The 253,921-nt window shown below is 38.0% G+C and overlaps 4 protein-coding genes across 11 annotated transcripts; 2 read left to right on the top strand and 2 right to left on the bottom strand.

Moving 5' to 3' along the window:
* Positions 1 to 5,821: 5,821 nt before the first annotated feature.
* Positions 5,822 to 16,602, bottom strand: TMEM244 (transmembrane protein 244). Its single transcript, XM_051792443.1, has 6 exons — positions 16,570 to 16,602; positions 12,700 to 12,785; positions 12,097 to 12,170; positions 8,645 to 8,770; positions 6,851 to 6,895; positions 5,822 to 5,988 (listed from the first exon to the last, which is right to left on the bottom strand). Exons 1-6 carry the CDS (start codon positions 16,600 to 16,602, stop codon positions 5,894 to 5,896), a joined length of 459 nt encoding a protein of 152 aa, XP_051648403.1. The 3' UTR covers positions 5,822 to 5,893.
* Positions 16,603 to 41,183: 24,581 nt separating this feature from the next.
* Positions 41,184 to 119,401, top strand: L3MBTL3 (L3MBTL histone methyl-lysine binding protein 3). 7 transcript variants are annotated; one of them, XM_051792331.1, is made up of 22 exons: positions 41,184 to 41,424; positions 51,255 to 51,366; positions 63,784 to 63,895; positions 66,056 to 66,215; positions 67,200 to 67,338; positions 68,631 to 68,715; positions 70,903 to 70,994; positions 74,553 to 74,657; positions 76,269 to 76,404; positions 77,835 to 77,926; positions 78,458 to 78,609; positions 87,194 to 87,270; positions 88,661 to 88,746; positions 90,918 to 91,028; positions 92,676 to 92,790; positions 96,012 to 96,114; positions 103,319 to 103,465; positions 104,858 to 105,022; positions 108,971 to 109,062; positions 113,919 to 114,082; positions 114,956 to 115,018; positions 117,508 to 119,401. In XM_051792331.1, the coding sequence occupies exons 1-22, from the start codon at positions 41,348 to 41,350 to the stop codon at positions 117,649 to 117,651; spliced, it is 2,529 nt and encodes an 842-aa protein (XP_051648291.1). In that variant the 5' UTR covers positions 41,184 to 41,347; the 3' UTR covers positions 117,652 to 119,401. The 7 variants fall into 7 exon arrangements, with proteins under 7 accessions (XP_051648291.1, XP_051648292.1, XP_051648295.1 ...); XM_051792332.1 differs by having other exon boundaries at positions 41,393 to 41,514; XM_051792335.1 differs by lacking the exon at positions 41,184 to 41,424 and adding an exon at positions 42,652 to 42,829.
* Positions 119,402 to 120,609: 1,208 nt separating this feature from the next.
* On the bottom strand, positions 120,610 to 157,980 carry SAMD3 (sterile alpha motif domain containing 3). The gene is made up of 10 exons (XM_051792337.1): positions 157,893 to 157,980; positions 156,980 to 157,169; positions 154,082 to 154,192; positions 144,781 to 144,966; positions 144,393 to 144,477; positions 137,562 to 137,729; positions 124,215 to 124,418; positions 123,662 to 123,833; positions 121,895 to 121,977; positions 120,610 to 121,642 (listed from the first exon to the last, which is right to left on the bottom strand). The coding sequence occupies exons 1-10, from the start codon at positions 157,969 to 157,971 to the stop codon at positions 121,325 to 121,327; spliced, it is 1,596 nt and encodes a 531-aa protein (XP_051648297.1). The 5' UTR covers positions 157,972 to 157,980; the 3' UTR covers positions 120,610 to 121,324.
* A 34,099-nt stretch (positions 157,981 to 192,079) lies between these two features.
* On the top strand, positions 192,080 to 243,860 carry TMEM200A (transmembrane protein 200A). 2 transcript variants are annotated; one of them, XM_051792447.1, is made up of 2 exons: positions 192,080 to 192,659; positions 239,121 to 243,860. In XM_051792447.1, the coding sequence occupies exon 2, from the start codon at positions 239,137 to 239,139 to the stop codon at positions 240,613 to 240,615; it is 1,479 nt and encodes a 492-aa protein (XP_051648407.1). In that variant the 5' UTR covers positions 192,080 to 192,659; positions 239,121 to 239,136; the 3' UTR covers positions 240,616 to 243,860. The 2 variants fall into 2 exon arrangements, with proteins under 2 accessions (XP_051648407.1, XP_051648406.1); XM_051792446.1 differs by lacking the exon at positions 192,080 to 192,659 and adding an exon at positions 220,101 to 220,485.
* Positions 243,861 to 253,921: the final 10,061 nt, after the last annotated feature.

Raw genomic sequence — 253,921 nt, 5'->3', positions numbered from 1 at the left:
ACAGCAAGACATCAATTTTCTGTTTGAAATTAACATAATGTTTTACATAATGATCCTCTCCGCTGATCATTAAAATATCATAGTTACCTCGGCAACTGGAACAGTCTGCAAATGTTATCTAATGATACTAACACATTCTAAAAATACATACAACAAATAAAGTCTGAAACATTATCATTTGGATGAAAAACATTTTTTTTTCAATAAAAATACCTTCTGGTCTAAGCAGATTTTTGTGAGAAAAAATTAATTCAATGTAACCTTATTTTTGTGCAAAACTGATTTTATTTGCTCAAAACCTGAAAACCCAATTTTTTGTTTCCTGACAATGGAAAACCAGTAGATGGTTTTCAATTACATTACATTCAATTGCATTTTTCTATAAATGTTTCAATGGCAAATGTTCAGGAAATAAAATTTATTTCTAAAGCAAGTGTTGAATGCTTAAAAACCTGCTGGAAAATATGGCATACCAAATAATTGAACTGATGAATTCTATCTAGGGAGTTTACTGCTTTAGATCTGAATGTCTTCACTGTCATTGCAGCCCTCTCATTTCTCTTCTTGTTGGTACTCTTGTGAGTCTGACCTAACAATTGAAATTTAATGGGACTGAAACAAATTGGCATTAATACTCTTCACCTTTTTTCTTTTTCAAGCAAAACTGATGATTTTGGGTGTCTTAAAATGCTTTTTGTGTGTCATTGATTTACTGAAAAGTTTTACCAGGACTAGTTGCCAGCACATCTCCCGTTAGAATGGAAAATTGCTCCCAGGCAGGTAAGTTGGCTTATATCCCTTAAGTTCTCTTTCATCTTCCTGAGTATTGAAGCCACTACAGTCTTGAAACACCCTCTGCCTTTGCTGCTCTCCTGGGAGTATACTAAGGAATACTCCCCACTTTTGTATTTGGTATAATTGTCCAGTGAAGTTGTTAAAACAATTCTTTAGAATTCAGATTATTTTTAAATACTAAATTTGAATTAATGTAAATATGATTTGCTGTTGAATTTGCTCATGTAATTTGGCTAATATCTACAAGTTTTTTCAGTTGATACCATATGAGATATCAAATGCATTGATCTTTTTTGTCCATTTTAATGGTATCTCTTTGTGTTGAACCCCATCAAGGTTTATAAAGTGAATCAAAGCACTTTTTTTCTGTATACTTTGAACACTGTTGATGTAGATTTAATCTGAGTTGAAAATTTTCTGAAGACTGTTAAGAAATTGGTAATTCTTAATGTATTTGAACAGTTTGCTGTCACCCATGTGGTTTTTTAAAGCACTTTTCCTTTGGATGCTGCAAATCTGGTGACAAGATTGCTCTGAGAGAGGGTCTGGGGACATATAAATGGTCCTTTCATACAGTATTGTTCCAATAGAAGTAACGAATGGGAACTTTTCTTTGGAAGGAGGAGTCGACCATTTGTTTACAGGTCACTTTGCAAATGCACAGCAAATACTCTCGTATTATGACTTATTTTCACTGGAAAGTATGTAACAGAAATGGCCAGGCTGTGACTATCTTTGATTTAGGACAAGGACAACAAAGACTCAAAGTAATTTTCATCTTCCTTACAGGCTCTGATTGCCACTGTTTTCTAGGGGTTGGCAACCTGAAAAGATTGTAGCCAAGGCCTTTCCTCAGGTTTTGGTTGTCCATGGTTGGTGTCATAGTGTCACCTCACAAATACCCAGTCCAAGCCCACGCCATGCTACATGTCAGGACAATGTCTAAGCACACATCTTTCTCTTCTTTCACCATTGCTGCAAGAGAAAACCTGAATGTATGAACTGGGAGAGGACTGCAAGGTAATCCTTTTGTCCCCTGAATTGGAGAATGGATGGAGTAGGATTTAAGTCTATCATAGTGCATGCCTGCCCTACAACACAGACATAATTATCCTGATACATCTGAAGAGGAACTCTAAAGGGATCCATATCAATCTCCTTGAGCAGAGGAGAGGTTGGAATAGTCTCACACTAAAAGTTTTAAAGCCAATAATAAAGGTATTAATTACACCATCAAATTTTATAACCATTCCTAAGACCTTTATCCTCTCTGCCATTAATGAGAGAGTGCATGCTGTCTGGGGCCATGATTAGCTCACCAAAAAAAAGAGAGATTAGAGTATTAGACATTACTGAGCAGATGGATCATTACACAGGAGCCTAAGCTAAGAACTAAATATTCTAAGTACGTCACATTTGGAAGATACAAAATATTTAAATAAAACTTTAAATACCTGTGGAGATTAATAGGGATCTAACTTCATGGTGTGTCAACATACATACCAGATGATGGAATAAAGAATGTGTAAGGCTTTCACATTTTTCTCAGTTTAACAAAGCTCACTTGGTCAAAAGACTATAGGCCACAGGAAAATCCAATGTAGATGACTGAAGGTGACTCATCTACCTTGTATTATTCATAGTATTATTCATACTGTGTTTTCTGTATTTATTGAATGTGCAATTGTTGGTATTTTTAGGAATACAGAAGTAATGAGTACTGTAGGGTTTTGCTTTTCTTGCTTTTTAAAGTTTGAATACAAAAGAGATGGAAATGTTGATCAAGCAATTTGCAGAGTTGGAAAAATGACAGGCTTAGTTTTTAATAACCAGCTCTTTACTTCACTAGGAAACGATAAGGATTTTAACCTATATTTTTACTAAAATGCCAACTAAAAACCACTATGTTTCCTGTACTCCATAGTTTGATATTTGGCAGTTTTTTACATTATTGAGTTAGTTTGTTTGTCCCAGAGCAATTTTTTGAATTGGTTTGCCCTTTGATATTACATTGAAGGCAGTGGCATTAGCCACTCTCCTGTGCATTAAAGTCTCAAAAAAAAAATCCCTCATTTCATTCACGTTCTTTGTTACAAGAAAGACACTGCACCATTTGGATCAAGGATGAATGCAGAGCCCTTTAGAGAGAGGGCTGAATGAAGAAGAACTGTAATTTGTCTCAGTAGGTGGTTGGATATGATGAAAAGGAGTTTCTTGTCTCTGAAATCTTAAAATTACTCCATGTGTGGTATTATTAAGGTATGTCATTTGTGTACTGTTCCACTAATTTCTGTACCTAATGTTTGCAACTTCTAATCCTCTTCCCTGCAAACTCTGCCTGGAAGTGGATAAAGTCTCCATCTGCTTGTAACATTTCCTAGACAGATTACACCCCCACTGATACCTGTGTAAACTTGTGACTACCAGACTGTGTCATGAAGGGTTAAATAATACCAAACCTACACCAAGTAATTAGACAATATTCCTGTGACTGGCTGAGTCAGAGAGCAGAGAATTCTGAAAGTCCCAGGGCAGGAGCCACAGGCATTACGCCACAGATTATAGTTGTAACTATGGACGTGGAGACCATCTGTTCTAGAATCATGTATACAGCAGCCCAAAAACAGATTGCTGTGTACAAGAGGCATACAAGTCTCACGTCATGAGACTCCGGTGCTACAAGTTCAGTCTGCAGATTTTTCTTCTTTCACTGATCTTGTCTGTTTTAGTCTTCTCATGTCTTATTTTCATGTGCCCTTTTTTCCAAATACGTGTCCCTGTTGTTTTCTCTGTTTTCCTTTTGGTTTCTGAGGTGGTCTTTTGTTGCTGTCTTCAACAGGTCTGTTGTGAAATACACAATGCCCTTCATTTCCTCCAGCAGCTCTTCTTTCTCACCTGTGTCTTGACTGTTATCAATTAGTCACATGCAGATTGTTCAAGTGGGTACTTTACTCTTGTTCCAGAAACAGCCAGGTTTGTCTTATTCAAAAGTACCATTTTGGTGTATCAGTTAGAAATCACACAGATATTAACTCTGAAGGCTTCTAAGCAGGTAATGCCTACACAGATATAGCTCATGTTTCTTACATGATGAATATTTATTTGTATAATACAAAATGTGCCTACACTTTGACATTATGTGTAATATTTATCATTGGGCACAACACTAAAAGTGATGGAAAAGATGAAATAAATACTGTGGAGATTGTCTCACCATTCCATATCTGAAAGTAACACAAAAACCCAATGACCATTTAATAGCTGGACTTGGGCTTTTAATCCTCAATAGAATTCTTGCTGTGATTGTTTTTCTAGCATTGGCCTAGTTGTATATGCTTTGGAGAAATACTTGGACTGAAGCACTCTTCATACTAGTCTGAAGGTATCTCTTACTGGTGATTTAAGATTTTAAATAGAAAATAAAAGTTAAAAATATTAAGGCTGGGCTACAAGCTGCGGCTGGGCTCACACGCGTAGAGGAAAATCCTGTCAGGTTAAAAATAGAAACGTGTTCCACCTGCGGATTAACTTTATATCTAATCCACTTATGTTTTACCACATGGCACACTACCTACACACACAAACTCTGTGAGGAAAAGGACAGAGGCATGAATTTACATTAGACCTTACTTCCTTCCCATCCATTTCTATAGTTCTGAAATGAAACAAACCTAGAAGAAATGTGCAAACATTTTCCAAATGTATAATACCAGACAGTTATCTGCATACTAGTGTTTCTGGAGATACAAATCCACAACCTAAAAACAATCCATGGTTCAGCCCAGTGATCAGTGAAGGTCAGTTAATTCACTCTCCAGAGTTATCCTTTCTGAGTTCAGTATGCAGCATATTATGCTGAAAAACTTCTAAAGTCTACATCTATCAAGTACATTGGATTTACATACCTTGTTTGTCTCTAAAATGACTTAAATATCTATCATTCATGAGAAACAAACTCCTTTTTTAGGGAGTTTTCTGAAATGTGCTTCTCACTATATATGTACTTTCAGTACTGAAGCTTAATTGAAAATTTTAAAACTTGCAATAAATTTAAAGATGTTTGATTAGATAAACAGGGGACTGATTCTTCAGAGGCATTATCTGTTGAGTGAGATTAAGGTAAATCCAACATTTAACACTCTTGTGCAAACAGCAATCTAGTCTTGCTCTCCTAAGCAAACTCCAGTTGAAATCCAATCACTGGTTTAATACTTAAGATGAAGTTGCCTTCTAGCAATTTTCTTGTTACAATTTTATTATGATTAAAGACATAAAGAATAACTTGAAGCCACTACTATGGTTTGTTGTTTTTAATTACCACTATGCATAAACTCACACTTTGGCATTGGCCACTGGTAGCTGAGGGAGAGAGAAAGGGATATATAGAAAAATGCCTTTCAGAAGCATTTGCCTGTCCTCCCTCCAGCACAGCCAGACCATAAATAAATCCTTAGCCAAAGAGAAAATAGCCTGAAGCTATTGTAGAAAACATTTGTCTGTAGCATCCCTGGAAGGAAGAGGGTCAAACTAAACATTAGAGATTGTACCTCTCCCTCCTATTGTATTGGGCAGCTTTTAAGTGAGAGCTTTAACTTAAAGATGGAATGACATGCTGAGGTATATGCTGTTCACTGATTCTTCTTTGTCAGGAGTTTGCCAGTAAAGACTGCTTTAAACCTACAGTGATTTATGCCAGATAGGGTGACTTTGAAGTTTTGCAGTGCTTGTGAGTGGTCAGACTGCAGCCTAAATTAGACTCAGCATTTCATAAAACACAACAGATAACAGGCACCCAAACATTACATTCAAACATATGTTTTCCTTTTCCTTGTAGGATTTTATAGGAATGTTGCATCATCGCTCTTATTCTCCTTATGGCTTCTTTCTTTTAAAACAGAGTGTATCTAACTATTTGATTAATGGAAAATGTACATACAAGAGCTGAAAGTGATGACATGACATTGACATTGCAAAAAAACATAAGACACAAGAGGTCTGGTGAGATAAACAGTAGACAGTTGCTATCTTCATTTTAATTACACTGTTAATGAAACCATAAAAATCATACAGATATAGAAGCAAGTTCTAATTTTCCTTTTCAAAAATCATCTAGAATGGGGTAAATGAAGTTGTCTTTGAACAAGCAGTATGCCAAAATCTGTCCTCCACAAATCATCGAAATTACTCCAGATCCTGAAAGAAAAGATATGGCTGTTTTGTATTAATTTTTATAGTGGAATACAAGCTTTATGATAAAACTTTAAACTGGCATTCTTTTTGTCTTCAATTTTTTTAAAAAATGGCCCATCTACTTAAATATTTTGTTCAAGGATTTACGTACCCACAAAGATACGAGACTCAGCAGCTGCTGATGCAAAACTAGTTGCAGGACAGGGAAATTATTTGCCTCTCTCCATCATTTAGGAATTTACTGCAGCTGTTGATCTTTGTTATCCATCATATAAGAAAGAAGAACAGAAGCCAGTCCTTTTCTCTATTTTTCAAGATAATCTATTTTTCAAGTACAAATCTATGCTTTTAATTTTACAGAAAATTAAACATTCAGAAATATACGTTTTCCATTCACTTTGAAGAAACATGATGGCTGGAATTTTTCTCATCTATCTTAAGTACCTGTACATCGTTTTTATAAAACTTGCTTCTGGAAGTGTGTGGTTTTTCCCATTGATTGTAAAGGGTATCAAGGAAGACTAGTTTGGACAACTGTCTTTTTGACACCTGCATTGAAATAGTTTGATTAGTCAGGACTTAATCATGACTTATTTCAAGTTATGTGTCTGCCATTTGTTTGCAAGATTAACATAAGCTGAGCACATCCTGGTTTTAATAGAGATTTTTTTTAAGATGAGGCAAATACTAGTCCAGCATTACTTACCTGTGTCATTAAAAGAAGTATAAATGAAAAGCCTATATTTCCTCTTTAAATGTTGAAAATTCTCAGATTAGTGAGGCAACAGACAGTTAATAGAAACAATTCATACTATAAATAGTACACAGATTCTAATAACTTAAACTTTAAAGAATGTCATTATACCTAACGCCAGCCACCAGTGTAACATCAGGGGGAATTCAGACATAACTGCAAGAAGAAGAAAAGTAGAAATGTAAATTTTAAAACTGTAAGAATTGGGATACGTAAACAGTGTACCATGTTATCAAAGGTCTGCTTAGTTATGTTTCATAGATTATATATTTTACATGTATTGAAATGGCAAATGCTTTAGGTCCTGATTATTCAGATGCCATACCATTAAGCTTAGCCACGTGAAGGATCCCACTGGAACACAAGTCTAAACCTAATAAGTGTGCTAAACCGACCTCTTAGACACCCTGCAGAAGAAATGCCTTTTTTATTACTTACCTGTACACAGTTTAGCACTACAGAGACACCATTTCCCTGCTAGAGTGCCTACATACTGTTACAATCCAAATAAATTAAGTAGCCTGACATTTTTGTGTAATGGCTGATGCCATGTGTGACAGACAGCTGGGGCTGCACAGCGCAGGCTAACACTATAGCATGGCATGCTCCCTCCTGGGCCAGGCACTGGCCCCTGCCACATGCAAGCTGACCCACATCTCCCCTCCATGATCAGCTGCACGGCCATTATATGTCTCAATATTGCTTCCCCCCAAAAAGTGACAGAACTGTAGAGGTAATGAAGTGGGCTAGGAGGCACACTGCTCAAGGTCAGCCAGCAGAGGTTTGGTTGGCCATCTGAAAGAAGAAATAACAAATCTGGGGCTGTTTGGACATCAAAATGCATCATCTATTTTAATGACAGATGCTGTCTTCCTGTATAAATTATGTACAAAGCAGATTCTTTTGTAGTTTTTGTAAATTCCTTGATTTAAATACAGAAGTTATTAATGAGGAATAACAGTAGTTTAAATTCCAGGAAGTCAAATTCAGTAGATGGGAAATTATGCTTAATTTTTTAAGATGAAGTCTCTGTTGGTCTCTGGCTTAATTTGTCATAGGAACTGGGGAATCTCCATCTGTCTAAAATGCTAGAAGACAAATGGACAAAGCAACAGAAAAGGGAAGATTGATTACTATGTAGTAGGAAAGTAGTCCTAATTTGTCAGTGGTGTTTTTCCTTTTTCTAAATTCTAGAATAATCATACTAAGCTCATTGTTACAAGAGAAAAGAATCCCCAATGGGGTCTGGCAAAGATAAAGTTAAATTATATTTCCTAATTAGCCGTAGAAGCATTCTGCTAAACATCTTGAGAAGAGGATGCAGGTTACCAGGTGCTGGCAGAAAGTGATGATGAGTCTCATTTACAGCAGCTAGTTCTTTTCCTTTTCTTTCCTTTGAGGGAAAGAGTTTCAGGGGGAAAAATTTTTAATGATAAAATGCTTCATTTTCCTCAAAGAGATTTAGTTCAAAGATTTAACTCAAAACCTTTGCATTGACTTTGCTGAAGCCAAACTCCTTTTTACTCTGAACTAGAGTTAAAGTGTTAAATTAGTAGATCTTAAAGTGTCAGGACATGAAAAACTATTAATTTTTTGATTTGAAATAACCCCCACGTCCTAGATGCTGAAGTTGTATCTAGGCTGGATCTGTTTCATATGAAGTGTTAGACTGTGAACTGAACCTGTGATTTTTTTAATAACAAAATAGTGGTTTAAAATTCTGCAACAATCCAGAACAGTTTTAAATGGGAGGATTGATATACAGGCATGAGTCAAATGGATGGAAAATAGAGATATATATTTGTTTAGCTTTAAAGAATATTAAGTTAGTCCAGTAATACAGTAGATGAATCATAGTTTATTTGTTGTGATACTATGCAAATATTTAGCAGTAAACCTACTTACCAACTGAAGTTATGATAATATGAATAATAGTAACTGTTACAGCATAATCCCAAACCCATTCTTCCACAACCAGAGCAAACAGCAGACCACAAATGAAGAAAGTTATTTCCAATGATATCACAAGAACTGTAAAGGAAAATAGGATATTTTCATCAAACAGTTTTGAAAGGCTTCCTCTCATATAAATGATAGCAATGCAATATAAAATGATAGCAATGCAATGTTAAAATACCTGAGATAGTTATGCAAATTTTCTTACATGATCACTGAGTTCAGTTTTGGACCTCTCACTACAAGAAAGACATTAAGGTGCTGGAGCGTGCCCAGAGAAGGGGAAAAAAGCTGGTGAAGGGTCTGGCACATAAGTCCTATGAGTAGCAGCTGAGGGACCTAGGGTTGTTTAACCTGGAGAAAAGTAGGCTATTGCTCTCTACAAGTACCTGAAAGGAGATTGTAGCTGGGTGGGGATCAGTCTCTTCTGCCAGAGAGGAAGTTGCTTTAAATTGCATCAGGAGAGGTTTAGAATTGATATTAGGATTTTAATTTTTTTTCACAGAAAGGGTTGTAAAGCATTGGAACTGCCCAGGGAAGTGGTGGAGTCATCGACCCCAAAAGTGTTTAAAAAAGCATATGGATATGGCACTTGAGGTTATGGTTTAATGGTGAACATGGTGGTGGTGCTGAGTTGATGGTTGGACTTGATGATCCTAAAGGTCTTTTCCAAGCTTGATGATTCTAAGATTCTATGATTCTGTGAAATATTATGCTTATGTTTCCATTACAAAGATAATTTCTAATTTTGCCACAGACATCTGCATGGATTGTATCCTGATTTGCCTATAGACTTTAAAATGTCATCTGTTTTATGTAAGAACATGAGGATTAGCAGGATTATGTCTATTGACGGGATTACACATAATTTATATAGCCTAGAGGAGAAATTTCATGGAAATTTTCCTCAGGGACATATACACTCTTTGTATATGGTACCAAATAGATTTGGTTGATACTGACATAGGTAAGATTTTTCTCATCTAAAGAAAAATTTTGTTTTTAAGGGGTTATGTTTGATAAGAAACTTCATAGCTTTGTCCCTTCATTTCATCATATATTTATGTATGTACCAGAATATATATATATCTCACAACAATTTAGAGAGACCTGCAAGGGGAGATATTGCAGAGAGCCTGGAAGGTGAGCAGAGGCAGTCCATCCATACAACCAGGAGCCTGGTTTTTCTTGGTGCTGATACCAGGGCTGCCACAGCTATCATGCTGTCACTGTGCCTGACATTCAGCAGCTATCTCTGTGTTGTGTTAAACTGTGAATGGGGATTACCAGCACAGTGATAATAACAAAATTATGCTGCCAAAGTGGACTATTAAAGTTATCTGACCAAGAAAATTCCTTCTCTAGGTGACAGAATGGTGCATTTCTGTCCCCTGATGCTTCCTCTGGAGTGTGTTGAACCATGCCATGCCACCAGCCTGTGGTGACCACCTCCTCTGACATGGGATGCAGCTCTGTAGAAATCGTGGCACAGGCAAGCCAGAGCTGTTCTGTGGGCAGGAAAGCACGGAGGAACTTCACATGGCATTTGGTGACCTGTATTCTTCAACACATCAAAGGAGTGGTGCTTAGCTGTCAGCTTGTTTACTTGCTATTATGGGGAACAGGATCAAACATTATCACTTTTATGGCAAAGTTTGATTTTATGCTGTGTGGCAATCTGGGATAGTAGTGGGTTGAATGGAAAATGTGTGATGTCTCTTCTAGCTCTAGTCCTGATTTCCCATACAATAGGACATAATTGTGAATTTGTAATTCATAAAATTGTCCATCTAAATGCAATTTGTTCTTCATTTTAATCACACAGGCTTATAAAAGCAACATTTTTATTTGAATTATTTATTTGTTTTTCTTACCATTGCAGTAATATAATACCTATGATTACTGTAGCTGACAGTAGAGAAACCATATTTATTTTTTTCAGTATATTTAATTTATACAGTGAAATTTAATTTGGCAGCATTTTGTGCCTTTCTACTTTATTCTTTTATTCATAGTATCTATTACTTCCTATTGTATTATGGATTTCTCACCCAGTAGTTTAAAAAAATAAGAAAAATTTAACTGGAAAAACTTCACGTGGAAAGTGGGAAATAACACTTTAAAAATGTTTGACAATGTATTATAGTATTTTTGTTTACTATATTATATTTCATGAGATAGTATTTTTTTAAATTATGCTTGGTGTAGACAAATGCTCTGGCAACTTTTCACAAAACTGGGTCAGAAAGGATACTTCACTTCTGAGCTGACTTCCATCTTTATTCTGAGGTTGTCTTAAGACATAACTCTGTTTTTAACAAGCATGAGAGAAACTCTGAGTAAACTAATTCTCAATTTGCAACATCATTCAGAGATCTTAATTCTGACTCTATTTCCTTAGACATTAATCAGATGCTGTTGAGTTTTGCGTTTCCATGTTATTTCATTGGGTGGACAGAACGAAGGGTGGAATACTAACTGTTTGCATGACATAGCTGCTGTCTTTGGCATATACACATGTTGCATCAAACTAACTGATAAAACTTTTAGGGAAAAAAAATCATATTGAGATACAGTAATTACATTAGGGCCCTGAAAATTAATTCTAATGGAATATGCTTTAATTTTCTTTTCCACTGCTATAACGGAAATGTTCTTTCTTTGTCTGAAATCAGACAAAGTATTGACACTGTACAAACATCCATGCATTTTTATTACTCTTTTAACCTGATGAACTAACCAATTTACTTTTGAGCTTTTCTTACTTTACTGATGGGTTATGAGGTTTGCCTTTGTAAAATAGATTAAAAATCTGGTAAAATTTTATGTATGCGTGTAATTTTTTAGGAATGACAGTTTAGGAAAAAGAATATAGTTTGAGAGCTTCAGAAAAATTGCCGAAATTTGTGTTAGAATATATAAAGATGTTTAGGGATTGAGCTATAATCAAAACCTTATATTTTAATGCCCACTGTATTCAAGCATCACCAAAGCAAAATTTCAATTTGTTGAACATGACCTACTCCTCAGATCTGGATCCAATGATTCATAAGGAATATGCTGTAGTAAGAAAATTAAATTAAACAATTTTGTGGAGGAACTTGATGGAGAATAGGTAATTGTTCTGCAATGAAAATGAAGCATCCTGGCAAAGTAGAATGTTTCCTTCAGATGATGTGAGATCAGAAGAAGAACTCAACAAAAAGCCTAAAAATCACTTGAATGTTAAGTAGCAGTACAGAAATGAGAAGTGCATAAACATTTAATTGCAGTGTAGTTAAAATACAGAAATCATTGTTGTTATTAAAACAGCTTTAAAATCCTGTCTGTTGGAAGACAAGTTTATATCCAAATATATTCTTGACTGAGGGGAAAAAAAAAAAGAAACAAACTTCAGTTACCTAAATAATATGGGTTAATCCATGAGGGATTTGTCTTAAAATCAAAAGGTGCCAAACCATCCAACATTTTAATCCTGTGGAAACAGAATGAATAAATTTAACCAGAGAGTTTAGTAATGTCTTAGTGACTATATAACATATTATGGGTGTTTTTAAATGGGATTTCAAATTGAATACTCTTCGAGTACCATTCTAAGTTGTGGTTTTGCCCTTGCCCACTTTTATTTATGACATTTGGCACTATACATGCTAACCAATAACTTCCAAAGGGAGTATAATTTGTCTTTTTTATTGACTATAAAATCTTTCTTTCCCTTTTTTTATGTCATCTTTTCTCTTACGTTCAATAATTTACATGGTGCAAGTGCAAGCAAGTATATTAGAACCAACATTTTATATTAGTTTTGAGTCTCTATTTGCAAATCTTTGCATTTGAAAGAAGGTTCAGGCAAAAAAATTTAACTGAATTTGAAAAATATGTTCACAGGATAACTGGGATTGGATGCCTCCAGTCGGGATGCTTCCTTTAAACAGGTATATCTCTACCCATGATATCCAATTGCTGTATGCCAGCATATTAGAGTAAAGAAAAGGGAATCTTACTTGAATACTGCGAAGCACACAGATAGGACCACATAGTACACAGTGTAGAAAACTACTATGCATATCAACAGGTTCACCAGAACAACCTGCAAAAGGACATAAGACAGGAAAACCTAAATGCCATGTTTACATCAGGTATTGTCAGAAAACAATTCTAGATTTCTATCATTCATAATGTGAAAAAAGAATTGTAAAATGAAATATTTAGGCAGAATTTTTGCTGTAGCTAATTACAGAAAAGTACTAAAACCTCTTTGGTACATTTCTGCTCCTAATGTGGTTACAATTTATGGCGGTTTTTTATCATATATTGCTGTATACCCATTATATATTGCATTTACATGTCTTCAGAAAATGAGGACATTTCTTGACAGCTATTACACTCTTTCTATATGGTTGTTTTCTTCTCTGCCTATCCCCTCAATCCAGCATCTTCTGATCTACTTTTCTCTAAAAAAATACAGATAGAAAGAGGTCATGAGAAAGTCAGTGTCTGTAGATAGAATTGCTACAAATTTCATATTGTCCATCTTCAATATTGTGCTACATGATGATGTACAATGGAAGGATGGGCGCCTGTATTTTGCTTTTTTATATTAAAGCATTCCAGGTTTTGTTTAGAAGTAGACTATTTTATAAATTCTTAGCCCAGGTACAACTCATGTAATGAGTTAAGGCTTCTTGCCCTTTCTCCAATTTGGCTGTCAAATATTTGAAACCAGCAATATGTGTTTACCCAACTCATCTGGTAAGACACCTCCATAGATCTCCAAACTATCAACCATTAAACAATAATGATCTAAAAGGAACATAGTTATTACAGTGATTCCATTATTAAGTTAATACACTTGGATGTATAAATATGGGCCCTAAACCCATACCTTTTAGTGTGCTCTGGAAGATGCCATGCTGAATTTCCCTTGAGATCAATGGAACTGAGCTAACAGCAAGAGAGTTTGAAAGTTTTGATGTTTTACAGGAGTTCTTCTCTATGTTGATCAAAAGTAAATTTAAAATGGAAAAATGAAGACTAAGATAATGAAATGTACCAAATACAGGTGTTCATTCAGAATTAAATCTATGAGAAGTGGCTATGCCTAAATGAATTAGTAAAATAACGAGGACTGTATCAAAATGGCAAGCAGAGACTGTAGACTGCATGTAGTGAAATATTATGTCAATGCAAAATAAGCCAATATTTACTTCTTTGAATAGTGACACCATATTTACAATAGGAATGAATTTTAGGAAAAAATAGGTAACAACTAATAGAGAATAGGACGCAGTTCTGAAGAAAGGTGAAAGGAATCATGTATATGTAGGTTGGTTTTAGGGACCGAAGTAGGGGAAAAAAAGAATTGCATATTCATAGTAAAAGCAAGAAGAAGTATTTGGAGAACAACTAAGACTAAAGGAATAAAACCAAAAAAGAAATATATAAGATACTGTGAAGTTTCACAAATAATTTCCACTTTGCAATGCTTGAAAGAGGCCCGCTCTCTTTATTTATTTACCTTTGTTCAAGTTTTTTTTTCAAAACTGGTTATTGAGTGCCCTTATTGCCATAGATTTTGAGGATAAATTTGGGTGATATTCTTGACACATTATTCAAAATTAAGAATTTTTTTTAGAGAAAATTTAAGGTATAAAATATTTTTAAGTCTTCATTTTTAAATAAAACACAGTTGCCAGGTGAGATTGCAGTGAAAAATGTATAACATAAGCCAGCTTTAAAGTGCAATTTCCATTTTGATTTAGTTTGTTCTATGCTGGTAAGTGGAGCCCTTATTCAAGGAGGCAGAGGCTGAGAAGGGCTTCAGATGAACATTAGCTCATACTAGCTCATATTTATGAGTTTCTCTTGCAATATTCAGACACAAAAAAATTCCTTAAGGCTTTGGTGCTTAAGGTGATTTTGGTTTTTGTTGGTTTTTTGTTTGTTTGTTTTTGTTTTGTTGTTGGGTTTTGGTGGGTTTGGGTTTTTTTTTTTCTGTCAGCAATTTTTAAAGTAATTTAAAAAATTAAAAAGCTACACAGAAAAGACACAAAAGGGAGCTGATGGCTAGAAATGTTTGGGGTTTTTCTTCAGTAGGACTACAGCCCTAAAGAGGTCAATCTGTTTATCTCTGCGGGATGATTTGATTATGATGGATAAGTACCTTCACAGGCAGAAAATACCAGGTACTTAAGGGCTCCTTAATCTATCAGAAAAGCCACAAGAAGTAAACAGCTACAAGTGTTAGCTAGACAAATTCAAAAGATGCATGAAGAAAATGTTGAACTGTAAAGGCAATTAGCCAATGCAATAAACTGCCTTTGGAAATAGGAGATCCTACAAAGCAAAAGCAGATGCCTCTGTGGATGAAACTCCAACTCTAACGCTCACTTCTGGTCTTGGTTGTGTGAGTGGTTATGTGGTGGATAATGAACTTACAGAAGCATTCAACATTGACAGAAGTGGGGATACTGTGAATTTAGCAAACTAATTATTTTTATATTGCTAAATGTTTTAGTTGCTAAATATTGAGTAGTGCATGTATGTCCCACAAGAAAAGAGAGTAAAGAGCTTTATTTTCTAATGATATAGAAGGGAAAGCCATCATGTCTGTACAAACAGATATTTGTCAATAAGAAAATGTCCATGATAGACTTACTCTTTTCTTTTTTCCATACATCAAAACAAAGACAAGCAAAAACTGAGAATGATTAATCTCTTCAGCCAGGTTGGTCTGAGGGCTAAATACAGGTCTTTTTCACTGTCTGTAGTCTTATTCTAAATGAAAATTGTACAAATAACCCATTTGATCCTTTCTTTTCCACAGTGCACACCATTACTGCAGTAATGTTAATTGACTACAATGATGTGCTAGTTGCAAGTTTGGCAGCCATGCTGTCTCTTCCTCCCCTGAAAGTAATTTTAAGCACTGGAAGGTTAATCTTTGGCACATATTTGGTGGGAATTATTTTCATTCCACTGCTCTGAGCAGTTGCACTTTTCATGTAATTCTCCTTTATCCACTGCCCCCCCCTCTTGCAACTGCCTCTGTGAAGCCTTATCTGCTCTAGATGTAGATTCCTACTGTAATAAAAGTGGGGAGACAGGACTGACGGGAAAAATCACAGGACTGAAGGATGGCTGTCAGCCGATGACCTGTTGACCTCTAATTACAGTAGGTGAATTCCTAGCCTTGAGGTCAGTGACAAACTTTCATTGCCATCAAAGGCACAGGAGTTTTCTCTTTGTACCCAGAATATTCTTAGGCCCTATCTTAGGGAGGTAGTGAGGTATTAAGTATAGTGTGCTTTGCTCAGTTGAGTAAGCTAAGGAAATGCAACTAACATGAAAATGAAAACACTTTGAAAATTTTCTAGTTGTATCATATTCTACTTCATTTTTTATTTGACTTTGCCACAGAAATTTAAACATACATTTTTTAAATCTCAGAATACTTCCTGTTTTCAAACTATTTTCCCCTTTCCAGGTCTTCTGGTATTTCAAAGCAAAAAAACCACAAGTTAAAAACTACAGGGTTATTTATTATATGTCAAAACAACTTAAAGGAACAATCTTAGGAAATCGCTAGTGACATCAAATGTAGAATTTCATTAGACACTTCTAAGAATTATATCTCATAAATGGGACAATACCACATATTTTAAAATCCTTTTTATAAAAAGCACTTTGCAGTACTTACTACCAGCACTATAGTATAAAGTGTCCTTTTAATTTTGGGTTTTCTCAGGAAGAGAACATTAAAGAACAGTCTGTAAGAATGAAAACAACAGCTCATTCAAGCCACGCAGTAGTTTTCTAATTCTCTAAAAACTATCTGGTGACATACAACACTGAATAAACTCAATTCCCTTTACCTTGGTTTCAGCAGTTTTGACCTTGAGAGCCATGGACACATGATGAGTGAAAGGAAGTGCTGTTGCTACATTCTGTATGCCAGCATCGGCAGGAAGAAGCAGCTGGTTTTCACCCCAAAATACATTTTATAGGTAAGTATAGGGCAGAGTGAGGTAAGTTGATTGGATTAAACTGAATTGAGACAGAAGACATCTGTGAGTTAACTATAAGCCGCTGAAGAGCAAAGAGAAAATCCTACTAGCTCGTTTAATGCTCATACTTTTGTAGCTACAGTCAGCCAAAGCATATCTATAATATAACTTGGCTATTTAGACAAACATTGTTATTATTTTCTACCTTTTAGTTGCTTTTTTTCAGCATTCATATGATCACAGTTCCTTGGGGTTATTGTAACTGCCTACTTTTAATTAGCTTTACATTTTCTAGCATTAATTCTATTGACTATAGATGTGGAGTGGTACATTCTTCACAGTGTTCTTTGCTAACATTTTTCTTCTGACTATCACTTTATTACACCAGGTATAATACACATTAAATTAGGTATAATTAGGTTAAGAAAGTAGAAGGAAATTTAGTGTGCTTTAGAGCACATCCAACTTCTACTGAGCAGTTCCTTAATGGATTCAAATTTGACTTTTTACAGGCACATTATGATTCAGAATGCTGTGTTATTTGGAAAAAGGAGACACTTCTGAAACTGAACCAAGAAAAAACTTCTTTTTCTGCTGACACTAACATAATATGTGTGAGTTTCATTAGGATTTTTTTATGCCTTTTTAGTCATACAAAATAAATGCTATCTGCTCTAAAATGCAGTTTGTGCTCAGCAAACAAGAGCTTTCAGTCACAGATTTGATAGCTCCAGATTGTGAATACTGTCAGGGAAATTACTAGTAGTACTGTGTGAAATTCCTTCCTGTGCAAAAATACTAGCATGAAAATCTGTACATCAGTTAAGTCCTATTTTGAGAGCTGAAGTGATGACAAAGAAATAGACTGAAACAAAATAAAACCCTGCAAATTATTTTGCCTAAACGATTGAAATAGTCATAAGTAGCAAATTAATGAAGAAATATTTGCTTGAATGATTAAAAAATATTTGAAAAGGAGGAAAAGTGTTCATTCAAAGAACGTACTATCTACCCCAAAGCATCAGCTGAAAACAACCCACAGAAACTTTTGCAGTAGCTATAAGTAGCAAGAAAATTGAAAAAGTAATGGATTGCATTAATCTAAGATCATTATTAAAGCTAACAAGAGTTTGCATTCACTGACTTACTTCTTCACAAAGAGTCAGTTTAGCCAGACTGATGATAGAAACAGTCACCAACTTTGACTGAAATGTAATGGAAGCTGTAGGCATGGATTTGTTGGGAAGACTAAGAGGTTCCTTCCATTTCTGTTGCACAGTTGAAAACTTTAAATATTCTGAGAGAATGGGTAATATTTCTGTTGCATCCTTGCTTCAAGATTGGAAACACCTGAATTCCAATTCAAGATTGGAAACACCTGGTAACCCAGTGAATAGGAGCAAATCAAACTTGGAAGTGGCAGAAACTGTGTGTGACCCAAAATACTTATGGAATCACTCAACAGTGAATGTTAAGCATAAAGATGTTGTGTTCCTGTTAGTAACATGTTGAGATAATGGAATAATCATTTTTGTATTTTTTATTTTCTTAACATTTACTAGGTCAGATTTAGGAGAAATGACAACTCCTATTCAGCAGAGAGAGATGGAAGACAAGTTTTAATAGAAGTTAAAATAAATGATCTAATTTGGTTTCAACAAGCCCTACTTTTAAATACTTGCTATTTTTTTAAGCATTACACTATAGAATTTTTTTTAGGGCTATTAGGAAAAGTAGTACTCCATTACTTTTGAACCCCGGGAGTTTGTGCTAGTTGGCTTTACAGAAACACACAGGAAACAGTTATGTTGGTAGGATATTAATATCTGACCCTCACATATTTGAGAACAGTTAATAAAAACTGTTATTTGACATTTGGCTGTACACACATACTTCCTTTGTAGTGATATGTAATGGATAAGATGTAAGAGACATTCAAAAAACCTTAACTGCAGAAAATTGCAGAATGGAGAACACCTTTTAAAAGTAAAATTGAGGGTAGTAACTCTTTTTAAGAATATGATCATGGCACCAAGGCAATACTTAGTTCCTATTGCTACCTGGGCCAAAACAAAAAGTCAAATGTAATAATGAATTGTGAGGAAATTTTTATAAAGCTTACAGCTAAGTTTACTAGCTAAACTTATTACTTAGGGTTTGTTTTTTGGATTTGGGGTTTTTTTAGAATGTTACCATTTACACCCACAATTTATCATGCTGTCAAATAGCACTGTGAAAATAATTAACAACAATTTGAAGAACTATATCATACAGCAATATTACAGGAATATCTCATATGAAAGAGAACACAGAATTTGTGTTGCTGTTACGATGATTGTTTGCACTAGAGCTCTGTGCCTTGAAAAGTATGACTAGACCCAGAATCATATTTCTTAGGTAATTCCAAAACTCGAAAACCAGTTTTAAAATCAGAGAAATTACTAAACCCCAAGCTTACATTCATTATCCTGTAATCTTTAAAAAAATACAAAGATCAACCAAATGGATGCTGGCTGGGTTGTGTGGTGAGAAATTTTTAATTAATTGGATGATGACATCAAAACATGTGTACTCTGTCTCCATCTGCTGATAGGGAGGAACTCCATTTACACTGTGTATAAGGGTAGAAGAACTTAGAAAAATAAATGGTGGCCACTATTTTTGTTCTTATACTGCAGTGACTGGAAGAATCTGTTAGTGCAGTGAAGGGAACTAACTTGACTTAAAAAGTGTTACAACTTAGCAAATATAGCTTAGTTGTATCCTAAGAAAGACAGCCCGTACAGTTTGGTATTGGTCATATATGCATTATACAGCCTTAATATGACAGCTTGGCTCCCATATGGGAGGAGCCAGAATTGTATAGGGTCTAGTCTCTACCTCCATGAGGATTAAAGAAATTAGGTTATTTCCTTCTTTAACCTCTGTTGTAGATGGATAAATTTTGAGGGATGGGAAATCAGAGAATCAGTGGAAGAAGGAATGTGCTTTGAATGTATCAGTCTATTCTTAGTTCTAAGTTTTGTTGAATTGCTTTTAACAATGTTCTTATTCTTGATAATACACTGTAAAAGAGCTTTCAATATAATTGATTAAAAAGATGTGAATTTTAGGGACTTTCAGCTCCTGAAAAGTTGTCTCCTTGAATTTCTTTGTAAAAGCTCACAAACTCTAAAATGTTCATAGCACTAAAAGAATTCAACTCAAAAATTGGTATAATTCTTTCTGATTAGCAAACTGCAAATGAATTGGATTCTTTTTAGAGATAATTAACCCCAATGAGCTACTTGTATCTAAGGAGCTGGCTTAATTAATAGCAAAAATAGTAAACAACATCTTTTGTTTTGTTAACTGACACTGTTGGCTTTGTGAACAAGTACAATATAAAGCTTGAAAGTATTGGCAAAGAAACCAATTTAGTGGGCTTTATTTATTCAAACTAGAAATTAATTTTATTGTTTGTGAATGGTGTAGATTGATAGAACTGAAAATGAAGTCTTCTGTTTATCCAGAGAGAAGCTATAACACAATTGCAGCAATGTAAACTTTCCACCCTGGCCCCACTGTATGTCTAAGAAGCAAATTTAATTGCCTGTATTTAAAAAAAAAATCAATATTTGGCTTTTCTGCTGAGAAGCTTAATGTGCTGATTAGCACAAGCCTACATTTTGAAAATATTCTGACATTTCCACTAGTGTTAGTGGGAATTTTTGGTAAGTACAGTGAAGCACTGAAAAATCTTTTTAGGACTAGGCCCACAAAAACTGAGGAGTGGGCTGTAAAATTGCTGCTACATTTAGAGGAAAATATATCATGCTGGATCAAACAGTTGGAGATAGGCTGCTGCAGCTCCATGCCCCCAGGACGAAACAGTAGCAAGGTTGAAATGCATTCCAAGTAAGCACACGCACACATAGCACACATATATATGCATATACATTGCATATATGCATATATATGCACATATATCACATATATGCATATATATGCACATATATACATGTACGCCACACAGGCCACAGACAGGGCCACAAACCACTTACACAAACACAGACAACACCAATGGTCTCGTTCTGCCTCCCCTCATTGGCTGAGTAGGTTGAAGGCCCATTAGTGAGAAGATATATTTATACACATGTGCAAGGTAGCTGTGACCCAGCTCCAGCAGCTGGGTCAGCACTCGGTCTGCCCAGTAGTTGGCCGCTGGATCCCAGTCTGTCCAGTTGCTGAGGCCAGGACATGCTGCAAACCCACTCCAGTTCTCACAGACTGGAGAGGCCTAGACTCTCCCAAACACCCTTTTCCACACTTGTTCCTTCACCAGTCACCTAAATCGCTCCTTTTCAAGCCTTTGGTTCTGCCTCTAAACATCTCATAATAAATATGGGAAATCCCAAAAAACACTCTCTCCCTGCATCCCATACTGTGTCCCACCCCCTCAGCCTGAAAGGTGATCCACAGAGAAGCTCCCAGTGACTCATCTTCATGGGTTTCACAAAGGAGCAAAGGAGCTGAGCCTTTCCTGATAAAAACCTGGAAGGTGTTTGCTCCTCAGGAAGATGTAATTTGTGTTCCTGCCTGCCATTGTATGTCAGTGCTCCTCTGGTCTTGCAGAGTTGGATCAGTGGTTTTCCTTGATGGGCCTGAGATTATCTATTTTATAATTGATTCAGTTATATATTCTATCAGTTATGTGAAAGCTTTAACAAGTAAACACACACTATGTGTATACTGGTAACATAAAAGTGCCCTGGATGCTCCTGGGCCATGTGACGTGGCATGGCTGGTGTGTCCTCACTCCACCAGACAGAGTGGTTGCCCACCAGCTGCCTGAGGAGCATGACCAAGGCGTGTGCCATCCTCTGCGGCTGTGTGAGCCAGCACAGGCAAGAACCTTTCCTGACACCATTTAATTCAATGTGCAACCCCGTTTCTCTTCCTGGGAATGTTCCCAGTCACTGTTTTAATTCACTGGGATAGATGTAACTGTAAAGCCTCTACAAAATGACCTAATGGTCTCATTTTCGTTCACTGCAGGCAGGTGTCCCCAGCACAGTAATACATGGCACTAATTAACCATCTCTTTCTGGGGCTCTTAGGAGAGATACCAGGATTGATTGGGCGTGGAAACTGAACTCCTTTTTCATTTGCAGAAGTGTACCTTCTGATTGAAGGGCTGATTCCAGTGTGGGCAAAGTAGCAGAAAGAAATTTGCACTGACAATATCTATCATAAATGTGTTAATATACAGCTGGGGGATTGCTGGGGAAGGACTATTGGGACACTTACATGTTCACACCTTTCCTTTCGCTGTCTAAAGAGAGAGTTTAAATAAACCTGCCTCAGTGCTTTTTCACTGGGTCCTTAGGATTATGCAGTAAATTCTTCTGCATGCATTTTGTCCTGTTCATGGAGTATGTTTTTTCTGTTTATCTGTACTTGAGGAAAGTGATTGTTTTAGAAAGAGTAAGCTTGTCAGCAAGAGATGCCTGTATAGAGGAGTAAGGATAAATTATGTATTTTCTTATTAGATTGAAAAGCGCCACAAATTCATGAATTTTGTTATTTGCCATCTTTAGTTTGAACTCATCCTTCTAATATGAGAAAATACAAGAATTCTAAAACTGATCTGATGTGAAATAAACCACATCCTGGGTGAATTTCCATCTACAAAATTTTCTCATTTATCTTGATTTTTCTGCAGTCATAGATACACTGCATTTGCCTAGAAAATAAAAATGTGTGTAGTTGAAACAGTTGTGTTATTCACATGCTTGATTTCAGCAGGTTTGAAAATGAGAATGAAGATGGCACTGGGACAGTGTCTGTTTTCAGACCTGTCATTTCTAGAGAAAAATTTCTTTGATTTACAGGTAAAAAGATATTTTTCCCAACTTTTTACTCAGAAACAATTTAGAATCTTCAAGTCAAGCACTTTAATGCGATAGACAGCTTCTGCTCTTGGTTACACCTGTTGAACTTCATTATCTTCCGTTCTGCCCTAATTACATATAGACAAACTCATTCACTTGACCTTGTTGACCCTGCCATTAGAACTTTAATTAACTCTTGTGAATATGATTCATGGCCCAGAACAGAATGCAAGTCACTTTATCACAACTAGGTTTGCAAATGAGGGTAAAGTATATTTTCAATAAATTGAGCAATTGTCTGTGATCACTGAATAGGAGATTGAGTACAGATGCATTTAGTAAGTCAGTGAAAAGTCTGTGTATATTTATATTTTGACTACTACAGTGTAAGCAGACATATCATTAAGCTGTGAAACCTGATAAATTTTGTCATCTGAAGAATTTTTACTCAATTTTACTGCTCCTCTGACATTAAATCCAGCTGATATTTGTCAGAAAACAAATAAGCAAAATTGTATTTATGACATCTCCAAAATGTATTTCAACAGCTCTTTAGTACAGCTCCAGTTTAATAGATTTCATTATTAAATGGTTTTCTGCAGGATAAGAGCTAATGACATCCTAATATGAATTTCAGCAGCCTAAAATCTTCTCTAAATCCAATTTTTCCCATCCCATTGCTCAAGTTTACAGCATTTGGGGGATTCCCCTTCCAATTCAGGATACTCTAAAACTGGAGGACCTATGTTCATAGCCGAGCTTTTGTCATTCTCTGGTTCCTGTCATTCACTGATGTTAGCTACTGCTAGCTATTGGCATGTCTTCTAGACTGACTGACATCAATTGGCTTTCAAGTATTTAGTCTCCATCATTATGGAAATGACTCCCAGTAGAATTTTGACATGCAGGACTCATATTTTTTTACTATCCTAAAATCAGGTCTAGGGACATTGTAATCTGATGCTGATTTTGATGGAGTTTTGAGGTAATTTTTATGGAAATCCTTGTGAAGAAGGCAGGGCAGAAGTCTTTGCCACTTTGAGTTTGAATCAATTATAAAAAGATAATAGCATTTTTCTGTCAGGTACATATCCTGTGTTATGATACACATGGTAATAATAGTCAAGCAAGAAATAGTATAGTAACAAAGATCATTTAAGTATTGCAAGCAGATAAATGTCCAGTTACTTTTAAGAACAGCCAAATGAACACTAAACATAGGGAAAATAAACCCACTCACATAAGTGCATAAGTACTACCAGGCCACCCACCACCAAAAAGTACATCTTTTTTGCATTTCCTGAGCAGACTCTGGTAGCTGATTTGGGTAGCTATGGCGTATGATCTCTAGCTGTGAGTAGCCTTTCTATTAGTAACTCATAACCTTAATACAAACAATCTGACTTGGCCATGTCATTGCTTTTCCCACATGAACAGTTGCAGTTCCAGTCACTGAGACTACTCAGGTAGGGCCACAGTTTGGCTATGTAAAATTTTCAGTAATAGCATTTCTTTTTATCCCGGAGAGAGACTGACAGGAGCAGGAGATGGGTGAATTAGGAGGTGTCTAATCATCAGTATGTTGTTACATCTTCTTTTATCTAAAACACAACAGGTGATACATATCCAGTCATGCTGTACAGAAAGTATTAGCACAACTGGAAATGTTTTTGTTAGACAGCTTGACATTTTTCCTGTCTGAATGCACAATGCTGGGTATACATGCAGTTATCGTTTGAGGCTTCAAAATATTTTTTCCCTGACGATGTGTGTTTTCATACACCTCAGCTGATTTAATACACCCAGCTATTTAAAATAATGACATACCGGTTTAAAGTGCTGTCTGTGTTCAAAATAGTTGCCACTAGATGGCAAACTGATTGTGTGCAGCCTTCCACACAAAGGGAACATCTCTGCTGTGTGCTAGGTGACCAGGTGAACGTATTGCATCAAATTTATCCTGCCCTGATTCCGTTGAAACCAGTGGAATTACACCAGAGAAACAGATGGCTCTTTAACCTTAGGTTCTGAAAGCGCCTACAGTAAGTAAATATCATATTTGTTTCTGTTTGCTTGTTTAAATCAAGTCTGTTGTACTAAGCCTTTTAACTTCACATCACACAGGCAAAATGCAAGAGTTCAGGCCCATCATTCAGTTTTAGGTACCAGGTATGTTCCATGGGACTCAAGAGATAGGGAGTGGCACATACCAACAGAGACAAAGGAGACTTGAAAATCAAAATCCCTTTTTATATGTGCCCAGTTGTACAGGACCTGTGTGAATGTTCACATTTTACAGTGCCCAATCCTTCATGTGCCACAAATCTCCAATTTAGAGAATTTTGCATCCATCAGTTCACAAAGAGCCTCAGCTAGGCGTGGGACTTCTTATGATGTTGTCCTTTCCTTTTACCCTCACAATATCGTAATAGTGGCTGAATTTTCTAAGTAGATGCTGCACATTTCCATTCACAAGTGCTATTTGTGGTCACTTATAAAAATTCATTAACACATCAACATCCTCAAGATCTTATTTTTATCAGTTTCACACCAGTACCACTTCACTGTTGCTATCATAATGCAAGAAAATATTTTGTGATCCTACATTAAAAACAATTGGCATAGGCCTTCTTTCTGTTGGTATACTTCTCTATTGTTCATTGGTCTGACATCAACTGTCAGAAACAGATCCTTTTTAAAAGCAAGAGTTAGCTAAAAACTATCTTGCTTGTTTTATTTTACTTTCTTACATTTCAGATTTACATATATATAAATGTATATCTAAATATTATGCCCTTGGTGTGTCATTAACTGATGTTAGTATCCATCTTGATTTTTTTTTTTGAAATCTGAATTTTCACCTATATTATTTTGTGAATTAGCTTGTTTGAGATTTAACAGTTCTTAAAGACAAAGGATCAGCAGTTGTACTGTCATTTTCTTATGGAAATAGGCTGGCAATTCATACTTGCAATTTCTTTTTAACCTTAATTTAGTTTACTGGTGGTATGCTATCAAAAATAAAATTAGAGTTCTGATTTAATTTCAATTGGTGTGGCAAATTGGCAGTTTTTAAAAAGAGGCAGAGGGTTTAGGACATGTCAGAACCTCAAGCAAGGTTCAGGCTAAAAAGATTTGCTTTAATCCAGTTCCTGAGAAAAAGTATAGTAGGTCCACTGAGCTGACTGCACAGGTGTGCAGTTCCCTCCAGTTTTACTAAGTCTGTGTCCAGCGAAGTGATGTTTATTGCCACCCTCTACAGGCCTCAGGGATAGTGTAGGCATCACCCTCAGCATGCTTGTTAAATTTCAACTGTGTAGTAAAGAAATCATTGCAATGGGATCTCATGCATGGGGCCATTAGTTATTCACCAGCAAGAATCAGCATGGCATTTTTCTGCCTCGTGAACAGTTAGCAACATGTAAGCAAGTTATCCTAAGTCTTTTGATATTCCTCTTAAGTACCAGAGATCAAACACACATGGATATGGGACCTCAGCAGAACAAATTCATGCTTTAAGGCTGTGCTGCTTCTATTGTCATGCTCAATGTGTCCTCCCTATATATGCAGATTTTCAGTCATTTCATGGGTGGAAAGAAATAACCACCTTAGATTTGCCAAGGACTGGAGAGGACTTTTTCTTCCTCTGCTATGCAAAGTGTGGTTCATCTTCTGAGATCACATCGCCTACTGGGCTGTCAGCTCTTGCCATGGCCTTGGGCACAAGTGTTACCTTCTGTATCCTGTTTTTTGGCTGTGGCTAACAAATCTCTTACTTTTTTGGGCATTGGAACCTTATTCATCTAACTTAATAGCTTAATTTTGAATGTAATACAGTAACACGTCTGGCTGAAACCTAATTGTATCCTACAGGATGTAAAACTACAGGGTCTAATGGCTCCTTCTGACCATGAGCTGTGAAAACAAAAGATCATAAGTGCTGGAACTTGCAAGGTCACCTTATTGCAACACTGAAAACAATGTTTTCAATTTTTTTAACCAAAATGCTGGACCATTGATCTGAATATACAGTTATGAGTTTTTCCTTGCAGATTAATTACTTTTGAAAATTTAGCCCCTTCATCGACTTTTCTTTCATATAGAAGGTAAGGGAATACAGTTCTCACCTTAAATCATATCTTTTATGGTTTAAAGTGGCTCTTTTAAATAAAATTAAATGAATGTTTTAAAAACTATTTAGTGTCTCTGATTTTAATCTCATGAACTTTTTTTCAGCACGAGACATAGTCTTCCTTGAAGGAACATTGCTCAGAGAAAGCTCCTGGAATATTTTAAATCTGTAGTCCAAATTCAGTAACATTCTCACAACCTAGAAGGTTGAAGTCATTTTTCTGTAACAGATTGTTAACTTTTCCTATGAAAAAGGATTTTTTTTTGAGACTGTGAGCATACATCCTCATACACATTTAAAATAGCAAAAAACATACCTTCTTTTTGAGTGACCTCTTTAGGAAAGAAAGGATTGTCTCTGCTATGAGAACACTTGTGTTAGGAAACAGAACAGGGTCTCAGGAATTTTCTTTTTTCTTCCTTAAACTTTCTTTGAGGAATTTAGGAGCCCTGAGCTTTCCTGTGCCTCTGCTGTCAGTCTAGAGTTATGTGGGAGAACAATATTTGCTGAATATTTGGGTTGGGGGAAGGTGATATGAGATCTCTTAATGCAAGGTGCCACACTGCATATGTTCACAACAGGAAAAAAAAGAAAAAGGAAAAAAATATTACACACACTTACCAATGACCGATTCTATCTGAAGTTTCCATAATTTAATACTCTTAGTGAGTAATAAATTTAAATTTGTCTGTGCTATCTGCAGTTCTGATGCAGTTATTTGTGTCTGAATTTCTTTTTGCTTTGGTTTGGTTTTCTTTTTTCTTATTACAACATCATGAGCTGTAAACACCCCTCCAGGACTAGGAATGCCCTGAGTTTGATTTCAGCTGAACCAAGCATGCTTATGGTTTCCCTCATGTAACCCTTTACTTTCAGTCCTCTAGCCTGAGAAGTTACACAGCAAACTGTTCAGCTGTTAGGCACTCATCTCAGTATGTGATACCTGACTCACTAAAAGATATAAAACACTCCTCTGAGTTTCATCCTCCCATACTACTACAAAAAATATTCCTTTTCTATCCCACATTTTTGACTCTGTATCTTCCTACATTAGCTGTCATTTAATGAACTCTACTTGGTATGAGAGAATCACAGTCTGTGTTTTTTGAGTTTGGAAATAAAATTAATACAATATTCAGACTATTGTTCCATTTAAATTAACTTGTTTATACGATATTCTACTGTAACTCCAAACTGTAGTCCAGTTTCTGTCCAAAAGTGGAGGTTCTATTTTAGTTACAAAGCTTAACCACATAGGTTTTTATTCAGTAAATGCAAGATACAGTGGCTTTCTCATTCCAAAACTATTACTTTTTTTTCTCCTTATGTATTTAATTGAAGAACATAGTTGACCCCTTGCATGAGATGAATCACAAGCTAACCAAAAGAGTGCCAAAAGCCCTGTAGGACTGAACTAAATGTTCAAGTTGAAACAAACAAAGCCATGTAGTTTTGCATAAATAAGAGAGTTGTTTATTGAAGTATTCAAGTTTAAATCAATTTTGGAACAAAAGAATTAATTCTGCTTCTCTATTTGGAGGAACATCTGGACCTGAAGATCAGTTTGAGGTGAGAAGCATTAACTGCCATAGAACAGGAAAGCCAAACCTATTCTGTAATATTCACTGTCCAACGTACCAAGGACCCAGCTTCTCAAGCCCTTATGTCTGAAGCATTATTCCAGCAGAATTCAGCTATGACTAGCCAACGCTATTTCAAACTAGATCTCAGATCTCTGGGTAGCTCTCTGAAAATGTGAAATTAGTGGCCATTTGGAAGTTACTTGTTTAGTATCATGTGAGAACTGTTGGAGGAAAAGAAGGAACCTAATCTTCAGCATCTCCATGCAGGTGGCTTCCCTTCTAGCAATCCACTGCTTAATGCATTTCACACCTTCTGGCTGCCAGACTCAATGAAGCAGGAGTTTTGTAACCTTCAATATATAACCTTGTGGAAACCCAGAGGAGATTTCTTATAATGGGGTTCCCTGAGTAAGGCTGGATTTCTGTAGAAGAAATAGTCTATCATCATGCCACAAGAGTGTATCATTGTGCTTGCACACAAGGGTTCAAATTAAAGTTTCAAAAGCGGTGCCAATGCTGGCATTTCCTATGTGTTAAAAGTTTGCATTTAACCTTGCATTGCACCTTTAAAATGTTTTTTGACTCTCATTCAGTTTTCTTCATGCCTTTTACATTTCTGTCTTCTTACCTACCTCAATAGTTCAGCTTAAACACTGACCAGCTCCCAAACTACCAGAAAGCCCTCTTGCACTACCTAACCCGTGGTATGGCTGGTGTTAATTTTTGTCCCCATTCCTTGAAATCTTCATCTAATTCTTTACACATATTTGTCCGGGTCACTTTGCTCAGCTAACCTCAATTCTCTTCCTTTGTTCCCCTAGGTTGTTTGTCATCCTTTATAAACCTCATCTTCCATACAAGCTCCCAGTCCCAGTCTCCTGTATATACACATAGCTATTCATGGTCCCACCCTCTCACTCATCACACCCCTTTCCTTTCTTTCTCCATGTATATAGTCACAAACTGCTAAATTTCACTTTTGTCTACATTGCATTCAAATTAATTTGTTTTCTCTTCTGCACTCTGTCAATAGAAAGGTCCCTGAGAGGCACACACTTTGTGGAGGTTGGCTATAATCACATGAACAATTAAGTCTCTGGAGCCTTGAGTAGGTCCACAGCAGAGACAGACTCTTCAGAGTTTTCAGCTAAATATCTAGCTAGTCTTTTCTGAATCCTGGCACAATGGAATTTTTCAAATGTAGATAGGTTTTAAGAGGAGTAGTCTTGAATAATTCCTTAGTCTAAGGCACCTCTACTCCTGTCAAATTTAATATTTTTACTTCAATAACTGGATGGAGTAAAACTTTCAATGTAAAAACCTACAGCATTTTCATCTCTGGCAACATAACACACTTTTTGTCTAGCCCTGTCCTCATAAAAACTTACAATATTTTATCTGTAAATGAAGAAACAAACAAGAAAATAATGCTAAGGAAAAGCACCGGTAAGAAACTTTTCAGTCAAAACCCTTTGACAAAGTAATGATAAGAGGTGTCTTGAAGTGAGAAATGTTGGGACATCTTCACTACAGACTGTGCTATCAGATCCAATTACACTATATACAGTCACAAGCATTGTGTATTAATTGGCTCCAGTGGAGTAACTTCCAAGGTGCCAAACCTCAAAGCAACTTCAAGCTTTGTGTTCAAAAAGATGAAGAATATTCAAACAAAAATGTATGCACCAAAAGTGTCTTCCAAATGCTTTTTACCATCCTCACAGAATTACTCAAGGCTAAGGTCCACCTTCCCAACAGTTTGCAAAAATTAAGGTGTATATTGATATATATGAAAACTGTTACATATTCTTATATATGTAATACTTACCACAGAATCACAGAATATGCAGAGTTGATAAGTTCATATTCCTATCTGTTTTAATTTAGACTGCTTGTCACTCACCTAGCTCCAGGTTCCTTAGTAGTTATTCCAGACAGGTCAAACTTGAGAGTTTTTTTTTAATTCAGCTTCTATACATAGGAATGAACAATTATCATATTGAAAAAGTGAAATGTTTTCTCATCTTGAAGATCAGAACTGCTGATTTTTAAGCTACTTGTCAAGACTCATATGACTTTTTTAACTCAAGATATCTGAACGATATAATCCAAATTTTCAAAGAATCTAATGAATCCCAGCACATGTTACTGCAAAATGTCCTGCGTGACTCCTTTGATATTTTTTCCTATGGCAGCAATGAAGAGCTGGCTGGAGAGTCACCAGGAAGAGCTCACTGCTCAGACTCTACTGAGTCCAAGAGCACCAATACTTCCTGCACTTTGGATCTGTGGACATTAAGACTTTACTCTTTCTTGCTTGCTTGTAAAAGACCAAGTGATTCATATCCTCACAGTCAAGGCATCGTGTCTTTGGACTGCCAGAGGGGCATGGGACATGTTTGGTTTTGTCAGGAAGCAGTGATTCTTGTCAATTTGTTTATCAAGAACTTCTTTCTTCTTTGTGACCCTGCTTGCTGGGAATAATTACTTGGCAGACGAATTGCTGTCAAAAGCTAGGTTCAGAAGTCAAAAGGGAAATCTTTGAATGAGTTACTTATTTACCCATCCCCAATGAGCTATTTGCAGCCCACAGAGGTTTTTATATGTGGATGACAGAGACATTTTAAATTTGCCATCTGAGTCTACAGGATCTCTTCGGTTACATTGGATTGGAGTGACGGGGGTGGATGAGTGGGGATGGGAGCTATTACTGGAGCTGGGGAAATCTCCCAGCTGTGCATTCCAGACCTGGGTGAACCTCAGCTGCTCTCTCACAGGCTGCACAGTTGTGTAAAGTCACTGCAAGTTGCCAGGGCTGCCATAACACTGCATCACATTGGGTGAGCTTTTTAGGGATGACCATCAAAGGGACACTTGAGCTGAGAGCCCCAGAACATTTGGAAGCTGAGAACAGATTAAGGAAAGGAAATTAAATTTTTATTATGTGATCTGCAACTTTATACCCCTGCTGTTGAATGGCCATCCTTACACAAACAAAGAAATAATTTGCAAACACCTATTGAGACTTCAATTCAGGTTAGAGCAGTTGAATTCCTCTCTTCTGCAATTTGAAAAGTATGCTTTTAAACCAGATTTCCTATGTTTTCCAGTTGCCAGGTATGGAATTAATTGCAGGCAAATTTTAAATCAGTTCAGTGAATGGTATACCCTTGTAAGACAAATCTGTCCACAGAATTCTAACTTTGCTTACAGGTCAGTTGTTCAGATGTTTCCTTTTAGAAAGTTGTTAGTTAAGGTTTCACAAAGCCATTGAGTCCAATAGGAAAGATCAGATATATAAGATCAGATGAATCTGTACTGGTCACTGCAGTCTGTAGAGAGGGTTATATGCAGAAGTTTCATACAAATACAATTGTATCTTGGTTTAGTTATTTTAATTCACGTAGCTTATATTTGGTCTCATAGATCAGTCTTTCCTGATGCCAAGCATATGTAAAACACAATGATTTTTATTTTTCTTAACATTCACAATGTCAGAGGTATTTTCAGATCCTAAAGTTCCAATGTATAAACACATGATCCACTAAACCCATGAGGTTTTGGCTCCAGAAATACTCGATCATTTTTAGACTTGAGCAAAATTTTCAAAAAGGTATAAAGGTTTTTTGAGCCCAGTTCCCAATTGGAATTACTATCCTATTGATCTCTCTGGGCTTTTGGCTGACCAGTCACTGAGCGGGTTTACAAGTGCATTTTATCTTCTAATTTTTTATTTTGCCTAATTTTGAAAACATATATAATGATCACACTGTTGCAATCTCACACAGATACACAGAGAATAAGGCAGTCACATTGTTTGAGGGATTGGGGTCCTCTTGACTATAGTGTTGCATTTAGTTTAAAACATCAACATTGCTCTCTAATCCACTAAGTACTTGAAATATTGGCATGATTTCTGGGTCTGTCTGATCATATGTGCTATCTGGAGAAATCATCAGTTATTATGCAGAACTGATTTACTACATATCTGACTGATCCTGAACTACTGCAAATTTCTGATGTAGAATTCTTTTTTAATTCAGTCCACTTTGATACAGAAGCAAGAAAAAAATTATTTGGATGGTTCTTCAATAGCCAGTGCAAGATGACCTTGTGGTCTAGACTAGTTTTAAGAGAACCGGGCTCTATATCATGGACAATGCTTGGGTTTGGCTCTCATTAACAGTCAACTGAAACACGTCTGAGTCAACGCATGCTGAAATGAAGCTCTCTCTCAGCTAAGCTCAGGTGGCAACTGGAGCCTCAGTTTGCCTCAAGTGGCTACTTTTACATCTGTTTTAATGCAGAGAGGCTAACCGGTGCAAAAGAAGGCCAGGTTTTGCCATTTCGATGCTGTACTTGATTGGTTAGATTTTTGGGTTATTGGTGAAACAACCAGATCTAGGCTGCAGAAACGCCTGCTCCTGCCCCCTCCTGCCTCATATTATGAACTCTACATTAGAGGTACAAGGAGATGCAACAAGGTTAGAAATGATTTTCATTCTAATTCCCTATTTTCAGTCACTCATTACTTCAAGAAATATTTTAGGCTGAAATTTTCCGTGCTTAGCTTCTACCAACATTAATTTTTCACCTATTAGAGTACTAGTGAATAGTTATGAAAGAATAGTAGGGAAAGTTTGCCTGTTGTGAAAGGATTTTTGTGACATTGTAAATAAATAAATGCTATAGACAATAAAATTAAGCATTTGAAATAGAAAATGGCATGGAAATATTCATTACTTTATGCTCTTACTGTGAAGAAAACTAATTCTGAGTTAACTAAGTATTAAGCATTCACAAGTTGGCTTTGGGCACCAGTAATGCCAGCTATAGTTAAAGAAAGGTGTTCTTGTTGTACCCAGTTTTTTGTTTTAGGAATATATATTTCTTGATAAAACTAGACTGTGGGTATTGTAAAGTATTAAATATTCACAATTACCATGTTATACTTCCATTTTTTAGCTTTGAAGAGAACTACAACTTAAAATATTTGGAATATACCATATCAGCTTGTGAATTTTCAAGCTGTGCAAGAGAGGGGGGGCAACAGCAGCTGTAAATACACATTGGTTTGAATTCCAGCCGAGCATCTACCTTGTCTGCCGTGCACATATGCATGTGTCTGTTTCTATAAGCATGTCTTGACATATTAGCTATTACAGCAGGTGAAGCAGCATGTGCAGTAAGTTTATATAATGTTTCTTACCCGATTTAAATCTGCAGCTGCAGATTCCCTGATTTGTGCAGAACCGTGCTCACTAGAGACCTATTCTGATGGGTTGTAGGAAGCTAAACAAAACTGTACAGCACTGTGACCTATTCCAGAAATAAAAAAAATCTTAATTTTGCATAATATTTTTGTATGTAGCTTCTTCTTCTTCTTAGACCATGTCATCTTATATCAATCTTCTGATACTAATGCAAATCTTTATACTCAGAACTGGATACCCAACTTCCCTACAGAATGGTGTTGCACCAGGAAGAAAAACTGTTCATGTTTTGGCTCACGTGATTGTAACCCAACATATTGCAGAGTTCCATGGATGCCTAATATAGGCCAAATATAACATGGCTTTCTTTATAGAAGTCCATTTATATAGGTGCTTTCTGCCTTCAGTAAATTATACAAGAAATAGCATTTTATTATAATATGATCCTGTTGTTATAGATGTGGGTCAGTCTATTTTTATGTGTCCTTATATAACTCAATTATTTGTTCCATCTGAAACTTGGCTTACATTCCATAAAGAAGAGCAACCTTGTAATTTACCAAAAGATTAAGTAGGTTAATATAAATAAATAAATAAATAAATAGAGAGAGAGAGTATATACTCTTCTTTCTCATTAAGATACATTTATATCTCTTATTCATTGGATTGATGCTCGGAACTATCTCATCCAAAACACATGAAGTCAGAAATATTATGAATGGAAAGAGATCATCATCAGGTAGCAGACAGTTTTTGGCAAAAATTTCTGAACTGAGAATTGCAATTCAGATATTCACATAGTGTGTAATGTAAGGTGCATATCTGAATTCACTGCATACTTAATAAAAGCAATAAACTTTTTGATGTACATGTTTGAATCCCACTCCGAGGAACATTCACCCACTGACTTTCTATGAAACCTTATCTCCAAACTCAGTACATAAGAGAGGCACCATAAGTTAGCCCCTGAGAACAGCCCCTAGGTGAGGTTTGTGTACTAGCAGTACACTTACACATCATCATCACTGCCATTATTTCTGTGAATAAAGTGAAAAATATACATGGTGTTTTCAGGATGTTCGAATATTTATGAAATTACTAGTTATATCTATGCTTAGTCAGAGGACTGGTGAGAGTGGAAGAGACTTTCTCTTTGGAGCCAGAGAAGTCCATTGTTGGTTTTTAGCCAATGATCTCAAAGTTCTTCTGTGCTTTCTTGGACACTTACAACTTTTAAATGTTCCCTTGGAACTTGCCAACACTCCTAAATGCAATATTTGTGCACTGCAAATCTAAAAGTCTTTTAGTCTTAGATTAATTTTTCCAGTTTAAGTATTTGGAGGTTAGATAGAAAAGGGTAGACATGCTTCTCAGTACAATACTATAACAATATTAATGATTATACAGTTGATGTTTCTATACTACATCATCTTCTTTCTAAAATTTAAGCCACAGAGGATTTCGATTTGCAAAGAATTCCCTGGGGGGTAAGAAGTTAGGAGGGCTTGATTCAAAGTGTTATGTGAAGCTTATCTTGGAACATGTGAAAATGAACTAGTTTCAGCAAAAGTATCCTTTTTGAAGTTCTGTTCTTGAAAGCTTAAGAGCATGCATCAGTTCTATTATCAGTGGACATTGAAATCAAATCATGTTGTGGGAAACTGTAAATGTAAACCAATACAAAGTGGTTCTTTCACAAATAGGCATCAGCCTGCACGGACTACTAACATATAGAGTTCAGTACTCAGAGCAAAAAGAATATCCTGTCTGCTTTGTTGTGATAGACAGGAGACTGAGTTCTCCATTGAAATGTGTTTGTCAAACCTTGAATTCTACAGCAAACAGGTACTCCCACCTCTTACTATTGTGTGTAATTATTTTACTAAGAATATTAATTCACACTCATCATTATTTTCTAGATAATAAATGAGATTTTGGCAGATTGATTTCCTAGCACGAGGGGTTAGCGCATAGTTTAAAAGTCCAGTACAAAAACTCCCCTTCACTTACTGAAGCCACAATTTACATTTACATATACACTTACATTACATTTACTATTTACATATATGGACATATTGATAGCACAATGCCCACTATTCCAGCCCAGGAATTGTACGAGTTGACTCCTCAAAGCCTGATGACTCAGGATCATTGGCAATGACATATAAATTTCTCAGATTCTGAATAATCCATTCGTTGTCAGTCTCAGAAACAGGTCCCATTAATATTCTCTGTTGCTTGTCAAAGAGGGGAATGCTATTGCTGCATATCCACATGACACAACATCAGTGGAAAAATGTTATAAAAGACTCATCTTGTTCTACAAGGGATGTTGGACCTAACAGCAAAAAGGAGATGCTTTGTCTGTTGCTTCAATTGCAGTCATATTTGGTAGGCCTAGTGAATACCCATTCTGCTGCAATCCTAACTCTGAATTCTCAGGTAAGGAAAACCTCTTCTCAACGTCCAAAAAAACTTCATTCAATGTTTCCTGCAGCCTAGCTGATTTCTAGTTTCCTTCTACTGCCTTTTAAGAGTTGGCATCAGGCTTTTGCATTAGCCAGTGTAAAAGGAAAAATCTCTTTGCTCAGTGTGAACCTGTATCCCACATACATCAAGCATGTATTGCCTGTTATATGCGATCTGTCTTACATCATCAGTATCTTTTTTTTTAAAAAAAAAAGTGAGTTATTTACTTGGTGGAACACACTATTAGACAAAAAGGATTGAAAATAAAGAAAGAAGGGTCTGCGTGCATACTTTGAGTCATCTGCTCTTACGTCTAATATAAGCAATATTTGGGATTCTTTCCTCTTCATCTACTGCTGTACCAATTTATATTTTACTAGGAATGTCCACATGTGGTTGTGAGTCACTAAGTCTGACACATGTTGCTCTAAAAACTCTTCTATTGCTCTCCAGGGAGAGCAAGTTAGAGCAAGTTCTCACCCTGCCATTGTGTCTTAAGGATCTTGGATGGGACTTCCTCCTCTTTTCCCTATGCTGTCAGGCTTTACTGTACAAGCAGACCCACAGCATGAGTTATTTATTCACTTCTAGACATTTTTCAGCAGCAGTTATAGATCCAGAAATTCCACAAACAATTATCAAAATAACCCCTGATTTTGTTGCCTATTTCAACAGAATTGTTTTCCACCTAAGGAGTGCAGACTGCAACCGTTTCTCATTCAGCTCCTGTTCCCCAGAGTGATGTTTGTTCCTGTGCTGCCTCATCAACTTGCCTTCTTTGTGCTTATTAAAAATACAGCCTTAGCTCTCAGAGTGACTACTAGCTTTTGGATGACAGGTCTGGAGTATCCAGCCTGAACAAGCTGTCCAATGTAATGCTCTGCTGCAAGGCTGTTGTAATCTTAAGCACAGTTGGAGTCAAAGCCTTTTACTAAGGGAAATGATAATGGCCCTTATATGTAGAGTGTGCCATATACACCTTAGAAAAGAGCATGCAGGAATACAGCTCTATATCAAAAAAAGCCCTGTGGTGGTTGCCCTCTTTCCCACTCATAATGAAGATATTGCTCATTACTATCCCTTCAAACTTCATCTAGTAAACTCCATTTTTAAAGACTGCAAATCTCCTGCCGTTTCCAGCTTTGCCTGACACAGGCTCCCTCCCTTCTTCCCCCTTTCCTTCCTTGCTCCCTTACACTCTGTTTGCTTCTTTCCACACCACTTCTCCTCTGTGGTAAGTCTTTTACTACTCCCCTCACCTTTCCCCTCCCACAAGACCTTTATTCATTGACGTATCATCCATTCCAGATTGCGCAATCTCTGCTGTACCTTGGTACCTCTCCTCTCTTGCACGCGAAACGGTGCCCTCTTCTGCTTCCTTCAACTGATTTAAGATTTACCAGTGCTCCAAGCCCTTCCCTAATGTCCAACTCATATATCCAAGCTTCTAACTTCAGCCCTCTCCTGGTTCAAGAGTCCTCATCAATATTAATAATTTGCACTTGACCCACTCTTACAAATTACTTTTTCTGCTTTTACAATTCATTATGATGGTTCAATGCTTCCGAAACTTTTCATAGGCAATATTGCTTTGGATTAAGTTCTGCACTGACAATCCTATAACTGCCCTATCTGGCTTTGAATTTCTTCAGGATGAAGACCACCTCTGGACATCTTTGTAGTCTTGCAACTTTGATGAAATCTTTGAAACTCCTACTTTTACAATGCCTCAAAACACCTAATTTTGGAAAAAGAAGCTACCCAAAGCTGCACATAGACTGCATCCAGGTACATATGGGGCTGAAGCCTGCCTGGAAAATGCTGCAGTTTCCTTCAAGTATTCAGGCTCACGTTTCTCTCCCAGGAAAAAAAGACCATTGTGCACCCAAGTCTCACTCTGGTAGGGAATTGGGATGTGGCCAGGGCAGGCACACATATTTTCAAGCTAGGAAGTATTACTGGCACTCCAGTTTAGTGTAACATCTGAATCAACTTGGATAATTATTCTGGGATTAGTGGCAAAAACAGTCAATTCTATTGATAATAAGTGAGTCATTATTCCTTCACATCAGTGTGGACATCAAGTTCTCTGGAGAAGGAGACAGCACTGTTGAGGAGAACTGGAATCACCATGGTCTGCAATTTGATTGCCTTTATTGCTAGATGAGCACATACACCATCTCTCCTCATCCCCAGTTTCTTAAAGCCTTCACACTTCCATTTTCTTGGCTTAGAGTTTTACATAATAATGTACACAATATTTTTCCTAGTGATTGCCCTCAAGCCCTCATTCCTGTCCTCCAGGTTGGGTAAGAATCACATGGTAGACAGATGACTGTCACTGGTGAGAAAGGCCACACAATCAGCTGCACATGTTCCTAGAAAAAGATAGCAGGCTATTTTTTATTAATAAAACCATCTTTAAGGTATCTTCATCTGTATTGCAGAACTCAAGACCCCCAAAATGTCAGGAATTTGGTAAAATGTAAATACTGATTCTCTTTTTCTCAGTTTATGCAGACACTTGCTGAGGAACCATTAGATCACACAATGGTATGAACCCAACTGAATGGATAACATATATTTCTTTGCTCTCACCCCCTTAAATGGTATTCAAGATTTGGAATTTGGAAGCCATATTTGGATGTTCATGTACATGCTCTTAGAAAAATAATCAGTATTTGGCTACAGCACAAACACCTATTCAGTGAGTTACAAGAATACTCAGAGAGAGGCCAAATTTAGATACTCCAAAATCTGTCATTAAACATACTGCCAAAATCATATTAAATGCCATACTTACATATAGAAAACAAGTGTTCAAAAATCTCTGCCTTTAGAATACAGATGGAAGTCTAGTATTAAATAAAATGGCAACAGAACTAATGTTTAAGGAGCGTATTTGAATAATGTTTAATCTATTTTTATTCAATAAATTTCTATTGACAAAATAATGGCTTTATTATACATCACAAGCTAACATATTATGATTAGGGCAAAGATCAAAGAAGAGACAGAGAACAACAGAGGTACCTTTACTAATTTCACGGGTCCTTTTATTTTAACCAAAGAGTATCCATTTGAAACTACTGAAACAATAAAGCAGCTTGTGCTGTTTCAAATCCATGGTTTCAGTTATCAATATACACTTTTTCAATATACATCATTTTCCACCTGTGTCATCATTTTCTGTAAGGGGCTACACTCCTATGACTATGTTTCCTTTTAAGATTTGCAGAGGAAAGGGACAAAATTTTTCAAGCATAAATAAAATAACAGCAGATAACTCATCAGTTGTATTCTTAGAAATGTATTTTTGTAACAGGGTATGTTACACCCTCCCCCAAAACATCAATATTGTCTGGAGAATAATCAGTACAGGTTGAGCATCCTGAAGAGTTTTAAATACCAGCCAACTTAATGTTACAATAGAATGATCTAGTTATTTGGCAACTATCTGACTTAAAACATTTCCCAACATTGGGAAATTATTTTCAAAAAAGCACTGAAGTACTTCAGTTACAGTTTATTCTTTGTTTCTAACACATAAATTTCCTCAACTAAGAGTTCACTGGTGGAAAGTAGGAATTTTCTCATCCTTCACTATTTTTTGCATCTGTGTTTTAGAAGAGTTAAAGTGTATGTTATCGCTAATTATTACAATTAGGTTAATACTGTTTTCTGTAATTAGTTTCTAATGAACATATGTTTATTGATGAAAACTGCAGCCTATATGCAATGCCATTTCAGCTGAAGGGGTGGGAGAATCTCATCATAGCTCCTCATAAAATAACTACAATGTATTTTGCTTAGGCACCGATCCTGCAAATACTTAGGCATGAGCCCCATTTTATTGTTGTGAAAAAAAATAATTTAAATAAATAGAAACTGTCAAGACAGTACAGTAAAAGCCTAGTTGTCTCAATTTTTGGAGCATGGGCATAGTTTAAGGGAGAAGAGTTGTCCAGCTGGATTCTTAAATATTTTAACATACATTCTGAAGTAAATATTGTATTGAACAAATGCTTAGACTAGGAAGTCCTGTCAGAGAATGGCCCATCTCTATCCTGTGTCCAGTGCAATGTTGTCCTCATCGTGGGGATCATTTGCTAATACAGTATATACCCATAATAGCAAAAAGGTTTTCTTTAGTCTTGTTATTTCTATTTACTTCTATTGATACCCAACTTATATTTATTCCTGGCTATCTATTAGTATTTATTATTATTTCCGTTCCAGTAATTTGGGCCAAAGTTGGCAGTGTAATTGTAGAAGGGAGCATACTTACAATCAAGACAAAATTTGGTCATTGATCTCTACAGGGATTAACAAAAGATATATTGAGATTTTAGAATTGTTTTAAGAGATATATGATAATATGCCAAACTATTAAAAATTCAAAGTTCACTTTGCACGTTTTTGCCTCTAGGACAGAGTGATCTTAGGGAGATACCATATATATATGTATACACAGTTTTAAAAGTATCTTATATACATCTGATTGCAGTCCTCCATCTTCCCTCTTCTCCAGTTAGGCCTCATGTAGGTTTATCTTGTGTAATGTTCTTTTGCTAACAGACCTCCTTGCAGGTGAAGGAAGTCCAAAAAGGGCCTTCAGTTTTTACTGTTCTCTGAACCAGTGACAGAAAACTAATGCTGAGGACGGCATTTTTCTTTGAGAATACAGGGCCCCGATGGAGAGGATTCAGGCAGGTGGCACATTTGAAACTAGTTTTATTTTGTAAGCTGGCTAGGTTGCAAATGAGATGAGGCTCATCACAAGGACCGTGTCCGTACTGAAGGGATGCTGTACTTCGGGAGCGCAGAAGGAGCCTGGCTCCGCGCTGCCCGGCCTCAGACCTCCACCCCGGGTGTCCCCTCGCCGGCCGCACCGCAGGGCAGCCCCTCTCCCGCAGGACCCGCACTTTCCTTACTGGAGCCCAGCTGTCCTGCCTCTCCCCACGTCTCTTCTGTGCAGAGGATGGGGCCAAGAGCCACAGACAGGCTCACCCCGGTCCCCTGGTGCCCACCACTCAACCTCAGCAGCACCTGGAGGGACCCTCGAGGGCCGCACCTCCCCCCTCCCCGAAAAGTGCAAGAAGGCATTATTTTTGAAAGCGCCCAAAATAGCGCGCGTCTGCTGCACAAGTCTCCTTATTATTCCTCCAGCGTCGGCAGTGAATCAGGGGGAGGATGCACCTCCGTCGGAGCCCTTGCCGGCGGCCGCGTTTTGGGTGAGGGCTATGCCTGCCGCCGGTCGCCGGGTGCGGGGTGCGGGCGGCCGGGGCGCAGCGGCAGCGCAAGCGAGGGAGGAAGAGGAGCCGCGGCGGCGGCGGCGGCAGTTTCCCCTTTCCCCAGCCCTGGCTCCGCGGGCGCATGCTCACTGTGCCCGCAGCCCTGGACCATATTTGTCAGGACTACTCGAGAGACGGAGAAAGAGAGAATTTGGGGGGGTAAGGAGCGGCGGGTTCCGATCTGATCCGCAAGCCGTGTAGGGAGCCGCGATGGCAAAGGCTGGTGACGGGTTTTAATTTTCCCCTTAGGTGAGGATGAAAGTTAGCGAGAGCGCGAGAGATAAAGGGAGAGACGCACCTCCTCTCCCTCCCTTACGAAACGTATCTGGGGAAGGGGAGGGGGGCTTCTCCCCCACCACCTCGAGCAGAAAGGATGGAAGTTAATGCCGGGGAAAGTGGGCAAGTGACTCGCAAGTGGCTGGGGAGCGGCCGAGGCACCGGGGATCTCACTAAATCATAAGTGTACGAGTGTGAAAGAGGAACAAAAGAAAGAGAGAGGTGCCTGGTATTTCTTTTTCTCTTCCCAAACACATGAAGGGAGTACATGTATATATATATATATATGCGCTAAATATTTATATACATACACAGGCACGCACGCAAGTATGTGTATGTACATATATATATATATATATACGGGGGAGGGAGCTGTGGAAATGTGTTTGGGGGGGCATTTTTTGGGGGGGGGGGAGTGGGTTCCGAAGGGAGGGGGAAGGGAAGGGGAGAGACATTTTGCAGACTTGCCCCACCAATGAGCTTGTCAGTTGGCTCCATTTAATGACACTTACGGGGCACCGCCGCGCTGTTGGGAACAATGTGATGCGGGTGCCGCGGCCGGGCGGCGGGGGGGGCGGCAGGGGGGGCACGGGTGTGCGTGTGCGTGTGAGCGCCGGGCGGGGAGGTAACGGAGCGGAGGGAGGGGGCTCGCTGCCACCCGAGCCCCCCCTCCCCAACCCCGGCTCTTTGTTCGCACAGGCTGAAGGACGGGGAGAAGTGCGAGCTGCAAGGGGGCAATGCGCAGCGGAGTGGGGTGCGAAAAAGCTCCGGGTTTTTTGGTCGGAAGCGGCGAGAGGTGGCGGCTGCCGGGATATACCGGTTGAATGTGCCGTGGCTGCCCGTGTGCGAAGGCCTCTCCAGCGCGCAGCGGAGAGTTTGTATTTTCCTTCGCTCCTGCACTTTGTGTGATTGTGTGCGAGAGATATTTAAAATATAATCATCTCCCAATTTCCGCCATTTTGGGGAAAGTTTGCACACACATACACATACCAAAAAAAAAAAAAAAAAAAGGCGCAAGCTTCTAGCAATTTTTTTTTTTTTTTAAAGAGACGAAAAAAAAAAAGTCTTTTGCTCGAGTGCTCAGTTCCTGCCTCTGTGCGGTGCGTGCGCCGCGCTCGCTGCGGCAGACATGTGAGGCGGCGGGGGAACGGCCCCTGCCCGCTCCGGGCTGCGTGCGGCGGCGGGGGCCGGCGCCTGTCACCGCCGCCGGCTCCGCGGGCTGGCCTCGAGGGGTACCGGGGGCTGGCCCCGGGCTGCCGGCCGTGTGTGCGAGCGCACATACACGTGAGTGCGTATTTTGCCGACGACGGGGGCGGGGAGGGGGGGGCAGGGGCAGGGAATAGGACGCGGCTTTTCTGTTAAGTTGCGCGCTCTCGCCTGAAGTGCGGCCGGGGTGGGGGAGCGGCCCCCCGCGCACACGCCCGTCTCTCGTTCCCCGTCTCCGCTGCCGGTGCATATAACAACAGGATATAGGCACACTTGTTCTCATTAACGTGTGTGGGGCGGTGTTTTTTCGGGGGGTGGGGGAAGGAAAGCGATTTTTTTTGGGGGGGGGAGGGGGGCAGCGGCGGCCGACGGGAAGGCGCTCCTGCGGAGCAGCCGCCCGTCCCCGGCCGGGGCTGGGGAGACGCCGCCGGGGCTGCAGAGCCTGGGGCGGGGGGCGCCGCGTCGGGGCCGCAGCGGCGCCCGCTCCCCACCCCCATGTTTTTTCCCCCTCTCCGTCGGAGCGGGCGCACGCGAGAGCGTGAGAGAAAAAGTTGCAGCGCGGGGCCGGGCGCTGGCGGCTGCGGGGCCGGGCGGGGGCGAGCCCTCCGGGGAGGCGGCGTGTGCCGGCCCCTCCCGCGGGAAGGGGAGACTTCTCCGCCGAGGGATGCCCGGAGATCGGCTGCGAGCGGCCAGGGAGCGAGCCCCCAGCAGTCCCTTAGAAAAAAAAAGAGCTCGCCCCCCTCTTTCTCCTCCTTCTCCTCCGCGCGGGGGGAGGGGAGGAGGGAGGAGAAGGTAACATTTTTTAATTTTTTTTTTTTCTTTCCACTCGGAGGCAACCTCCTTTTCCCGGATCCCAGTCGGTGGAGGGGGGGGGGTGGTGGGAAGAAAAAAAAAAGCGAAAGACCCGGTAAACAAGCAGAGTCCCTCTCTCGTTGTGCAACTTCCTCAGGAACACTTAACACCCAGTTCCTCTCCCACCCCCGCCCGCACCGCGCTCGCCCCCACCGCCGCCCCCACGCCGGGGCAGGGGGGCACTCTTCCCCCGCTCCGTTTAATTGCCCGGGGCGGGGGCGAAGGAAAAAAGGCAAATTCTGGAGGGAAACGGAGCGACTCGAGAACCGCTCTCCCCGAGCGCTGCTCCCGAGGAGCCGGGCGGGCGCTTTTGTCTCGGCGGTTCTGCCCGAGCCTGGAGAAGACGCGGACCTGAGCCCCGGTTTTCTCCAGAAAGTTTCAAGTGCAGCAAAAACACGCCGCAAAACTGGCCAAGGAGGGACCTCTGCTGGTAGGCCGCGGGCTGCCGGCGCCGGGGAGCGGCGGCCGCGCCCGCCGGGCCTCGCCGCAGCGTTCTGGCGGCCGCGCCGCTCCGCCGGCCGGGCGGGCGGGAGAGCGGGCGGGCCGGGCGGCTCCGGGGCGGCCGCTAACGGAGCCCGCCGCTCCCGCCGCTCCCACCGCTCCTGCCGCCCGCGGGCACGGCCTGCGTGGGGAGCGGCGGGGGGCGCGCCCCGCGGCTGTGCCACTTGTCCCACTCGAGAGCGCGGCTTGAGCCGTCAGGGTTTTTAGGTTTGAATAACGCTTCTTGGAAAGGAAGCCCCCGGAGATGCGGCAGTCTCCCCGGGGGGGGGGGGGTGAGGGTCGTGGCCTCTTCTAGGTCTTTTAATTACCTGTGCTTAGCAGCGTGGCGTGTAAGCTTCACAGCGAAAGGCAGCATGAGTTACGTTGTCAGTTTTGTTCTGTTTTCTTTCTAATTTCCTCCGTGTAGCTGAGTGGCATTTGACTGATCATTTTTGCTGTTTCTACTCATGAATGGATGCTAAGTCGTCGGTGCTAAAAATCAGGTGGTGGTGAGCATAAAGCTCATGATACAAAAAGTTCAGCATGTGCAATTTTAGGAAGTAGTCTATGTTCAGGATTGTAACATAGTTTTCTTAATGCAAATTTTAAAGCTGTTTAGGAAACTGGTGCTTTTTACCAAGGAAGTTATCATGTTCCCAGAAGTTTATATGATGAATATCTGTAAGAGAGAAACTCCCTGAAAGTAGTGGCTGAAGGCAGTAAAGCTTTCCACTTTAATCCGGGCCGTGCCAGGTGTACATTTTTTCTTGGTGTTATTTCAGCAACTTTGGCTATGGTCGAGTTGGTCTTCTTGTGAATGGTGCTCTAGTAAAGGTGGCTGAAGCAATGGTCTTGGATGGTGTTTGTTGTCAGCTGGGCAATTGCAGTGAACTTGGAGTTTGTTTGCTATTGTGGTGTATGTTTCACTCTCAGATTAATGAATTTAGCTAGAGTGTTGCTTTTAAGTTTCAATAACTTTAGAAAATGATTGTGATGACTCTTTTTCTTCTGACTTGTTGAGTTTTATTTCGCGTCACCTATTCTGTGAAGAGAGATGGTTGATTTTTTTATGGGCTGTTCAATTTACTGTCTATGTTTTTTAATACTGCTGTTAAGTGTGATGGTAGGTTGTGAGTGATGGTGTGAGGAGTCAGTGATGAGCTGGCATGAGCCTTACTGAAGAAAGTGATAGCATGTGTGTAGTCATAGCTTGTTAGTGCTCCAGTAGTAGGACTGCTCATTACAGTGGGAGATACCAGCTCTTTATGAATTGGAGAGAAGGGAAAGTCTATACATGCAGAATTGTATTTAGGAGCTAGAGAAGGTGAATTAATTGTTTAAGAACAGCAGAGCTCATGGAAGCTGGTAAGAACTGTCAGATAAAGAAGAAGAGGAGGGTACGACTCAGACAAAAGGGACATTCAGATGTGTATTGAATTAACTTGGGGTAGAAATTAACAATTTGAAATAGGTCAGGTGATACTTGGTGTGAAGATTCCGTGTATCACAGTTCTTCTCAAGAAGGTGTTTCCACAGGGGAAGGAAGTAGGCACAAATAAAGGCAGAAGTGTTCGGTAACTTTCTGTACCTAGTTCAGGCAATTAAGAGAATTTAAGACAAAACATTTCAGAGTTGTTGTATGCAACTCTTAATCTACTCAGATAATAAATCTTGACTCAGGCCTGCACAGACAGTAACAGAAATAAAGGAGTAATGGTTGCAGAGGAAATACTTATTTGGTGTGAGGTACAGGCTGTTAATAAACAAGAAAAGGTTATGACTGGTAAGTTTCATTAGGTGATGGGATAGCTTTCCTGTTGGGTAACTATTGTTGTTATAGTGTTTTGTGGATATTTGCAAATGAAGTAGTAGAGGAAGGCTGTAACTATTACCTGGTCTCTAGCAATGGTACAGCAGTACCATGTTAGCTTGCTGACAGAGACTAGACTCGAGTGAAGACAGCAAGAACCTCCCTTAGCACAGCATTTTGTAATGCATTTGTGGCCAGATTCTTTCTTTGAGGGGAAAAAGGTTGAAAACCAAAGTATTGGGAACCAGGAGCAAGCACATGCGGTACCCCTGGAGAATCTAACAGTCAGAAATGTAACAACAGATAAAATAAGAGGAAATAATGCTACAGAGACATCAGTAGGAACTCTGGTCCATTTTCTGTTCCAAGTGTTAAGAATGGCAAAGAATTTTAAGCTGGGGTCCCTTTGTGAATTCATAAAAAAGCTATGTATCTTATCTTTAAAATAGCTTACTTGTAATAAACTTCATGAACAACAGGCAAAGTAGTGAAATTTACTCAAACAGCTTTTCAACATGCAGAATAGAAACATGGCAGGACTAGTAAAGTAGTTCCTAAGCAATGAAAAATGAGATTTTGAGGAAAATGTGGAATCTGCAAATACTTCTTTTAATGAAGCATTAAAATAATTGCACCTTTAAACAGATACAAGAAAAAGCACGTATTAAAATGTGGTGGGTAGCATCAAAGAATTTTACCATTTCCTGACTGTTCCTGTTGTGGTTGTTTTTCTTTAAGTGAAGAATGTGGTGCAAAAATATGAAGGGTGAGAAAGAGGCAAGCATGGAGTGTGCCCAGCTCAAAGAGGGGATTGCGAAGCGAAAAGCAGGGCTCGCCCCCGGTGGGTTTACAGTCGATTGGCTTTGCTTTTGCTGTCATTATGAAGCGAGCTTACTACTGTCGGCAAATAGAGGGAGCTTACACTGCAAGGGGTAATTCTGCTTCATGTGGCTTCGGCAGTGTAACAAGTCAGTGCTGGTAGTATTCACATTCTTACATGTTAAATAAAGCTAAGCTGAGTATCCACTTGTCCCCGGTTGTCTAGAAGTTGGTGTATTTGCAGCTCTGGTACACTGAGTTGTTCCCTGCAGATCCTTTTCAGCTCATGGGTGCTACACCAGGCAGCCTTGGAGATGTCCAAAATAACTGAATACAATATTAGGACAAAAAACCCCATCTGTTACCTTGGCTTCTGAGCACTCATCAGTGCTGGTGTCACCCAGCACTGTGGGGAAGAGGACCCATGGCTCAACTCCATAAGGACATCGCCTCCCTTGGGACTTCTTTTTCCCTTGGACCTCACTCTTGGTGTCATTTGCTGAGACCTCCCCTGGCTCTACATGCCCAGTTTTGCTTCTCGCAGGAACTGTCAGCTGGGGAGATGATCAGTATGGGGCAAACCTGCTAGGCTCTCCTGTCATGGTAGCTGCAGAAATCCTTGATAGTAGAAATAAAAATACACAGGGATGCATAAAAAGAAAAGGCAAATCATTGCAGACAGGTTATGCTAATCTGGCATAACCAGATGACTGGTGGCTTTACTGCTGAAATCTCTCTCTGCTGCCCAGTGACTGGTATTGAGTTGACCCTGCTGGTTAGAAATTGTATGGACATATCACAGTTGGCATCTTAGATTTTAAAAGTTTGGACAGCTGTCAGGTAGTTTTTTCCAAAGCACTGACTGGAAGAAAGAGTCCTATTACTACTTGCTGTGTATTCAGTACATAACCCTATAATTATTTCAAAAACTACTTGTAAGTTTAATTGGCATATTCTATCCTGTTTCTTTGCTTTATATCTTTAGAGAGTCTTTCACCTGATGAAACTATCTCATTTTTAGTGCTGTTACTCTCAATAAGTATTTTTTCTGTGAGTACTCATTTATTGTTGAACCACTTGCTAAAAATGAAGGTTTTTCAAAAGATATGTCTAATCTTATTTTATATGCTTGTTTATTTAAATGAATTTATTACATAAGTCTAAAACAACATGTTGAAACACTAACATACAGCACACTTCTCTTGTGGCTGTGAAGATTTAGATAGTTATATCCCTAATAATGGATTTTGGAGATGCTTTTGGATAACGACTGTTCCAAGTTCTTCCTGTTATGTCCTTTCCATCACATCAGATGGCAGTGACAGGCATAAGGACAGTATTGTAGTTACTTTGCCCCATATTCATGTAGCATTTTTACTACTTTTTTGGCAGTGCAACAACAGAAATGATAGCAGATGAAATCATTATGGAAGGAGCTATACTAATTCAAAGAACTGCATCAGAGCTTTAAAAACAAAAATTAAAATGAGTAGATAAGACATTCTTTAGTCTTCTTTGTACTGAGATTTAGATGTGTATGTTGCAATGATTTCATCCTTTTTTAATACCTCATTGCCATAACAATTTTATTGGTCTGTATCTCCTTCCTCATTATCATTAGTAGAGGAATATGGCTGTATCTTTTATCTGTTTAAACTCAGGAAACCTGGAAACAGATATTTTGTTAAAAGTATTTCCTTTTAGTAAGTTAATTTCTGTCTGCACTGCCCTGTGACCTTTTCATCCCCACCAAGAACACTTCTGAAGGCTGCAGAATGTGAAAAATACAGATTATGCCTTTGAGTAAATTTTAAAAGGAAAGCAATAATTAATACCTTATAAAAAATTGTATCATTATTGCTGTTTGTTACCCAAGCAAAGTTTCTTAGGTGTAATTAAGTTAGAATTTGTATGTTTTTTTGAGACAAATATGCCCTGAACATTTCTGTTACCAATTTTTTATTTACTTTCATGGTTTACACCCTGCTTAAGTAGGCTAGGCTCTGAGGTTTTTTTCCCCCATGTAATTTTCATGTCAATAACTAGAGTGGCACAGTCAGAGATGTCAGCATCTGATGGAGCAGCTGTCCTGTCTTGTGCTCCTTGCTGCATGGTACAGCGGCTGCTGTGAGGAAACATTTCCACGCAGCTTCTCGAGTCTTTTCCTGTCTTCTGTCATGCCTTCTGCTGAACTCATTACAACATGTTTTCTGTAGTCAGTAAACACAGGAGGGTTGAGTGAAGTGTCCTCTAAACAGGACAATAATTTAAGATTACTTCAGTTAATACAGAACACAACTTTGTGTTTGCTTATCCAGGCTAATCTTGGGAAGCTTGTTATACCAACATTCTTAAACCAGCATGTATCATGTCCTTAAAACTTCACTGGTGTCTGGAGAGATCCAATTTTTCAGCTACTCCTTAGCGACTTGGGTCTTGTGTTCTCGAGGGAAGGCCTGCACCTCTGCCATCTCCCTGTGGTTCAGTTTGGTGGAAGCCTGCTTGAGTTGGTCTGCTGCAGTGCTTGATAGGCTGGAGCTCTGCAGTGTACTGTGCTCTCAGATCAAGCAGAGATCCCAAGTTTTATTGCAGGAACTGCCCTGAGGTAGGATGGTAGATTTTGTTATGGGAGTGATTTTAAAAGATGAGATCTATGGCTTTGGGGAATTTATCAGTTTGCACTGAATTTGTTTAGATTTATTGAAGTTTTTTAAAATTTTGTGCCTTGACGGTATGGTTTTCTCATAGAGAATTACTGAAAGGTGGAGAAGACACATTGAATCATGTGGTTCTTCCTACTTAAAGCTTGTCATATGAAATACATGAAGTTTTCTCAAAGAGCCTTCTGTGAACCCTGCCTGTCATATGAAATGAAGAGGAATGCAGAAGCTTTCACTCTTAGCAGTGGATACTGACTGAGGTCCAGCTCCGCTTGTTGATATTGTGTAGTTACTGTAGTGTAACAAAAGTACCCATGGAGTAAGGTGTTGCTCAGGATTTTGAAGAATTCTGCTAGAAATGAGGAGGAAACCAAGGAGAAATACAAGGGAGTTCACACTGTATACCCAAAACCAGAGTAGTATCTGTCTGTAGTGGTGGTGTTACAGTGATTGGTACAATTTTTCTGATAAATACAATGTAAATTCAATTGTTTTTCATGTAACAAAGTTAACTAAGCATTTTTCTGTTCTAACTTTCATTAAAATCTTCTAGACGACCTGAGTTTACTTCTGCTTGGTTTGCATCTTTTTCTGTTATCTGTGAGTGATCAAATACCATTTTTTCTTTTTCTTTTTTTGGAGGGGGGTGAAAATTCAGGATATTCAGAGAGCATTAATAGATATTTGTAGATTTGGGCAGTGGGACCTACGTTAGAAACTAGATTTTAGAAAACAATGTTAAGCACTGAGGAAGCTCATTATCTATTTGAAAGTTCAGAAAGTTTAAATTTCAAAAAGTTCGGAAAGTGTAAATTTCAAAAGGGACAGGCTTTGGCTAATAGTTCACAAACCAATGACAGAGCTAATTTTGCTGCAAATTATTTCATCTGCTAGGCGTAGTGCAGAAGTTCTTCAGAAACAAAATTAATGAGTCAGATTCTACATTGAACAAATGGTAAATCAGGTGCCAGGCCACAGATTTAAAGATTGCTGGGTTTGTGAGAAGTGGAAAGGAAAAGCTGGTGGTAGTCACAACTGGCTGCTAGAAACACCTGCAATTCAGTGCCACTGGTGCCATCTTTGTGGCAGTGACAAGCAGTTGACCAAAGCCAGGAGTCAGAGACAAGTGTGGCATACTTCTGTTGCTTGTGCAGATATTTTACCACAGAAGGGGATGTCCAGATCCACTATTTCTGAACACAATATTTATTTTCTCTCCCTTCACTTTTCCGAAACAGAGGGATCCAGTAGGATCAAGTCTTGCAAAACAGTAGTTTTTTCTGGTGTATATGTGCTTTCCTATGTGAAAATAGATTTTTACAAATGAAATTTGAAGTCTAGTGAAACTGTAGGGAAACAGATAAAGAATATTTGAGTGCCCTGAGTCAGACAGGGAAAATGACAGTTTCAAATTCATTTTGAGATTCTCATTTGAAGTTGAGTAAAGCATTCACGTCAGCATGTTATCCAGTATTAAGGAAATGTGGTTCTGTTAATCAGTCCTTAATTTATTTATTATAGGCATGCACTCATGTCTTGCCTTTCCCAGAACAGATGTTTTTCTTAGGTGTACTTGAAGTATGTTTTCTTCATGTCAATTTACTTGCAGGTTGAAATTTTTCTTTCCTCTCCAATACAGCCTCATTGCCTCCTAGTGTGTGAAACAGGTATTATTTTCAAAGTTTTTAAAAGATTTTCCCTTGCTTTTATTATATCAGTGTATATTATCACCCTTGTCATCTCTTGTCCACATTACCAGTGTGCAGAACGAAGCATTGGATACTAATCTGTGAAATGAGTTGGAAGAAATCTGGTGATATAAGCATTAAACCATGTACAGAATTTTCAAATTATTTTTTTATTTTTTTATTTTTATTTTTTTTTAGTACATGCATCATGAATGAATCTGCCTCTAGTGGAAATGGTCAAGAGTTTGATGTATTTAGTGCAATGGACTGGAAGGATGGCATAGGTACTTTACCAGGAAGTGACCTAAAGGTAAGATCTGTGATTTATTTTTTTTTCTTAAGCAAAATAAAAATGTTAAATGACAAAAGAATGCATTTCAAAAGCTGGTGTGTAGGTATCTGCTTTTATGAATAAAACATGAACCTGCAGTTCTGAGTTAAGAGACTTACGTTTTAGCTCTGGAGTTCCTTGATTCAGTTTATGGTGCTGGCACAGACAGCCGACATCCCCGTAGGAAGGCATAAATTAGCACTGCCTCACTATGTAGACAGAAGTAATCAAGTGCACAAAATCCCAAAGAAATCTCAGAAGTGTGAAAATTTAGTCTACTTAAATCATTATATTACTGTATCACTAAGAATCTTCATACTGTCATTGACTCTCATGGTCTCAATTCTTAGTTCTTTTTATTTCTAAAAATAGTTTATTTTTGCTGTGCTTTTGTCATGTGGGTGCCTAGAAAAAATGAATTAAGTAAGTGCTTCTGAGCTTGGTACAGTTTAGAAATTTGAATTGTATTGGAAGAGTACTTTTAATTATATTTTTCACACTGGTGGTGTTTGAAGTAAATTATAACAATTTTGTTTTGTTTTCAGATTTTTTTATTTATCTCTTACTTCTTACTGTGTCCTCAGAAGGTGTCCTTTGCTGTGTTTCTGATTTTGATATTAGAGACTGTCTTGCACCTATTTCCTGTTGATTAAAATCAATATTTTCATATCGTTCCATTTAGACTAACACTGATGAGGCTTTCTCATAGTTTATTTTTTAAAAGGAATCTCACAAGAAAACGTGGTATTTAAAAGAACTTTATATCTTTTGGTGCCTGATAGGATTTCTATTGTTGAAGTGAAGAGTCAAAAAATGTTTGAAATTCAGGACAGACATGTTGCAAATGTGTTTTTGTGTAGGTGTTTCGTAAGTTGCTTTTGTTTGGTTTTTTGTGTGTTTGGTTTTGTGTTCATTTGAGTTTTTTTTTAATCACAGAACAATAGAATAAATTCACGGAATAATTTTCTTTGCAGGGGACTTCAGGACACCACCCAGACTAGGTAACCCAGACCTCAGGGTCACCTCAGGGCGAGTTAGATCAGGTTGCTCAGAATTTGGTTATCTCCAGAGTTTGATACTGCAATCTCTCTGGGCATTTTTATATACTTATAGTAATTTTTTCCTTTTATGAATACTTTGTTGGAATTTCCACTTTTGTAGCCTGTGCCTCTTCCCTCTTGTCCTTTTACTGTGTGCATCTGAGAAGAACCTGGCTCTATCTCCTCTATAACCTCTCATTAACTACTGGAAAACAGCAGTAAAATCTCTCCTTGTCTTCTTAAGACTAAACAAATGGCTTCACTCAGCTTTTCCTTGCATGTCACCTGCCACAGTCCCTGCTTGTTTTGGTGGACTTGCTCCAGTATGTCAGTGCCTTTCTTGTACTGGATGCAGTAGCCTGCATATGGTCTCATCAGTGTTAAACAGGGAGGAATAATCTGTTCCCTCGTTCTGCTGGCTGCCCTCTTGCTCAGGCAGCCTTGGGTGTTCGTGGCCACTTTTGCTACCAGGGCACATTGCTGACTCATGTTCAACTTGTAGATTTTCTGCAGAGCTGCTCTCAGATAGTCAGCCTCTGGGCTGTAGGAGTGCATTCAGATGCTCTCTTCCAGGTGCAAAGGCCTTGTGTCTGCTTTGGTAGACCTTCCTGGTATCTTGTTAGCCAGCTTTCTTCAGCATGTTGAGGTCTATCTGAACAGCAAAGCTGCCCATCAGTTTATCAGCCATTCCCTTCAATTTGGTGATTTGATTTTGCTGCCCGTATACACAGAGAAGCCTTTTTTGTTGGTTTTGCTAGTTTATTCTTTGGCTGAACTTTGGATTTCCTCATTCCATTATTGTACACTACAGCAATATCATCATATACCTTGTCTGTATAAAGTTACTTGTTTCACATTCTGCTTACCTTCCTTTTCTTTTGAAGTCAGGAGTCCCTAGTTCATTTGTGTTCACCTTCATCCACATTTGCTTAACTTCTTGCACATTGACACGCATCATTCTCCTGGTGTGAAGTCCCTGGAGAGGGAGACAAATTTCCTAGGCCTGTTTACCTTTTAAAGTGGTCTCCTGTATGACCCCACCAAGCAGATCTCTGAACAAACCAAAATATGCCTCTTCTGAAGTCCAGTGCTGCTGTTTCAGTGTTTGTTTTGCTGACTATTTTCAGAATTTCAGACTTCACTATCTTATAGTGATAGCCAAGACTATCACCAACCTCCACATCCCTGAACGCTGCTGTATTTTTGTAAAAAAATGTCAAGGCCTTACAAATTTCTTTCTAATTTAATAAGCAACATTATGTGAAAGGCAACCATAATATTGAAATGTTTGAGCAATACAAAAGGGAACAATGCAGGCAAGTATAATAGTCTCATATAAATCACAGGTTTGTGCTTTGTTCAGTTGTGGTTACCCTATGTCAAAAGAAACAAAACAGAAGCAAAGGTTGAGTAATTAATTAGTAGAGAAATGGGAAAGTTCCCATGTAAAGTGAGGGAAGGGACTGGGAAGTGTAGCTCAGGGTAACTTCAAGAAACCACATAAGAGGATTCTTAATGATGTCCTGTTCAGGAAAGCATGAGCTTAATTTTAAGGCTGCTCTTCTGTTTATTTGTTTATTTATTTTAATTTGGAAACAACCATGCATTTGATTTTTAGAGATTCTTTCTTTGATCCATGCATTAGGGAAGGCGCAGTCAGAGCTGCAATAGTAGTCTACTCAGAATAATGAAAGATACAGAGTATTGACCAGGCAACTCCTTCTCTTTGGGTTATTGTTCAGAGGTTTTTTGTTTGTGTTTTTTTAAATACAGAAGCAAGGGGTTACTGGATGAAATTGAAATGGAACCACTTTAAGACTGACTGAAGCAAGAATGTTTTCCAACAATGCCAAATTAGCCTCAGGATGTAGCTGGACTAGAGAGCATTAAGAGTCAGTAAAAGACTAGATGTTTACATAGAGACCAAAATAATTTGAGCTGTTAGAATAGTAAGGATTTTTAAGCTTTTATGATAATTGTGACAACTCATATTTCAGGACTGCTTCTAAATATTGATGGCTAAAAGGGTGACTAAGCACTTGAAACTATAAATGTGATCATGGAAGATATGTTATGCTCTTTGTGAAATTCTCAGAACAGAGTTTATGTGGATGATTTACCAGAACTGTCCTGATCACAGATTATTTTACTGTTTTGTCCTGAACCTAAAGTAAATGGCCTTACATAGCAGTAACTTCTTGTAAGCTTGCATGTAAGCTTTCAAAAATCATAATAGACTTGTTCTAGCCTGTAATAGTCTTAAAACTAAAGGTATCAAACCATTGCCATGTATTTACATTGAAATGCAGTTGAAAAATCTGTGAAAGCATGTAATAGCAAAATACAGAAATCCAAATATTCTATTTTGACAGCTTGGTAATACAACGTCTGAGGAGTTTTATAACAAATAATAAACAATAGCTGAACTATTCATTGCAGACAATGTATTGCTCAAATTCTTACATTTAGTGTTTTCTCTTCCTAAAATGTTAGGGGAAATTGTCTGTGAACACTCAGATTTGGTAAACTTAAGAGGATGTTTTAAGTTAAACCTATGCCATGTTGAAATGTTACTTTTTAATATAGACATTTTTTTGGGGAGTTACCTGCTTGAAGTCCTTATTTTTAGTCATGTAAGTCTTGTGGCATTTGCTTCTCTTTACTGCTTGCATGTGAAGTTTCATGCTTGTTTTAACATATGCATGTTTTAAGAAATCTCTTTTCTTGTGTACTATATTAGTATCCAGCCTGAGATTATCAGGCAAGTATATATGAACAACCATTCTTTTGAAGAACCACTTCATTTTTGTGAATATAAGTTCCTGAATAAATAGAAGTCGGTAAAAACCTATTGTAATAGTGTAAAATGTTTCTTGAAACATTTAAAATTAACTTTTCTCAGTATTTTCTTATCATTGCTTAAATCTAAATCATGATACAGAAGAACAGCTAAATCAGAAATAGAAACTTGCATTATTTCTTTTTGTTATGAAGTCCTGGGGGCCGTTTCATGCCTACCAGACTTCACTGATAACCTGCACCAGGGGGCACTCACTTCCCAGTCTAATCAAAACAAGGGAGCCAAATCAGATACCAAATCTCTCTTCTCAGCCATACTGCTATCTCTTATGCCTGCATCTGTTTCTGCATTGGTAAAATGCTGAAAATGTTCTTCCATGATTTTGCACAGTGTTAATTGTTAGTGTTTTGTCACTTGTAGTTGGAGGAATATATTCTCATACAGAGTTTGTTAAAAATCTTCAGCAAATAGCTAATGCTTCTTGAACACTGCTTTGAGCATGCTGTGTGAGAGATAAATAGTGAGTAGTTGTAGAAAATGCTTCAATTTCAAATTACACAGGGAATAGGGAGAATTAAAAATTGTGCAGTATGATGGACCGAAGACTGAGAACAAAAATGTTAGCGCCGTATATTAGTTCTTTCAAGATGTTTAAATAAAACAGAAAACTTGAATTCCAGTAGAATTTAAAATAGTTTACAATTTACAGAATGCCTTCATGTGGCAGGCTAAGTAATGTATGCTCATCTGAAAAACATCAGTGCTAACCAGTTACTCTGCATGGTGTGAATGTAAATGTGAAATACTCCTCTTTTCTCTCTCTGTCTTTTTTTTTTTTTAAATCTCTGTGCTGAGTGCACACAGTAACACCATGGCTTCAAGATTTAAATGTACTCATTAAATTGAAAAAGCTGTAATAATTTACAGTCACTTCCTACTGCAGTGACAGAAGTTTATGAAGTACTTCTTAATGCGTTTTCTAGTGCTGTGTTTGGAAAGTGAGCAGTAATATACTACCTGGACTGAATTTTGGTCATTATTTGCAGCTTGCAAATTGTGGTTGAACATAAAGAAAAAAAATTAAAATTTGATGATGGGGAAATTAGCCTGTAAATAAAGTTGGGCAGCAGATATTGTAGGAAACCAACTATAATAGTGGAACATGAATGGTGGAATAATGGTCAGTGGTGTTTGGTGTTTCCAGCTGTGCTGTAAAGGACAGTGATTCAGAGTGCTGTGTTTCTCGGTGCAGGGGTGCAGCAACTCAAGGCAGTAAAGTACATCCTTCCACCTGCCTTTTATGAAATTGTGTTGAAGCTTGCTTGAGATAATTATGATTATGAGAACAACTTATTTCTCTTCTCACATTATGAAAATATCAGTAGGGTCTCAGGCGATAAGTAAGTGCAGTGCTTTTTCAGTGCAAAGCTGTTTCTGTTCTCACACAGTGGCATGTGCTGTACTTTGAGTCTGGGAAAGTGTTTCTCTCTCAGGGAGAGTCCTTGAGGGTGTCCACAGGAAATATCGACTACCGGGAACTAGTTAAATCACTGCCTACAGTGGGCAGGTGCTGTTTCAGAGAGAAGGTAGATTCCCTTCAGGGAAGGTGGTAAGGAGTAGTGCAGAAAACGGAAGGCAAAGTAGACAGGACTTTCTCTGACCAAGTGTGAGCTGCCGCAGATGTACCTAGTGGCCTGGTCTTTTCCACATGAAATTGAATTTATTATGTTGCAATCTAGTGCAATTAATTAGCTCACGCTGTGCCTCATTACCATATGTTCTCGGTTAAAACTTTGCATTGTCATAAGAGTCTACCTTATTTAAAAAAAGAAAGACCAAAAAGGAAATTTCACTATTAAAATTGTTAAAATTCCAAAGCCAAGAAATGCTGCATTTAGATCTTTAATTGGGTTTCCTCATGTGTAGTCATGGTAGAGTCTTCCATTAAGTTATCACATGTTATTTTACCACAAAATCTGCTGATCATTTGCTGTAGATGCTGTTAAACATGTAAATAACTAGGCAGAGGGTTTCGGGGTGGAAAAGGGATAGTTTTGTGATTAGTGCTGGTAAATCCCACATAAGAAAGCTTCGCACTGCACTTGCTTCTACCACAACCTTCCTGTGCAGTGCTGAACAACTCACTGGAGCCAAAATTTTGGCAGATAGCCATTCATTTCTTATTTGTTGCTAGCTTGAGTTCCCCATGAGATATCAGCGTTTTGTATGTAGAAATATTCTGGCCAACATAATTCAGAGCCAGGGTTGCTTTGTAGGTCAACTTCTGGATCAATAAGCGTCATCTTGGCAGACCTTGACTTCTGGCTCTGTTGCTGATTTATGTGTCACCTTAAGAAAGTCTGTTTAGCTGCAGTTTCCTACTCAAGTGGAGATAATAAGGCAGACTGAGTTTGCAGTGCAGAGAAGTCATTGAGAAGCCCTCTGGTACTGAGATAATTCTTGAGCACTTGGAGTGGGATGGGGGGGTTTGGAAGAGCCTGAGGAGTGTCTAAGAATAAAATAGATAAACATTGCTGCAGACAAGACTGAGGTATTGGTGGTTTGCAGGGGAAATGTCAGTCTCTCTTGCTAGAGGTATATATTTTCTGATGATATACCTAAGCTTTCTGTTCAGAAGAAATGAGTGAATGTTCCTATTATTTTTATTTTTGGAAGGATATAATTTAATAGTAATCCCTTCCTGCTTGTGCCTGCCCAGATAGGAAAAAACCTTTCCTTCTATCTGGGAATTGCTCTCCTTCATTACTTCAGGATTAGCTTATCACAGTGTTACTGAAGCATCTTAAAATCAATCTGATATTGGTGGAAGTGCTTGACTTTCTTGCTGACAACATCATTCCAGTGAGTGGGTCTGGCCCTGCCCATTGGTTGTGGTGAGGAATTTATTCCCTGCTGATTATGTTTTAGGGAGCCCTAGGTACCCTGGGATCCTACTTGAGTTGTTTGTCTTTTGCCATACTTGCAGAGTAGTAACGTGCAGGCAGGATCCCTTCTCATCATTAAAGAAAGGGAATACTCAGGTGCAGGAACACATTTCCCTGATCTTCTCTATCCCTGAAAGAGTAAAAATTTTGTGTCGAGGCAAGCGTAAGGGGTTACATGTTTACCCAGTGCTTTAAAATAAGATGGGAGCAGAGGGATAAAGAGCTAGGAAAAGGTTTGTTTTTGTTGGTTTTGATTTTGGGGTTTTTTTTGGTAAGTGGCTGAGAACAGAGATTTTTGTTTCAGGAATTACTTTGCACTGTATTGTAACAGTGATTTCTAGAGTGCCTAAAGCTTTTTTAGGTATGTTCTTTTTGTTGTTTGTTTGTTTGTTTGTTTTTTTAATAAACAGTCATTCTGCTTTCAAACCATGTAGAGTAAATAAGATTGGCTTTACTGCTTGAAGAAAGTATAAAAATACCAACAACTGCCTCATTTTTCTGAATGCTGTCCAGCCCCTGCCTGGGGCAGGGGTTCTGTGGAGAAAATAGTATGGGATTGTGCATGTAAAGACTGTATCCACACAAAGAGAAGAGGGGACTGGTTGAATCGACAAGCTCTGGCATTTAATAACTTATTCAACTTAAGTAATGTATAAAAAGTAGTTTGACGTTTAGTGGGATGTGTTTGGACAATGCAATGTCTGTAGCTGACTCCTTTGCTTTAAAGAGGGGAGAAACTGTAAAATGCTAGAAAAGCTCTGATTTATCTGAGCAGCCCCACGGAAACCACTGTGATTAAATGGTGATTAACATCAAGAATGATAACTGTTTGCTAACCAGAGGTCAGAGTGTAGTTCTTGGCTTATATAGCTGGAGTCTCAGGTGTCAGTCCTCTGGACAAATTGCTTTGTAATTCTGCTACTTTAAGTTTAGCTACTTCATAGGCATAAAGAACATTCATGCAATTTACTTTTTGGATAATAAAAATTTTGCAGGTTTCTTCTAATCTAGTCTACGATTACACTGTTGTGGGGTCAAGATATGTTTTGTTGCTGAAGTTAATGTCAGAATGCAGCAACAATTGTCCTTATTGCAATGAACTCTTTGTCTTTATCTTGCCCAGTAGATGGTAGTGTTGGCTAATTTTTCTAATTTATTTTAAAGCTGTGCATTAACATATGTGGGTTTTTTCTTCTTTTTTGGTCCTTTGCATTTCAGTTGTTCGTCCTTTTTCTTCCTTTGTATTTGTCTGTTCTCCCAAATAATAATTTTACCTTTTATAAAATGATAGCAACTCTTATTCTGATTTGAAATCTGTAGGAACTGATGAGATGTTCTACACTCTTAAGAGGGCACAGGTAACAGCAAACATTGATAGTCTGGTCTTTGTTGCTCTGAGTTAGACACATTCAACAGTGAGGACTTAATTTAAAACTGGGATGTATATATTTGTTCCCAACAGGTTTGAGTTTGAGAATTAATCTGCAATATGATAGACATTTTGCATTGTTTTAAATTTTTTTTAATCCCACATAGAGACAAGTACTCAAGAGTATTTTTATGAAATATAGAGAAAGATAACTGAAAGCCCTTTTAACACTTAATTACGCTGACATGAAACTACAGAGCGTCTTCCAGCCAGCATAATAAGGCAAAGAACTTCCATTAGAAATAGAAATGTTCTAAAGCCACTAGAGGAGAGACAGCAGCAGTCCACCTTTGGTGTTCTGCTTAGTCATATTCACTGGGAGAACGGATTTCCGTGGTTCAGCATAGCACATGGTGGGCAAACCCAGGCTGAACAAGACAGGCTGAACAAGAAGAAATGGAGCACCATTTTCATAAGAACAGAAGAACTTTGTGCTTAGCTAGTAAAATCAAGTTTGAGGGGGTACATAATTCCTTGCTTTATCGTATACTGAGAAAGTAATTAAGTGTTAGGGTACTAGAGCTGTGTAATCCATAGGGTAATGTTGGCTTAAGAAAAAATGGGTATAAACTGACTATGAATACATGGAAAGTAAAACATGAAAGGTGTTTTTTCAAGAAAGAAATGTAGGAATGGACTTGCAGTAGAGACACTGGTAACAGAAAATCTGACCACTTCTCCATTACAGCTGAAACTTTTTTGGGATATTTTGTGTGATAGTGTTGCCTGCAGTGGACAAAGGCTTCATATTAGTGACTTAGGATAGATATTCCAGTCCTGTGTAAATTTTCATGCAATTATTTTTTTGAAAACGTTTATTGATAGTAATTTTGGTCCCTGTAGAAAAACTTAGTATGCGGACAGACACAATTGGTTCAGAAAGTATTTATAGTGTTTGATTGTTAAGCCTTGGCTTCCCTCAATGTGTTTGTTATCTGTTGAATGAATATTAAAATGTTCCTGGAGATAAAATGTTCCTGGTAGATAAAATCAACAGTCATATAAGCTGAAGTTTTAGTATATCAGGGCATTGTTTCCTGAGAACGTATGAAAATGTATCTCAGGTCTGAATGGAAGGAATCTTTTTAATGATGTTTAAATGGAAGCTACTGGTTTTGATCCTTGTGGAAACTGCAGATAAGGCAGCTAAGTAAGTTCTGTGTTGTATACTTAGCCACTAACAGTTGGACTTGTCCTGCCAAGTCAGTTACAATATATTTGTGTTAAACAAATGGCAATTATGTGAACATGTGTATTTTTGCCCTTGTTGCTCACCTGTATGTGAAACTTCGTAAGTTAAATTTTCTATCCAAATGTTATATTTATTCCTGTTTATCTTACTGTGGATTTGCTCAGAAAAGCTGTTGAGGTTTCTTTTTCTTCTTTTTTGCTCTTTGATCTTTTAAGACCGTTGGCTCCCTTGAGTGGGACGGAGAATTATCTTAAGAGGTTATGTAAAATTTGCAGACAGGCATTTGACAAAAGTCAAGTGGATGAAATTCATACCCAACAAGCCTTATAATTTATTCTCTTTAAAACACCGAAGTGACAAAAGTCAGTCTTCTTTGTGAATTTATTTATAAAGTACTTGGTAATGGTCTGACTTTGTTTCTGTCAATGAGAATTTTACTGTTTGATGCAGTGAAGGCAGATTTAAGGAAAATCCCTCCAATGCAAATTTATATATTTACTTAAGGAGTTTTGTGATTTGAAAGCAAATTTTTACTTCTCAGAAAGCTATGGATCCATCTTCAGAAGTTAGCTCAATTACACTGTTTCTTTCCCTCTATGTCACCTGCTATGAAATTGCAGACTGTCAAGACACCTAGGGAAGTGTATGGGAGAACTGTTCTTACTGTATTTTGGCTTGGAGGAAATATTATGACAGAGCCTTTACTTCTAGATTTTTTGTTGCTTACTTCTGAGGTAGAAGAGACTTACAAGTATGTTGAATTTTTTCATAGGCACATAAACTACCATTAGCCTAGATTTTTTTTTTTTTTTGACATGCTTCCAACAGTAGACAGTAGTTGACGTGTTGCTCTGACAGCTCTTATCCTATGATGGCTTTGTGCAGCATGCTGCTTTGTACATCTGTTTATCCCGTTCTTAAGCAATTAACCTTTATTACGAGTTGTTAGGTTTTTTTCCTCCCCAGCTAAAACTGGAGTATGACTACCAGGTCTGAGGCATTGTTCTGGTTAGCCACCAAAAGCTTGGTGTACACCTTAATGCTGACACTGTAGCTGGGGAAGTAGGGAGCAAAAGCAGATGTGAATTCAAATTTGCATGCAAACAGGGGCTGGAGGCTTCTGACTGATAAAGGGGAGGCTGCAGGCAAAACCGGGAGTTACAGTGGTCAATGAGTGGCCCAGTAGGACTGTTGTGCCCTCCCACCTGCTAAGGCAGTAGCAAGTTGTTACTCTCCATCACTGAGACCAACTTAGTGTGGTGGCCCAACTGTTGAAAAGCTTCTTCCTTAATGGTTTGGCTCTTGCTACCATTAACATCCTCCAGTGAAAGAGTAGCTGGGAGCAGCCATCCCTGCAGTCATCTGTCTTCCGTTGCTTGGTGCCTATCAGTCAGCCCTTCAAAGCCAGAAGGGCATCCACCTGTTGCAGAGGCAGCAAAGCACCAATAGCAAAAAGGAGCTTAACCAAAATAGGAGCAAGACTGGGGTGCGTAAGTCAGCTGTAAGACACAAGGATCCTCTTCTGGATGGTAACTCTACTGCTTTTCTTTGAGTGAAACGGCATGAATGTCTGCACACAAACTGGAGTATGAGCACGTGGTGTTTACTGCATTTGGTCGCATTTTGAAGTTGAACTCATGGTCTTTCAGTCCAGATGGATTTGTCAACAGCTTGTCCATGCTTTCATACCTATTGTGAGCATAGCTGATCACAAATAAAAATCTTGGCTCCAGATGTCCTATGACTGTGTGAGGGCCTCTTCTTCCTCTCCCTTCCCTCAGCTTCTTATTTCTTAACTGTTCACATTCCTTAGGACCTGTTGACTCTTTGCAAAAGCTGAGGCTGGAAGGACTGTATTAGTGAAAGCACACTACTGTGGTATGTACATTATGGGGCTCACCTTTGCTTTCAACCAGAACAGCTTATTTTCAGTACTGTACCATAGTGGGGTCCAAAGTGAGTGGGAGCGATTCATTCGACAGCCTCTGCAGGCATGGAGAGGGTCAGTGTTGAGCCAGGCAGTTGTTCCCCTTCTCATTTTCTCCAAGGTAAAGTTGCCTGACCAGGGAAAAATAGGCTTCATGCCACTGACTTGAAGGAGTATTCTTTTCAGTGTGTGCTGCAGAGCTTTGAAAGCCACTCTCAGACATCATTTTCCCTGTTGAAAACTGTTGGTGAGAATACCTTACTGATACAGACCCGTTCTGTGGCAAAGACACCTCTTTGCTGTTCAGAGCAAAGGACCAGGGACAAAACACTGCCTTGAGTTGAACCCATGTAACCAGCTGGGCCTGCAAACCACATAGTGATTAGGAAGCTGAAGTTATTTTCATGTGGTAGTGCTGTAATCACTACTACATTGGGAAGAAACTTTTCTTCTGGCAGCAGGATGGCTTATAACTCCTGGTGCTCCAGTGTAAGCACAGCATGAGGGGTATTGTTGAGCCTTGCTTCCGACTTACAGTAATATCACATTCAGCATGTAATTAAACAGCTCGTAAACTGCCTTGAGATGTTTGTTTATGTGCAGTTTATAGTGGAGAAGTACTGTGTTTTTGGAGGATGCTGAAATTTCTGTGCTCTGAAGCATTCGGTATGTGATGTTCAGTTCCCTTTTCCTCAGAAAAAATACTCAGTGTCTGAAGTGCATTTTGCTGGCAATAAAAAGCATACAGTTAGGGGATGTTCCCATGAATTTGTGTTGCCGATTTTTTGATTTTTGTGTGTAAGATAGATATCTATCTGTATGTGGAGGCATCTCTATCAGTATCTATTGCAAATAAATATTTTTAGGTACTGAAATTACATTATGCTTGAAAGAAACAAGAATGGCTTGTTTCAGATTCCATGGGGATAAGTAGAAACACATAGAAAATAGGCAATATGTTGAGGACACCATGTAAAAACTATATTGGTGAATGGAAGCAGACACTCCAAGAGACTTTTGGTAAATTTTTGCTGTGCTCTATGCCATTTGTTTTATCTTACAGTTTAGAGTCAATGAATTTGGGGCCCTGGAAGTGATTACAGATGAAACTGAAATGGAAAGTGTTAAAAAGGCAACTGCTACCACAACCTGGATGGTTCCAACTGCTCAAGAAGGTCAGTTAAGAGGCAGTAAACATTTTCTGTGGTAGACCGTACTTTCTTTAATATATTAACTTTTCTTAAAGTTTTCCCCCTCCAAATAAAAAAACCAACTTGCTTTAATGGACAGAGTATCTCTGGTGATGTTACCTGTTTCTTGGCATGTGAACGCATTTTAAGTTAAAAGGAAATAATTCCACTGTTAAACATCTGAAGTTCAATTACAGCCACAGTTTCTCCTAGTGGTAACTTTTTCTAAATTTAAAATCCATATTTTTCCTCTATTTAATTAGCAAAATAGTAAATTTCTTTAAATTATTGAGAATTTTTTGGAGGTAATTTTTGTTGAACTGGTTCTCCAGACTGCCCACAGACTTTCTAGAGTTCATTTGTGACCAAAGTACTGTGCACTGCAAACTGCCTTCACATGATATTGGCTGCTGCTCAGCTGCTACCACGTATGTCAGTGTTAGATGTGCAGTGTGTATCTGCACAGTTGCCTTGCTGCTGCTGACTGTGCTTTTTTACAGTATTAAAAGCGTGTAGTAACAGTTTGTGTTTTATCTTGAATGGTAAAATTCTAATAATTTTAGTACCTGTCTACCAAATAAGGTGTTTCCTGGATTTAAAATACTGGTGAAGGAAACACCTGTTCTGTTCAAGGAAAGTTGGTTTACATAATCAAATTATAGCAATCTTGTTACACTAACTCCAGTAATTATGGAGCAGCATGAATGAAAATATCACAATTGGTTTTGCGATTACTTACAACTACCTAGTTTTTTTCCCCTGTTGATACTGCATTTTAACAATTTTCTTTTAAAATACACATTCTGTAAGTCCTTTGAAAAGCAGACTTTACAATTTTTGTTTAATAATCATTACTATAAGCGTGAGAAGTGAAGTGAAAGCTTTCCTTTGCTACTCCCTCACCATTAAATCATAATTGTCACGTGACTTTTGTGAATAGGTGAATCATTTACACCAGTGGGAAAGTAGTTTGGGCCCCCTCTGTGAGGTCTGAATCTTCAGACCGCAGCAAATATGTTCTGTAGGTCTGTATCCAAGGCAGTGATAGTTATTCAAGTTTCAGATCTGCAGTGAGAGTAGCAGCATTGTGATAGTGTAGTAGCACAACAGATTCTCTCCTCAGACTGAGATCACAGTTACCTACGGTAAAGCAGGCAACTGCATCCCTTACAAACCTAACAAAAAACAGTGTTTCTACTAAATTAAGGTGTGTTTATGGACATGTAAGTATACCAAATAAGCATTTGTGCTTCTACCTTACATTGATTAATTTAGCGCTCCCCAAAAATAAAAATATTGCTAAAATTTTCCGTTGTGAGAGGAAATAATTGTTTTGAACCACTAATGATGCTGGTGTGTAAATATAACACGTATATTATATATTCTTCTAGGGGAGATATTCTGTATTCAAGTGTTCATTTGACTCTGCTTTCAAAGGCAGTAAAGTGCTTAAGCAAAATAAGTAGTTTGTGATTGAAATTTGTCTTTTGGGGAAGTGCAAAGACAATGACCTGCTCTAGAAGCTGGAGTACTTGACATAGTGCTTCATACCTGCTTGTGAGGGAAAAAAAAACTGCGTCCTTTCCTAGGCTACATTTCTGTTGTGAGGAAATTGTAGCTTAGGATGAGTGAGTTACTTAGTATTTGAAGATTGCTTTGTTACAAGTTTAGTGATTTTTCACTTCTGGTAGGCCTCAGGCAGGTTGAACAATAGCTAGTACTACAAGAGACTAGAGTGTAGTCAGTGATTTGCTTTCAGAAATAAGTTCACCTAATGAAAGATAACTCCCCCCAACCATTTTTTCCCAAGTATAGGTCAAAAATGAGGCACATCAGCAGGAGATGAGGTCATGGACTCTGAGCAGTGATGACTGTCGGCAGTCCTTCCACGAGTAGCCACATGAAGCAGTGTCAGTGTGCCACTGTAACAGAATCATATCAGTGGATTCCTCTCTCATGTTGCAATATGAAAACCCAACTTGCTTGTCAGTAATATGGACTCCATACAAACACTAACTCCTAGTTCTTCGTTCTGACAAGAGTGGTGTGGCTGGCGTTTTTCTGTTTGCTTGGCATGGCCTGCAGAGGATGGTTGGAAATGTATCACCTCTACCCTAAGTGAAGTTAACTTTTGTCATTGTGCAGCCTTTTCAGAAAAGACAGGGATCCCCACAAGGTTGAAGGAAACTGCAAAAGTGGATGGACTTGTTTTCTGTGAAAACTGTTACCGCTATGGTACCTTAGAAGAATTTGTTCCTGAAGGGAAATTTTGCAGCCAGAAATGTGCCCAGCAAGTAAAAAACAAGTAGGTGCTATAATAAAGCATAGAAACAAAGAATTTGACATAATATAAAAGTGGTGGGCAAAGGGAGGTATTAAGTAGCTGGTTTTGGTGTCTTCATTAGTTTAAAATGTTCTTTCACTGTTTTTTGTGTAAATGCCTTAACAACATTTGGTTTGTCTAACACTGATGTTGAAGGCAGTCTTTTTTGCTCGTTGTGCTATGTTCTGCTGTGAGATGCAAACAGTGAAACAGTCTATCAGATGCATGAATCAATGTCAGACTCCCACCTTGTTTCATAGTCATCAGAATTAAGCTAATCAGTAAAGAGATAGTTGGGGTGGTAAGTTAACTATAATAATTAAGTGCAAGACCTGTGTTATAGATGACAGTGAGTGAAAACATGAGCATACTGTAGAGTCTCAGTTCCTTTTTTTTTTTTTCAGCTAATGCAGTTCATCTCATCATAAAAACATGTTTGTGTTAGTATGTCCATTCTCTATTGCATATTGCTACATTATGGCAGGTTTTAACATGTGTGATTTTCTGCACTTTCCTTCATTTTTAGCTAATTGCTTCAAAGTTTTCTGTCCTGATTCCTTGTTTAGCAATTTGTACAGTCACATACCAGCTTTCTCCACTTGGATTTGTCAGTCTTAACAATTACCTTTCCTTTCCTCTCTGTAAACTGCCCTACAGTCCTAAACATTTCACAGTTTGCTTCTCCGGGAGATTTGATGATACATGGGAAAAGACACACTGTTTAAAACATGCAGAACTTGTTCAACATAAGCTGTCAGCTTTCTTTTTGCAGTTGCTATTGTGTGTCTTTCAGATTAATTCTTTTGACAGATGTAATTTTCAGTAGGATTTCTAAGAATATATTTGGTATAATACCATGAGACCCACAAATACTTGACCTTCAGATTTACTTGCTTTTTACTTGATTTATGAATATTAGAAGTGGAATAATATTAGCTTTGTGTCATTGTGTTACTATTGTAATAGAGAACCAAAGGAGGAAAATCTCAGCATGGAATGCAATGGGGAAGATGATTCTAAAGGCATTCGGAAGAGAAAATCAAAGTTACCTCTCAAAGAAGAGTCCCGGGATAATGGAGAGAAGAAAGAGAATCCCGATGAAATTGTTAGTATGTGTAATAAACCCATTCCTGCAAGTATTTTGGTGCAAGTTTGCCTTATATTGCAATGTCAGTAACTTCGTCAGTCTACAAAAAGAAGTGACTGAATCTCTATTTCAGAACCACAATAAGTAGTTGGTTCATTTACCAATTTAATTATGTCTCACCAATAAATTGTAATTGTTGACAATGAACTGATAAGAGATGTTATCTCTTTTCCCTGCTTTTTTAAGAATATAACAAAAAGAATTTAAAGGAAAAATTATGCTAACCTAGACTTGCCATGTCTTCAGCATGGAAAAACAGGAGTACATATTTCTCAACACTTGTTACTTTGTCACTCTGCACATGAATAAATAACTATAGACTAAAAATTTATTTTGCAAAGAAAGTTACATTACAGTTAAGAAGGGAATACTTTGGATTTTCTTAGTGTAATTTGCCTTAGAAAATCACAGCCAAATATTTGGTTTTCTGTTGTATTGGAGTGTAATGTGCTTTGGGGCATATTTTTTTTCCTTTGGGATTTGTTCTTCTTTTTAGAAAAAACCACAGTACCTTCCTGTAATGTTTTTTTTCCTGTAATATTTGTTTTCTTCTGAATAGCTGTAACACTACTGGAAGGAGCACAGTTTTGAGGGAGAAGGGAAGAGTTCTTTATCTGCCAGATTGTCAAAAGGCTGAAGACACTAGAGTTTTCAGAAGGGAATTTGCAGATCCCTGTATAGTAGTATATTAGGCAAAAGTCAGAGGATACCTTTTTTACCTCCATGCATCTGCCCTCCCAAATGAGTACTTATTCCATTCATCTGTTTGAGTGCTCACAAAACTGTTAATACGCAAACAGTGAATTAAAGAAAATGGATTGATCCTTTTTACATTTAATAAAGCAATTGTACAGTTGAAAAACGAATGGGCTAAAGCGTGAGAGGTTTTCCTTTCAATTATTTTGGAAGCATAAGCATATTGAAGATACTGTTATTTATCAGTGTCTCAGTGAGGCCTGCTGAAGGCTTCATGATCTGTCCCTGGTTCAGGCAAGGCTGACTGGCTGAGTGGTGGGTGCTGAGAGTCCTTCTGTCTGTCACGCTCACTGTGTTCGCTGTGGTTTGTCACTGATGGCTCACTAGCTTTGATTAGACATCTGCAGGTTTGTTTGAGGTAGGGGGGAGCTAGGTCAGTAGCCATTTAAATTAAATCACAGTTTAACCTTTGGTGTCTCGAGTTTTATTGTACCTAGCCTTCTAAACTAATGGGGTTACTGTACTCTTTTTTTTTTTTTTTTTTTCTAATTTAGGAGGACAAACCTGAAGGAAGGATCTTGAGAGTCTCACAGAGAGCCAGGAGAAAAAGAAAAGGGGAAATAACAGTTTTGAAACAAAGTAAGTTAGATTATGAAACAAAAATTATCAATTCTTTAGGTAATACTTATCTCTTATTGTGAATTACCAGCATTGTTTCACTGAATTTATATTCCCTATTTAATACTTTTTTTTCAGTTCTGTAAAAAGAGAGTGCCAGTGTGTTATTTATGGCAATTAAATTTTAAGACAGCATTGAGAAGGATATAGTAAGTGTAAATGCAGTTGATGTACATTTTAGGTTTGGTTTTTTCATCCCTCTAGAGGGTGACAGTATTAAAAGAAATCAACCCCATTGAGTTTCCAGATGTTGAAAGACATGTATCAAGCAGAAGTGGAAGTTTACTTTTGTTTCCTTGGGGATCAGTTTTGCATCTTCAGTATGTGCTGGAAATAGACACATTTGTGGAACTGTTTAGGAATAATTGCTATAATCAGTCCAAAGAGATGTACACTGCATCAACCAGCATTATAAAACATATTTTAAATTAGTACTGTTTTTTCAAGCTAATTGTATGACAGATAGTTTTAGGAAAAATTGGAGAATGAGCTGCTATGATACCTCAGTGGTACACTAACCACAGACTGACATCTTACCCTCCAGAGTGTTTCTTATGGTAGAGGGGAGATATTCACAGAAGTTGCCGGGCCACTAATCAGCAGAGCTCCAAGTAGCTCTGATGCACATTAGGCAGATGAAATACTGATTGAAGATGCAACAAAAAAAGTTATGGAAAATCCCCCTCCCAAGGTAGAATCACTCTTGAAATGTTATTTCTACAGTTGTTTTCAAGGCTGAAGAGATAAGAAGTGTGTGAGACACAAGCACAGAGCTGATGCTCTGTGGAAATCACTGCTGTTCACTGACAGAATGATCTGTACAGATTTCTTCTGTCGTGTTCAGGTTTTTTTATTTCTATTTGGGAAAATACCAGTTCAGCACAAGAGATATGGTAAAAAAGACCAATTTGTATTCAGAACCAACTATGAAACTGTGGTATTGTGCTGAGCCACTAATCTCTTACATAGAATAGATAAAAACTGGGTAAATCCCAAATAAGATGAATGTACTCTAATAGTGTTGAGCGATTGCTGTCGTTCTGAAATTTCTTATCTTTTGGTTATGTTATAAGATTTCTTCTGAAGAGTTTGGCATCACTATTGTTATGGTTCATGTTTTAATAATAAAAATACTTAGCCAGACTGTTACTTCAGGGATTTATTTCTCTCATGAGTAGCCTACAATCTGGATCAAGCCAGAATCATAGTGTGAACTGTGATGAATCCTACTGGCAGCGTGAGCTTATGGTCTGAAATGCTGAGCTGCATATGCAGAGGAGGCATTTTAGGTGAAGATCAGTAAAGCGGAGTGGAAGTGTATGAACATAGATACATACATGGCCAGCCTCACAGGCCATCTGTTTTTGAAGTTCCTCGCTATTGCAGGTGCAGTTAGTGCCTTGTTTTCAAGACCTGAAAACTGTTACTCACTGATGTGACTGTAGCCAATATTAAGCTGGACTGTAGACAATATTACAATTACTGTGCAAGCGTATGCAAGTGTTCACACTATATGAGCAAACCTGAAACTGGAGGTTTCTGACATGTGCTAATTACATGATGGGGGGAAAAAGCAGTGGTGACAGTTCTGATGGCTTGGAACTGCCTCTCCACCCAAAAACATCAAACTACAAAGTGATGGAGTAAGTTAGAAACATTGTGAATACTGTTAAAGAACGGGGTGTTTCAACTGTGATAAAAAACCATGTTATGCGTGCTATCCAGTTGAAAAAGCTTTCCAGTAAAAGAAATTCTTGGGGAAAAAAAAATTAAAAGATTGAGATATTTTGTGATTTGAACCGATCTTTTCACACATTTGTAAATTGTGTACGTTAGTGCTTCTTAATATCAGTAATGAAAAGGAGTTGAGGCTGGACTTGGTAAGTTTTACGTGTCACCTGTAGGTGCTTTTTCTTGTTACTAATCAAGGTTTGAACTGCTGGAAACATTTCTGGACAAACCAGGAACCTTCATGTTCCTGATGCCTTTAAACTTGCAGAGCTACTTCTTTTTCTCAAATAAGTCCTGAGCAACACCATGAGTGCATTTAATAAAATGTAGATTTGATACTTCAAAGTGTTGTGGGGTTTTTTTCCTTGAGACATTAACAGTTACAGAATTATTTCACTGTTGTGTGCTTCTTTACAGCTGTACCCTCTAAAGGAAGGCAAGCATGGTGTTGGGCATCCTATCTGGAGGAAGAAAGGGCCATTGCAGTACCTACTAAGCTTTTTAAAGAGGTATGACCTTCTGAAGTTTAAGTCAGTCAAGCAACTAAGATTGTAAAATTTCTAGGAAATCAATAAACAAAAATAATTTGAAGATTTTACATTTCTGTGGAGGAAAACCCAAATGATAAAGTAATGCTGTCCATCAGCAATCATCAAGAGAGTGGGAAATATGAAAGTAGTTATCTTTCTCTTCTTTTTCAGAGAATTCTGTTGTTGTAGGTGAATGCTGTCAAATCAGACTGTGGAAAGGAGATGCTTTTCCAAAATCTGCAAGTGCTAGCCTTTCCTTCTAATCTCTAAAGCTAAAAATCTGATGCATACCCACACTTTTTCATGCCATATAATGTTCTTTAAATATATTTAGAAAGCTGGTGTAAAGATCATCTTTTGGCTTGTTGCTTCAATTACATCACCTGTCTTTTTTGCAGCTCCTGCTGACATATTTTGTTACTACATCAGATGTTAGTTTGTCTTGTTCCCGTTTTGCCTGCCATCTGATTGGATGTCACATCATCATCTCTTGCTTGTCCTTTGCCTGCTATGGCAGTCTTTCTCATTTGTCATTTCAGTGCTTTTGCTGTTGCTTTCTTTCTTACTTGGAAGAGAGCTCTGTGTGCAAATCCACAAAGTTTCCATGCTATTATCTTCTCTTACAAAACCGGGGGAAATGTGAATGTGTCTCAGCTACTGTACTGCTGCTATGTGTTGTTTTTTTTGATAATTCTGTTCTTACTTGTAGTCTGTTTCTTGCATCCATTTCTTTCTGTAGGCTTCATACTTCAACTGTTAAATCTTTTGTTTGGGAATTAGCTTTTCAGCTTACATATGCATGTGATGCTGACCTTCAATTGGCATTTTCAGATGTTATTGTGTTCGAAAAGTGAAGAACTAGGATTGCATTGTGCAGAACCCATAGATTTGTATGTGCGAGAGCAACAGTTCCCTAACCATCCTTGGTTGTATCCCCTTGTGCTATGTACTGGTTTGAAAATTAACAAGAGAACAAATAATGAGTGTCTTAGTGGGAAGGTATATTTATAAAGCATTGCTCTGCCTGTCTGAAGTTCATGAAATGCTATAGCAACACACCAACCTTTCAGGGCACTGCACATGGTGGTAAAGTCTGGAGTTACGCAATGTCTCCTGTACTTTTCTCCACCATGTACCTTTCTCGTTCAGTGCATCTTATTTAGTATTTTCTTTCAAAGTCTTTAGCCCCTGAGTAATGCAAGGGTTTGATTTAGTGTGTGGTATTTAAAACCTGTAGCAGAAAGAGAGTTCTTAACAACACCCAGAAGTGGTCTGGAAATATTTCTCCATTTTAGAGATGAACAAGCAAGCCACAGGTACAGAAACGTTAAAAAAACCCAAACGAAATGATTTTGAATCCTTTTATTTCTGTGTTCATTGTGAGAATTACTCTTTTTTTTCTTTTTGTTTTTTCCAGTTCAGAAGTGGTACTTTTCGCTGTGTTTTTCGTAACCTTAGTTAGAAATGGTCAGGATGATGGAGAGTCCCTGCCACTTCCTGGTACTTAGAGTAATTTCTAAGCTGTGTCTGACAAGCTGTGGTTACGCCATTAAAGCAAAATTATTGACCCTTCTGTTCCTCAGTGTGCCATCTGCTCATTTGTTGACTTTAACCTTTCATCTTACTTGCTTTTTGTATCCCTCCTGAACAAAATATCTTTAAATGTTTGTTGTAAAAATAATGTGTGATTATTAAGTTTATCATAGCTTTACTTTTGGTGACGTATTGAGAATTGTGCAAAAAATTGAAATCTGTTAAATAGTATTAAGGTTATTAGTCTTCTAAAAGTTACCTGTTAATTTGGCTGTAACAGAAACCAAACTAGAAGTTATAGATTTGGCAATAGGAAGAATAGTAAATAATTCATGTCTTAAATTTCAGGAAATACATGTGTTTAATTGCTTAAATTTTAGTGTATTTTTTGCAGAATTTTGTACAGTTTGTACAGTAATGTTTATTATAGAAGTGAAATAATAGATGTGTGACTTTTTAATCTCTATAATTTTACTTGCACTTGCTTTTGAAAACTTTCCATTATATTTTTGAGCAGTATTCCTCAGTGTGTCAATATTTCTAGCATTTCAGTTTTCCACTGACATTTTTTTATCTGTAAACTATTTATTATGTAGATGTCATTAGCTGGAAGTCTGTGCAACAGTATGGACTGTGTTGAATTTATTATATCAGTTTATTGTTTTTAAGAAAAATTCTCCTTTTGATACCTTCCTTTTGAGGAAGTATCTAGAATTATGCATAATGTAACTTCATTAAACTTTCATTGATAATTAAAATATTAAATGTGGTGATGTTAGGATGAAATAACTTTTCAAATGCGTGTACTGCAGACAGGTACTCTGATCCCTTAACTCTGGTCTACCAGATGTTCTAAGCTGTTTTTAGACAGGGACTTAGAGCTGTGGTTAAACATCTATTAGCTGGCCACTGCAGGTCAGTTTAAACTGGTTTGGTTCTCCATTTCCCTTCCCCTTGACTGCATATTCCCGCTCTTGTTCCATGCATTGCATTTTTTTTTCCTGGGTTTATTATTCAGCTGTATCAGTAGCACCCAAAGCCACCAAATACTGGTGATACCTCTCTGACTACCTCCCTTGGTATCCTTCTCTTCCCATTAACTGAAGAGATGCTGCAGTCGTCTGGGGAGAATGTGTAGCTTTTAGGCAGGAACAGAAGGAAGGGGAAACATTTAGGATGCTTCTCTGTGTTTTTTTTCTGTAACCATTTGAGACATAAAAACTGTTTGGTTGTGAATTTGCAAACCTGTGGAAAACTGTCTTAAGTTATGGTCATTTTTTTTTTCTGTTATTCCCTCCAATTTAACCTTAATATTTACTACCTTCCTTCACCTTTACCAGAGGGATACTGAGGCCTTCTGATTGAAAACATCAATTTTTAGCCTTGTTTTCACTTTCTGTTTTTTGAAAGATGTTCTGCTGGGTTCTCTGTAATATGATGTAAGGGTAGTCATGTTCCTATGATGCAGAAATACTCCTGGAAAACTAGTCTGTATTCAACATATAAAGGACATCAAATAGGCCATCTCTGTATACTGTGTTTCATATTTCTGCCTTTCAGTTCATCTTTCGTGGCCTGAAATGTGGAAAAGGCAATACAGCATCATTGCTGTGATTATTATAGGAATGATGTCTACCAGGAAGGGGTCAGTGTCACTGTACAGGCTGAAAAATAAAAAATTAAATTGTTAAAAGGTTTTATTGACAATTAATGAAAAAAATTGAAGACAAATCATGTCATCATCTTTCTCTTGACTAGCCCTTTTGCTGATTCTAATTTTCTTACATATTCTCAAGTTTCAAGTCATTCTAGTATCAATGTGTTTTTCAAACAGTCATCAATTTCTCTTTTCTGCTCTGCATTTTTGAAAATGCGAAACTTTGAGTGATTTATTAGTTCACTCGGAAACATGAATAATAAATAATCATTGTTCTATTCCTTATGAAGATATTCTTTGTCTCTGGTACTTTCAGAAGTACTGAAACTGTTCTTTTTCCATTGCAGTATCAGTCTTTCCCATACAACAAAAATGGATTCAAAGTAGGGATGAAGCTGGAGGGTGTGGATCCCGAGCACCAGTCGATATACTGTGTTCTCACAGTGGCTGAGGTAAGTAGAGGTTGCAAACTGCTATGGAGCAGGATTACAGAAGAGACAGAAATGAAAATGCTCACTCTTATCTAAGAAAAACCGTATGTAGGAAAATGGCTTTTAAATTAATAATGCTGTATTAATTCTGCCTGACAGACATACAAAGAATATGCAGAATCCAGTGCCAATGCAGCAGTGACTATTTACATATGTTTAACATAGACAACTAGAGAAAACAGTATTAGACTAGTTGGATGATGTGTGGGTTTATCTGTAATCCTGTAGTTTAAATCTGTATTTAAAAGGGAAAATAAATTAACCCCCCCCAAGTATGACAACTGATATATAGCAGTTTTATAGAAGTTTGATAGTGTTTACAGTTGGTCCATTCACTGACACAAATAAATAATTTCTTGTGTTGCTGTTGTGCTTTTTCAGACTGATGGCTTCAAAAATTGCCTGTATTGGTAACCTATGCAAGTTAACATAAAATACAAACTCAGTTTTTCTTTTTACTGTGGTTTATGAAATAGTTTTTCTAATAAATAACTTCTTTACTTTTGATAGAGAACCTGTTTCTCAGGTACATTTTGTATATCTTTCAAACATACCTTACTTTAGTTTTTACATAGTTTTACCGAGTTTCTGGATTTGTTTTGTGAATTAAAATGGGGAAACAGAAAACAGGTAGGTACTTTGCTCTGTATCACTGTTATTCTAGGCAGCTGTAATTTTGCAGTTTATATTTTAATAGTCTAGGCTTTTGTGTTCCTGTTTCAGGATCTCTTCATGGCCTGTAGTCATATCCCATTTCTGTGGATATCTCTTTCATTTTCTTGCAGATGGTGTGTCAGTGGTTGAGTATTCCCTACATACCCTGTGCTCAGTACTAGGTGATGGGTCATGTTTTACAGTAGGATTGCCTGAATTCCACTTGAATTCCACAGAATTATGAGATGGCAAACTGAAAGTTATGTCAGAATACAAATTAAGTATAAGATAGGATGACCTTAATGTCAAGAGATTTTCACTGATGACTGCAGTAAATTTATGGCATTTGGCACTCAAGCAGATATAGAGAACTTTTGTACAGAGAGAGTATTGTGTCCTGTTTTTCTCTTCCTCTCAGTAGTTGACTTACTACTGCATGGAATAACAAAGTTCTGAGGGATACCTCCACTGACTTCTCATCTTTAGTTACAGTTTTCAGTATCTCTCTGGAGAGCCTCTCAAACACTGTTGTTGTTCAGTGCTCCCTTGTATATTGGTTAATCGTGATAGCTTGGGAATGTCGTTATCTGCAGTTTGTCCATGGCTGTATCATGCTCTTCTGTGGGGTTTATCTTTTATTCTAATGCTGGATTGAACCATTTTCAAGTTTTTGAACACTAATGGCTTTTAGTTAATTCTTTTGACCAGAAGAGGATGCACTCAGACTGAGAATAGCTTTGTCTTTTCATTCTTTCCTTTTTATTAAATGAATTTATTACAGTCCAGTGCTGGATTGAGCAGAAGTAAAAAGCTGACTGAAAACACACAGTGATTATACATAATATTGAACAGAAACTGTTATATGTAGGGCGACCATGTTAAAACATAGTGTCTTATGTTTTCAATTATTGCATTTAGGTTTGTGGCTACAGAATACGACTCCATTTTGATGGATACCCAGATTGTTACGATTTCTGGGTGAACGCTGATTCGTCAGATATTCATCCTGTTGGATGGTGTGAAAAAACAGGTCACAAGCTTCATCCACCTAAAGGTATTGTTTAGTTTTACACAGTTCTGAGATCGAGTCTACCTGTGTAATGCTGTAATTTTGGGGGGGCAGGAATGTTATGGTTTATTTAGTCAAGAGTATTTGAAAATGGCAAATTAAACACTAAGTCTTGCCTAAAATTTCAAGGTCAAAATCCTACCTTTTTTGTTCAATGGAAATTCAGAGAAACCAAGAAAACAAAATGCACCATAAGAGTAATTTATAAAGCATTAGGAAAAAAAATTGAGCAACAAACCTAGACCCCAAATGAATGCTTATTGCAAGTAAAATTGCAGCATATTGGTGACACATATGCTTAAACTGAGGTCTCACAAGCAACTGAGAAGCCTTTAGTGGAAGGTCTTAGTACATTTTTGTTATTGGATATTGATCACCATTACTGTACATGTGTTGGCACAGACTAATAAAGACTGCTCTTTCCACAAAGAGTAAGTTTGAAATAAAGACAAAAAGAGGAATGAATAGATCAGTAGTGAGAAAAAAAGGTAAGAGTGGCAGATGGTTCCTTGGGTAATACGAGATTCTCAGGTTAAACAGAGCAGTTGTCTCTGGCATATTTGAGTAATACTTCAAATAGTCAAGAGGTGACACATTTTGGTAAAGGCAGTCAGTCACTGAAATTTGTTGTGGTTTTGATCTTGCTTTACTGGATTGTAACATATTGACTAAAGTAGATGTTTCTATAACTTTTTTGTAACAAAAGAATGAAGAAGGGAGTCTGTTTGCTCCTGATTCTTGGCATTGTTTTGTGGATTAGAACTACAAATGGTTTCTTGTAGATTGTTTTATACAGATCAATATATTATGAATTGCTTGTGGGTTTTTTCCCCCTAAGAAACTAAAAGAGGCATTCCATCAACAGAAACTTAGATTTCTTTCCAAGTGCTGTATACACAGAATAAAAAATGCATGGAGTCTATGCAGAGGACAGTTTATGCTGTGAATACATAAGGAGCATTGATTGTGTAAGCAACTGTTTTGATGTAACCTAGGGGGTTTGTATTAAAGCTAATACTGATTGCGCTGTATTGGTGATAGCCTGAGGATGTAGTAGGGCAAAGTCTGGAGGAGGAGGTGGTGTTTTTATTGGACTGACTGGCATAGAGGAGAGGGCTTTGGGATCTGTAGGTCTTTTGCTGTTTCTGAAGTAGAAGCAACAGACTGAAAAGAAGCTGGGAAATGCCTTCGTGTGTGTCAGTCAGATCACCAAAAGGAAGTTAGTTGGTACCTGCAAGGCAGGTAAGGTGCAGTTTTCCTGGGGAGAGACAAAGAGGTGGCTTGTAGCCTGTGCTGCTTGGAGATGTTTGTTCAAAGGGAAGAAGACTGTAGTAAAAAATTGATTTCTTACTGATACATGCACCTAGTGTCTCATACCTGTCATTTCTTTTCCTTGTTTTATGACCTTCATGTAGGTTATAAGGAAGAAGAATTCAGCTGGCCTTCCTACCTGAAGGCATGCAAGGCTCAAGCTGCTCCTAAATCACTGTTTGAAAACCAGAATGCAGTAAGTACTCACTTGTAACTAAGGTGTGTAAAGTTCCTGGTTTGCTCATGTGTGTAGTAGAGACTCATAGCACATTTCAGTGATGGCAGACTTGAGACCTGAAATTTAAGAAAAACATCTACAACAAATTCAATAACAATCTCCACTACAGCTGACCTCTGCAATTCTGATTCATTACTTTTTGACTTATCCATTTAAACTTCCAGTACATTCTAAAACAATATCTTAAATTAAATTTAAGATGGGTCTTGCACCATGTGTTGTGCAACAACCATGGTCTTTCAGAGAGAGTATCTAAGGCAGAGTTAAAACTAATGCATTTAATTTTAGCAGCACATTCAGGACTTTCGTTTTCATAAACCGCAGGTCTTTGTGTTTGAGCATCTCTCATGTCAGCTAATTAGGCTGCTGCCACTGTTGGAACAGCTAATTGGGAAACTTAGAAATGACATGAATATATTGATTGTGGACACTGAGGAGATTTCTAGATTTATAGTATTTATCTTCAATTAAATGTCTTTCTCCATGTAGACAGTGATCCCATCGGGATTTCGAGTGGGGATGAAGCTGGAAGCTGTAGACAAGAAGAACCCGACTTTCATTTGTGTTGCTACGGTAACAGACATGGTGGACAATCGTTTTCTGGTTCATTTTGACAACTGGGATGAGAGTTATGACTACTGGTATGATGTTTTTGTTTTGTATCCTAGTGAGACCTATCAGAAATGTGTTAGCTTTGAGCACTGTGATACTTTCCAGACTGTCGAAACAGTTACCATACCAACTTTTGCTAGATTTGTAATTATGGCCACCAAAGTATGTCTCAGTGGCAGACTGAAGGAATTAAATGTCCCATGTCAAGTTGCATGTAAAAAATGCTGAGATTGTCTTAAATGAAGCTTCATGTGTGCTGCTGCATCTGGAGTTGTGGATTGATTTCTTATTTCAGTTACATATTATCTCCGAGGCTGATATTTTCAATGCAGAATATGCACTATGATAATGTAGTTGTACTTGGAATTAGTTTTACATATAGTTGTAAATTTAAAGAAAGGCTGCATTTATTCATAAGGTTCTTCATTTACTTATGTTGTTGAAACTGAACCTTAGTCATCTTCCATAAGGCATCAGAATAGTGGCAAAACCTGGTTCTGTGTTCTGCATTCTTCTGAAAACTGGGATCCTGCTATCCTGACTTGTGTTAGGGATGACATTTCTGCATGTTGGATGGTAGAGGGGCTCTGTGTATCTATACAGAAAAGTCAGTGGATGGAGAAGGACATACTAGGAGCATAAAGATAATGGAGTAGATTTAGACTGTCACAGTGCAGGTTTGTATTTGCACTTGGTTCTTCATTTAGCAGATAATTTAGAGCAATGTAGTATATCTTACAGTCTTTGAAGAGTAACTCACTGCAGAACAGGTAGAGCATTGTAAGCCTATGTCTGGGGTTCATCAGTGGCAACTTAATTGTATAGCTGAGCCTGTAAAAATCAATGAAGGAAATTTTCTTCATCTGTATTTGATGACTGCTTAGGCACTGTGTCAATGAAAATGGCACAAGACTATTACATAGCTTCAAAACTTTGTGAGTCCATCTCTTGAAATAATAATTGTGTGCCCTGCGTGACAAATCAACTGTAGTATGACTGCATTATTGAAGCAGTGGTGAACAGACATTTCAGTGAAGTCAAGAACTGAATATTGAGATAATAGACCATATGAGTCAAAGACCAGAAAGATTAGTAATTATTTCCATGAAGAAGTAACACAGAACATACATTTCTTCTACAAAGCATCAAGAAACTGGGGACTGGGAAAAGGTACTCTGAATTTCCTGATATTTGAACGTTCACTAAAATATGTTATGCCCTTAATTAATAATTAAAATGGCAGTTGGCAAGGCTTTTAGGGGAAACACAATGCAATATAACTGTAGTTTGTTCAGAGGTGGCATTGATATCTCTCTAAAATAGTGCACTGTATATAGCAGACATACGCTGAATTTCAGGCTTGTTAATGTACCAATATCAGCAGGAATTTTGTCCACTAATCTTCTCAGGAGATGGAAAAGCAGTTTTTAAGTACATAACCAGGCTTTACATTTTTGCAGTTATAGTATTCTGAACTGGGTTTTCTGAATTTCATATGTAGAATACGTGAAATAATATCCTCTTAAAGGATGAGGGAAAATTGAAGTGGAAAATCTATAGATTTTCCTCTAGGTTTTGAGAAATTATTGGAACTGAAGTCAAACTTAAGTTTTGATCTTTTGATGAAATTGTAAAACACAAGAAGTGGCAAGAAGATGCTACTGGAAGTACTGTGCATGGAGTAGTGTGGCCTACCTCTGCATTGATGGGCTTGAGGACAAGAGTGAATAGAGGAAGAAGGAAAGAAAATGGGAGAAAAGAACAGCAAATGAAAGTAGCAGTGGAATGTCCAACCAACAGAGTGTGCGAAAATGCAATCTCAATACATCCCACTTACATTTTTAATTTTAGATACCAGGTTTGTTGGGGCCTTAAGATATCTTAGATGCATAAATGTCATGTCTATCAACTGCTGTCTGTAACTAAAACCAAAAAGATTTTTTGAGATTACCTAGTGCAGAGCCTCACAGTTTCCCTGCACCTGCATATAATTTTCAACCTCAGAATTATAATGAAGGTGAAAAATGTATTTACTGTATGTTGGTTCTTTTTAAACAAAAACCTTTTTTTTTCCTCTATACCTTTTGTGATTTATTTAGAGTAGATTAAACGGTTTCATTGAGGTTACAGAAACCCTTCCTGTTCTTGGACTGATTTTACTGGACTTCAGGCAACAAAAATCTAACCATCACCTAAGCTTACTTAGGCTTTAGGCTTTCAGCCTGAAGATACTCTTCCTTACTATTTTTCTGAGCATTAGAAAATACATTATTGGTTGAAAATAAGTAGTCTGGTTAGAATTAGTCTTTACACCAGCTCTTTAATGCACTATCATGATACTTCCAGTGTATTATAAATCCTATTAAGTTTTCCTTTGAATAGTGGCTTTTAGATGGAAGAAAAGTGAACAAAATTGTCAAATGTAAGACTTTACTTCTCAAAGGAGAATTTTGACCTATACGACACAAGCCTTCAGGTTGTTTCCATCTGTCCCATCTCTTTTGATGAAACAGGTAATATTTCTTTAAAAACCAGAAACATCCCTCTGAATGGAACTTCCGAATTTTCTTATTGGTATTTGAATCTGGAAATAGCATTGGGAATCTTTGAGTATATCAGAAGTATGAATCAACTATAGATCCATCCTATATTCCTCGATTCTCTTACGCCAGTTTTGCTTACTCACAGATCTTTGTTGCCTCAGCTTCCTAATTTTTTTTGTGACCAAATCCAAACACAGCCAGAGCTTTTGAAAGAGGTCAGCCTGTGCTAGCTTGTTGCTGCTTGCCCACAGGAGAAGTGGAGCGATGGCTCTTGCTGGACATGCTGCAGCCCAAACCTGCTGTGTCATAGGGCTTTGGCTGCCCTCACTCATCCTTGTCTTGGTTTGAACTTCCCGTCCAGAGAAGGTGGTGCAGTCAGCTTTTGGGATCAGTTTACCAGGAGTATGAGAAAATATGATGGGCTATGTGTCACTCATTGCTCTGTTCCTGTCTGTCTTGCATAGAAAAATGATTTTCCAAAGTGTCTCATGAAAACAAATTAGCTTTTGATTTTCTGAACCATTTTCTGGTCAGTCTGAGTTTTGGAACATACTGGATTTTGGTGTGAGACTAAGAGGCCAGCCTTGTTCTCCACCAGTATTTACTACTTTGCTAACAGCCAAGTCCTTAAAAGTTGTGCTCTGCTTGTTTCATTTTTTAGATAATTAATGTGCTCCACTCTGTCTTTGAAAGGAACAGCCTTTTTCAAGGGGTTATATTATGTCAAAAAGAAGGTAAAACAATCTTATAGAACCATGAGTCATGGTGCGTGCTTTTAATGATTTAAATAGATAATGAACCATTTTCTGACCCTGAAGCTCTAAAATTTTATGCAAATTACCATGCAGCTGTCTTGGCAGACATTAAATAGAAAATATGGTAATGTTGCTATACCACTTCTGGATGCATGCCATAACCTCATGGACCATGTTTTGGGAAGTCATGACATAAAATAATACCAGTTTTATACTTGCCAGTGATGAAGTATTCTCAGTTATGCACTAGATGGGGCTGCAGGATGAGTTTTACATTTTTCTTTTTTTTTTTTTATGCACAGTTCAATGACTAACATCTCACAATCAAGAACTTGAATGATTCTTGAGGGCATATTGTTATTTATGGTTGTATGGGGCATGTGTCTGAGTGTTTTTTTTATAGTTAACATTTGCATTATGGATTGTATCTACATTTAATAAAGTGAAAATCAAAATATCAAAGGGTTTGTTTCCCCAAAAGGGAAAATCATAAGTTATTTCAAAACAGAAAATGAGTATGACACATACAGTTTATTGTAAAGGAAATGCTGACTATTTAGTGAAAAAGTCTGTCCAGAACTTCATGTGGAGACCTATTTTGGAAAATATTTTTCTAAAATAATTGCCTATTAACTTTTTCAACAGCTACCATTATTATCCATCTCTCTTGATCTAGTTATAATGAACTGTTTATATAGAACAGATTTTGGGGAAAAATTAACAGAGCTGAAAGTGATCAATAGAAAAATACTAAGTCTTTTTCCATGTGTGAGTTTCCCATTGGGATATGCTCTCCTGCTGTGAGTTAAGGACTGTTGAACTGCACACATGTTCCTTTCATGCAAAGTAGTGCATGCACCAGGGGGTCATGTTGTCAGCTGCCCTCAGTTTTCCTTATTGCAGAACTCCTTCCTGGCCTTTTACATTATGTAGCTCTTACCTGCTTTGAGGTTTTTTCTGCAGTTAAGATGTCCATAACTCAGCAAGCTGTCACTTGTTCTGTCCCTCTGCATAGCTCTCTTACAGATTCAGCTGGCACACTCTGCTACTTTTGGCTCCACTTCAAGCTTCCTGGATTAGCTTCAGTTTCCCATATGGATAATAGATACCTTTTTCTGTCTGCATGTTCTCACACAACAGAAAGAATGGTTCACAAGTGGTGTGGACATTGTAATCTTGTTTCATTAGTTGAGCGTGCGTTTGTCACCTCTCCACTGGCGGGAGATGGTGTTGGTGCTCTGCTGTGGTCCAGGGTTAGGTAGGTTTGGAGGTGCAAAATCCTTCAGCTCCTGTGAGTGTTGGCAACCTTTTTTGGCCTAGCAAGCATCCTCCCAATTTGTGGATAATTGTGTTTTATGAAGCGTGTGAGCTGGGTGATCTGCCTTCTGTTTTGGAACAAAGGAAATAAAAAGCTGTGGGATATTACAAATTGATTGAGAAAGGTCAGCATAGCCCTTAGCATTCCAGTTGACAAGACTTGGGCTTAGTCTGATAGACTGTTGTTTTTCTTCAAATGTTATGTCCATTTAGTAACACACATTAAAGCATAATAGTTCTACTTTAAATTGTATGTGACTTTTACTGATCTCTACTTTCTGTCATTAAATGAACTGTTAGAAGCTAAAAGACTATATGAAATCAGTAGGTGAGGATGAACTGTATGATCTGTTTTTGCTGGAACAGTTTTGGGTTTTTTTTTTCCTGAGGCCAGTGTGGTTCTAGAAACTTCATATAGGTTTATCTGTAATGACTGGGGTTTTGTTTTAAAGCAAATCAAAATTAGGGCATGTTTTGTAGTGATATTGTGCAATGATATTGTAGCACATGTTGCTTTGTATTCTGTGTTCAAACCCATTGCTGTAATGTCAGAGCATCTTCCAGGAGTGCATCTTTAATTGCTACATACCTTGGTCATTTTCTTCTTGAATCTTCAAGGCAAGAAGTGTGTGCAGTGGCATTCACGTTTCAGAATTTTATTAAAATTTGTATTGAAACTATACTTGAAAAAGCAAACCAAAACAAATGCATTTAGAAGGTTTGTCCTGGTAAGTGTTTTTACATTTCTACCTAGTTATTTTAAGTATAATACTGATGATACCATAGTGACTCACGAGCACCGGTCTTGTTCCCAAATTTAACTCAGGAGACTTTTGAAAAGCATTTGTGGACTTTACTCCAAAACATTTTAGGAAGTAAGAGGGTATGCCTTCTCAGTGCAGAAGCATACCTTACCCATGTAAAACTCTGACTTGAGAGGGATCGAAGAGAGAAGTGCTGCCCCACAGGCTTGTTGCTTTTCTTTTTAGCTACTGTAATGAGACTAGAAGAGACCGGAAGGAGCATGAAGCACTCACCTTTTTCCTCTTATTTGTTTGGGGCAAACCGTTTCTAGGAGTCAGGTGCTGAGTTTTAACAGTACAAGATTATCACAAAAGTTCTTTTGCTTCCTTTGCTACTTTTTTGCTAATGGCAAGTTCAGTGATGTAGAGAGTACCTGGTGTGATACTATGAATACATACAGCATAGCTTTATGTAGTGTAATAGGAAAAAAGGTTGGTATTCTTGAACTAAGTTGAATCCTTAGCTATTGTCAGAGCCATTACAGACTCTATCAAAGGTAGATTTCAAGGTGTCTTCTGCTAGGAATTTTCTGTTTGGCATCATTACAAAGAAATACTAGTGGAACTGTTTCATACATATAGCCACAAGATAATTGTATTACATTGGCCAGTATTTTTCATCATTAGTGTTTGACTCTTTTTAGGTAGAAGGTTAGAGAAGTACTTGTTGTGAGACAACGTTCTGAGACACCCAACCTGCATTTCTGTTGTTGAAGTATATCCATACTGAATTTTAGGCATCTTGTAAAAGTACTTTTCAGAGAAAAAAAAAAAGTGTTATTCCATGTAGTTCTCCTTCATTTTTCTTTTATGCAGCCTGGGTTTAAAACTCTAATGTGGTAATAGCCCAGCATTCAGTCTACAGTCTTTTCTGTGGTGTGTTTCCTTTTGCAAGCCTTAAAATATGTTTGTGTTCAAGATCTACAGACCTCACATTTAATCTGACCCTTAAGATGGTAGAGTGCCTGCTAATTTACCTTTAACTCCTTTTTCTGTCATGTATGGTTTATTGCATCCTCTTAGGTATTGCAGATTATCAGCATGTGATATTTTAAAAACATATAAATTAGTATTGCTAATTAAGGGAACTTAATTTAAACTTCCAGCATGCTAATACCTTCTGGGTAGATACAGATAATGCTTATAACACTCAGAGAGAGCAGATCCACACTGTTCAGATATTTTGCATTAGTAACTCTTGGGTTGAGGGAAAGTGGAGAGAATATCTGTTATTCTCCAGCCTAATGATGGAGACATTGACTTCAGAGAGGGATTAAATAGATAATGGAACGTGAGTGTTTAGGTATTTTATGCAGTTATTATTGTGTATGAAGTAGTGTCTTCATGCATGGATGCTGTCTGCTTTTCTTTTCTCATTAAATATTTGAGAAGTGTTTGGAAAACAGCAGGAGGGGGAGATGGTGTTTCAGTCTGGACCACTGGTTGGCTACTTAAGGTTGGTTTCATGATCCTTCCCTGAGGAACCAGGAATGAAGGACTTAGCTACTTCCACATACTCAGGCTTCAGTTTGTTGGTCTCGATGGGTCCTTGTAGTGAGTAGGACATTGAGTTTGTGGTCACTAGAGAGGTGAAAATGCTGATGGGGGTCTCCAGAAGAGAGAGAGGAGGTGTAGATGGAAATATTTAAGGCCAGCTACTGAAATACCTTTAGGCATAGAAAATAGTGAAAAAGAGAGAGAGTGCTCTGTAATATGGAATTTATCTAACTAAAGAAGAAATTAGGTGGGGCAGGCTCCTCAGAGAAGCGAGGTCCTTAAGGGCAGATCTGCAGGGGCAAATAGTATGTTTGCACGGTGTAGTACAGTGCCATCCAGAATAATGCTGGCTTTTTATGTTAGCATCATGTTTCTTAGTCATCCTGACTACATAAGTGCTGTGTTCTTCATTAAAAAAGCCCGGTTAATTGTTTTGCCAACTCAAAAACAATCATTAAGTATCACTGCAGACATAGGGATGATGCATGTTTCACAGCAGAGTCTGATAGCTTTTTACTTTTCCTGTATATCAGTCTGTCTTTTTGCCATTCCTAATAATATTGAGTAGTAATATAATAATTATAGTTTATACATTATATATTATATACAATGTGTGTTCTATTGTGCAAAATGTATTGTTATGAAATAATATAACAAAATGTAGCGTGAATGTATAGTTCTACATATAATATTACAGAAGGCTTAAACGGGTTTACTCTCATCTACTTTTATATACATTATTTTTTTCCAGTGTGTGTGTCTTGTTTTGTTTTTGTAAGAGAACTTGATAGCCAGCACCCAACTTTCTTCTACGCACAGTGTAAGTGACTCAGTGAGCACGGTGAGAGCGATCTCTCCTTGCTTCAGACAGATGCCAACACATCAAGTGTATCTCACTCTGCCTCTGTTAGTATTCTGTGGTTCTTGTGGCATGCCACAGACAACAGCACTAATACAAATGATGCGCTTGACAGTAAATATGGGACATGGTTAACCCCTTAAGTAAAAGAGTTTGGTCAGTGTTTTTAGAGCAGTTTGCAGTCTTGGATTCTTTCATGCAGTTTGGGACCTAAAATGCTTTTTTTTTTCCCTGACAGTTTTTTTCAGACTTTGCTTATGTGCTGCTGGGTTACAATAAATCATTTATAGCTCCATTTAAACCACTCAAAATACAGTTTTGAATTTTTGCTTGTTATTGACATGCATTGCAATTATGTGTGATTTTCCCCTCTGTCTTCAGGTACAACTTGGATCATTAATCAAGATACTTAAGCTTTTGGTTTAAAGTTTTGGTCTTAGCATTGCAAGACTCCATCTGTCTTGGACAGGGATTACTGTGTTCTTCCAACCAGCCAACATGATTCTACCAAGAGTCTCTATATGTGAATTTTTCAGGTCCAGCATTATAACTTCTCAATGGAAATCTACCACACACTTAAAGGACTTGATTTTTTTGATCTTCCAGTGAAATTGTAAATAAAGCCTAATGCTTGTATAAGTGGTAATATCTGTGTTAAATGTGTTCATGTCTGCAGGTTATGTTTGCAGTTTAAGAAGTTATGTTTGCAGTTTTAAGTGTAAGTTGAAGGTGTCGAGGGTTGTTTGGAACTTAAGTCTCTCTTATATGTTTAGTTTTGAAAGCATGATAATGTCTGAAGAACTGCATTATCATACCCTGTTTTTCTCCCCCTCCTCCAGGTGTGAGGCAGCTAGCCCACATATTCATCCTGTTGGATGGTGTAAAGAACATAAAAGAACTCTCATCACCCCACCAGGTTTGTATCTTATGACATATCTGAAAGATTTAAGGAGGTTATAATCAGCTAACATCGTTAAAACTTATAATAATCTTACTGTTACCTCTCCTGAATTTTTTCTTTCTGCAATTAAAAATTAATATTTGTAGAGTTGTAAATTTTTTTTTTACAGGACATAATATATTGAAAGTAGAAGTGTAACTGATGTTAAGTGTTAAGTATGCAAATGTATACTGCTTTAGTAGAGATGTCTATCCACAAAAGATATCCCTTGAAATCTGAATAAGTTTTTGGCTGACTGTATCCACTTATTGTTAAGACTCACATTCTAAAAATGCTGATAAAGCATATTCCAGGTGTGCGAAACCGTTGCATAAGAAAAACATGTTCATGCAAACTGAATATGCAAGGTAACGGATTGATGAGAAAATTGCCCTACGTGGTCAAGGTTGATCAAGGAATCAAACTTGTAAGGGTCTTTGGAAGGGAGGAAAACACTGAGAGAGACAATACAGAAGAATGGAAGTGTATTCCTTAGAATGAAACTTGAGACCACCACTGTTTTCCAGGACTGTTGTGTCTGGCTGGATGATCTAAATAACCCTTAACTGGCATCTGTGGTCTGAGAACATGGAAAATTTTACTTGGTTAAAACCAACTTTGGCAGTAATTCTAATAGCCAGCAGTCTTGAAAAGTTATAAACAGCCTGTCTGTCAGGAGGTTTATTGCAGCCCATTATTCAGCTAAATCCCTTGTAAAACAAATTAAAATAGGTTTTGTTCTCTTCTAGATTGCGAATCATAATGTGTAAACTTCAAGCTAAACTTTTGGTGCAGACTAAAGGTGAAGGACAGGCCCTGCCAAGATATCTTTGTGTTTCTTGCATAAAGTGTTTATAAACACGACACTTGCTGAAAAAGGCAACATCTTCTGTAGATTAGTCTTATCATAAAGGTCCAGGGTATTTCTTTAGAAATTTAGTTAAAAAGAGCTCACTAAAAGAGTAACAAGTAGTAAGGTGTGCTCAGCTGTAGTACAAACTTATCACTGATTAGATTGTCCTTGCCAGTGGATGACTGTTTATTACTTGAATGAATTTGTTTAATTAAATGGAGAGATTTTTCCAGTCCACATTATTTATATTAGTGAGGGAATCAGAGAATATTGCCATATCCAAAGCAATTGGGTACAATAACTTCTCAGTATTGTGTATTAGAAGGCTGTTGGCTTTTTTGACCTGTATGGTGAATGTGTCCAAGACGCTTTAGGAGAGCCTTTCTTGTAATTATTTTATAAGTCCAGACCATAAATCAGAACAGTATTATAAAAGTGCTAGGCACTCTGTAAATTAGACATTATTTTTTTGCACTGCTGTGTTTAATTTTGGTCACATTTCTTCTGTGCCAGATTATCCACATGCTAAGCATTTTTCTTGGGAGAAGTATTTGGAAGAAACCAGTTCATTACCTGCACCTGCAAGGGCTTTTAAAGTGGTGAGAAAATGCTTATATTTTTTTAAGTTCATGTAATTAAGTACTTTAAGAAGAAAATACATATATGGTATTCCTGTGTTTCCAAATGTGTCCAGTTAATTAGTTGCATAATAGGTGGTTTATTTTTATGCAAGTTTGCAGTTCACTGTTAGAAATCGGATTATTTTAAATCACTATTACTTTATTATTTTAATTATTGTAAATGAGATTAAATGCTACAAATATATTACTAATTAATGTAATTTGCTATGGAAAATTACTGCCTACTTATTAGAAATAATGAGGTAGCTACTGAGTCATGATAACATGTTTTGAAGGTATATATTTTTATCTGTACATTTTATATAGTGCAATAAATACAGTGTAAAAAATACTGTAAGAGATTAGTCTACTTGTCCAGCTAGTCCACTGCCTTGGGCAGTAACCAAGAGAGAGCTTGTATTTAACACTGTTTAGTAGACTTCTTCTTCTGCAAGCTTGCAGCTAAGGCTCATGGGCAGTGTCCACAGGTGGCTTCTCCAGCTTAGCTATGGTGCTCGTGGGCAACATCCTTTTCCTTTATCTTTGTTCTTGCTAGTTTCTTTCGGTGACAGCTGTCTTTTTTGAGCTCTTAAGATTTCAGTGATGGTCACTAATGCAGAAAGGAATCTTAAAATCATAGAATGGCTTAGTTTGTAAGGAATCTTAAAGATCATCTAATTCCAAGCCCCCTGCTGTGGGCAGGGACAACTTTCACTAGACCAGGTTTCTCAGAACTCCATCCAACCTGACCTTGAACACCTCCAGGAGTCAGGCATCAACAACTTCTCTGAGCAACCTGCTCAAGTGCCTCACCACCCTCACAGTAAAGAATTTCTTCCTAATATCTAATCTAAACTTACTCTCAGTAGTTTGAATACATTCCCCCTTGCCCTATCATTGCATACTCTTGTAAAAAAATCCTTGCATCTTTCTTGTAGGTTCCCTTCAGTTATTGGAAGGTTGCAATTAAGTCACCCCCGAACTGTGTCTTTTCCAGGCTGAACAAACCCAATTCTCTCAGCCTTTCCTCATAGGAGAGATGTTCCATCCCTCTAATCATCTTGGATTGATGGTGGGAGCCAGTGTCAAATGGCTGGTAGCTCCCAGCCCCTTGTCTCACAGCACACTAAAGCACATTTGCCTCAGCTTTTCAGATGAGGGACACTAATTTTGAATAACACTTCGCTAAGAGCAGCTGGATTAACAAAAGCAAAACTGGTGTTTATAGTGGTTCCTGGGGTCAGCAGATTACCAGAGTTTATTAATGACCTGCAGTTTATCACCCCAAGGTACATCTGGCTTAATAACATTTCTTAATCTTACATTCTCACCAAGAATACCCTGAGCAAGGACTAGGAAGGTATTTAGTTATATCTGAGATAATAACACGGCGTTATATTGTGTTATGGGAGAAAATTGAGTCCTTAAACTGCAGATGAAGAAAAAACACCAGTGGTCTGGAAGGTCCTAGAGGGACAGATACATTATTTTCCTAGAAAACTAGAATAAAAACCTTAACATCTTGTGCATGCTCCTTTAAAATGGAAATAAGTTTGCTTTAGCTTTCATAGCTGTAGATGAGAAAGAAAATCCAATACTCCTACCAAAGACACCATTTTTGCCAAAATAGTGTTTAAAAAACTTGTGTTTGGTCCTGTTTGTTCTGAGTATTTTCTATTATACTATGAATTAGTTATGTTTCCAGTATGAGTCTAAAAAAATTTGATTCGTGAAACAAAAACACATACTAAAGAGCACAACTATGTTTCCTGTAGATAATGTCATAAAGGTTTCAGGCTGCTAGTATGTAATACTTTATTAAATACTGCATTGAAACTGTTGGGTGAAATCTCTAGGAAAACATTCCTAGAGAATTTAGGAAAAAAACTGATTAAAAATAAAGATTCCCACTTTCTTCCTTAGATGACTTGAATCCAACCCATTCCAGGAGAACCTGGAATTCCAAAGTAATTACTTTATTTTGCTAGTTTAATTGGTTTGAATTCTGTTTTTATACTTGAATTTTTTGTAGAGAGAGGGCAGATTTGAGAAAATAAGGGCAGAAAGTTTTTGATGGATTTTATGTATTTTACAGCTACAGAAGATTTTTGAGGTTTTGTTCTGTTTCATATAATATTGTTCTTTTCTAGAAACCTTCTCATAGCTTTCAGAAAAACATGAAACTTGAAGTGGTTGACAAAAGAAATCCAGTATTTATCAGAGTAGCAACCATTGTAGATACTGATGACTACAGAATAAAAGTAAGTTTCTCTGTCTTATTGTACTATCCTGCTTAACTGACTTTGTACAATTCAAATCCTATAGTTGTAAAATTAACTATGGAAAGAATTGAGTCACACTGCTCTCTACTGCTAATCTCTGCTCATGCTTTTCACTGATTAATATTATATAATTCCTTCAGAAGGGGGTTTTTTTATTGTGCTCTTAGTTACTTGTGTTGAGGTAAGTAATTAGAGAGCAGAGTTGAGTATGTTGGAAAATTGCTTTGGGAATAGTTGATAGAAGACAATTGTCTATTTTATCAAGAAATGTGATTATTTAATATCAAGTGTCAAAGGGCTACTTGGATATTTGTATTATATAAAATAAAATTGTCTTATAAAAAATATTTGGTCTAGGTTAATTGAATCTGTCTCTATAAACTTCCAAAGGGAGAAGAGAGATATATATGTGAGATATGATAGAAATAACCCTGATCTCTTGTGCTTCATCAATGATTTCTGAAATTCTGATGTTTTTTATTAGTTATGGACTTTAGATTGAATAATTCAAAGTTAATGTGTTTTTAATATATTTTGCAGAAGTTATATACTTGAATTAATTTTCTTTTATTGTACAAAACCAGTTTACACTCTGAAGCCCTTAACTGTTGAGAGGGCTAGCATATACCAGATATCCAGTTAGTAGGAATGAAGGTTATATGTGTTTGCAGTTTGTACAGGTTTATTAGGCATACCTGTTATTTCAAGTAGGAAATGCAGCTGATGTTTCATTTTGAATCATTTGAATTAACTGGTGGTAGGGAGTCATCAGAACTAATATCTTCACACCTACACGTTTTCTACCTTAACTTTAGGGTGGTGATGGAAAAAAACCCCAAAACAACCCCACCAAAGCAAACAAAAAAACCCACTCTCCAGTCTAATTTATTACATGACAGAATTTGTAACTTCTAGGGTAGTAATTTAACTGTGTAGCATATGCTGAAAGAGCTCTGTATGTATCTGTGTGTACGTGCATCCACACATGCGTGCATGAGAGATCTGAGCTATTTACTACGACAGAGGTCATATAAGATGTGAAGATATTTAGCTTTCGCATAAAAAAATGCGTGTATAACCCATACTGGTGTTTTTCGGGGAAGTCACATCCTTTGTTTTCTCTTCAGTTTCAACTCTACATCATGTGTAGTCTGATTTTAATAATACTGTTACTTTTATGATGGGGGGTTGTTGGTTTTTATAGATAAATGCCATTTTTTTAGCCCTTTGCTTACTGCTCTGCTGTTCTTAAATCCATTTCAAACAGGAGATTAAAAAACGTTTGGCTTTTTGTTTGGCATTTTTTTTGAGAGATGAAAAGGGCAGAAATTCATGTTTAATTTAAGTATTAATGTAAGAACTAATGTGAGAACTGCTTTATTCCTGGGATTTGAGCTTGATAATGCAGTAAACAACCATATAATATAGGGTTGTTTACTCCCTTTACTTTAGTTAGAGTATGCCTGGATCCTGAATGTAATGTACGTGTATTTTCTGTGTAACTTAAATAGTTCTCTGAAAGTGATTTCTGTAATGGACATGTCATTTCTAGAGATTACTTAGGTAAACTAATTTTATGAAGAATGTTCCTGATCTAAATGTATTATTCTCCTTTTTGTATTTTAGGTTCATTTTGATGGCTGGGATAATATTTATGATTATTGGACTGATGTAGATAGCCCTGATATCCATCCTGCAGGCTGGTGTGCAAAAACCGGACACCCTCTTCAGCCCCCTCTTAGTAAGAGAAACATACTGTAATATTATGATGGTAAAAGGCATATGTACTGTGCTGTCTTTTTCCCTGTCAGTGCCATCTAAGGAAGAGAAGCAACTAGAATATGCAAAATAATGTAAATGTGACATTTAGATCAAAATCAACAGTCAGTAATTAATCGCTTTTTAGTAGATCACTCTATTGACCCTTACTGTAATGGAAATACAGTGTTTCTTGGTATGCATAAGAACCACAGTCAAAACCTGAAGTAATATTAAAGATCTGTTTTTTAAAATCCTGGCCCTCTCGAAGCCAGTCATGAAACTGCTGTGGTACTCAGTAGGGATAGGGTATCACTCTTAAGATCCTTTGTTTCCTTTGTTCACATCCTCTTGATGGTTAGTGGACTTCTGGCTCCAGGAGTGCAGACTGCATTGAGAAGGCACTCCTTTCAAATGCTGTGAGAAATCCTCAAAACCAGCTAACTTCCTTTTCTTCTTCAGCTGAGCAAAGAGGGATTAATGATGCCTGTGTTAAAAATAAATTGTAACAGAAGCTTGGTACCAATAATAACACTGTATTTACCACCTTGGTCTCTGTGGGGATTTTTTTTTACTTGTTGAAGAAGTGGGAGATATCTGATAAATGAGACTGAAGGTTAAAGGAAGAAGAGACTTTTGTAGTAAATATATCCCTGCCTATGCCACTGTGTTTCTAGGTAACAGCAATGAAATCACTTTAGACAAACTTTGAACAGGTGATTTTTTAAGTAGTGCTCTTCTCTGAGGTTGTTTTATATGGTGACTCAGAGGTAAAGTTTGCACAAGTGCTGAGCATTCACAGCTGTAACAAGATCAGAAAGAACTGTACTTGGAAAATAAGAAATGCTGAGCAATGCCGAGTACTGTGAAAAAATTAAATGTGAAATAACCGGGATAAGTCACGCACAGACTGTGTGAATGTATTACCTGGAAATTACAGTACCTCAATTCAGTGTCTCTAAAATGTCAAGAAGAAATAATTCCTATCCAGAGTGTGATCAGAGTATATTCATTACTTTTCTGAGCACTCCAACAGTGCAATGATGACTGCCTGTTAGGAAGTTAATCATTCTGCCTTCAGAGTCTGAATAGAGTGCAGTAAATGCCAGAGCACAAAGTGAGTAATGAGGAGAAGACAGGGTGCTGCATATCCGCTTCTTAATCTGACATGTTTGTCCTGTGTGTTGAACAAGCAGCCCAATAGGAAAAGTAGTCTATGGCCACATAAATAAAAATTGTATCATATGGCAAAAGAGCTGAATAAGGTTGCAGCATTTCTATTACCTAAGAATGCAAAAATAAAAATCAAAATCTTAACCTAGGTGGGAATATAAAATATATAAATTGATTTTTTTGGAGATGTTAAAAGAAGCAAGATACAGATATCCATCACATACAACATGTCATCTCCTCTAAGTGATGGCTTAGGAGGCATGCTTCATCTCTTTTAGGAAGTAACTGGTAGAATTGATTTTTTGCTAGGCTACAAAAATGAAGATGGATAATGTGACAGGAGAGAAAGTTGACTGCCTTTTAAATAGAAAAAATAAACTACACCAACACTAATAAAATAGGATGATTGCTGAGTAATATAGTCTTCCAACAATATGACTTTGTATTATTGCCACATAGAATATTATAAAAATATTAATATTGTTTCCAAGTAAGTTAAAGTGCATTACCAGGCTTGTGAAAGAGTTTCATAAGGAGGGAAGAAAATATTTTGCAAGACAGTATTTTTGCCTCAGTCGGTATGATAGTCCTTTTACCAATGAGGTCTAGGTCTGTCTATAACATTAGAAGCTTTTTGTGTGAACTCTGTGCAATGTTAGCAGTATTATTCTAGAGCAGTTACCAGTATTTATGTATTCATAGTTTTTTCACATGTAATGTTGTCATGATGGATTATGACTTTTTTGATAGCAGTTAGGGACTTAAAATCACCAATACGTGGCTCTTAATATTGTTTCACAGTGATGCAAACAACAGCTTCTTGTGTAAACAGGGAGAACCAGTTGCAGTTCTTTTAAATTACATTTTTAAAGAGTTTAAATTTTTTAAGTGAAGACAGCATTTATAGGGAGCTAGTTTTTGCAAAACCAGAATATCAGTCAGGCAGGACTTCCCTTCACAAAAGCACCCCTATTCAGGTAACTCTGAGTCCACTTACTTGTTACGTCTTAGGCATCAATTTTCTCTTAAAGGTACAAGAGGTAAAATCTCTCTTCTCTCATTCATTACACTGTTTAAAGGCTATAGAAGTCGCTGAACTTCAGTGTAGTTGTAGTGTTGCAACATTTGCATAGCTTGAACATTTGGTAAAAAACCCTTTTGGACTGTTCTAATTATACATAATAATTCTCTCTTTCATTATCCATTTGTGAGCAAGAATCTGTCTTTCATCTAGAAAAATTTATGTAAATAGACCTTTTCTATCTGTATTGTTGTCTGTAGAGGGAGATACAGGTTCATGTACTTTTCGAGTAAAACCAGTACTGGAGAGGGACAGTGCATGCCTGCAGATGTGCAGGATGTGTTCTCAGTTTTATGTACTGGAGTACGTCTGTCTCTCACTTGCTATGAAGCCATGGGTTGTATACTACGTTTGCTTGAGTGTCAAAGACAGTTTTGACAGGTATATGCTTTAATGTTTCTGCAGGCATCATTGTTACAGGTTGATGAAAATCAGATAGACACATACATTCACATAAGCAAAAATGTCAATCTCCTTATGGCTCGTTCTTTTTAGTAGTATTTTTCAGCCTTTGTTTTCACATCTTGTTCACTGGAAAACTTTAGCTAAAAAATGTATGAGGTCAGTACCCATTATGAAGACATCCCTGTCTTCAGGAACAAGGATAGAGTAACTTATTTCTTCTGTGCTCTTGAAAAACAATGAAGTTCCAACTAAATGTAGTTAGTAGAAGAGGAATTTGATGTCATGCAGTTCCTCCAAGATTTGTGTTCTTTATATAGATGTAATTCTCTCATAGAGATTTACTCACATAGAATAAAATCATTCTTCCAGTGAATTAGGTTGTTTGAATCTCCATCATGCTTTTGCAGAATGCATTATTAAAGTACTTCTGTTTACTTACTTCTTCATGTTTGCTACGATGCGCTGGTATTTCTGCATATTTATATAGCTTTTAAATATTAGATAATTTTTTTAAAATCTCATTTGTAATTTCACCTGACATGCAGGTCCCTTGGAATTGGTGGAAGCTTTAGAGCATGGAGGATGTCCCACAGCAGGATGTAAGGGAGTTGGACACATTAAAAGAGCAAGACATATTGGCCATCATAGGTATGTTCTTTGAAACTAATTTTATTCTTTCATTTGAGGGATGTGTGCAGATGGTTTTTTTAAATTGTTATTCACAAGAAAACAGATCCAAGCTGGAAAGAATAAGGAAATCTTGTAAACCTAAATATGCCATGATTTCAGTTGCCATGGTGAGCATGCTGAAATAAACATTAGCAATCTGTAACTTCATTTCATCGGGATGTGCTGAGATTTGTTGTACATTACTTTTTGTCACAATTGGTGGATTCAGTTACTCTGTATTTTGTTCCTATGAGGATTCCTTGTCTTGCTGTTCAGATTGCAAATATTACACAGATATGTATAAAGCAGTAACTTTTGAACTTTTTTAAATAAGAGGCCACTGATTTTATTATGGCTTGGATGTATTTGTTCTGCTTGGTTTGTAGGGGTAAGGATTTGCTTGTTGGTTTGCAAAAATGCTAGAAAGGAAATTCCAACTGACATATTCCCAAATGACAGCTTGCTGCTTGTATCTGGTGTTTCTAAAGATGCTTTGTTGAACCCCTTCTGAAGTATAATACAGAAATGTGGACATCCCGTCCTAGAGAGGAGTTGATATAGGAAAAACAGTAGCATGGGAGAATGGAATGGAGGGACAGAGAGACAACAACAGAGTAAATGGGAAATATTTGCCAAGTGAAACTTCTTTTATTTTAAAAATATTTAGTGTGAGGTGATTCCTGAATATGTCAGTAACGGATACAGTGGTAATATTGTATGTTGAGAATTAAGTGTCATAAATATCATCTTATTATGTTTTTGCAAATTAGAGCTTCCAGAAATTTTCTTCTAATTTTTCCATTACACAGTCATAGGATTCTCAAATGTCATACCACTTTGTTCTTTCTGCTCTCATATGTTTGGGGGATTGCTCTTTGGTTATTTGTGTTTTTAAAGTATCTTTTTAAACTCCTGTGATCCAAAAGTTAGCTCTGCAGTCTTTTGGTTTTCATGAGAGAATTTTGTCCTGTCGAAAAGAATTATGCTACAAGGTTTTGATGGTATATCAACACTGGCTGAAGTCCTAATTAGTCCCTAACAGAGGTACCTGGCCAGCAAAACCCACTGTGTTCTTACATGTTTGGTGTGCGAAAGGCATCTTCTGTTGCAAGTTCTTCCCTATCTACAGCAGAAGCATGGTATTTGTGCTGTTAGGAGGCAAAAGAGCTCCTGATGCTAGGACAAGCTTTGTCCAGGAAGGGGACAAAGCTAGGTTAGCTCCAGTGACAGAACTTCTTTCAGTATGAACTGTGGTGAAGTTGTCATGATGCAGTCTGCCACATCATTGTGTTTCAGGCTATTCTCAACCTATTCCTGTTGTATTTTTCTGTCCATATTATTTTTCTTTTGTTTTTTTCCCAATTTTAATACCTTTCTTTTATTTCACACAATAACTAGAATAACTCCTTAAACAACCAAGTCAGTCCTTAAGAGGTTACCATCTTTCAGCTATCATATGGTAACCTACTGCATTCATGTGCTTAGTCCATTGCAAATGTGAAGTAAACTAGACTTGCCTAAAAAGCTTCCTGGCTGCTTGTCTGAAACTCATTTCATTTCACAGTCTAGTAAACTTGAGTCTTGTATGATTTATTAATGCGCCTGATCTGTAAGGGCAATAAATTCCAATTCCTTACATGTGCTATCTCAATTACTTAGAATCAGGTGAACGTAACTGTGGGCTTCAGCCCAAGGCTGAAACTTAAAATAAAAGAAAATGAATGTCTCAAAAGTTTTTAATTTATGATCTCTCTAAATAAACATTGGCATTAAAAGTTCAAATGTTTTAGAGGAAGGGATGAGTAAGAGCTTTGTCTATTTACTTTTTGTAGCCTTTCTTTTATAGCTACATTTTCCATGCTATTTAAAGTTGTTATACTTACTCATCCTCAATATTAAGAAAAGAAATAAACTCATGACAATCTACTGTCTTTTAGTTTTACTGCAGTCTTAGCAATCCTATTATTTGCACATTAACTGGTAGTTCTAGGGTATAAAAATATAACCAAAGAGACTTTGTTGATTATAAGACAGCCATTTGCTGTTTCATAGCAAAAAAATTAACACCGGTAAGTATCTTATTCATTAGCTGTATTGGTTTGCTCTCTGTGCTGATATTCTGGTTTTGTTCTCGAGCATTTTTGAGGAAAGTAAAAGAGATTTGTTATTCATCTGGAGCATACAAACTTGAGGGTCTAGGTCACCCCAAAAATTCTGACATTGTACTGTCACTTTTTTCCTGAATTAACATAGAGGTTTTAAAATTGGTGTAATTATCCACATCAGGTACCATTCCCTTGGCTCTTTGATCTTGGCAACCTTGAAATGTATTTAACCATGCTTATCTTTTTTTTCATGATGAGGTACAACATCTATCTCCAGCATAAATGCCTGTGTGCAGAAAAGATGATAATTTAAAATGCTAAGTAGTTCTGAAATAATTTGAGAGCTTGTTCCTTAGGAATGAGATGAAAGCCTTGGTGATTAATTAGGTAGCAGGGCTAAAGCACTTACTTTTTGGAAAAGCTGATGTTAATAAGGACTCAATATCTATCAACAGTTGATCTAGGGTTATGTGCTGTGCAGCTGAAACAGCCTCGTGTACAGGTTGTTACCATTATGCAGTTCACCTGCATATTTATGGCTGTGAATTGTATACTCTGATGTTTAATGCATGCAATAATTCTCCAGTTCAAGCAGTAATGCAAAGAGGTCAGTTGTAAATACTTCATTAGTGGTTTGAGCCTCCATGAATAAAGATTTTTGCCAGAAACTTCACGTGTATTAGTTGTGTAAGTTGAAGTGAACTGAATGTGCCCCAGTGGAGGCTGTGTTGTAAGAGAACCGCAGGACAGAAACACAGGAAACCTGAGTTCAGCAGGATGTTGCACCTGTTTCTTCAGTGTCTGCTAAAGTAACTTGTCTGATTTTGATGCCAGTCTCAAGTGTCATTTTACCAATACAACTAAATCGGGAGACCTGTCTGTGGCTTGATGCAGGTTTGCAAAGTCCAAGTGGTCATAAAGACTAATCCGTATTTAAAAGTACTTCATTATTAAAGTTCTTAGACTGAACAGAGTGCTACCTTACTCTTCTTCACTTTAGGAGAAAACCCTGGTTTATGTTCTCTTCTGATATTAGGTGTAGCTGAGGCTGAGTAATCCATCTAAACTCTGTGCATCAGAAAATTTGTATACTGCTACAATATAGGAGCATCTTCAAATGTCTGGAGAAGACTAAGGTCCATGCCTACTTATTAGTAGCCCAGTTTTGTCTTCCTACTCTTGAACTTTATAGAAAAGAGAAATATGTGTGACTCTATCTAGACATAAATCTTGAGTATGATAGAAGAGCAGTTGCAAAATAAACACAGGTGGGATATGCTACTTCAACACTTGTGTTCCATCGGACAGTTCTGGAAAGGGCTGGTTATGTAAAACCTCTGTTGACTTGAAAATTCCAGGCCTGTGATCAGAATTGTATATACAAGAAGTAGTAATCCATGCCTTGGCTTTTCCCTTAATTCGTCTTTCATGATTCAATAAGAACAGAAACTTATTTTAATGTTCAGTTTTTACTCAGTGTATGCAGGACCCTGGAAACAGTGGCTCCCTTTCCTCAGAAAACCATGTCATGGACGTACATATTGCCAGCCAATCTGCTGCCATTTTAGTAGTGTACTGTAGGCAGCTAATTGCTATGCTGTGTTCCTTCAGCATTTAGAGGTGGCTGATTGCTTTCCTGTGGGGGGGTGTGTGTGTGTATCAGGTGGTATGAATGTGAATGTTTGTTTACTGAAACAGCTCAGATGATAATTGAGATGTTTGTGCTGGACTGGTTTCAAAGCTGTGGAGCAGTGCTGGAGGGTGTACAGCCCTGTCAGATGCATAGCAGAGGTTTCACATTAAGTACCTGCTGCTTTTGCTTCTTACTATTCTTCCTGAGCCTCTGGCAGACCTTGGTACCCCAAAGCCAAGGACATCTGATCAGTTTGGAATTTGCATTCTGACCTTCTGCTATTTTCAAAATGGTGTGCTAAAGCAAACTGTAAGCTGGAATAGAAATCTAGGTTTAAGGTGACAGAAGAGTTAAAAGTCCTGGTTTAATATTAAATAACCTAAGAGTTCTGAGCCCTTGAGATGAGTTGTCTTAAAAACTTAGTCCTATATAAATCAAATACTTCTATTGTGAAGGAATAAAAATATTAATTTCTTTATTCTTTGTAGTAGACAAGTTAAACAGAACTGAAGGCTGGAGGCATTGAGATTCAGGAGGATTTACTGATTGATTGGAAGCTGTGTAACCTGTACACAGGTTCATTCATGCTGTGTTTTGTTGTACCAAAGGTAACGGCGGAAACCACAAGGACTCTTTTTATTGCCTCAAGTAACAGTAACATCTAAGGGCTATCAATGAGTTTTTAAAAAATGATACAACAACTTGAATGATTAATTACAAAGAAAAACTCATATGAATCTAGTGTTCTAAAACATTGTTAATATTATAACTATTGTTGACTGAAATTGTCATTCAGCTTCTGTTTTTCCAGAAAATACTAAAGGAAAAGGCATTATATAAGCAGGCAAGTTATAATAAAGGACTGAATATTGAGGCTCTTTCTTTTCTTTTCCTTCTTTTAATTTAAAATGCGTTATTGGTGTTGATAAACAGAAAACTTGCTGGAGTATGACAATCCTATTGTCAGATTTCATTGTGGTGTAAGGCTTGCTTAATAGCACAACTGAAGTTAAATACCATATTGCTAGTGTTCAGTGTTTCCTTGTGACAGCCCAGCCCTTTAACTGCTCAGAAACACTAAGTCTTAAAACACCCCTGTAAACATAGGAAGCCAAAAGATGATTATATGCTTTGCCTTATAGCAATGGCAGAACTGAGATTAACCAGTATATCCATGAGTTTCTGATAACTGTATTTCATCACAGTGGTATGTGTTTGTCACAGCAAGAACTTAGATCACACTAGCATTGGTACCTTAAAACCTCTGAGTAGAAACCTGTGTCTTTCATCTTGTAGTTTGTTTGAAAGGGAAAGAAGACATCATTGTGATAGATGCAGCAACATAAGGAATGGGGACTATAAAGCAACTTTCCTTCTTTCCTAATGTTCCCGATTTCTTCCCCATATTTCAGTTAATTATTTTTGTGCTTTTAAGACATTTGGTAGAGGCTAGTCTTAAGACAGAAAAAACAGTAGGTTGAAAAATAAATGTAAGTAGAGATATATAAATAGATTTAAAATAAAATACCTGATTCTGCTTAAGAGAAAGCCGAAATAAAAGGTGAATGCTCCAAGTTAATTTTTGTTTGTATATTTTGTTCCATGTCTTTAAAAAATTCATTAAAAAAAATACCCGATTTCAAGTATAGTGTTTTAGAGTCCAGCCACCCATTTGACTATGTCTTACTTGGCTGTGTAAACTAAAAGTTCCTCAGAAGAAGGCAAAGATGACTGTTCTGTGCTTCATTAGATCACCTGGGGATATGACTGCATGACCCTTGAGAACACCATACAGGCTATTGTGGAACAACATCTGCTCAGAGTGCCCTTTAACAGGGATCTCATCTTGATTAGAAAAGCAGAAACTGTGTTCTTTTTTTTTTTTTTCTTAATTCAAGTTCAGCATAGCTATTCAAGGATTTTAAAAAGTTCTTGTTTTCAAATGAACCAACTGAAACAATGAGACATGCTGTTGGACTCCTGTCTCGATAACCTCAGCAAGAACTGACTGATTTGGCCTGTGTAACCTTAAGGAATTTTCTCCTTTTATGCTAGTGCTGAGAGAAATGTAAATTTCCACCAACTTGTTGTTTATGTTGGTGAGACCAAAATTAGATCACTGATGCAACCCACCCCCTTTATAGGAGTTGTTACATACTCTTGAATCCAGAGCTGCCTTGGTAAAGGAAAGTGTACTGCATATTTTGAAAAAAAAGTCACTTTTTTTAAATGCTGTGCTTTGTAAACAGAACATGATAGTGAAAGCTATTGTTTTTCTCTTTGTTTTTGTAATTTGGAGGTGGCAGGGCATATGGCTGTCAAGGTAGACAGTTCTGTTTGGAAATCATGCAAGTAACTATCAGTGAAACAAATAAGACATTGCAGTGGTTTATGGAAAGGCAAGTAGTTATATTCTTGAAAAGAAAATAAGTGAGATTGCAAAACATAGGTTTTTTACCAGTTAACATAATAGAGGCGCTTGTAATAATGCAGAGGAGTAGGAAAGCATAATTTCATATTAGAGTTAGTGTTGTAGCTCATGTTTTGAAAACTTGAGCATGATGTTATTCACTGTTGTGGCATACATATACTATTCAGAGTTTAGGATATTATCATTGATGTGTTTAGTTATGTAGCCTGGCTGATGATCAGTTGAACACTGCAGAGCACTCTTCTAAAGAAAAAAATCCTAGTTCAGCCCCATATGTTTTGTTTTGTGTTGCCGTTTTTCCTTCCCCTACTTTTTATGCAAACACAGTTTTTTCTGACTCTGAGAGGTACAGCTTTCACATTTGTTAGAGTAATATTTACAATTTGTTATATCAATGCACAGTGTCAAATTCTTTCCCTAACTGGAGTGCAGGGAAATAGGAAGTGTTGAATGTTAAGAAAGACTTGGAAAATATCACAGTCCCATAATGGAATATCACAAAAGGGCATTTGCAAAGATGGGGCACTCGCTGCAGTAAGAGGATGTGCACCATTCCTCATGTTGTGGCCTTGCAATGCAGCTTCTATGTAGACATTACATAGTAGAAATACCCTCCTTCACAATAAAAGTGGTAGTATGACTTCATTTGGAGAGAGATGGTTTTAGTCCAAGACGCCCTGTATTTTATGTATAAATACCATTAAGATTAGGGGAGAACAGGCTAAATATTCATCAAGCAATTTTCTGCAATGAATGTTATAATGCAGATTAATACTATTTGCGTTACATAAGTTGCCGTCCAAAGGAAATGCAAAAGTCATTCAGGTTGAGGTTTTTAATCGGTGGAATTCTTAACATTTTGAAGTATGACTACTTACTGCATGTTTTTCTAATCTTCTTTATATTAAATTATTGCATCTGCTTCTAGGAAACTCAAATGTCATTTTGTTTGAAATAAATGAAGTCTGTAAAGTGTCTGAGAATAAGGAGTCATTTTTCTTCTTCAACTTCTAGTGCAGTCAGCTGCCCGTATTCAGAGTTGAACTTGAACAAAGAAAGCCTCTTACCTGACCGGTTGAGTGGGGAGATGCCTGCAGCCAGTCCTGTCCCCAGAAACAGAAAAGCAGAAGCAAGTGAAAGATCCACCTCTCCTGTAATCAAGTAATTATGATTAAAGCGATGTCCATGACTAACAGCAGTACTTTATTTCTGTGTTCTGCAGTGCAGTTTATAGTTGTGCAATGGCTGAATGTTTGAGAAAGGCCTTCCTATTTATCTACGTTTTCATTTACAAGGAGGAAAAATGGTTTTATCTGTGCTTATGAAAAAGGTCACCAAGCTGTCAAAGACTGATACTGATTTTACTGTCTAGGATTTAACAAGAGTTTGATTTCATCTTCAGTGTAACTATCTAGACCACTAGTTGGTTAATTGGAATTAAAAATTGAATGTTTACCAGTTGGTTTCACATTTAAGAAAATTATTTGTGTTTCTTTAGTTGCTGGAGTGGCCTTATAGACATGACTGTAAAGTAATGTTGCTCTGTGAGGAACAGCCACTGTTCTGTCATTATGGTGGGACTGTGGAATCAAGCTAGTGTGACTGAGTTTTGCAAGAACAATGCTAAAGTCTGTAGCTGAAGCTTTTAAGCAGGAGCACTGGGAAAAAACAAAGGAGTGTGATACTAAGATGATTATTTTCTGATGATGATTTTATGTAAGACATTGTGGATACTGATTCCTGTGCTTATTTTGGGCTATGGGAATACACAGAGAATTTAAGAAGGAAAGGAGAAGAAGAGAGGCTTTCCATTCTTTTTCAGGGCTGCATTAATACAAATGTAAAAATGTGAATTTTTGTAGTGAAGATTTCCAGTTCCCACTGTAATGACCACATATTTTCAATAGAAGGTATTTTAAATTGCATTCTTGGAGACAGTTTCAGCTTCATGCTTTAAAAACCAAAATACTACACTGTCAAAGAGCACTACTTGATTCAATTGTTCTTATAAAATGTAGGATTTTAGAAATCTGAAGTGATTTAATTACTCACTGCTAGGTAGCTCGGTTACCATCCCAGTGAATCCAGTAGCACTTTGAGGAGTGTCCTCTGTGATGGGAACTGTGTCAAGTGCTACTTTTTTCATTGTCCCAATTAAGAGGCTACATATGACATGTTAAAGGATGCATAGTGGTATATCATGGGAGAGAAGGGATAGGAGGAAAATGATACTTCGAAGTGTTCTTGTGTTACAAGTATTTGAAGTGGATAGCTTATTATCAAAAATACTATTGGACAAATTCTGTTCCTGTTGAATTGCCTAATCATTTTACCACTGATTTAATGAAGAAGATGGTTCTTGTATTGTGATTTCTGAAAATCCCAGGTATACAATTTTCTTGGTGGCAAGTAAACCATGTATTTCTTAAAACAAAGAAACCCACCTTGTATGTCTTCTGTTATACTAATGACTCTTTCTCCATAGAGAAAATAACTTAAACAACAGCTTAGCTGCTTCAACTTTTAAACGCTGTGTTAATTTGTTTTAAACAGTGACAGAAAATGCCCCAGCCCTGGTCACGTAGGTATGAAATCTTCGGCTCACAATCGACCATCTGGGAAGACTGGACCAGAAACAACTAAGCTGGAAGATGCAGAAAGTAAATCTCCTTGCAAGAAGCCCCTCTTATGCAATGTGAAAGAAAAGAAGGCACCTGGGTAACTCTCAATTCCTTTCAACCTATTGGTTGTTTGGAGTCAGTCAGTGTAAAATGTAACTTACCAGGCAATGCAGTCCAGTAATTTGTCTGTGGAATTCTTCAAAGCAGCAGAGAAGGAGATGGAAGTTCTTAATCTGTCTTTATATTAGAAATAGTTGGAAAGGGAGTATCACAACATATATAATAAATAAGAAACATGTATCAGATGAGAGGAAAAATACCTACAATACAGATCAGTTATTGGAAGTTGAGATCCTTCTTCCTAGGTCTGTGTACAAATATGTTATTGTGTATGAATAAACACGTAGAAATGTGGGAAAATTAAAAGTAGTTCCTTAACTTTCAGCATCTGGAGTACATTTTTGACAGAAAATGACATGAGAAAGTTTCCAAGCTTGCACTGGAAAATAATATTTATGGTATAAAAAAGTTATTTTTGAAGTTAAAAGATGCAATTCGGTATTTTCATGGGGTAAATATGTGAGGCAATAGGATTCCCTACATTTTTAATTAGTTATGGTATCACTGCTTTATTTTACTGACTTTTTTCATACAAAAATAGATGACACCCTGGAACAAGAAGTGTTATGTGTTATATATTTACATGTGGTGTTATTTTGTGCTCATAATATATGAACTGTGTTAGCAATAATAGTGTCTTGAGAGACAAACATTGGAGAGTTGGTATTATATTATAAATACCCCACAGTAAAGCTGATGATTGAAACTTAACTGTTTTTTAAGGATTGGACTTCGATGATCCTTATGGGTCCCTTCCAACTCAGGATATTCCATGAATTAAATCCTCTGAAAACACTGCAAGATTTTTTTTTAAACTTGTTTTTCGAATTGGGTTAACCAAATCTGGCAGTGTTTTATGATTTCCCTTCCTTTTTCCACTATGTAGTTTTCTTTTCTGGACTATTATTAATTGTTTCCTTTGTTGCAAAAACCTATCCTAAATTAAGCGTGTAGCTTTTTTCGTCTTTTTAGTTTTGTCCAGCTTTTCTTTAAAACATTCTTTTGTGTTATTTCAATCGGATTATAGTGTTCAAGTTATATTGGAAAAGTTCTAGTAGGAGCATCAAGCAGTGTTGGTATAATTTTTATGCTACAAATAAGCAGCATAAAGTAGTCATACTCAAGTGAATATAAACAAAAAAAGAAAAAGACAGTTTCAAGTGTAATTTTGAAATAACCTGTGTTACAAAATAGTTGTCATTCATCATTTTAACCATCATTATAGTAAATTCACCTTTTTTTTTTTGAAATATACTTTGGCTTTACAGACTGTCTCTTAAAATTAATTGAAGAAAATTTTTTTGTTGTCTTTGATTTTTATAGAGGGTGTTATCCTTGGAAGACCTAAGATAACCAATACATGTGCTGTCTGTTCATTGTTGAGTCATTTTCATTAAGGGAATTAATAGTCCTGTGCCAACTTTGAACTACCCAGAGGCTTCTCAGTTTGTATTTGAACTATTTGAATACACTGATGACTGTCTGCATTTTATCATCTAGCTTTCCATATTCATTACATATCCAGCATAGTCATAGAAGACTTTCAGATGAGTAATCTTCCTTTGAAAAGGGCATAAAAAATAATGTTCACAACATTAGGTATGTATGAACTGCTTGGGTTATAAAATATTGAGCATCTGGTTATTGCAGTACCCAGTGGATCTTTTTAGATGTGTATTCAAAGTACACATGCATAATTGACGACATAGATACATACACTAGTGTGCTCTTTAGCTGCTGAGTTCACAGTGTGGGTTTAATTCTGTTTGACTTCAGTTCGGTTGTGTATACCTTCATATTCCAGGTAATCTCTTGTTTCAAAGAAGTCCTTGGTTGAGGATCCAACCACACAGGAAACCAGACATGAGTTTTATTATGTTGTGTTAAATCTAAGTGGTACTCAGCTAATCTCCAGTTCCACTTGTTCCTTTTCTTTTTTATTTTTTTTTTTTTTGAGCTTTCTGTGCATCAAACAATTATACTAGAATATTTTGGTTTGCAGAATTATGTATGTAATTACTGCTTGCTCTCTGTCCCTCTGGAATGTTCCTAGGATGAAAATTCAGTATAAAAATTACATGCCTATAGCATATTCAAGTTTAATTTTAAAGAATCTTCCAAGTAGCAAAAGAATTTCCCTGTAATAGGAATTCCACTCTGGAAATCTTTACGGTGAAAGAAGGTGAACACTCACACTTGGGAATCAAATTATACTGCTTCTTAAAAGGCAATTCCATTTGTCTTCTAACCTTTTCCCCAAAACCTTCAATTCATGCTACTATCTTGTATTTAATGAGTGAGGTAAAATTTCAGGATGCATATTGCTATGAAAATCATCTTCAGGAAAATAGGGAGGTACCTGTTTCCTCACAGGTTTTGGTGATCTCTTTTCCTCACATTGAATTACAGTTGTCATTTCCTTTGCCTTTGGATCAATTGCACTACTTTGTAGCAGGTTACTTTAGAAGTTGTCTGTGTTTGTGGAGTTAAGAAAATAATTTTTAGGTAAATAAGTCAAGGTAATGTTTCTGATGAAGATACTGTGAAGGAGGCCTTTGTGGCACAAGAAGGCATGCCTGCTGTATGCATCCCACTGGTATTGTTTGCTATACTACAAAGGCTGGATTTTCTGATTTGCTGTGTTCAGTGTTCATTTTTTCACTATTAATAGTGTGTTAATTACATTATTATTAATGTCAGTGACCTCGAAGCTCCTAGTTGATTTAATGACAAATGCTTTCTTGTATATAATATAGAAATGATATTTAATAGCATAAATGTAAACAGTGGAATTAAACAAGTCTGTTTCTTCTGTGGATTTGTGTTTTGAGGTTAGCTAATCTTGAGGTCTAACGAGGTGTTAGTCTAGACTGGCTTTTTATCTGTGTTTGTGACATTTGTAAAGGGGTTCTTGTTGACTGCTTCTCTGGTATGTAGGTGAAGCATCCGTTCATATAGTAGTAGGCTTTCTTGTAGTCTTGACTCTAAGATTTCTGTCTGGTGCCTATTTTTAGAAAATGCTCATTATGTACTTAGTATTGCCGAGAGCTCTGCATCTGTGATGGTTTAGTAAGACTTGACCAAAGTGTTCTCAAGTTCTTAAAAGCACAAGGAAATACACACGTAATGTCAGCAGGCTCATATCAGCTTCATGTCTGTAAGAAACGAGGCTGGGAATACCTTCTGAAGGCAGAGTTTAAAAAGGAATTTCCCAGGGGCTGATTTTAAGATGCAAATGCACCCAGACCCACCTTGAGAAATTCTCTTATTTCCACCTCTCTTGCCCAGTTTTTCTCAATAAGGGGAAGATGTTCCCTCTGCAAATATTTGGACTGGCAAAGCTGAGGGAGCAGCCACAGGCAGCAGGCAAAGAGTGACTTTTCTAGCTGGGTAAGAAGTAATGCAAAAACATACAAAGGAATACAGATGTTTTCAGTAGGATCATTAACTGCTGCACAATAGGGTGTCAGTATAGTAAAGGAGTTGATGTCGGGTGGAGATGAAGGCTGGGCAGAGAAATATTAGATGTTATTTCAGACAGCTCCTGAAAATGGCCTGGATAACCAGTAAGGCTTTGTAGGACATGCAGGTATATATGTGGGTTTACGCTTCCCGTCTTGTGCTGTGGACACATCCACTGCCTTTATTTGTATATTTTCCAGTTTCAATTATGAAGTAAAATGTGTTGATGTGATTTACATAATCTTAGTTTACAGTATTCTTGAGACTTCACAAAATTCATGCCTGTAGTCATACCGGAAATCAAGTCAGAAATTACATCCTCTCTGTTTTTTTATTTTATGGTGATACAGCATCCTTTATGTGGGAATCCTGGTGTGTTAATAGCATTGTTAGCAAGAGATGTCATCATGCTTAGTGATTTTTATGATGTATTAATAAAAATTGAACATCTTATTTTCCTCAGTGGAGTATTACAAACAAAGGACACCATAAAGAACAAAGAATGTGAAGATGAGGAGACAGAAAATAACCTGCTAATTTCAAATGAAATTAAAGGTAAATTGTCAGTACTTCATTTGTTTCGTATTAAAATCTGCAGAATTGAAGCAGTGTGATGTTCCTTGAAATTCTCATGAAACTTATTCATGAGAATTCTCATTACAATTTATTTTCCACATTCACTATTTGTGTCCAAAAATTTCTTGACAGCAACACTTTGAGCACTGTTTCTTTATCTTATAATCATCAAAGGCTTTGCCAAGAATTTTATCACAATTGTAAAGAGGAGTGCAAAATAAATACTGATATAAAAAATTTCAATTTAAGAATGTTTTTCCAATGATTTTTAAAAATAGGTAATTAAACCAGTCCAGGTTGTAAAAGTATAACATTCACTTACTCAGCCCAGCTTCAGTCTTGTTGAGGGTGACTGCCTGGTTGGTTAGACAGGAAAATTTCTTAACAGTCTTCTGTGCAGTCTGATACTTTCCAGCAGCCCATATGCAGAGCAGACTCTTTATTTTTCATGAGTGTTAAAGAATTGCTAAAATTTTTACCTCACTGAAAAACTGGAGACAGTCCAGTGGAGGACTTGACATATGAAGAAACGTTGAAAGAATTTGGGACAGGAAGTCTTGGAGCAATGTAGTCTCGGTCCTTCAGTAACTAAAAGGTAGTTACAGAGAAAATGGAGGTATGCTGTCTTCCAGGCTACTCAGTGGTGGGAAAAAGGGAATGGACAGAAGTTGCTTCAGGGAAGTTCTGTGTCAATATAAGGAAGAAACTATTCACCCTGAGAAAAACTGGAATAGGCAGCTCACGAAAGAGGTGGAATCTTTCTTGCTGAAAATCTTTAGGACTTGGCTTGACGGGGCCCTGGGTAACTTAGTCTAATGCCCTGCTCTTAACAGAAGGTTGCATCCTATGGTCTCCAAAGGCCCCTTCCAACATGGACTGTGCTTTCGTTCAGTGATTCTGTGTGGTTGTATGTACTGCTCTGTCAAAACTCTTGGCTGTTCACAGATCCAGTTGGGCAGATTGAGGTAGCTGTTCATTATTAATTTTTATTCTCATTGTTCAGAAAGAATACAGCACAAATGCAGAACATCACAGTCTTATATTTGATAATTATTTTGTGTGTGTGAAACTTAATATGTCAAGCTAGTTACTGGATTGAGCCAGTGCATTGTTTCAGTGCAGCTTTTGCTGTAGTATTTTATTAACTCATGCAAGGTCAGTACAAAGCTAAATGTCTTAATTTCCTAATCTTAGTTCCTTAAATTTTTAGATTTTATTCAGCAATTTTTGTGCAACAACACAAAGTTTATAAGGCTTTCATCAAAATTCATAGGTCTTTAGTAACTGTGGTTCTTTAAAGGCTATGTAGCTTACCTTCTGAGTGATCTCATCTTTGTAAAATTCAGAAAATTCTTTGAGACTAGTAGAGCATTGCATAAAAATAAAATTAAGGTAGTGGTTTATTTTTAATTATTAACCTCTGATGCATTTTTTTTTAATCTTAAAATATCATTTATCTACCAGCACTTTTGAGATAGATCTAAGAGGCACTCTAAAGAATGTGTAAACTGTGAGAGATTCCATCTGTTGTAAGAGCTGTGAAAAAGGTGTTATGGTGTTTTGAAACATGATGTAGTTCAGAATTCTAGAGAAAATGAAGCATTAAAAGAAGAAAGTCTCTAAAGCAAATAAAGAAAGAGAGGTTTTGGTCATTTTAAGTATTTTGTTTCAGCAGAAAGGAAGCATGCAGTTTTTGTTTGACTTTGCATTATACAAAAGAGAAAAAAAATTCAAATAGTTGGGAGCATTTTAAATGGTCTGGAATTCTTTTTTAATTCTAAGAAAACTGACCTGATTTTGTGAAGCATTTTGAGTTTGACAGAATTGACTATTTGGATAAAGTTTCACCAACAAGCTCTGCTTGTTAGGTTCTTGCATAATAAGATTTATGAAAATAGAACACTTTCTTACATTACTGTCTAGAAAAGTTGTCCTTTTTATAAATGTAATGTCGTGTTATGTGTTTAAATGTGCCATAATACTTAATCTGTAGGATGAAAATGGGTCATTGAGTTCTTGCTATCATACTCATGGAGAGCTCAAGATAAAATAATTGTTGTTTTTGGGAACTGTGACTCTTGGTACTTTTGCTTGTTGCCTTATTTTTTCTGCCTGTCACTTACATGATTATTCTTCAGCCTGCTTTTGCCATGCTCTCTTGACTAGTTCTCTACTGGTAACTTTATAAATGTGTACTGCTATCTTCCCTTTTTTGGAGAAAGATTATTTGGAGGTGAAGAACTTCACAGAAATCATGGTCCGTTCATACTAACTTTTTTTTATGGACATAAATTTTGCGCTTAAAAACTTTATACATGGTAAGGACTAAAACTGTGCAGGGGGAAATAGAGCAGTGTTAATGGTCTCTCGTTAATGCTAGAAAGTATTTGCTGTTTAGCTTCTTTGGAATGTAAGGTTCTATTTTGTTCTCGCTAAGAAGATAGAGATGGATTAAGAATGATGTGGTTCAGAGAGAAGGATAACGAGGTGACATAAAGTATGAAGAAGAACGTAAAGGCAAGTGGGCTGATGCTGAAGCAAAATGTCAGCAGATAATGGGTCAGGTTTAAAAGTGTGAACTTACTGCCTCTGACTGCTATCTCATGTGAAGCTGGTGAGCAGATTTTGTTTCTTCGGTCACTTAAATGGTTCAAGAAGCTGTTTGTGGCTCTGTGATGAAACTGGCTAACCTTTGGTGCGCCTCAGGTTACTCCTCTCCTAAATGTCCCAATTGAGACAGAAGTTTGCGTACATGTCCTGTTTTCCCTGGCCCAGAAACAGAGATTGCCTCTCAATGGGAAGCAGGGCTTGCAGAGCAAGGAATACAAGAGAATGAGAGTGGGGAGAACTTTCAGATGTCTGGTGTTACAGACATAGATGGTAGTCAAAATGCTGTGGTTTGGACTTTCTGTTACAAGAAGGTTACCCACACTAAGCCTAAACTTCCTTTTGTCCATAACGTGGTTATACCTGCTGCGGGGTTAGAGACTTTTAGTTTTTCTTTCCTCCCATCTAGTTGGGTAAATTGGCACTTTACGTGGTCCTTTCGTGCTCTTCATCTTATCTGTGAGGCAGGTACCATACAGGCTGAGGAGCAGAGTTATTTATTTATGTCCAAATCCTCAAAGGCATTAGGTATTGCGTTCTTTTCCATGTCAGTAAATAGAGCTCTTGAATGTGAGTAGGTGAAGTACAAGGTTTGGCATTTTGCAGTGTCACCTTAGCCAACTTATTTCCTGCTAACCTCATTCATAAACAGCTGACCTGTGTTTGCTTGAAATTTAAAACCCAAAGCACAGACAGATGACCAGCATAGATTTTTCATCTGGTACTGTTAGGGTTTGACACAGCTGTAAAGTATTGAAAACAGAGACATAAATAACCTCAGCTGTCATTGCTGCTATGCATATACCTATATGCTGTTATGTACAATTTGTTTAGATGTGTGAATATGGGGTATAATTTGTATGATATTATCTTCACACAGTATTGTAGTCTGCTGTTTATGTGGCAGTATCAATGTATTATATGTTTTGTGAATGAAAGACAGAAAAATAGCGAAATACTTATGTTCAACTATTAAGAGATCTTTTTTAGAATGATAAAGTCAGAGGATAAGCGTGGGAATGAGATTCAAGGGAACAATTAAAAAGATACTATTCCATAAAATAGGTTTTACATTCAGCATGCTTGCTGCCTTACAAGACTCATTCTTTTCTCACTGAGACTTTTACTAGTATTAGAGTCTCTAAGGAACATTTGAAGAACAACAGTGAAATGTAAACAGACACTTAGAGAACTCACTTCCAAGAGTTAGAGTATGATGATAGTAAAAAATCAAGGAGTCTGTTTAAAAAAATTGATGAGTAGGCTGACAGTGCTGACTAAATGGCTTATCAGCCAACTTCTGAATAATAGACATCGGTATAAAATGAGGATAAGTCTTGAAAGTAGCAAAAAATTAAACCAGAGGAGCAGAACAGCCTAAGCAAGTGTAATAACATCCTATGTTGGCCATATTATATATTCTAGAGGAGCCTCACTGTGCATTTCCAACAGATTTAAATGAACGTAGATGTCATGCATTTTGACATCATTCGAGGCATGCCTCTTCGCTCTTTCCTCCTACGCACATCTGCGACTGCTACTTTTATCCAGACAACAGCAGCAACAGCAGCATGTGGCTGAAGACACCCTCTCATCCAGTACGTTACCTTTGAGGCCAGGGGGGTGGGAGATCATCCCTTCCATTATGGATGAGTAAGATAAAACTCAGCATGAAGAAGTTAAATGTTACTTTCCAAAAACACCATTCAATTAAAGCAGAGAATTTGCAGACATTTGTGATTTTTTTTCCTCAGAAGAACTGAAAAACTTTTTCTTGTGAATGAGCCATAAATGTTGCGTGGGCCGGAACTGTATAACTGATTCACTGGGAATTTTGTAGCAGTGCATTTCTGCTCTTGATGAATTTGTAACAGCTCAACCCTGGAATTAAGTTAATTCTTGTACTGCTGTACAACTATTAAATATGTGTGTGATTTATTGTACTAAAATATTTTAAATTATTTGACCTATGGTGTGGTATGCTAACAGTTGTCATAGAATTGTGTTTTGTTGAAAGTAAGAGTAGTTATATTTATATAGAGCCAATATAATGATAGTCATACTAGTGGAAGAATGCTCATGGTACTCTAATTTTGGTGTAGTCAAAACTGTACAGCTTGTGTAGGCAGGCCCATATCTATCAATAGAAATGAACGTGCTTTTACTGTGACTGATTTCATCGTTGACTGAAGGATTTAATGCTTGTTTATTGCTTCCTGTTGTTGAAGATGTTGAAGAACCCAGCGCACAGAGGCTTCTTTCTCAACCAGTTATTGTGTCTTCCAAGCTGCAAATCCCTGGCCTACCCTTGCGCTGGGAACAGCAGAGCAAACTCCTTCCAAGTGTAGCTGGAATTCCAGCCAGTAAAGTTTCTAAGTGGAGTACTGATGAGGTAGGTTCACCTTTATCTTCTGTCTTACTACCACTGCCCTTGAAGGTTGATTCAGAGGTTTAGATTATTCCCATATATTAAGAATAATATATTAGTACTCAGAGGATTAGACTCAACCAGACCTAATGTAACTGATCCCCAAAATGCCTGTTCCGCTGCCTTCCAGCCTGGAAGCAGAAGTGTTAATTCATATGTGTATAGAGACAGATAAATATGTGTATGTATATAAAAACGTATTAACTGGCATTAATTAGGGAAGGGAAAGAAAAGTGCTAAATGTACGGCCCAGCATATCAAGTGCTCACAGTCTACACTACTAATAGCTAGTACCCACACAAATGTTCTGAGGAATGGTTTAGGGGTCAACATGAACCAAGAGCTCTTCCTGGTTCATAGTTTGGATGTGGCACACTGCTTTGGAGGGTGAGAATATAGTCCAGAGAGGAATGGTATGGGTATGGTCAGGCCATAACACCTGATTTTAAGATTAGAGCCCTGCCTCTGTTCAAGTATGCAATAATGCTTGCACTGGCAGTCTTGTCACTGCTTTACTTTCAGAAGCACATATGACTTAAGGCAGTTTTCTGTGCCTGAGGCAGTCAGATCTCCTCTAATCAGAGAAAAAAAGAAGCATGGACTTTGAAAAAAGTCCTGTGGACTAGAGTGGGATGTATTCCTTTAGTTTGCTGATTTTGTGAATCCTGTCCTTAGACACCCATCTGCATGACTCCGTGCACTTACCAAAGAAGGTGGACCACCAAATATGAGGCTATAAAAACAATAGCTAAAAGACTTTAATGATTGTCAATCATAAAGACCATTTTGAGAAAACACAGGTCTTAATAAATCTTCTGTTGTATACTTTGGTGATAGGTCTCTGAGTTTATACGGAGTTTACCAGGATGTGAAGAACATGGCAAGGTGTTTAAAGATGAGGTGGGTGAATTTTATTGCAAAAAGACACAGAGTACAAAGCTTGGTGGAAATACTAATTTTATGTCATAACTAAAAATGCATATAAAGAAGTAGGATGAAGTGCACAGAATCACAGAATTGTCACAGTTGGAAGAGACCTATAAATCATCAAGTCCAACCCTGAACCCAGCATTGTCACCGTAACCCTGTAAATTCAGATACCTCCTTAAATATCACCAGGGATGGAGACTCCACCACCTTCCTGGGCAAGCAATTCCAGTGCCACATTGTTTAAAGTCAGATGTAAATGTATGAAAGATTAAGTTGGTTTGCAGCTCATGAAGTGGGAGGAAAGAAAAGTGTCAGTGAGGTCTATTGTGCTTTTCTAGCTTTTTTCCTGCCAATTGAAATTACTTAGGAACTTTCTGATTGACTACTGTTGTCTCTTAATCTGGTCTGAGGAAATTAATAAGCAGGTATGTAATTTTAGTTCTGCAGGATGTTAATAAGTAAAATAAAGCAGAACAGTGGTTCAACGTAACTCCTTGCATCTTGTCTGATCACACTTGGCTCCTGATGCTCTTCCTCCTCATATAGTCAATTTATGAATATGATTTGAGTGAGCAGGAATTGAGAAGATCTGAAGGTTCTGATGAAGTTCAAAGGGGCATTATTCACTTTCTGAGCATGCCAGGTTTGCATTTCTAGTATCTGAGATTGTTGTTCCAAAGTTGTCATTAGAAATGGATATGGCTTTTAGGTACAATAGACCGTTTTAAACTAGGTTGGCTTTTTCTTTTCTGCTCAGAAGTTTGTTATTCCTGTTAATGCTTAGTTTGAAGAAGGTAGTTTGATCACAGATGCCAGAGTGAATAGTTGAGGTGCTTATCCCAGCCAGACAACGTGAATAGGCAGAGTCAGCCAGCCTTTCAAGTGAAGAATAATTGTGGTATTTAGACTTGAGAAGGCACCTCCTGAGAAAAATGCACACAGATGGCCCTGCCAATCTCCTGCAACAAGTTTTCAGGCTGTGCTGTAGATTGTAATGGCTAATACGGCTGCATATCAAAGGACGAACAGGCTGAACCTCTGGGCATTTTGCACTTGCTCAAATGTTGGGCGTTTTACGGGTTGCAGCAGGTATGCAAGGCTAGATCATCCCCTGTGTCACTTAGGGTGTCTCATCAATGAGTTTAAGAATAAAAGCTGGCATATTGCTAATTAAGTCAGCAAGTGGCAAGTGCCATGGAGGTGGATATATCCTTAACTCCTTAACGCTTCTGTTCTCAGAGATGTAAGAAAATACTTCCCCTCTTCAGAATTCAGCCTCAGGCTTCCTCTGTGACTAGTAACTGGCATGGACTGGCTGACATCAGTAGGTCTTTCAGTAGGAAGAAGATGCTGGCTCAAACTTCTGCTGTGGAAGTGAACCCTCATCCTGCTTATTTTAAGATGCTGCAGCTTTTTATCTGGGCACACCCAGCTTCACACACTTCAGGTTCTGAGCCCACCAAGTCTGGCTTTGTGTACAAAATGAGTAGAAAGTAATTGTAGTGACACGTGATGCTGTTCTGACTGCAGTGTTCCTCAACTTACAGTGCTGGGGTATACCTTGCAGGTTTCCTTTGCAGTGTGTCTGATTCAGAAAGTTTGTTTTCTAGTCCTACAGAAACTTACACTGTTTTTGTCTCAGGTTAGTATTTTTAAGCCTAATCAGTACTCCTGGTTTAACCACAGTTGCCTTTTATGTATAGCTATCCAGCTTAGGTTCCACTGAAAACTTACCTCTAGGTACCTAAGTGACCTGAAGTATACACAGAAAGCCCTTGGAAGGGAGAACCTTGGGTCTCTTCATGCTCAGATTTAGGACTCCTGCTGACAGAATGATTTGCTTACAGGAGAATGTTGACTTTTATTGTTTACTAAAATAGCAACACTACCAAGCTGGCAGAAAAAAATACTCCACGTTTTTAAAAGTTCTATTGTGTTTGTGTCAAAGAGGCAGTTTTATGTAGCCTGGCCCCTGTTTTCATGTGGGATCAAAATTCATTTTAACTTATTGTTTAATGAACAGAAAGTGGTGGCCTTAAGGGGGTTCCAGCTCTGTAGCTGGGAGTGAAATCCAGCAGCTTTGTCTGTGGAGGCTTGCATAAAAGGAATAGCTAAGAGGTTAAAGAGCAGTGCTGTGGTTTGGTACAGTTGAATTATACTTCATTAACCCATTTTACTTTCCAATAGCTTTTAAACTGTCAGTATGAAAATGAGAATTGTTTAGCTAAAAATTAGCCAGACAGTTGTTTTCAAGTAGAAGGAAGATCATCCTTTTCTTTTGGACTAGCTGATCTGCCTAAAAGGTTGAAGTCAAAGCTCTCTTCAAAGCATTTGAAAATGTTTGTATTCAGACAGTCCTTTACATTGTCTGAAATTACTGGGACTTTTCATGTTTTCTGAAACCATCTATACTGCTGCACTGTCAGACCTATTAATAGCTTTGTGTTTTTCTTTTAAAGCAAATTGATGGAGAAGCATTTCTGCTAATGACTCAATCAGACATAGTGAAAATAATGAGCATTAAACTGGGACCAGCCCTAAAAATCTTTAATTCCATTCTGATGTTCAAAGCTGCAGAGAAAAACTCACACAATGAACTTTGAAGATAATGGAAAATGTGCACGAGCCAGCTTTCTCCACTGGAGCTCATGTTTTATTCAAAGCACAAAGACTCACTAGAACTGTTGACTAAGGACTCTCAGAAAGGAAGAAACATAAGTTCAGCACTGGTGGACTATTTATATTCTCCTAGAGCCAGTACATATCTGAATCCTTCTGGGAAGTGTTCAAGCTTTTGAGAAGGTACTGTGTAACAACTGAGTCAGCTGGTCTTATTTACCAAACCAATGGCGCTGATTCTCATGGATGGTTAGGATCCCTGACTTTCTCTGGACATCAAGAAAATTCAAGAAAAATTATTTATGCTGTATTATATAAGGGAACGTTAATATTTTCTAAGGATTCTTGAATACTACTTCATGTATCCATTTTACTTTTCAGAAGCTTTTACTTCATTCTATCAAAAGAAAAACTGATTAGCCAAAAATTAGGCTACAGGTAGCCAGAGGAGACTGTTATGGCTAATATGTATTTGTGCCATAGTTTAAAAATGAAACACTTAATGTTACATATGTGACACTTTATGCTACAGCATATAACTTTACAGATTATAAAACTGTCTTTTTGCTTGTAACAAAACAAACCTTGTTGGGGTTGAAATTACAATGCTTTTTTAATAACTGAATGTTTTTACTTTTGCACGATTACAGAAATGTTACGTGAGTCTTGCCACCAGCATCTTTAATGTATTTTATCAAAAGACCAGTGTAGAGAAGGCTGCAACTGAAAAATAAAGTTTGACTTCACAGAAGACTTTTTGTTTATGCTGCGCAGTAGAGTCCCAGCCTTTTATGCGGGAACCTGCTACAGACCTTCAGCACATGAACGAAAATAGGTGGATTTTGAGACAAGGAGATTAGCAAAACAGAAATTACATTTAATCATGTCTGCACTTTTCAGTCTCCAGTACAGTTACCACAACAGTGGAGAAAAACCATGCTACTCTGACTTCATATTCAACATAGGTTTGTTTTCCCAGTGGTGGAAGAATTACTTCACTCACCACTTCCTAGCTGAAAAGTCTGATTTGTAAATGAATAAAACATAAGGGGAAAGACAAAGCTCAAGGAAAAGGGATGCTTAAATGCCTTTAGTCGAGGGCACATCCTAGGTGTAAAATGCATGCATTTCACTGGGTCATCAGTAGGCTGCAGATGTTACCAGCAGGTACTTGGGTGAGGCAACCTCCTTTCTTGGAGGATTATTATAACGATTTGTCAGGGAAAGTCAGGGACAGTCGTTGCACTTGGTATATATACATAAGATGTAAACCAGATGCACTTTATATGGGAGAAAGCCTAGCTACCTGTATACCAAGGACTGTTCCAGAATGTTACTTTTGAAAGAAAAGAGAGAAGAGTTGGATCAAGCTTTTTGGCAGCCCTCTTTTTAGAGCTGCAGCGGGCAGTTGCTCAGCCTTTAGAGCTGAGAACAAACAGAGTATTTCCATTGCACAGAGCTGGGAGAATTTTACATCTTCCCACAGATTTTGCTAGGCTGTTCTTTGGCTGGAGTTCTTAAGTTTTCAAGAACTCTATGCCCCTTCCAGATCGTGTAGGTGACTGGTACCTGCCATAATACAAGGTGAAACAGGGTCAGTATGAAGTAAGTTGCGTTGCTCTGTTAAGTTCCTTCCATAGCATTGCATAAATAATATTTTTACATTTTGTTGAATATTTGTACATTCAAATTGCACTCTTATTGTACTACAATACCAATAAAACCTGAACTGGAGCCGTCTGTTACCTTTGTGTGTGCCCAGGATTCCCACATGAACCCCAGCTGTTCCTGATGGTACTGTGGAGTAATTCCTCACTGTAGCTTAATGTGGCCATGAGTTTTAAAGAGCAGCTTGGCTACTCCTGTTTGCCCTCTCCCTTGGCACTTACTCCTAAGGCTTACAGGCCCCTTGCCATCATAGTCAGAATGCCATTTATAGACCTGGACTTTGTCACCGGCAGCAGCTGAAGTTGCACTAGCAGATCACTAAAATGTCAAATTCTTCCATTTTCTTTCATTCTGTACTTCCATGTAGTTTATTTTCCTTTACCTTCTATGTCTCTCTTGTGTGCCAGGTCTGTAGCCTGCAGTGCTTACCAATGAGGAGACTTGCAGCTCAACAGAGATTACTCGGGGATGTTTGCAGCTCCCTGAATTTTTATATACACCTACTTACAAAGTATTGTGGTTTAAGAAATGGATTTGAATTAACAGTGTTTATAAGATATAGACTAAAGCTCACTTAAGTGTTAAAGAGCCCAATTTTTTATTCATACAGCTATCACATACAATAGTGAGGGCATATATATAATCCTTACTTTTGTATCCTATGTGATGAGGTAGCTGGGTGTAGCCACCTCTCTTACAAAAACTGCGCCAAACAAATTCACTTAGAAACTAAAAACATTCAGGAGACCTACTGAATCTTTAAAATGGCAGTTGGTTTGTTTTGTGTGTTGGATTGGAGGTAGCCCAGCCATCACACTGCTCGAGGTTGTCCCCTCATTTCCATGGGAGCCATGTGAAAAGTCTTGAGACTTTAGCAAGAGAGTTTGGCCATTAAATGGAGCCATCTCCTCTCATACAGGAGGATCTCCCACTGTATTCTCTACCTTGAAGTCACCCCTGCACAACCAAGCTTTAACAAAGCTTCTGTAGTCTTCCAGGCTGTGTGTTTGAGTGTTTAAAGAATTGTGCTTTGCCTACACTGACATTTTTAGAACTGGTTGGAGATTGGTCTCTTATAGAACGTAGGCTTGTAATAAAAAGCCATTTTTTATTTCTAGTGAACGCAATGGGTTATGTCTGCTGGCTGCTGCTACTGTTTATTGCCAGGCACTTGTCCAAAGCTGTGCACTGCCAGGCAGTATCCCCTGGGATTTCCAGACATGCACAAGTTAAGAGGAGCATGTTAGGGAAAAGAGGAGGCTGTGAAAAAAGAGAGAGGGCCTCTGCTCTGTGTGGGCAGAGAGGGAGTCATCATGTGGAGAAGGCTAATGCGTTCTGGGGAACAAATTCAGAAAGAAAATGAGGCATTCTTTCTCAAGCACCAAAGCTGTGGTTACAAATGCACATGGCAGCATCGCGGATAAGTCATTCTTGCTACTTTCAGAGCTCATTTTAGAAACCCTATTTAGCAAATTCAGGATTAACGTTAAAACAAAAGAAAATAATGTTTCATGCAAGGAGAAAGTAGTGAAAATTCATCATTCTGCAAATTAAAAGTCAGACCAACCATTTTAAACCACAAAAATTATTAAATTAGGCTTTCAGTGATCATAGTATTATGAAGTGATGGTAATCTTTAATTTGTACCACTTCAAAACATTAACTGTATTAGCATCTGAAGTATTGATGTGCCCACATAGGCTCACAATATGTTTTTTTTTAATTCTGACAGTCAAAATATTATCTGAATTTGTCAAATGCTCCATATAGAAAAATAATACATGACACATGAAGTAATCTAGAAAATTTTATTATCTCTAGACTTCTCTAAAATCTGCATTTTAAATAAAACTGAAGTGTTTTTTTTTTAAAGTAGCCAGTACAATAAAAAAAAAGGGCATTGTTAACAATTTAAATATACATACACTTCCACTAGAAATAATGGCACTGATTTATCTTCACAACAAAGGGATTTATTTTGACAAAATATCAAATACTCCCAAGAGGAGTGCTGTGTGCACCATCAGATATTGGATACTTGGGTGCCTCCAGCCCTGTCTTTACCTGGATGGGCAGGGATGCTGGGTTCCTCACCTCAAAGACCAGGGACTCCAGGAATTTTAGTGTCCTGTGGATCCTCTTTGGGCACGGGATGTCGAATACATGAAATGCAGCTACCAGTGCTGCCAGGGCCATAGTGCAGTCATCGAGCTGGGCCAGCTCTTCCCTTTCCACATACAGTGCAAACTCGCATGAATTCACATTGAAGGGATTCTTTACTTCCAACACTGGTGTCACTGCCTTTACCTAAATTAAAAGAAGGGCATTTCAAGTGATGCCACAGCATTGCTAAAATGAACAGTTCAGAGAATTAAGTAAGCTTGATAACACTGCTTTGAATTTAGCTAGTATTTCTATGAGTATTTGCCTTCTACTCAGAAAACAGGCTAATGTCACCTTTTTCCGGGAACTAAGCTGAGCCACCAAAAGGCCAGGTGATGTGCCCAGGGAGCTGATAGAAGGAAAAGAGACCAAGACTGCTGGTACTCTGTCTCCTACCTCCTCGTTTACTGCAACAAACAGACTGGAATCATCTCCAAAGACATCTGGCAGGAGTAAACATGCAGCAGTCATTTTCATATCTGTCAAAAGGCAAGGATTTCTACTAAATTACAAATGAAAACATTCTGGCACTGCAGTATCATCCTGGAAAAACAGAACACAGCCTATGTAATAGTTAACAGCTGAGTAGTGGAGCTGTTGTTCAGTCCATTTGGAAGAGTAGTTTGTACCACAGTGAATATTTGGGTGCCTCAGCTGGTAATGGACATTAGTGTTCAAATAATTCATGGAATTCTGCTACTCAGTATTACAATTCAGTTTCTCTCACAATAAGTTGACCTTTGGTTTGCTTTTAGTGGAGTTTGTGAGCTGAGTAGTCCTCTTGTCCCCACCACGCGTCCCCAGACGCCCCTTTCCCCAGTCAACTGGATGTCTCTGGGGAGTCCTGTTGCCAAAGGACTCAGCTTTGAAGGCTGCAGTACAAGCTGGTGCTGCAGAACCTCCCGAGACCTGGTACCTGCTACCCCTCTGGTTCAGCTATTATTGACTATAACATCTTTTTTGCAGCTCAAGCTTCTAGTGTTGTGTGTTTCACTGAACTGACTTCGTCCAGCATTTATTATCTAGGTGCCATGTCAAGTTGGTTGTGAGAGTAAAACAGAAAAGTGAAGGCCTTGGGACTTTAATAAGGTATGAGTTAAGATCTCTGTGGACATACTGTATAAGAAAAGGGGAAATTACTTACAATATCCATAGTTTTCTAAGGCCAAAGCTATGAGTAAAAAGTCCATGAAGGCTTTCTGGATTAGTCTATACCTTAATACTTTTTAATCTATCATGAGCTATCGAGTACTTGTGTTTTTAAGCTTAACTCCCAGTATTTCAACCAATGCTGCTTGCTTCTTTAAGAAGTGACCTGGCAATAAATGGAGTGAAACCGCTATAGGAAATATATGTTGTATCATATGACCTTTGATTTGACATCGTGGCATTAGGCCTGTTTGATAGAAAATGAGTCTAAGGAGCACTTCTTAAAAGAGCTAAGCTTGGGCATAGGCAGCAACAGCTGGGGAAGAATAACCATTCTAAGTAACTACTTCAAAGGTTTTGTCTTTGCAGCTTCCAGACTTCTCAGACTGAAAGAAGTTGAGTGAGAGCAGGTACTTGATCCCCTGCAGCCAGGGAGCCAAACACTTTGAGGTACATAAATCTCCATGATTCTGGTACCTGCTCACCAGAGGTACCAGTCTGTGCCCTTTTTTCCTGCAATGTGTCTCTGCAAAGATGAGGTACGTGAAATTGTTAGTGAGAACTACTACTTTGATTTCACTAGGATAAAGGTTTTAACCATAGAAACAGTACCTTGCTTTCTAAAGGAAATTGTGTCTTTTTTTATGGGACTGTTTCTAGAGCAGAAAATAAGTTTTCTGTGGGTATTTTTAGAAAATAATAAGCACTCTTATGTATCTAGAAATACGTATCTGCTCATCTAGCAATACTTACTTTAAGGGAGTTACTAACTTTATCAAACCTACAGTCTTTTATCCAATAGAAAAAAAAGTTTCAATACTTGATTGACTTAATTTTTCTACTGATTTACTAGTTTTTATTCTTAATGCTTCCCCATCACTGTATATTTTCAGAGAAACTGTAACATTTTTAAAATATTTTTGCAGTAAAATTGAAACTAGTTTAGGTACATAAATGAGAACAATTAGCTACAACAAAACTCTGGTATTCAGAGCATAGGAGATTAGTACTGACATTTCAGAACATCTTCCTCTGTGTGCTGCTTCAGATTTTCTTGTAGCATAATGTTAATTGGATTATTCCTCACGACATACAAAGATAATATATTTTCTGAATAAATCTCCAAAATCCCAACTGTTTTCTTATAAATGTCCATGTGTGTGAGAAGCTGGAACTCCCTAAAAAGCTAAAAGAAAAACAAATATGTGATATTTCAAAACTCAAACCCAAAACTGTAAACAATGCATGCACTTTGAAGACAGGATAAAACCAGCTCATTTAAATAAGATTATAAACTAGAGAGGATGGTTTTCATTTCTTTTCAAAGCAGGGAAGAAATACATCAAGTAACACCAAAATACTTCAAATAACCCACTGGTAGTGTGTGTGGCACATTTAACACAGAGCTGGTGAACCTTTCAAAGAGGGATTAGCTGCAAAAATTTGAGTTAAAGAGAACAATACCAATGGATACTTCACTGGAAGCATCCAGTAAAATAACATGCCTACAGTTCTGTCACATCTATAACACAGAATTCAATGTCATTAATAAAAATAGCTCTGTTACCTGATAAGGGCATCTTAAGAAAGGAAATAGCCTAAGAATATCTTTTAAAGGTGCCTTATTGCTGATCATCTTTCTCCGTATGTCTATTGTCACATTCATTTTGTTATCCACTTCTTTCCAGTTCCTCTGAGTTTTCATATATTCTTGCTTAAGCCATTTAATATGTAAATCCATTGTACTGCCTTTAAGATAAGCAGGTTCTTCCTATGAAGAAATGAAGGACAGAATTGTAACAAATCAGCTTTTTTATCTGATGGGGCTTGTGTCGTTTGATGTGACCTCTGTGATTTGAGTGTAGTCAAGCTCAGAAGAAAGTATGTGTAGTGTGGTCTCAGTACCAGCTCTGTGAGCTCATCCTCATATTTTTATAGTTAGATAAAGGACTGTTTTCATATAAAAGTATATATCAGCCAAGTTTCCCAAGCTCAAATTAGATATTTGAGGCTACTAGTGAAATTCCTTTGCCTGTGTCTGGTTTGCCTCATTATGGTTTATTAGAAATGAATAGTGAGTTCTAATGATGACCTTGTGTTTAGCAATATTAATTCTGTATTACTAGAATAGATAGTATTTTTCTCATACTCACACAGGTCTTAAAAGCAGGACAACTAACTTTTACATTTTTACAACTGAATCATTTACCCCCGGGGAGACCAGCTCAACTAAGAAAACTTATTGGAAATCATTATTTGAGCAATTTGACTGTTAGTGTTTTCAAAAAGTGTTTTTGTACTTGGAGATAGTTAACAATTTTCCTCAAAGTTATTATTAGTGTCCCTGATGTAATTCCAAAGCTAGTAATTACTAAGAAGAAGAGTGGCTATTGACAGCAGTACACCAGTGGCAGTAGCCTGGGTCTGTTTAGTTTATCTGTCAGAGGATGCAATGAATTTGCTCATTGAAACAAGCCAAGAACATGTTACCATTCTCAGGCTGCATTGACACTGGCTTTTCCCATCTGTATTGTCACTGTTGCAGCTGTGACAATACATATGGGTGGCCTGTAGGTCAATACCAGAGGGAGTTGAGACACTTCATACTGTTCCCCAGAACAATTAAGACACAGCACTGTGAAACATACAACATCTCAAACCGCTTCACAGTTCTCTGCAGGTGCAATTAAACTTTCTAGTTTAATTAACAGTTTTTAAAATTGTGCATGTGGTATTCCAAGAATGGTTGCACAAGGTATACAGTGAAGAAACTGTCTCCCTCCTAGTATATATCCATAGATTTCCATAGCCATTGGCATCACAGAAGAAAATAAGCCCTGCATGCAGTTCAGCTACCTAATGTGACCCCAGCAGGTCACCCTGGCCCTTGCTAAGATGCTGTATTAGCACAGTCTGCATTCTTTCTAATAGAGCATTTTAGTCTTCATTGTATTACAATAGAATAATAGAATCATAGAATCAGCTGGGTTGGAAGGGACCTCCAAGATCATCAAGTCCAACCCTTGATCCACTACCACCGTGGTTGCTAGACCATGGCACTAAGGGCCACATCCAGTCTCATCTTAAAAACCTTCAGGGACAGAGAATCCACCACTTCCCTAGGCAGCCCATTCCAATGCCTGATTACCCTTTCTGTAAAGAATTTCTTCCTAATATCTAACCTAAACCTCCCCTGGCACAGCTTAAGACCATGCCCTCTTGTCTTGCTGATAATTGCCTGGGAGAAGAGACCAACCCCCACCTGGCTACAACCTCATTTTAGGTAGTTGTAGAGTGATGAGGTCTCCCCTGAGCCTCCTCTTCTCCAGGCTGAACAACCCCAGCTCCCTCAGCCTCTCCTCATAGGACTTGTGCTCGAGTCCCTTCACCAGCCTTGTTGCTCTTCTCTGGACCTGCTCCAGCACCTCAACATCTTTCCTGAACTGAGGGGCCCAGAACTGGACACAGTACTCCAGGTGTGGCCTCACCAGCGCTGAGTACAGGGGAAGAATCACTTCCCTGGACCTAGTGACCACACTTCCTGATACAGGCCAGGATGCCACTGGTCCTCTTGGCCACGTGGGCACACTGCTGGCTCACGTTCAGCTTCCTGTCAATCCAAACTTCCAGGTCCCTTTCTGCCTGGCTGCTCTCCAACCACTCTGTCCCCAGCCTGTAGCACTGCATGGGGTTGTTGTGGCCAAAGTGCAGGACCCAGCACTTGGCCTTGTTGAACCTCATCCCACTGGAATCAGCCCATCTGTCCAGCTTGTCCAGGTCCCTCTGCAGAGCCCTCCTGCCTTCCAGCTGATTGACACTCCCCCCCAACTTAGTGTCATCTGCAAATTTGCTGATGGTGGACTCAATCCACTCATCTAAATCATCAATAAAGATATTAAATAGAACTAGGCCCAACACTGATCCCTGGGGGACACCACTAGTGACCGGCTGCCAAATAGTAATCTTTGTTTGTGACCGGCTTGAGTAGGCCTTTCTGTCCTCTTCCTCAGTGCACAGAACAGAGGTGGGAAGTCAGAACGATTTAGTGTGCTAGGAAGAAGTATAAAGAAGGATGGGTGTGTAGTGGTCCTGATCCCGAGTTCTGTCAAGACTCCACTACACCGGGATTTGTGGACTCCCAAGGGTTGTGTTTTTATATTTAATAACCTTCAGTAGATTTTTCTCTTTCAATTACTTCTCCCAGTCACTTTTCAAACTGTCATAAAATCATACCTGCCACAAAATGCTGCATTAAATTTGGCGGTTTAGCTATGCACTGTCAGAGGAAATGCATTCTTTTGTTTTTCTCCTGTTGCTTCTGCTGTCTAATTATCATACTGGATTCAAAACCTATTCACCCTCTCCTAGCCACTGTAGTTTTATAGATATGTCATATTCTGTCCTCAGCCATTCCTTTTCTGCCCAAGACTGTCCTAAGCTGTTTAATTATTCCACGTATGAAAGCTGGTCTATACTTTCAATTATCTTTGTTAATATCTTTGCATATTTTCTAATTTCAGTGTAACCTTTATGAAATGGGCATAGGATAACACAGTGTAACATAAAGTATTTGTTGAGATACTGGAACAACACAGGGGCATACAGTGGAATAATGCATCCCCTTTTCTTTCTTTCTTAAATAATTCTAAGTATTCAACATGCTTTTTTAGACTGATTGTGCCAAATATTCTTTGGCCTAGTATAAAAATATCATTTGTGCATGGTACTAATAAGCTGAGAGCCCATCATTATAAATGTTGTTAGGACTGGGTTTTCTCCTTGTGCCTTATTTTTCATTTATCACTGTTGAATTTTATCTGCTGGGGTTTTTTTCCCTGAAACTCAGTAGTATGGGGTCCTTCTGGAAGTCTTCAATCTTTGTCTTTAGTATCCTTGGTAGCATCACAAAATGTAGCCTGCCAACTGTTCTCCTTTTTCCATGTCATCTAGAAATATATTGAACTGCTTAAACTAAGCATTAATAATCTTTTCTGCTGTAAAAACCAACTATTTCTGTCTAGCCTTGTTTGGTCTATCTTTTAACTGCTTATCCATGCAAGGACCTTCCCTTTAGATTACATCCTCTAAGAGCCTTTGAAAGGCATGTGGTAAAATCTCTTCTAAAGTTAAAGTATTATATCAGCTGGATTTCCTGTGTCCTCAGGGTTGTTGAGTGCTTCAAAGAACTGATGAATTTATGAAGAATTACTTCTGTTTACTGAAACTTTGTTGATTCCTTCCTAATGTGTTCATCTCTTGGGTCTGCATTACACTTCTTGCCAATTTGACCATTAAAGACAGCAAGTTTCTTGGTCACTATGTTCCCTAGCTCTCTCCTGAAACTCTAGAAACTGATATGAAATTAGCTACCCCCAATTGTATAGTGTCATGTTTCGTAAGAGAAATTGCACATCACAATAAAAAATGACCTATTTTATCCTTGGACACAGCTGAATATTGTGCATGAATACTTGTTCCTGAAAATGTGTTACTGCTCATTTTAGTGTAATATTCTCTAACCCGTTTACTGACATGCTGGTCTGAAACAGATGCCCTGATGCTATCTGTGAGGAATGATCCCAGTAATGTGTTCATCTGAACTCCTGAGAATTCTTGCAAAATCTGTCTAGTTCTTCTGGTATGGGTTTGTATTCTGTCAGCCCTCCTGTGCCTATAGAGTGGAGTGCACCTTGAGTGCTCCTGCCCCTTAGCTGCATCAGGCTTCTTGTTTCTCACGTGGTTGAAAAAGCCTTTATAACCAGTGCAGAAAAGGCAGAAAACCACAACGAGAATTTTGTGTAAATCTCCATCAAATCACTCACAGTCATCAGTCTTGTTTTGCTGCTGATGTGTCATCTCTACAAGCTCCCTGCATTGGCATTTGGTTGTTTCTGGTATGTGACTTGTATCAACTACTGACCTTGAATACCATCCTAGTATTCACACATCCCCAACTGGGCCATTCAGCTGTTCCTTAACTTGCTAACTTGCCCTAAGTCAGACAGACTGTCTTTTGCTTCAGTATGACCACTGCACAGAATCAGGGGTTGGTCCATTCTTGTCAGTCTCAAGAGGCTCACTCTTTCTCACATGTGCCTACATGCAAACTTGAACAGTTGTTGGGGTTTTTTTAATTACATTTATGGTTTTTACTCTGCAAGAACTAGCTTGAAGTCTCTGACTCCAAACAGCTCTTTTATTACTGGTTTCTCCTATTGGTCTACTTCCAAGCCTCCTGCCCATAAAGCAGGAGCTTCTTCAGCCAGCTGATGCAGAGCATGGTGGCTCATTCCCAGAGGGCCTGTCACCTTCAGTGCCTTACTTGCGGAGACAAGAAAGCAAAACAAAGTCGACCCAGTGTGCTGTAAGCACAGACTGACTGACTGGGTTGCTTAGAAACGAACACTGAGGAGAAAAAGTTGTGACCTTTACTCTGCCTTATCTCCATCCCCCTTGTCAAGGCAAACGCTGCTTGAGTTGATGGACTTTCTGTGTAGTCATCTCAGTCCTTGAGAGCTAGTTTAGCTAATGACATTATTAATTAGCTAAAGGAGACCATTTGACATTTTCATAAACATCAATAGCAAGTTCCCAATAGAAATACGGCAGTAGCATAAGGAAGAATTGCTGTCATACCTATCTACTAGGGGAAAAAAAGGGGATGGTAGGCCAGATTTTGTAGTGTAAATCGTCTATTACCTCTGAGTAACACAAGCAGAAGTCAGTGTTAGAATTGGTTTTCTTGCAGAGTTTATCCTGCTTAGAGCAATCACCACCTGTAATCTTTCCAACTTCTTAGTTTGTGAACAAGTTGGTTTTTAAGGTAAGCAGAAAGGTGAGAGGTGACTTCCTTTTTGGGGAAATAAGTTATCTCGGTGGGACACTATTTTATAAGTATTTGAAATTTGATTGGAGATGATTCCAAGTGTGATTTAAAATCTTTTATAGTTAACATTGCAGTATGAACAGGAAGAATCTGGGTTTGGAGAGCTGGTTACTGAGCTGATCTATCAGCCTATCACATGCTTATTTAGGGAGGACTCTTTAACCATCAAATTGAGAAAGCTAGTTACAGCTCGGCTGTTTGACCTTATTTGATAATAAGGTTAAAGCTCAGTTATTTTGATACTGTGGAAAAGTATCCTAGCAAACCAAAGCTGAGATCTCTTGTCCCAATGTCTGAAGAAGCCACAGCTAACTGTTCAGCGTATACGCAGGACAGAACTTAAAAAAAAATAGCCTCATTAAATGAGGAATTCTTAATTTTTGAGGTCACTCAGTGTCCTCTGGTCAGATTTTCAGTTGTGTTACCAGTAACATCCATTTCACTTGCAACTACAAGAATCTTAATTGGTGATGTTTAATTTTTCTTTTGTACAAAATTTTATTTAGTGATGTACATAGTATATAATATAAAGAATTTCCTTTCCTTTTGAACAATAAAATTTTGATTTATTAAAAAAATCTTTCTGGAAGAAATGAGAATTTACCTCAATCTCTTTAAATAAGAAGCTGCCTTTTTGTCACAAGCTCATGAGAAATACAGCAAAACAGAGAAAAAGGTCAAAAGGATGCAGAAAGGAAGTTGATGAGGTAAGCAGAGGATATCCAGTACTTGTATGTCATTGTGACCTAGCCCTTGCCTGCGGGATGGTCCTGCCAAAGCTCCTGGTCATTCTGTTGGAATCACGTGCAAAGGGTGACAGCAATAGGTAGCCCATCCACAACCACCCTTGACTTCTTGGCATCTGAGGCATCTTCGACTAAAGACGCTAGATCTGGGAGCCACACAAGTTGTTAGGCTCTTTGCCTATGCTCCAGATGACTTTTTCAGTGACCTCCACTCAATATTCATAGTTCTACTTGGAACCATACACAAGAGGATTGTGTTAGGATGCTCACATTAAAGCAAGAAAACATACATGCATAAAACAACTAGACTCTAAATTCCTCGTTTCTCCCATCTACTGAAGCAAGAGAATAGTTAATCATTTGGTTGGAGATATATTTCTAACTAAAGACCTGATTCCTTAATGTCCTTGTGATGGATCTAGATTCTTCCCAAGATACAAGATTGTATTACCACATTACTGTAAAAAAGCCCCAGCTAGCAGGGCACTTCATGAGTCAGTGCCACAGCCAAGGAAGTGAAACTGTTACATCACTTTGTGGGGAGCAAGGGAGCAATTCTTATGCATGATGTGATCTCCAAGCTCTAAGCTTCCAGTTACTGTTGAAAGACAGCATCATAAATCGTAAAAGTCATTAATGTCAACACATAAGTAACATGACTGCCTAATCACAAAGTGATGAAAGCTCCTTTGGTGAGGACAGCGGGCACCTCTTGCTCTTTTACAAGGGTGTACACCAGTTCCTGAATGGTAAATGCAGCCTAACTGTTGCTAACGGCAAAGATCAAGATCTCTTTTTTGAAGAATGCCAACAGGACCTACTGGCTCCTCAGTTTGAGAGAGTGGATTCAAACAGGAGCAATGGAGTTAAAGCAGTGGATATGAGGACACGGTACCACACACTGTTGGTCTGTTCACTGCCAATCATGGATCTAGGTTCCTCGCCTGGCGTGCTCTGGGAATATTTTTTTGAGGGAACTCTTTTGAATGGAAACTAACCTGCTTGCTGAAAACAATGTGGTAAAAACAATGTGATGGTAATGAGAACCATCTCCTGGAAGAGTAGTGCCATGCAGACAGGTTCGCTGGTGTCAGCACTGAATGGAAGCTCCTTTTACACCATACTTTGAGACTGGGACGAGTAGTAGTGTTGGTACAGCTGTTGTCTTTCATTACTACTGCTCTTGTTAGCTCCCTGCAGCTGCTAATAATGTTCCCTTTGAAAAAACATTTCAAATTTTCCTTGTTAGATGCCAGTGCATATTCCAAGTCATGTTATTGCTAAGAGCATTGATGCTGCTGACACTTCTTGATTGCTGAGTCTACCTGCATCAGAGTTAGCATCAACGCTAACTTAAGGTACTTACACAAGAAAGCCTGACAGTAGCAGTTTCAGTGTCTTCTCTATACCTAAACAAAGGATACGATACTTGTATGCTCACTCTCTGCAAGTTAGGACCCTTGTTTGGAATAATCTTTTCCATTAATTGGCTTTTATAACTTCTTCAGGGTGAGAAACAGCTTTCACGGTTAGTTAAGTGAGCATAATCTGAATCTCGTGTCTTGATTTTTGAATACTGAAAAGTGGGTCTTGCTATTTTGGAACACATACACAAGGCATCACAAAAACACAGTGTGTTTAACAGTTTTTTATACTGCTATTGGAAAGGACAGCCCTTTTTCTGTGGTGACATTCAGGTTCATCAGAATGGCATTACTATGCTGAACATTGGGGTGTTTTATGTCAGGAGGAATGCTCAAAACAAGTTATGGCAATTAGAAACTGAAGAATTGCTCAAATAAAAACCCCAAAACACCCCAGCCTGATCTGGAACAAATATGAATCTGAAAGGCAGGCAGTAAGCTGGACACTGTGCAAGGCCCAACTTCTTGCCCCAGATGGTGGGAGAGAATTGAGAAGGCATCACAACTGTACCCCACCTCTCATGTTGAAATGCTGAACACAAAGACAGGTGAAACTGCATGGACAGGCTGCTTTTATGCAAAATGAGCATGTAACCTACTGCAGGATCCACACTGACTTGTACTCAAATGAGATGTTTAATTAAAGCAGGCTTTGCTTTAATTACACATAATTACCCTTTTGAGCCAGGCAGGCAATTTAATAACTAGACTTACATGCTAACCAAAAACTTTCAAAGCCACGTAAATCAGTCTATTTCTGATCACAACTGCTTTCTGATTTGTAAGCTGCATAAACAAAATGAGTAAAATCTGTTTTCTTCTTCCAAGGGACAACCAGTATTTGACAATTTAACTCACAGAACAATGGAGATACTGAATTACATAAATAAGAAGGTGAAGCGCAAGATGTATACCAGGAATTTGTGTTTAAACCTTTTGCTTTGACTTAAAAGCATTTTAAAATATTAACTAAGTAACACTACACACTCTGTATGCACATCAAAGTTTTAGTGGAAAAATCACATTACAACAGTACAGTACAGCCACTGGATGATCATTTATATATGCATCCTCCTGTTCTAGCTGTGCAAACATTCAAACACTTAGAGACTTTTAATGTTAAAGGTGCTATCACCCTGTGTCATCTGTGTATGGCATTCACAGTAGAGATGGCACCTAATGCTGTACCTGCCAATAGTGTCTCAGTCACAAGACTGAGCCAAGAGAGTTTCTGCATCTCGTGCACAAGCTGTTCATATTTTGAGAGTTTGTTCCGGACATTTGGGTTCCTCTTTCCCCTGCTGTTGCCTTGTTTTCTCCTCAGTCCTCCCTTTTTCTCCAGCCATCCCTTTCCAAGTCCTATTCTCTCCGGACTCCTTGAAATCTTGTTTCAAGTTTCTAACTCCTGCGGTGGCATAAGATCGTTGACAATCATGATGTTATTTATCGCCTCAAAGAAAGGCATATTCCTAGGAAACGTCTAACTTGCCTAATTTACCTAATCCAAGGTAAAAAAAACTCCAGCTCACAGTGTAGATATCACTTAATCCTGATTCCTTCTTTCATCAGAAAAGACAATTTCCAGATCATGATGACCATAAAGCCAAGAGGGTAAATTTCACCACTCTTGGACTGCACGATACCACCAAAGCAAGCACATATGGTACTCAGCTTCTACCTGGTTGCTTTATGGGCCAGAGGTCTTCTCTGCTTCTCATCTGGTCCTCTTGGCAGAGGATTTGCGCATTCACCATTTTCAACATTCCTGCTTATCTTCCCTGTACACAAATAATATCAGCAGGTGCCCAACTTCATGAGTTTAAGTTTTGGCAGAATCCTTCCACCTCTCCCAGTCTAAGAGAGTCATCAAAACATTTCTTATCTCTGTCCCATAGACACAGAAAGAAGATGGCCTGCTGGTGCCCCCTTTATAAATTGTTTTCATTATGTTATTCTCAGCTCTGCTGAGTGTGGCAAATACGCCCAGTTATCTGCAAACATCTACCACTATCTTAACTGAAGTCTTCTTAGAGCCTATTTTTCCTTTTCACACCTAACTCCAAATTTATTTTTGTGAAAGCTGCAGAGAAACCCTGATGACCTCACAAACAGGCTGTCATAGGATGTGAGAAATTGGAGGCATTAGAAGAGAGACTGTACTCTCTCCATTTCTGTTTAAGATCATGGACTACTAACAGTCTTCTAGCCTGTTATGTTCCCTTACAATTCAGGTAACTTCAGGTGCCCTTCAGTAGTCCCTTTACTGAGGTATTTTCCCATTTAATGTCTGGGATGGATTGAAGTAGCTTAATCCAGCTGCATAGATGTAGTTATTTAATGATATTTGAGATATCAAACCCCTAGAAGTAGCAGAATATGACACAGGACCTATTGGAAACACATGCCTTTGATTTGGCAGGTGGAGCCATGCAGGATATCTGCGGTCTTTTTCATGTCTGCATTTAGCTAACTGAATTGGTTGTGTAGTCACACTTTCCATGAACAGCACTGTTCAAGACTGACAAGATTTCCAAGCTTAAAATTCTGAAAGGAACAATTTGCTCTTTGGTCACTGCTGGTGTGATGACTAAGATAGTGTTTGAACTACAAGCTTTCATCATATAGAAGCCAATCATCAGCTCTAACTGTATTTCTCTCTCCATCACCTCTTGCCTTTTGACAATACTCCGGCCGAAGATGCACACCAAGAAAGTCCTATCTTTCTACCCCTCTTGGCTCCCCCAAGTCTAGGGCTCCTCCTATTTCAACTGGCAGGAGGTGGTTTCCCTCATAGCCTGAAGGACCATAAACCAAATAATGCCTTAGGGCAGAGGAAGGGGAGTTTGATGCTAAAAAAAGGAGATCAATCAGAACAAGCCACTGGAGGGCTGGTTTAGCAGTAATCCCACCCTTGCTACAGCAGGGAGACTGGCTTGCTTTTCTTAGGTATTTTCACGGTGTGATCACCCTTGTCATGGAAAGTACCTTCCATTTGCAGCAGATGAGGGATTACTGCAGCTGCTATGGAAAATGACTGAGGAGGATTCTCACACCGTAGTCATAAAATTTGTTACGTATGGAGGCTTTCCTGACAAAATTCTGAATATCCCTCAGACACAGAGGCTCCTATTAATATCTGTCAGGCACAGTCTAAGCTTCTTTCCATGGTGGTACAACCTGATGAACATCTGTAGGGAGCATAATTTAAATCAAAATCTTCTTCAGTGACAGGCACCGCCAGCATGGGTTTATGTGTTTACTTACCATCATCTCATTGCCCTGCACTTGCTCAAGACCTTTCATGTGATGCTAGTCACTCTAAAAAGAGTAGCTACACTTCAGTCTTGTTTGAATATAATGCTCTGTAATGAGGAATACGTCAGCAGATGTTTTAAAGAAACTGGAGGAGAAAGGCAGATGCTGCACCTGGAAGCAATGCCCTGCATGGGAGGATGAGTAACGCTTGAGCTGCTTTTAGAGGAAGAATGCCTTCTGGAAGGTAATGGGCTTGCACAGACTGAGGGGCAGTCAAAAATCACAGGAAGCTTGTCCTGGCAAGCAACTGGATTTTCAAATTATGAAATAGAAAGATTGATTAAGGCTTTTATTAATAATAATAACAACTTTATTTTTCTTTTTATATAAAAACAAATGCCAGATATAACAGTGAGACATTTCCCATTAGCAATCCAAGATTATACTGACACAAAGTACACTTGACAGAGTTACAACATATGACTGTTCAAAACCTAAAGCTCAATATAGAAGTCAGCTGTGTGATTGGTAAGTAGGTCATCTGCTGGGAACAGATGTGCTCTCTCATCTGCATTGCTTTGCCAGCTTTGATCTATAATGCCCTAAATGTCCTACTCTGCCTATCTAAAGCGAGTGGAGTGACCCAAAGGGATTATTGTCCAGAGGTCTCCTTAACCTGGAATTCATTTCCCACTCTTTTTCCTAGTGTGTTGGCTTCTAGTTCACACAAGACTGATTCATTTTTCCAGACTTGGAAAAGGGATGAAGGCAAGGAGATCTAGCTAATGATAATTTGAATATCATTTGGCTTTGCTGGTGGTATTGGCTTCTAGATCAAATATTTATTTTTTGAGGCTAAGACACTTTGTTTAACAGTTTATATTTTTCATAGAGTAATTAGTGCCAAGGATTGGCAGAAAGGTGCCTTTATGTGTATTCCTAAATATACAAATTGAAAAAACCCATGCTGCATTTGTTTAAAATACTAAACATTTTGTTCAGTTTTGCACATATGTAGTGACATAATTTAGGATCTCAGAGCCAAACATAACTAAAAATGTTATGATTCCCTCCGCTTTGTGGGACTCATTCTTTAGCCTTAATAGGCTTCACAAGTGTTGTTCTTGCATTTATATTTGTATTTTATTTATATATATATGTGTTCAGGAGACAGGGAAAATGCGAGAAAGAAAGGAAAATTTATTTAGGGACACTCAGCATCCTCTTACCTCCTTTCATTTTAACCTTAATTTGCTTACAACATTAAGGCTAGCAAAAAAATGCCTAGGCCTTTAAAAGAGATGTAACATTCTCCTTCAATATCTAAAACAAGCAAGGGATGACCAGTGGTGGCCTCAGGCAGTGCAGTTAAAAAGAGTGGTTATTTCTAGTCTACAGACATACAGCATAGGCAGTTACACCTTCTCTGTAGAAAAATGAAGCTGAGCATGCAGTCCTTACAGGAACTCCTCAAAGCTCTTCTCAACTAGCTCATAAGACAGGAAAGGTCCACATTTGCCCTTTCCAAGCTTTAGCAGATAAAGGATGACTAACTCTTAATGTGCACACAAAACCAGGAGCCTATAATTTCTTCTTTACTGCAAGCAAGACTGTGTATTGTTTTGCACCCAAGTTACAGATTTCTTACTTCACACATTCTGCCAACCCTTCAACTGAAGCAGGCAAGGAGGGAAATATTTATTCCTACACACATTAACCCAAAGGGGACAACCAGAAATTAGTGAAACTTCTAAAAAACCCCAAACCAAACATGTATCTGCATCTTGAGTAGGAAACTACAGCTACCTCCAAACATAATGTATTCAGAAACGCATCCAATAAACCACTCTTGCTCCCCTAAATACATGGTGTGGTAAACAGCAAGATAGACGTGGGTAAATTAAAGTCAAATATCTCCTTACAAATCTTCTTTATTGCATTCCTATAATTGTTTAAATTGTAGGAATGTAAGTTAAATGTTTTAATTGCAGCACAAGGAAGTGTGTGGAGCATTGACAAAGCATAGCTGGAACCTTAATGTAATTAGTGTGCTTCAAACACTTACTGGACAGTAATAGCTCTCTGAATTCTCTAAAGGAATACAAAGCAACTGCATGCATAGATTTGTAAGCATCCTTACATATACCACACATAACACAAACAGATTTTATACACCAAAGTGCGATGTGACAGTAGAATATGGCCATTTGCTATCAGCTCAGATACCTGTTTGCATTCTTATTAGTACAGATGTCTCAGCTCTTAGATATGTCTCTACTGTTTTTCACTCTAATTGGAGGTGTATAAACTAAAGCGTAATAGGAATATTGCATTTGAAAAAAACCCAGGACTTTCTGTCCAATTGGCAAAAACTTTAAGTGACAACAAATGTTCAAGGCATCCAGTATGAGGTTTGGCTGTGCTGTTGATACTTAGTTTTCCAGAAATGGGAAAAAAAGTCAAGGGTCTGATTTAGGACAAGCTTTATGCAAAATGAGTTTAAATAGGATGAGATCACTTCAGCTCTCCCCTTTATTGGCTGGTTGCCTTACTGTCAACAGAGGAGCTGAAAGATGCAGAACTCACACACCAAGAAATCTTACCTCTATCTGCACCTGGACATCATCAAGTTTGTTTTCAGCAAATTGAGATTTTCTGGTCTGTCCTCTCCTGTGCCCAAACTTGCATTTGTTCCTCAGGACTTGCTCATTGTCTTCAATGGGTCTCCGCACATATTTGAAACGATCTTTAAGTGCCCGTTTCCATAGTAACTGCATGGGGGAGAAATATCTGTCATTACCTAAAGCAGGTCACTTTTTTGTATCTAACTCTACAAAAAAGTGTTTGCCATTAAGCAGAAAAAGACTCATAGGGTGGCATCACCACATTGGTGGCTTCAGGACAGAAGGAAACACAAGCACTTGTGGTATATGACTCTGTGGGAACTAACAGTTAGGGCAATGGCACTGCTGTGACTTGCTATGGATAACAGTTATTGAACCTTAGGGTTTAGATCTCTCCTATATAACAAGGGCTGTCAGTGAAACTGCAGTTTGCTTTTCTTTTCTCAGGTCTTACTTTGGTATCCTCCATTCATGACATTGGGTCATAAAACTACGTAGGGAAGCAGATCAGCTCACGGACGCCGAAGAAATTGTGCAGTGGGTTTTTTGGGTTTGGGGTTTTTGGTGTTTGGGGTTTTTTTAATTTAGTGCATTATTTTTCCCCTTTCTCTGGCGGCATCTAACTGGTTGCACAGTTGTATGATGATTGTATCTAATAGAAGGGAAAGACAGAGCGGGGCACTGACAGGCTGGGAGCCTACAGGTATACTGGATCAGCTGTATTTTTAAACTGAACTCAAAATCACTGAATTAAGAGGATCGTTTGAGTAGGTCCTAGTGTTTGTACAAGGTATGTAAATTCAAGATTCCTTGGCAACCAAAGGCAGAGTTTATGTGGTCCCACAGCTTCTGTCACACTTTTGTCTTTCTTTAGTTGGGTATTGAAAAGTCACTTCTGAAAATTAGATGGACAGCAACTTCCTTGTGCATCCTTATGGACTGATGGCTGTTTCCAGCTGGATGTCCCATGGCAGGACCTAGACATGCCAACTACTGACATGTGGGGAACAAATTACTAAGCAAAGGCTTTAAACACATCTGCAGGCAAAACCTGCACTTTTGAATAGTTTTGTCAATCCTCAAAAGCAATTCCTTATTCAAGTTATTGAAGGGTATCAACAGTCAGAGGGACCAAAAATTGGTCAGAAAAGTGACTGTAAATGACAGAATGTGGCAAGAGAGATTCAAATAGCTCTGACCTCATTTTCTAAAAATTTACTCCAATACTATACTCACGTAAGACTATATTTAAGCCTGTACTCACTGACGTGCTAAAACAAAATATAAACAGAAGTATGATTACCCTAAATTTCTTACCAAAATTGTGTCATTTATTAGTCAAGGTCACATGATTTGAAAGGTTGACTTTGGTGTAAACCTGAATTCAGTAGAGGTAGATCAAGTAGTACGGTATCTTTTTTTGCAGTGAGTCTGACATGCCTGCCCTTCTCACTCACAGGATACAGCTGACAGGGTCTCTTAAGAGGTGGTAGTGAAGGCAGTGTGACCTTGCATTTCTCCTGCTGAAATTACTGTTCCCCCCTCCCTAGGGTACTAACTGACTTACAGGTCCTCAATCCTAAAAGCAAGACCTCTATTAATGGTGGAAGAGCTATGAGAATATAACCCCTGTGGTGTCTACTTCAGCTGTTCTTGAGCAGACCTGGGCCAGCCAGGGCAGGTATGCCCTTCCTAGGGGCACATGAGCCCTTACTGAAGTATCCTCTCACTGCCAGTCACACTTGAACATCCAAGAACCAGAAAAAAAGACCAAACCCATCTGCATTTCTAGTATGTAGACTTCAGACTTAGGATTCTGCCAGAACAGGAGTCATGTCATGATCAACCTAAACATAATGATTAGAAATACAGTACAACTGCTCACCCAGTCTTCTCACAAGGCATATTCACAGCCTCCATATCTGGAGGCTTACATGTCAGCACCATTTTCAAAAGCAGTAGGGTGACTACATGCCTTGAAAATCCCCCTTATTTTCCACCTGAATCTTTAGGGTTCCTAAATACACTTACAGTTCTTGACCTATGCATTTTGATGCAAATACCCCATCATTATAAGCCTAGCAAAATTTATTTGGAAGCTTGCTATTTTAAAGCTGTTAAGAAAGAAGCAAGCAAAAACTTTAGCTAATGCTTCTCTGAAGTGTTGAACAGATGTTATTTTAAAACATGATCATCATGGAATTTATTAGCAGCTGACAATTTAAACATCTCCGTAGTTGAGCTCTGCGCAGTTTCTTTCTTTTGAAAATTTTATTTGGCTAGAAGACATTTTTTCGTATTATTTCGCATGAAAGAATATGCTAACACCTATACAAGGCTTTAAATATCCCTCAAAGTTCAAAACATTCAGCTGTTTCATCCTCCAGTTCCCCAATAAATTAAAAGTTTTAACTGAATCTATTTCTGTAATAGAATTCTCATAAACTTAGCCAAGTCCCTTCTTACATACCCATTTTAAGAATGAGACTGCAAGCACATACATTTATGTGGTTTCCCTAGTGGGTAATGCATCTTCTAAAAATGATGCTTTCCTTACCATTTTCAAACCGATAACTTTTTTTCTATTTATTTCCCTGCCTTCACACCCCTCCAAAAAAAAAAAACCATCCCAAGAAGGCTTACCATGCTTGTAAGGGAGTAGAAGGATTAGTCTATCTGACATTGGAGGGAAAGGATTACATGCAGATTAAAAGCAGTAATTTCCTAGCAAATAATCATCTTGTGTGCAGCAGTTACATAAATCAGGCATGTCAGCACTGAGATGCTGGTTTGCACCAGCACTGCTCGGCAGCCACGAGCTCGAGGGAGCCGCTGATGCAAAGCCCCCTGGCAAGTGTTGCGAATGAGAGAGCCCTCTCTTTTCCTTTCTCATGTCATGGTTTTCTTGAAACCGTATAATTTTCGACATGCTGAAATTAAATAAGGGAAGTAATTCTTTCCGAATTGTTGGGTTTAAGCCTTGTAAAAGTGACCAGTACAGATGGAATAGAATACAAAGAGAATATCTTGCAAGTTGTCAAGAAACATTGTCATTCCAATTTGCTTTTGGCTGCTGTGTCTATGATGTTGGCTTTTTCTATACAAACTGTTTGTCTGTAACTTACAAATGTTGCATTGGTTACAATATACATTAGAAATCTAGTAAGATATTTCATGATTAAATTAAGATTTTTAATTTTTAAATGCTGTATGTTAGATTAGGATAGCATTGTTCTGTAAGTAGAAGGAAACATCACGGGAAAAGTTCCTTGGGTAATCACTTGAAAACTCTTTTCACCAAATGCTAATCTTGGAATTAATTTCATTCCAAGTACTCTATAGACCTCTTAAGTGAGTTTTGTCATTAATATAAAATGATTATTTTTAATATTATTTAGAATTTCAGATAATTCTTTCTTAACCCCTGCTTCTATGGTGACCTCATAAATAAAATTCTTTTTAAATTCATGGTACACGAACAGCTTATTTGTGACTTGTAAATTAATTCATTTAGGATCATATTCATTGTCCTGACTATATTGCATTGGATAGCCTTCAAAAAAGGGTGGATGGCACAGAAGCATATATTTTTCAATACTGCAAAATTAAATGGGAAACTTTTTAACCAAGAAAGTAGAATTATGGATAATCTACTAATAAGTCCTGAAACAACAAATCTTTAATGGCCTCTCATTGCAACAGTATGAGATTGAAAATATCAGACTACGTTTCTACATAACACACGCATTGTTTAAATGATTTGTTTAAAACAATTTGAAATTGTAAATAGGAATTCTCCAGTATTTTGGGGAAAAATAACCAACAAAATGAACCTCACAAACAAACTGAAAAAATGGAATGTTCGAAGTTTTGCAAGTAATTCTTTTTCCTGTCATGAAAATACTCGTGCGAATTTCGGTGCTCTTAAGTTTGGTTGTTTTGGTTTTGTTCCTCTATGTTTTCCAGCAGATCTTTCCCCTTCTCAGTTGTTCAAGTCATTTCATTTTAACAAAAATGTTGCAACAAAAGTGCTGACATTTACAGTTCAAAGGTTCTCCACCCACGTACATCAAGAACATCAAGTTCTTTGCCTACTGATTTTCTGCTCTTGGTCAGAAGATTCTGGAATATCAAGACCTTTCATGTGATGAGCTTTCCCTTTTTAAGCATAAATTTAAACTGAATCTAGGAATTGAGACATGGCACAGCAATAAATGGAGAGCAGTAAATGTCATTAACAGTACATGGGGATAGAGCATTTTGCACGGCAGAAAGGAAAATACTCAACTGCAGAAGTGAGCTCCAGCACACCAGAGTGAATGCAAAACTTGGTATGCCAAACTGTGCTGAGCCCTTTCTGGTTTTTAAAATACACGCAACAATTAATTTTTCCCCCAACTTTGTCAAGAAATTAAAAGTCCAAATAATGTAAACGGGCTTGTTGGTATTCTAAAAAAACCTGAATAACTTTATTAATTTACCAGTGCTGAAAATCATTGTTTTCAGAGGCTGGCCCAGCTAAATTGCCGTGTTTGGTGTGTCCCATCCTCCAGCCTTACAAAACAATGAAAGGAGGGTGTTATCTGTCAGACACAGACAGCTGTGCACAGCTGGTCACCCAAGGCTCTCTGGAGTCCACAGAGAAATAAGAACTTACGTAGTGCTATTCCTCTCTTCCCAAGGTAAAAAACAAAACCATATTACATGAGCTGCATCTCCAGAAGTTTATATATAAATGTTATTTAATAAGGAATTTAACTAGGATTTTTGCTTAAAATACTGCTCTATGCCAGTTTTCCTTTTCTCCATTTACCTATCAGTCCCCAAACAAAGACCTTTCTGCTTTACCTCTGAATTTTATTGATGATAGATTTCTTAAATACTTTCAATGTACTATTCAAAAAATTGTAATAATGACAACAAGTTTAAGGTATAAAAAGCCTCTCAATAATTAATATTTTACATCTTACATTTTAATACTATTATCAGGAACAGCAAGCAGCAATTATTGTCCCTTGATAGCTGGAGGCAATTTTAAAAGAAGAGCCTACAAAAATTTTGCCTTCTTGATCTGCTGAAGATCCTTTCTGAGAAAAAAAAAGAATGGCAGTTGCCAATTTTTTTTGTTCATTTGTTTCTTAAAGGTATATGAATTCAATTTTACTGCAAGTCTTGTGATAAGTAGCTGTACATATGTTGCAGGGTTTGTTTTAAGCCACTGCTGTTGTAACACACAGCTATCTCAGATCAAGAAAAAAATAAGTATTTATAGCCCTTATGATATACATAAGAACATAATGTCTAACACTAAGGCCAATAAAAATAGCAGTTCATTCTCACGTCCTCCTCCAAACTTAAGTATACAGGCATACACCTTCAGTGCATTTTTTCCTGTCTCAACCCAGGCAGTGGAGAGGGAGCTGGCCCAGAAAGTGTTAGACTAGCAATATTGCAAACTGCTAATTCCAACTTCCTTGCTTATTTGCGGTGTTTATTGCCAGACGTGCTTTCTAGTAAGCATGATGGAAAGATCAAAAAACAAAGAACAACTTCTCTGAAGTTTCTGCACCATCACATAATTTCTGCCAGCACCAATTCTGCGATCAACCTGGAAAGTAATACCATTTCCTAAAGAACAGAGTTAAAAGTAGTTTCACCCAGTCTATGGCCCTGCTGCAATTAAAGGCCTTTGAAACCTAGCTTAAGAACCTCTGTTTAAAAACAATTTTTAAAAGTTAAAGGCTGTAAAATGGTTTTCAGACCTGACTTGAATATCATTCCAGCTCCCCCACATAAAGGGAGCCAGATATGCCATAACAGTACTCAGAACCCCACCCGAGGACCAACATTGGGGTATTCAGAGAGGTACCCTAATTAAAAAAGGATAGACTGTTGCCATCTGATCCTTTTGCTCCCTCTCTCCTCTTTGAGATGTGCTTTTTTCCTTTAGTCCCTTCCCTTCTACAATGCCTGGGCTCAGGAGAGAATTAGAATAGCCACCACGTAAACCTAACCTTTTCTGTTTTGTTTTGTTTTCAAAATTATTTTGCTTTCTACAGTAATGGCACATGAGATATATATTTATACATGTTTAAAGCTAACAGTCCCCACTGAGGCTCACAAGCCTCACAAGGTGCTATAAAAGTATCACATGGCAAAGCAACGATGTGAAGTCAAAAGGTGACTACTGTCCTCAGAGACCACAGAGTTATATATATATATATATCTTGTGATATGGGTCACAAGAGTGAAAAAAATGTAGTTCAAATTTAAGTCATCTCCTTCCACTGCTTTCAGTTATGTCCCCACTGAGATTACAAAAAGTGGGTTTAGATAACTTTTTTTTAAATTAGGCCTAGATTCCAGACATACTTAAACCACTGGTATTACTGAATTTTGTAGTTTGATATCTAACACATAAATGAACATAATGCATTGCAAGACCATCAGTCAGATGTTAGTCCTCATACAGACAATTTTCTAAAGAGTTGGCTTTTTTGTTTAAAAAAAAAAAGAAGTCACATTTAAATTTATCTTTTGGAATAATAACTCCAGAAGGAAAGCATACCCAACAACCAACCAGGGACTTCATGTACAGGTCTGTATGATCTCACAGTGGCTTTGAGATATGGTGATAACTGGACTAATCTTTAATTAATATAATGAAATAAGAATGTGATTTGCCAAATGCAGCCAAGTGAAGCTTACAGCTCCGAATAAAGCCAGTATATAAGAAATTGTTATTGATTTCTTCTGAACTAGGTTATTTTCTTGTGATTGATTATGTGGAAAAAACCCCACAATACTTACAAAGCCATTCCCATCTTCATCAAGGAATGGGTATGCCTGCAGAAGAGCACTGACAACAACATTATATTGCTGACTGTTCGGATATCTGTGCAAACAAGATGGAGACGTAAAAGAAATAGTTGTTATTCTGGATAATAATAAACACTAGGGTCTATACTGATCTATATTAAACTGACTATTCCTCGGGCAATCAATTCCTCTTCAAAGAACAAAGGGCACAGCTTTAATGCTTGCATGAAATCTTCCTCTTGTCTTCAACAGATTTCAGACCCTTAGCCTCCTCTACTTAAACAAGGGTATTAAAGAGAACGGCTTTACATCCTTTTGAAAATTTACCTCTGCACCCAATAGGTAATGGCCCCATATAAATCTACTGATGTTTACTCACAGTGATCCTTCTAGGTATTTTGTCATGTCTGCTTGTAAAAACTCAATAATCCTTATTCTCATACTGTGATCAGGGCATTTTTTTTCTGCTAATACACACTTGACATCATAAGGAAAGTCTGGCAAAGCATAAGAACTTGTCCACTGCAACATCTTGTGTCTTGCAAAAAATGATTTCACATTTTTTCTGTAAAAGAAAAGATTATATCATCACAATCACATCCTTCTTCCATGGAAATGCAGACAAGATGAGAAGAAAAACACAAAACTCAACATGCAGGAAAGGTACAGCTATAGAAATTCAAGGCTTGCTGTCCCTATTTTTGCATTAAAAATACTTACAAAAGCAGCAATCAATACACACAGAGTTAAACCAGATGTCAAATGTGAAATGCTATAACCAGCAGACACTAGAAGGTGGTTTCTAACTGAAAGTGTAAGGCAGAGCAGAGGTCTGCGGACTTGTACTGTTGCAAAATAACTTTATCTGTCTTCATTTCTAATGTGTTTCCTACCAGTTCTGCTAACTAGAACTAGAGTAAGACAAACAGCTTAATTGAATAAAATACTATACATGACATTACCTAAGACTGTCCTCCCCAGGGGAAGGTAATGAAGGGATGAGGGCAGTTATCATCAGCACATGTCTGGAAACAAAGCAGACACAGCCCCTAAAGTTCTGGTCAAGAACACCCTGACCACTATTTACAGATGTAACACCCCAGCTGGGGTGAAATTGAGGCAGGTTATCACCTCTGGCTACTCAAACCCTAATTCTGAAGGAACACAGGGAAAAGTAGAGATAAATTTGGCTTGAAGTCAGTCAAAAGCCGCCTAAAAGATGGAGTGGTTCTGGCAGCCCCAGACAGCTTCCCAGTCATAGTAGTGCAGATTCAATAAAGAAATTTCAAATGAGAGGTGCCAAAGACAACTAGAGAGTCCTGTTATAGATGTGCTATCACTGCAGTTTATGTTTGCTTTAATTTAGATTACAGAGAGCAATTTGAAAACACCTAGCAGACTTTAAAAAAAAATTTCTAAAATAAAATGCTATAATTATAGGTGACATATGTAGATGCTTAAATGGTATAAACGTACAGATATAGATATCTGAATTAATCATTTTCAGTCTCTTTATTTTCACCAAGGAGACATAAGCACCACTGAAGTATGATAGAACAACCAGAATACATCTAAATCAGATTGGATGATCCCCCTCATCTATTTCTTTCCACTAATTATGAAGAAAATTAAGATAGCTACTGCAGCTGTTGAGACATATACAGGATAGATTTCAAGTTAATGATTCCCCACTTGAGGGATGCAGATAAACGTTTCCACAAAAAGGAATTGTGGCTGGATGAGGCATGCTCCATTGTCCCTCCCAAACTTCACTACTATGAAAGTTACAGAAGGAAATACTGTTAGACTTCAGTCCAGTCTCTATGGTAACCTACAACAAGAGCTAGGTATATAAACAAGACTTGTGAAGAGTTCTAGCAAGGTCTTAATGGGGAGGTTTTTCTATCTAGTCTTTTTCAGACAGGGATGTAAAAAAATAAATAACTGACTCAATGTGAGCCAATATCTTTAGGATAGCAAAATCAAGAGTGCAAGACCAATGCATGAGCATTTGAAATACCTTAGTTTACACTGCTTTTAAAGACTATTATATACCTGCACAGCAGCTCATTTGGGTCCCTGTAGCCTCAATACCCTCTTGAGTAGATTAACCTGTAAGTCTCAACCTTGCTGACCTGTTTATGCTGTGACACCATCTTGGCATCTTTTAACGTAGCTTGTAGGCTCTCAAAAACTCTACAGCCATGATATAACTGCACCAAGCCCAACACTACCACATATGGCAATATAGTGCTGAGAAAAAAAATGTATCATTTGGGTACTCTCATCTGATCTTAGCGGTAGTAGCAGTACTCACAGCACTGCCATTTCCCCATGCAAAAGAGGTACAAAATGGTCAGGGCTTATTATGTCTTTCTGAGCTCATCGGATTTCATGAGGCACAAATGGTTAACAGCAGATGCAAAGGGCAGTGAACTTCTGTTAGTACTTTGCAGTCTCAAAAGAAGGAAAAGTTGTTCAAGAAGTGACAACATATCCACATAGACACATTCATGTCCTTTTTTGGTGATAAATTAATACACAAATGGGAAAATAAAATTGAATTCACATTCTGAAATCACTTGGAAACCCCTCCTGTGCAAATGAAGTGCAGATGTTCAATGTAGCATCAGTGAGCCACTCCACAGCCTGTAAGTCTGCATCCTGTATTTTTGCCAATTTTACTGACAAAAGTGACATAGCAGACAGGCTATTTTCAACATGCTATCATTTAAACTAGCTCAAAAAATGGACAGAAGTTTAAAACTTACAGTCCTTTGTATCTTAGCAGCACTGAAATTCCTTTTGATGGTAACACCAGTGAAGCTGAAAAGCCACTTCAAAAAGTGGCAAGGTTTAGCTGATTCAATTCAGGCAAACTGAATTATATTCAGCTACTTGAGAAAATAAAATTTTCTTGCAGTTGGGGTGGCTAATAGCCAGAGAGGCATGGTAAGTTTCCCCTCCACCAGTCCCTTCACTCTTGCCACCACAACAAAAATACTCCAAATTTCATTTATCTTCAGCCTCATTCAACACAAAATACTTCCTTGTTCAAGATTAAATATTTTACTAGCTCTTGCTGGATTCATCACTGTTGGGCAGTCACATTGAAGATGTGCAGTAATATTTTACGATGAAATACAAGCTTGTTTGAAACAAGACACAACTCCACATAAACTTTATCCTCAGAAATGCTCACATGCAAACATGTTTAATTAAAAGAACAGTTCAGTTCAGCTGCAAAGCTGTTCTCCACAGTCAAGGAAGGCCTTGGCTACATGCATAAATCCCAGTGCACGTACAGGTTGAGATGTAGGTACAAACACATATAGCCCATTTCTAGCCATCCCTCTCTGGCCTTCTAGCTAAGCTGAGACAGAAATTAGATCAAAATCTCAAAACACAAGCTACTATATCTTTTCTGGTCTGTCAGTTCTTGAGACTTTTGATTCTACAGCTAAATCAATCCAATGGCTAGCTCTGGCAAAAGTTCAGTCCCCCTCTTTCTCTGCTGTCACACATCTGACTTACAACTCTTTCTTACTGGTACTGGGAAGCCTCTAGTCCTGCAACAAGTTACAAGGAGCTACTGTGATAAAATTTTTGATTTTTCTTTTTGGTTTAGTTTTTTCACAGTCTAGGTCCCCAAAATGGCTTCCCATGAGGTTAAAAAGGTCAAGCAGAAATTTGCTGACATCAATGGGTTCACATTTTCAGTACATTCACATAAAACTCAGTACATGGGTGGAGTCTCAATAGATTCCCATTTTTCACAGATGAAGGTCTAACCTTTCACATGTCTACGTCACACATTGGCAAGACTCCAGTCTAAAGATTTGTATGCTGGAAAAAAGTCCATGTCTACAGAGTCAAAGAAGAAACAGAGGAGAAAACATGGAACTGGCAGATGTGAAGGAAAGGAAAAGTCTGCGGCTGTAGAAAATACACCATTTCCCGAACATATGTATAATATGCTTTCAACTTTATGACAACATTTAAGATTGTAAAGCAATTTCCATCAAAAGGAAGAAATTATCACAGAAGATGAAATATCAAAAGAAATTTTTTTCCCTTTCAATAGTTGATAAAAAGGGGTTCTCCTATTCACAGTTATGAGATCTGTGCCTGAAACATCCTCATGCCATTATCTTCAGGCACTTCACTGTCGTTTCCAACTTTTGAACTCAAATGTAGAGTTTCCCAGTTATTCCTTAAAGCCTGGGATTTGCAGTCTGCCCAGTGCTTGATGATCGCTTTTATTTTGCAGTTCCCACTATACATAAGGGCAGGCACCCTTTAAACTGAACAAGAAGTTACCTGCAGCAGTGTTAGCCAACAGACTAACGCTGGGAGCCGACAGACATCAAAGCTGCCCATTTCCCAGAGCAGCTCCCACTTCACCTTTTCCTGCAGTAACCTTGCTATAGAAATCATCACATTCGGTATAAGCAACAAGTTACAGACAAAATTAATCCACTTCCAAAAAAGTTTGAGAGATGCAGACACAACCTTCTTCTAGAAGGAGTTCAGAATTTTTGACAGTTCCCATTTTGAGGAGCTGCATCACATAAGGGAAGGCTCTGCACTTCCACCTCATGTGAGGGCAGCAGCTGTGGGATATAGACAGGGGAAGTAAAAATGCTCCTTGGGGAATCTAACTGACAGAATTGCCAGCTAAGTTGGGCCATTTAAAAAAACCCAGAGTTTATTCATATTCACCTGCATAAAATGTGCTATACTCCATCCAAAGAATTTTAAGGGTTTGGGGTTTTTTTGTTGTTGTTGCTTTTATGACTTTGCTAGATCTTAACAAGGCAATGTAGTTCGTGTCTCTCACAAGTCACTTGTAAGATTTGGCTCATTTCTGGTTTGGAATAAAGGAGATTTAGCAATTTTTTTTTTCCCTGCAAACTTCTGTGGAAGGCTCACAGTACCATATCAATAAATTCAGCTCTGCTGACCTGAAGTGCTCTAAAACCATGAGTCCAGTTGTCTGGACTTCCAAAATACTGAGGCAACAAGCACAGAGAATTTATTATTATGACTCTTCTTGGTCTTTTAAATTTTAAGTTAGCATTCCTAAACATCCTGCTGCAATGACAGAGACATGATATGCTGACTTAAAGAAAAAGTGCAGAAATTCTTGCATCCACATAAAATGAAAATGTAAATTTAAAGAATGTCTCCCAAACCCTACACAAATCAAACCCACATATAGAACAGTTTTGTGAAGATGGAATAACAATTGAATTGAAATAATCAGAAATCATAAAAATGGAATTATTTTTCTGTTATGATACGTCATTCACCAGGAGAATCTACTATTGAAACAATAAATAGCTTCAGAAGTATTGAGACAAATTCATAGCAGAAAGATTCAACCAATCTATCACTGTTAAAATTAATGGGCTAGATGCAATTTATGATTTTGGAATCCCCAAAGGTATAATCAAATGAAGCATCTGATGACTGTACTTCTGAAAATAGACAGGCAGTACTTCTTTTCTTCTATTATTGACCATTATCAAAGGCTTAACATGTTGGGGTTTTTTATGTTTGCTTCTCATGTCCTTGTGAGTTAACTGAAAAAAGGATCATCACATGTACTAAAAGTAATACTGATGATATCCAGAATGAGGTCTTTGCATGGAAACTAAGAAACTCTTAAGCTATACATAAAAAAGCACAGTCCTGCTGAGTCTTCATTGTAGGACTATAGTGTGTATATGTATGCATATAAAAGTAATATTTGTTCTCTTGTATAAATGGAGGAAAATCATCCAAAGTAGTTGACTAAGTGACAATTTTTCAGGCTAGCTGCTCTTTCTCTCTTTTCCTTTTAAAATTTTCTTTTCTTCTTAAAGCACAAGTGTATTTCTGATAAAACACATCAAATAGACCAACAATACTTATGTATGGGTAATGGGGAAGCAAAGGAAAAAGCTCTATAAAGATCATTAGCAGAATGACATATCAAAACTAAAAGACACTTCAGATGCAGCTAACCAGCAGTGAGGGCAGTTGCCTGTAGCCTGACTGAAATAGATGAGACTGCCCTAGTTAAGGAGAATTCCTCCACTGAGGAAATGGATGAGCCATGCAGGCCCATCATGGACATGAAGATGGATGCCAAATTTGTTTTCAGATGAATCTTCCAATTCATTGTCCTTGCTACCAGCTCAAATATATGTAGGCACCAGCACCAATATTCTGTCACTACTGGCAATAGCTTTATTGGTATATGAGCACTTAGGAGGCTGAGGTTCAGTTGAGCACTGACCATATCTTCCAAATTCACAATAAATAGGAAAGTTCAAACCTGTCAAGGCCGGATGGAAGATCCGTTATCCTGTTTGTGTTCTGAGAAAATTACTCCAAGGCATTCAGGCAGTAAATCTGTTACACAGCACTTAAGAGCTACAGAGCATGTTTTTACAGAAGAAATAAATGTACAAATAAACATGTACCAGGACATCCCTCTTGAAGGAAAACAGCTGGGCCATCATATTGGAAACAGTAAAAAAGAGATACATTAGGGATGTCATTTGCTAAGCAAACATGTTGAGGAAAGGCAGACAGAACGTATAAACCAACCAATAAAAGGTTGCTTTTTCACAGCACTATCAGGTATTTACAAGTAGTGCAAGCCTCTGTCTTAGCAACAAGATAAACACCAGGCTTCCACAAGCCATAAAACTGCTAGTACTCCAATACAGAAAAGCAGGAATATAGGAAACATATCTATTGAATTGTCCTCTTTAGCTATCTTATTGTCTTCACAGACAAGCGCTATTTCAAGATTAATCTTCTTGGTAGGTTAACAAAAAACTGGCTGTTATTACTTCTGTCATTTCTAGCAAAAAGTTATGGAGTAGCTTGCAAACCTCATCTGGTTATATGTATGCACAATTTCAATACAAGAAAAATAAAATTATACAATTGCTTCATCCTCTTACTCTTTATTTTTATGTTTAAACAATCTTCTTTGATATTTTGGTAAGATTTAGTAATATAGAAAAGTGTATTTAACACAGTTGTTAGGACTACCTACACAGGAAACATAAAGAAACTTTGAGCCAATTCACAGCATTAATAATCCATAAGAGCACCCATGAATTCACTTCAAGCAAAACCATGCAGTTATTGAAGCTGTAGTTCCATGAATCTTTTGGGAAAACAGAAACAAAACCAAAACCAAACCACAAAAAAACCCAACACCACATAAAAATAATAATAATAATAATAATAAAAAGCAACCAAAAACCCAACCCACAAATTTTAAGTTCTTCTTTTACAGATTGGATTAAATTAATGAGGCTATAAGTATAACCCTAGCCAAATATCAATAATTTAAACTGTACAATGAAATCAATCTCATCACATTAAACTAACCCCCTGGCTGAACAGACTCTAGAAGTGCTTATAGTAACTGCTCTACAGTGGATGATGTGGGAACACCCACTAAGTAAAAGTGGAAGTCAACCTTGTTCTTAGCTGCTCTTCCAATTCTGGCCTAGCTGATGAGAAATGGGTCCCTACCCTCCCTAAACAGAATAAGACAGTCCAGAGCGTTTTATTTGCAAAACAACCTCCATATATTACTACAGCTTTCCTTTCCCTGTTAATTAAGATGAGAGACTACAGGAGAGAAACAAATGCACAGACTTAAAAACAGTAGAAACAACACACTAGTTGATCTATCAGAAATATCAACTGACATTATGCCAAAATACAAAAAATAGCCACCATTAATAAAACTGATATGAAAACCCCTTTTTCACCAGGGCACCTAAATCTGGAACTTGAGTGAAAAACAAACAAACCAACCAGCTCACCCAGCTTCAAACTAAGTTTATTATTAGGGAGGTGTGTGTGTGTGTTACTTTTATGCTCTTGGCTAAGAATCTAACATTATATTACAGTCAAAGAAACTTTTTCTGTTCTTGTAATAGTTTTTTTAAAACAAACATCTTGTTCAACCCTTCATAACCTGCTTACAGCTTTCATAATTCCCTCAAGCATATGAAACATTAAAATTTTCCAGTTGTTGTTGAAAATGCAATAAGTGAATATTGCAGGGAAAGGAAAAGAAAAGGAAAAACAAAAAAAATAAATCAAACCTAAATTCTACCATAAGACATTTATCAGCGTAGGTCAAGTCATAGACACGTCTAAACAGCATTGATCTCTAAAAATAGTATTTAGCTTTGGATGAACCTAGTGCAGCAGTTAATGAATGCACTGGCTGTTTAACTCCATCCACATTCTTAGATAAAACAGCTGTTTCTGAGAAAGATGTTTTCCAGATTTTCATTTGAACTTTAGAAAGAAGCCCTCATCAAATTTACTCAGGTCTTCAAGACTACAAATCATCACAGCTCCACTGACTTCTACGACATCTACTACTTCACTGAGAAGGGGCACTTCATTTACAGCAGCAGACTTCCCCTCTCTTCTCTGCCCTGAGCTGAAATGGCACTGTTCTTTAGCAGTCTCTTCCCCTTAATAGACCATTATGGGCCTCTGAATGGTTTGTAATGACAATATTTGCTGAGAACATTTCCTAAAGTCAGTCTATTCCTGTTCCTGGTTACCCTGATTCACACAACCCATTTAAAACTCTTTATACAGCACAAGGCAAATTAGTCATAATTAATTAAAAATAAGCATCCTTTGGAAGCACAGGTTAAAACGCATCATTGCAAGACCATATTAGTAGTTTATTCTGAGGGTTTAAGTGATTTGGGTTTGTTTCTTCAATAACAATGCTGACGGGATCTTTGGGTTTGGAGTTTTTGGTTTGTTCTTTTAAAGAACAGAAGCAGCAAGACTTTATTTTAAAAGCATTAACTACGTGATTCACTAAACTCTTTCCTCCGTTCCCAGTCAGTCTTATCACTAACTCCTTGTTAAAGTGATAAAATAGACATTTTTGCAGGAAGATCTCCCCTTATCTCAGAACTGTGAGGCCATCAGTCACATCTGTGGGGGAGAATGGCAGAGGGAGACACTATAGCAGGTGGAAATAAAGGGGGATAACGATAAGCAAACAAAGCTTTGCAAACAAGAAAATAATTGCCTTGTAAGAGGAACAGGACTCTCTTCCAACACTAACTGCCCATCTCAAAGGAGAAAAGCATGGGTAGGAGGGGAAAAAAAAAAACAGAAAGAAAAAACCCCACACTTTGTCTTGCCTCCAGTTTCTAAGGGACGCTCGTTTTGATACCCAAGTAAAACGAGCATCCAAACGGAATCAGCATGCCTACCTTCACTAATGCTATATTTAAGGTGCATCAAGCACACAGTTTTTTTAATAGCCATACTCCAGTCTGTAATGACTAATTTGTCAGATTGCTGTTGAAAACACATCTGTAAAAGACAATTTTTAAAAATTATATAAATAAAGACAAACCTGTATCTTGCCCTCTGCATGAGGTAACATGAAACAGTGAGCAAGGACTGAGGATGGAGGGCAGAAAACACACCATCAGGCTTTTTCATTCAGCCAAATCCTAATAAATTTCTGTTTCTGCTGTTTTCTAAATATACCTGGATATAGCGGAACCCGGCCTCCAATAATTAAGAACACTTTTTGTAAAGTATAAATGAAGCAAAAAGAAGTGTTTACATCATTTTCAAAAGGCAATGAAAATGTAATGAATATATTATAAACTCACTTCTGCTTTAGCACTCTGTGATCAATTAGTCCTTTTTCATTTTCACTTGAGCACAGATATTTTTTCTGCTCTACATGACCAGAAGAATTTAACATCTGTCTGTCAGTAGCCCTGAAAGAAAAAAACAAAACCAAAAAATTTACTGTCAGGTCTTCTGCAGCTTACAGAAAAGAGGATCTTTAGGGTTCTAAAATACCAGTGGCACAAATAGAAAGGGACAAAAATTAACATATTGAATAGTCATGATTTTACATGATGCTAATGTCTCCTAATCAATCAGTTCAATTATCAGACTCTGACAAATTAAAAGGAAAAATATATATAGTACTGCCTAGTGATATTCTAATTATTATACAGTTAAAAACCCAAGAAAAATCAACCTTCTCAGGGGATAACTGCTATCCTCATAGCCTGGCATCTCCTAATCTCTGGGAGTAACTAACCATTACAGGTTGAAAGATGTAGGCTGAAAGAACTATTTACACAGTATTGCAAGTAAGTTTCTATTTAACCGGAACCAGAACCTTGAAAAGTTGTTTTTTCTAGAGGTTAAGTCCAAAGCTTCAAGTCAGCTCCGAATGCCAGCTGGTCCCACAGTCCACTGTTCATGGTTATCTACTTTAACTCTGGCTCGTCACTAACACCAAAAACTCCAGATACAGACTTTGCTATGTGCCACACCAAACCATTGCTTTCCACTTAACAGTTGTGTCCACTTCTCTTCCTCCTCATATTCCTGTTTCTTATTTTGTTGATAGAAGCCAACATCAACAGTTTTACCCTGTACTGAGGGATAGGCAGAGCTTAGATAGGGGATACTGTTATGCTGCCAAGAATTCATGGCAGTCATCAACCACTTTTTTATTTCTGAACTTCATCTCTTCAGAACATCCAAACTCTAAAGATGCTTTAGAAACTCTTCTGGCCTCAGCTGTACTCAACACATGAAAGGCTGTTATTGGAAGTGACATTAGTTTACCAAATTTATAAGGGGAGTTTTCCCTTTCTATGAATCAATATTTTTCAGCTATGCAGTTAAAGCAAACAAACAAAAAAACCCCCTATTATGTTTTCTGAGTGGCTCCTAGAAACAACCGATTGTGAAATTGGAAAGTATCTTAATATTTACCTTGTGAAATTTATTTTTGAACTCCTCACACACACATAAACACAGTTTCTACTCCATGATTTAGAACATATCCACCTTACCAGTGACAGACACAAGATCCTATTTCCATGTCCTAAACCAAACTGCTGGAGATGTAAGTCACACTCAGTGTCCTTTCAAAAATTTATTACTTCCACACAGAAAGTGTTCACCTATTGTACTCAAAACTCCATGTCCAACCAACGACTTCATTTCTGTTTCTAGCAGCGAGGTGAGTTCAGCACAATTCACACACAGTCAGAAGATGTGCTAAGGACATCAGGATAAAGAGGCTACAGCCAGGAGTGCACCAACAAGCACTGGGGATAGCATTCACCTGAGAAATACAACAGGGAAACACTGCTGAGAGCTCCTGGAAGCTCCACAGTGACTTCAGCTGACTCAGAAGGACACTGTGACGATGCTGCTTTCTCCCCTGCCCTGAGCAATGCCTTCTCAACCCTATCACTATTCCTGGCGGTGTGAGCTGGTTCTGGAAATGGGCCTGACTGAGAAATAATTCTGCAAAACAGAAAAGATGGTTGGTTTTCACCTGGGTTCAAGCACCACAGGAGAAGGGCTAGGAACACACACACTCAGTTTTCACCATTGTTTCCCTGCCACTGTGGGACCACACACTCAGCTATGGGTCCTACTAAGTGCAAACCCTGCCATGGTGACTTTAATCACTGCAATTCAGCTTAACATTACTAAGCGATGGAGGAAATGTGTGTTCACATGTATTGTGGAACTATGAATTTTGAATTTGTTCAAAACAGTGTCTCATGCACTTTAGTCAGGAGTCCTTGAACTAGATCAAAAGAAATTATTCTTACAGGATTTTGTTCAAAATGTAGTAAATAGACAAAATAATTTTATACTACATCACCAAGACAAGCACTGCAGAGTTAAGAAAAAAGTTGCAGCTACCTGCTTATGAGGATACATCTTTTAGTTTTATGACAAAATGCTACTTTTACTACAGGAGCTTTTCCATCATTTTATACCCCAAACTGGACAGAATATATTGACTTTTTACTCATCCTAAAATCTATGACTGAATGCATCTTAAACGTGCTTGGGCTTTATTCTGTCATTCTTGGTGACACAGAAAAGTTTTCAGAAACAGCAGCTTATTTACTCAACTTCCCTGTAGATAGAAGGATGCCAGCATCTTATTTTCCAGGAAGGAGGCTAGGTAGGGAAAGATTTTAATGTAAATTATATTCACTAACATTTGATATTTTAAGCTCTTAATTTTTTTGGAGTCTGCAGAACTGCACAGCAAAGCTGTGCCCTCATACTACTGTAACTGCAAGATCAAATTCAGAGTTTCCTTTGAGAAACTGAATTTCAATACGCCTGTGACACAAACACTATCTCTGGCTAAATCATTATTTTACTCCAAGATTTGCAAGTATTTAAAAGTAAGTTCTTCAAAAGCTTAATATTGTAAATAGTGAAAATTTTAGCTATAGTGAAAGTTTGATAGTGCTTTGTCCAAATGAAAACTAGGTCCTAGAACCGGATATGAAGAAAAGTTTAAGTTAATTAATGGCATTGTTCTGGAATGTTGATGCCCTATTTAAAACCACAAGGTAGTACCTAATTTTGCATTTCACATGTTGTTACAGATACTTAAAATTTAAAAAAGTCACAGCTGAAGAGCTAGTAAATGCCAGTTTTTAAAATGCCACGAAAAGAACACAGCTATACCCAGACTGATATATTCTGTGCATGTACAAACTCACCCACTGATTACTTCTGGAAACTTTTGAGAAGTGGTTTCACAACAGCCTGTAAGGGAATCCAGCCCACTTTTTTGTTGATGGTATTTTTTAATCAGGTCCATCAGCACTGCCTGGTGCCCAATCTTTTTTACCAGCTGTTGCACCATACGATCATTAAGTGCCAGAAGAGCTGCACCACTTACTTCTTCTTCTGCAGATTGAAGGGGATAAAAGACATACTGTAAAATAACTTTACAGTTACAGTTACATTCTATATGCCTAAAAACATGATGGAAGACAGGTCAAAGGTAAATATGCTTTCTACTGCCAGCTGTCACTTTCAACTGCTACTGTCTTTTCCTAAGCAGTGCCAGGAATCACTGGTCAGATACCTTTCCCTAAAAAAATCCAAGTCTGAAATATGCAGAGGCAGAGAGGTGACTATTTTAATGCTTTAAATCAGGCCTTGCTTAAACTACAGGAGACTGTCACTTGTTAATGAAGGAAGGCAAGTTTTTTAAGAGAACACACAATAAATAGGCTGTTCACATAACAGTTTCTTGTGCACTCTTTTGCAGAGTGTTTATATGCTCAGACATAAAACGTTTACACACTACAGTTGCATTATTTCAAAAGATTTATACAACATAAAATGGGCCCTGTCAAGACTTTTAAACTGCCAGTTCTGATTTGAGGTGTCTCTATTTATATACAGGCTTAATCTCATCCCCCATGATTTCTCAGAGACTTCATAATAAATCGGTACACATATGCTGATTTATCAGATCTATGTCAGTTCTCACCCTAATAAATTTTTATAAAAGTCCGAAGTTGGCATATACACACATGCCCCAAAACAAGGTAGGCAGTGCCAATTAAAGGCATAGCAAGAATTACTAAACAAGCCCCCCCTCCAAACAACAAAAATGCTTACCACGGAACTTAGGAACTAGTTCTCCTAAATTTCTCTGTTTCAACCAGTTGCAGACTTGCTCAACCGACCAATTTTCCATCTTCAGCTGTTGCAGTGCTAAATTTCCCTGTGAAATTGAAAGAGAAGATTATTTTTATGCTGAACTCTAAACTGAACTCCAACATTTCATAGGAAAAAATGCACTTAGCAAATAAAGATACATCTACATGTTCTGAATAGAAATAGTGCAAAATAATCCCGCTAATGCCTGTTATAAGTGGCAGTTTCCTTGGATCCCTTTCCTCACCTCCTCTCCCTTCCCTGCTTTTTCTCTGCTCTGAGACAGCCTCATTCCTTATAAAACACGACCTGCTCCAGTACCATTAACACCCAGATTTCCTCACAGAGAAGAAAAAAGGTGTGAAATTCACCACCACCATAAGGCTCATCAGGAAATGGCTGACGTTTTACAGAAGGAAAAAAGCAAACCACCCCACCATCAGATAAGAGTCTATCACCTATCCGTTTATAGTCAATCAAGCACCTTAACCCTCTCTGCACCACCACCCAGGGCAGGTACCCAGCAAATACTTAACCCTCAATTACCAGCAGTTAGGGACAATAAAGATGGAGGGGAGGGGACTGCATCTCCTCTAGTTTGCTAATTCTGTTCCCCAGCCTCCAGTGCTACCTGGGAAGATGCAGTGGGTACCCTTGGAAGGTAGAGGGTGGGCAAGGGGGTCTCTGGGAGAGCTGGGATGCGTACACCGACCCTCCGGGTGAATCCGTCCTGCACATACCGAGTGGATAACGAGAGGGGTACATCGCATACCAAAAACAACAGCAAACTCCCAAGAGGAAGATTGCTGATGAAGACAGCTTGTTCCACACTGCAAACTTCTCGGCAGCAGCAAACTCCCTCCGAGGGGGATTTTCTTACTAATATGTTTTAGCTCTACTACGTAAAGGAGTACCAAGTGCTTCATGACCATGCTTGCAATGCACAGCAAACAACACTACAGGACATTGTTCGAGTCAATTTTTCAGATGAGAATACATGTGTCTGGCATCGTTGGCCAAACATTTCCTTCCATACCCTAAGCCTGCACCAAACTCTAGGCTAACAAGAGGATTCACCCACACAAACCTCATTAGCATCTGCACTCCAAAAAAAAAAAAAAAAACAAACCAAAAAAACCCAACGAAACAAACAAACAAACAAAAACCCAAACCAAAACAAAAAAACAAAACCAAAAACTTGGAATAAAAGCATTTCCATTTTCATTCTTCAACAGCAGACACCCTCCAAAAGACCTGCCCTTCATGCTTATGCTCTTATGGCCTTTTAAGTTCAGCAACTTAAAGGGGTTAAGTTTGAGAGGAATGCCTTTCTGTATTATATGAGTGGATTTGATTTGATATGACAACAGTAGCCATACAACTCCTCCCCCAGGCTAAGCAGCAAGAACAAAGTGTGAAAAGTCATTATTTGTTGAGAACTCTGGTGTAAATTAAAAATCACACCTTTCTGTCACACTTCTTACTTCCTTGCGAAGAGTAGGGCAGAAAAAAAGTCTCCAAAAACTTGAAAGATAAAACCAGATGCAGAGCAGAAAGATACTTCCTTTATCTAACAAGCAGTGTAAAAGGAGAGAGATACATTAAAATGTTGGCAAGGTCACTTCTCCCTTGCGAAAGAAGACTAACATTCTAGAGCACTTCTAAAGCATGCAGGCAGATACTAAAACTTGAAAAAGTGTCAAGTGAACTATAGCCATGCAAAACAATATGCACATTTAGCTCCAGGTGGCTAATTCTACAGCAAAATGGCCACTTGCACATGGAAATGCAGGCTGCACACTTTATTGAGTGAAGTGATTATACCTTGGAGGCTTTTTTAAAAAAAAAAAATCAGATTTTATGCATTAAGGGTGGGAAACATAAATATTTTGAAATGCTTCTCACAAGTGATTTCACTTACTTGCCTATGCTATGATAAAGGAGTCAGAAAAAGAGCACACCGATCTTCTAGCAGCATTTTGGAGACAATAAGAAAGATTGAGCACAGATGTTGATATTTGTCTTCATTAATGATTCTCTTTATTACATTAACATCAAAATACTATCCAGCGAAGGGTTGCCTGTGCTCAGTGTGGTGAAATTTGTGAATATTTATATTCTTCAATCAACTCTAAGTCAGAACAACAAAAAAATCCAACAGCAGCAACATTTTAAAGAGAGCAATTTACAGCATAACTTATTCAACGCAGTTCTAAGTGTGAGTGATCTCTGCTTGTTAAGAAATGCAGCCAATCACTGAGACCCATTTCTTCACACACCTAGGATGAATATCTGTCATTAGGACTTAACTAGCCGTGGTTAATGAAACTAATGAAATCAATGAAAATTACATTACCCTAGGATGGGACAGGACAACACTTCTACTTCCTGTAAAGTCCCTGAAGACCAAAGGATAAAAATCTTGGGTTTTAATCATATCAAGCTAAAGACCTATCTATGGTACAGATTTCTGGCGGATGTAGTTGGTTACACAGTAGCAAGAGATGGAGTTCCTGACCAGCACACCTGTGCTTGGCACATCCATATTGCACATGCACTAATTTACCCTGCAGCTTGCTTCACAAGAAAATACAATAAGCTCCTGTACTCTTGAATTCTAAATTAATCTATTTATAATCTTCTCAATGAACAAACCTATACATCAAAACATATTAGACATGAAGAGCGAATTATTGTATTTACTTCACATGTTGACTCGTGAGAGAGTCTATGGCACCACAGAATACAAATAGCACAACCTTTGACAGGTCTCTCTGTGGATGTCACCGAGATCAGAATTATGGTTAATTTTAGTACATTTTAGTACAAGAGTAAGGAATGTGATACATGCATATCTTTACATCACAGCTGTGTGGCACATTTTGTACAGAGCCAGGTCTCAAATTTGCTAGTGTGATGAGTAGGAATTTGTGCATACCGAAGATATCAGCAAAGTATCCCATGTGCATTTCTTATGCTCTGTTTATTTGGTTTCATCTTTGTATGCATGGCAGAGACTTTATTATTTTCTTTCCACTTACTACCAAACTTTTTTAAAAACAATTAAAAATATGTTCAAGCAACTTTATTGCAGCCAGAATATGTCATCTTGGATCCAATACTGAGTTATCATGAAAAGAACGTCAGTTCTCCACAAACCTTTTCAATAACACATAGGGAAAGACTCCAAGGCAGCACTTTTATCACCCTCCCCATTCCCTGAAGAAAACACCAACGAATTATGGCTGACATTTGTCAGGCACATGCCAGAATGAACCATTGCACTGAATGCTCAAAGAGACACCTGGAAGAAAGGGAAAAATATTCCAATACCAAAGCAGGAGCAAATCTTAAGGTCAACATATCAGTTCTCATTTCTATGGTATTGTAGAGTAAGACACGCAGCTGCAAGATCAGGAGACATGCAAATGTACAGCAGATGCAGGAGAAAACCCATATTGCCTAGAAGTGAGGCTTTATAAGAAGATCTAGGAAGAAAACCTGCACAACCATTAGTCAGCTGTAAATAAAGGGGAACAAGCCAGACAATCCTTCTAAAGTTTGAACAGGATTAAGGGAAGTTTCAAGGGTTCTGAACATGCCCATTTATTGAGCTTTTTAAGCAGACCAACTCCTCTGGCAGGAATTAACTCTGAAGAATATTGTAAAAAATCAACTCTTTCTTTAATACCTGTGCTTCTGATTAAATATGCCATTTCTAATATTCAAGTTTTTACTATATGAACTTCAAATATTTTCATCTGTGTTATCTACAGTGCTAGAAGCTGTCCTGCTTCAACAGCAAAATTCAACACAAGTACCAAGTTCTCTCTGTTACAGATGTGCAAGTTATTTGGCAATTTGAAAGGAAGAAAAGAAAGTTAATTTGACTGTGTTTTAAGGTTATTTAATAGTAACACAGATAAGATTCCATTTTTGCTATTACTGTCAACAGTGCACAAGCCATGAAATAATACAGTTAGTCATAAAAGAAAATGTCTTTTTTTTTTCTAAGAAAACCTTCTAGAAATGAATCCCTGTAAAATCAAACCCTTTTATATTATCTTTAAGAAAATGGTATCAAATTAAAAAAACTATGTTACTGGATAGTGAGAACAGGAAAAGAATTAAGTAAAGGTTAAAAATTCATGAATCACAAAAATGAAATCTCATATACCACAAAGAAAGCAATCAGACTGAGGATGTTCAGTACAACACAGGGACTGCTTCAGAAGACTATAGAAAAAAAGTCATTTTGTCTTGTAAGTGATATCACACTGACTTTTCTCCCGAAAGCACAAGTTTCCCACCAGGACTATCAGTACTGTTGATCACGTCACTGCTGGCTTAGCAGAGAACTCCAGCTCCTGTCACTGGGCAGTGCAGAGACCTCGCACACTATAGCCCTGCAGTGCCATCCACAGTAGCCTAAATCAAAGCAGTCATAATCCAGCCCTCTTCTTTGCAGCCATCCATATGATCATGTAGTCAGTGGTGCAGGCTAAGCTGAAAACATCAATTTTTTCATATGGTGGGCTTTGGATGGATCAGTGTCTTTAACCAACTTCCTGTCCAATTGGGTGAAAATAGATCTTGGAATCATATCTCTAGATTAATCAAAGTGTAGATTCATCTTTGTTTCAATACATTTATCAGGGAAGATTTCTATCTTAATGGAGCATTGGTTTGTAAAGTTAGGCCAGAAACCCAAACTGTGAGCAGTAACTATTCCACCTTCAAACAAAATTGAGAGATATACCTATTTCCTTTCCCTCAAATCATTCTGCTTGAATTATACTGTCTCTGCATCTTGCAAGGTTACTCTTCGAGCTTGTCTGATGAATAAGACTAATAATGAGGCTGATCCATTAATTGCTAAGAAGGATGAGTACAAGGTTCTGTTATTTGCTTGCTCCACTCGATTTAGAATCACCAACCAGTTCAGAGAGCTAAACAAGCAGTCAGTCATAACGACCTTACAAAAAATGGTTAAGGCTAATTGAAAACAACAGCTTACCAAATCTATTCTGATGCAAAAGACTTGGTGGTAATTTATAAGAGGATCAGTTGGCAGATCCTCAAAGGTGCTAACGTTTGACAAAGTTGCTTCCTGTTGTTCCCTCGGGATGGATACAGAAACCTTTTTAGCCTGAGTAACGTCTAGAAAGTGATGCATATCTTTAAGTGGGTCTACATAGCTGAACTATGACACAAGTTGGGGCTCCCATTGACATAAGTTGCAGCTCCGATGTGGAACCACACGGGTACATGGCATGTACATGTTTTTCCCAATAAGTGATCTACACAGTTCTAATACCTTTAGCCCATGAGAGTTGTTATAAAATATCACTTGAATTTTGTTCATATGCTGTAATTGCTCTTATTCTGTACTACAATCTGCATTCAAAGTAAGATTTTTTTATCCGTGTTTTGTCAATGCAAGATTTTGTCAGGCAGATTCAATCATGCCCAAAGTCAGGATTGTACATTTTGCTGAGAAGGGTCATGGCTAGTCTCTGAGAAATATACCATCATCAGGCATGGCCACATGTCTGAGAGAGCCTGACCTCAAAAAGAGCTGCAAGCCATATCCAGAAACATTTACCAGGCAGCAGAGAAACAAGAACCACAACAAAGTTTTTGAATTCTCATGGCATTTATTCAGTAGGATGAATCAGCGAAGTAGAGGAGTGAAAGTTTATAGGAAGACATAAAAAGAAACCCTGAAAGTGAACAAACTGCCCTTGTAAACACAGGTTCATGCATAACATTAATTTTGGCCAGCCAATAAGAACCTACCCAGAGGCCTCTTCTTGTATGGTCACTGTGTAACTGGGAAAACTAGAGTTTGCTACACCGTAGGAATAGTTATTAGGCTGCAGGCAACTCATCAGCATTTTGAAAGAGTAAAGCAAGTGAAAGTGTTTGAAGCACAGGAACGAGGTCTGACTAGCTCGAGCAAAGACACCTTTGGGTTTTGTTTGGCTCGTGCTGAAGACAAACAGCTGTGGGCTGACGGGGGGCGCTGCCGCTCTCTCCCACCAGCCCTTCCTTCCTTCCTCCTGTAGTGAGCTGGGCAAGACACCCCTGTTCAGGAGGAGTCACGCACCTCCTTGGTAAGAGATGCTGGATACTGAGTTCTTTTAGGAATCACTGAGTCGTGGAGTGGAGCGCTGCTGCTAAGCAGTGCATGCTCCTGCCCACTGCTCCTGGATTGCTGTTTTAGCATGATTGAGAGTTGCTGAATCATATGGTTACTAACCACTTACAGCACTCCTCCAGTTTATGCATCACACAAATATGAAGATGATGATGAATAATTAAATTTTAACACATTTCATAATGCACATTTTTTAGTTTGTTCTATTAGTTAAATAAAGATGGATCCAGTCAGTCATAGATTTTTGTGTTAAGGAATTATGTTGGCATATGAAACCAGGTGAGGTGGGTGTAATTGAGCTAAATGGTAAAAACAGGCTGTCTCACAGGCCTATTTTATATGCTAGAAGCAACAGTTTAACTGATTTGGCATCCATTGGTGCAAGCTCTTTATGTACAAGATGTTCTAAAGAGTGAATTAAGTAATGCAGTATTAATTCAAAATAGATGTCCCTACAGGGTGAATGCATTTATTTAGTTTGTTGATATTTAGGGCATACACAGCCCATTTCTTACAATATTACCACAGTAACCAGTCATTTCTGCCTGTGTGCTATTTTCTCCTCAACATATCCAGATGAAGAAACCGTGTAAGCACTCCATATTTGATACAGAATGTTAGTTGAAATCGCCAGTAATCTCTACCCACGTGATGGATATAGAGGGAACTGGAAAGTTTGAAAATGTGCAAATTCATATTTTGTTGTGATACTATAATTATGACATTAGTAAAAGGATTCACAAGACCACTTCAGAGGACTGCTTCATCCTGCTTTTTGCCACCTTTACAGCTGTCCTAATTTACGATTCCATGGAGAAAACACCACCCCAAACACAAAAGGACCTATACATTTGTTCTGTTGACAAGGGTGTAAATTTTCTGGTCTAACAATCTACTGAGATTGTATCCTCAAAGAATGTATCAATTAGTGGGCCCACATTCTAGTTGATTGCTGTAATCTGTGCTTTTCAGGACTTCTGAATCATTTATGTAAAGAGGAACCTCCCGGTTTCACTGTGGAGCCAAGAGCCTCTTGGTTAGTACATAGGAAACATGAAAAATGCTCTTAAATCCCTGCTTCAGATTAGGCAGAGCAGGGATTTGGGACTGTACCTTAAACTTTCAGATTGCCAGCCATTACAGAATAGAGTGGGACTGTCGTTTTCAGGGGAGGATATGTCAGAAGTCTTGATCTCAGCTTAAATACCTTCTGCAGGAGAAGGGCTGGAGTGAGTATCTCAAGGGCAAGTAAACACCTTTCTCCAGGCTGAAGACAGGTGGATATTGTACATTGAAACCAGCCACATCACGTTCAATTTATGCTTGTATGATGCATTAATAAAGTTAAACTTCTTTTCCAAAATAGCTAAAGGAAATCAGCTTTGCAATTCAGTCTCAGGCAGTTACAATATATTTGGGAAAATGTAAGGTTCACCAATTTAGCTTTGTTCCACTCATTCTGTGGCTCTGAAACCTACGCATTTTATAAATAAATCTTTTCTGACTGTAGGTCTTGTTTACATTGCAGGCAGACTGAAGCAACACAACACCAAAAGAGGTGAGAAATTCTTCTGTGTGGGTCTAAAGTAGAGTGCTAATGTCAAAACATCATTTCACTGTTAAAATGCTAATAACTTTAAGCAAATCCATACCCCAAACAGCTACACATATTGTAAGTTATTTGCATTTAGTTATACACACTGGCCAAATACAATAAAAATTTGGTATACATGGTTCATCAGTCAGGATGTGGCAGAGTAGTAGAGAGAAGACTCTCAGATAGGTGTGAGAATTATGACACTGATTATATGGATAATTATTATTATACTTATTGCTAATACAGTATCTAAATATTGCCTATGCAGTATATAATACAAGCAGGTCTAAAGCATTATAATATACGAAGGTTCAGCTAGAAACATACAAGGTCACAGACTTTGACCTTACAGAGTGTACAATTGCAAAGCAACAAAGCACCGATGGAGCTACTTCAGGATTTTATTTCTGTATGTGACTGGATCTTAGTGCTTTCACTCACTGATCCAAAAGTGAGTGTTCCCCATCTTTAGGCTGGAATTACCCTGCAGGCATCCCTGACCGGGGGAGGAACCTGGAAACCCACTCAGAAACTGCCTGCAACCTCAAGAGAACAATTGGCCCAGTCGCCAGCAGCATTTTATACCTTTATGGAGGCCAAAAGCCAATCACAATCATCACAGCTTCCCCATAACTGAAATGCACTCATTATGCAAGCACCCAGACCTATCTAGTGTTCTTATCCTAGGGCAAATCATTCGCCCATCACACACGCAAGGGGGAGGGTATGTGTGTGTGTGTGTATGGAGGACACATGCCAAGACCCAACTAACATTCCTCGTTATCACACAGGGATAAGCAGTATATACCACGATTTTTTTTTCTTCCCCAGTCAAAGTGGCTGGCTTTAACAAAACCAGGAATGAAGGCACTTTTCTACCCAGAAAACGGCACAGGGGTGTTTCTGTTACAGTCAATGTTGCCATATTCTGCATTTCATCTTTCTCTGACAAACAGCAGGAAAAATCTGTTTGGTAAGAATTTTCCTTTTCCATAAATATGTAACAATATTGTTGTATTGGTATTTCCAGTCATTGTTTTTTGATTTGCATTATCCTTGGGATCATACCAAAAAAAAGCACAAACAGCTCACTCACACAGAGCCAGTATATACATACTCACACACAAATGTATTAGTAAGCTTTTCTGGATGCAGTAGTAGAGACATGCACATTCAAATAAGTATTTATGGATGCCATAAAAATCATAGCATTTGTGATCAGGATGCAACAAAACATATTGAAATTACTTTGTTTTCCTTTTTTGAATGAGAGAGCAGAAAAATCACTTCCCCAAACACCCAAGATCTAATTAAAAATACTATATTAACTTTATGTCAGTAAGTAAACTGCTTGGGATTTGTTACTCTTATTTTTCACTGTATCTGTTACGAGGTTGATTACTATTCAGGGGTATATTGGAAGATGTTACTAATGAAGCTGTCAAATACAGCCTAGGTGAATACTTAAAACTGACCATTTATGAGAAATACTGTGATGTGGAAACCATGCTCAGTACAGAAGCAAAAAACTTTCAGAGATGAAAGTTTAGTCTAAAACTTTATCCTAATACATGTCATAAAAAAACTAATCTTCTTTCCTTTTTTCAGTTTGATTAAAAAAAAATCTTGCCCAGTCAATTTGCCTGACAGCTCCCTTTTGGATGCTCTTGTTGCTTCGCTGATGTAAGCACTGGGGATGCTGTCAAGAAACGAGCAACCACCACTGGAATAAGCTGTCCCTATCCCCTCTTCTATCTCATTTTCCTGCCCACACTGCCCCCTTCCCTTCTGCCAGCTCAAATGCTCTCTGGTCATACAAGCCAGATCAGGGGATCAACAGCACTGAAAACTGACACAATGCTGAGTTTTCTCTCACAGCTGGTCCCTTGTCTGGTTCACTGAACAGTCGTACTAATAGTGCTGATGAACAGGAGGTGTTGGCACAGGTGGCAATGGCCTACCAGGGGTCTATGGGGGAAGGCTTTTTCACTTTGGTAATAGTTTGGCTCAAAATATCTATTGAACTAGTGTCCAACTTAAATAAGGATGTAGAAAAACAGTCATTTTGGAAAGAGCTGTCCTGATGTGAAGCATTACCTCCAGCTGCTTTTTGTTTCTCAGCTGGAAAGCTGTTAAACCCCAGCTGTTTGGGTACTCCTGTACACCAGTTTAGCTATGCAGTAGGTAATCACTGGCACCATAGGCATGATACCTTAAATCGCCACAGCTGTTTTTCACAATGAGCCTGACGCAAACTTTAGATGCTGAGTGGGTGAGTCTTTATCATCATTAGAGTCATGCTGATCTCTGTGTTTGCAGCAATTCTTACAAATCAAATCGGTAGGAATGTCTGGTAAGAGCTGAATGAGGGAAAGTAGGATTTCCTGCAGGTTAGGCTTGCCTCTGGGATCCTCCAGATATTTCATCTCATCCACGTCCTATTGCTCTCGGAGTCCTGGGCAGTGAATGGTGTTCTGGTTTATTTGTTCTTCTGAGGGTGATATTGCTGCTGCTGTCCACTCAGACTCAGTCTTCTGAAAAATGAGTGTTCATCAGATCCAAATTTAGTGCAGAATAGATTCAGTCTTTAGGCCCGATGTGAGTCCTGTGGGGTTCCATTTACATGTTTGCAGCAGAATTGGCTGGGGCAGACTGCAGCTTACTGCTGCTTGGCAGCTTGCTACTCCCTGGTCTCAAACAGTTGATGGAAGAGAATGCATTCATGGTCACTTCAATATAAAGTCAGGGCTTAAATCCTCCTTGGGAGTTTACCTTAAGTTATTAGATTCTGGTGGGCACACAGGTTTCATTATCATTTTGATGTGGATGAGATAAATTTCAGCAATAGATAAGGGGTGAAGGGGGAAATCAGCATTACCAGGCAACTTGAATTATTTAAGACTTCTGGCATTTAGAATTTCTCACATTACACTTGCAAATCTTGTCTTCCTTATAAGTGCAGACAGATGTTTCTTTTTTCATATCTTCTTGCCTAAGTATAGTTGGGAGTTTAGAATGTTTAATAACATCTTCCAAATCTCTAGTCCTCCTCTTTCCATGAGGTCTGGAGTGCTGCAGTGCTGGAGCTCAGATGTGCTGTCAGAGCTTGTGCCAGTCCAGCACCATGCAAAGCTGTGTCTAGAGCATAGCACAGCCCAGGGCAGGTTCTCCATGGCTGTAGAAAGGGTGTGCATGTCTCATATGGAGGTGGGTTGCTCTTCATTCAGTACAACCACAGTTCACCCTCCAGCCCTTGTCACAGGGTTTTTAGGTGAACCTGGGGAGAGCTCCACAGTGCTTTCATCTTGCTACCTGGTGCAAAGCCAGGAGATGGTGGAGAAAGCACAGCTGCACAAGCAGCCTCGAAAAGCATCCTGAGAATTATTAGTGTCCCCTCCTTTTTTTTTTTTTCATTGAAAAATCTGACCAACTCAGGATTGCTTTGCCCTTCAAAGCAATTGCCTTGTCCTATGTCAAGTAAGGGTTGTCTGTGATCTTAACTGTCACTTCTACACAGATATTAAGATTAGATACTTGGATGCATCTTTACAGTCTTAAAGTCTATGAAGTATCTAAAACTCAGCTATATCTCAAAGGGCTAAAAATAATCAATACGTACTGTTACTACTTATATAATTAAAAATGTAATCAAGGTAATCAAAGGGTAGCACAGTGACTACTAAATGAAGTTCTAAAAGCTCCATACAACAATACTTGTATCACACGATATCATTTTTTATAGGTGCTTGTAAAGATACATTTTATCAATTATATTATCAATTATGTTTTACAAAACTGTCTGCAAATCCAGTTTTACTGAGAGGAAATAATTAGCTGTATTCCCAGTTTTGACTCTTAGGATCTCTTGACATTAAAGAATTACACCAAACTGCTCCAAAGGGATTAACAGCTTTTCACGAGTATTTCTGTAACACATGTCCCTGCCAGGGTAGTGAATCAGGAAAGCAAGCCACAGCTAATTCTGGATTACTTTAAAATACTGAGCTATAAACTGGGTTAGTTTAAAAACTGTTTCACAACCACCTCATCCTTTATTGTTCAGATAGCAAATTTCAGAATAGAGACCCTGAATGTCCCCCCAGCTGCCTGTGTTTGTGTGTTACACAAACCTTATATACAATAGGAGTTTTTGGAAATAACTGGCTATTGTTCCCTATTTGGAAGGATAAAGTAAAAGAACTGTATTGTTGGTCTTGATCAAATGAAAGATTGATCAAATTTTATAGAATTTTAGCACAATAAAAAGTATCATAGAACACTGTTGGAGCTAACAGCCTTATTCAACATAAGCAAGTGGTAACAAAACAGGGGGTTTACTGCAGTTTTTACTGACAGTGAATTCTTCTTAGCCATTTTCCTCCAGTTCTGACATTGTATTGTTGAAGGGGGCCTTATGTCTTTTGAAAGAGTCAGCAATAACAAACTGCTGGATTCCATGGACTTTCAAGCAAAAAAATAAACTATATTCTTGTCCCTGTCTGCTGGATCCTCTCCTGGCTGAAAATCAGGCCTTATTTTATAAATATTGTTTAAAATACAGTGTGTAATTGCTCTGGTGAAATTTCCCATGTCGTTGCCACTATCAATTAGCAAAAATGTTTCACATTCAGCTCTTGTTGAAGCAAGCAATGAAGCAATGCTCTGCTGTGCTAGTTTCAGACAAAGCTGTGTTAGGGAAGGGAGCAAAAGGCTGGAAGCATCGTACTAGCCCCTGTATTGCATGTTTGTACTTAATAAAATACTATAATCAGAACCTACTTTTTAATAGACCTGAGCCTTTAGACTCTAGTGTGGCAAGACTGAAGTAAAACTGTGTAGTGTGCATGGCAGAGATAAAGATTATGTCCTCATTGATGTGTTAAGCAAATGCCCGTGACTGTCCATACAACCTTGCCTCATGCACCGTGTGGAACAGCTCTGTATTCTCACAGCTCTGGTGCGGCTCCTCACCTCTCCTGGGCTATGGGCTCCTGCAGCCTGACTGCAAGCTCCGTGCCTGTTCAGAAAGGGCAAGGTTGGTTTATGCCTCTTGGTCTGAGCCAGTAGTGATTGAACATTGGAGCTGATGAGGAACAAAATGGCATTGGCCTTGCCTATACATGCAAACTTGGTGTCAAGGCATCTAGTCTGTATCTCTGATGCTGGTAGTTGCTAAGCAAAATTGATGGCTTCTGCCTTGCAGATATTTGCCTAGGACCCCAAAACGCCTCTTAAAAATTTAGATATTGTTGATTTTAGATGTTTGTTGATCTCAAGATCCCCTCATTTTATACCCCAAATGTACAGGGAACCTGGGTACCTCTCTCAAAACTAGGAATTTTATGTCACAATAATTTTTCTAGGAGTTTAGTGTGCAACACCTTGAAGTGGTGGCACATTGATTTATCTCAGTGAGAAATCGTGGTAGTTGATAATAACATTCCAGTGGGGATAGATTTCTTCTCTTACTTTTGTTTGAAAAGTTCAACCCACACTAAAATAATCTGCATCAGAACAAATCTAATATTTCAGTGGCATAAACTGTATCTGGTGCCCTGAAATTACATTACTAGTAAAGAAAGAAAGAAGATCTAACTTCTAAAGCACAGTTACTTTAAATATTCCCAGAGAAGAGCTTTCTTTTAAGATATGCTTCTCCAATAAAAGGAGTATAAGCTGTTGCTTGAAAGAATGGAGATTAGTTCTATAGTTTTATCAGTAGTGATAGTTTAAACTGTAGTTTTAGTTACACTTACTCTTAATATATATGGGGGTCATGGGAACTGGTCCAGTAGACTGGTAAAAGAAAATGTTAATTAAGCCATCTGTCAACTTGCTAAAGCTTTGATGCAGGACACTTGCCAGTTATGTTTTTGCTGACTGACATTTTCCTGATTACATGCAAAATTATGCGTTAACTGTTTTTGTTATAATCTCAGTGGGGTCTATTATTAATTAATTTATTTATATGCATACTAAGACATTAACTGCAGTCAAAACTATTTGTTACTAGCTCAGACTTCCTAATGCTCCTGGGTTTTTTCAGCTTTGAGTTGCTAGTTTTACCAGAAAATGTGATATCACATTTAATTAACTTTTCACAAAACTTTTCCAGTAATTCTATGTCTGGAAAAAACCCATACACATATAATGTCTACATCCAAATATTCCTTATGTTAAAATCAGCTGAAGAATTGAATTTATTTCAAATTAAAAAGAAAAGAACAACCCAACTTTGTAAAACCCTGATGGCTATTTCAGAAAATAAACTTGAACCAAAGTCAGAGAGCATTCTGAGTTGCAAGGGACTCACAAGGATTATCAAGTCCAAACAGGGCAACCTAAATGTTAAGCCATGTATCTGATAGTGTTATACAAATGTTTCTTGGACATGGGAAGCTTAGGGCCACAATAATTTCCCTGGGAGGCTTATTTCAGTGCTTGCAAAGAAGAAGACATTAAAATAAGATGATCTGAAATTTGGCAGAGTGGTAGTCTTGGTATTTAAGATGTGCCTTTTCTATCTCACTAATAAAATGCCTGCAAAGTTATGAATTGGCTAAAAATATCTACCTTTAAAAAATATTAATTTAGAATTAATTATTAAATTTAAAGTGGTCAGATGATAAGTTGCTTCAAGGCTTGATATTTCAGCTTGCATACAGTGTGCTTCTTCAATCAAAACCCAGCTGATATGAAGACACTACAAGGGTTGGTTAATGAAAAGCACCTACCTTCTTTCCTTTGTCTTTGTAAAACAGTTTATTTTGCTGGTGACAACCATAACTACGTCACTTTTACAGACATTTTATTACAAAGAGGTTTATAAATTTACCACTAGTCTTCTAAGCTTTATGACCAGGTTTTGCTGTCTGAAACTCTTGTTCAAACTCTCAAAAATGGTTACAAAATATTAAGCAGTGAAGATGTCCTCTAATCTTGCATCACAGAAGCAATTTGACATAGTACCTACAACATCTGTTTTAGCAAAATAGATGAGGAAAGATCATAAGAGTCTGAGACTTTGTTGTTTGGGTTTTTTTTGTTTTAAATCTGTTTTCATGGTTTAAATATGCTTTAACTATGAAGTTAAATTCCTCTGGGCAGAGCAGAAGTTAGTGATGTATACTTTTGATCTTGTAGCGTATGATCAATGTTGCCATTGGATATGACTCTTGTCAGTGAAAATCATAGCAGATACCAAGATGAAAATCTTTTTGTTAAAAAACAAAATCCAAGCTACTAGATCTTGTGCTTATAGGCTTTCTGATCAGTAGGCCCTTGAAAAGTCTTCTTATATTTTGAAACCTCTAATTTTGTTGCACTGTTTAGTTTAAATGGCTTTTAAATTGTGATTATGATGTTTAAGGGTTGCTCTTCTAACTTGAACTTGTACTAGACCGATTTATGAGGACTAACAGCAACGATTGTAATCCTGTCTTAACTACACTGTACCATTACTGGTCTTGTACGAAATAAAACTGTCCAAAACAATACATTACAGTGAAAAACAATCAACGTTCTTTGCAGGACACGTTCACGTGATACTGTTCAAGCCATGGGATCTGTGGTAGCCTAAGCTGATCATTGGGTGAATGTTTTTCTACCCATTGTCCCTGCTGATAACACCAACTCAGGGAAGGAAGAACCACGGTAGTCTGCAATTAGATCAGTTTGAATGGATCTGGAACAGTCTCCTTTCTTGCACTGAATGCTGGTTCTGCTCATGCGTATGACCCATTTCTGAGCACCTGGTATGAAAACACAGACCACTGTGAGCTTTGTCTAAAGGAATACAAAGCACACAGCACATTAAGTTCATATGCACTTATGTTCATTTGCAATGCCTACTGTTTTGGCAGCCTTACATCCTGACATGACTGGCTAGATAGTTTATCCACATGGCCTCTACTGCTCTGGGTCTGACTAAATACCCTCTTCTTCTGCAAAGTTTTCTTGCAGTTGAAAGAACTCTAAACCTGAGGGTACATCACCTTCAAAATGTGCCACCAATGACCTTCTCTTTTGGGAAGAGGTGATGATCTGTTCTTTTGAGCAAACTTCAGTGCAATGGTCTTTACAAAGCTGTTACTGCAGTGTTTGTTTAACAAAGTTATGTCTGCCCTGAAATGTGGAGTCACTGGAAAAAATGCAACACAGTCTACCAAGAATGAAAAGAAAAAAAGCAGCCCTCCAGCTCTTTGTTTATTATTATATGGGATTGGACAAGGCTTTCTTTGTGTGACTTTTCTGCTTGTGGCTTGGAGAAGAGTACTGAGATGCTGCTGCAGTGTGGAAATGATGCCAGGATCAGTGTGGAGTCTGGTAACAGTCACTTAAAAACAAAGAGTCTGCCTGTTATACAAAGCTTTCTGAGAATAATACAGACAAGACTCTTTCATCTGTCAGGTTTCTAGATGGGACTCCTTTTTGGGATGGGAATCTGTTCAGGTTTGGGTTTTGTTATAAATATTTTGTTTAGCTTTCTCTGATAGACATTGAGTCCTTTTCACTCGTAACTAAAATATTGCTTATGTCAAGGAGGGATCATCCATGCCTGTAAATGTAAAGATTTTCTGTACCTAAGCAGGCCAGTAGACAGAAACCATATTTGTATTGTTCTGCACTAAGTCTTGCTTAAGGGGAGCTGGATGTATGGTTGTGCTGTACTCACAACAGTGACCCCTTCTTTCTTTTGGCCCTGTGTACGGTGCAGACTTTGAATTATGAGAATCATTGTTTTAACCTCAAAACTTGATCAGTGCTCTTTTAAAACTGCACAGAAGGTTATATGGTATATTGTAAAGCTCTATGGAATAGTATGGTGAGAGGCCTTTCAGGTTTCATAGCACAAAAGCTTAGTGTTTCAACAGGACAACTGGATGGCTTTGTGTGTACCTGGTGGGGATGGTGTCTCATACAAAATCCACCCTTTTCAGTGTTCTGCTTATTGAATACCTGAGCATGCATAAATAAAAAGCACTGAAAAGTTGCTCAGGTCACCTCACCCTCTAACAACTTCAAAAGCTGTTGTAGCTCCGTTCATGTCACTGGCAAACTTTGGGGATGTCTGCAGAGAGTACAGAATGCAACTTTTGTGCATGGAATCACTTCTTGCAGCTCTAGGATCAGAAGGAGAGTCACTATGTTTTTGACTTCGATATAGGTAACTGGCCTTTCAAACTTGAAGGATGTCAAGTGGGACCATTCTGGTGAATGGTGTCAGTGTGTACCTTGCTGTGCACCGTTTAGAACTTTTGAAATAGGCATTTGTTAATCAATGATGTCTCTTTCGACACAAGGTATGAAAATGTGTCTGCCAAATGCTTCTCCCTCTCTCCTTACTGCCTATCCTTTGTGATGATAACATGACTCTCATCAGGCATTCAGCATCTGGCAAATTACAGGAACAGTGTTAAAAGAGGAATATTTGGTAACCTAATAAAAGATGGGATAGCATAGAAGTGGCTGAGGATTCTTAAGGTTAAGGAGGAGAAGAGCAGAGAGGAACCATGACCATGTTGTTGGCAGTGTGCAATGTTCAAGGAGACTGGACAGAAATGTTCACAGTTAGGGAATGAATGAATTTGATTTGCGGAAAGTATAAATATTCTGGGAACCTTCTGGAAAGCGTATAACGCTTCCACATTTTTTTTTGCTCTAAAACTGCTCCCCTGCCTTATGTGGCTCCATCTGATGGAGCACTGAACACCTCTTACTCATGTAAGTTTTGCTAGCCACAGATCCTCGGAATTTTCACTTAGATAATGCCACATCTGAGGTGCTACACCAACACTGATTTCTGCCATCTCTTTCAATCTCTCAAGTGTAATCAAACTTGCCATAATAACTCTCTGAGTAGTATGGCCCAAAGACCTTCTCCATCTTCCTTCTTCAGAATAGTATCATTGGACCTATATAACCAGGCACTCCCAGCCAAAGCTGTTTTTAGGGACCTTGGCAGAATTATTAGTAACAGTAACATGGCTTGGATTCAGATTAAATGCTTTCACCAGCAAAGTAGTAGCCTTTTTTTCCTGCCTCAGTTTACCTGCCTTTCAGCCTCCTCTGTGCATTTTCAGTATAGAGGGAACTCTGTGAGGTCTGACTGATTCTGTGATCTCATGATTGACTGTTGTCCCTTTTCATTCCTTTAGAGGTATCTACAGAAACATCACCTAAAGTCCCTAATTTGGTAATTATAGGACTGGCACCTTCGGGGTGACAAGCATATATCTGTACTGTACAAGAATCTCCATCCAATCCTCAGGGAAACTTTAACACTGCCAATCCAGATGTCTCACCCAGACAGGACTCAGACATCCGACTCAGACAAGAATCACCTGCTCCTGCTGTTGGGCTGCTAAACGCTGCCCAAGTGTTGTTGATTCTGGAAGTGCTCTTGATCCTACTTCTGAAAGATTAAAAAAGACACCAGCTTTATGCAGCAGTGTGGCTTGACAGTGTTAGAACAAGATCAATATATACAATGTATTTCAAGGAAATGGTGATAATGTGGTCAAGTGTACACTAACCTTAGGAGCTATGCACCTGCAGAGCTGCAACTCAGGGATAATATGTGTGTAAGACATTACTATTAATAAAATAGCATTACTGTGGATGCATTATGAAGTAAAATAGTAGTCATTTGAGATATCAGTGGATGTTGTGTATCTGATGCTTTCTGCTTGGCTATTGCTCCTAGTTAATAGCTTTTCAAAGTAGAAAAAGAAGTAGTTATAAAGTTTCTCTAAAGTGGGAAAGGAAAGTCATACTGTATGGGATTATTATAAACCATGTCTTTGGTTCACAGGATGTCCCATAATCCTGCATTTAGGATTACATCTCACATTCTGTACTGATTTACTAGAAATAAAAGCTGATAATTGCCTATTGGAAAGTGTTAGGCCTAGAAAAAGAGCATTATGTATTGAAGGTTCCCAAATGTTTGACAAAATATGTAAGAATTTCTCATTCTCCTGTTTCTGCTTTTAGCTACCTTGAATAGAAAAGATCAGCCTTTGCTCACAAGAGCCTTTCTTCAATATTGCTTAATATCACAAATACTTTTTAACAGAGAAAAGATGAAAAATAACTCTACTAGTTGATACCTTTGTTAGGATAAATTCTAGAATATAATGATTAGTAACAACTCTTATAAAAATGAAATACAAAGTACTTTAAGGACTACAAGTGCTCAAGACCATTTTACACCTGGTCTGGAAAATCAAATGCTCTTCGAAGTGAGATAGAGATGCATTATCTGGCCATGCCCTGTGCCTCATCACTGCAGCCTGAACTGGTTTCTCATTCTACTCCATTTCTAATTATTTTTAACTCTCTGTGTGTGGGTATGTGTGTGGGCAGGTGGCTGAATCAGTTCAAGTGCCAGCTGCTGGAGCAGGACAGGGCTCTGTGTCTGTGTCAGCAGAGCAAGCGCCTTGGGACCCAAGGGGGGGATGTGGGAGTTCGTGTCTGTGAGACAAACAGGGAGAGAGCAATGATGTGGGTGCATGACTCACCAGCTGAGCTCAGTTATTGGAGGCATCCACAATGTATGTATGTGCTGGTGTGTGTGTGTGTGTGTGTGCTGGGGGCTGTGCACACTGGTGTGTGTTAAAGGGGGTCCCGTGCACAGGTGCCACCAACTGGGGAGACTGAGAATCCGAGGCATGAACTGTGCCCAAGTCCAGCAACCAGAGGGATTCCCACTGCATGAGTACATATGCATTTCTCACTAGCAGGACTACATACAGGTGAGCTAGAGAGGGGAACAGGACATGAATGTTGTAATTTCTGTGTTGATCTGTGCAGCTGGCAGAGGATGTATGTGTATCTGTGTTGTGTACATGTGTGTGTTCACCTACTGAGTATGCCTGTGCCTACTGGGGACGCCTGCTGCTGGTCAGCCCTGGGGCACAGAGCTGCAGCAGCCTCACTGCTGTCGGGCTGTTGGATTTGGTGACTGTGAACATGTGCTTTTGCAGCTGATGATACCGCTGAGCTGCAGGACTGCTATGTTCAACACAAAGCAAGGCTGACCCTTTAGCTTAACTCCTGCTATCACTGCTGCCAGCAAAATATTTAGACCTTTCAGCACTCAAAATACTCTGCTTCCCTAAAAATCTGGCCCTAGTGAAAGTTTTAAGCAGTCAGAGTTGGGTCCCGTATGGCTATCTGTGTATAAGGCAACCTGAAGAGTAAAAAAACTTCTCTGATTATATGGAAGCACTTAGATTAGTATGGTGATAATTTATTTAGGAAGTGAAACAGAAATGTTGAAAAGTATTGGGTCAATCTAAATTTCATATAAACTCGAATCTCACTCAGAATTCAGACTGTTAAATCTCAGGCTGGGTTACACTCCCCTGTTCCTGAGTGCTAACTTATTATAGACATGCTTAAAATCAGTCCTACAAACTTATAGATGATAAACGTATCACCAATGTGAAATATTTTTATTGTGAGCCACAGATGTGTCTATGCTGGCGTATGCTTTAATGAAAACTGGACTGGGGAGTTACAGAGGTTCTATCTATCTATCTATCTATCTATCTATCTATCTATCTATCTATCTATCTATTTATCTTAGTATTGGTTTCAGTCAAGTAAGATCAAACCCAGGATGGTTGTAAAATGGTGATGTTTTAACTGTTAGAGAGAACACAAATATTGAAAACAGGTGCTTACATGTACAGCGGCCTTAGGCTTCAGGGTTATGATTTCTTTTATTTCTGTAGCATGATCCTACAGGACAAGGTTATTTAATGATTAACAACAGAGTCCAAGCTCAAAGCATAGCATTTTACAGTAGTTTTACCTGGCTCTTTTAAACAAAATTTTAAACAAAATTGTAATGCATTTTATACATTTCTAGCCTGTTATATTATTGAAACAGTTCTTAAAACAAAGCTTTTTCTGCACCCAAAAAAAGGAGTTAAATCTCTTTATAAACAAAAGTATTATCAGAGACAGCACAGATTCACTAGGTGGCAGCATAGTTAGTAATTTTCCGAAAAATCCACCTCATGTTCCATATATGTTTTAGATATTTTTTGGCCAAGCTGAATATGAAAACCGATAGAAAAATCATCTATTAGAAAGCCAATATTAATAAAATAAAATGATTGTAATTATTCATTCTTTCAGAATGTGTATTAACTTAAGGCTACGCTCTCTATATAAATGACATACATGTATTATGGTGTGGTAAACATCCAAAATAAAACAGAAAAACCTGAAATTCTTTAAAAAACGTTCAACCATAGCTTTTAATGAAGTCTATAGAAGATGAAATATGAATTGCAGCTTTAGAATGCTTAAAAAATAAAAGGTAATATGCAGCTGTTAAAAGGTATTAGAAGTAATTTGAGTTGGCCCTGAACAAGGGACAAATTTAGCAAAAATTGCATCTCAGGAGGTATAACCACTGACTATGCTCTCCAGAACCAATAGGTACAGGGTAAGCAGTGTGATGCCAAACAGAGTGAGCAGAGAAAGAAGCTTACTTCTGTGTCTGGCCATTTTCCAAGCTATGCTGATGCTGTGAACTTTTAGCTAAAGTTGCTTGGTTTGGTTGCAAGATTCTCTCTGATTTCATGGTTATACTGTAAATGACAGTTTTTTTCCCTTCTCTTTAGAGTTAAAAAACAGGTTAAAACATTCTCAGCAGGGAAAATGGACATTTTTAAATGGACTGAAATAATTCAGTCTTCTTAACTTCAAAGATTCAGATGAACCAATTGACCCTTCTTGCCTCTGTACACATTGTACAATCAACATTCACAAAATCAGAATGATAATTTACTGAAACCTTCTGTAAGCAAGCTCTTTCCTGATACAGATCCAATCTAATTATCCAATAAACTCTGTTCTACAATGCTGCTCTCAGGCAGTAATGCTTAATGTGTGATTGCAAGAGCACTGCTGCTAGCTCATAGGGAACCCAGCCATGAGTACTCAAGCAACCTTTTCTTTGTCTGTCTAATTTCCCCTCATTAATGACTGTGACATTGGTTACATTATATTCCAACCTTTAGGACTAGACCCTGCCCTACTAAATTGAATATCTTTTCTTACTAGTTTCTCCAGGGTAGCTTTGCAGTGTAGTTTGGGGCTGTTTCTTGTGCCTTTCCCCTACGAAATGGACAAGAGTGGTGGATGACAGTGACACAGTCCTGAGCTAAATCCCAGTCCTGGTATTTAATCACAAGGATTGGCTGCTATTCACAAACTGCCTGAGCTGTACACTTGCGGTTTAGGATGCTGGCATTATCCCCTGATGAAATTACAATCGTGTCCAATCAGTACTGATGCATGCTTTTAGACTTTTGGCAAGTAGAAGACCTGTGTCTCAGAAATTACATGTGATATGTTGTAGATATTGTTGTTTGTAATTAAATGGATCAGATTTTCTATTTTGATAGTGCTTGCATATATTTCAGAGGATAGGAGTAACAGAAAAAAGTGTATTTAGAGAAACTCTATTAACTTTAATTTAAATTAAGCATAACACAGACAACTAACTAGAATCATTATTTCTGAACACCAGTAGAACAAAGATAAAACATAACACTTAAATATGTGTATTTATTTTTAGAAACTGTACATGTTGGTGTGTGATATATAAACCTATGTTCATTTGTTCTAATCCATTTTTTTGAAGAAAACTGATACTATCTTCAACCTTTCTTTTCCTGAGAATTGGCTAGTGGATCAGCTGCCAAAATTTCAAGCCTTGATGGTACTCTCACTGAAGAGCCTGAAAGTCTTGCTGCTGCTGCTGGACTAGCATGAAGTTTCTCTGGCTTCTTTGAGGGACCCTGAGATTAGCTCAGTTGGTTAGAGCATGGTGCTAATAACACCAAGGTTGTGGGTACGACCTGTAAGGGCCATTCACTTAAGAGCTGGACTGGATGATCCTTGTGGGTCCCTTCAATTCTGAATATTCTGTGACTCTTTGAGTCTCTTTTCAGTCATCAAGTCTTAGACACAATCTTGTCTTCTGCATCTCACAAGCTGATGGCTAGGTCTTTGGCCTCAGAGAAGGGAGAGGCAAGGAAACATGATTCCTCTATCAGCTCTTGTGAAAGCAGAATGATGAGATGCACTCCACCTTGCAAAATGCTTGCAAAATGCTTGGATTAAGGGACATTAAACACATTCACACCTGCTTTCAAGCTCTGAATCTGTAGCTCTGAAAAACATCATCTGTTTGAGGGAGGTCTTTTTCTTTCAGTAAATATCTGCTTGGAAATTATAAATTTATTTTTATGCTATTAACTTTCCTGTCACCTTTACCCATTTATTGTCCTTTTATTTGAAATAGACATCACTAAATACCACTGCACAATAGCCATAAATAATGATATTATTTCCTTCTTTGCCATCTCTTTTTGGCCTTTAAGCTGAAGGTTTTTCAAATAATTCTGCATACAATCGCTGAGCTTTAAAATACAAACAAACTGGAAACCAACAACAGCCTGCTCTCAAGTATTGAAAGCTGGAAAATGTATTATTCTTCTTTATTGTTAAATACATGAAACTTTGAGGTTCATTGGAAAGTAGTCAAACTCAAAATGTGACCTATGCTGAGTACTTGCAATTAACTTCAATTGATATAAAAATGTGTGTAGATATAAAAATGTGTTAGATCTGTTCAAGAACAGATCAAAATCAAGTTCAATTTACCTTCAATGTTTTTCTATAGCTATTGCAAAGGATAAAACTCTGGCCTGATAACTAGAGAGGAAAGATGTTAGCTAATATCTAAGATAAGAAAAGCATCAGACTTATTCTGTAATGTGGACAAAATTTAGTTCTATCTTCCTCCCATCTGATAAATCCCCCTGCAATGAGCAAACTAAAATTTTATAAAAGTCATAGCTATAGAATCACAGAATAGTTGAGGTTGGAAGGGACCTCCAGAGATCATCCGGTCCAGCCTCCTTTCTCAAGCAGGGCTACCTAGAGCCATTGGCCCAAGACAATGGCTTTTGAGTTTCTCCAAGGATGGAGACTCCACAACTTGCCCAGGCAACCTGTGCCAGTGCTCATGGTAAAACAGTGTTTCCTGATGTTCAGAGGGACCCTCCTGTGTTTCACTTTGTGCCCCCTGCCTCCTGTCCTCTCACTGGGCACCACTGAAATCAATATATGGGACAATATCAATAAAAGATACAATTAGTAAGGGACACTGCAATCAACGTACATTTCGAAGTAGCTCTACATATTGACACACTACAGCAAAGTCAAAATATCCTTCCTTTAGAAGAGGATTAAGCATTCAGCTTAATAAACAAATCCAAATAAATGTATCTATGTGCAGACTACGTAAAACAGCAAATGAAGTTTAAATTTACGCCCCACCTTGTTTCACAACAGCTTTTCTATGCACATGTGCTCTTAAACTGGATTCTTGGAGACTTATTCTCATGTTATGAAGGTAAGATTTCATAATTCTCCACAGGCCAACAAACCAGAGCTGTTTGAAAGGAATCCAATGTTTTAAAAGTCTTTCAGAATGTTTTTCACTGAATGGCTTTCCTATTTCTAGAATTCACATAACTGTAGACTTCATAGGCATCATCACAATACTAAAGGTAGGTACTTTGCCAGCATTTCTAACACCCACTTTTGACCCATCATGGCCTGAAAGAGACATCTGTAAAGAATAGCTTTGTCATTTTCTCTAAATTTTTTTTATCAGAAACATTGGTTATAAGAACAGGGGCAAACTGGAATGGCATAGGTGTTAGAGAATAAAGCTGAGGGTCATAGTGCATCAAACTTCTGTTGCCTGTGACATTATGCTGCACAGACTGCTGAGCTATTCTTCTATGGAGCTTGTGCTCCCATCAATCCCTTTTCTGTATTGTACAGCCATTTCTTATCTGAAATTTGCACCGAGAATGTCATGGGAGGCTTATTGCCCTGAAATAAATGAGTTCTTACATTTACATAGTAATTTTTTACTCCAATGCACTTTCAAAATACTTCATAAAATTGGGATACTTCCTATGCTGGCAAATTTCTAACAACCCTTGTTGCTCTCTGTTGTGCAACTGATGGCTACTCTGTACAAGTGAGGGCAAATGTCATTCAGCTGCACCTGGTGCCATTGCAATTGGAATGTTTTTATGCTTTGTACCTGCGTTTTTGAGCATTGCCTTTTCATTATTTCTTTTCTGAAAAGTTCATTTTCAACCCAAACCCATCTAGTTAATAGTATGCGTGAAGAACTTACACTTGGACTAACAAACTCCTACATTTTAATAATGAAAGTTCATTATTCCACATGGTCCTGAACCAGCATGTTTGAACCCTTCTTCTGTCATGAGACTGCATGTGCTAAGGTAGGGAAACAAAGACTCTGACAATAAACATGAAAGCATGCTCCCGAAATCACACTCTATCATGTTCTTCCATCCTTGACAGTCCCTGTCTCCAGAGGGAAAAACACCATATTAGGAAACAATATGAAACATGCCTGGTTAGCATGCCTGGCATTGATCTCAGCATTGTCAAATGCTTTTAATGACATCACATTGTAGCTAAGGGGATTTTACTTGAATTAAACTGGTTACCAGCAAAATTAGTAAAAAATACATTTTAAAATTTATTGCAAATCAGTAGTATTTTTCCCCCTAAAGATATGGATTTAAGGTTCCCTCGATGGAAATATTAAGATGCTTCAGATCCCATGGTAAATAAACTGTAGAGTCAAAATACAGCTGATGACTAAATGAGAAATGGAAGCTCTCATGTAGTGTACAGAGATGTTATTTAATAGCTCTATTGAGAACAGGAGTGCTGTGACAATTGGAAACTGTGAAGGGAATTTAACTTAAAAAAAAAAGGTAAATATTCATGCTGGTACAAAGTTAATATCATTACCCTGTCATCTACATGATGGCTTTCATTAACAGATTAGATGGAAGTACTAGGTAGTACCTTCCTCTGCCATCCAGGACACTATATTCACATTAAAGTCAATGATAATTTGAGTCTGGTTATGTATAAATAACTGTAACAGAACTGCTCTCCTGAGGAAGACATTATCCAGCTTTGGTCAAAATTTGAAAGAAATAGATATTTTCAGAAGAGACAGTAAAATAAACAAACAGACAATGACAAAGTTTCTTGTGCCTTATTTCAACATGAAGAATGAATTGTTATTTTGGAACCTCAACAGAGGCTCCAGCCAGCCTGCTATATGCTCATCTGCAGATGTGCTGAAACAATTAGCAGTATGCTCAGGCAGTCAAGTACAGCATTTTGTTCCAGAGTATTTCCTTTAATTTAAGTAAGTTTGGGAAAATTGCTTAAAAGTATCTTTAAAAGAAAGTTCTTTTGATGCATTTCCCCCCTGTTATCAGGTTAATATGTTTTGACATGATCCCTTTCCATCTTTTGCACTTCAGTGAAGGTATCAATACTTCTCTGAAGAGAATCGCTCTGTGCTTAGGATTTTGATACAATAAATCCTGGGAGACATATGGAAATAATGAATAACAGGCTCCCCTTTATCATGCTTCTGTATTAATTACCATTTAAACAAATCTAATTTTCACAAATAACTATCCAGTTATAACCCATTCATAAATGAGATTTGAGACAATATTGTGATAAAACATGCTGAATTGTATATTGATATGGTTGTCCTAGAATAATTAATAATGGAAATTTCAAAACATTAATGAATGGCTTCACTGTTATTTTTTCTTGCCCTCTTAAGCATTTTATGTTGATAATTTACTGGAAATAGGCAACAGATTACATGTTCATATCTAAATCATCCCTTACAGGCATTTATAATTCTTTAAACAGAACAGAGAACACTAAGCACATAAATAACTTCCTTCAATGGTATCTTTGTACAGAGGTTTTCCCTATCCCCCAATTTTCCATTTTATGTTTTAGCATAGTAGCTACCTCCACAATCTCTTCTGAGACAGTTTCCTTATATAAACCATGCTGAGAATCCGCTATATTCTGGGTTACTGGTTCAGAAATGAAAGCGTTGTTTACAGGCTTCTCACTCATGACTACAAAAATGATAGACAGTGGAACACAGTTTTAAACTGGGCTAAAAATGTCAAGAATTTCTTCCCATTTATTTATTTTTTTTTGCCTACGACATATCTTTCAGTTTGATTTCCTTTATTATACAATCGTCTAAAAGTAATGTACCTTCCAGCATGTCTTGCTTGATTCTTGTGGGAAAACTTAAATCCCTAAGCATTGCAATATTTCTGAGGAAGAAGAGAAACCTGCATTTTCTAAAGCCATAATTATAATATTTTTATATGTATGTACGCACGTATGTATATATGTATGCATTAAAAACTGACTATTTATAAGTACAAGTTCCATATTAGAAAAAAAACCCTCAAAACATTTTCTAAGGAGATGGGAAAAAAAACGTAAGTTATTGCAACACATTATCATGCATGTGTTGATGGGGCATATGAGTGCAGAATCTCTCTCATGCAGACCCAAATGAACAAGGCATGAACATGCCTTGAAGAACATACTTCTTTCCTTCAGGGCCTAGAATATTTCTCCACTGTTTCAGATCACTTCCTGAGGTGGACAAGCAGAATATCTGAAGATCTCACTGCTGAGCTAAAGTGAACTCTGAAAATTACAAAATAGTAATTTTTATCTAATAGTCATATTTTAGTAGAACTCTAATAATAATTAAGACTCCAACCTTATTATTTTTATAGCACAAAGACCCAAAAGTCACGACTGAGTCAGTCTAGCAGGACACGGAGAACACTGTCCAACAGCATGTCTTTTTCAGTTGTTTAAACATGTTTATTCATGTTTAAAGTTAAGTATGTCTTGAAATGTTTACATTTATTTAAGCAATTTATTCCATATATATGGCTTTTTTTCTATGTAAATACACAACAGATGCATTTTGATAGGGATATACGTTTTCAAATGAGAGTCATTAATTCACATTTCCTAGTGCTTCATAGTTTTTTCCCCCACAATGACAGTGAGAAAAATTTGAGAAGGCATGAAGACTGAATTCACTATCACCACAACTGAAATGATCACAGATAATTACTACATGACATATAAAATGCTTCAGTGACACCATTCAAAGTTGCGAAACAATTATATTTTCTCCATTATTTAGATTTTCATTCAGAAGAGCAATACTTTCCTCAAAGATGGTCCTGCTTCACTTGCTTCTGATTTCCTGTAAGTCCCCTGTGGAATTTTATCCGGAGATAGTATGACTGCTGCTCACAACAGCACTTGCATGGGGAGCTTGTTATGGAACTAGTAAGTTGCACAGTATGTTGCTTTTTGTTATCTTCCTAGAAATATATGATGAAAAGATGGCAGTTCGGTAAGCCATCTTATCTTTTACTGGAACTACTGCTGGCATTTAAAATGCAGAGACAAATCCTTATGCAAACAAGCAAATACTCTACCTCTGGTCCCAGCATCCCACCTACCTGCCTTGAAACACCCCAAACAAAAAGAGCTGTAGTTTTGATTCATGATGCAGTATCAGGAAACCTTACATCCAGGGAAGAAAAACCATCTGCAAACAATTCAGTAACCTGAAAAAAGATATATTTTCTGCATATTTGTTCATTAAAAAAAAAATTATTCCACTACTACTTTATTTATTGAGGGCTTCTGCTATAATGGACATAAAACCTACATACTACTTTACATCTTCCTTTCAAGATGGTGCTGCTATTTAAAGACGGCATCTCAAGAAAGTCTCCCAGACATACGCCGAAGCTCTTAAACTGCCCTGACTTTAATAATAAACTGAAAAGAAAGAAACACCTTTTAGGAAAATTTTTTTCCACACTATTCTATATACTAAACAAAAGTTCCAGTTCATAGGTATTCAACTTTTTTTATTAAGTGTATTGTTCAATCTCTTAATTTACATGTGCATAATAAGTAATGGTTCTATTTCTTTGGTTTTTATTAGATACCAATCTTATACATTCTAATATATCCATATTATTCATAATATATAATAATGCATTCTTTAGATGAACATTTCAAATAAAGGCAAAATAAATTATTATGCCAGTGGAACACATTTAAGAAAACCTGAATTCTTAAACCCTTCAAGACATATTAAAACCTACTCAACTCAAACACTTATTTCATACCTTGGTTGTTAACAAGAGAATAGATATTCCAGCAAATTCTTTATTACATACAAAAAGCCATATATACTCTCAATGCTGGCAGAGAGAAAAATTTGACTTTCTATTTATGGAAACTACCAACACATGATATTCGAAGGTTTATTTTTAATATATATACATTTTCACCATACTTAGTGAGCTAAGTATCTATTCCTTTTTAAAAAGTTAGGCTGTAGGAAAGTATGAAAGGAAGTTAAATCAGCATTTTAAGTATTGTTGACAGCTCACAAACCATTTGGAAGCAGATACTTCTGTCTGTATTCTCACTACTTTCAGAAACTGTTGGAGGTAAAGCTCAAGCCAATAAATGGTAAATTACATCGTATTCCATGCTGTGTAACTATTGTTAAGATAAATAGTGACATATGCCAAGATTCTTTTGTATGATTCTGACATTTTCTTGGCCCTGTGTTTTCTTGGTTTTCATTGCTGTTACCAAATATTTGCACCATAATTCTGCTAAACAGGATCTCACTGATTTCTTTGAGTGATTTACAGCTGCAAACCAGAGAGATGCTATCTGCCATGAAAGGCTTCCAGCCGAGTAAAAATCAGTGTGTAACAGATAAGTACCAGGAAGTGAACTGGTCAGCTTGAGAATCAGTGGCTTTGCCATTGCAGCAGCCTAGTCATTTTTCAAGATTTTTCTAGGCAATATAGAAATGAATTTCACAATGGTGTTAGAAGGACACCAGTGAAGTAGCTCTGCTCATATTTATGTTGAATTCCTGAAAAAAAAGAGAACTAATTACCTATTAAATATCTTGTCATTTGGTCATAGACACTAGCATAAGGGGGTAGCAGATAACTTGTCAGTATAGCATGGGATAAGAAAAAGAGGTAAAGACACCTTTTCTAAACCTCTGATGTGAGGAAACATGGCTTTTGTTTGAAGAGAGAGTATGAGGCAGTGATAGAGTCAGAAGTTGAAACAAGAGTCTTTGTAGCATCATTTCTCTCTAATACTTCCACTGTCTCAGTTCAAGGGAAAATACAGCAAAGCATATAAGGCCATTTTGTGTGCTCTAGAATTATAGGACTGAAATATTTACACTATTAATTCCATTTCTTGCTGGAAAATATTGGGATTTTTCAGATTGTTAATGACCAAATTTTGGTTACTAGCTTATACCTCCTGTGATATAATACTAAGACACTATTTAGGTCTTTGGTTGCTTAAGCATTTTCTCATGTACAGATTAAAGATCTCAGATTTTGTACTTTTTGAGGCAGAAACCAGTCATTAAGGCAGAGATCTAGACATATTTTTCAGTTATGTGTTTATTACTTTTTGACTAACAAATACTGCATTATCACCAAGGAACTTGATACCCTTATTTACTGCTTATAGATTCTCACCAATTACACTGTAAAAAAAATTCAATATGAACAAATCAGTATGAATAAATGACAGATTGAAGATTTATTTTCTGTCTTAAACTGTTATTTCTGATTAAGGGATAACAGATATAGAATAATTTTTTTAGTTTAATATAATGTGAGAAATAAGGTATGTTAAGATGACAGATTCACAGTACAATTCACAGCAAGTCTTAGCAAAAAAAACAGCTTATAGTGTCATTTATTCTCACTATAATGGTTCAGACTTTATTACAGCTCTTCACCTCTAATGGGGATTCTTTCAATCTTCAATTTCATTCGTGTTCCAAATTCAAGATATTTCACATTTACCTCATTATCACATAGGATAGTTAACCATCACAAATTTTATCCAAAGTTGAAGTAGAAATGAGCCTGGATCTTAGAAAGAGATTCTGTCCAAAGGCGAGAACTAAAAGAATGCCAGCTTTCTCTTTAATTGGATTAAAATTAAAGAAGATACACTTGAAGTTTAATCCACTCACTGCCTTGCTTATTACATAGACTTTTCATGCTATGAACTGAAAGGTGTAGGCTGGAAGGGAAACTAGTATAATACTGCTAACATCCCAAATTTCAAATAAAAGTATTCCATGTCTTTAAGGAATGGAAGAGTCTCATGAAGCTAAACTACTGATTTTTGCTATAACCTCAGAAGCAACGACCGTTCATAATTAATGCATTAAAACGTTTGTTTTTTTTCTGAGCATTAGCAATATCAGTGTTGATATTTAAAGCCTGAAATATTGGTCTTGACATTGTTTGACTCTCCAGAGATGTGCAGCTGACAGACCTGAAAAGCCTCAGGGCCTTATTCTCTTCTTTCTTTTCTTCTGGAGATCGGGAACAAATTCCTTAAATCAATGGTCTTAAGGTCAGTATAAAACTGTTTGAAGTAGGAAAAAGAGCAGACACCTCTCTTTTAAAATGCATCCACAGAGTTTTAGAAGACTCCAGGCAACACAGGTAAGTAGCAAAGCTAAATGCCATCTAGTTGCAAGACACATCTCCAAAATGTCTGTCACTAGGATAGGCAGCTCTTGTACTATAATCCACAGCAATCTCCCACAAAAAGTGTTGCCCAAAATAATTTAATTATCATATTTTTCTACATATATCTTATGGATCACGTGTAAAAACAACAATCCTGTGGTTCAGTGTCAGTGTGGATTTGCACGTACAGCAAATGCAAGAGGAGGTCTATCCTAGAGATGCTTCTCACCTAGTAACACTACTGAAATTAGTCCTCTAACCTATTCACTCTGTCCCCAAAACCACACTGATTCTTACTGTCACCTGCCCATTTTTTCCTGGGGAGGGCTGTTTCAGAATATAAATTATCTGATGATTTATGAGGATGGTTTCTTCATAGCAGCTAGTATGCGGTTATGTTTGGGATTTGTGCTGGAAACAGTGTTGATAATTCAGCAATGTTTTAGTTACTGCTAAGCAAGACTTGCACAAGAGTCAAGGCCTTTTCTGCTTCTCCCTCTAATCCACCAGTGAGGAGGCTGGGAGTACACAAGGAGCTGGGAGGGAACACAGCCACGATAGCTGACCCCAACTGACCACGGGGGCATTCCATACCGTATGGTGTCATCCTTAGCATATAGAATGGGGGGAAGAAGGAAGTGGGGGATGTTTGGAGTGATGGCATTTGTCTTCCCAAGTCACTGTTAGGCATGATGGAGCCCTGCTTTCCTGGAGATACTTGAACACCTGCCTGCCCATGGAAAGGGGTGAATGAATTCCCTGTTTTGCTTTGCTTGAGTATGTGGCTTTTGCTTTACCTGTTAAACGGTCTTCATTTCAACCCATGACTTTTCTCACTTTTACTCTTCAGATTCTCTCCAACATCCCCCAGGGAAAGAGTAAGCAAGTGGCTGTGTGGTGTTTACTTACCAACTGGGGTTAAACCACGACAAGAAGAAAGGTATGGTGACATTCTACCTACTCCAATGTTTGAGAGGAAACAGAGGTCATGAGCAAGAACTGAACAAATACTTTCCCTTGTAGATTTACAAGCCCCAGCCTTTCCAGAGACAGTACAAGAGCAGCGGTGAAACCAGTGCTGGTTCATGTCACACTCCTGGTCCACATTTCATAATCTACTGACAGGACAGGCAAGTGAAGTTTCCATATCTCTTCCACAGCAACACTTTCCATAAGTTCTTAAGAAAATTTCTGATTTTCTGCTTGTGGAGACATTGCATCTACTTGGGATTTGGCGGACATATGTAATCCTTTCATCCATTGCCTCTGTGATACACAGCTGCGTCTCACAGATTTTGACATCTTTGAAGTACACATCTGTCTGCAGACCCGTTCTCTCACTAGTTGACATGGAATACGTGTTACATCATACACAAACCAAATTACAGATCCAGTAATAGCTGAATGAACAGTTAGAAATCACTTGAAAGTGATTCTTCACTCCTTGAATCAAAACAAGCTGAACAGCTGGAAATGCAATGTTTCAAACTTCTGAGGAATGTTACCTTTCTCTTTGCTAGTCCAGAATTGCTAGCATGTGGTCTCCTTGCTAGAATAAGGTGATAATGGAGGATGTATCTAATACAGAAGCCACTGGAGCCATCAGGAGTATAATCATTATAAAGCATACACTGAGAACTGACAACACACTGTATAACCATAAAGAAACTATATCTTAGGATTTGAAGTACTATTGCAGGATGGATGGTAGCTCCTCCCTGTCTTGAGGAAAGCACTTCCCAAGAAAAATTTAGATATACCAAGTTCAGTATCATTCTTTTTTGGGGGGAGATGCATTAGGTAGAATTATGGTGAGATAAAAAGCAATGGCAACACTTAAGTCCAATCCATTTTAAAAAATGAAATAAAACTTGCTACCAACGCAAACCAAGTGCAGGGTTGCTTTTATTTTTCCCAAAAAAGATGTTTGATTTACAAATGTGGAGAGCTCCCATGGAGGCTGGAGTCAGCCCCTCTTCCAAGCCTATCTGCTGGATTACCCCGTTTGACTGGAAGGTACGAGCACCACAGATTGAACTTTGCCGTCCCTGGTTGGACACGAGGGGTGGGCGTGCGGCCGCAAAAAACCCCCCAAAAACCCAAACTAAACAACAGTAAGCGGAAAAAATGAAAAGGTGAATCATAAAATGTAATTGCATCTGAGGTAAAAAACCTCACATCACGGTGAATCACTCCGCGCTCCCGCAGTTCCCGTCCGGCTCTCACAGGGGAGCAAGGAAGGCGGGGACACGGCCTCACACACCGGGACCCCGCCGCATCCGCGGCACCGTGAGCGGCACACCCGCGACCGGCACACCCGCACCCCCTCCTGCACCGCCTCCCCGGCCGCCCCCGGCGGTGACTCCTCCCTCGCGGCCGCGGCCCCTCGGCTCGCCGGGACGGAACCGGCTGAGCTACGAACCCGCCGCTCCAGCGGGGCTGGCGACAGAGCGGCGTGGGGAGGGGAGGCTCTCCAGCCGGCTGGTCCCGACGGGAGCGGGGCGCAGCTCCAGTCGGCTCACCGCGCTCTCCCCGGGGGAGCGGGAAACTTCCCCGGCAGGCGGGAGGTAGAGAAGGAGCCGCGTCCCCCGAGGCTCAGCCTGCCCCTTTCCCCGGTTGCCGTCCCGCTCGCCGTCTGCTGCCAGACCTGCCCGGCGCCCGTCGGGCTCGTCCCGGCCGCCCCGCATCGCCCCGGCTGGCGAGGGGGCTTCCCCGGGCTCCGCCCGCCTCCACCGCGTCCCGTGGGGAGCAGCGGGAAACGGGGGGGGTCGTTTCCATGGAGATGAGGCCGCAGCCGGGAGGTTGCGGAGTGGAACTTTGCCGCGGGCAGGCGGCGGGGGCCGAGCCCCGGCGGCGCTGAGCGGAGCGGTCTAGTCGGCGGGGCGGCTGCGGGAGCGGGGTCCGTCCCCCCACATTTCCCCCGCGGCAGCACCGGGGACGAGCGGCTCCCGGGCACCTCGCTGAGGAGCCGGGAAACTTTTGCGCCGCGGAGCCGCCGCCCGCCCACGCCCCCCTCGTCGCCTGCCTGGCGGCCGTTCCCCCCGCAGCTCCCGCGGAGCGCTGCTATGGCACCCGCCCGTCGCCGCGGGGCGAGCAGGGGGTGGCCGCCTCCGGCTGGTCGTGCGGTGGCGGCGGCGGGGGGGCGCGCAGCCCCCGATCGGCGGGCGTTCTCCTCCGGCCGGCAGTGACCGCCCCAGCCCCGCTCCCTGCCTGCTCGCCATGCCTGCCCCCGTCCGCCTCTCGCCGAGCACCGTGCCGGGGAAGGGCGAGGGGAGCCGCCGCCCCGTCACTCCCTGAGCCAGCCGTCACCTCACCGGAGGAGCCCCGTGTCTGGCGGGCGCGGCGCAACCCCGCACGTCGCTGCGCCAGGAGGGCTGCGGGCACCGCGCAGCTCCCCACAGGTAAGCGGCGGGGCGGGGTGGGGTGCGTGTGGCGGGGGTCTGTCCTTCGCCCCCAAACTTCAACCCGCCCGCAGCCGTGACCCCTCCTCGGGGGCAGAGGGGCAGCGCCGTGCCCGTTCCTGCCGGCGGGGACAAGGAGACGCGCCCTGCCCTCGGCAGTGAGGGGCAGGGAGAGAGCGGGCACGGGTGGGTGGCTTTTTTCCTGCCGGGAATGGACTTTCTGCCTCCCGAGCGGAGTGGGCTGGCGTGCCGGCGGCTGCCGAGCTCCGCGCAGCTGCTACACACCCTCTTTTGTCTGCGCTCGGCTCCGGAATAGTTTAGGTGCTGCCACCGCCTGCCCCGCCGGTCGGGAGCCTGGCCCGACCCCGCCGAGGGGCTGCCTCCGGGCTGCGCTCCCCGCGCTGCTCCTGCGCTGGCGAGAGTTGCCCCTTTGCCTTTATTTTCACCCGAGTTGGGCTTTCCTTAACCTTTGTTTGCGGGAAAAATGGTGGTGTGCTGGTTATCTGGAAGGATGAGAGACAGATGGGGACGACAAAAGGGATTGCCCTATTCCCTTGCGTGCGAACATAACTCACTGCTAAATAAATCGCTCACCGACTAGACATAAGCTTACTAGTGAGACAGACTTTGAAACAAAAGTACTGCAAACAGCTCGAGTGCATGACAGATACTCCTCATATCCTATTAACATAACCATTGTTAGGATTTGCGCTTGAATTCAATACGTGTGCAGCTGTTCTGCAGATCTGGAATTGCAGTAGCTGTATTTACTTGGCACTTAATAGTCTTATTGAATGCAGTGGTTATGAAAAATAGAAAGGGTTTTACTGTTCAAAGGCAAAAGTATCCAGGCAAAAGTATTCCTTTAATGTAGCATTCTGTATAACATGAACTACAAAATAACCTGTAGCGATGTAGCGGATTTCCAGTTCATAATGCTTTTAGGACATGAGGACTATATTGTTAATAAAATTCTGTCAGCAAAGATTTTGGCTTTTCTGGCTTATCCTGATGCTAGATCAGTGCACTAGCAACTATTCTGTTCTTTTTCTTTGTGCTTTTCTTTGGTGCTTCCAATCCATGTGATGGAAACCAAGTGTCCAGATAGGAAGAAACAGTGCATTTTCTTTCTTTTAGTTATTTTGGTGCTGCTTTGTAGAAAGTGGGGGGAACAAAACCCCAACATTTAAACCATAAAATTATATTTCTATTGAACGTAACTTAAATTCCTTGATAATGAAGCCAAAGGGTCTTTCAAGTTTGGCACAATTTAGTGTACTTCTGGTGTTGCCAGGAAATGTACTTCTAGCTAAATACTTGTTAGAAGATAATTGTAAGATAATTTTTAGTAATTCAAAACACAAGTTACAATTAGATTTTTGTCCTGAGAACAGAAAAACGCCCTCGTGGAAAAAGATATGTGGTACTTAAATAGTAATCTGGAAAATAAAAGCATATATAATTTATATTTTGTTGGCATAGAAACATGTTTTATTTGTTGCTCCTTTGTTGGCTTGCAACAATGATCCACATGAAAGTTGGAAAAGGACTACCGATGGAAGAGTTCAACATTATTTTATTCTATGTACAGAAATGGTTTTACCCAATACAGTCTTACTGGAATTGGAACAGAGCTTCATTTTTATGGAAGCTCCGTAATCAGATTATGAAAGGTGGGCTGTTTGAATCTAATTCTGTGAAGTATGGGCTAAGCAAGCTCTGCTCTGACAAAGACTGAAATGTATGCTTACTCTTAAGCAGGTAAGTAGTTGCAACTTCCATCCCTAATGATCACCTATGGTGCAAGTTCATTACACATGGCAATAGGTCCTGGTAACTTCAGTGAAACTGTTCACTGCCTTAACTGCACTGCTGAACCTTTCCTGGACCAAGCTGTCTTTCAGTGTGCTCTGCTTCCACTTCCTTGAATGCTGGCCATACAAAAAAAAAAATAAATATCTGTGCTGTGCACAGATGCTCACCTCAGCCACATCTCATGGGTTGTACATTCTCTCTTGACTCATACCTCTCAGAAGGGGAAAATGAAAAGTGAAAATTGGTTAAGGAGTAAATTACATCAGTGGAACAGCTGAAGGCGACTGCTACTTCTTGTGCTTCGTTCAGTATATTTTAGGAACCAGAAATCTGAAATGCTGCAAATCAGTAAAACTTCCATTAAAATTACTGAAACCAGACAAAGTTGTGATATAAAAACTATGAAATGTAAAGGTTGTTGTCATGATAGTTTTCTTTTTCTTTTTTTTTTTTTTTTTTTTTTTGTTAAACAGAAGACTCCTGTTGATCTTGTCTGTGATAGTGGTAGAGAATGTATCAGAAGAGGAACTTTGTGTCCTAGCTAGTGATGATGCCTTCATTTGATTTGGTGCCATTATGCTTTATAAACAGATCAGTTACTTTTAATCTATGTTTGACCTCATGATACTGCAACAAAGGGGCAATTGCAAATCATTTTCTAATGTGCAGCATTACAGAGTAAAAGTATGATTAACTTGTGAAAACGTAGGTGTCTTGTGCCAGTTTAAACACCTTAAGGTGTTTCAGGCCTTTAAGAAAACTTCATTCTGTTCTCTGAAACCTTGTTAAGAATTCTGATGCTGCAGTATGATGAATATGGGAAGAAATCCCTTACTATCAGGACTTAGGGAGGTCCATTGTCAATGCCCATTTATCAGCAGAATCTCTGTATTACTTCCTGTGCTGCTAACTGGAGATTGTCTTTGAGTAACCCAAAGATACTAATGAATAGCTTAAAAGTTAAAAATCTTCTTAGAAAAGTTTATATATTTTAAAACACAGACTTGTGTTCACTCTCCAAGCCCACTAGAAGTAAATGGAAATTGCAGACCATGCTTGAGTTAGTGCTTTAGTGTTAGTTAGTACTTTAGTTTGATAATAAAAATACTGTAAGGAAAAAGTTTCTGTTTTTCTTCTTTACTGGATAACGCATAAGAACCTAATTACCCGGAGATTGTGTGGGTTAAGTGGACTGTTGATCACATGGAAAAGTGAAATGCTGGCAATGTCAGTGAATTAAACTACTGGACAGGTGTTTTACACAGCTGTTACTCTTTCCACTAGTTTTACTAGCTCCTGAGTGTCCACCATTTGTGGAGTGCATGAGAATAAGCACTGTTCTCAACGTCCATGCTGGAGCATCAGTCTAACTGTAGAGCAAGATGTTGTTACCCTCTTCCATCATTAACCATTTCCACATAAGGTAATTCGCTACCAGGTGTATATATGTAACTGTTTTTCAGATAGGTGAATCTCCCCAGAAGTGTCTTAAGTGACCTGATGACAGAACAAAGTACTGAAATACTCACATTATACTGGTCTTTTAGTATAAATTAAATTACATTTTCCTTCCCAAACTTTCTTAAGGATCAGTGATTTTAAACTTCATAATTTTGCCTGGATGCCTTTTCTTAAAAATTCAGATTTTCTGTTTTTTGCACAGCTAGCCAAATGAGATGGATAACCTGTAGTACAGAGCTACTTGAAGTCTTTTATCTGCAGCAGTTGCAGAACCTGTTTGTATCATTAAATTTTCTTATTTTGGTCTTTTGCTGACAAATATTTTGAAGAGCACTTGATGTTTTTTGAAAATAGTTCTATGTCCAGAAGACCTGATAACGAAGGATGTTTTTCTTCAGTCATTTCCTCTATTCATCTCTTTTTCTAGCTGAGGAAAATAGTTGTTCTTTTTTCTCTGTGTTTTAGTACCTAAAAATGTGTGACAGGGAGGTGAAGGGCCGCCTAATCCAAACTGGGCATCTGAGGAGCATTGCAAATGGGATGTAATGATATAGCAGAGATTTTCACGCAAAACAGACTGGTAAAAAAATAAAGCAATATGCTACCTTTTTCTGTATGAAGGCTCTGAAAAGTTTTATGAGAACTGTAAATGGTTGTCACTCTACTCTTTTGTGTCTGTTTATATCAACATCTTGTTAATATTTATATATCACTGGAATTTTAGTCAATTGTTCCTTTTGTTGGAAATATGACTATTTTTGTCCAATTAAAATAAGCAGAAACAAAGGAGATGTTTCTCTGGATTGTCTTTTAATTTTTCATCACTAAGCTCAGTGATGAAACTCTTAACTGAATCAGAGAAACTAGGATTTTGTCACTTCAGTGAAATATGCCTTAGATACATACAGATACATTTAGATACAATAATAAATTTTAAAAATCGCAAGAGATGTAAAATATAGCATAGATTACTTTTCATAGAAACTAGTTTAAAGACAACTAGAACGAAAGAGGAAAAATCCCTTTTTATATTAATTTGTTTTTTCTAGTTACTGTTTCACAAATACAGTTGGACTGAGCATCTCAGCACTGTGGTTTTAAAACCCATCACTAAAAAGTGCTAAAATTTGAATCTATTGAAACTGCATACTTCTGTATTCACTCTGGCTGTGAGGAACAACACTTTCACCAAAGAGTTGATGCAGTTGGGTGCTAATAGGCTGTGAGTTCTGGCAAGTGGCACTTAATTCTTTAACTCTAAGTAGTAGAGGTTTGTGCTTTGATACCTGTGAATCTGTAGCATTAGCTTGAAGAGCGGGTATGAAATCAAAACAAGGTCTTTAGAGCTTTTCAATAGTAGTCACACTACTTTTTTCCAATAAAAGGTGGAATTCCAAAAGTAATTTTAATTTTTGTCAATTTAAACCACCATCAAAGCATATTAAATAGAAGGCTGTTAAAAATGTCGCTTATTATATCAAAGTTGGTGTGATAGTGGTAACAGTAATATAATATTTTTTCACCTTCTCCATCTGAATGTGTCTGAATAAGTTGCTCTGCTTATCTGTAATCAGTTTGTTGAAAAACAAGTTTGTATCTAATGAATTTTATCACTTTCATTTTGCTATGTATTAAATGAAAAAAAAGTGCTATTACTTGTCCAGCCATGCAGTTGCATGTGTAAAATTGCTTCTCAATGCACTGGAGTTTTTTTTTTCCTTTGTGTAATTCAAAGTAACAAAGGCATAATGCATATTAAAATACAGAGGAAATAAACAAAAAAGTATGTTGTGATTAAAAAACATTCTAGTTACTCAATTTTTGTTTGCCATTATTAAAAATCTTCCACTTATCATTTGTTAGGATTAGGTGCCTGAGAAACTACAGATCAATGAATAAAGAGTTGTTAGGATATTAAACCATCTTCCTGCATACTGGAAAACTCTTAATCAAGAATTACACTGTATTGGTAGTGCTTGTCTTTCCTTATACAAGTCAGCAGGATTGTCGAGGAAGTGTATTCTAGCCTAGCAATCAACTTGATCCCATATTTTTAGATCCTCTCTCTGCACAGGCACGATCTCTTTCTCTTACTCAGATATGAAATTTGACATATATTGACATTGTAATGAGATGTACAATTAACATATTCCTTCATGATGAGGGATGAAAGCAGCCTCTTATATTGGGACAGCATTTTACTGCAGCGAAAAAGCTTTCCCAAGGAAGTGTTTCTTGGACCACACAGTGTACAGAACAGCTGCTCTAGCTTCTGTCTTTTATGTGATCTTGAGCTAGACAAACTTGGTGTGTAAGGTATGAGGCAGCCTGCTGGACTCAGAAAAAGAGAGGCACTGTGGAACTCTACTTTCTAGAAATATGGATGTCATGGTAGGGTTGTTGGAGGTCAACTGAATAAACCTGATACAGTGTCTGAGACTTGGCAGATGTGTACTTCTTGCTATAAATTATTGTGTATTTAACAGTTGGCTTGTTTCACCTGAGGTATGAGTATATTTTTGTAGGAAGAAGTTAAATGACAGATAACACACAAAAAAAGAACAAGGAAGAAAGCAGAAGTGAAGGGAAAGTGGAAAAAAGAGCAAAAGACAATAAGGAAATATTGAAGACAGAAAAAATGAAGGCAGAAAAAAGATGAAATATAATAAGTTGCATTTCTAAAGATGAATGATGTTCAAGATTCAGTGTGGTAAATGGAAATAAATAATGAAGAGAATAGTAAGACCAAAAGAGATGGTGGTATTTCCTTTTTGCAGCATTCACATCTTTTGACTCTGGAAAATGAAGAAATTAATTCTTGTTTCCCTGAGATGCATTTTAAATGATTTGTCTTTGTTGTGTACCAAAGTACGATGCTCTGCAAAAATGTTGTTAAACACTTCTTACAGAAGATACACTGTAAGTAGATCAGTTCAAACAGACATATGAAAGGAAAGTGAGCTATGAAGTACAGTTTGCTTAGAGAGACAGAAACTGCATTTTGAAGTACTTGAAAGTTAGGTAAACTGTTGTTTCCATTTGCAAACAGACTAATATTCTGAACCCAGAAGTTATCACCATGCAGATCAGTGTAATTTGTCGTTGTCTCACAGAAGACTAGTGAGCACAATAAGCGAACAGGGACTTCCTTCAAATAGTGGATAATTAAGTGGTATTTATCAGGAGTACTTAGCTCCCCCACACAGATTTTTCTTTCTGATATATTTTTGCTATATCTGTGTTAGAAAACTAATGAGGCTAAGAACTGTCTTTTGGCCATGAGGTCAGCCAGAGTGGTCTGGCTCTTTGTGGGTGTTAATCTTTGAGATGGTCAAATCCGAAGTGACTGGTTGGAATGAGCTTCTGGACTGAACCAGCTAAATTCCTGAGAGGGTGCTAGCTGACCTCGATCACAAATATCCCTGGCATCCTTTTTGTACCATGAAAGAGACATGGTGGAATCCCACTCCCTGGGCCTGTGCCCAGGCACACCAACCAGTACTAAGCATGAGATTCTTGACTTGTTAGAATGTTTTTCCTTCTCACCCCAAACAATCTTATTACAGTGATCCTAATATACACAGATTTGAAATAGAAGTAGTATATTAAAAGCTATATTTGGCGACCATTGTCTGTTCTAATTACATTAGAAGAAATCTGATGTCAGTTTGTTATCACAATTGTAACTTCAGTATTATGGAAACTGGAATTTGGAACACTGTGTTTGGATACACAAAATATGTGGAGTTGGTGGAACACACTGGGACACCAAGAAAGTGGCCACCTTTTGGCCAAGAAGACCAGTGGAATCCTGGGGTGCATTAGGAAGAGCATTGCCAGCAGGTTGAAGGACGTGATCCTGCCCCTCTACTCAGCCCTAGTAAGGCCACATGTAGAATACTGTGTCCAGTTCTGGGCTGCTGAGGACAAGAGAGACATGGAGATCCTGGAGTGGATCCAGCAGCAGGCAGTGAGGATGATTGGGGGACTGGAGCATCTCGCTTATGAGGAAGGGCTGAGGGAGGTGGGCCTGTTCAACCTCAAGAAGAGATGACTGAGAGGGGACCTCATTAATGTGTATAAATCTAAAAGGTCATGCAAGAAAATGGAGCCCGGCTCTTGTCGGTGGTGCAAACCACTAGGACAAGAGGCAATGGGCAGAAACTGATGCACAGAAAGTTCCACCTGAACATGAGGAAGAACTTCTTTACTGTGTGGGTGACTGTGCACTGGAACAGATTGCCCAGAGAGGTTGTGGAGTCTCCCTCACTGGAGATATTCAAGAATTATCTGGACGCAATCCCGTGCCATGTGCTCTAGGATGACCCTGCTTGAATAGGGAGGTTGGACCAGATGACCACTGTGGTCCCTTCCAATCTGACTGATTCTGTGACCATACTCCCAAATGGAGTACAAGAGATTTACCTAACAAGCAGAAAACTTGCATGCAAAATAAACCTCTAGCTGGCAGTTCCTTAATGTCACAATTATTGGCCTGGTAATAATAGCCTGGTACAAAAATGGGCAACAAATATTAATAATAAACATCAAGAGACCTCACAGACTCTTCTTGGGAAGTACTGACTTGCCTATTAATACAATTTATAGACTCTAGAACAGTAGAATCACTTTGCATTAATTCAGTACCAAAGTTCTTTCCCCACACTCTTCTTATGACCCCTACAAAGTATTTGCTTTGCTCTTTGCCAGGAAGACATTTCTTCTCAAATTACTTTGCAGACGCCTATTCTGAATTTATTGCCATTCTTCTACTAATTCAATTTTATTCTCTGAGGACATGGCCTCAATTGGTGCCCGTGGTGGAATATCTGCAAAGTCCTGCATACATTGCTGGAACGTAGTTCAATGGATTTTATTATGTTAGAAAGACACAAGTCACTGTTTTCCAATCCAAGCTTGCAACCAATGTGCATACCAATTAAATTACACACAGAAGCATTTACTGGTAAAGGACTAGCAATGTTGTGTTTTGCAGAATGGCAGTTTGTAATTTTTTTATTGTCAACTGGCTGTACTGTTGACATAGTAATGAAAATAGGTTATAGGTGAGACTGTAATTATTTTTAATTTTAGTTCTTAATCTTGTGAATTTTTTAATTCAGTTAGATTGTGTTTGTTTGCTTAGTTTTTCCCTTTGGAATTTAGAGATTATAACTAGATGGCATTATATACATTATATAATTCCTGTAAAGGAGGTGAAGTTGGAATTAGACTATGAGAGGCTGGGCCGAGATGAAGTAGTATAGCTTTCTGTTAATGTTTTCTTGTGCTGCCTTTATAGCGTACAAGTGCGTTATTATATATTAGGCAAAAGTTCTCCACCAAAAGGGTTGTCAAGCATTGTAACAGGCTGCTAAGGGAAGTGGCTGAGTCACCATCCCTGGAGGTTTTTAAAAGACATGTAGATGTGGCACATAGGGGCATGGTTTAGTGGTGGACTTGGCAGTGCTAAGATAATGGTTGGACTCATGATCTTGGAGGTGTTTTCCAATCGAAATGATTCTGTGACTTCATGACATGTGACAGTTCTGGTTTATCCTGCTTTCTCCAAAGAATTTTCAGAGTATCAAATCTTTGCTTTTACAACCATTTTTGTCAGTGTGCACATTACTAGGTATTTTCCCTATATTAGGGAAGGCATAGTCCAAAGGGAGAACCCGGAGCAAAAAATGGTCTGTGTGATCCTTAGTTTCTGCAGTCCTTCTTTCCAGAGTTCAGACCTAGTCTCAGGGAAAACTCTTTATCTCTTACACAGAATATTCTAATTGTTACTAGACATGATTTCACTTTGAATAAGCCTTGTCATCTGTGGTTTTCAGGTTTGCACTTAGGAGGTAATTTTCAGCCCAGAATATTGAGTGCTTTGGAAATAGGCGCAACACGTTGCTTAAAACTGCTTAAGAAGCCAATATCATTATCACTGTCAGGTTAAATATGCTTTTGTTAAGCCCTGTGACTGAAGAGGTGGACTTCAGAATTCAGTTCTGAGCTTTCTTTCCTAATGTATTTATTCTCACTTTACATTTGAAGAAGCCTGCTGTGAAAATGGGGAAGAAAAAGGAAGGAAAGGAAGGTCTGCTACAGCAGACTATGAATTTAGATGGGGGAAGTGAGAGAGGCTGGTTAAACTAGTCTGGAAAAGAGATAGCCCTTGGAGAGGGTGGTGATGTTATGGAAATTTGGATTGGAAGATTTTTCTGATGAGTCATGTGCTCTGAATTAGTTGAGGATGTTGCCCCTCAACAGTGAGACTGTGCCTGGGAATACTCATATTTCCAAAAGTACGTGGCTGAAACTCTCACAGGACTCAGAGGATTGTGGCTTCTCAGGTTAGACCTGATGCTTGGAGATCTGGGTAATGTTTATTATGTGGATTCTTCTATTGCTTATATTAATAGTCTCGTTGTGCCTAATCACCTGGATTTGATTCAGTTACACACATTCAGTAGCTCTGTGTTGCACGGAAAACTCATGCAAACTCTGACATGGTTTATTATACTTCTGTAAAAAACTGTAGGTTATGACAGCTTACTCCTTGACAATTGCCAGACTGTGAATATAATGATATTATGAAAGCAGAATGTAGATAGAAAGATAGGTCAGTAGTACAGCAACAATCACAAACATCAATTATCCTATAGAGACAAGACTATATTTTTGCAAATAATCTCTTAGTTAAGTTGTAGGGAGGCTCTTATCTGAGTAACTGGAAGAAGTGAGTCTTAGGTAGTGTGACTAGAAGTACATGTGGCATTAATATTATAATGCTGTTTTCCTTCTTGTCTTTCAGTAAATCCACAAGGAATGGTGAGGCCAGGTGTTGGCATTTGTCAAGCTTAACAATTTAGAAGAGAAAGAACACGGTAGGGATAACACTCAGGTCTGCAGCAGTGGCAGCAGAGGCTCTGACATAGAGAAGTAAAAGGGCCCTGAAAAAGGGGTCTGATCTGCTGTTGTGTCAGCTGTTCTCCAGAGGTTTGTGCCTTTTGAACTCTTTGCAAAGACTCAAATTAAAATCTGTGGCAACAACTGCATTACTCTAAAAGATTGTCCTTAGCATGGTCATATGCATGTTTGTACTGCTTCTTGTCTGCTTTTTGACCATATTTGTGTCTTAGGCTGTGATGTACTGAGTGATGTGCTGTGGGTAGTGTGTCCTGGGCGTATGTTCTAGCCAAGCTCCAGCCCACATAGGCTGGTTCACAATATGAAAGGTAGACAGGGAGTGGACAGGTATTCGCAGAGGTTGCTAACATAAGCCTTAAGTTCAGGTTCTCAAGATTTTTTATCAAGATCTTGAAGCAGTTTGTTTTTGAACACTGAGAGTTTGAGCACAGACCTTGAAATTAAAGTGCAGGGCAGGTTTCTACAATTTCTGTGCCTAAAATCCCATCTTGATAGGAAATTACTGTCTCAGACAGAAACAACGAGACGGATGATACAGAAAATGTCTACAGATCCTACTTTATACATTTCTTACTGGTTTAGATGTGATGAGGTTGAGATTTGGTCAAAACAATAGAAATGGTTGGAAAAGCATTTAAAATCACTTTCACGTACATCACATGTAAAACCATGTGGCTGTGATTAAACAAGCTCATTGTGTGCAAAAGCTAGAGGATGACTGTTGCTGAGCACAACTTGCTTTAAACAGATTTTTCAGAATGATTATCAGTCATCATGATCAAACTGTAAAACCAGAAAATATGAGCCACAGCAGAAATCTGAAAAACAGCCAGAGAAACCATCCTGGATTTCAAAACCCAAAAGATTATACAACTTCATGTTATGGCTTTGTGAGAATGATAAAACTGAAGTTGATGAATGACTTGTGTTAATAATTTTATATTTGGCTTGTTTTTAAGTTTTCAGGATACTTTATTGTAAAACTTTTTTATTGCTCATTCTCGGTTTGGGTTTTGTTTGTTTTTACAGAGACAGACTGCATATTTATAGCGCAGCAACTCTCCACAGTCTGTCTGGATAGCTCTTGAAGAAGGAGCATGAAAAAAGCATGGCTATGTAGCCAAGCTAGTATTGCATTGTTATCTGAATCTACTATGGCTCCTCTGGCTGTTATGACCGTAATTTCTGTTTTTCTGAAGCAAACCTGCCTTTTCCATATATGAGTGTACGTATTACATACACACACACACACACACACACACATTGTATCTATAAATCTTGGGAGGAGAGTGGGGAGTTTATGGAACTATTGCCCCTGTTTTTGTAAAAAAAAAAAAATCAAGTAGTGGATTTGCTTCATATGGAGGCTTTTATGCACTGGTTTTGTTGTGCACTTCAAGAAGCACCTTAATGCCACAGCCCTACTTTATGATATGAACCCAAGCCACCCATGTATTGTATAGATACAGACAAGATACCAGAGTGTAGTATAACATGTAAGAATCCTGTGGTCATGATGTTATAGGACAGATTTAATAATTGTTGACTTACTCCATCTCTCTTTGAAATAGTCCTTTAAATCCCTCAGTTTTTTGTGTTCATGCAATGCTCTCTTCTCTCTTTGTCATGTAGGAGATCCATCCTCTCCTTTGCTTCACTTTTCCCTTTTTGCTTTTTTCCTACATCAGAGCAGCTAATGCTTCAGGAATCAAATGGTATTTAGATTTGCTTATATCTAGGGTGCAGACAGCCAGGAACTGCATACTGGACCACTGAATGACTTCTAAAAAGTTAATTTTTAGAGTTGTATAAATTAAGTCAGCAGAGAAAGAAGGATTTGGATTCTCTGCTATTGTTTACTCACATTTTACATGAGTATAAATTCTCAATTTTAATGGAAGTTTTAATATATGTCACAAAACTGGTGGAGGGTTAGATGCAAGTCAAAATTTGTCTTTTCCTGCTGTGAGCTCAGGAATGCAGTAGAAAGATTGAATTATTCTTGTTTGCTTACTGTTGCACTGGTAGTGTCATGAAAGCCTGACTGTGAAATCAAAGGCAGAATTCCTGTGTATTTCAACAAGGTTAGATTTCATTTGATATGTTAGGTAGTCATGGGCCTAAGTGCTGGTTCTTACATGGCCCAAAAATGTCAGAGATGTTTTCTGTAAATCATGCCTTTATTACACAAACGAGCCAAAACAGCTCTCAGCAGCTAGAAGGGTTTTAGTTCAAAGCCATGACAATCAGTTTCAGCTAATAAGCTGCCATCCTGGAAACCCCCAAAGGCTTCCAGAATGTGCTTTTTGCAAAGAAGACACTCTAGTTTATTTTGGTTGTTGTTGTTGTTTTAATGTCCCTGAATATATGCTTCTATCAGCTGGATTTTAAAATATTTGTCTTCTAAATTTCTAAATGATATGTCTAACATACCTGAGTAGAATGGAAGTGGAAAGATTTTTTTCCATCTAATTTCTTTTATTATTTATTATTTTAATATTATGTTATATTATATAGAATATTATGAGAGCATATGATAGGTTCATTAAGTTAATCAAGATATTGAGATGATTTTTTTAAATTATTGATATTCAAACTCTTGATGGAATCATAACGGGGAAGATGTCTCTTGCAGTCCAGGAGAAACACTTTTTACAGAACTTTTAGAAATGCCTTAGCACAGGTATGAAATACTTTCTGAGGCCAGTAAATTTCAGGAGGTCAGATATTCATTCTGAAAAAAAAACAAAGACCATTCATGAAAGCCCATATCCCTCACTTCAAAAATAGGAGTCAAATTTCAGTAACCTTTTTGTCCCAGTGTGCTTAAATAGTGAGACTGGAGTTGTAGCAAAGGTTATATAAACGTGTCGAGAATTTACTTTCTTGCTGCAGGTTTTGCAACCCCATTTGCTGTGAATGGGAAACGATAATTTTCTGCCTGTTACTATGGTCTGACCTGCTGGTTTGTGTGACATGAGGCTGTGAGAGCAAGAGACCTGTGCCTAATAAGGCCCCTCTCAGAATACACTCTGATAGCTATTGGCTGCCTTTTGAAGAAAACCTGTTGAGTTCTTTCATCTACTCAGTAGTGTTCATTGATCCAGAAAATCACCCTTCCTCCCAGGTTCAGATGTGAAGAGAAATGACTGAGTGTGCACGCTTCCACTGAAACAGAGTCACTGGGGGCTGAACTGCCAGGCTGAGGTCTTCATATTCTTTGCCATAGGTCAGAGTTTCAGCAGCTGCCAAGGCAAATTTGGGCTTGCTGTGAATACTGGTGGTCTTAAAGTGCCTTGTTGTATGAAATTGCTTAAGTTACTTAAGTGGTGTAAAACCTGTTGAATTCCTGTGCTGAAACATAATTGAAACATTAGTATTAAATCTGTAGTGTATTTCTGACCTGTTTTAAATGCAGAGTTGTACACCTGCAGAGTTGTACACCCGAACATACAACAGTATCTAGAAATAATACATGCAAATTTGTAATGGTCTTGTGGAAGCAGAGGCATAAGAATCTGATGATGAGGGTTTTGTTCCTGGCTTTGCCAGAGGTGGTCTGGAACTTTGGAGAGCCCTGCCTTCCCAGAAATGCATAGACACCTTGTTCCCATGTTATTTTCATCCCTTTGAAGAATATGATCTTTAGTGTCTTTTCCTTCAGTTTGCCTGTCTGCAAAACAGGAATATTTCTATAGGAAGTTTACCACTTATGTACTCATGAGGATTTTTTGAGACATTTGAATGAAAGGTGCTATGCAAAATCAAACCAGTATTAGATACCATGAGTGAAAAGAGCTCTGTGAATCTTGCTATCTGAGCAGAATCATTAGTGATAGAAGAAATCATAATGCATCAAAATGTATTGGAAATTAAACTATTGAAACTGCAAATAAAATGAAAATTGAAATTGGAAACATTGGAAACAGTGAGAAGAATGAATTAAAATATATTCTAAGAGTCGAGTTGCCTCTCTTAAAATCAAGACTATCTTTCTGAAATAAGTTATTCTTGGAGGAGTTATAGGCTTGATACAGAAATCAGAACTGAACTTCCTTGTTTATGTGTGCAGACAAAAATGATCTTTTCTGGCCTAAAATATCCACATGTATTCATATTTTTGTGGTTGAACAGTCATAAGTTTGTGGCTAAATAGTGTTTTTCTCTAGAGGGATTTAAATTCCATCAAAGATATTACTTTGAAATGTATAATGTAAGCTCGTTACGTAGACAAACATAATGACCCAGATGTTTATTTTAGGCATCTCTCTCCAGCTGTATGGATAAATAGATGCTGGAGAGACTGGATGTGGTACTCCAGCATGCAGCTCCTTGGATAATGTTTAGATTGCACATGCTCAACGTAGTGGATGAAACAAACGTATCTAAGTAGGAGTAAAATTCACAACATTCCTTTAATGCATTCTGTGTGTGGCAAAAGTAGGGTTGGTATTAGTAAGCCTGTCTAACAAAAGTCAGTACCTTGTGGTGATGCCTGAGCTAATATGGCACTGGACATGGGATGTCTATTGCATGTGGGCTTTAGATGAGCTAGTCCAGATGTCTCCATGTAGGAGCAGTCGATATGACTGAGCAGGTCTTTCTGACATATCTTTTTTTAGAAGAAGAATCATTTATGTGAGAAAGACTGACAAAATATTATGTGAAACATTCAAAATTATCCCCATTTTTATTTAAATGGGTTGGTTAAGAATGGAGAACTTAGGTGTTAATCTGCAAAATCTGTTTTGTATAAATAAAGGTTTTGTGATGTATTTTTCTTTAAATGGTATTTTACAGTTTTGCACAGAACAGATCATTATTCTCACGTGTGTGTGTACAAAGAATGACAGATTTTCATAACTGTTTCTTCATTATTTTGCTTAGGAAAGAAAGGGGTCATACTCTGGATGCATTTTTTTTTCAGTGAACTATGAGGGGTTTCATTATGCCCAGTTTGACTATCTGTAAAAGCTCTTAATCTGGTGTATATCTAATTGTAGTGATCATTAACAGTGATTACATTTTAAATTGAGATGCTGATAGCAGAGAAAGCAGGAGATCTTACAGAAAGGACATCAAGCAGCCTTAATATGGAGGCACATAAATTTTTGATAATAATTTAAAAAATATACATTCTTGGTGTACTTTTATGTAGGTTTCCTGAAAATATCAGAATTTATATTTATTGCACATAATTTAAATATTTTGACAGTTATATGCTCTAGTCCTTCACTTATCTGTTAGTGAATGACAAGGCTTTGCAGTCAGAGAGACTCTGACTTGAAACACTTCCCAAAATCTAAGTTAATGTCAAATCATTACAAAATAGTAAGTGGCCTTCAGTGGACCTTTCATAAAGATCTTCCCCTAAAACTGTGCATCTCATATTCCAATTAATCATATACATTTATAAGGAATTGGCCATTGGGCTCTGTCAATCCCACACAGTTATGCTAAAAGATAAATCAGTTTGGATGAATGTGGAGAAAAAGAAGTACTGGCCCTCAAAATGTGAGGACAAGACATAAGGACTAATTTCCTCTTGCACTTTCTTTAGGATGCAGCTTTCTAGACAAAATGGCAAACCTTGATACCAATGTGTGAAGGGCAGGGCTATTAGTTTTCATGAAAGCCCTTCAGCTAATAAATAGCTGTTCAAAACAAAGTTGATTGTATCTACACATTGCAGTGTCAGAAATTTTGTTACCTGCTTGACCAGCACCATGCCATCTGGGGAAAATGGCACCTCTGCAAAAAGAAATAGGAAAGTGATGTTGCATCCAAGGCAGCAGGATGTGCTTCTTTACTTTCAAGGCCCAAGCAAGCACTGTTGCTTGGTGCTTTGTTTTGGATTTTTTTAGCTGTAGCTCAGAGTTCAGTTTACAGCACTTCGTTGCATGGTGTTAGTATACCCAGTGGCTGCAATTTTGGCTGCTCATAAAAGTGGAAAAGACGCTTTATGGTCTGCACAGAAGAGCCTACCTGTCTGTTCTAAGGTTAAACAACAGAGTATCCAACGATTGTTGTAAAAGTGCTATTAATGTTGTAAAAGGAAATATTTCATAGTATATGTTAGATTTATTTATAAAGCTTCTTGTTTTATCTGAAAGTAATAATTTAGTCACTATTTTTATTTACTGAACGATCCATATTAACTGAATATTAGTACTCTGTACTAATGTACATGTCCATTAGTACATGTATAGTGAACATAAAGTTTATTTTATTTCTTTCTACTTCTGTAAAACCTATACACTGTTCACTTGTACTATACATTAATTCAGTATAGCTTCTTTATGATTTAAGGGTATTACTGCTATTGTGATTTATCTTCACCAAAAATCTGTCCAGTGCTCTGCTGAGTAAAACTCTTAAGGTCTTGGGACAAATGAATGAGTTATGGAATAAAGATTAAGTGAAGCAGAGAGAGCTAAGGAAAACAATGAGAATCCAAAGTGAGCTTGTATTTTCATAAAATCCTTATTCTCCCTGTAATGTAATGTCTTGTTTTACTTGGTTATATTTTTTTCATGTGGTCTGCTTTATACACACACATAGTGGACTTCAGTCATTGCTTTGTCTTAAGGTTTCTTTGGATGAGGCCTTTATGGTCACTCTGAAACAGAATTTTTGAAGGAATATGAGGAAATGGTAGGCATTATTTATAAATGTCAGAATATCATTCTGATAGTCAATATTTTAGAGCGACTTTGATAAAAAGTAGCACATGAGTTTTCCTGGTTCCTCTACAGAAGTGAGAACACTGGGAGCAAGCCAAAGTAAGGCTTTTAGAGTGCAGAAGCATATGACAGGCCTAAATTAAAAAGATATTCAGAGAAAATATTTTTCTCTCTGGTTATACCATACTTAACTGCACTCAGCTTGCTGAGCCTGAAAATACACTGCTGAATGCACTTTCAATTAATTTTAATATGAAGAAAAACTCAGGATAATTGATGCATTGTAATAGAAAATGAAAATCTAGGGGGAGTTCAGGAGAGCTACAGTAATATTATATTTGGTGGAAGCATATATACAGATGTGCCTACAGCAAAGAAGAGGCTTGTTCTCTGCAGTCACCAGTTAGGTGAGGTAAAGGCAATTTCTTTTATCAAACTTATTAGGAAAATAAAAAGTATAAAGAGGCAAGGAAAATTAATGCACTAAAGGTGTAAGGGGGAAGCACTGATCTCTTCTCTCTGGAGACTGGGGATAGGACCTGAAAGAATGGCAGTATCAGAGGAGGTTTAGTCTGGATGTTAGGAAAAAGGTTCTTCATCAAAAAGTGTTTGGGCACTGGAACAGGCTCCCCAGGGAAGTGGTCACAGCACCAAGCCTGTCTGAGCTCAAGAAGTGTTTGGACAACATGCTCAGGTACATGGTGTGATTCTTGGGGTGGTCCTATGCAGGGCCAGGAGTCGGACTCAGTGATCCTTGTGGGTCCCTTCCAACTCAGGATATTCTATGATTCTATGACTCTCTTTGAGATGTGGGCTACTGTATTTAATTTTTATAGTCTGTAATGCTGAAAGATTCTGGTTTGTGAAGGAGCTCGTAGGTGCTGTTTTTACCGTGTATGTTACTGCTGCTAATAATTTAAGAGCTGAACTATTTTCATAAACTCGAAATGGAAGAAATTTTACACAGCAGGACTACTTTTTAAAATATTTTTTCAACTTTTTGGCCACATCTCCTATTAGTTCCTTATGGCTAGTCAAAGTGTCATTCCTGTAACTATACTAAAATACAAGCTTAGAAAAATCATACGACTCATGTGTTTCTTTGATAAGCAAAACCATATGAAATTACACATACGATTAGATCTACCAGTTCCTGTGGAATGACAGAATTTTTCCCCACCTGCCAAGCAGCAAAATGAAAACCTGGAGTACTCTGGCCTCAGCTCTGCAAATTCTTGCCAGTTCTAGGAGCTGTTAGTCAAATGAAAAATTGCACTGATTTTAATGGAGGGAATTCCAGGATTTAGGTGTATTAAAGGCATTTTATTTCTGAACAAATTTTGCATCCAACTTGTAAGATTATAATGTTATTTTGCATACAAGATGCAATAGCTCGGAAGAATTTAGTGTGAAATTTTTGTGACCCTAAAATTAAGAAGAAAGTGCAGATAAGCAGATGTTTACAAATCAGGCTCTCTCTAGAAGTATATGCTAAATTTATAAACATAAAGCATACTTTTGTCACTATGGAAATAACAATTTAAGGTCCCATAATTTCTGTGGGTACATTAAAAAGAGTCTTTTACATTTTAAAGTTATAAAAAATCAGTGTTTTCAAGTTCTACAGTAATGATCATTATATTGTTTAATAAGTCAATTTAATGCTGAGGCATGAATGTTTAAGAATTAAAAACAAGATCTGATCTTTTAAGATTTGAGAACACCTCCAAAGACTAAGCATATAAACAATAAACCATAGTAGCAATTATTCTGAAAAGCAGCAAGGCACATATCAAGAATTACTGAGAAGAAGAAAATAATTCTGAATTCCATGTGACACTTGGATCCCATTTAAACTGACAGCAAACTCCTGTTGCTTGAACTTAAGATTTAACCTTTTATCTTGTTATGTGCTGTCAAAACATATATGTGGGCATCAGATGTCTAACTGATTAGACAAATGACTTGAAAATTATTCAGAGCATGGGGAAATATAGGTGAAGGATAGGCAGAAAACCTGGAGAAGAAAGTTAACTCGAGAATTTGCTGGCTTTCATACCTCTTCCTTTGCAAACTTCTTTCTCATCTAAAGGTGAGTGCATATAACGCTCCCAGAACTGGATGGCTAAACAAAGCATGGGCTTATCTTCATTTTTATGGCATACTTTTACTTACTGCTCTCTTTCTGCTGGGAGGAATAAGATGGATTGCTTTTGTATTCTGTTCCAAAATCCTCAGCAGTCTTCCAGGAGCACTGAGCTAAGACCTATCAGCATGGATATAGTATGGCTCAGGATTGCAGGCCATCTGTACATCAGCTTTAAGCAAAGAGTTATGGCATGTTATAAGCAGCCATTGCCTACAGCAGCTCCGGAGCCTGGCAATTCCTCCTATGTGGCTGCCAGAGCCCAGCCTAGGGCACCCTAAAACCTAGAGGTCTCCCTCCCAGACCAATGGTCACGGCTGCTGATTTCCCATTTATAGGTTCAACCAGTTTAACCTAACCTTGCTGGCTAAACATCTACCCCAGAGACACACACGCACAGAAGACGTGCATGGCTGGCTATGCAGACTGCCAGAGGCAGGGTACTTCCTTCAACAGCATCCACACACAATGCTTTCAGGAGTGATGTTACAGCCAGGTCCTCTTCCTACTCTTTGACTGCTAAGGATTGACATTCACTAGTGAAAGTACAAGCACTTTTGTGGATTACCCAGGCACTGGTGTGGCCCCTCTGTCCACCCTACACTCCTGCCTGGATCCTGGATCCCCTTACCCACCCCGTTGGACAAGCCAGCTGGTCCAGCTTGGTGCTTGTTGCAAACAGACACATGCTCTCACTCACTTGTTCCACAGGTACCCCACACTCGTGGATCCCCCCAAACACTAATATGAACCCCCTGCTCACCTGATACCCCTGCCAGGTCTGAGAGCCATTCATTAGCTAGTTCAACTTAGGAGTTGTGGGTGAATGTACAGGCACACCATGCCTACCCAGTTAGTTTCTAGACATTGTCACTGTTTATCCATGGGCTATCAGTTTGTATCTGTGTACTTTTGCTTATCACTTCCCCTCTTTACCTACTATTGCCATTTGCATTGAAAAGGTCCCTGATTGGATAAAGTTAACAAACCCCTTACAGAAACAAGCTTTGTGGTTGGTAAGGGAAACAGCTTGAGCTCAGTACTCTGTACTCAATCTACCCAAAGGCTGTGCAGGCATCTGGCTAATCAGGCAGTGCTCCTGGTCTCTGACCCCCAGTTGAGTGGGAGGTTTAGCTGTGGTGGTCTAAGATATTGCTCCTGCAGCTGACCATTCCTGTGCTTGTCAAAGGCTTCCCTCCATTGCTGAACAGTAGGTGTGGACACATGGCAACTCTTCAGTTGCTACAGTTCGTATCTTTGCATATAAGTCATTAATGAAGATTAACAAAGTGTTCTCATATTCCATTGCAACTTGCAGTAACTTTGGCCCTGGCACATCTGATGCTGTTGTTCCACAAGGGCACTGCAAGACTGAACCGAGAACTTGTGGAGTTGGATGCAGCAGTTCAAAGTGTGTAGCAACCTTGTGTGTAGCAGCACACAACCCTGCTGAGCTGAAGCTGGTCCAGCTTGATTGATAAGACCTCCACTCACTGTTTTAGTAGCCTTGTGAACATAACCTATCTGTATGTTTCTTAATCTTCATTAAAGTTTTATCTTGCTAAATGTTGGTGTGTTTTTTAATGTTTTTTTTTCTGTTTCCTGGTTTTCCACTTCTCTACTGTGCACAGATCAGAGTGTGGGAAACATTACAGTAGATCAAAGAGCTGGTTGGTGCCAGCTCCTAGAACTTTTGGCATAACAGATCTCTATCTCACATTTTACAATTCTTACGGTAAAACTGACATCCTGAATGGTTAAACTCCTAAACAGGAAAAAAATGAGGAAGATTGAAGAAAGTGAATGAAGAGGGCATATAGTGCGGATAGGTGGCAGAAGGGCTAGAGGTACACAGACCCAGGTACAGACAGAGTTATGGGAAAAGGGGAGGTGTGTCTGCTCTTCTGCAGGGGACAGAAAGGAAGCCTGGCAATATGATTTAAGGGGTCCTTGGTGACCAAGTGAGAGAGAGATCCTGCCTGAGGAAGGAGGAAAGTGTGGCAGGTCCTAATGAGAACACGGCACATCAGAAAGTTTAGGACTGGAAGTGGAGTAAGAAGATGGTGCTTTCTGCAGAAGCACCAAAGGATTTCAAAGGAAACGCTGGAAGTGTACTAGATGCACGACCTGTTCATAAGCCTCTTCAAGGATCTTGAAATGAGAAGTATACTGTGTGTTAGAAAATGCATTTTTCTTAAGAAATGTAAATACCCAACTCTCAAATGTCTACCAACAGTAAATAAAATCTTACTCAAATGAGGAGCTCCAGTCTGTTCCACTTGAACTGTTTGTAATAGAACAAGTAAGGCGTCTTGGCATCTGTAAGGTCCCCAGAACAATTTCTGTGAGCTACTGTAATACTCCTACATTGAACAGACTGTAGTTCACAGCAGGATTTCTCCTGTGGCATGGTGATATCCCAGATGAGTCACAGCAACAGCATCTAGTCCCAGCCAGCAAAGTAGAGATTGTGGCAAGAATGGCTGCAACTACAGGCAGTAAATCTCTGTCCTCTGTTCAGAAATATAACTGCATTTCAGCTCTATGTTGATATAATGTCTGGTTTAATATCTTTATTACAGGGGGAGAAATTTTTTTAGCCCTTCTTCCTTTGTTGGCCTAGGCCTCTTTTTCCCCATCTCAACAGATATCCTGAGAGAATGCATGTGGTCTGTAAAGCAGCTGTGAATTTTTATGACAACAGGGCAGCAGATGTTCTGTATTCGAATTCACTTTCAGATGCTACTACTTTGATAAACAGCATTCAGGGACTTTTTACTTTGTTGCCTATGTGTTTTTCAATTTGGCATTTATGGAGTGGACTGTTGAATTCTAAGACTATTGAAAATGATCAGTCAGTTATGGTTTTATCACTAAAAGAGATGAATTGAATAATAAGTGACCAATATGAATATTTGTGCAAAAGTAACTGTATATATTTCAAAAATTCAATGAACACCAGGAAAATAAATTTTTTCAGAGACAGACATTATCTCATTTTTATTCTAGTTTTTAGGGCTAATCCAAGGTTAATATATGGATGCTTTCTCCTATGCCTAAAAGCTTCACACTAAGCTTTTTGTTTGTTCTGATTTAATTTAATTTTTTTTTCCTAATCAGGTGTACTTACTCTTACATTGCAGAGATCTTACTAAATTTGTCATAGCACTTTCCACAGTTACATGTGCATGACACAACTTCTAGCTCAAGGAAAACTACCAGGGGTTTCCTAGCAGGGAGTGTAGGGAGTGCATGATGCAGTCAGAGTCAGCATGGAGGACCTGGACCCATCTGTGTGGAAGATGTGCTTCATAGCACAAATGTGCCTGTTTAAGACATCAGGCTGTTAAAATAACAGGCATGGAGATTTAAGGAGTTACTTGGTGGAGACATAATGGAGAGAGATTTGATCACTCCCCAGTTCTGCTATCTGCAAGTCAGTTGACATGAGACTTCCCATTGACTTTCAGTAGCAGTCAATTAAGGCTATAACAGATTTAGAGATCTGAATTTACTGTGGGATGAGGACAATTGGATTTGGCCTTGAGAATTTAAGAAGTTTGCTGCAATATCCAGCAACCTCTATGAAATCTTTATGACATACAATAAAGAAATTTCATGTATGTGTTTTTTTATTTTGGTTTCTTTTTTTTTCTTGTATTTTTTCCTCGTAAACCTGTCTTCTAAAACTATAATTATTTTCAGTTTTAAGAGATGGTTCATTTGGCTGCTGAATTTCTAATTGTGGCTTTCAGCATATGTTCTTTAGACTTAATGGAGAATGGAAGGGGATGGGTCTGTGGACAATGTCTGAAGACACTTACAGAAGATGACTGAGGAAAAAAGTTCACACATATTAATTCTGCAGGAGGTTGCATTGGAAATTTTTTAAGTGTCTACAAACATCAGAAGTTTGAAAATCACTGCTCTAGAATATGAATATTTTGCTAGCTGAATTGCAAGGCTCTCCCTCTTCTTTGCTTTTAGTCTTTCCTAGGTATGTTGACTGGAAACTGGAATTTGGCATTTGACTTTTGGCTAGTGGCATCATGCAGGAATATTGAAGTCTTTTCTTGGAAGATGTACGCATTTTATTTTCCACTGCCAGTTTTATGTCTGGCTGTTAGGACAGTGCAAATAGTTCTAAAGTGCTTTTAGCTTAAATATGTGTTATTTGTGTATTAAAGAGTATTAAAGGAGAAAATGTGCATTAGAAATCAGTAGGTAATGTAAGCTTCAAATGCTAGCCTTCCAAGTGCTCCCAAATATGTTAACAGATTTATTTGTTTTCTATACTGTTGTGTAATAAACCTCTTACAAATAACAGCCTAAATGACCACATCAATTAAGAGAAGTTTGCTGTACAAAAATATTGACAAATACACAAAATTAAGAAAAGTTAAAATGTGTCCTTTTTCTAGTTGCTCTCAGTTGTTCCTGCAACAAGTAAATTAAGAAGTAGAAAATATTTAAAAGTTTGGTTTTGTTTTAATTAGCTGTGTGTAAATTTTAAGCATGGATCGAAGATCTCATCAAGGTGTTGACCCTGCTGTGAGTTGGAAGATTCATGTGTGGATCTGAGGATGTGTTGTAGCCAACTTCCTCTCCTGATAAATATATTTGTGACAATATGTGAGGTGGAGGGGATGAGGGAAAGATGGCAGTAGTGAGATTGTGAATTTAACGGTGCCCTTTCACCTGTGGCATCTGTTGCCACCATCTGTTCTGTTTCTCTGCTTATCTTCCCATGTATGATACCAGACTGGGAGCTCTGAAAAGGGGACAAAGGGTCACTTTAGTCAAAGTATGATGAATGCTGCTTAGAAGTCCCCAGGCAGCAATCAGAAGGATACGTGTGGTCTTTTGCCTGGCAAAGAGGAAGATGCAACAGGATACTACAAATGTGATTAATCTCCTGCAAGGAAGTTTTCCTGACTGAGTCTGTATCCAGGATAAATAGTGTGTTGTGACAAAAACTATAGTGAAAATAAAATTCAGAAACTCGGTCACCCTTAGAGAATATCCATTTGGTGGAGCTTCCTGATTTCAAGTAGCTTTGCAGCTACTGTTTAGAAGTCCATTCTTCATAAAACTCAGCAAGCAGGAATATGTAAAAATTTTGGCAACCAAGAGTAGACTTCAGTAAGAGAACAATGGGATACATTAAGGGAAAATAACTGGTCTTTTCAATAAACATTTTCAGCTTTTCTAATAAATCTACTCTGTTTGGGCAGCAGCTTTTTAGTTCTTGGCAAGCTTGTAGGATGTTCTATAGCAAAGACAAGAATTTGGAAAATCTCAGGGGGCAAGCCTGGCCTCAGTCTATGACAGCTGGTAATGTATGAATCTAAAAATGGTGTGCGTATTGTATAAAAGTTTATTATGAGCAGCATGATTTGTGGAGATCAGAATTTTATAAAAAGAGATAATTTTTTTAAACAGATGAATGTCAGTTCTGTGCAAAATATTTCTTTTGACAGAAGTTGTGTGATTTATAATATGACTCATTCTGTACATGAAATATTTTGGTTAAAGAAATCACTTTTACGTGTGAAACATTTCATTCCAACTCAGTGTTGATAATAATATGAAAGAAGAGTTGCTGTAAAGTTTCTTTTCACCATCTTTTTTATTTAATCGTTGTCAGAAATTTGAAATAGGATGGAGCTAAAATTGAGGATCTAAATCAGAACTTTGCTAAAAAAATCTGTTTGCAGAAAATGCAGTATATATTAAAAAACCCACAAGCCCTGTGTGGGCATCCATGCTACATTCAGCAGGTGGGCTTGGCTAAAGTAATAAAAATTCATAACAGAAGTTGAAACAATGAAAATATTTTTTGAGTGTTTGGAAAGTGAAACCTTTTTTTTTCCCCTCTCAGAAGGATGTATTTAGTCAAAATTCACTCTAAAAAGTAACTTTTAAAACTTTTTAAACTGGTCATGACACACAGAAAAAAAATGTTGTTTTACTCAGAACTAGTTTTGCTTGGTTAAGATTTTGCTAAGAAAGCTAAAAGCTATTTATGTTCACATCCAAACAACTCTGCATATCATCCCATTTTTACGATCACTGCAGGGGTACTGGGCCTAGGATTGCCCAGCATATGGGCAACTGAAAATTCAGAATGCTGAGTTGGCACATATGTTACTGGATATCCTCTAGAAATAACCATATTTTATTTCTGAAAAGCTAGGACTGTTAGAAAAATTAGCTTCTTACTTGTTACGTTTTTTCATTTTCTGTGTGGTGTTCACCATATTTGTGTAGCTTCCAAAATATAATAGTGCATGTGAAGGGAATGCTTCAGAATATCCACACAATAATGTAAATCACAAGTGAAGGTCTATCCTTGTAGAAGTCAATGCAAATTTTGTGACTCATATCAATAATTAGGATTTCATGCAGGAGTGCCAGAGTCATCTTGATTTTTGTGACTCAGCCACCATACCTGATTTATTATTTTTCAGTAACGTATCTGAATTCAAGATTCCGTTCCACATTTGTGGAATGGTAAAACACTTTGTCAATGAGGTGAGAAGTCTCTGAATTCTGTTTAAAACAATTAAAAGTGTAACTAAAATATCTACCTTTGTTCTACACTGAGAAGACAGATCTGTAAGTTTGCGTTCTCAAAATTCAAGAGATCTTATCACCAGTGTCTTTTGACCACAGTGTAGTTATTTGGTATTCACGAGAGGAGCAGCTTAATATCCTTTATTATCATTTTGAATTCCTTGCACATTTAAAATTTCCATAGAAGGCAATCGTAATTTTATATGCAGTTAAAAAAGTAGGACCAGGACTATAAATGTAGGTGACTTCTTTTTCTAATTTAGTTTAAATAAATTATGCTAAACATAATCCTAACAGATATTTCCAGAACAAATTTTACTTGCCTTACTAATGCAAAGTTTCTGTTGAGAATTGGGCACCAATAAGAGCAGCATTTGCTTAGCCATAAATCTTTGAAAAATCTTCTGATACACAGCAGGTAATTTCAGAGATAAAGAAAGAGAAAATGAGAGAGAAAAAATTGTATCCATTTCTCTGCCTTCTATTTGGAGATAATTAAGTTCAGGGGTTCTGAAGCAACATTGACTGTGTTACAGGATGTCCTCCACACCAGAAAATGAAATTAACCAGTCATTGCTGTATTAAGTGAAAATGAATTAGTTGCAGACAAAACACTGTACTTCCATTAGTCATGTCAAGATGCAAATGGAAAGATATATATCTTTGTATAAATGTTCAAAGATAAAAAATATAATTAAATTCACTATGGAAGCAAACTAATTAAATTCACTATTATGCAACAGATACTCTCTTAAGTATATGATATTTGGCTTACAAGAGTATGCAGTAGGTTCTTTATCTGCATTTTGTCTATGATGATAGGAGAATTTTATTTTTCTTAATCTGAGGTGCCTGGATTCAGGCAGTGACTCAGGAAGACATCTGTATTTATGCTTAATACACACAGTCCATCTAAATCTCACTGGCTGTGAGTTTACCTTTGTTTTAACAATGTTCCCCTGAGGAGTATAGTGTGCAATCTGATCTCACAATTTTGTGACTGTCCATCAGGATGGTTCGAATAAGACCACTTTTGCCCAATGACTAGAACTGAAACAAAAGTTTTGCTTTACATATTTTCAAGGAATTTCATTAATTAGTGTCAAAGCAACCTTCACTGAACATTTGTTTTAATTTCTGAAATGTACCTACTAACAGAAATCACTTAAAAATCACCTGCTAATTAAATTGATTTTATTTAGTTTTTTTGCTGTTGAATTCTGAGAATGCAAGATGGGTGAGTGGTAGTGATGTGCACAACCTGCTGTACAAGAGGTGAACTCCTGCACAACTTGTAAAACAATCATGGTCAGTGTGTTTGCCCCGTAGAGCTTACAGTCTATCATGTACATCTTCAGCTACTCTTCAGTCATACAGTCATAGAATTGTTTAGATTGGAAAAGACCTGTAAGGTCATCCAACCACGAGTCCAGCTAGTAACTGAACACTGCCAAGTCCACCAGTAAACCATGTCCATAAGTGCCATATCTTCATGTCTTTTGCATACCTCCGGGGCTGGTGACTCAACAACCTCCCTGGATAGTCTGTTCCAATGCTTGACAACTTGCTTGGTGATGAAATTTTTCATAATATCCAATCTAAACCTCCACTGGTGCAACCTGGGGCCTTTTCCTCTCATCCTGTCACTTGTTACCTGGGAGAAGAGACCCAGCTTCCTACAACCTCCTTTCAGGTAGTTGTAGAGAGCTCTGAGCCTCCTTTTCTCCAGGATTAAATCCCCAGCTCCCTCAGTCGCTTTGCATAAGGCTTATGCTTCAGGACTCCATTCATGCCTATTGATGGCAGCTGGGAGTAGAAGGCTATAAGAAACAGAATTTACTGCTGTAAGAGAATTTCATAAGAACTGGATTAATCCCAGATTTTAGATTGGCTTTAAGAACACATTTGAAGAGAGAATATTTAAAAAAATAATCAAAGAAACATTTTCACTTAATTGGGGAAGCTTGGAGAAGAGGAGACAGGGGAGACCTCATTGCAGTCTCCAGTATCCTCATGAGGGGAAGCAGAGGGGCAATTACTGATCTGTTTACTCTTGTGACCGGTGACAGGACTCAAGGAAACAGCATGAAGCTGCGTTGGATATCAGGAAAAAGTGCTTCATCCAGAGGGTGGTCAAGCACTGGAACAGTCTCCCCAGGGAAGTGGTCACAGCACCAAGCCTGTCTGAGCTCAAGAAGTGTTTGGACAACACGCTCAGGTACATGGTGTGATTCTTGGGATGGTCCTATGCAGGGCCAGGAGTTGGACTCAGTGATCCTTGTGGGTCCCTTCCAACTCAGGATATTCTATGATTCTGTAATTCAGCATTTGTAGGATTTATTCTGTATGTTAAAGTGCTCTATGACATAGTGCAAAGCATGGGTTTCTTTTTAATTTTGTGTAGAGAAAGAACACAATGTTTACTGAGCAGTTGAATATTAAATGTAGAACGTGAAGTGATTCCTATGAATAAGACTGTGTCTAGGGGACAGCTTCAATGTTTCAGTGAGGCGGACTATTTAGGGAAAAAAGTCTTATATAATTTACTTATTCTGTTAATGTGTTTATTTTCTATTTGTGTAAGCAAATCAGTTTTGAATGTGTGGTATATTCAGTAATGTAGCACTTGTGTAATCATTTGATGATCATTTGATTCTAAGTCCACAAATTGAATCTGCAGCTGACAGAGACAGCTTTTGAATAAACTATTGCTGCTGCCTATATGTCATAGCAATATTTTATAATAAATAATGTTTTCTATGCAGATTTATGATACATTATTCTTTTTTCGTCTCCACTGTAATTTTCTACAGGAAAGCTTTTCAGAAGGTCACAAGTGGGCTGTGAACTTCAAGGAAGCATGTTTTCAAAAAGCAAAATTGCAAGGCTTTATAATTAGAAAGATCCTTACAGCGAAAGACTAGTAAATCTTTGATAGTAACTTTGCTAACAAAGCAATTGCTAAAAAAAGCAATTTCTGAATTGATAGGCTTGTTTTTTATACACACAACACACATCCTATATTTGGTTGCTATATAAAGCCTACCATGATTTAAAGGAGGAACTACCGAATTTGGGCATTTAACATATTTTAAATCTTCTTTTTATGTACAAGTCAAAACCCCAAGCAGGCTGGACTGCTGAAATAAAGAGTGGAAAATGCAAAAAATTTGTCCCAAAATAATGACAGGATGATCCCTATGAATACATTAGGGAAGTGAACAATATGACCTGCGGATTCTTGTCTGAAATGGTTTTCCTTCTTTTCCCATCAGCAAAGACTGTTAGGCGGTAAAACCCTATAGATTCACAGACAACAAAGATGTGAATTCATCAGTTAAAATCTTCTCTGAAAATATTAAAACCCAATTCTTTATAAGGTTGAAGTATGCAGAGAATAAAGCAGAAACAAGGAAGGAACAGCTGCCTAGGGAAACACTTATAACTTAATTACGTGGTGATTAGTAGATAGGAATTTGAAGAGGGTGTTGTAGGGTCAGAAATAAAGAGCCATGGTGCAGTTAAGAGATGGAATTTGGGAGGTTCTAATGCTCAAATGCTTAAAGATGAACCTTTTTGTAATTGCAGGTTCAGACCCGAAGGGTAAAAGTGTCAAAAACTTCAGTTTTCAAAATTTTACCCTGAGCTTTTTTATGCATTAATTGTTCCATAAAAAGGAAATGGATATTCAACCTTTAAAAGTGTTTTAAATTCTAGTGGTGATAATCTGATGATGTAATTTTTATAGCTATATTCCTGGAACATTACTGTGTTGTGATATTAACTAAGAGTAGGTTCTGGTATGCTGGGATCTGGTTATGACTTTGCAGGTAAGAAACATGAGCCAGTACTTTTTAGCTCAGAACAGCAGCTCCTTCTTACCCCTTCTATGAGTCAGTAGAGTAAACAAGTATTTGTCACTTTCCCATGACTAACATTGGTCCTTGGGAATTGGCACTTGGTGGATGTAATCTACTTATATTATCCATGAAATTAAGGTTCTTAACAACTGAACTGTAATACAACCACATGTTCAAAAGAAAAGGATAAGAATAAAGATGTAGAAGAATAAAGATGTTGTGAATACTATATGCCTATTGCAGCCTATACAAGTCTAAACCTATAAATCCTTCCCCAAAACACAGGTTGAGTTCCTGTCTGCCCTTCCTTTGTCTTGTTTTTACTGCCCCTGTTCTTTTTAAAGCAATAGGTTTCTGTGATAACAGTTTCAATGAACTACATGAAGCTGATGTGGGGCATATGGTTAATCAGTGGTGAATCAGGGATGCAAATGGTGCACAGCACTCATTGTGAAGGAATGGGAACTGATAAATGTAGCCTGCACTTCAGAGGATCAGAACAGGATTGGATTAATCAGCATAGTGTGTATTAGGAGGAGGCCAGGGCAAGCCCAATTCAATTGAATTTCAGCATGTCTCAGCTCTCCAAGCCAGAGTGTCTGTAATTAAATTAAAAAATCAATGTTAATGCTCAGCTGGGTCACACAGCTCAAAACAGAAGATAATCAGGAGGTGCTGGAAAATTGAATGTTTCATAGAAATATTCTGTGGGCTGTACTGCACTTCATCAATGTTCTTCAGTAATCCTTTTTCAGAGCTAGTACTACATGGCGGCGTAATGCAATTAGAACTATTTGTCACTATGCTTATTTGTGAGTGTAACAACAACAGAATAGAACAAGGAAGAAGTAGGATGCTTAAACATGCATGAATTGCAGTATCGTACATGGATTGCAAGTTACCAAGCTAGAAAAAAATGGCACATTGGTATCTCATCTTTTGGCCACCTCTCAGAGCTTTCAGAACTTGAGGCTTTTAAAGTGACATGAATGTCCTAGCAGTTACAAAAGCAGTTTAGGTGACACCATGGAATTGCATGATCTATATCATACCTCAGATGGAAAGAAAATTAGAATCTTCTTACAGATGCTGATCCTCTGTGAGCAGGATCACACTGGATATTTATGGCACCAGGGGATGATGATGATGTCATTAACATCTGTTAATGATTAATGGCCAGTTGGAGCAAGTCCAGAGGAGGGCCACAAAGATGATCAGTGGGCTGGAGCACCTCTCCTATGAAGACAGGCTGAGAGAGCTGGGGTTGTTCAACCGGGAGAAGAGAAAGTTCCACGCATACTTTACAGCACATTCCATTACCTAAAGGGGGCCTACAAGAGAGCTGGACAGGGACTTTTTACAAGATCATGTAGTGATAGGACAAGGCAAAATGGCTTTCAACTGACAGAGGGTAGGTTTAGATTGGATATAAGGAAGAAATTATTCACTGAGGGTGGTGAGGCACCCTCAGGTTGTTCAGAGAAGTTGTAGAAGTTGTAGGTGCCCCTCCCTGGAAGTGTTCAAGGCTGGGTTGGATGGGGCTTTGAGCAACCTGATCTACTGGAATGTGTCCTTGTCCATGGCAGGGAGGTTGTAACTAGAAGATCTTTAAGGTCCCTTCCAACCCAAACCCTTCTATGATGATAACATGAACACTCTTAAATCACATTTCTGCAATTATTTCAGTATAAGTGAGAATATTTCACCAAGAAAGGTTCTACATTCAAGTGAGTCTTCTTTGGTAAAACCTGTGAGCTGGAGAATCAATAATTCCTTCCAGGCTAATTTAGGGATTATTTAGGAATCTGTCCCACTAGTCCCAAAGCAAGGGGCATTTTGGTTTAACACATCTAGGTTTGTCATCTTAAGGTTCTGCCCTGGCTCCATATAATGTGCACACACAAACTTCTTGTAAAATGGGTAATTTTATTTTCTTTCTCAGATGGAGATTTTTCATGTGAAAAATCTAAACACAGTTTCCAGCCAATCTGAAGTGCTGGGGGTGTTCATGGTTGCAATTTGCAGCAGGATCCTTCAAAGATCTTGAATAAAACATTGCAACATATAGAAATTTGCCACTAAGAACAACAACAAAAATACTAACATGATCTATCCTGTTTTTTGACAGTACAGACATTATATTTCAAATTATGTAGTAGGCATTTTATTTTTAGATCTTTCTTTTCTGAATTTAGCTTTTGAGGACTACAGCAGAGATGTTGTGAGTGCCCTCTGTTCTGACCCATTCTTTCACCCACTCAGCAACTCAGTTGTGAAAAATTGCCAAAGGCCTGTGTTGAACCTTTTCTCAAACTTGCAGCTATTTGAAAGCTAGAAGCGTCAGAATTGGCTGGAATCCAGAATGCTCTTGGTTGGGATGTGCCTCCTTTACAACCACACCCTGGAACGTCAAGGCAGCCTGAGAAGCCTCATGCATGTGTACCAGGGCAATGCAGGCACGTTTGCACTGGAGTCAGCTGGCATAAGTGTCTGAGGCTGAGTGGCTTATGAACCACTCAGAGTACTGTGTACTTCCCTGTTCGGTGGTGGCTGTGCTAATTGGCTATACTGAATGAGCGTAGAGCAGTCCGTGACTTCTGTGAGGACTGCAGCAAGCCTTCTTGTTTCTTGCTGGTGTCTTAGAGATGCTCTAGGATAACAAAAACTGAAGAGTAAATGGGAAGTCTAAATGAGAAGCCTAAACGAAGCACCTGTGAAGTGATCATTTTGACCTCTGGGCAGGTGATGGTTGATCCTTTCTATAGGAAGAAGAACAGTGTAATGTGAAAGGAAAAGGAGAATCTTGTTCTGTAAAATCTTGTCCTCCAGCTGAACTTGGAGGATGTGATCAGCTGCCAAATCTGCCAGAAGCTGCAAGTGTATCTGACTAGTTAACTCCCACAGACCTTACATATTTCCTACAAATTAAACAGTTGTCATAACCAGATGCTTTTTTTACCTTCTCTTTTGATTTCATTCTCATGTCATGTTTTTTCATTGCTTGCATAGGTATCTTTGTCAGTTTGATTCTTCCTTGCTTCATAGTATGTTTGCATTTATTATCTTAATTTTTTTGGCATTTGCATTGGTTAAATTACATTCTGTCTCTGACATTCCAAGCTATTTGCGCATAGTTACGTGATCTGGTTCATCTTTCTGCATGCTCCTCTACCTCTTTATTCACTTTGGGTGGTCCTTGATGTTTGCAGCTCTATCGGCCGGTATTTCAAATGTCAAGCTCAGTTCATGTTGTACAGAACTCTTTCCTTTTGATATTTGCTCTGCTAATTCTAGGGCACAGTTTTAGTAAAAAATAACATTTATCCTTTTACTTTGTCAGATATCTGGCTTAATGTGGTGTTGCTGCACTTTTTTCATTGCTGTGAACAAGTAATAATTACTTTATTCACATTTTAGTCCCATAATGAACTTCAACTCATGTATAAATATATATATATATACACCCACTAATCCAGCTATCTAACCTATTTACTTTACCCAAGGTTTTCTAGGAAGCACCTTTTCTGCAGAATCAAAGCCCTTGAGGCTTTCACAAGAAAGTGAAAGAGATTAGTACCTGCCTTCAGAGTTGACACGTTATGACAGTATCTCACACAACTGGAAACTGGTTACACTTCAGACGTGCTCTAACTTCACTAACCTGGATAGTCCCAACTGTGTCATGGTTTCTGTTGTATTTTAAGGTTGCCACTTACTCCATACTTACATTGACATTGCTGCCATATTTCCTCTAGGAGGAACAAGCATTGAATTGTGACCTTTAAACAGAACTGTGAGAAAAGATGAATCGTAAATAAGCATTTGTTTAAAAGTGTTCTATATATTTTCTATGAATTTTAGTGAATGCCTTCAAGTATGTGTGGATAATTTTAGTTTTGTTTTTGCTTGTTGGTTTAACTGTCTAAATAAATCTGTTTGAAGTAATTTGGTAACACATTGCTAACCTTCTACTGAAAAGTTAATTAACTGGTGACATTGTATTTCACTCTTTCCCCTACACTCTGAACTGAAAACTATGGTGAACTGCTGACACCTTCTTGCTGCTCAACATTTTCAATTTAGTCTTCCTCTCCCCATTTCTTCGTCCTGCTTTTCTTACACAGAACGGATAGTTTTGCAGTAATTTCTTAAAAAAAAAGTAACCCATACTGTATCTGTTGTCACTTGGTAGTCTGATGAGTTTTACTGACCCTTACTTTCTTTTCTCCTCAGCAATGCATTCAGAAATTGGGCTAAAGGTTTAGACATACCAAACTGACTGATACCTACAAATGCTCTGTGATTAGCTGAGAAGACTCTAAAGCCATAAATGTAATTTTTACACTAACTGATTATATAATTTGACTATATATTTTTTGTCTTCTTGACTTTGAACTTCTTGTTGAAATAATCTCTTAGTTGTTTATGCTGTCTATATTTGCGTGACAGATCAACAGTTTTTAACAAGGTGTCAAATAATTGTAGTTATGGATTAATTTTAGTTTAATTGTGCCTAATTTGGAAGTGCTTGATTCTGAACATTATGCTGGCTTTGTGTAAGTCAGGAGGATATTCATTAAAATAAACTGATATTTATCTCTTTAATTAACAATTACTATATCCAAACTAAGGCAAAGTAAGTAAAATATTAATATCGTAAGGTGCTATAGCAATAATGAATGTGAGGACCTCGAGGGGCAAAAAAAATTACTGCAAGTCATTTGTGAATAAATTGCAACCTATAATACCTGCTAATAATAGTTTACATCTCCCCTAAAATTAAAATGTTACCCAGTATCAGTCTATGTTGACATCTGTCATGATCACACGAGTCAACTGAAGTCATGTTTTAAAATACATGGGCAATTGCAGGGTAGTTCAAATATGTTAAAACACAGATGTATAGACTTTACGAATGAGGGCACTGAAAATTCACAACCCATTAAATAAGCTAGTATGCTATCAGCAGTGCATTCATTATTAGGTCTTTAACTGGGGCACTCTTTATCATTCCTCATGCGCTAGGAATATTCTAATTTTTCTAAGGTCTGGTAGCCGACTGTTCCACAAGGTTTCTTAGGAACCCAGTCTAATGGAAAAACTGAATGGAGATGGTTTTCTGCAAATTAGCAGGACAGGCATGTACTGATTCCTGGATGCAAAGTGAAATAAGATCAACTCTGCTGTATTTCAGAGGACTTGGTAATATGGACGAGCTATTTATATTTGAAATGCAAGGCAACAATATGGAATGTAAGTGTCTGAGTTGAGGGAGGCAGACCTTTTAAGGGTCACAAGTTTTGTGCTGTATGTGAAGTCCCCTATGTGAACAACACCTGGACATTTTGTAAGCAAGTAGAAGCAAGGAGGTAGCAGTTATTCTGCTCTGTTTAACTTCATGTACTACAAAGGAATTGTTTGACTATAACCCCCAATGCTGTACACAGATGGTTCATGGTAAAAGAAAAAAGGGATTTACTATGCGAGTCATGTAGCTTAAGATATAATTCCATAAATGTGGCCCACAGTATTTCAGCATGTCTTTCTCTTAGCATCTCACTACCCATAGGTTACTTGGCTCCCAGCCGATTCTTCCTATTTGTAGTATCCTTAGTTTTGGTGTTACAGCACAGAGTGGTTTATTATAATGCAAGTGATAAAGGAGTTGATTAAAAGTACATAAGAAATTGTTTGTGAGGGATAATTTACATAACAGTAATGATATTAAGCCTTCATATTGACATTTCTATTGTTTTATGCATGTGAAATATTAATTTATGTCTTGAAACTGCTACTCTTCTGTGTACTTTGTAAAAAGCCGAGTAGCAGTGTGGATGCTTACAGGTTCTACTGATGCCCCCATGTGGATGTCTGGATAGATCATTTTAGTCTGCCGAAGACATAACTGAGGTTTACTGTTAATTTAATAATAATTTATTTCTGTGTCATCCATTAGTGGGCAAAAAAGTGTGACTGTGGTATACCAAAATTATTTTTGAACTATGCTTTCCATTCTCTAAGAAATAGTGCTTGACTATCCCTTTTTTGTATCAAGCATTTGAAACTATTGTTGACATATTGGAAATAGCATCACACTAACCAGTTTACTTATTTTTGTGGGATTCTTGAGACCCAAGAACGTTTTCGTTCCATTAATATCCTAATGGCTGTGATATAACAGTGGCCTAATTAGTTTACTAACATAGAATAACCTAAACATCATACACTGGTTTTTCTCCCCTTGTGGATTAATATAATGATATTGTAACTGACAGTCCAGCTGTACCCCTGAATCACTGAAAATTAGTATTAAGATACTGGAATTGTCTATAAATGTGACAGCTTGGGTACTGTGACCTTACTAATTACAGCAACAGAGACCTTAGGAGGGGGTGATTTGTCTTGCGTCTTGGCTGGGTAGGTTAACTTGTACAAGGCCTTTAGTTTAAAAGACATCCTAATACTGACCCATGTTTTCAGTGTTCCTTAGATCGTAGTCATCAAAGGAGATTTTGGAATGTAATTACAGATCTGATGAGCATAATGATAGCATAGGGTCCCAGCTGTTCTTCTTGGCCATACAAACACTCTTACCGTGTGGCTGAGGAGCTCAGGGAACTCAAATTCTAGTTCTTCTTCGAAAGATCCCCTGTATGGACTTTACTAAAGACATGGGAAAAAGTCTCCTGCTGGTAGAGAGGCCTGGCACACAAGACACCTCAATTCCCAGACAAGTGACTTGGCCACTAAATTAAAACTACGCTGCCAGGCTTGATGAACTGGTAGCAGGGTTGTTTGTGACTTTAACATTTACTTTTTGGTCCTAGGTCCTTAAGTTCTGCTAAGCTGGGCACTTAACATTACTTTTGTACGTCTGTCATGCACTGAGATTTTCAAATACAAGTACACAATGTAGATACCTAAGTACTATTCAGAGTTAGACTCTTGCATTATTTGTGTTTGAAAAAATTGATCCTAGGTCTCTTGACAGCAGAGCATGCTAATGCCTGCTGCTTTGAGTTTGCACATTTTATATAGAACAAGAAGTATTTTTTAGGTCAGGGGGAAAGTGCTGCTCAGACTTCTTAGTTGTAAGTAGATTTGATTTCATATCTAAGGTGTGTATTACTTAAACCTTCTTTGAAATACCTACTTCATTTTTTTCCTGATACTATTTGATTTTACAGTAACTGGACTTATATACACGGGGAAATTACAGTTGTTAGAACCTGCTAAATAACTTGATCAACTGAGCATGTAGTGCAGATATGGACATTTGTTTGGTCTCATGACAGCTGGTCACTGTCTATATTAAGTGTATGTCCAAGCTGGAGATTTTGCCTCTGATCAAATCAAGTAACATATTGCAAGTTCAGCTAGATGATGTGAGTGTAAATGGTAGCCAGATCACTCCAGCATTGCTTGTGCTTATACCTCAACACCAAGTGTCTCTCACTGTTTTATTCAAAATTTCAGGTGTAAAGAACCAGCAATCCTAGTACTTGAAAATTAAGATATTTTCTTACCTTTTTACTCTTGTTTTGTGTTTGTTTTTTATTAGGAAACAGTTTATCTGGCACACTGGGCCCTGGAGTGTTTAGTCATGCTTTTCCTTTGCAGGAAATGACAGATAACATGTCTTTTACTCTACTTTTACACATTCAGTCTTTCAGAAGCATCTAGAGACCTTTATAAAATTTGTTTCATGACTTGTGGTTGATAACTGGTCAGTACTCTGATCTGCATTGTGTGAGCTTGCTTCAGAATTCACATTAGTTCTATGAATTTTGGATTTCAGTTCTAGGTTGCTGGGCTATAGTATTATCTCAAAGTGTTCAGTTTCTTAGTTTTAAAAGAAGCTCCTTTTTATTCTCAGTAAAGTCTAAAAAATAAAAAACGAAAAAAGCAAGCTAGAATAAATGCATAAAGATCCACATGCTTCTTTTACACATTTTAAATTAGATTGTGGTCATAAAGTGATTATTTTCAATAAAATGCTTTACTTTCTGTTTATACTGAAAGCAGACAGATTGCATGGCATAGAAGGTTTTAAATAGTCTAGTTATTTCACCTGTAGATGTATATAACCCAGGCTCTTTTCTATTTACAGAATATGAACACTTACAATGCGAATGGACAAATGTATCTAAAACAATTATGAATCCTTGGCTAAACAGCCGGTATCTGCTTCCATTTGTAGTACTGATTTTCACTAGAAAATGGGTTTACACAAACTAAAGTGCTAAAATAGCTTAGAAACAGATTTTGTCACTTCAGTTTTAAAGGACAGTTATCGCCTTGCTCAGTTTAGGCTAAAAAAACCCTAGCTGTTTTTTAGTAGAAAAGCTCAGGCAAACTGGAGAATGCAAGCAAATAAAACCAGCAGTAAAGCCTCATATATCCAGCTTTTATTTTCCTGTGTGCATATTGTTTGGGCTTTTTTTCTTCTAGGAAGAAAATTAAAACACTTTATTAATCAATCACCTTTTAAACAACTTTTATTCAAATCTTATAAAGCTACTTCCCATTTTTTGTTTCCCCTTTCTTTTTTTAGCTCCTTCTTTCTTTTTGTTGTAGTTCTGTAATATATTTTGGAAAAAGACATGACATATCTGTGCATAAGAAGTGAAAATTTCTGTGCATAAGTAAAGAAGTTACTGGTGCACACTTCTGAAAACAAGTTAAATCTCTAAATTTACGAATTAATAAATACATTGGATACAGAGGTTATGTAGGCATTCCACAAATAAATACGTCCAGTGCCTGAGATCTTGTGTTTCTTTAGAGCATCATGTAGGACTTTAACTAAGATGGTCCAGCTAGAGAGAGCAGGACAGCTGGGAATTCAGGACATCAGGTGTTTTGTGACCTGAGAATATGTTTGGTTCACTGTATAGTGATAGGGAAGCTGTTCCAGACATACAAGACGTGGCACCAACCTCATTTTGCATGAGTTTTACGTTGATAAAATCCATGAACTTCTGTAGACTCACATCTGATTTATTGCAGTGTGCCAGTAGACATTGAAGATGGAACAAATTTAAAAGTGAGTTCAACTGGGTCAAGCAAAAGCTGGCAGACCAAATCTAGGCCAAGTCATAGAGCAGTATCTTGAAAACAAAATATAGAAACTCAGGTTCCTTCTCTCTCTCTTTGATGTCTGCTCTGTGCTTTTATGAGTAGCTAACGAGCTCTGTGTAATGCTGCCAATATTGAATGTTGCTGATTTTGCACAGAATTACAATATATGACCCACTGAAAGGATCAGGCTGAAGGAGAAATAATAGCAAAGAGGATAAAGCAGCTCAGGCATTCATCTTTATGCAGTATTGCTGGATGTTCACCTTACATTTGACCTTGGCATAATAGTTGGAATAATTAATGTATATGGCAGATAGTGTAAATGATGAAGACATTCAAAAGGGTTTTTTTTTCTCTGTGATTTAAAGTACGCAGTCACAGCATTCCCTGAATCTGGTAGCAGGTATCCTTGCTTCCCTTACAATTATATTTATCATTATTTCTAAGGTTACAAGTTTTAGTTCATATTTTCTAGTTATTGGTTGATTATTGCAAGTTAGTTTAGAGCTAAAGAAAAGCCCAGGTGATTTCAAAAAATAACTTTCACATTAATAAAATATGAAGAAAGGACGTTTGCAGACTGAAGCAAGTTCAGCGTGGAGTGCCTACGGAGGCCAGGATCTGAAGCTCTCGCCTGGGAAAAGGGTGAGCTGAGTGAGGGCTGGGTCAGCCCTGGAGAAGGGGCGGCTTCAGGAGGACTGAGCAACAGCCCCCCAGTACCTACAGAGGGGTGATCAGGCTGCTTGTTAAACTGCTAAATAAAAACGTAAATTGAGATGAGTTTTTCTGTTTCTTGTGAAACTGCCCTCTGTTTGGCTGTTGCTGTATTCCGTCTATCAGAATGGTTAATCCCTTTGGGCCTATAAAGTTGCAAATTTTTGCCTTTGGAATAGAACAGATTGTACCAGATGACAACCTCTATGCACAGATAACATTGATATGTATATACTGTACATCAGAAGAAAGTATAAATGTGTTAAATAGAGCTTAATATTGATTTGTTTACTCGGTTATGTCATCAGTTCTCATTTTATCATTTGCATTCTTAATTATGGGAAATATTTTGTGAGTAAACAGTCTTTTGCGCACCTTCTTTATTTCTAGGACTCTAGGGTTATCAAGGGGAAAGGAAACTTTCCCCAATGTTAAAATGTGTCCTCTTGTTAAAATTTGAAATTGAGTCACTTGAATGATAATGAGTCAAGTACTGATGGGAAATAAATTTCCTAATAAGCTGAAATAGTAAAATAGGAAAAGCTACAGTAATATAAATGAGGTTCTGTCACACTTACTTCTTACTGCTTCTTACTGCAGTAACTTTAGTTACTTTTAGTTCTTTACTGAAACAGAGGAGCTCAACTTTTCAGAAAGTTTTACATAGAGTTAAACTACAGGGAAATAGCATGTACAGTTCAGATAATTTCATATAATTTTCAGTAATTTTTCAAAGAATAAATGAGAAAAAAAATATTTATGCAAGCAAGAGTATCCTGCAAAGATTTTAAGTGGTAAGGGATACAGAAATGTATTTGGAATAAAACATAATATTAAAGAAATACAGTTCTGGTATTCTTTAGTTTGCTTCCCATCTTTGTTGTGAAGAATTTAAATTAAGTGTAAGATCTCAATAGAATTTAAATCATTATGTATTCAGAAGACTAAGTTGTAGGTAGAAGTAATAACTTATATAGTACCAAATAGTTGAAAAAAATTAGATAAGCTTTCAGGCACCTAATATAGAAATCGCAAGCTTTAAAACTTACTACAAGTTGAGAGCTGATAATAATTTGTGAGAGATTAATTAAATTTTTAATAGATCATCTCTGAAAAAAAAGTTACTCAACAGCAGTACAGTTAAGGAGATGCTAATCATTAGGAAGGGAAGAGGGGTATTAAGGTGGTGGTCTCTTAGGTGAAAGAGAAAAAGAAATAGTTTGTAGTTTGTAGAACCAGAAGTTAATTGGAGCCACTAAAACATGCTATGGAATCCATTTCTTCTGTTGAGTCTGTGTTCTTGTACACACATCTTTCAGATTTTCCTAAGCTACCTAGCATTAGAGCTGTTGTCCAAATAGCAGCTTTTGCCTCAGTTGCTGTTAAAACAGAAATATACAGTCTGTAATAGATTCTTGCAGTTGACACATCTCTTCTATCTGGGTTTATCAATCAGTGAATCAACTGGGCTCAAATCCCTTGAAATCTTATCACATCAATTTTGTCATTTGCTTAGCTTCTAAAGGATAACTGGGTATTACTTCTGTAGACAATTTCTAGCTTCAGAAGGACTCTGAGTCGCTCCTTTTATCTACCATACCCCACCCCCCCCGGGGATGTGTTGAGACTGTTCAAGTTGCTCTGTGCTCTGCAGGTACTTTAGCAAGTCCTCAGGTCAGCTGCTTCCTGCCTCCCTTCCTTTCTCTAGGCTGGCAGATATGTCTGTATGTCAATCATGTATCTGTCAAGTCAGATATGAGTGATGGTGATGGCATAAATACACCATATTTCTGTCTGGTCATCAGTGGTACCTTGATGTACTGGTAAAAGAGAAGGACTACAGTTTGTCTGTGATAATTTACCTAGGCCTTACTTTGTCTCACAGAGTGAATCTACCATTTCTTTGTTGGTTTGTTTGACCTTCTGACTTGGTTAGGAAAATACCTCATACTTTGCTTAGCAATGTCTAGTGGTTACTCACAAAAAAATTGTTTGTGAAAGGTATTTTTACCCTCTTTCTTAAATTTTCTTTATAATATCCTATCTTTGAGCATCTGAGCAACCTTTTCACATATGGAAAGGTGATAAAAGAGAAACCCTTCCAGCCTCTCTGGCAGCCTTGGCCTGGATAGCCAGTGTAATGTAAGGAAAAAGCAGATGTCATTCCGTTACCCATTTCTGAATCATGTCTGCAAATTTCCTGCATGAATTTATTCCTCTGGCTCTGGTATTCTTTCTTAGATGGGCTGCAGCCCCTCTCATGGGTCCTTACCTACACATACTTTTACAAATGTTACTGTATTGGGTTTGTGTGGCAAGGTTTTGGTAGTGGGATGGTTACAAGGGTGGTTTCTGTGAGAAACTTATGGATGCTTCTCCTATGTCTCCAAGATGGACCCACTGCTGGCCAAGGCCAAGCCCATCAGCAGCTATTGTAGTGCCTCTGAGATAATGGATTTGAGAAGGGAAAAAAACCAGTCCTCAGTGACCCCAAGATCACTGAGGAAGGAGGGGTAGGAGGTGCTCCAGGCACTGGAGGAGAGATTCCCCTGCATCCTGTGAAGAAGACTATGGTGAGGCAGGCTGTCCTCCCTGCAGCCCATGGAGGTCCATGGGAGAGCAAATATCCACCTGCAGCCCCTGGAGGACCCCATACTGAAGGAGGCTGTGACTCTCTGGGAAGACTGTGATGGAGCAGGCTCCTGGTAGGACCTGTGAACCCATGGAAAGAGGAGCCCACACTGGAGCAGCTTTGCTGATAAGACTTGTGACCTCATGGTGGTCACTGCTGGAGCAGTCTGTACCTTAAAGACAGTACCCTGTGGGAGGATCCCCATGCTGGAGCAGGGAAAGAGTGTGAGGAGTCCTCCCCCTGAGGAGGAAGCAGCAGCAGAGAAGATGTGGGTTGAAGTGACCACAACCTCCATTCCCCATCCTCCTGCACTGCTGCGGGGAGGAGGTAAAGAATTCAGGAATGAAGCTGAGCCCACGAAGAAGGGAGGAGTGTGGGGGAGATGCTTTTAAGATCTTGTTTTAATTTTGATTATCCTACAAAGATTTATTTGGTAATAATTTAAACTAATTTCCTCAAGTTGAGTCAGTTTTCCTCGTGATGGCCATAGATGAGTGATCTCTCCCTGTCCTGATCTCTACCCACAGGTCTTTTGTTATTTTCTCCCCCCCCCATCCAGCTCAGGAGGGCAGTGACAGAGCAGTTTTGATGGGCACCTGGCATTCCCCACCACAGTTATCCAGGTCTTTCCCTTTGTCTCCATTTCTCTGTCTTTGCTGCATGACTCACTACCAGTAGTATCTGCTGAGGGGTCTGTCCTTTCTTTGTGCTCAGGGGCCACATAACAACCATCTGCTGCTGGATTTTTTTTAAGGCATCTCCAGATCCAGAGGACTGAGTTTAGCCTATCTCCTGGATGAGAGTTGAGGTACATCTTGCTAGTGATCTAAAGTGGTTACAGCTGAAGTGTCAAGAGCCATTCTCTGTGCAAACAATGCCAAGAGAGGGAGAGCGAGCAGGAGCTGCTTCACAGGATCTCTGCCAGGATGGGCTTTCTTTGACACCAGCCCTGCCAGCCACTCAAAGATAATTCAGAGCCGCTCTATAACAACAGCACAAAGCAAAGTGAAGCTAAATGTAGAGGTAAATATGGGCCGCTGCTTCTTTCAAGACTAAAGCCCTAAGCTGTCCAGGCCTTTGGACCTGATGCTCTTGCTGAAGATGAAACAAATGGAGCAGTCACAAGGTTAGAGAATTGTTCAAAGTTTATTCTTCAAAAGGACCTTGGCAGCTGTGGTGCTTTTGTATCAGTGAGACAGTTATATTTTATAAAATGAATTACAGGCCTGTCCCTTTTTTTTGGGAAATGCATTCCATTTTACCATTATTTGCTTCCTTGCAGAGCCAGCATGTATCATTCACAGTGTCACTAAAGAGATGCTGTCTGAGCTCTTAGCATAATCTTTATTTATCTCTGAGTAAAAGTGTTCTAAGTCTTTGCTTGTTTAGAAGTTTGAATTCAGACTTCAGGGTAAAACTAAACGTAATCACTGTGCTAAGTTAAATAAGAGAAGCAGCATTTAATGAGCAGCACTTATTATGGCTGTTATGTGACAAAACTAACAGGTTTGCAGAATAAATGTATCTACAATGCCTTTTTATAATAAATATGATACTTTCTAAAAATGGTTTCCATCTTAATAGGCACTTCATTGTAATTGGCTTCTGTAAAGCTGTCAGCATGAAGTGAAATCATCTCACACCAATACTTCTGTTAACATCTTTGATTTTATTAGATGCAGAAGAGATCAAAATTCAGCTGCTAGTATATTATTAAGTAGCTTATAAGCCTAACCAACCTTGTGGCTTATTTCAAGTTATAATTTACAAACCTGGTTGTGATTTTTACAGTGAAAGAAAAATTTAGTAATATTGATGTGAACTCAAGAAATAGGAAAGATACTCTTTCTGTGTATAATATATGTTTCTATATTGTAGCAGCTGGACTTTTTCCTCCCTTGTGCCCAATTTCTGGTGTAGGTAAAATTAACAGAGGAACAGCATGTTCCCCTGAAATCACAGAATCATAGAATGGTTTGGAAGACAGACATGTGCCGTGAGAGATCTTGCTTCCTCTCTTACTTTCAGACATCTCAATTTCTGTCCTTCAAGTAATAATGTAATTGAGTTGTGGTTTTCCAGTTTTTGCAAAATTTGCAGATGAGAACTTTCCACAGAAAGACACCCCAAGATATAATTTTTAAGTATGTTTTTATTGGCTCTACTTTTCAGAGTTAGGGGGGAGTTCTTGCTAGAGGTATTTTTAAAATATTTAGCAAGAAGATGGGAGTTTATTCTGTTCACTCTTTGGTGCAATTCAGGTAGCTGTGATAAGCATAGTATAGTACACAAAATAACAAATCCTACCAACAGGCACAGTGAGAACTTAGCGCTAAACTGCTCTACCAGTGCAGTTCCTTGGTAGCCCCGAAAATGAGCAGATAGGTTCATGCGTGCCTGTAAAATACCACATGAATATGGAAACTCCTTGTCCCACACAAAGGTCTGGGAACTGGAAAAGATTAATGGAACAAACTAAATTATAGCTGTATGATTATTGATTTCAGTAAAGATATGCCATAATTAATTAATTTCACAGAGAAAGCTAATTACATTTAATTGAGTTGTGACAAAATACAAAAGCTTTTATAATGGCTAAGTCCTATTTATTTCTGTCCAGACATTCAAAACATTGTTTTACAGAATAATGATCTTTTGTTTTGGCAGAAACCCATAAACATGTAAGGAAATAAGAAAGTTTTAAAGACTATCAGTGTCGAATAACTTTCTTTGGGGGATTTTAAAATTGTTATCATAAAAAAAAAGGCTTTTAATGAAGCATTCAATACATTAATTTGCACTGAACTATGGAATTTTCCCACACAGCATTAAAAAGGGAAATTAATTGCAAAGGCTAAGAATTCCCAGGGAGTTTGTGAACATGAAACCTGACACTACAAGTAAAATTTCTGAGATTTTTGGAATAAGGCTATGAATTTCTCTTTCAGAAATTCAGAAAATGCTGTATATGTAGCATCCTAGGCCTTTTTCAAATCCTTCCTTTTTAAAGACCTTTCTTACAGAGAAAGAAGAAGTGCTCTGTCCTTTAATTATGATGGTGCTAGGAGTGAGTTCAGGTTGTCTGTCTGTCATCTGAATTGCTGTTTAGCAGATAATAACACTAGGGTTTTTTTTTTCTGGATTAGTCCTTCCAGTTGGCCTCCTATCTCAAATTCCCTGTTAATTTTATAATCAATTTCATATTTGGTGGGTTGGACTGATTGCTGTTTGTAGATGTGCTTATGTGACACCTGCTTGTGAGAGCGTCCAAGTAAGGAATCTGTTTCTCATACCATGAGAGACCTAATTGGGTTTTTTTAATGGGTGTACTGCTAACATTTAAAACAAAAGAAAAAATCTGAGATGCGGTGAAAATCAGTGCCTGTAAATTGCAAGCAGTCACCAGTTTGCTTTACCTCCACCTTTCAGTGTCTCATGTTATTCACCCAGTCTCACTTTAGTTTTGCTTCTTAAACCATCCCTGGCTTTGACATAGCCTTTTCCTCTGCAAAAGTCTGTCAGCCTTCCTTTATCTCTGAGCAAAATAACACTACCAAAGAGGACATAATTTTTTAATACCTGGATTACAGTATCTTAATTTTACTCTACAACATTATCTCTCATTACTTCTAATATTAAATAATTAAGCTCAGGAACTATTTTTAAGTCTAAGATGCCTTGTAAAATAAAATACAATTGTCTTGAACTGTGTTGTTTTATTTGTTACTCTTGCTCATAAAAAATTACCGAACATGACTTTCTCTTTTAAATCCTTGCTTGTTAATCTTTCTTATGTGATAGACAAGCAAGTGTGAAAGTAAGTCTTGAATGAAATAAAATTTCCTAATAAAAATAAGAAAATTCGAATTCATTTGAAATTTATGGTGATTTCTTGTCTGATAAACTAAACTGAGGTTCTTGATTTGTAGTCTAAGAGGAACAACAAGGGGAATAAAAAGATTTAGATATGAGAGGATCAGCTTTATTAGTAAAGGCAAAAATGATTCTGTAGTTGAGATTCAGGCAATCTGAATAGACTTATTAAAAGCTTATTTAAATGCTGGAATAAATATGTATGAATATATGCCAAAATCTATCAGGAAAGCTCTCTTAAAAGGGATATGTAGAATGAACTGTATTCACAGTCACTGTGCATCACTAGTTTTAAAAGGAACTAACTAAAATGCTAAAATTATCAACAAGGTCATAATATATTATTGACTTTGCTGCAGACCAGTGCAGAGATAAATTATCTGTTAAGACTTATGAATATTTTCATCTTTAGTCCTGATATATCATCACTAAGAGCACTAGATTTATGTTACTGTCTGTATCACTGATGGAAGCTTTGTTACCTGTATTTACAGTGAAAAAAGTCTTCTGGAATGCCGTGTGAATCTCAAAACTGCTACTATGTCACAACTAGATTAAGCTATAGTAGTAGCTTTTTAAAAGTCAGGAATATTTTAATTATCAAGAAATTTGCATATTAACAAAATGCTATTTATATTTACCGAGACAACCTTTGCCTCACTATTTCTGCTTTTTTTTTCTTTTTTTTTCCAGGGCACAATATAGAAGTATGATAGCAACCGGAGGAGTCATAACAGGACTGGCTGCCTTAAAAAGGCAAGACTCTGCCAGATCTCAGCAACATGTAAATCTTGCCACAGCACCAGCTTCTGAGGAGAAAAAACCAGTTAGACGCCGGCCCAGGACAGATGTAGTAATTGTCAGAGGCAAAATCCGTCTTTATTCTCCGTCAGGTTTCTTTCTTGTTTTGGGAGTGCTTATTGCATTCTTTGGAATTGCAATGGCCATCCTTGGATACTGGCCCCAAAAGGAACAGCTTTTAGGATCTGAAGATAATCTATCTGTAAATGAAACCCAAATCCTGAGAAACCAAGGAAGCATTTTACTTCGCTTCTTTGAACAGCATGTACACTCAGATAAGATGAAAATGCTGGGCCCTTTTACTATGGGCATTGGAATCTTCATTTTTATTTGTGCAAATGCCATTCTGCATGAAAACCGTGACAAAGAAACAAAAATAATACACATGAGAGACATATACTCCACTGTAATAGACATCCACACCCTGAGGATCAGAGAACAAAAGCAGCTGAGTGGTGCCTTCACTGGCTTGTTGGGGGAAGGAGAACTCAGGCACAGTGGGAGCTCATGTGCATCACATCTGGCTGCGAACACGGTTGCGCCTTTCTCTGGCTTCAAGAGTAATCTTAGAATGGATAGTTCTGCTGAAGAAGATGAGATTACTCTAAATGAAGAAAGAACCACTAGTAGTAGCCTCCTGCCACCTCTGCTGACTGAACAATCTGGTTCAGTCTTTGGACTTTACCCTCACTCCAGCAAGGCTTCAGATGACAAAAGCACTAATTCTATAAAGTGTGAAACAAAATCCATTGTATCATCTTCTATTAGTGCTTTCACACTGCCAGTAATTAAACTGAATAACTGTGTTATTGATGAGCCCAGTATAGACAACATAACTGAGGACTCAGAGATCGCTAGGGGTCAGTCTAGAAATCTGTCAATGGATTCTCTGGCCATTCCACTAACTGATACCAATGAATCCTACAGACCGGCTGTTCCCATGCTGCCACGACACAATTCATTTGTGGACACTCCATCTGATCAGTTCACATCTTCTATGACTCTTGGACCAAGCACAGGAAAGCTTTTATCTCCTGGTGCTGCCAGGAAACAGTTCGGTTCCAACACATCTTTGCATCTTTTGTCTTCTCATTCTAAGTCCTTGGACTTGGACAGGGGTCCATCTATGCTCACTGTCCAAGCTGAACAAAGGAAACACCCCAGCTGGCCCAGACTGGATCGAAGCAACAGTAAAGGATACATGAAGCTAGAAAACAAAGAGGATCCAATGGATAGGTTACTTGTGCCACAAGCAGCAGTCAAGAAAGACTTTACTAATAAGGAAAAGCTTCTTATGATATCAAGATCTCATAATAATTTGAGTTTTGAACATGATGAGTTTTTGAGTAACAACCTGAAGCGAGGAACTTCTGAAACAAGATTTTAATATTTAAATTACAATTTAGAAGATGTCATACAGTATTTTTTAAAAAAGCATTTTGACAAGTGTTTCCTTTTCAGTGAGACTGTACCAGCCTGTTTTTAACCAAATGCTTAATAGCCCATTAAAATTGGCTTGTGCAAACAGAAATCTTCACCTTTGTAATGTTGGGTTTCTTGTTGTAGTAACATACAGCTGCAATACTGTACATTATCATTGCTCAGACAGTTTTGTTATGACTGATTCCAATTATTCCCAAATCATTATTTCTTTTGTTCTATATAAGCATGTTACTTTTTATCACTTTGACTCCAGGAGACTGCATTAGGAAAAAAAGTTCAATTTACTTACTTGCAAGTTGTCTTTCTTTAAAGACTGCAAGAGTCTGAAAACACAGCTTGTGGTCTAGAATGGGAAGGGACCAGGAGCACATACTGGAATTGTCAAATCCAAGCCTTTATTCCTGGGTGTTTTCTTTCATATGCAGTACGTCTTGAACTGCAGTCTTGCCACTGTCATTATAAGAAACTTGTTTACATATTGGGGTAGGTGGATAGAAAAGAGTGGATATAATTAAAACAATTTTTTGTGAATTCATTGTAGTTGATCGAGCTGAATACCGGTGTTGTGAATTGTTAACTATGCTTCGTACAATAATCTTTCTACATCCATTGTAACTTAATCACGTAATTCTGGAAAAGCATATATAAAGTAAGAAATCTGAAAATTCAGTTCTCTACACCACTTTGATTGGCAGCGGTTTTAAAATCAGGATAGAAAGATTCAATTAAAATCATAGGAACATGATGAATGCTGACTGGATTTTAGAAACGATGTATAATAAGATGATATTGGGGCATGCATCTGAAGACAATAATGGAAAATTAATATATTGCCTCTTATTACTATAGCAAGAAGCTAAATAACTAGATCTCTATGTTCAAAATACTGACACAAAACACACAATTCAGTATGTGTACTAATATTTTAAAAAAACCTCTTGCCTAAAATTTTGATTTATATATTTCACATAAATATTGGTGTAATGGTTCACTGAAGGTTTAGCTGTGGCAATTTGCATTACAAGATTTTCCAAAAGGAAGCGACATTTACAACAATGTTTTTCTCAGCAAAGCAGGCTTCACAGTTGACAGTTGTAGGCTATTGCTAAAGAGAAGGAGAATTTGAATGTGCAATATCAGAAGGTTTTCATGTATTTCATTAAGGTATTTAGGCCGTGGCCCTGCCTTGACACCGTGCTAGAGAATGTCACTTCAAGCTGCTAGGCTTACCTAACAGGATGTTGGTCTTGGTTGAATTTGATATATTCACTTAACCTAAATACTCAGGAATTATTTTTAATGGCTTTTCCCAAAAAGAATCAAACTTTTTAAAGTGTCGTTGTTCCTCAATTACTTTGGCTATGAAAGATCAAAGATAAAAATGCCCTCTCCCTTTTTTAAATATTCTGCTCCATATTTCAACTGTGCAATGTTTATATATCAGGAGCATTACTTGCTCAGTGAGTTGAGGCGTAGTGTTAACTGTTAGAACCTCAAGCCTATATATTGTAACAGAGTTGGCTAAATATTTTGCTATGAAGCTTTTAATAACTTTCTGGTTTGTGTTCTTAAGACATTTGCTATTTTTTGCAATAAAATGTCTATCTACACATATCTGTTTTAAGACCTATTTTTTCCTCTATGATCTCAAATCTTACATATCAAAGTATAATTAGGTATCATAGCATTGTATATACCATTGTACTTAATTTTTTAGCCTGCCACTTCTTATTTTGTCATGACTAATTTCAGGAACATGCCTGCACATGTAAAGGCTGAATGGTTTTTTTACCCATGTAATGTGAAATATATTCAAAGTGGTTTTGATACAGGGAATTTTTGTATGGAAAGAACATCCCATTCTTTTTAGTTTGGCAGTAAGTATTCTCATAAAAATAGAAAACACTATAAAAGACATTAATGATGCAAGCATTTTATTTCCTTAATAACTACATTAAAAGATAGCTTAAAATACTGTTTTTCACATACTATCATATGTGAGAATGATGGTCCCTTTGTAAGTATAGCAGGGCATGAGCTTTTAACATAGATAACAGGTAGAGAAAAATGTACCGATTTAAAAATTTAAAATTAAAAAAAATTACCGAGGTAAAGCTACCAACTTAAGGAGTCAAAATAGCACCATGCAAAGAAACTCTGTGGTTGACAGACCAACTACAAAAATATTCCCCAATTACCCTAAAAGGTAGGCTTTCATGCAGATAATCACAGCACTGTTGAGGTTGAAAAGGACCTCTGCAGGTCATCTTGTCCAGCCCCCCTGCTTAAGCAGGGCCCCAGGACCATGTCGAGATGGTTTCTGTGTAACCCCAAAGAGGGAGACCCCATAACCTCCCTGGGCAACCTGTGCCAGTTCTGGGTCACCCTCACAATGAGAGAGATTTTCTGATGTTCAGAGGGACCCTTCCGTGTTTCAGTTTGTGCCCACTGCCCCTTGTCCTGTCACTGGGCAACAGACTCTTTCCAGAGCCTGGCTCCTTCTTTTTTGCAGCTCCTTTAGATATTTAAACACATTGATAAGATCCTTCTGAGAACTCTCAAGGCTAAACAGTTTAGCTCACTCAGCCATTCCTCATAGGAGAGGTGCTTCAGTCCCTTCATACATGGGGGAGTCAGGAATCTTACAGTGGCCAAAATTATAAATATCTTATTCAATCAGTTCCAGATTAACTTCACAGACTTTTTTTCTTATTATTTCATTTCCATTATTGATGCTTTGTGCAGCCCCACAATGAGTTTTTCATGTACACTCCAGGGTGAAAAAGAAGCCAAAGTCAGGAAGTTTAAGACTAATTTTGTCATCAGAGGAAATAATTGTGTAGCTACACTACAAGCCTTTTCATGGAATAAGCTAAACCTTACATCTGTCCAGAGGAAATGAGTCCTTTGTTTATAATAACTCCAGAAAGAAAGAACTGCTTGCACAATGGGCTTGCCTAAGACTATTAAAAAATATATTTTCTACTTTTTAGGTAATCATCTTAATCACTGGCTATGGATCAGACTGATGTTTAGGTCCATCCCACCCTCGTGGGCAAAGCTCATTTATTAGGCAAGTTTCATCAGGAAATAAAGAGCAAGACTCTGCTAGATAGAGTGATAGGGCATAAATGCTGCGTTACACTGTCTCTTACAGAACTGACTCTGTATTTTACATGAAATTGTAAAAGATTGCTGAATAAAATCCTTGAAACAGGGATTGGATTCTTGCCAGGTTGATACTTTAACTACTCCCCGGTGAGCCCAATTTATTCTCCCTGTGAGGCAGTGAACCAAACCCTTTCTTGCAGAGCAGCGCCAAATTCAGCAGGAGGGACTGGCAAATGCTCCAGCTGCTCAACTGCACATGGCTTAATGGATGGGAAGGCATTAGCTTTCTCAGCAACAAAAGGACCTCAGAACAGTGTTATCCACCCACATGGCTGTCATAAGGCTGGAGCTGTGTAAAGGATGGGAAAGTGAGGTGGCCCCTCCAGTTTGGTTTTGAAAGAAAATGGAATTTAATGCTATTAACTGAGCAAGATTTTTGAGGCTGCTAGTTTTGGAGGTAGACATCAACAACTGCCCTACCTCTTATATGACCTAAATAAATATTTTTTTGCAAGCATGTCAGTGCCATTCTTAGACCTCAAGTTGATTTTGATTATCCTTTAAATGCAGCATTGCTAGTTCTTTGGTTTATGCTGAGTGAAATTTGGGAAATAGGACTAACCTACAAAAGTAGTTTTCTCCCTGAAAAGCTTTTCATGCAGATTGTAGAGTTCTTGAATTGCTTTAGTATTATGCTCTTAAGTTATTTCTTTATATGAGTCTTTTTCTGACTCTTTCCAGGAACTTTTGCCTTCATTTTCCCAGCACTCCTTTTTTTTTGGTTAATTTTCCTACTACATACAGCATTGTGGTGAGCAAGTAGAAATCTTTTAGCAAGACTGTGCATGTGTATATGACAATGCAAATGGAATAAATAGCCATTGTAATATAGGAGTGCTTCAATTAGTACGATTTAGCTACTCAAGGGTAAGTTCATGCCCTTTTTTTAAACCTTTTCAGATTAAACTCAGGAGTGAATTAATTGCAGTTATCATAACTATCATGTTTAACTTACAGGTGACATTTGTTATATGGCGATTTGTACTTTAGGACTCGGTATTTCAAATTAACTTCACTGGAGTATTTTACACATTCAGTAAACCCCAGTTTTTAATAGGATTATTTATCTGAATGACAGCTGGCAGAATTACAATGCCAAGTTTCATAAGGAATGGAAATGGGATAGTTAGAATACTTTTATTTTAGGATAACTGAGTCCAGACAAGAGCCACCAAGTTGATCAGGGTCATGGAGCACCTCATGTATGAGGAAAGGCTGAGAGAATTGAGATTGTTTACTCTGTAAAAATGAAGGCTGCAGGGTGACATAGTACCTGAAGAGAACTCACAGGAAAGATGGGACAAGACTATTTACAAGAGCATGTACAAGGGGGAATGGGTTCAAATTGAAAGAGACTATGCTTAGATTAGATATTAGGGAAAAATTCTTTACTTGAGGGTGGTAAGGCACTGGAACATGTTGCCCTGAGAAGTTGTGGATGCCTCATCCCTGGAAGTGTTCAAGACCAGGTTGGATGTGGCTCTGACCAACCTTCTCTAGTGGAAAATGTCCCTGCCCACAGCAGGAGTTATGGAACTACATGATCTTCAAGGTCTCCTTCCAAACCAAATAAAACCCAAAACCCAGAAAACTCCAAACGCAAACCAAGCAACCAACAAAACCAACAAAAAACCTCCAACCAAACAAAAAAAATTTAATTGAAATTGAAATATAAGACCCTGCTGTATTTAACAAAATATACAGATGTCTAATCTGTTGTCTTGGTTTTAATTCAAGTGGATAATGCTTTAGAGAAGAGTGATTTACCATCACTGTGAGTTGTCCATAGGAAGAAACATAAACCATTGGTGCCTCTTATCAGTTTTTTCCAGCTAGTGTAATTATTCAGGATAGCATTCACAGAAACATCTAATCTGTTTAGGAATCCCACTAAGTCCTTCAGTTCACTAATACTGTTTTTGCAAACTACTGCAGATTAATTAGGAGTTGCCAGTAAATGTATTTCCCTTATCAGTTGGCAATTCTTATCAGCACTGTGATCTCAACTGCTCCCCTGTTAAAAAAAATGTTCCAGGAATAACCTAATATCTATTGTAAATATATTGATGTTTTGGGGAGGGGGTGTGTTTTTCATATTTTTAAAAAAATTCATTACTCGATTTACTCAGAGCCATGCTGTGATTCATTGTACAACCAATTTAGCACTTAGATCTTTTTGTTCTCACAGTTAGTTCCTACTTTGTAGATGATATTGTATCTGTTCTTAGCCTCTTAATTGTATGGGTTTTTTTACTTTCAACATTATATTCCATTTCATTCTGGCTCACTAGACAATTCAGTTTTCCTTCTGATCTCTTTTATACCGATGACATTTACCTACTCTGACTAAATGGGCAGTCAGTGCAACCCAACAGGAATAGATCTGTGCTTGCTGTCAAGGTCTCATTGTCCATCCTGATTGAATTTTAGAGAGTTTACCTGATTAGCTCACACGTGGGCTGGTTGGCCACTGGAATATGTTATGGGCTCCTGGAGGACATCTCCTCATTTATTTTTCTGTTAAAGGAGTCCAGTGTGTACTGTGAGATTGTTCTTTGGTATGAACTGAAGTGTGGTACGTGAGGCCAGCAAAGGAACACTACTGACCTGGAAAAGACATGTTGTTTAGCCACACCCTTAGTCACTTCTGAGAATTGCATCAGCACAAGTGTACATTTTTCTTAAATCTGACAATAAATGCCATTTGGTGAGATTATTTCGCATCAGATCCTTTAAAAACTCCACTAATGACCCACCTGAAGGCTTATACATCCCCTACCAGCCCAACCTGCATATTTTTCCTCTGAATTCTCTTCTCCAGCTTAGGGAATGATTTCAAATGTGCTACTATATGAAATAATTTGCTGAAGTCAGAGCAGATGAAATCTACTGCATATTTTGTCCAGAAAATCATTATTTCAAAAATAGATATCAGTTTAGTGTGGTATTATCTATCTTTGGCACATCTACTCAGAATCTTACCCTATTTCCCATTTTCATTCTTATCTTTTGTTCCCACGCTCACTGTTCCATTACATACGTTTCCCCACTGTGTTTCCTTGGTTATGGTTTTTTTTATAATCATTTTGGTGACACTGCCATTAATCCAGCTGTGTCTGGAATTATCTCCAAAGGTTTCCCACATTCAAGGTATACGTTTGTGTGCTGTTGGTTTAAAAAAAAGTCTGCCTTACCTGAGAGCCAAAACACCAGTCTGGTTGATTTCAATGACTACTTTTCTTCTAAATTTGTCAAAATTTGTTCAAAACCAATCAACACTTTACTTGGAGTCCCACTGTAATTTACTCTTTTTGTATAAAGTTAACTGGATCAGCTTATGAGCACTTGAGTTTCTAGGAGCGTTTTGTCTATGGCACATGCCGTGTTTAATAAAAGCCAGCTGGTATTTGCTACAGCAATTGTTTGTGGTAGAGATCTGTTGGCTCTTGTAACTAGGGATATCTCTACTCAGTTGTCACAACCACCGTTTGCTCAGTCTTTTTTTTCTGGGAAATTAATTTTTATAGAAAGCAAAGGTAAAAATTCAAGGTAAAGACAATATTTAACTTGGCTAACAATGATCAGTATACTTCTGCTTTTTAACTCAGTTATCACAGGGAAAAATATTCCTGTGTCTTCTACCTACTTGTCTTGATTGTCTGGAGGTCTTAAATGTTTGCCCAATGTAATTCTGAAAACAGTGAGCTAAAACTGTGCATCCAAGATGAGAGTATAACACTGTTGTGTGAACTTAATGGAATATACTACTTTCAGTAATAACCTCTACAGTTTCCATAGTATAGTATTTTCACTGACCTGCCTTCACGGAGAAGTGGATTGCTTTTCTGTGTAAGTGCAGTTTTGAAATGATCAGCGTACAGAAGTACTTCACCTAACTCTTTACAGAGTGCATTTCTTAGCATTTTTGAGAAATAGTTATAAATTTAAGCATGTTCTATTCCACCCTGAAGGAATGTTGCTCCAATTTGTTGTGATTACTGTCTTTACTGTAGTCACTAGTTTTTCAACGGTCTTGATTGATTCAAATAAAAATATATGAATGAGAAATAGGAAGATCACCTCCTATCACACAGAGAGTACAATATAGTTAAACTCATCTGGCACCTGTAGAGAATTCATTATCATTTTAACAGATGGGAAGCACTCTGATATATGATGTGAGCATATTGTATTATCTCCAGCAAACAAGTGTTCTTTATTATTTCTTTATTGAGACTAGGAAGAGGATTAGACATATAACTTAATTAAATATCAGTACTCTTTGATTCTTGGGTAGAGGAGTCAGGTGAATACAATATATTAGGGGGGTTAGGAATTAATGAAATGGACATTAGATTCTCATTATACTCTCTAAATCTATATGCCTTATAATTAACACTGTAGTGAAGGGCTCTTGCTTACTGTCCTAGAAAACAGTTCTGGTCATTCTGCTAAGGAAGAAAATACACCTGTTTCTTGTCCACTGAATTTTTGAATGAATGCTTTTATTCTTATGACATTGTTATTGTTATAAGAATACTGACCTATCTCACTGTTATATAGACTGACAGTTTTGCAAGGTTTTCATGCCTTATCTTAATACTTCATTTTACACTTCACTTTCCTTTTGCAGGTAGAACAGGTTAGGGTATTTCTGGAAGTCATTAAGAACTCTCTGATATTTACAGTTGCACCTGTATCCCTTTACAGCAATGCTTTAGTCTCTGGTCTCGTAATCGGTGTAAGATGACTAAATCTTGCCTACCAACATAAGGGACAGATTCCCTCTCCCTTCTTTCTTCACACCCTTTCTTCCACAGTCCTACTCCCTAAGCAGTGGAAAAAAACCCATCAACAGAACCAGCTACAGCAGCAAAAACTTGTAGCAAACAACAAACAGTAGCACAAAACAGGTACTGAATCAGAGACTTGGTCTGCTTCAAGGCTTACCTGTGTAAGGGCAGAGGCAGAGCCAGACTGCCATGGGGACAGATTGATTTCAGCTGACTGTGAACCCCACTATCTCTTCATAATATCACTCTGACTCAGATGAATTGTAGTTTCTGACAGCACTGGGTTTTAGAGAAACATAGTGAACAGGCTGTGACTTCTACCTGTTCTGTCATATCTGCTCTGATAATGAAACCCTGGGAATCTGTGGAATACCCGTCTATGATTTTCTGTCTGCATTTACTCTTATAAATTTCTTTCAAGTATCCAGTTTCTTGGTGATTATCTATGAATGAGCGCAACGTTTGCAGAAAACACATTCCTGAAAGGAGAAGCAAGAAGAAAATTTACTTGATTATTGTAAGTCATTTATTAAGCTTCTGTTGTGTTGCTAAAGGTAGGCCTGGGTGCTTCTTAATGACTGTGTGTTCATAATAGTCAGTTACGTTCTCCTCTGAGATCTGCACATCTTAATTAGTTGATATTATAAGCAGTTTTCTAGTCCTAAAGCAGATGGAAAAAAATGTACCCCTGAGCCCTTCTGTGTCTTACTGTCTTCCAGAGCACAATGAAAGGTTTATTTTTTAAAATTAAATTATTTAATTTGAATCATGTGCTAGATCATATAGCCATATGAATTTACAGACACAGTCATATACATATATACACACAACATTTGTTACTAGATCTGGAAGCTGATCTACTTCAGAGCATTCTGCTTTTGTTGCTCAGCAAAGATAAACAGCGTGGTGCAAAGTGAGTGGGGAGAGGAAGATGCCTGTGTCCAAAATGATGGACTGCCTTTATTCACTCCTGCCTCAGTGGAAGTAAGCACAATATAAATCATTAAAGCAAACACTTAGAAAAGTGTGAAAATTATTGAGGTTAAAGGGCCATAAAAAGGACACTAGCATCCCAAGTCTGAGTCTGGGAGGATGAAGCATAATATATCACCAAATCAAGTCTTGAAGAATTCAGGCTATTCAGAATTATCCAATTCTCTGACTTTTAAAAACAAGGTGATATCTGATTTTATCATTGTTGGAGAACCCCAGAAAAAATAAAAGGTTAGTGCATTGAATCAGGAAGAGATTTGTTGCTGGCAGTGGACTTGGACGGACCATTACAAACACGTTTCCACTCTTATCACATACTGTCACAGATGGAGTGACACTCTTTCCTCATGAGGGAAATAAGGGGAATATGTAAGTAGAATATGTAGTAGCAGTATATTTATTGATATAAAAAGTGATTTAACAAAGTTTGATAGTGAATGTGACCATGGTCTAACAAAATTCAGTGGCAAGGTACACTTGATTATTTACTGCACAGAGGACAGGGTAAGGCAAAACTGTTAAGGGGAGACCCTCCTGTTGAGTCATGAGATTCAGGAAGGACCCTCTTGTGTTCCAGACTCTTTCTCAGAGGGGAGTTTAGGTATAGTTGGATCCAGAATTGGTCAACAATTTATGTCTAAAGGGTCACATGTGCACAACCAATCCTTTATGTCACTTAGGTAGTATTTCAAAGAAGTTTAGCATCACTTACCAAGAATCTATTGCGGCACGGAGTCTCTCAACCTCGAGAAGTGAGAGTTATCCCTGCTTACAGGGAGATCCTGGCACACAACCATGCAGGAAAGCTCAACAAGCCCCGGGCTGTCCCCTATTTACAGTGTAAGATGATTGACTTACAGTCATATTTGCATACCAGCAAGATGTCTGGGTCACCATTCCAGAGAGCCCTTGTCTGCCATCTCCCAAAGTCCAGAGTAAGCTGGATGCAGCCATCACAGCCCCCACTGGTGGTTATGGCATAAGCAGGGGAGGAACATAGCGCCACAAACACTATTAAGAAAAAGCAAAAAAAAACTTTAAAAGATGTGAACTCCTTAATATGTGGTATAAATCATTATTAAGATACATGTTTCTGAATTTCCCATTGGAAAAGTAATCATTACTCTTTCCTTTTGACATCCTGGAACTGACACCTCTGTGTTGGCTGGAAAGAGATATGAGCCACTGGACTTCCCAACACACATTTGCAGCCTCTTTGAGTCAGGCTCTGAGAAGATACAGGGCTGAGACTCCTTGCAGAGTGATTATTTATCAACATAAACAGTAAATTCTGTGCAAGTTTATCTTCATCCCTTCCCTGACGTCAGGAACGTGTATCACAGTAAAGAAACTGTATATCTGCAGATATGTTGGTACCAGTCTTTACCAGTATATTTAGTTGCTGGCGGCTTGAAAGGCATCTAAATGCATCCATATTGTAATAGAACAGTGATTTGCAACATAAAAATTGGAATTTATATAAAAGTGAGCCATGTAGGCCTCAGGCATAGTCCTTGCTTTTCAAATGCAGATGGAAAGTATCTGGTAGGGAAAAAGTATCAGCTTCAGCTGATTCAGGCCAGGTGTGTGGCTTGCAAAACTCTATGACACACAATATACTAGTCTGGATCATGGTTATAAACTTGGTTTATGAAAAAAAAGACTGTGCTTTTCACTGAACTCAACAAATAATTAATTAATCCTAGCTAACCTTATTTGCAAGGATATTATTCATATTTGCTTTTGATAATATCAACACTTAAAATTACTTTCACCAGAGGTGCCGGGATAAGCAACGTGATACTCGTGCCAAAAACATACACAGATCATGACCATAGTCCAGCTGACCTTAACTTTCAAATTAGTATCTACAGAAAAGAAAAACTGCCCTTCATTCAATTTAGATTTCTTCATGTTATCTAAGAAAAGCTTTTGTATTTAATAAAATATAGCTTCAGAATAAACAAACACATGCAATGGGAGACAAAAAGGATTTGTGTTATTTAAAATCTGAGCACAGCAAGATGTGAAGAGGATACTGACTTTCTTGAAAGGGAAAATTCAATCTTCTGGAGTTGACAGATTCTCTGTAGCTACTTAAGATCACCCAGGCTGAGTGCTATGACAAGGATTATGGTTCATTCCTAGGTGTTCAGAAAGCTCAGCTATAACCTGCAAAAATATTTACCTGAGTGTCCTCCTAAGCAGGCCAGGGCCTGGTTTAGTGAAGTGCTTGGCTTTCATTGCCTGTAGATTGCTAGCTTCCTGAGTGAGTGTCTGCAAATATAAAAATTTAAGTCAGTTTAAAGCTGCAGATGTTTGGAGGACAAACATGGTCATGATTTCATTGCCTTTCCTCACTGCTCCCCTTAAGACAGTGTAACCTTCTGTCTTATGCTTTTAAGGGTGTAGAAGCAAATGATGCTACAGAGGAATAAAAATTAAATAACTTTTAAAACCAGCTTCTCTGTGATGAAGCCATGTCACAGAATTTGTAGATATTGAATAAAAATTGTTTTGGAAGACTCATGCCTCTTGTCAAAAACCACATTCCTTGAATGAATTCTGAACAGGTTGGCTATAGTGGAAAGACATAAATATCACTAGCTGACAGAATTAGACACATGCCATTTTAGAGAGTGGATAAATTATATGGACAAGTTTGAAATAAGGATTTTTCTTCTTTTTCTATTTGTAGAACAGAAGCTTCTGGGAAAATGTGTCCTGGCCCCCTCTTTGCTGCATACAACTGCTTGAAATATATTTTTAAATTTTTGGAGTTAGAGTTAGAATGGCAGTATTATTTTCATAAAAGTGTAGGCTTCTCCATATCTGTTCCTCAATAAGCATCTGCTCTATTTAAAGGAAAGTATCCTCAAAATACAAATCCAACTGTCCTATTTTTTTGATGCCTTTCTAATAGTAAGGAGCAACTTAATAACTAAAGTTAGTGATAACATGAGTATGATAAGAAACAGTCTAAAACAGATTGAAGACCCCTTAATTATTTCATATATGCTACTAAACTATAAGGGATAATAGTGTTTTATTATCTTAGGAACATTAGGTACATTGTGAACTTTACAAAAGTGAAAGAAGCTTCTATTCAACACCTGTGTTTTGTATAATAAGGTTTACATCATTTTTGAGTACAGGTCTTCATATAGTCAGCCATGTCTCCTGCAAATCCAGTAGCTGATACTACAACTGATTCATCTATCTTAAAATGACATTTAGTTTCTAGTAGAATTGTCTAGAATTGTCTAGAAAATGTCAGTTTCTGGACTTTTAGCTAATAACATGGAAAAAGCTGAATGGTGTCAGAAAAGGCAATACCAACAGGACTATCCAGACTTTGAAATTATTAAGTTCCAGCTTAAGCTTGTCTCTCTCTCTGAATCAGCACAGCTCAATTTACATTAAATTCCTTAAGGTTTCTTTTGTTACTCAAGCCTGTGGGCATCATCCTTAAGCTTAGAATGTAGTACATGCCTTTTTCAGTATGAAGGAGCCATCTGGTTTTTCTCCTACTCAAGTAATACTGACAAAGAACATATATAACTGCAGCAATGTTATCTAAAAGGAAAACAACATTTGCTTTCTCCAAGGAATATAAATAACAGATTGAAAAGTATATGACCATCCACAGTATGCATGTGGTTGGATATAGCAGAAATGTAACTGGTTTCAGTAACAAAATTTCAGTGTTCTATTGGTAGGAATTGAAGCTTTATATTTCCTTTTCCCTTAGTCCTGTCACCTTTCTGTGTTTCCTGCCACAGTAAATGTTGACTTTAACAAATAAGAAAATGAGAGGGAATAATTTTATACCACAGACTGTCTAAATCCTTCCTATTTCAGACACTTACCATTCCAATTTCTACCCTTAAATTAACTTTCTTTTCCTCCTGACTTTGACTGTCTTCTTAAACTGTTTTCAGCAGGAACAGCAGCATCCCTAGTTGCTTACGAGGGAGAAAGGATTTAATAGGTAAGGAAAATTGCTGCATTAAGGAAATGCAGCAATGTCAGTGGCATGGCATAAAACTCAGTCAGAGCAGTGTGCCTGATGCACTCCTTCTTGCAGTGAAGCCTTTCTATTGCAAGAATGGCTAAGTTAATTTTTTCTATGTCATTCTGCCCCTCTTACAGAATTATCCTTCATAGCCTGCACCTTACAGCAGTGAGATCACAAGCTTCAGGCTACAGATATCCTTAGCACAATGGTGCCACCAAAGACAATGCATGCTGGAAAACACATTAGAAACTGTTATAGATCTCTGTAGAATCTGA

This window comes from Manacus candei, unplaced genomic scaffold (assembly GCF_025592945.1).
Source record: "Manacus candei isolate 608988 ecotype Guabito, Panama unplaced genomic scaffold, ASM2559294v1 h1tg000034l, whole genome shotgun sequence".
NCBI lineage: Eukaryota > Metazoa > Chordata > Aves > Passeriformes > Pipridae > Manacus > Manacus candei.
The sequence above is the reverse complement of the archived record's forward strand: the minus strand, read 5'-3'. Positions and strand labels throughout refer to the sequence as shown.

Bases quoted from the DNA above. Each gene is read 5' to 3' on its own strand.
- TMEM200A (XM_051792447.1), top strand. From the start codon at position 239,137: ATGATAGCAACCGGAGGAGTCATAACAGGACTGGCTGCCTTAAAAAGG.
- SAMD3 (XM_051792337.1), bottom strand. From the start codon at position 157,971: ATGGAAAATTGGTCGGTTGAGCAAGTCTGCAACTGGTTGAAACAGAGA. The intron at 154,193-156,979 runs GTGAGTTTGTAC...TTTTTCTTTCAG, and splicing joins TTTCCAGAAGTAATCAGTGG to GGCTACTGACAGACAGATGT. The intron at 144,967-154,081 runs GTGAGTTTATAA...TTTCTTTTACAG, and splicing joins CACAGAGTGCTAAAGCAGAA to AAAAAATGTGAAATCATTTT.
- TMEM244 (XM_051792443.1), bottom strand. From the start codon at position 16,602: ATGGCTCTCAAGGTCAAAACTGCTGAAACCAAG. The intron at 12,786-16,569 runs GTAAAGGGAATT...GTCCTTTTGCAG, and splicing joins TCAAAACTGCTGAAACCAAG to GTTGTTCTGGTGAACCTGTT. The intron at 12,171-12,699 runs GTAAGATTCCCT...CTGTTTCCACAG, and splicing joins GTGTGCTTCGCAGTATTCAA to GATTAAAATGTTGGATGGTT.
- L3MBTL3 (XM_051792330.1), top strand. From the start codon at position 43,412: ATGCCCGGAGATCGGCTGCGAGCGGCCAGGGAGCGAGCCCCCAGCAGT. The intron at 76,405-77,834 runs GTATTGTTTAGT...ACCTTCATGTAG, and splicing joins CAAGCTTCATCCACCTAAAG to GTTATAAGGAAGAAGAATTC. The intron at 92,791-96,011 runs GTAAGAGAAACA...CCTGACATGCAG, and splicing joins CCCTCTTCAGCCCCCTCTTA to GTCCCTTGGAATTGGTGGAA.